This window comes from Phyllostomus hastatus, unplaced genomic scaffold, assembly GCF_019186645.2.
Source record: "Phyllostomus hastatus isolate PE091 unplaced genomic scaffold, TTU_PhHast_1.1 phas_scaffold_200, whole genome shotgun sequence".
Taxonomy (NCBI): domain Eukaryota; kingdom Metazoa; phylum Chordata; class Mammalia; order Chiroptera; family Phyllostomidae; genus Phyllostomus; species Phyllostomus hastatus.
The window spans coordinates 12,160,647-12,434,280 of record NW_025334016.1 but is presented as its reverse complement, the minus strand read 5'-3'; the positions used below and the strand labels follow the sequence as shown (position 1 = coordinate 12,434,280).

The following is a 273,634-nucleotide window of genomic DNA, read 5'->3' as shown; positions in this document are numbered from 1 at the left end:
CAAATGGCTCTTCAAGAGCTCTCAACACCACTCCAAACATTCTCAACTACCTTTGGTGTGGCCCCCTTGTACCCCAAATCATTTTCAATAGTTACTGGTTCCACCTCCAAAACATGTTCCATGAACCCCCTACCAAATCTTTCATTGACCAACCCTATACCCTGCAACCCTTATCACTATCTGATATAGTCCCAACTACTTAATGTGATCCTTTAACTGCATTTCAAACTACCCTCCAACACCTTCTCCACCTCCAAACCACATTCCACGGATCCAAACTCCACCTCCAAAGCACTTTCCAACAGTTCCCAACTATACCTCCAAGTAAACACCAACCTTCTCTCTGTAGTTACCCAATTGGGCCCCCGAATCATACTTCAGTGACCCAAATATGCAGGGGTCTGGCACAAATAACGCTCCTGTTTTATGACCTGGTAATCTATACCAAATCTTTTATTATAAAATCATAAGCATTTAATTCTCTAACATAACAATATCACACTCAAGCACGCCATATGATATATATTTAATTTTTTTTATTTATTTTTAGACAGAGGGGAAGGAAGGGAGAAAGAGATGGAGAAAAACATCAATATTTGGTTGCCTCTCACATGCCCCACACCCCACACCAGGGAACCCAGCCCGCAACTCAGGCCTGTGCTCCGACCAGGAATTGAAACAGTGACCCTTTGGTTTGCAAGCCACTGCTCAATCCACTGAGCCACACCAGCCGCGGCCCATATGACATTTTAGGTGAAATGTTCAAATTGCTGTCCATCTCGTGCAAGACATTCACGTACCCTACCAACCACACTCAATGGCATTACTTCTGCCGGATCGTGTATTAGAAACCATCCTCCAATGATTCTTCCTTAAAAGAACTTAATTGAGGTATAATTTACATACATAAAAGTCACCCATTTTTAAATTTTTTTATTGTTCAATTACAGTTGTCCCCATTTTTTCCCTATTACTCCCCCCTGCCCTACCCACTCCCACCTCCCACATTCAATCCTCTCCCCCTCGCCCCGTTGTCTTTGTCCGTGAGTCCTTTGTACATGTTCCTTGACTTGACCCTTCCCCCTTCTTTTCCCCATTATACCCCTACCCCTACCCCTTTGGCCACTGTCAGTTTGTTCTTTATTTTGATGTCTCTAATTCTATTTTGCTTACTTGTTTTGTTGAGTAGGTTCCACTTACAAGTGAGATCATATGGTATTTGTCTTTCACTGCCCAGCTTATTTCACTTAGCATAATGCTCTCCAGTTCTATGCTGTCATGAAGGGTAGGAGCTCCTTATTTCTTTGTGCTGCATAGTATTCCATTGTGTAAATGTACCACAGTTTTTTGATCCACTCATTTGCTGATGGGCACTTAGGCTGTCTCCAGCACTTGGCTATTGTAGATAATGCTGCAGTGAACATTGGGGTGCATAGGTTCTTTTGAATTGGTGTTTCAGGAAAAGTCACCCACTTTAAGTGTACAATTCAACCATCATAGTAAATTTACCAAAGTGTGCAATAATAATCACAATCTAGTTTTAGATCATTTTCATCATCCCAACAAGATCTCTCTTGTCTGAATACAGTTAATCCCCATTCCCAGTCCAGGTCCCAGGCAACCGCTAATCTACTTTCTTTCTCTGAAGATTTACTTTTTCTGGACATTTCATATAAATTCAATGTGTGGTTTTTGCTGTTTGACTTCTTTCACTTAGCATAATATTTTTGAGGTTCATGTTGTAGCATGTGTCAGCGGTTTCCTCCTTTTATTGCTGAATGATATTCCATACAATAATCTTTAACTGCTCCTCAAAGCAACCACTAATAGCTTCCCAACTACAACTTATGATAGCACTCTGACATCCAGACTTCAAAACAGGCTTTCAAACTGCATCTGAGATTGTACCCACCAACCCTCAACTATATCCCCTAACCACACTATTGATCCTCAAACTTCATCACTGAACTACCCTTCCAAAGTTTCATCTTTACCTCCAAATCTCCTTCCAACAGGCCCCACTCTACCCTCAAACTGTTCTCTAACTCCCACGCATATCCCCAAGGTTCCCTTGTTCCCTTTCAATGATTCCCAACCCTAACCCCAAACTACTCTCCAACAATTACAAACCTTGCCCCTAAAATGCCCCTTTCAAGAACCCCCAAATCTACCTCTAAATAACCCTTAACTAACTTCCTTTGGCCCCAAACTGTATCTCCAAACCACTGTTTAATGACCACTATACCCAACCTTATCTTAAATTACATGCTATTACACCACAAAACATCTTTGAATTTTTCCCAATCATACCACCCTAACCACCCTCCAAGAACTCCCAACTATACCCTAAACCAGCGATTTTCAACCTTTTTCATCTCACGGCACACATAAACTAATTAGTAAAATTTTTCCCTGGCTGGGGTGGCTCAGTGGATTGAGTGCCAGCCTGCAAACTGAGGGGATGCTGGTTCAATTTCCAGTGGGGGCACATGCCTGGGTTGTGGGCCAGACCCCCAGTGCGGGGCACATGAGAGGAAGCCACACATTGATGTTTCTATCCCTGTCTTTCTCCTTCCCTTCCCCTCTCTGTAAAAATAAATAAATACAATCTTAAAAAAATTCTGTGGCAAGGCCCTGGCCAGGTAGCTCAGTTGGTTAGAGCATCGTCCTGATATGCCAGGTTACGGGTTTGATCCCTGGTTAGGGCACATACAAGAAGCAACCAATGAATCAACCAATGAATGTATAAATGAGTAGAACTACAAACTGATGTCTCTCAAATCAATAAATTTTTAAAAATTAAATAAAAATAAAATAAAATTCTGTGGCACATCAAAATATATATTATATATATTTGCCAATCTGACAAAAAATAGGTATAACTTTTATTCATTCACACTGGACAGCTATTGTGTTTGCTGTTGTCATTTTTTAAAATTTGACAATCTGAGGGAAAAGATGTAAGTGTCCCGGACTAAATAGTCAGGTATTGCATGTTTTAAGGATTCTTGCAACACACCAGTGTGCCTCTTGTGGCATACTGGTTGAAAATCACTGCCCTAAGCTGCCCTATAATAGACCCCAATGCTCTCTGTAAGCATCTCCCATTTACCTTTCCAATCTCCCAAATATACCTCTAAACCACCTTCCAACAACTTCCCAAACCCACCTCAATCTTCCCTTTGATGGCTCCAACTGTACCCAAACACTTTCCAATGGCCCCTATTATACCCTTAAATTGCCCTCATAACCCCCAAGCATAACCCTTAAGTGCCTCCAACAACCCCCAAACCTACCTCAAAGCCACTTGTGGTTGCTGTAAAAAATTACCACAAACTTGATAGTGTAAGTCATATGAAATTTATCCTCTCACAGTTCTGGGAGCCAGAAGATCAAAATCAAGTTGCCAGCAGGGCCATGCTCCCTCCAGGGGCTCTAGGGTAGACTCTGTTGCCTCCTTCTCTTTTGGTGGCTGTCAGCATTCCTTGGCTTGTGTTTGCATCGCTACAGTCTCTGTTTCAATGGTCACATAGCCTTCTCCTTCTCTGTCTAATCTGTTTTTGCCTCCCTCTTTATAAAGAAATTTGTGATTACAATGAGGTTCCATTCAGATAATCCAGGATAGTCTCCCCATCTCAAAACCCTTTATTTAATTACATCTGTAATCCTTTTTTTTTTTGCATATAAGGTGATATTCATAGGTTCAAGGGATTTGGACATGGACATCTTTGGGGAAGCCATTAGTTAGCCTACCACACCATCCTGTGACAGTTAACAGCTCTACTCCATCAGAAGACCAAACTCTGTTTTTAAACATTCACTTTCTTCCCGAGGTTCTTCCAAATGCACCCCAAACCATCTTCCAACTCCCAACTTTATTCTCAATTTACCCTCCAATATCTACCATCTGCACATAAGAAAGAGAGGGAGAGAAACATCAATGTGTGGTTGCCTCTCGCATGCCCCCAACTGGGGATCTGGCCTGCAACCCAGGCATGTGCCCTGACTGGGAACTGAACCAACAACCTTTTAGTCTGCAGGCCAGTGCTCAATCTACTGAGTCATGCCAGCCAGGGCCCATCTGCATGCCTTAACAAAAAAAGATTTTTGAAATTTATTTTTAGAGAGAGTGGAAGGAAAGGAGAAAGAGGAGAGAAATGTTAATGTGTGGTTGCCTCTTGCACACCCCCTAGTGGAGACCTGGCCCACAACCCAGGCATGTGCCCTGACTGGGAATTGAACCAGTGACCCATTGGTTTGCAAGCCCGCACTCAATCCACTGAGCCACACCAGCTAGGGTGCCATCTGCACTCTTAAACTGTCCTCTAGCAGCCCTATTCCTCTTGAAGACCTTAATGTGATCATTTAGTTGCATGCAAACTGTCCTGTAGTAGACCCTAACCTCACCCCAAGCCACCCTCAATCTCCACTGTCATCTATCCCTAAACATCCCCAGCTTCACCATCCAACTGTCCTTTTTCTTCCCTGCATATCTCCCATTCACTCCACCCTGTAGTTGGCTCTCAGTGAAACCTCAGCTGCATGAGAGAGGGAGGAAGAGGGTAGGGGAGCGAACTTAAGGAAAGTTGTGAAGTTGTGAGCAAGACATTAAAAGAGAGAGGCTGAAAGAGGTGGAGAATGGGCTTATTGGGTAGGATATGTGATGGGAAGCACTTATGGAAATATTTGGCATGTGTGTGTGAAGCTGGTGTTTGTAGGATTGGGATGTGTTACAGGATAATTAACCTGGGGGTCTAGTGCTGTAAATTTTCTCTCTCACGCTGCTGCAAGTCTTTTAACTTTGTAGTATCTTTCATCAGATTATCACTTTTTATTTTGATGTGGTCAAACTGGAAAGATTGTAGAGCATGGTGGTATAGAGTGCCTGGGTTCCAATCCCAGGTTTTATAAACTGGGGTGACCTAAGGCAAGTGGAAAACTTGTTGTACCTTGGTTTCCTGATCTATAGATTAGGATAATAAACATAATCTTCCTCAGAGGTATGTTGTGGGGATCAAAACGAATCAAGGCAGACAAAGTACAAAAATAACAGACAAATTAATGGTGCTTATTTTTATTTTAAAAAATATTTTATTTTATTTTTAAAGAGAGGAAGGGAAGGAGAAAGAGTGGGAGAGAAACAACAATGTGGGTTGCCTCCTGTGCACCCCCTAGTGGGGGCCTGGCCCAAAACCCAGGCATGTGCCCCAAATGGGAATTGAACCAGCAACCCTTTGGTTTACAAGCCCAAACTCAATCCACTGACCCACACTAGCTGGAGCTATTTTTACTTTTCTTTATATGCTTTGCTTGTTTCTTGTTTAAGAAGGACTTCTTTTTGCCAAAGTCTTAAATGTGTTCTCCAAAAGCATTTTGTTCTGATTTAAAAAAAAATGTTCAGATCTTTAGCCATTTTGGAATTCATTTTTCTGAATTGTGTAAATTAGGAATCTAATCCTGCCCCCCAAGAGTATATTTCTCTCCAAACCATTTTAGTAAATAGTCCATCTCTCTCCCTGACTTGAAATATCATTTTTATCATTTACTGATTCACACAAATACCTAGGTCAATTTTTGGATTCTTATTTTTTCTGTGCCATTGATCTATTTTTCTAGTCCTACTCCCATGTCACAATGTTTTAATTACTAGAGCTTTGTAATGTATTTTGAATTTAGCAAGACCTTCCTCTTTCTTCTTTTATAAAGAAGACATACTGTATAAAGCTAGACATACTCACATATTTAAGGAGTTATAGGAGTTTTAACATCAGGTCTACAAGTTCCATTTTAGAATTTTTATTAGTAATGTATTGATTTTTCAAAGATTAATTTGTAGGAGAATTGTGCTTATCATGTGGATAATGGCTTTGTGTGAGTGTGTTAGGGATGCACATGTTTATCAAGCCAACTTGGGAAATAAGAGTGTCAGTACAAAAAGATGCAAGACAAATAGGAGCTCAGTGAGGTTCCTAGACGTCCAACTGATGTGCAGGGTGTTGGGATATTGGAAAGGAGGAAAGGAAGATTGTAGATCCAGGTGTTCTGTGAGCTGACCGGGCCCTTGAAAGTATGGGTGGAAACACACTGTGCAAGCTGGCTTGCATGTATCTAGCACACAGAGGAGCTCAACAAATGTTTGTTGAATCGTGCACTATTAAATTAATTTTGGAGGTCCTATTGTATGCCAAACAACCTTTTCATAAATTATCTCGAATCCTTATGACAATTCTGCCTGCCAGTTACTGTGACCCCCCATTTAACAGGTCAGGAAAGCTGAGGCTCAGAGTGGTGAAGTCCCTTACCCATATCCAAACCCTGGTCTTTATGATTCCAGAAGTTATTGACCTAAAGGATCAGATCTCATTTCCATCCTCCTACTCATTCATTCATCTGTCAAGGATTTATTAAGCACCTACTGTGTAGCACAATGACCTAGTAAAACAACCGCTCCAGATGACGTAGAGTAAGAGGAGCGCTCCCAGGAAGACGGGTTACGTGGCTGGACTGTGGGTACAGAAAGGGCAGGGTTTCTGGTGCACATCTCCAGGAAAATATACCTACTTAGATTGAGGGTGGAGCGCAGTCTAGGAATATTGGCCGAAAAGGGGCCCGGTTCCGTAGATAGAAACGTGGCCTGAAAACCCGAGCGCCGACTGGCTGTCGGCGCGCAGGCGCAGAGGACCCAAGGAGCGGTTTAAAGTCTCGCAGAGGGGTACTTTGTGACGAGGAGGCGTGGCTTCATTAAATTACCTCTCAATGATTCGCCTTCATCTCTGACCGTGGCCTAGGTACCCCCTTCCCTCAATGAGGGCTAGCTAATCTAGTTTTCCCTCCGCGTCGGTGGCGTGGTTTAGAGCCGAGTCTTGAATAAGCCCTTGACGATTGGCCGCCTCACTTAGAGGGCGGAGCCCGGCGAGCAGTCTATCCTACATGCGGTCACTTCCTGTGGAGTTTCCCCAGCTCTGGGAGGAGGAGGAAGGGGACGAGCGGGAGGAGGGCGGTCGTCCAGGGTTAGGTTCTGGGCGGAGGAGGGGGGTGTAGGTCCGTTCGGGGCGGAGGATGACTCACAGCCCATCCCATCTTCCCGACGCTGCCCGCCCGCGCAGAGCTCGCTCCTTGGCTTAGCGGAGGAGGCGGTGGCGAGCAGGGGGAGGGGTACTCTTATTTTGTTAGGGGGGGTCGGGCTGAAGCCCGACCGGCCAAGCAGGGCTCGCTCGGGGCCGGGCGTCATGTCTCATGCAGCCGAGCCAGCCCGGGACAGTGTAGAGGCTAGCACGGAGGGTCCTCGAGCGGTGTTCGTGTTGTTGGAGGAGCGCAGTCCGGCGGACTCAGCCCAGCTGCTCAGGTGCGGGGCCGCTTGGGGTCAGTAGTCTTGACTGGGGCGCGCAGGATCCTGATTTGGGTGCAGCGGGGGGCCCGGGCTGGGATTAGAGGGTTTCGGCCTGGGCTTGGAGGACGTCGGGGCACCCGTCTTGGGGGAGCACCTAAGGAATCCGGCGGTGGCCTACATGGACTGGGAGTTAAAGCTGTCGTGGAAGTGCATTAAGGGAGGCCTGGTTCAGTTTGGGTGTGGGGGTGTCTTCACTGGGTCTAAAGGGATGTATTCCGTTGTGTCCAGAAACTGGTCTAGGGTAGTTGAATTTAGGGCACTGAGACTCTAATTAGAAGCGTAATTTGGGGTCCTTGAGTCAGACATGAGGGGGATGAAGTTGAGGGGGCACTCTCTAAATGAGGCACTGATTGTAAGGGACTTTTTCTGTGTCAGAGAAGGGTTTTTGCAGGACAGAGGTGCTATATTGGGAGCTTGGTGATTTCCAGTAGCTGGTTGCTGGAGGCTGTTTTGGGGGATAATATGAATCTGGAGGGATTTGGGGGTATCTCAGATATGCTCCGTGGGACCAGCCTTGCAAGTGTGTGTAAGCAAGAGAAGCAATATTAATCAAGACTTGACAAGAATAATCTCTTCACCCATCCCTGTCCACCTAGCTCAATCTTATCAGGGATAGTGAAATAGTGAAAAGCACCCCCACACTCTCACCCCCACTTGACGATTGGGGTTTAAATGGGCGACTGCTAGGCAGAGGTGATGGAGTTGGTGCTTCATCTTAGCTCAGAGAAGGCCTCAGACTTTATTTGGGAACCCAGAGCACCGTCTTGTTACTGTTGCCACCTGCCCTAATCTCTCAGCAAGCCAAGCCCTTCTCACCCCCTACACACACACACACACACACACACACACACTGTTGTTTTTATCACATCCTCCTAGTTTGTTTCTCAGACGTTGGGGATAATCTTGAATCTGTCCCCAGAGCTGGAATGAACACCAATTGCCCCATCCCTATCTGGGTGGGTCCTATCTGATCTCAATCCTCACTGCCGTCTGTGGCCTTGGAAGCCCAGCCCCCTTTTCTCCTAAATTCTGTGCAATGGATGTGTAAGCATGGGAAGGGGCTTTGCCTACTTTCTGCTTGGAATTGTGCTGAGCTCAGGGGATCATTTGGCTTCCTCTTCCCAACTTCCTGGGTGGTTTTAGGGCCCTGTCTGAGGATGAGGAAAGGAGGGAAGACAGAGCCTTTGGGAGGGGAGAGAATCTTTGTCAAGTGTAATCACTCACAGTCTCAGGATTCTAAATATTTGACTAAATTCAAGGATGCATATCCATCTGTGTGCATGTCGATGTCCCCCGCACACTAGGGTCTTGCTCCCAGCATCGAGGGCTGAGCAGGAGCCTTTTTGTATATAGATTCACCATCTTCTAATGCCTTTATAACAACCTAGATCATTACAGTAGTGGGAATAGTTGAAAGCGAGGGGTGTACATGGCTGCTTTTTGTGTGTCAGTGGGTGTTGATATTGGAAGCATGTGCATTTTGATCTATCCAAAAAAACCAGGAGAGCTGTGGGCAGGCTCATCTGGCCAAGAAAAGAAAGCTTGCATAAAGTGAATCTTCCACCCGAATTCTTCCTCGTGTAAATCCAGATTGTTGAACTGAGGGTTGCCTTTGATATTCCCGTTTTGTATTTGTGTATGTGTTGGCATCCCATGAACTCTGACTGGGGTGGGGAAACTCATTTGCAAAGTGGTGGATCCTTCCATAAAGTGAATCTTTGACCCTAGTTCTCTTTGTGATGCTTCAGTTTGTGCTACAATGGACTGCTATACCGAGGGGATGCTGCCACCGTGCTGCATGTGTGTGGACAAACGTGGGCTCACATTCAGCTGCCAGGAAAACAGTAGGGGGTGTGGGGGTGGGAGAACTCTAAATGCAAAGTCAGGAAGCTTGCAAAATGAATCTGTCATTCCTAAATTCTTCATTTCCATTTTCCTCACACCCAGGTTGTGGTTACACGTGAGTGTTAGAGCAAGGTGTTGGGATCCAGGCACTCTTATTATTTTGAATCTTAAGGGACTATGGGTAACACAGCAAAAGAGAATAGAGAGAGGGTGGGGGAGGAGAGAAGACTTGGGAATTAATGGTGGTGGTAACCAGTGGAGTGGCTGAATATTAGAGATAATTGTTTCCCTCCTCTCTCTCTCTCTCTCTCTCTCTCTCTCTCTCTCTCTCTCTCTCTCTCTCTCTCTCTCTCTCTTTCTCGGAGGGGCAGAGGTCTTCCTACAATAACAGCCACCCCTACCTCACCCTCAGCCTGAACTCTTTGCTTCCGGAATCCGGGATTGTTGCTGACATTGAGTTAGAAAACGTCCTTGATCCTGACAGTTTTTACGAACTCAAAAGCCAGCCCTTACCAGTACGCTCAAGGTATGTCTCCTCTGATTCCCCTCCAACTCCCTTCCCTATTCCTCAGGCCCCTCCACTCCTTGGTGGGTAGAGGCCCTCAGTGCCAGCCCAATCCATTCTCTCCACAAGCTTTTATTTTTCAGATAGTAAAATAAGGGGCCAGAAAAAGCATGCACATGAAAGTGGGTAGCCAAACTAGGATTATAGTATCTCCATCTAGACCTCAGCTGCCTCCCCCAACCCCACCTGTACACTCATTCATTCACTAATACGGCCTGCAGCGTCCCTGGAGAGCCCAAAAGCAGGGCATGGCCTGCTGTAGCTCTTTGCCCAGGTAGGCGGAGCCATACCCACAACCCCTGCTCACCCCTCCCCCACTCAACAAACTCACCCACCCCAGGCCCTTGAGGAACCCCCTGCGAGTCCCTTCTTTCCCCAAGCTGGGGAAGTCTAAATGTGCTGAGTCATGGGCCTCGGCTCTAAGAGAGGGGAGGGGACCTGGAAGAGGGGCAGGAAGAGAGGATTGTGAAATTTCTGAGATTTTCAAGACTGACTAGTCCTGGGACTAGAGGCCCAGGCAGGGGAGGAAGAAGGGCCTGCTATTACGCTGTAGCCTGGTGCCAACCCTCCAGGAGCTGAGGGAGCATCTCCAGCCCCAAATTGAGCATAACAGCCCTCTGTATCCACGTCTACTGCCACAGCCTCAATTCTGCTTCCTTCCACTCTCCTTTAAATAGGATAAAGGCCCTCTGCTAGAGCCAAGCAGTGGCATCTCTGCTCAATGTATGAACAGACCCAAATCCAGGCTTCACCATAAGGACTGAGGGCTAAAATTCCCCCACCAGACTGACCTCTGAGGGTTGCTACCAGGCCTGGTTCCTGTGATTACTTCATCACCCTGTGACTCCTTAGGTTTGGGACTAGACTTTTAGTTTACCTGTGGCCCCATATTTCTCATTCCACAGCCTCCCAATATCACTGCAGGCCACCCCAGCCACCCCAGCTACACTGTCTACATCATCTTCTGCAGTGGGTTCCCGGACCCCTGCCATGTCATCTTCATCTTCATCGCGGGTCTTGCTGCGGCAGCAGCTAATGCGGGCCCAGGCCCAGGAGCAGGAGAGGCGTGAGCGTCGGGAACAGGCTGCAGCCTCTCCCTTCCCCAGCCCTGCACCTGCCTCTCCTGCCATCTCTGTGGTTGGTGTTTCTGCTGGGGGCCACACATTGGGCCGTCCTCCCCCTGCTCAGGTGCCCAGGGAGGTGCTCAAGGTAAGGTCCAGAGGCCCTGGGAGGGGCTCCTGATGACTGGGAAGTGGTCCTGGTGGCTTTTAAGTGACGTCCTGGGGCTCTAAGGAAAGTCTTTAGGTACTGTTGAAAGTAGGTTGTGCTAGTGTCCCATTTGGTTTAGGGTTTCTGAGATGTTCTTGTGGAATTGTGAGGGGCTCTTGGGGGCTGTAGGATGTCTCGGTGGACTATGAAGGGTTGTAAGTGCCCCACAAGGGCCCTAGGGTCTGTGCAGTGGCTTTGTAGGAAAAGCTTCATGTATGTGTGATGCCTTAGGAGTTCTTTGGCTAGTGGGATGTCTTGGAAAGCAATATGTAGTTCCTGGGTGTGTTAGGTGGTGACAGAGACAGGGGTGGAGTCTTGGGGACTATGACAGAGGGAGCTGCAGAAACTGAGGTATTCTACCCTCTGTGGGTGGATGCTAGGGGCTGTGAGAGATTTCCAAGAAAGAGAATTTGGGTCCAGGGAGAGACTTACCAGTATTTTGGGGTTCTCAGATTCTGGGCCTAGTATTCCCAGAGTCACCCTTCTGAGCCCTGTTCTACCTTGTCCCCTCCTGTCCCTCCTTCCCCTTATTCCACAGGTGCAGACTCATCTGGAGAACCCAACACGCTACCACCTGCAGCAGGCGCGCAGGCAGCAGGTGAAACAGTACCTGTCCACCACACTTGGGCCCAAGCTGGCTTCCCAGGCCCTCACCCCACCACCGGGGGCTGCTAGTGCCCAGCCGCTCCCTGCCCCTGAGGCCACCCATGCTACTGGCCCCACAGGCAGCGCCCCCAACAGTCCTATGGCACTGCTCACCATCGGGTCCAGCTCAGAGAAGGAGGTATGTGGCTGCAGGCAACCTTTCTATGCTCCACCCTCCAACTTTTTTTTTTAAGATTTTATTTATTTTTAGAGAGGAAGAGAAACATCAATGTGTGGTTGCTTCTCGTGCACCCCCCCCCCCCCCGCACTGGGGATGTGGCCCACAACCCAAGCATGTGCCCTGACTGGGAATCGAACCAGCCATCCTTCAGTTCGCAGGCCGGCACTCAATCCATGGAGCCACACCAGCCAGGGCCACCCTCCAACTTCTTTTAACCCTTTTTCATATTTACTTCTTTCCCCAGATTGATGATGTCATTGATGAGATCATCAGCCTGGAGTCCAGTTACAATGATGAGATGCTCAGCTATCTACCTGGAGGCACTGCAGGGCTACAGCTCCCCAGCACAGTAAGGTCCCAGGATGGCAAAGTTGTTCTCACAATTAGTACATCCCTGTGTTGCTGAGACTGCACCAGGACTGACTGTGTGTATAAGAGACTGTCACTTTGGTTGTATTAAAATAGAGAGGGAGACTGTGTGATGATAACAGGGAATAGAAGTGTCCTGGGGCCTTGTGTTGGATTGCATGGAAAGGTAGACCTTGTAGATTTTGGTACATACAGGATGGGGACTTCACAGAGATACTAAGGTATAGCAAGGTGCTCGAGCCTCACTGTGGAAGAGACCAGGAGATGGACTCTTAGCATTTTTAATGTACCAAGAGATTAGAACACACTAGAAGTCTCAAAACATGGTACGGTTGGACCTTGAAGTGATTCTATGTACCATGTCTCTTGCAGTGAACTGTGCCAAGGAGGCTGAGGCCCTGTAAAGAGTGGAAAAAACTTTCCAGAGTAAGGGATGTACCAATAAATTGTAACAATTGGGTAACTTCCCACGAGTCCCATAATTTGCTTTGGGGCATTCCAAATGGCTGTAAGTTTTGTTTCTTTCCAACTTATCAAGAGGATAGAAGCATATATAAAAATGACACTAGTTTATCAGAAGTTTTTATTGATTTGGACATGGCTAGACATTGGGGCCTCATATTAGATGGATCCAGCATATTGGTGGGGGGAGTTTTAAGAGATGAAATCTCATCAAGAGATGGAACTAATTATTTCCAGATTAGTATATTGTCCTAGAGTATCTTCAGGAAAATGAAAACAGGAGAAAGCAATCTAGACAAACATAAAAGCAGCGCTAGTTGTGTAGTTGAACAAGGAATCCTGGGAGACCAGAAAATGCAAGAACATACTAGAGTTAGGACCTTGGTGCATGGCAGCTGGAGACCATGTATGTAAGGTGGTGCAGCGCAGTTACAGCCAAAGACTTGAGATTGGGCTGGAACTCTCCATAAGGCCAGATTTCGGATAGAACATTGCCATGACCATTTCCCAAGGTCTGAAAAGATTGGGTTGGAGTGTTCCAGGAATGCCGAATTGGAATGTTGTGCTGGGATGGGGGACAGGGGTGTTGCTAATGGACTGAAATGTTGTAGCAGAGCCCACAAAGACCTTGACAGGGTGGTTTTGCAGCATTTCTTCTCCAAGTTAGCTCCAGAATTTGGGAGAGGGGCCTCAGAGCTCACGGAGGGATTTGAGGGGCTGCAGGGGAATGATGAACAGGCTGGGCGGACTCTGTCCCCAGCAAAGCAGGATAGATCCACTTTAGCCTGTCCTCCTTTATTCAGTTACTATGTGAATTTCCCTTAAAGGAGGAGGAAGGGTTCCTGCACGGGTCAGCCTCTCCTTGCACTAGAGGGCCTGTCTTTGGGGATGTGTGGAGGATAGGGAGCCTGGTTCTGAGATGAGGCCAAGCTTGTGGTCTGTTGCCAACCATCCTTTCTCTGCCGTGCCTGCCCCCAGCTGCCTGTGTCAGGGAATCTGCTTGATGTGTACAGTAGTCAGGGTGTGGCCACATCTACCATCACTGTCAGCAACTCCTGCCCAGCTGAGCTGCCCAACATCAAACGAGAGATCTCCGGTAAGGGCCAGGGTTAGCCCCATGTCCACCAGGTCTGGGGGTGGGCCTGGTTTTGGGAAAAGGGATTTAAGCAGACAGAAACAAGGACTCTTTGCCATCTTTGTCCACATGGCCCATGGTCCTGCTCTCACCCTACTGACTCTTGTCTTGGGTTTAACAAATGGTCTGTCACCGTGGCTTCTTGAAAAATAACAAAAAGCATTTAAAAAATTTATTTACTTTTATTATATTTTTTCCATTTCCATGTATCCCTCTTATGCCCTCTTCTACCTCTACCCCCCTCCCCCACAAGAGTGGCATTTTTTCAAAAGTCACTTCCTCTGCCTGTGCCCATCAGAGCCTACCTCAGCAGCACATGCTGCCCTCCATCTTGTCCAGAAGGACCTGACTATTTTCACTCTCTTCCAGAAACAGAGGCCAAGGCCCTTTTGAAGGAACGGCAGAAGAAGGACAATCACAACCTAAGTGAGTGAGAGCACGTGCCCTTGCCGGCATTCTCTGCAGCCCTTCCTCACTCTCTGCCCCCTCCTGCCTTGGGGGGCCGTTCCCTGCCACAGTTTCCCAATGTCCCAATTTCTCCTCTTCCCTCCTTGGCCTATTGACGATTCTTTTCCACTCTTTTATCTCCCCTTTCTCCAAAGTTGAACGTCGCAGGCGATTCAACATTAACGACAGGATCAAGGAGCTGGGCACCCTTATCCCCAAGTCCAGTGACCCGTGAGTCTTGGCTGGGAGCCCCAGGCTGGCAGAAGGTGGGGTGGAGGCCACAATCTCCTAGAATCATTTCCAGCGGGTGCCTATCCTGGGTGGGAAGCACCCAGTGGTTCTGCTCCTCTGGCCCTTTCCCACCCAGCTTTCCTCACCCTGAACCAGGGTTATTCCACCTCACCGTATCCCCACCTAAAATTTTAGGTTCATGACATTATGGTCCATGTGCCTCATCAAGTCACTGTACGACATAGGCACTTCATTTTCTGTTTATTTTGTGCTTCCTTTATTTGTTCAGGAAACAACGAGCTTCTGCTTTGTGCCAGGTACTGTGCTAGGCCCTGAGGCAACCAGAGGGAATGAAACAGACAAAAATCCCTGACCTTATGAAACTGATGTTTTAGTGGGGGCAGGCAGACCGAAAATAAGATACATAAGTAAAATCCCTGCAATTATAATGGGAGGAAGAGCCCTGGCCAGTGTGGCTCAGTTGGTTGGGCATTGTCCCACAAACTGAAAGGTCACTGGTTTGATTCACTGGTCAGGGCACATGCCTGGGTTGCGGGTTTGATCCCTGGTTAGAACATGTATGGAAGGCAGCCGCTCAATGTTTCTCTCTCACATCAATATTTCTCCCCCTCTCTTTCCTCCTCTGTTCTTCTTTCTCTAAAATAAGAAAAAAAAAAAAAAAGGAGCCCTGGCTGGTATGGCCCTGGGGATTGGGCACCAGCCTGCAAACCAATAGGTTGCTGGTTTGATTCCCAGTCAAGGCACATGCCTGGGTTGTGGGCCAGGTCCCCAGTTGGGGGCATGTGAGAGGCAACAGATCAGCGTTTCTCTCACACATTGATGTTTCTCTCCCTTTCTCCCTCTCTTTCTCTCTCTTTAAAAATGAGTCAAGTTTTTAAAAAAGGAATATGATGAGGGAACATTGGATTGGGGAGGGTTACAATTTGGGGTGAGGAGAGGGTGGGGAACAGAACAGGCCTCAGTGGATAAAGCAACATTGGAATAAACAGCCTAAGGAGAGGAGGCAGGAGCTATGTGTTCCAGGGGAAGAGTGTTCAAGGCGAGGGTATAGCTGGGCTGATAACCCCAAAGTGGAAATGGCTTTCCGTGTCTTGGGAGCATTGAGAAGCCAGTGTTGCCATAGTGAGATGAATCAGAGTTAGAGGTGAGAGGAGTAAGTAGTAAAGAGTCAGGTCAGAAAGGGCTTCCTGGTTTGGAAGGTTCCAGGCAGGTAAGCATTCCATACCCTTGATGTAGCCCTACCTCAGGATCTAGGCATGGGGTGGGGTACTCCATCTACCTGGCACAACACCCCCAGATCCTGAGAGACTCCATTTTTTCCTCCCCCTTGACCACATAGGGAGATGCGCTGGAACAAGGGCACCATCCTCAAAGCCTCTGTGGATTATATTCGCAAGTTGCAGAAGGAGCAGCAGCGCTCCAAAGACCTGGAGAGCCGGCAGCGATCTCTGGAGCAAGCCAACCGCAGCCTGCAGCTCCGAATTCAGGTCTGGAAGGAGGAGGTGGTGGCAGGGGTGAGGGGGGCTTTCTGAAGGCAGAGGCAGAGGAAGAACAGACCAGAATTTCCCCTTGTGGCATAAATGGGGGATCCCGGGGCTTCCCAACTCCCATCATCATAATGGTGATAAGTAGTAATCATAACATTATTAAAAAGAATAATAATGAATATTGGCTAGTGTGCATTGCGTTTATCTTGTGCCATGCACTGTGACAAGACCTTATCTCCACTTACTAAGTTAATCGTCACATTATCCCTATGAGACAGGGACCATTGTTATATCCATTTTACAGATTGGGCCTCTGGAACTCAAAAGCTTTAAGCATCTTGCCTAAAGTTATGCAACTAGTTAGTGGTAGAGGCTGAATGTGAACCCAGAAAACCTTTCGTCCTAACTGTTACATTCCTCTGCCTCTGAGGGGCTCTGAACTCCATCTTATCCCACACCTACCCCATACTTTTTGCAGGAGCTCGAACTGCAGGCCCAGATCCATGGTCTGCCGGTCCCTCCCACCCCAGGGCTGGTCCCCCTGGCCACAACTTCAGCCTCTGACAACCTCAAGCCAGAGCAGCTGGACGTTGAGGAGGAGGGCAGGCCAGGCGTAGCAACGTTTCATACAGGGGGGGGCCCTGACCAGGGTGCTCCCCATCAGCAGCCCCCAGTGCCACCTTCAGATGCCCTTCTGGACCTGCACTTTCCCAGCGACCATCTGGGGGATCTAGGGGACCCCTTCCATCTGGGACTGACGGACATTCTGATGGAGGAGGAGGAGGGGGTGTTGGGGGGACTGCCAGGGGACGCCCTGTCCCCACTGCGGGCTGCCTCTGACCCCCTGCTCTCTTCCGTGTCTCCCGCTGTCTCTAAGGCCAGCAGCCGCCGCAGCAGCTTCAGCATGGAGGACGAGTCCTGATCAGGCCTCACCCCTCCCCTGGGATTTCCCCACCCAGGAAAGGAGGATAAGTCAAGATGAGGTTCTACCTTTCCCTTGCCCTCCTATGAGACTGCCCTGCCCAGTGTTCTGGGGGAAGAGATGAGGCCCTACCCCTGTAACAGGCAAGGAGGAGGAGCCAGGTGATGCCCGTCCCTTCCCCTCAGGTCCAGCCAGCACCTTGTAAGCAGAGCCTGTTTGCTGGAGATCCCAGCCTCGCCCCAACCCCATGGGACCCACCCTTGCCCAGGCGAAGGAAGGAGACAGGATGAGGTCTGTCCCTATCCTCTGGGAACTACCCTAGCCAGGTCTGGGATCAGGATGTGTCAGAATGCTGTATCATCCACCCTCATAATGACCACTCTTGCTTGCAAGGAAGAAGAGTCAAAATGATGGAACTCCTACCCTGGGGTTTACCAACCTTGCCCCTTTACCATGATCCCTGCCTTGCCCAGGTCAGAAACAGAAGTGAGGACGAGAGCCAGACCCTTTATTTGGGAAATTGGGTCATGGCCTAGCAATGGAGGAGCCAGGCCATGCACCTTCCCTATAGGAAGAGTCCAGCCGCCAGTATTTCAGGTATGGAAGAGTGTATAAGATTAGGCCACCATGTGGAGATCACAATCCTTATTCTTCAGCAACATCCTATCCAAGCATTCCACTGCAGGGAGGAGTAGTACTTAGGATCCTTTCCTTAACCTGAGAGAGAACCTCGTTATTTAACCTAGGAACAAGGCTTTGAGCTGACCTTGCCTTTGGGGAAGGGGGGCAGATCCTGAAATCTTGTAGGTTGACATTCCAGACCTAGATCAGGAGTGAGTTAGGCCCCTACCCTTGGGCAGAGATGCCTCCTTCCTCCTTCCTTGAAGGATCATTTGAGGAGGTGATGGGTAGTAGGGGATATTGAGTCCAGGTTCCCAGAACCAGCACCTGTTACTTTGTTTCAACATGTAGAGGAACACAGTGAAGGAAGGGACACTTCTGGGGATTTTCCCAGCCTGGGAAAAAAGTAAAAGCCTGTCCCACCAAGGCAGAGGCTTAGAGGAAAGGTTGTAAAATCATGTATTCCTCTTTTGTTTATCTTGATTTTTTACTGACTCCCCTATTCAGAAGTTGGTAACCCCCAACCTCTGGCCTTCACCCAGCTCTCCATTTGAAGGAATCGTTCCCATTTCAGAGTTATCAACAGACAACTCCTTACCCCTCCTACCACGTATACACAAGGTTGTCACCTTTGGATTGTTAGGGCTAACGCCCCAAGAAGGGTGTACTGAGGGGTCTGTAGGTTTGTGATTAAATAAATGCTAGGCGTGTTTCATGCGCTTTTATCTTTGGCAAAGAGTCTCCTGTCCTTGCTTTGACTGTGCAGTGAGCAGGGCTCATGCAGGCCAGGAGGAAGGAAGATTCTCAGAAGAAATAGATTTAAGAGGGATGGATGAAAGAATTTAGGAATCAGGGCTGGAGGAAAACAACCCGCACACGAAAGCAGTCAATCCATAACAGCCTGTCAGGCACCTTCCTGTTAGGTGCTTCACCTGATTGATTCTAAGGAGTATTCTTAAAGTGCTGATAATTATTTCCATTCATGTTTAAAGAAACCAAGGAATAGAATTTAAGTATATAAAGATATACCGCTGGTAAATAGAAGAAGAGTTAAATGGTGAAGTTAGGTGAGTGAGGGCTCTGGTTTGAGTAATGTCACTGAGGGCAGAGGGGACAAAGATTTTTCTTGCAAGTTCACTTTTGAAACTGCTAAGGAAGTGTGAAGATATCTACTGGCTGGCAGTAGAGGCATTCCAGGTTAGATAAGAGGCAAAGACAAACTATAAAGGTCAGGAACAGGCAAGCAGTTCCATTCTGGAGCAGATGTTGACATTTGGGGGGAATTTTAGAGGTGAAGAGACAAAAGTATCTTAAGGCAGGGAATAAATATTCCTGGAATTTCTCAACCAGACTGACTTGACTCCCAAGACAGGCATCAGGCTTGGTCTGGTGTACCCTCCAGCACACCACCCCTGAGCACTGGGATCCGGTCTGGTTCTTTGTCTTCCCCAGAAGACTGAGCAGACTACTTTCTAGTTTATCATCACACTGTGACTCCTAAAGCCTGGTTAATCTACCACCAGACTGGTGATTCTGTAATACCTTCATTTTTTTCTCCTCAAACTTGCTATATTCTCTTTACTTTATAAAAACGTGAAATACCCAGAAGTATTATTGAAGTTTCTATTCTGAAATAATTTTAGGTTTACAGAAGAGTTGTAAGGACATTAGAGGAAGTTTCCATACCCCATCACCCAGCTACCCCTAATGTTAACATCTTACATAACCATACATTGCCATAGTACAGAAAGTCAATTTAAGACTTTGGATTTCACTGGTTTTTCCACGAATATTTTTTTTTCTGTTCTAGGATTTGAGTAAGGATACTCTGTTTGTCATCTATTTCTGTGTAATAAATTACCACAATCTTAGTGGCTAAAAAAATGTGTTCATTATCTCCCAGTTTTCATGGGTCAGGAATCAAGGCTGGCTTAGCTGGGTCCTTTACTCCAGAGGCTCTGACCAGGGTGCAATCAAGGAAGATGAGCAGGATTAAGGACTCATCTCAAAATGGAACTGGGGAAGGATCTGCTCTTAGCTCCCATGGTTTTGGGCAAGATTCAGTTAATCTGCAGCCTGTTGAATTGTAGGGCCTCAGTTCCTTCCTGGCTGTCAGTCTGAGGTTCTTCAGTCCTTGCCACTTGTACCTTTCCTTCCATGAGGCAGTTTACAGCGTGGTAACTTACTTCATCAAAGCCAGCAAGAAAGTTGGCAAAATAGAAGCTACAATCTCTTGTAATCCAATCATGGAAGTGCCTTACCCTGAATGTCCAAGCATTCTTTTGGTTAGAATCAAGTAACTGAAGGGAAGGGAAACTACAAAAGACTGTGCATATTAGGCAGGGCACATTGAGAGACTATCTTGGAAGTACCTTACCACAGATTCCACATTGCATTTAGCTGTTATATCTTCTTGGTCTCTGACAGTTTCTCAGGCTGTCCACTGAGGAGACCTAAACATTGTGATTCCAGAAACAATGAATACACCTAGTACCCATATCTTGGTTTCTAAATGCTATTCTCTAATAAAAGGAACCAAGGCTCCTTGGAGAAGTGGCTGATTTTAAGGCCAGGTTAAGGAAATTCAAGTTGAGCCTGGAGCATTGTTTAGTGCCAGAAAGTAAGTACCAAAAACAAAAGATGGAAGCATGTCATGAGGATACAGGAGCCAACCTGAAAGCTCCTGATGGCCAAAGCTGGGACAACTTGAGCAACCAAAAAAATGATAGTACTGCATTATAGTCCAAACAATAAATGTCCATGATTCCATGATGTATAAATAAGTGATATGATTGAATAAATAAATGCTAGAGTTGGGTTAACTCCCTTATGTAAGAATTTCAAGTAATAAATATAGGAGGAATGAGGGAAATAGAAAATTACCATTAGAATATGACAGTAATAACTTCCACAGATCTGATCCAATAAGTGCTAAAATTAGTGGGCAAAACTTTAAGGCGAACACACCCTTAAAGTAGTGCCTCCAAAATATTTATTAAATATAGGCATAACTTAGAGATATTACAGAGTTGGTTCCAGACCACTGCAATAAAGTGAATCTTAATCTTTGTTGGTGGAGGGTCTTGCCTTCAATTTGAAAAAAAAAAGAAAAGGACCAACAAAGTGCAAAAAAAACCCCAAAACTGTATTTGATTCTCTTCCCCCTAAGAGTTGGGTTTACCAGTAATTCCCCTTCTCTTGAATATAAGCTGGATTCAGTGACTTGCTTCTAATGACAAGAGTATGAAAAGTGCAATAGTAATTTTGCAGTGTAGAAATCTGGAAGACAACCTTAACCCAGAGATGAATGTTGACGTCACCAGTAATAAGGCATGGCTGTGGTGTCCCCTATGATGTGATGCAATGAGGACATTTCACTTTCATAGTATTCTTCCTCCAAACCCCATAATCTCAGTGAAATCATGACAAAGTATCAGAGAAACCCTAATTGCGGGACATCCTACAAAATACTCAACCAATATTCTTCAGAAGTGTTAAGCTCACAAAGGACAAGAACAAACAGGTTGGGTATTTAAGTAAACAAAGTTGTTTTTGTCTCCATCTGTCAAATCCAGCTTTTTTAGAGGGGGAGGCCATGAGACCAAAACTAGTATCATTCTGCAGATGTGTTTATCAAGGCTCCCAGACCTCTTATGCTCCCCTGGATGGTGTGTTGGGGAGAGAGAAGGGAAGCAGGCAGTAACCTTTTTTCTGCCTGTGTCACTTTCAGGACCCCCTAGTAGGAAAGTGGAGCCTAGGCAGAGATTAGGATATAGCTGAGCTGGGGAAAGGGGTAGGGTTGTTGATCAGATTTCAGGATTGAGTGCCTCAAAAAAAGAAACTGTAGAGATGGGGGTGTGTATCTAGAAATCACCACAGGTATTTTAGGTCTTTAGCTAAATACTAGTCTGTGCAGGCTTAGAGCAAGACACTGTGAGGCCAAGCAAAGACCAGCCCTGGGTTTCCATCAGCTGAATGGATTCTTGCACAGATCTGACATTGGTGTTTTGACCAGCTTGAGTGGAAGGCCCTCACCCAGTACTCCAATGAGAAATAGACACACCAGAAAGGCCCCACCTTAAGAGTACAGCCACCTCAGGCCTGGAGTGGCTAGAGATTCTCTCTAAAATATCCTAAAAACATGCCTCAAAAAGATTAAGGGGAATTATGGGATTTAGAATGTATGTAACAACACAAAGGACAGGATTTGGGAAATGAAACTACTGCTGCAAATGTTTTCCATCCCATATGAAATGGTACAATATTAAGTTTAATTTGTGAAATCAAGTATGAATTTTGTAACCGCCAGGGCAACCTGTAAAGAAAATAATGAAAATAGGTACAGCTGAAAAGCCAATAGAAGAATAACAATTGAATATTAAAATGTATTTGGTTAATTCAAAATAAGGTGAGAAAGGAAGAACAGAAGATTGAAAATCAGAAGAAACAAAGAAAACATAACAATGTGATAGAGCTTGATCTTCCATATCAATATTTCCATGAAATATAAAGGAGCTAAGAGCTCCCATTAAAGGCAAGGATTTTGAGACCAGAAAAAAAAGGACCTAACCAGAGCTGGAATTAGGATAAGGCAAGTGGGGTGCTTTCCTTGGGTGCAAAATTTAAAGGTATGCCAAAAAACTCTGTGATCGGGTTTAACAATATTTTAATCAATATTGCAAAATAATGCAAAGCAATCCATGATGCCCAAAATATCTAAATGTTACATCACAACAGCATTCTACCCTGCACTTTGACTATTCCTTCCAAGGATCATGTAAGTTGTGCGGGGTGGAGGGGAGCAGGCAGGCTCAATGACATAAAAAATCTCTCACTTGCAATTTCTTTTGAAGGTCATTGTTCCATCCTGAGGGAAGTCGACAGGTTTTTTCCATTGTTTATAGTTGCAATCTATGGTATTGCAAGGTAAAAGGGAAAGTTTTGTTTTTATTACAGTACATGTTTGTGTGAATTTTTAAATATTAAGAGCACTTAAGTAATACAAATTTCATTTATTAATATATTTGACTTTTAAAAAATGAAACCTCATCAAATATCAAACATATTCAGAACAATTTTTTACCAGGAAAAATTAACCAGGACACATTTATACTTTACTCAATTAAACCACTGATAAGTAGTTCATCATTATTAAATTCTTTTATTAAAAAAATTATTTGCACTACTTGTTTTTCACCAGGTTTGTCTGGGAATCTGGTGCACAATTTTCTGCTGTTTGTTATGATTGATTTTTGCATTTTTGATACATATTGTTATGCACACCTATTTTATTGTTAAATGTTATAATTTATATGAATAATTAATATAAATCAAGCACATAGTATGCATATTTACTCTAAATATTGAATTAATGAGAATAAATATATTTTAAATTTATACTAAAAATTTTCTGTACAACTATGGCATCTAAAAAGCCAAGTGGTGCAAAATTCAGGAAAAAAGAAAAATGCGCAGAAATGAATCATAATTATAGGGAAGACTACAGTTTTTGCCATAAACCTCAGTATTCTGACTACTGAAAATGATCCCTTCTTTTTTAATTTTAATTTTTTGAGCTTTATTGAGATATAATTGACATATAACCCTGTGTAAGTTTAAAGTGTACAACATAATTATTTTATATACATATATTGTGAAATTCTGGGATAGACTAGCAGATGGGATATTCTTTTATTTTTTTTTATTAAAATTTTTTTTCCTCACCTGAGGACATTTTTTTTCATTGCCTTTAGACAGAGAGGAAGGGAGAGAAAGGAAGGAAGGAAGGAAGGAAGGAAGGAAGGAAGGAAGGGAAAGAGGAAGAAAGAAAGGAAAGAGAAAGAAAGAAAGAAAGAAAGAAAGAAAGAAAGAAAGAGAAAAAAGAAAAGAAAAGAAAAGAAAGAAGGGAGAAACATCAATGTGAGAGAGAAACATCGATTGGTTGCCTTCTTGTATGCACCCTGGCTGGGGACTGAAACCACAACCTGGGTATGTGCCCTGATTGGGAATCAAACCTGCCAACATTTGGTTTACTGGATGATGCTCCAAACCAACTGAGCCACACAGACCAGAGCAAGATGGGATATTCTTACATCTACTCTAAAACTGCATTAAAGAGACTTCTGGTTAAGATGGCAATGTAGGTACTCATCTCCTCCCACAACTACATAAAAAAATTACAGCTAAACTACAGAAAAATCATTCAGAACTGCCTGAAACCTGGCTAAACGGAAGTCCTAAAACTAGGTAATAAAAAAGCAGCAACATCAAGACTGGTAGGAGGGACAGAGACATGAAACGCTGGTCCCACACTCACATGTGGCAGATGAAAATTGGGAGGGATATCTTGGCTGCCTCCCACCAGACTCCCCAGCCCAGGGTTCCAGTGCCAGGAAAAGAGTTCTCCATAACTTCTGGCTGTAAAAACCAGTGGGGATTGAGGCTAAGGAATACAGAGGGCTGCCTGAGTCCAAGACAGTTCTCTTAAAGGGCCCCCACATGGACTTACTCAGACTGATTGCCTCTGAGCTCCAGCACTAGGGCAAGCCACTTGAAAAGCACTAGAGACATAAAGAGAGAAAATGAGTTATCCAAAATCAAGACGAGAGCAGGGGGGCAGCTTTCTCCCAGGCAGAAGTACTAGCAGAGGCCATTGTTCTTTTGGTGAGCTCTACACCCACAGAGCTGGCAAGCAGGCAGGCACCGTATCTGAAACTCCATCAACTGTGTTAACACTGTTTGACCTGCCCTGGTCATTCCTTGAGGCCTACCCTAGCTGTTTCCAGTGGCTTTTGTATAATATAATGGCCTGTCTGGGTTTCATGCTTCAAATTTTCCTAAAATCTCTCAAGCAGCATCTGGCTTCAGTGTGCTCCATATCTCTCACTAAGTGGCCCTAGGCCCAACACTAGCAGCAGCTGGTTTTGGTTCACAGCTTGGCCTAATCTGGGCACCTCCAAGCCCAGCAAAAGTAGCAGCCATTTGCAGATCACTTTGTGGTTCATGCTGGTGGATCCAGGCAGAACACAGGTGGTGGCTGACCTTGGCCTCTGCCTCCTGAGAGGCCCCAGAACCAGCAGACCCAGTGGACAGCTTCAGACCACATTGATGTACCACCACCCAGCCACTTCCAGAAGCGACACTCAAGGGGTGGACTCAGAGGGTGCAAGAGCCCCACTGAAGTAAGCCCCTGCATAGCTGATTCTCCAGGGTGGTCAGAGTTCATTGGTCAGTGGTCACAGCCAATCCTTGCAGCTGATCAGCATGGGGGTAAATCCCTCCCATTAACATGCCAACAGCAAGCAAGGCTCAACTGCAAAAGGAAGCTATAGGCAGCTCATATGGGGGGTGCATTCTGAGAACCCAGCTTGGGTAATCAAGGACGCTGTCTCACTGGACCCCACAGAACACCTACTACATTAGGCCACTCTACCAAGCCCAGGACACATAGCAGCAGTACCTAATACATAGAAGCAAACACAGGAAGGCTGCCAAGATGGGAAGACAAAGAAACATGGCCCAACACAACAAAACTCCAGAAAAAGAACTAAACAAAATGAAGACAAGCAATCTACTAGATGCAGAGTTCAAAACACTGGTTATAAGGATGCTCAATGATCTCAGTGAGAACTTCAACAGCATGAAAAACGACCAGTCAGGAATGAAAGGTACACTAGCTAAAATGAAGAATACTTTTTAAAAAATTAATATTTGACTGATTATGTTATTAAGTTGTCCCAATTTTTCATGCTTTGCCCCCCCTCCACCCAGCCAACCCCAACTCCTTCAGGTAATCCCCACACCATCGTCCATGGGTCATGTGTACAAGTTCTTTGGCTACTCTATTTCCTATATTGTACTGTACATTGCCATGGCTGTTCTGTAACTACCAAGTTGTACTTAGTGCCTTCATCTTTTCACCCATCTGCCCAAACCCCTCCCATCTGGCAACCATCAAAACGTTCTCTGTGTCTATGATTCTGTTTTGGTTCTGCTTGTTTGTTTATTGTGGGTTTTTTATTCAATTATTGGTAGATATGTATTTATTGCTATTTTATTTTTCATATGTTTGATCTTCTTAAAGAGACCCTTTAACATTTTGTATAATACTGGTGTGTGGTGATGAACTCCTTTAGCTTTTTATTGTCTGGGAAGCTCTTTATCTGCCCTTTGATTCTAAATGATAGCTTGCTGGCTAGAGTAATCTTGGCTGTAGGTCCTTGCTTTTCATGACTTTGAATATGTCTTGCCAATCCCTTCTAGCCTGCAAAATTTCTTTTGAGAAATCAGCTGACAGTCTTATGGGGGCTCCCTTGTAGGTAACTAACTTCTTTTCTCTTGCAGCTCTTAAGATTCTCTCTTTGTTTTTAACCTTTGGTATTTTAAATATGGTGTGTCTTGGAGTGGGCCTCTTTGGATAGCTCTTGTTTGGGACTTTCTGGACCAAATCACTGCCAAATCTATATTATATGAAATAATACAGTAGATGGTCTTTTAAGAAGAAAAAAATATTTAAAAATATGAACAATAAAATGGCAGTAAATTCATATCTATCAACAATTAAATCTGAAAAAAACAAAATAAACAAACAGGCAGAACAAAAACAGATTCATAGATACAGAGAACACTTTGATGGTTGCCAGATGTGAGGGGGGTGGATGAAAATGGTGACGGGATTAAGAAGTACAAATTGCTTGTTACAGAATAGTAATGGGATTGTAAAGTACAGCATAAGGAATACAGTCAAAATATTCTAATAACTATTATGTCGGATGGGTGATCACTTAGTAAGTTACATAATGTCTAATCACTGGGTGTAACACCTAAAACTAATATAATAATGTATGGCAATTGTAATTGAAAAATTAAAAAATGGCCCTGGCTGGTGTGGCTCAGTGGATTGAGTGCCCACCTGAGAACCAAAGGGCTGCTGGTTTGATTCCCAATCAGGGCTCATCCTGGGTTGTGAGCCAGGTCCCCAGTAAGGGGTGCATGAGAGGCAACCACACATTGATGTTTCTCTCCCTCTCTTTCTCCCACCCTTCCCTTCTGTCTAAAAATAAATTTAAAGGTCTTAAAAATAACTAAAACAAAATTTAAATGATTTTAGCATATAATTCAGCTGATAAATAATTAAAATAAATCTATCTAAATATGGCAGAAACAAAAAGAAAAAGCTGAAGGAATTCATCACTAGCAGACATGTACAATAAGAAATATTAAAGTCAGTCCTTCAGGCAGAAGGCAAATGATAGCATGTGGAAACCTAGATTGACACAAAACAATGATGAGCACCAGAATTGATAACTATCGTGTTGGCCAAAAAGCTCATTTAGTTTTTTCTGTAAGATAGCTTAGTTTTATTAAATTTCATCCAAAACAATTTTGTTAGATTGTACTGTGACAGCTGTCATATCAGAGTACATTTTAAAAAACATCAAAATTGGTGAACTTTTGTGCAGCCATTTCAATATTGAAGATGGAAGAAAATATACATTTTTGGCATATTATGCTTTATTATTTCAAGAAAGGTAAAAGCACAGCTGAAATGCAAAATAAAATTAGTGCAGCCCTGGCTGGTGTGGCTCAGTAGATCGAGCACCAGCCTGCAAACCAAAGGGTCGCTGGTTCGATTCCCAATCAGGGCACATGCCTGGGTTGCGGGCCACATCCCTGGTTGGGGATGTGTCAGAGGCAACCACACATTGATGTTTCTCTTCTTCTCTTTCTCCCTCCCTTACCTTTTCTCTAAAAATAAATAAATAAAATATTTTTTAAAAGAAATGTTAAAAATAGTATTTGTGCAGTGTATGGAGAGGTGCTATGACTGATCAAATGTGTGATAAGTGATTTGTGAAGTTTCTTGGTACTGTTGACATTTTGGCCAAATAATCATTTGCCATGGGACTGTCTTATGCATTGGAAGATGTTTAGCAGCACCTCTGGCTTGTACCCACTAGAAGCCAATAGTGAGAGATAGCCGACGTACTCAAAACATACAAATCAATAAAGTTATTGGTGAAAATGAAAAATGTGCTCTTATTTTATGGAAAAAACTAAACAGACTTTGGGCCAACTCAATACATAGATAGACATAAAGATATTTTTTCTTATTACTTAAATATCTTCAAAGGGCAACATATTGTTAAGAGAGAGAGGAGAAAAAACACCATATGGTGAGGACTATGACACATGTAGAAATAAAATATATGAATAACAATAGCACAAATGGGAAGGGATAAAAGGAAATATACTATTATAAGTTTTTTAAATTTATTTATTTTAAAGGAAAGGAAGGGAGAAAGACAGGGAGAAACAGTTGCCTCTCAAATGTTCACATCTGGGGACCTGACCTGCAACCCAGGCACGTGGCCTGACTGGGAATTGAACCCATGACCTCTCGGTTCACAGGCCAGCACTCAATCCACTGAGCCACACCAGCCAGGGCTATTATAAGTTTTTTATACTATACATTAAATAGTACACTGTCATTGAATGGTAGACTATAATAAATTAAAGGTTAATAATAAGTTGAAAATAAGTTAAACCCTAAAGTAACTACTAAGTATTATATATTAAAGAAGAGAGGTCTAAAATTTATTACCCCAGCTTCCACCTTAAGAACTAGAAAAATAAGAGGAAAATCAGCAGAAGAAATAAAATGATAAAATCAGACTAAATAAGGCAGAAGACAGAAAAACAATAAGATAAATCAATGAGGGGGGAAGGAAGATGGCGGCTTTGCTCTAGGCAGCGTTTTTCTTGGTTTCTGTGAAGAGGAGGGAAACTTGCGGATTGGTGGAGAGGCAGAGCAAGTGGACTGCGTTACTGAATCACTTTTGAAAGCAGGACATCGGGGATTATTGCGATCACTGGAAAACCAGACAGTAGGGAGACTACTTTGGGACAAAAGGGACCCAGGGATCAGCGTGGGGTCTGGGGGTGTGCAGTCCCCAGGCCCGGTGATCCAGGGTCTGCCTCAGGGCTCCCGGGAGAGGGGAGTTGCTGCTCCCTCCACTGAATATGGGGGTTGAGTAGCTCCAGGGGAGAACGTGTTCCTTGATGGAACAGATTGGCCGGTTGGTCTGGGAAAAAATCACCCAGGGACTATGAACACCCACCCAGAGACCTGGGAGAAGTGAGGGCCCCCAGCCAACACGACCGCCCCTGGTCAGGAAAGGCGCCAACACCCCTGGCCCAGTTGGGGTGTGGATCAGTGGAAAACAAAGAGCTGGGAAGAGCTCTGCTCGTGCCCCATCAGGAGGCCAGACTCTCGCGCGGTGTGAACCCAGGGCGGTCGTGCACTCCATCCGGAAGCCTGACCCGCACTCGCTGTGAAGCGGGGAGGGGGGGGGCGGGGGGGGGTCCGCACACTCCATCGGGAGGCCTGACTTGCGCTTGCTGTGAACTCGGGAAAGTCTCAGCGTGGCGCTTAGGGCGATCCTAGAGCCCGAATCTCAAAAGTTTGGTGGAGGGGCACACACTTTTACGATTCCCAGGGAGGGCGCAGTGAATCCCAAAACGTCTTGGGTGCCTTCTGAGATCATAGAGCTGGAACCCTGCAGGACCCTGGAGTCCGGAAGAACTCGGCAGTGAGCTCTATAGAGCAAGTATGCTTGGGAGTGCCCAGGGTACCTGACAGTCTTGCTGAGATCTGACTGGGAAGAGAGAGAAGCATTTCAAAGGTCCCTCAGCCAGCTGAAGCCAGCAAGATCAGAAAAACTGGTCTGGCCAGTTAGAAACCAACAAGAGGTTTTTCTTATTTTGTTTTGTTTTGTTTGGTTTGGTTTGATTTTGTTTTTGTGGCTGTTGTTGGTTGATTGATTTTATCTTGTGTTTTATGGGACATTTTATTTTTCAATTCTTATTATTTTTATACCTCGCAATCCCTTATGTTTCTCTTCCATCCATCCTAATATTATTCTTTCCACTCCAAATTTATCTCTCCTGCACTTCATCTTCTGCTTTTCTTTCCCTTCTTTTTTTCAATCTTGCAAGTTACTGTAAATTTGTATTATCTTTTTCTCACTTTTCCGACATTTTTTATTTTAATAGTATTTTGGTATTCTTTTCCTTTCTGTAGAGTCTTCTTTGCTTGGCTGGTTATACTGTCATTTGATAGGTTCCCCCTGGTATCTCAGTCACAATGTGTTGATAATTTACTATTCTTCATCTGTGTTCCATTCATACACCTCTCAAGGTTCTATACTCTTTGTTTTTGTTATCTAGATCTCATCAATTCTGCCACGAGACTGTCACTTTACTATTACTTTACTCTTTACTCTTACGTTAATAAGACCTAGTTCATACAATTGTAAATACTAATCAACACCACTGCCTGATCTCAGCCCACCTTGCAATTTTCTGAACTATACTATTGTGGGGGTTGTCTATATTCTTTTACACACTACTACTATATACTAATCTTTAATCCAATCATACCTTAGAATCTGACCTCCTTCAGCCTCACACTTTCTAGATACAACTAACAATCCTCTCGTCCCCAATAAGAGTCTTATCCTCTTTCCATCCTTTCTAAAAGGGTGGATAGTGGGGTGGAGGATCACGGTTAACACTATAAGGAGCCAAAAGGATAACCCATCTCTTCTCTACTGGCTGCTAATGTAAATATCATAGTAGATTGTATTGCTGTCTTAAACCATTTCACTTTACTCCTCCAACTGATCACAAAAAAAGAGTAGGGGGAAGCTGTGAACACCAGGATACATGAAGAAGACTGCACCACTGAATCTCACAAATATTCTACCACAGAAGTTCACACCATAATTTCAGGGAATCAAAACAGATCAATTTAAGAAACAAGAGGAAAAAGAAGAAACCCATGAACAATGAGAAAACAAAGAAACAACCCCCAATTGAAGGGAAATGAGGAAGCCTCAGGAAAAATGCTAAATGAAATAGAGGCAACTCAACTATCTGATAGTAAGTTCAAAACAATGATTACCAGGAAGTTCAATGAAACTCACAATGAGCTATCAGAAATTAGACGGGAAACTACATCAACCTCACTGCAAACTATATAAACATGAAAAAGGAAATAGAAACTCTCAACAAAGGTCAAGAGGAAATGAAGAATACAATTTCTGAACTGAAGAACACAATAGAAGGAATGAAAAGCAGGATCGATGAAGCAGAAGATCGGATTAGCGAGCTGGAGGACAAAGTAGAAAACAACATCCAGAAAGAGCAAGAAAAGGAAAAGAGGCTCAGAAAGAATGAAGAGGGATTAAGAGAAATGCAAGACAATATGAAACGTAATAATATCCGTATAATAGGGATACCAGAAGGAGAAGAAGAACAGCAAGGGATAGAAAACCCAGTTGAAAAAGTAATGAAGGAGAACTTCCCTAATTTGACGAGAGAAAAAGTCACACAAATCCAGGAAACACAGAGAGTCCCAATCAAGAGGAACCCAAAGAGGCCCACCTCAAGACATATCATAATTAAAATGGCAAAATTTCAAGACAAAGAGAGAATCTAAAAGGCAGCAAGGGAGAAAAAGGAAGTAACATACGAGGGAGCCCCAATAAGGCTAACAGCTGACTTCTCAATGGAAACACTTCAAGCCAGAAGAGAATGGCAAGAAATACTCCAGGTAATGAGAACCAGAGGTCTGCAACCAAGGCTACTATATCCAGCAAGGCTCTCAATCAAGATAGAAGGCCAAATAAGAAGCTTCCCAGACAAAAGAAGTCTAAAAGAATACACCTCGACCAAACCAGCTCTGCAAGAGATCCTAAAGGGACTGCTTTAAGGAAGGGAAGGAAAAGAGAGAGAGAGAGAGAGAGAGAGAGAGAGAGAGAGAGAGAGAGAGAGAAGAACACATGTACATAAAAGAAAAAATGAATAAGTACCTATCAATAATAACCTTAAACGTAAATGGATTAAATGCTCCAATCAAAAGACATGGAATAGCTGAATGGATAAGAAAAAATGACCCACATATCTGCTGTCTACAAGAGACCCACCTCAGGATAAAAGACCTACACAGGCTGAAAGTGAAGGGCTGGAAACAAATCTTCCAAGCAAATGGACAGGAAAAAAAAAGCCAGGGGTAGCAATACTCATATCAGACAAAATAGACTTCCAAAAAAGGTCCATAAAGAGAGACCCAAGAAGGTCACTTCATAATACTCAAGGGAAGAATCCATCAAGAAGACATAAATATTGTAAATATATATGCACCCAACATAGGAGCACCCAAATATATAAAGAAAATCTTAGAGGACTTCAAGAAAGATATGGGACAGCAACACAATTATAGTGGGGAGATTTTAACACCCCACTATCAAAAATGGACAGATCTTCCAAACAAAATATCAACAAAGATATTGTGGCATTGACCAATACCCTTTGATGAAATGGGACTTTACTGATATATACAGAGCCCTCCATCCAAAAAGAAGCTAAATATACATTCTTTTCAAATGTACACAGAACATTCTCAAAGATAGACCACATGATAGGACACAAAACAAGCCTCAAGAATTTTCAAGAAAATTGAAATCATACCAAGCATCTTTCTCAGACCACAAGGGGACTGAAGCTAGAAACCAACCCCAGAGGAAAAAAAACACAAAAACACTCAAAATCATGGAGATTAAATAGCATGCTATTAAACAATGAATGGATCAAGAATGATATTAGGGAAGAAATCAAAAGGTTTCTGGAAACAAATGAAAAGGAACTCACAACAACCCAAAACTTATGGGACACAGCCAAGGCAGTCCTGAGAGGGAAGTTTGTAGCGATACAGGCCCACCTAAAAAGGTTAGAAACATTCCAAACAAAGAACCTAACCCTACGTCTACAAGAACTCGAAGAACAACAACAAAGGCAGCCCAGAGCAAGCAGAAGGAAGGAAATAACCAAGATCAGAGCAGAATTAAATGACATAGAGACTAAAAGCACAATTCTAAGGGTCAATGAATCCAAGAGATGGTTCTTTGAAAAGATAAACAAAATCGACAAGCCTTTAAGCAGACTCATCAAGAAAAAAAAGAGAGAGAAGACCCAAATAAACACAATCAGAAATGAAAGAGGAGAGATTACAACAGATACCACAGAAATACAAAGCATTGTAAGAAATTACTACAAAGAACTGTATGCCAAGAAATTTGAAAACCTAGGTGAAATGGACAAATTTCTAGAAAAATATAATCTTCCAGAACTCAATGAAAAAGAAGCAGAAAGCCTGAACAGACCATTAACACCAAAGGAAAATGAAGCAGTAATCAAAAAACTCCCAACACACAAAAGCCCTGGACCAGATGGTTTCACAGGAGAATTCTACAAAGCATTTAAGGAAGAGCTAACCCCTATCCTTCACAGACTATTCCAAAAAAATCCAAAAAGGTAGGGAGTCTCCCAAACTCTTTTTATGAGGCCAACATCATCCTAATTCCAAAACCAGATAAAGACACAACAAAGAAAGAAAACTTCAGGCCAATATCACTGATGAACATTGACGCTAAAATCATCAACAAAATACTGGCAAACCGCATCCAACAATACATTAAAAAGATCATACACCATGACTAAGTGGGATTCATTCCAGGGATGCAAGGATGGTTCAATATTCGCAAGTCAGTAAATGTAATACATCACATAAACAAAAGCAAAGACAAAAACCACATGATTATATCAATTGATGCAGAAAAAGCATTTGATAAGGTACAGCACCCATTCATGATAAAACACAGTTGGCAAAGTGGGAATAGAGGGAGCATTCCTCAACATAATAAAGGCCATTTATGAGAGACCTACAGCCAACATCATACTCAATGGGCAAAAAATTAAAATCTTTTCCACTAAGATCAGGAACAAGACAAGGCTGTCCACTTTCACCACTTCTATTCAATATAGTACTGGAAGTTTTAGCCACAGCAATCAGACAAGAAAAAAGAAATAAAAGGCATCCAAATCGGAAAGGAGGAAACAAAACTGTCACTGTTTGCAGATGACATGATAGTATACATAGAAAATCCTATAGACTCTACCAAAAAACTGCTTGACCTAATAAATGAATTTGGCAAAACAGCGGGATACAAAGTCAATATCCAGAAATCAAAGGCATTTCTGTACACCAACAATAAAACAGCAGAAGCAGAGATCAAGGAAAAAATCCCATTTGAAATGGCAAAAAGAAAAATAAAATATCTAGGAATAAACCTAACCAAAGTGGTAAAAGACCTGTATAGAGAAAAGAATATAACACTCAGGAAAGAAATCAAGGAAGACACAAACAAATGGAAACATATACCGTGTTCATGGATTGGAAGAATTAATATCATCAAAATGTCCATATTACCCAAAGCAATTTAGACATTCAATGCAATTCCCATTAAAGTACCAATGGCATATTTCACAGACATAGAACAAACACTTCAAAAGTATATATGGAATTATAAACGACCCCTGAATAGCTGCTGCAATTTTTGAGAAAGAAGAGTAAAGTAGGAGGGATCACAATACCCGACACTAAACTATACTACAAGGCCACTGTAATCAAAACAGCCTGGTACTGGCATAAAAACAGGCACATAGACCAATGGAACAGAACAGAGAGCCCAGAAATAAACCCAAGTCTCTATGGTCAATTAATATTTGACAAAGGAGGGCAGCAACATAAAATGGAGTAAAAATAGCCTCTTCAACAAATGGTGTTGGGAGAACTGGACAGCCACGTGCAAAAAAATGAAACTTGAGCACCAACTTACACCATATACAAAAATAAATTCAAGGTGGATAAAAGACTTAAATATAAAACGTGACACCATTAAAGTCCTAGAGGAGAACGTAGGTAGGAAAATCTCAGATATTTCACGCAGAAACTTTTTTACTGACTTGTCCCCTAGAGCAAGGGACATAAAGGAAAGAATAAACAAATGGGACCTCATCAAAATTAAAAGCTTCTGCACAGCTAAAGAAAACAGTATCAAAATTAAAAAGAGAACCAACTGTATGGGTAAACATATTTGCCTGTGACACCTCAGACAAGGGTTTAATCTCCAAAATATATAAAGAACTTACAAGACTGCACTCTAAGAAGACAAGGAATCCAATTAAAAAGTGGGCAAAGGACTTGAACAGACACTTCTCCAAGGAGGACATACAGAAAATCCAAAGACACATGAAACGATGTTCAATATCGCTAGCTATCAGAGAGATGCAAATTAAAACCACAATGAGATACCACTTCACACCAGACAGAATGGCCATCATAAACAAAAGCAACAAACAACAAGTGTTGCAGAGGTTGTGGAGAAAAAGGGATCCCTAGTGCACTGTTGGTGGGACTGCAGACTGGTACAACCACTATGGAAAGCAGTATGGAACTTCCTCAGAAAACTGAAAATGGATCTGCCTTTTGACCCTGCGATTCCACTGCTGGGACTCTATCCTAAGAATACTAAAACACCAATTCAAAAGAACCTATGCATCCCAATGTTCATAGCAGCACAATTTACAATAGCTAGATGCTGGAAGCAACCATGATGCCCATCAGTGAATGAATGGATCAAAAAACTATGGTACATTTACACAATGGAATTCTATGCAGCAGAAAGAAAGAAGGAGCTCCTACCCTTTGCAACAGCTTGGATGGAGCTGGAAAACATTATGCTAAGTGAAACAAGCCAGGCAGTGAAAGACAAATACCATATGATCTCACCTTTAACAGGATCCTAAACAACAACAAAAAAAGAAACAAGCAAAATATAACCAAAGACACTGAAATAGAGGACAGGCTGACAGTGCCCACAGAAGAGAGTAGAGGGAATTTCAGGGGACAGTGGGAAGGGTTCACGGGAACAAACTTAAAGGACACATGGTCATAAACTAAGGGGAGGGTGGTAATGGGAGGGAAGTGGGGAGGGTGGGGGGGGGGCTGGATTGGGAGTAAAAAGGAGAAAACTGTAATTGAACAATGATTAAAATAAAATTTAAAAAAATTTAAAAAATGAAAAAAGACAAAAGAAAGATAAATCAATGAAACAAATATTACTGAGAAGATCAATAAAATTGATAAACATCTAGCCAGGCTGAGCAGGATAAAAAGAGAGTAAGCAAAAATGACTGGTATCAAGAATGGGAGCAGTGACATTACCACAGGTTCTACAGATGTTAAAAGAATAATAAGGGATACATGCACACCAGTGTTCATAATAGCATTTTCCACAATAGCTAAAAGGTGGAAACAACTGAAGTGTCCATCAACAGATTAATGTACAAACAAAATGTGGTATACGAGAGGTAACTCCTAAAAAACCTGGAATTATCATCTGGAGGGAGGGCCCTTGTAGTACAGGCTTCCCTTGCTGAGTGCATGTTCTGGGAACCCATCTGTATCAGTGTACTGGCTGGCGTTGTTGTGAAAGGCTGCATTCAGCTTCAGTGAATTTTTTTTCAAGACTCTTTCAACATGTTTGCCCCTTTCATGATGGGTGATTAATGGGCACACCTGCCCACACCATACTGAGTGTTTTTGACCCAAAACATCATGATGCCAGTGCCCCACCCTTTATATTCACCCAATCTCGCCCCAAGCAACATTTTTTATTGTTTCCACAGATGAAAAAATTCTTCAAGGTGAAAAATTTTGCTGATGTGGAAGAAGTGAAATAAAAAAATGGCAGAAGCAGTAAAAGACATCAAAATTGATGAGTTCAAAACTCTTTTGAGCAGTGAAAAAAATCTCTCCATAGGTGTATTGCATCAAATGGAGAATACTTTGAAGGTGACTGGAAGTTTATACATGTAAGAATAAATGCACAATTCTTAATAAATAAACTCCAGTTTTGGGGGGCCTCCTCTTGTATCCATATAATGGAATACTATTCAGCCATAAAAAAGAATGAAATTGTGACACATGCTACAACATAAATAAAACTTGAGGACATTATACAAGGTAAAAATGCCAGACACAGAAGGACAAATATTGTATGATTCCACTTTTCCGAGGTATCTGTCTATAAAAGCAAATTCCCAGAGACAGAAAGCACAATAGAAGTTACCAGGGGTTGGGGGCTATAGAGAATGGGGAGGAACAGAGTTTCTGTTTGTGTTGATGAAAAAGTTCTGGAAATACACAGTACTTATGGTTACACAACATTGTGAATGTGTTTAGTGCTACTGAATTGTACACATAAAAATGGTTAGAGTTTATTTTGTGTATATTTTGCCACAGTTTAGAAAAAGAGTAATAGGGGAATATTATGAACATTTTTATGACAATAATTCTGGCAGCAATATCCTTGAAAGACAAAAAATATCAATTAACACCCACTTAGAAAGAAATAGATAATTTGAATAATCTTGTATGTATTAAAGAAATTGAATTTGTAATAAAACATCTTCCCACAAAGGAAATTCCAGACCCAGATGGCTTTTTTGGATAATTCAATTAAATATTTAAGGAAGAAATACTAACAGTTCTATACAAAACCTTTCAAAAGATTTAAAAGGAGTGATACTTCTCAACTCATTCTACAAGACCAACATTACTCTGATACTAAACCAGAGAATGTCATTATAAGAAAACGATACACAACTATCCTTCATGAACAAAGATGAAAAGATGAAAAGTTCTAAACAATATTTTATTAAATCAACTCCAATTATATATACAAAAGACAATACATTAAGATATAGTTGAATTTATTCCCAGAATGCAAGAAAAACCATATGATCATCTTAACAGATGCAGAAAAAACATTTGACAAAATTCACCATCTAATCCTGATGTTTTTTAAAAACCCAGAGAAAACTAGAAATAAAAGGTAGTATCTCTTCAACACAATAAAGAGCATTTACAAAAAAACCTATAGAAGCATCAAACTTAATGTTGAAGGACTTGAATGCCTTTCCCCCTAAGATCAGGAAAGCAAGGATGTCCACTCTTATCACTTCAGTTCGCTATTGTGCAGGAGGTTATAGCCAGTACAAAAAAGCAAGAAAGAAATAAAAGACCTACAGATTGGGAAGGAAGAAAAGGAATTGTCTTTTACAAAAATGTTTTTATTGATATTCAATTATACTTGTCCAAATTTCTCCCCATTACTCTCCTTTGCCCTACCCACCCCCCAAAGAATTTGTCTTTATTGGGAGATGACATGATCACCTATATATAAAACATATAGAATCTACCAAAAAGCTACTAGAATTAATGAGTGATGTTAGCAAGATCGCAGGATATAATATCAAAATACTACACTTAGTTGCATTTTTATATACTAGTAATAACCCATAGAAAATTGAAATATTAGTTTGCAAGCCAGGGCTCAATCCACTGAGCTACACCAGAAAGTTGAAATTTTAAAATACCATTCATAATTGCATAAAAAATGTGAAAGTACATGTCCAAAACCTGTATAGTGAATACAAAACTTTGCTGAGAAAAAATTAAAGATTTAAACAAATGGAGAAACCATGTTCATGCATCAGAAGACTCATTATTAAGATGTCATTTCTCCCAAGATTGATCTATAGATTCAACAATCCCAGCAGGTTTGTGTGTTTTGTTTGTTTGTTTGTTTGTTTGTTTGAAGATTTTATTTATTTTATTTATAGAGAGAGGGGAAGGGAGGTAGAGAGGGAGAGGAACTTCAGTGTATGGTTGCCCCCCCCAACCCCCTACTGGGGACCTGGCCTGCAACCCAGTCATGTGCCCCCACTGGGAAAGTTAGTTTTGTTTTTGTTTTTGTAGAATTCACAAGCAGATTCTAAAATTCATATTGAAATGCAAAGGATCAAAACAACTTTGAAAAGCAAGAAAAAATTTGGAGGATTTGCACTTTCTGACTTTAAGATTTACTGTAAAGCAAGCCCTGGCTGGCGTAGCTCAGTGGATTGAGCACCGGCTGCGAACCAAAGCATTGCAAGTTCTATTCCCAGCCAGGGCACATGCCTGGGTTGCAGGCCACGGCCCCCAGCAACTGCACATTAATGTTTCTCTCTCTCTCTCTCTCTCTCTCTCTCTCTCTCTCTCTCTCCCCCCCTTCCCTCTCTAAAAATAAATAAATAAATCTTAAAAAAAATTTACTGTAAAGCTGTAATAATAAGACATTGTGATAATGATGTCAAGACAGCCAAATAACAGGGTGGAAGAATTGGATGAAGGTGGCCAAAAGGCACAAACTCTTACTTTAAGTAAGTTTTAGTGATTTAATGTATGGCCTGATGACTTTAGTTAACACTGCTGTATGGTATATTTGAAAGTTGTTAAAGAGAGTAGATCATAAGTTCTCATCATAAGGAAAAAAAAACCTCTCTGTCTCTGTCTCTGTCTCTGTCTCTCTCTCTCTTTCTCTCTCTCTCTCTGGTATCTATATGAGACGATGGATCTTAACTAAACTTTGTGTGGTAATCATTTCACAATATATGTAAGTCAAGTCATTATACTGTACACCTTATACAGTGGTGTGTGTAAATCTTATATAAATAAACTGGAAAAAATAGGACAGACAAATACATGAATGAAAGAAAGCAGAATCTCCAGAGGTGGACCCACACATATATGGTCAACTGGTTTTTTTAAATATTTTATTTTTTTGTCCTGGTTGGTGTGTCTCAATGGATTGAGTGGCTGGCCTGCAAACCAAAGGGTCATGGATTAGATTCCCAGTCAAGACACATGCTTCGTTTGCCGGCCAGGTCAGGTGCCCAGTTGGGGGAGCACCAGAAGCAACCACACATTGATGTTTCTTTCCCTCTCTCCCTCCCTTCCCGTCTGTCTAAAACAAACAAACAAGGTTTTTTTATTTTTTATTTTTATTTTTAGAGGGGAAGGGAGGGAGCAAGAAAGGGAGAAGCAATGATGAGCTGTCTCTCAAATGCCCCTAACCAGGCACTTGACCCGCAACCCAGGCAGGTGCCCTGATTGCAAATCAACCAGGAACCTTTTGGTTTTCGGCAGCGGTCCCAACCTTTTTGGCACCACGGACGGTATTCGGTATTCGGGAAAGACACGGGGGAGGTGGGGATGGGAGGCAGAGGTCAGGTGAAGTTTGCTAGCTGTCCGGTTCGTAAAAGGCCGCAAACCTATACCAATTGGGGACCCCTGGTTTGCAGGACCACTCCCAACCCACTGAACGATGCCAGTCAGGGTGGTCAGTTGATATTTTGACAAAGGTGCAAATGCGGTGCAGAATGAATAATATTTTCATCAATCAATATTAAAACAGATATCTACATGCCTTAAAATATCAGAACAGTGATTGCCCCATAGTGGAGGGGATTGACTGGGAATGAGTAAGAGCGACCCTTCTTGGAATTGATATAAATTCCCCTTCTTGATGGGGGAATGGGCTGCTTGAGTATATTCATCATTTATCAGAATGCTATGAATTTTGTGAATTTTATTCGGTGTATATTTTGCCTTTAAAATGTCTGTAAACAAATATTGAACTCTAGTAAATAGATTTGATTTTGCAGAGGCATAGGTTAACAATTCTGAAATTCCCCTAACCTAGGCTTGAGGAAACAAGTAACTGTACTAGGAATTACTGAAGCCATTTACTTACTAAAGGGGTTATAAATACAAGAAGGAAGTTACAAATATGAGTAGAGGAACCCGAGAATATACCCTTGCAGTGTTGAATCAAAATTGGAGGTATCAAGATGATCTCATGATTTTAGACAAGACATAGAAAGAGAACAATGGTCCTGGCTGGTGTGACTCAGTGGACTGAGTACTGGCCTGTGAACTGAAAGGTCGCTGGTTTGATTCCTGGTCAGGGCACATACATGCCTGAGTTGTGCACTAGGTCCCCAGTTGGGGGTGTGTGAAAGACAACAGATCTGTATATTTCTTTTTTTAAGATTTTTATTTATTTATTTATTTTTAGAGAGGGAAGGGAGGGAGAAAGAGAGAGAGAGAGAAACATCAATGTGTGGTTGCTGGGGGCTGTGGCCTGCAACCCAGGCATGTGCCCTGACTGGGAATTGAACCTGTGATGCTTTGGTTTGCAGTCTGCGCTCAATCTACTGAGCTATGCCAGCCAGGGAGATCTGTATACTTCTTGCGCAAATGTTTCTCTCCTTCTCTTTCTCCCTTCCTTCCCTTCTCGCTAAAATAAATAAATAAATCAAATCTTGTGTTTTTTTTTTTTTTTAGATTTGATTTATTTATTTTTTTAGAGAGGGAAGGGGGAGAGAGAGAGAGAGAGAGAGAAACATCAATGTGTGGTTGCTGGAGGCCGTGGCCTACAACCCAGACATGTGCCCTGACTGGGAATCGAACCTGCGATGCCTGGTTCACAGCCCACACTCAATCCACTGAGCTATGCCAGCCAGGGCCAAATCTTGTTTTTTAAAAGAAGAGAGAGAACTCTGTGTGTGAATGTGCATGTATTCCCATGTATGTTCATTGACAAGGTCTAGAGGCAGATAGACCTCTAGTAATGATCAAGGAGCCCACACAGGGTACAAATTTGGTTTCATTTTCCATTTTTAAATTTTTATTTTTGAATAATTTCAGACACAGAAAAGTTGCACAATAACAATTCTTACATACCCTTCATTCAGATGCTCCTTATGTTAACATTTTGCCACATTTCCTTTACCATTCTGTCTCTGTTTCTTTCTCTGTCTCTCTGCATCTCTCTGGATCTTTCTGGTAGTCTCCCTCTCTCTCCGCCCCCCCCCACCCCAAGACAATGCCTGGGTTTGGTGATTCAGTAGTAGTGTTACAGAAAAGACAACTCAAACGGCTTCGGGGTTTGCGAAGGGGAGTTTTATTCACGCATGCGGACCCAGAGGAGAGATTCCAAATTCTGGGCACCGAGCCTAGGCTGGGGCTAGCTTATATTCTTGTTACAAAGGCGAAAGGAGGAAGAGGGGGAATGTAGCTGCTGAAAGCGGGCATACAGATGCAGAAAGCGAAGGTTAGCATACGACCTTGAGATAACTGCTTATCTGGGAAAGGCTGCTGTCTGAGAATGGCTGCTGGTCAGCTCCTACTTAAGAATGGCTACTGCTCAGCTATGTCCTGTCACAGTAGGACTTATAGGATTCAGCATATAGTTGTATTCAGCTAAAATTTCTCAGTGAAAGGATATACACATGATAGCATCAACAGGGAAAAAAAAGGACATAGGTGGAATCTGGAGAAATCTATGTACATATTCTTTATTCTGTCCATCTCCCTTGAGCAAAGGGAACAGGCACAAGGGACAAAATCTGGAGGAAAGCAGGCACAAGCTTCCAAGAGTCTTCTCCCAGTGGAGTTACACAAGATGCATTTAATTCCTCCAGCAAAGAGTTGTGACAACACATGTGATGTGCTGTCGATCAGGGAAGCTCATTAGAGACTCAGTACCCAATGTTTTCACTGGGACCTGGTCACGAGTAACTTTCCATGTGGCATGTACCAAAATTCCAGACTCTCTGAAGGAATGCAGGTGCTCAGCATAAATAACATTTTTTGTACAAACAGGTTAGGCCCAGTGAACCATTCTTATAATTTAGAAAAGATTTTATATCAATGTAGGGAATTGTTTACCAGCCAAGTTTCCAAATGCTAGTCAAGGGCTAACCTTGCAATCAAGCCTCTATAAGGCTAGGCAATCTCAGGCCTACTATGTTAACTCTTTCCTGTACAAAAACCTGCAAGAGAAAGGCATTATCTTATATAATGACAGTATCATTATCAAAATCAGGAAATTAATACTAATACAACACTATTATCTCTTTTACACACATTCAAAGTTTAATTGTCCCACTGACATCCTTTATAATAAATAAAAATCTTTGTCTCTGGTACAAGATTAAATCCAGGATCACATGTTGCATTTAGCTGTCATGTTCCTTCAATCTTTTTGAAACTGATCACTTCCACACTTTTTCTTTTGTTGTTGTTGTTGTTGTTGTTGTTGTTGTTGTTGACCTTGAAGTTTCTGAAGAGCACAAAACTTTTTATTTTGTAAATTCTCCCTCACCTTGGATTTGCCTGATATTTTCTGATAATTAGATTCAGGTTATGAATTTTTGGCAGAAACACCACAGAAGTGATGTGTCTTTGTCAGTACATCACATCAAGAAGCTGGAAGTACCGGTTTGTTCCCATATTGTTGATGTTAATGCTGTCCACTTGGTTAAGGTGGTGTCTACTGGGTTTTTGTTGGGGACCACTTTGTGTGGTATCGGAGACTGTAGCCCCACCCAAGCAAGGCCTTGAAAGAAGCCTGTAAGTCTCAAGTGAAATGCCGGGAATGTAGGAGGCAGGCATAACCCGATATTAGCACCAAGGGTTCCTGTGGGAAATCAGGCCTGAGGAATGCATTCCATTTGAAGCTTGCTTTGCTTTGTATAGCCCTGTTGATATAAACCAGATGTTTAAGTTCAATGCATAAGGAATGACTTCCTTATCTCATGAAACTTGGCCATCTGGTATCAGCATGTCTAACAGACCCTGACCTGAGGCAGATCTCTGTTTCTTCAATGGTTATCTATAGTTAATACCTGTTTTTGTATGACTATAGCCTTTTGACATAGATTGATAAGCTATGCATGCATGCTGTATACCCCTATATATACAGATCCCAATTAAAGCCATTTTGGAGAAGGGCTTGGGGCATTTTCCACTAGAGAGAATTGCCACCCCCTTCCCCCCAGATGTATTGTGTCCGGGCCAACTCATTTCATCTGTGACCTGGAGAACTCTGAGAGATGGGGTTCCCCTCAGATTTTTCCAGTGTAGTCACATTTGTCCCATTATAACTAAGAGGTGATTTGCAAGGAGACCCTTTGATACTATGTAAATATAGTGTTCTTCATAACATTTTTACCCACTAGTGTTAGCACCCATTGATGATTCTTCCTTGAAATAATTATTATAGAGGTGGTTGCTAAATAGTGGTTTTCTAATTCTATCATTCCTTCTATATTTATTAGTTGGTGTTCTTCTGTAAGGGTAGCTTCCTTTCATCCTCCATTTATTTACTTAGATCAGTTTGGACCTCTAGATTTTTTTAAAATTCAAATTCATTCAATGGATAGTAAAACAAGATGCCTCAAGATCATCTTGTACTTTCCCTACCCCAGCCCTGGAATCAGATTTCAACAAGAAGCCCTGGTTTCTGTTAGTGAAAAGTGATAATCAGACAGGAGAAATCAGTTAGAGGCACATGAATTAGAAAATAATAAAGATATTTATTTTCAGATGATATGATTTTATACCTGGCAAACCCTAGAGAATCAATGACAAAACCAACTCTAATAAGGAAAGTATTCAGAAAAGTGGAAAGATATAAAATTAACATAGAGAATCAACAGCCTTCATATATACAAGTAAAAACTAGTTAGAGGGTATAATAGAGAAACCCCTATTTACAATAGTAACAAAGAAGAGAGTATACCTTAAGAAGAAACCTAACAGAAAATGTGAAAAAAAAATCTATGTGAGGAAAAAAGTTTTAAAGATTTTACTTTTTTATTTTTAGAAAGAGGGAAAGAGAGGGAGAAAGAGAGGGAGAGAAACATCAATATGCAGTTGCCTCTCACACGGCCCCCAACTGGGCACCTGGCCCATAACCCAGGCATGTGCCCTGACTCAGAATTGAACTGGCGACCCTTTGGTTTGCAGGCCGGCACTCCATCCACTGAGCCATACCAGCCAGGGCTATGTGAGGAAAATGTTTAAAAAGATTTTATTTATCTATCCTTAGAGAGAAGGAAGGCAGAGAGAAATAAAGGGACAGAAAACCCATGTGCATAAGAAACATAGATATGCTGCCTCTCACACCCCCCTAACTGGGACTGGCCCTGCAACCCAGGCAACCACCCCTTGGTTTGTGGGACAATCCCAGCCCACTGAATCACACCAGCCAGGGCTGGAGCATTTTGTAGTGACAGAGAAAAAATTATAGGAACAAGTCAAAGGGACACAAAACTCAACTTGAAGGAGCTCCCACTGGCCAAATCTGGGACAATTTGAGCATCAAAGGAAATGACATTGATTGATTACAATTCATTGAATAAAATAAGAATATGAGTATACAGATATAAATACTTACATAAATGAGGGAGAAAAGAAAACTCTTCCTTACAAGTAGAATAGCAGGTAATAAATGCCAAAGGAATATTGGTGTTAGGAAATCATCAATGGATGCTGAAGTCAATGTTTCAAAAATTTTATATATATGGAGAGAATGGTACAGCAAAATTGTCAAAATGTAAACAATGGACGAACCTGGGTAAAGGGTACATAGAATTTCCTTGTATTGTTTTTGCTTTTCTGTACATTTAAAATTATATCAAAATTAAGTCTCCCCCACAAAAAATAAAATAGGAAATGTTCTAGTACTGATATGTTGTCACTAACCATGCTAATTTAAAAAATTTTTTATTTACTTTTTTTTTAGAGAGGGGAAAGGAGAAAGGGAGGGAGAGAAACACCAATGTATGGCTGCCTCTCAGCACCCCCCTACTGGGGACCTGGCTGCGAAACCTAGGCATGTGCCCTGACTAGAAATCAAACCCAGGACCCTTTGGTTCACAGGCTGGCGCTCAGTCCAATGAGCCACACCAGCCATGGCTAATTGTTTTATTTCCCAAATAAAAATGACTGTTTGGCTAGCAGGGGTTTGCAGAGAAAGGCCAGAAAGCACAAGAGGCTAATGATGCACTTTAATACTTAAATTGGAATGTTCCTGGTGTTTTGCCACCCTGTTTTTGTTTTGTTTTGTAAATCCATGAAATATCTACTTTATTATGGTTTTATATAACACTAGTTGAAATGTTTTTAAAATATTTTATTTATTTATTTTTATAGAGGGGAAGGGAGGGAGAAAGGGAGAAACATCAGTGTGTGGTTGCCTCTCGCACGCCCTCTACTGGGGACCTGGCCCGCAACTCAGGCACGTGCCCCGACTGAAAATCAAACAGGCGACCTTTTGGTTCGCAGGCGGGCGCTCAATCCACTGAGGCACACCAGCCAGGGCGAAATGTTTTGTTTTTGCTTTTTTTTTATTGAAGATTTTTCATTTGATTTACTGCCACTCTTTCTTCTAAGGTATTTTATTTTATTTTAAGTCCTCACCCAATATTTTTATTGATTTTTGAGAGAGAGGGAGGGAGGGAGAAACTTCAATCGGTTGCCTTCCGAATGTGCCCCAATCAGGGATGGACCCTGCAACCTGTTGATGTGTAGGATGGCATTCCAACCAAATGAGCCACCAGGCCAGGGCTCCTCCCAGGTATTTAAATTTATTGGTTAGGTCCTTTACCTAACATGATGTACGTCATCATATTAAGAAAATCAACATCAAATCTTAAAAAAGAAGAGGAAGAAGGACAAGGGGAAAGAAAAAAAGAGAAGAGAAGAGAAAGAGAAAAGAGGAGTGAAGAGAAGGCCAAAGGCTTCATAGGAGGCGGGATCCCCGTTTGGAGTTACACTGAGGGAGGCACAAGACCAACGCAGAGCTTCCGCTTTCATTTCTATGGTTATTAAGTCAACCATTCTCTTTAAAGGGGAACCATGGGAGGATGATTTTCTGTCGGCAAACACTTCCTCCCCGACGAGTCCACCTCTGACACAGGGATGCTATAGTGTCATATTACAATGGATATTCTATGAGAGCTCAAAGGTTAGACCAGATAACCTACATTCTGGTAAAATATTAAATTCAAATTCATATGGCCTGTCAGTTTCATTCTTTTCTCTCTGTCTCCGAAACGTTGAACTTCCGGAATAGATTCCTCCCCCTGTATTCCTGGCCAGTGGTTTGGTCCGACCCTCACAATGACAGAAGAACCCGCTGCGTCTGCGCAGAAAACTGTCGGGGGGTGGGGGGGAGGAACATGGCGCAAGCTCTGTCTCAGGAGGAGTTTCAGCGGATGCAGGTGCAGCTCATTGGGGAAAAGACCACCGGGATGGATTACTAGGGTCGGGATACAGAGAGATCGTGCCACCGGCAGAGACGGGGTTGGTTGGGATGGATCTTGAGTCTAGGGGGTTGATCCGGAGAAGGGAAACTGAGGTTCCTAGTGGTGAGACTATTGAATTTCGAGATACTATTGGGCTCTAACGGACTGAGTTTTGTGAGCCTTGTGGCCAGAGGACAGAGTCCTAGAGTGAGGGATAACTTATTCAGACCTGAAGGGGATGAGACTTGGGCTTGTGCCGGGGACACCATGGGTGGATGATGATAACGTTAGACTTTGAGGGAAGGAGATCCAGAGAGGGAGAAACCATTTTGTTTGCAGAGGAAGGAAGTGGGCGTTGGGTCATTTACGTCATGGGGGGGGAGCTTGAGAGGGCAATACCATAACCCGGTGGGAGGTGGAAATTTTTGTGGGAGATACCATTGTGCCAAGGAATGGGGAAAGTCCCCACATGTTGTCATTGTTCCTGGGAGAGAGGGAGATCCTGTGGGAGTGGTGGCAGTGTATCCCAAGAGGGGACAGTACCATTGGATGGTTAGGGGTGATTAGGCCTGGGGAAAGGAGTCCCTAAATAAGAGAGGATCAGAGGAGTGATACCTTGGACCTCATGGAGTGGAGACTACTGGGCTTTGGGGAAGTACCCTAACTGGGTACTCTGACCACTTGATTTTTTTTTTGAGTGGGGACTCTGAGATGGGATGAAAGGCCAGAATTGGGCCCTTGTTGAGAGAATTCCTTACTGGGAAAGACCATTGGATTTTGTGTATGGAGAGACTCTGAAAAGGGAAAACCCTGAGTAGGTCCTATGGGAAAAGAGGAGGAACTCTGAGTAAGGACAGGTAATCCATTGGTCTTTGAATAAGGGAAACCAGTTGTGTGTGTGTGAGGGACTCTGAGGGTGAAAGGTTGAGATCATGAAAGGGGAAGACTCCTATAATTTGTGCAGGGGGTTCTGAGTGAGTAAGAGTAATCCAACTGGCCCACCCAAAGCCTTGTGGAAGAAAGACTCTTCCACAAGGAAGACAAGGAAGAAGGATGTAGGGTCATCCCATTAGATCATGACTGGGGAGATCTTGAGAGGGGTGGGGACCTCTGAGTGAGAAAGATTGATTTCATTGGGCTATTAGTGGGGGAAAACATTAGACTTTGATGGATAGGAACTCTAGGTGGGTGCCAAGGGTGTACAATTGGATTAGCACTGTGGGAGACAGACCAATGGGTCCAGAAGAGGAAAGATTCTGTAGAGGCCAAGCCCTCTGACCTTTAGCACAGCACCAGTGGGATGGTGGCTGGTGCCATGCGAGGCAAAGGTCCTGGTGGTGTAAGAGACAGTGGTTCTGGGAAGAACAGGCATCAATGCTCTACCGGGCTGGTAGGTAGCTATATGCTGTTTGACAAGGTCCATACTTAACTTTTCCTCAATTATTAAAAGGGAACTGGACATATTTTGAAGCCTTGGGGGTGGGGACCCTAGGCAGCCCCCTTTTACTCTGTGAAATTGGTCAGGAGACTACCAGGCCCTCTTCCATTGTAAAAGAAGAAGGAAGGCAAGCCCCTACACCCTGCTCTGGCCAAGAGGATAGATAATACTCACCTCTGACAGAAAGATAGACAGAACAGTGTTTAGTGTGTGACAAGGTCAGCCAGGATGAGGGGGAGGGACTTTTTTTAGAGAGAGAAGGGAAGGGAGGAAGAAAGGGAGAGAAACATCATTGTGACGGAGAAACATTGATACATTACCTCTCATACGTGCCCTCACCGGGGAACAGACCCACAACCTAGGCATATGCCCTGACTGGGAATCGAACCAGTGACCTTTCACTTTGCTGGACGATGCCCAACCAACTGAGCCACACCAGTCAGGGAAGGAGGAGGAACTTTATCCTGTGGGCATGGAGAGCCATAGAACACACATAAGCAAGAGCCTGACTAGGTCAGTGCATTGTGGATTGGAAGAGGAGCAATGGGGGCAGCAGGGATATGGAGAGGTTTGGCTGGCTGTGATTATAAATAGCACTGCAGAAGGTGGGGTTGGGGCTGAGAGTCTGGAAGCCCATTCAGCATGCACTATGCACAGGTCTTAAGGAGTGACTAAAGAGGCGCATGGAGGGCAGCAGGGTCTGTGGGGCTCAGGGAACTGGTACCTTCATGGTAAGAATAAGGGCACCTTCCTGACCAGATTATTTCCTTTCCCTGTTTCCCCCAAAGGCTCAGCTCCTGGAACTGCGGACAAACAACTACCAGCTTTCAGATGAATTACGCAAGAATGGTGTTGGTGAGCCAAGGGGTCTCATTAGATGGGGGTGGCTTTGGGGGGCAAGGGCCTGGTGGGAAGACCATTTACCTCCTAGCCACCCACTGAGGCTAAGACTGTATGCTTTCCCCACACCAGAACTCACCAGTCTTCGACAGAAGGTCGCTTACCTGGATAAGGAGTTCAGCAAAGCTCAGAAGGTAGTTCCTTCCACCACTCACTTACCCATGCTTCCCTGTAGTCATTTGAGTCATTCATTGGTCCAATGAGTACCTACTGTGAACAAGACCTAATGTTACATTCTGTCATTCAAGAAATTCTCATGGAAGTCTCTTTAGTTTCCTAATTTTATGTAATTCTGCTTAATTTATCAATTAACTTTAATTTACTCAATTCATTTTTAATTTCAATAACTTATTATCACTCCTTACCATCTAACTAAAGAATCAGATCTAGTGGTAAATCTACCTTGAATCTGCCTCCTCTTCACTCACTGTCCTGCCTTGTGTTCCTGTTTCCCATCCCTGTCCTGGTCCTGTTGGTAAAGTGAGACTGAGCCTACCTTTCCAGTCCTCTAAAGATAAGATACAAGCTACTGTGGCCCCTCAAGACATTTAAGGCCTTCCTTTGTCTCTTTCTTTACTCCTCTGTCCCCACACATAGCACAATTTTATATATAATGTATGCTCCGTAAATATTTGTTAGATGAAGGAATACAGAATGCAGAAAGTCTGGCAGTCGGGAAACTGGACTTCTCTTTGGTAAGGTGCTGATTCCCACCTGACAATGCCCTCAACTGCTCAGTAGAGGAACAGCAGTTTCCCTGGTGTGTGGCAGAGATCCACATAGACGTGTTTGGACAGATGTAGCAATACAACCAAATGCCTGAGCCTAGGTTAAATACTAAGACCCATGAATAGCTTCAAGAGCTTAGAGGAAAGGATATAAGCCACTCACTCATTACATCATTCCTGTAGGCTACAAATTGTCATGCAAGTTCTGTGGTTAAAGATGCTCCCATCCCCCACCCCATTATCATTGCCCTCTCTTGACACTTGTTCCTTTCTGTTCACCTTCTCTCTCTCTCCCCCCTCACCTTTAGGCACTGAGCAAGAGCAAGAAAGCTCAGGTAAGGGGACCCGTGGTGGGTGAATGTGTCTGGGAGATTGTCTTAGTGGGGATATTTCTGTATGCTGGGATCTCCTAGTACTGGCCTTTCCCTGTGTGTGCACTTGCAACCATGACTGTCTACTCACTGCCATGTTTCTGTGTCTGTGTTTTCCTGTGTTCATTTATCTCTCACTCTGTGTCTCTGTTTGTGTCTTTCCTTCTCCCTTTCTCTTTATCCTTCTGACTCCCTGTCTCTGTCTTCCTGTTCTCTCTGACTCTTGTTTCTCTCCCCGACCTTCTCTTTGTCTCTCCCCAACCTGTATTTATCTCTGCCATAATTTCATTTTTTTATCTCTTTCTGACTCCTTGTTTCTCTCTCCCTTGTTCCTCTATCTCTTCCCCACTCATTTCTTTCCCTGATCCCCTCTCTCCTCTCTCTGTTCTTTCTCTATCTGTTGGTCTCTCTGATCCAATCTATCTGTCTTCCTACCTTTCCTTTTTTCCTCTCTTCCTCTTCATCCTTTTCTTCTTCCCTATCTAACCCTTTTCCCCATTTCTCTCTACCTCCCATCTTCTCTATTTCTATCTACCCCTCTCTTTCCCTCCATTCTTTCCCCCTCATGCCCCTCTCTCCCTCCCCATCTTATCTTCTCTGTACCTCCTCATGTCTGTCTCTCTCCCTCCCTGTCATCTCTTTTATCCCTCCTGGCATCTCTCTCTCCTTGTAACTCCTGATTTTACTTGTCTCATTCTCTCTACTCTATTTTCTCCCCACCCATGTTCTTTTCTCCCTCTCTGTGTTCCTTTGCCATATCTCACATCCTTTCTGCCCCTGTTGGAGACCTGGCCCATGTCTTCCACTGCAGGAAGTCGAGGGGCTGCTGAGTGAAAATGAGATGCTGCAGGCAAAGCTGCACAGCCAGGAGGAGGACTTCCGCTTGCAGAACAGCACTCTTATGGCTGAGTTCAGCAAGGTGCTGGTGCCTGGGATAGCCAAGGGGCATTTTAGGGGTAGAGGGTCACCAGGGCTGAAGCAGGAGGGTAGCTGAGGGTGGTTGAACAGAGGCTGGCCCTGGATCCCTGTCCATGGTGCTGAAAAGGGTCCTGGATGTCTGCTAGGGGGCAGTGGTTTGACAGATGGGGCTACCCTACTGTGCTGGGATTAGAAGGCTCCAAGCCCTGAGGTCCTCTGGTTCCTGACCAAGTCATTCTTTTTCTCTGAGCTTTAATCTCCTTGTGTATATTTTGGGGCTGATGTTATGGAGCCCCAGGATATTGATGGGTTTTAGGTAAAGTTCTTATGTTTAACATGGGATGGACGAATGTTCAAGCTACTTCCCTTTTCTCTTTCTTCCTGACATGAGCTTGGGGTTCTAGTTCTACATAATTTATCCTGGGTTGGATAATTCTATCTCCTCACTGCTTTTAGTGTCCTGGCTATATCTGAATCTACTGGGCAATTGGAGACATTGTCTTTTGTTTCCAGCCTCTATTCTGTATTCATGCTCAATGATTTTCTAAGTTTTTAGTATGTCTTAAGGAAGAAAGTCCCGTGATAATAAAATGGCGTTTCCAAGTCTCCACATGGAAATGTAGTGCTTAAGACCTTAAAAAACAAAACAACAACAACAACAACAACAACAACAAAAAACAACCTTTAAGCAGGTACAATACCAGGAGAGGTTATTTAGTAAGTAGTAGTTAAGAGCCAGGAGGACTAGATTAAACTCTTGGCTCTTTTACTAACTGCAACCTTGAGCGTGTCACTTGACCTGCCTATTTTTTGGTTCCCAAGATGTTTAAAATGGAAATGATGATAACGACAGTACGTACCTTGCAGGGCTTTTGTGAGGATTGAATGGGTAAATATCGGTAAACCACTAAGAACACAGACTTGCACATAGTATCAGCTATGTAGATGCTAGCTTCTACTAGTATCTTTTTATTATTTTCCCTCTAAAATATTTCTTGACTATTTAAAAGTTTTGTATCCATCCTGTGGCCCTGCCCTGCCTCTGCCCTTTCCATCTCTCACCAGCTCTATTCCTACAGCCTCCTCACTGGTCTCCTCACTTTTAGCTGCTTCTACTAGACGAAGCCCTAAAGGGTGTCCTGACCAGCAGCTCTTACCACATCACTCCTTTAAACAATATCTCCCAGTGGGTCCTTGCCCCCTGTAGTTCAGAGCCCCTGGTGCCCACATACAGCCAACATTATCACCTCACTTCTCACTGCTTCCTGCTTTTAGCCTCAGTGGTATCATGGTTCTTACAGGGTGAGGTAGGGACAGGTGTTCTCCCATAAATCTAGTTCATGTTCCCTAGCACCTGCCCTGGGCTAGGCCCTGGGCCAAGTATAGAACCTCCTTTACATTTACTTCCTCCTCCTTCTGGGAATTGGAAGTGCTCACAGAGAGACCTGAGTTCAAGGCTTGCCTCCTTTCACTGCTTATTTGCTAAGATATTTCAGCTCACTTTTTCCTTCAACAAATAGTTATTGAGCACCTGCTGTGTCCCCACTGTTGGAGAGCTTACATTCTGGGGGTAGGATGGCGAGAAAGATGATAACATAGTAAACAAATAATAGTAGTACTGATAGGTGACAGTTACACAGTGTTAGCTGTGTGCCAGGTCCTGTTTGATGTGCTTTACATTATACAATTATTTAATTCTTGTAGCAAGCTGATGAAATATTATTAGTATCCCTGTTTAACAGTTGAGGAAAACTGAACCCCCAAGAGATGAAGTAGTCTGTCCCAAGGTCACACAGCTAATAAATGGCAGAGTAGAAATTCACATTCAGGCAGTCTGATTTCAGATTCTGTGCTTAAGACCCCTATGTTACAAAATAAAATGTAATCATCCATCAGAACTTATGATCCAGAATTTTTTAGAGCTTTAAGAAGTCAAAATACATATTAGTTAAATTTAATTGCAATTAGTGCTAGGTAAAAAAGAAATGAACAGAATACTATGCTAGAGAGTAATGGAATTTCTGTGTTGGGGAATACTACGTGAAAGATGACATTTGAGCAGAGCGCTGAAGGATGCAGCCAGTCATGTTAAGAACTGGGTTGAAGCAATAATATTCTGGGTAGAAAATATCCCAAACAATAAAATAAAAATTCTCTGTGGGTCTTAGTAGTCTCATCTGAAAATGGAACACAGGATCTTGTAAGGTCTGCTGTGAGAACTGTATTTTAGTCAGGAGTTGATAACGGGGCGGGCTTAGTTTTACTTGCATTGTACACCTCTCCACAGCCAAGGGCTGACGATATGGGGCTGTGGGCAGTACTGGCCCTGGAAATGCCCTGAAAGCTGTCTGTGGTGCCTATGCTCCCAGACACAGACCCTTCCATAGAAGAGGGATGGAGGTGGGGCTCTCCGTGATGCTGACATCTTGGACCAGCAACTTCCAGTGGAGCCTGAGGTCTTGGATTGCAACTGTGAGGTTGGAGTGGGCAAGCAGAAAATTGTTCTCAGTGTGCTCAAACTTCTGTGATTGCCACTTAACAGATGTGTGAATTTGAAGTCATTTAACATCTGTGCCTCAGTGTTCGTATCTGTGAAGTGGGGATATAATGAGTATAAGGGCATCTACGTTACAGGAATGTTACGGGAATTAAATGAATTGTAAAGTGCATGGCCAAGTGCTTTATACATTTCAGCAAGTAGTGCTGTGATTCTCTGCCATTCTGCTACCTCTCTCTTCCCCTGCTCAGCTCTGCAGCCAGATGGAACAGCTGGAACTGGAGAACCAGCAGTTGAAGGATGGGGCTTCCAGGGCAGGGGCTGCCCAAGCCGGGAGCATTGTGGATGGAGAGCTGCTGAGACTGCAGGCAGAAAACACAGCTTTGCAGAAGAATGTGGCAGGTATGTAGAGGCCCTCCTGGGAAGGTATGGGCCCTTGGGGATTGGGTAGGGTGTTTTCCTTCTGGAGAAAGGTAGAAAGGCTTCAGAATCCACCTTGGTCTTGCCATGAACCCTAGTGCATGACTTTGGACAAGCCATTTCTCCTCTGTGGGCCTAAGCTTCCTCAATCACAAAGTACGTATAGTGATGCCCACCACCTGGAAGACTAGTAGAAGAAGAGGTGGTATCTGTGAGTTTAGTTCATTGCGTGGTACCTAGCATATTTTACAGATTAGCAGATTGAACATCAGAAAGATGTTCCTAAATGGAGAAGGGGAATGAAGCAGCGTTAGGAAGATTCTGAGCCTAGATTGTCAGTGGGGTCTGAAATGAAAGCTGAGAGGAAACTTGATAGAACATGGGAAGATCCTGATATGTGGACTTCGGAGAACAGCTGGGGCTTGTGAGGTAGTGGGTAGTAGTTTGGTGATAAGGAGGGAGACTACAAAATGTGGCTGGGGAACAGGTTATAGGAAGAATTCAGCTGTAAGTAGGCAGTGGAGAATAGTGGGCATGACCTTGGAGGGCTGGGCTGTTGGCAGAGCTTGGGAAGCCAGTTTGGTCTGATATATGGTAGATAGGATTTCAGTGGTTGCTGAAGCTCAAAAGATTTGTGATTTGTGTAGATGGGGCTGAACCTTTACTTTGTAGGCTTGTGGTCATTTGTGGCAGGGTCTCTGCTGAGGAATTGAAGATCAATTCTCTCTCTATTTTACACATAGCAAGGATCTTCAGAGATCACTTTATCCATCGCGTATCTCTGTTCTACCTGCTAGCCCTGCAGGAACGCTATGAAAAAGAAGCCAGGAAGTCTCCAACTGCCAGTGAAGGCCACGGGGACCACCTGGAGAGCCAAGCCCTCACTACCTTGTCCCCCATGCCATTGGCAGAGGTGGAGCTGAAGTGGGAAATGGAGAAGGAGGAAAAGAAATTGCTCTGGGAACAACTACAAGGCTTGGAGGTGAATCTGGGTTTCTTGGAGCTGGGGTACTAGGTAGCAGGCGGATGCCCTACCTCTGCCTTTGATCCCATGGAGATGTTTATGACATCACCATCTCATGGGCTGGTAGGTTAGGGAGGCAGGGGAGTAGGGGAAGGCACAGGCCTTACCTCTCTCCTTGCTCATAATAACCCCCTCTCTTTTCCTTCCCTGTAGAGCTTGAAGCAAGCTGAAACGTCCAGACTACAGGAAGAACTTGCTAAGGTGGGACTGCCAAGCTTTTTCTGGCCTTTGCCTTACCTACCTGCTATACTTCCCCTAGCAAGGCCAAAGCTGGCAGAGCACCCTGTCATAACCTCAGTTTTGTCATCTGTGAAATGGAGGTACTGACACTTGTGTGTCAGGGTTGCTTTCCTTTTTAAAAAAATTTTTTAAAGAATTTATTGATTGATTTTAGAGAACGAGGGAGAGGGAGGCATTGATTTGTTGTTCCACTTATTTATGCATTCATTGGTTGATTCTTGTGTGTGTCGTGATTGGAGATCAAATGTGCAACCTTGGTGTATGGGGACAATACTCTAACCAACTGAGCTATCCTGTCAGGGCTCAGAGTTGCTTTCATTATGGAATTGACGAATGTGGATTATGTCTTGCACCTGGTAGGCCCCATCCCTTTCTTTTTTGTCCGCCAAGCTCTCCTTGTTATCCATTCATCTATCCATCCATCCATCCATCCATCCATCCAAGAATTTATAGACTCATATCTTAGGAACTGGAGACCCAGTGTTGTGGATGGCAGTTGTGATCCTTCTTTCCAGGCCTCCCAGCCTCGCCACTCTATTATGCAGATATTGGTTGATATGTTGGGGAAATAAGTGCTGGACTTTGGAGCCTGAGGGAGCTGGATGGAGATCATATTGTTGCTGCTGGTCATCTGGACAGCCAAAGACCCTTTTGAGACTCAGTTTCCCCATTTGTAAGACTAGTAATACTCCTCAGGACTGTCTTGAGGATTCCGCAAGATCACATAAGTAAATTCAGTTTCCAAAAAAGACTTAGTAAGAGTGTCTATAAATATTAAGTTTATTTTTATCTTTACTAATATTATGATCATTATCATTTGTACCCTCCCCAGCTCTCTGAGAAACTGAAAAAGAAACAAGAAAGGTAAAAAAAATTATTTTTTCCTGAAGTGGGGGAAGGGATCTGGTGGAACTAGGGAGAGGATTGACTTATGGAATTGACTCATCTATGTCTGTCTTTCTATGGCCAGTTTTTGCCGTCTGCAGACAGAAAAGGAGACACTATTCAATGACAGCCGGTAACTACCAGGGTTGAGAGTATTGGTGGACTCCAGGGACAGTGCCCAACAGAATTAACTGAAGACCTCAGGGGCAGAGCTGGGAGATTGGGCCTTAGGCCATGATCAATGTACCCCTGCTGCCCCACATCACCCTTAGGAACAAGATTGAGGAGTTACAACAGCGGAAGGAAGCTGATCTCAAAGCCCAGTTGGCTAGAACTCAGAAGCTGCAGCAGGAACTCGAGGCTGCCAATCAGGTGAGAAGCTGAATTCTGAGATCATTGGGATAGGGACCAAGGCTGGGAGTCCAAATCACTCTGAAGACTATGGAGACCAGTCTTAGATTTCTCGTGTTGGAAATACAGTGACTGGATGGGTACTTTGGCTCCCAAGAGCTAGGAAAATGGGAACTGGGGAGCCCCAAGAGCCCTTGGAGTTAGGCTAGGAATCTACATGAATCAGAGATCCCAAGGGACTGAGGACTTGGGGGCTGTGTGCCACAAGTTTGGATGAATCTGCAATTCTGAGGGATTATAAGTAGGAGTCTGGAAAAATCTGTGGTCACTAGAGGCTGAGACCAAGAATGGGAGTGAGTCTGAAACTCCCTGGAGGTTTGGTGACTTTTGAAAATTTTTATTTATTTTTTAGAGAGGGGAAGGGAGGGAGAAAGGAAGGGAGAGAAACATCTGTGTGCAAGAGGAACATTGATTGGTTGCCTCTCAAATGCCTCCAACCAGAGTACTCAACCCACTGAGCCACACCAGCCAGGGCGGGTGGGTGACATTGAGACCTATAGGGGTTGGGTAGATGCAAGACTTCCATGAATGAGACAGTTGGGCCTGGGGGTTGAGTGCATTTGAGACCCTTAGGATATTGGTCTGAGACACCCAGGAAGCTGGATCACATGTGCTGGGTGGTCATGAGACCCTTGGGGCCTATGAATGCAAAACTGGTGAGTGTGAGATGTTCAGAGACTGAAGCAAAAGTCTAGTTGGGTCTGAGACTCCTGAGGGTTGGGGATTAGGTGACTTCAGAGCCTCCAGGCTTCCCCCTAAAGTAGGTGAGTCTGAAGTCCTATGGACTGGGGAATATGGTGGTTTGCAGGTCTAAGGATCCTGGGACCTATGGAAAGAAGTCTGAGTAAAGCTGGATCTTCATTTAGCTAGGTCTCAAGATCTCCAGAGACTGGGGACAAGAAGGGAAGATGGTGGGGGTGTTCTTAATCTTGAGACCTCACCTTAAGCTGGAAATTAGGAGATTGTATGAGTTAGAGACCTCTAGAGTCTGGGCTATGAGTTTGGATGGATCTGAGACTCTTGGCAGCTAGGGATATGGGGGTTGAGTTTGTCTGAAACCCCTTGAGGTTGGGATCTGGAGTCTGTATGAAGCTGGAGTCCCTGGGGACTAACTGTGCCTGAGAATCCTAGGGCTTCCACTTTAGAAACTGGAGTCTGGGTGAGCGTGAGGTCTACTATGGATGGGGGCTAAGTGAGTTTGAAATCACCAGGAACATGGGTGTTTTCTGAGATGCTTGGGACTGGGATATAGGGGTGCTTGAGGCCCCTGGGGGTAATGACTAGAGTCTGGGTGAACCTGAAATCTCTGCTGGCTGGGTATCTCACGACCCCCAAGTGCTAGGCGCATGCTGTCAGGTAGTGAAAGAGGGAGTCTGTATAGTTCTGTGTACCCTAGGGGAAGCTGAGATCTCAAATGGCTTCTCCTGACCTGGTCCCCATAGACCTTGGCAGAGCTGAGAGATCAGCGACAAGGGGAACGCCTGGAACATGCAGCAGCTCTGCGAGCCCTGCAAGATCAGGTACATCATACTGGTGGGCTCAGGAATATGGGGGTCAAGGGTGGGGGCAGTTCCAGTGGGTATTGTACAGGCAGGCCAGGTCCCAGGGGTCCTGCTTTCCTTTGTTGTGGTTTCCGTTTATGAGTGTGTGTCTCTTGGCTGTCCCCCTGTTCTGGACCCACTCTCACCTGTTGTGGGGGTGGGTCCAGGTGTCCATCCAGAGTGCAGATGCACAGGAACAAGTAGAAGGACTTTTGGCTGAGAACAATGCCTTGAGGACTAGCCTGGCTGCCCTGGAACAGGTATAAGGACACTTTGGGAGCCCTCGGTGATCCCTCCCCAGTTCCCCTTCTCCCTCTGCTTCTAATCCATGTTGAGGCAGTGTATTCCTGACGTCATGCTGTTCTCCCACCTCTGTTTTTGTTTTATTCTCAGCTGCTTTCTGTTGGCTTCCACCCTTCTTCTCTTTGGCCACCCATCCCTGCTTCTCTTGTGTCCCTACTTCTCTTGTATCGATCCCTGCTTCTCCTATAAAGTGCAAGAAGTAGACTAGTCTTAAGTGTACACTCAGTGAAGCATGTGTGTCTATCTTATCTGTTTGTCTGTCTGTCTGTCTGTCTCTCCATGTAGCTACCACCCAGGTCAAGACAGAGCATTTTCTGCACCCCAGAGGTCCCTTCTACCCCTTCCTAATTCATACTTCCCCCAAAATAACCACCCCTCTGACCTCTAGCAGCACAGATTAGTTTTATTTGTCCTTTACCTTCATGCAAATGGAATCTGGCTTCCTTTTTGTGTCTGGCTTCCTTCCTATAGCATATCTATGACATTTACTTATATGTAGCACTGGTTTGTTCTTTTATCTCTGTGTAGTATCCCCTTATGTGAATGTAACACGTTTATCCATTCCCCTGTTGATCTTTCTCCCACTGTTCTTTTTGAAATTCTTCCTCTGTCTTCCTGGCTCTCTTTCTACTTCTCTCCCTGTCTCTTTGGAACTGGGAGGCTCACACCTTGTGACTGGCCCCCAGGGGCCTCTTTCACTCCACTTCCCATCACCACTACTTTCTCTAGATCCAAACAGCCAAGACCCAAGAGCTGAATATGCTCCGGGAACAGACTGCTGAGCTTACAGCTGAGTTGCAGCAGCGGCAAACTGAGTATGAGGACCTCATGGGACAGAAAGATGACCTCAACTCCCAGCTTCAGGTAACACTTAATGGTTGTGACCTATCTTCTAGTTCCTAGTGCTGGTGCAGTGGAGTTTGCAATGAGGTGCAGTGGGAAGACTGTACAGTCAGGAAGACCTGGTGTCCAGTGTGGCTCCCTAATGTATTAGCACATGTGTGTCCTAGACCAAGTTATTTCATTTCTAAGACTAAGCATCTTAAGTTAGTTAGAAGAGCCATTCTGAGTCCATAATAGACAGTAGAATAATAGTGGTTTCTACTGAATAAAAGCTTAGTTCCCTCTCATGTAACAGTTGAGCTAGGTTGCCCAGGTATGGGATGCTGGCTTCTGATTCATCGACAGGGACCCAGGGACCCTTTCTACATTGCTGTTCAGTCACCTTTGATGCAAGACTATCTTGGCATCCAAGATGCTTGCTCAAGCTCCCCTACCATAATGTTTTTATTTCATCTGAAAGGAAGGAAGAAAGGCCTAGCATGCCCTTTTCCTTAACAGTGTACAGTATTCTCACCACTTTTAATTCCACGGCTACACCTAACTGTGAGGGAGGCAGGGAAACATCAGCGGGACTGCTATGTGCCCAACCACAAAGTCTATTGCTAGAGAATAAAGAGAATGAATACTGAAGAGCAGCTAGCAGTCTCTGCCATCGTTCTTATGTCAAAATGGAGAGCAATACCCACTTTACAGGGTTTAGGGAAATGGTCTACTAGAAGTGTCCTGTGTGACCAGCATCTCTCGGGGGCTCTTTATCAAACTCACCCCATTTGTCCCCGCATTAGGAGTCATTACGAGCCAATAGTCGGCTGCTGGAACAACTTCAAGAAATTGGTCAGGAGAAGGAACAATTGACCCAGGAACTACAAGAGGCTCGAAAGGTGGGCAGCTCTGGGAAGGTTGCAAGGGGAAGGATTGGCCTGGTTCACAGGGATGGAGCAGGTGATGTGGCCCAACCCACGGGAAAGGGAAGGGACACAAAGTGACCAGTTCCATGAGGATGGGTGACTAACAGCCAGTTCTGTGGGGATGGAGAGAAGGTGGAGTTTGGCTCATTCCTTGGACCCAGGGAAAGGGTTGTAGGCCTTCTTTGTTATTCAGGGAGGACATTGACTGACATCCTCCTGCTCCACCTTCCTGGCCCCCAGAGTGCTGAGAAGCGGAAGGCCATGCTGGATGAGCTAGCAATGGAGACGTTGCAGGAGAAGTCCCAGCACAAGGAGGAGCTAGGAGCTATCCGACTTCGGCATGAAAAGGAGGTGCTGGGAGTGCGTGCCCGCTATGAGCGGGAACTCCGTGAGCTGCATGAAGACAAGAAGCGACAGGAGGAGGAGCTCCGTGCCCAGATCCGTGAGGAGAAGGTGGGTGGGTAGATGATGATGCACTTCGGCCTCTAAAACAGGAGCACAGCACTGCTGATGGGCTAGGGCATGGCATAGGTGAGGTGCCTGCTCCTCTACCTGTCTGGCCCATGACAGTCTGTCCTCTCCCAGGCCCGAACACGGGAACTAGAGAATCTCCAGCACACAGTGGAAGAACTTCAAGCTCAGGTACACTCTATGGATGGAGCCAAGGGCTGGTTTGAACGGCGCTTGAAGGAGGCTGAGGTGAGTTGGTGCCTGGTGAGTCTCAGAGGCTGATCAGGGGGCATGCCAAACCAGGAAACAAGGAGTGGTTAGGCCCTGGAACTTTCTGAGATGCCCTGGATTTGGGTATCCCCACAGTCTCCCTGGCTCAATAGCAGCCCTGTGGAGGGGACTAGGGGATGGCCATCAATAGGGAAGAATGTCAGATCTGCAAATTTGAAAAGGCACTTCTTCTTTCTGAAATTATAGTTCTGTCAGGAAATTATTGTAATATCCTAATTTTGTTTGAACAAAAACTTTTATTGCCACTTTCTGGAAAACTCATGATAATCCAATATATGGGAGGTGGTGTCACAGAGCCATGAAGAACACAGATGCTGGATCCAGTCATATTCCTGGGTTTGAGTCCTGGCTGGGCCACTTCCTAGCTGTGTGACCTTAGCCAAGTTTCCTGACCTCTATGCTGCCTGTTTCATCATTGGTAAAAAAGGAATAACAATAATACTTATTGTCTAGGTATTGTGGAGGGGTATGTAAAATTGGTTAATATACGTAAAAGCCTTACAACATTCCTCACCTGCAGTAAATGCTGTATTATGTTTTATTAAATGAAATGTAAATGCAAATGTTGGTCTTGGATGTGACAACACAGCCCTAGATGTGACACTTGTGTGTACTGCCGAAAGACATGCATTGTTCCCTGCAGGAGTGTCTTTTCTGCACACCTGGGAACCCCATGCTGCAGTCCCTCACACGTCTCACTGGGTGTGATATCCTCTGGGGGGTTTTGGTGAGACCTGGGACTTGCCTTGTAGGAATCTTTGCAGCAACAGCAGCAGGAACAAGAGGAAGCCCTGAAGCAGTGTCGGGAGCAGCACACTAACGAGCTGAAGGTGCCTATTGCATGGTGTCATCCATCTCCGGGGAGGGAGAGGCTCTGGTAGAAGGACTGTCTCTGGAGTTGAGGCCTAAGCTGCCTTCTGCTTTTCAGAGCAAGGAGGAGGAGCTACAGTGTGTTTTGGATCAGCTCCAGCAGGCCCAGGAGGAGCGTGACTGCCACCTGAAGACCATCAGCAGCCTGAAGCAGGTTACTGCTTGTCCCATAGTCCTCAGACACACCCCAGGCCTCGGCTTGCAGTAATGGGGCAGGGAGGGAGCACAGTGCATGCAGCGATTCTAGCACCTACCAGCCATGCTTTCTCTATCACACAGGAAGTGAAGGATACAGTGGATGGGCAGCGCATCCTGGAGAAAAAAGGCAGTGCCGCGGTACGAGGGGGAAGTGGTGTCCCAGCACAGCCTTGTCCTGCCCTGCATTCCCCCACCTGTGGCTCCACTGGGCCTCAGCCCCTACCTTTCCCTCTGTGCCCCCAAAGCTCAAGGATCTCAAGCGGCAGCTGCACCTTGAGAGGAAACGGGCGGATAAGCTGCAGGAGCGGCTGCAGGACATCCTAACCAACAGCAAGAGCCGCTCTGGTGAGGGACCCAGACCTCAAGGGAGGCTGAGACCCAGAGAGGCAGGGCTTGGGCCTGAAGGCCAGAGCTGCTTCCTGTACCTCACTCCACCAGCTCTCCTGTGTCTTCTGTCCCTCTTGAACTTGATCTGTCTTTTCCCTTTTCTCTGCATCTGTCTCTTTCCTCTGTTTTTGTCTTTCTCTGCATTATCTCTTTCTGTGTCTCTCTCTCCTTTTTGCTGTGTCTCTTCTGTTTCTGTCTCTCTCTCTCTGCCTGCTCATGTCATCTCTCTGTATCTGCCTTTCTCTCCCTACTTTTTCCCTAGTTCTCTCTTTTTCTCCTCCTTCCTTTCTTTTTCTTTTCTTTCTCCCTTTATCTTTCTCTATATCTGTCTCTCTTCTGTCTTTTTCTGTGTCTGCCTCTGTCCATTACCCCACAACCACCATGTGCACACTCCTGCACCTCACCCAGTGTCTCTAAATGTCTTGTATCCATTCTCTCATCTATAAATATGGACTGAGCCCCCACACTCCAGGGTCCCTGAGGGGAAAGCCTCCATGTCTTGGTCCTCTAAGAAGTCCAAGATGAGCTAGGGAGACAGGCTTACAATCAGGCAGCAACACTGTGGTATGATCATTATGCAGCTAAAGTCCATGTTATTTCTGCCACTTATGCCAGGTGATGCAACAACAACGAAAGTTGAGGTGCTTCAGACTTTTTTTTTCCAAGAAAGAAATGGCCTATCATTATGTTTGAATAAATAAAGATGATGCAGTAATGAGTCTGGTGCATCTCCCATATCACAGGCTCAGAGAAAACTTGTTCCCTGTCTCTCCGCAGTTAATCTGCTCTTGCAGGAGATCCTGAGGAAATGGCATCAGCCCCCCAACCCTGATACCCCAAAGCAGCTTCAGGAGCAGAGTCCAAAGCGATATGGCAAAAATGAATATATCTCTCACTAAATCAATGTCTCTTCAAGGCACTCTGTCTCTGAAGTAACCCATTTTTATAAAAGGAGAGTTTGATTTCTGTTTTGTTACAGACTAATGTATGAATCAACAAACATTGAAATTGTTTGCTATACATTCTCTTTGTTAGATGAAATCAGATTTAGGTGACTGACTACGAGAGTTAGCGCCATCTTTTCCTCTGTCTCTGCTCTAACTCGTGTCCTTATCCAGGGTCTCTTCCTTTCCCATCTGTTCCAGCTTGCTGTCTTGTTGCTCTGCGATTTTATCTCTGCATGCGGGTGTTCCCCTGTGCCCTCTTCAGCTGTTTGTACCCTTATGAGTGTGTATGCCACTTTTATGTCCGTGTGTGTCCACTTCATGAAATTTCCTCCATTTCTTCACCCCTGTTTCTCTTCTGATGTGTGTGGGTTTGCCTAGAGAGGCAGCTCCCTTTTCTGATTCTGCCTCTCCCTATCCTCCTGTGTGCCCAAGTGTCTTTTTGCCTCTTTCCATCTCTGTCAAATCTATTTCTGCCTCTTCCTGCCAGTCACTCCCCTGGGACCCTGGGGAATTCGAGCTCAGGTTTCTCTTCCATCTCTGCCCAGGCCTTGAGGAGCTGGTTCTCTCAGAGATGAACTCACCAAGCCGGACCCAGACTGGGGACAGCAGTAGCGTCTCCTCCTTCAGCTATCGGGAAATCTTGCGGGAGAAGGAGAGCGCAAGCATTCCAGCCAGGGTAAGGGCCAACAGCCCCAGTCTCTCCTACCCAAATTCTGGGGCCCTCATTTTCCCTTCTGGACCCAGCACATGCATTTCCTTGTCAACATTTCCCCAAGCTCACCAGCTTTGTTTCAGATCACTAAATAGGGGATGGACAAGTTATTCCCTCTAACCCTCCTTTTCATCATCTGTGGGTTAACTCTGCCTTTCCTGGTGCCATAAAATAAGTGGTTTTAGTAGATGCATCATCCCTATAGGAAGTCCTTTTTTCCAACTCATGATTATCACTTGCTATTGTTGTCTATCATACCAGCTTCCTTGACAGCTACTTTTGTTTAGAATTTTTTTTATTATTCCATGTGTGTGCATCATAGAAAAATTTTAAAAACACACAATTGAAAAAAAAACCCAAAGCATTCACATTTTCACCTGGAGCTTACCACTATATATCCTTAGTTCATACCCTTCCAGGCCTGTTTTTGTTTTTGTAATCCTAAATGAGCTTATAAGTAACCTGTTTTTGTTCAGCTGATCACTACCCTCCCAATTTGTTAATTTTCATCTCATCTAATACTTTGATCTTAATGAGATTTCTCCAGTTGGCCCCAAAATGTCATTTGTTGCTGGTTTTCTATGAATCAACATTCAGTTTCAGAGCACATGTTGAATCTGGTTGCTTTAGGTCCCTTAAGTCTCTTGAATCTAGTGTTGTCCCTTTTTTTTTTTTTTTCACAACACCAACAACCTATAGAAGAGACCAGCCCAGTTGACCTGCAGAAAGTATTCCGCCTTTTGAATTTTCCTGCTGGCTTTCTAGTGGTATCATTTAGCTTGTTCCTCTCTCCCCTAATTTTCCTGTCAACTGGAATTTAGGTCACAGGTGCTATGGGTTCTCCATCCTCTCCATAAGGCTATGATGTGGTCGTTCCTATCTCCCCCTTTAGGCAAAGGGGGATCAAGCCTGAGGGTGCCAAGACTTGACTACAGCCCTAGGTGCAGAGCCTACCCTCCCCCCAACACCCCAAAAGAGAAATTCATTCTCTTTCTTAACCCTGACTGTGTCTGGGGCTGAGGCACTGAGTCGGGGGTGGCCTCTCCCCTCCTCTTCCCTGCAGTCCTTATCTAGCAGCCCTCAGGCACAGCCCCTGAGGCCAGCAGAGCTGTCAGATGAAGAAGTGGCTGAGCTCTTTCAGCGCCTGGCAGAGACGCAGCAGGAGAAATGGATGCTGGAGGAGAAGGTGCTGTCTGCCTGCTTGTCCCTACATGGCCAGGAGGCCAAGGAGGGGTGGTTGATGTTTGGCTGGCCTCTCCTCGTGTAAACATATGTAGTCAAGGGGTCTGAGGTGGGCTGGGCCACCCCACAGGTGAAGCACCTGGAAGTGAGCAGCGCCTCCATGGCAGAGGATCTCTGCCGTAAGAGCGCCATCATTGAGACCTACGTCATGGACAGCCGGATCGGTCAGTGCCCCGTCCCCAGCCCTCACCACTCATGCAACCTCTCCCCTGCTCCCTCCTTCCCCACTGTCCAGTGCCAAGGCTTTTCTCCTCTTTCTTGGAACTCAGCAAAGCTACTGACAAGACCACAGCTGATGGAAGGGATACCAGGGCAGGCCTGTACTTGTGTGTCTTTCTGTTCTGTCTCTTATCTTGGCTCCTCCCCTTCTCTGGGTCTCTTGTCATCTTTCCACTCTGCTTTCTCTAGTGTGTCTCTCTGCCTTCTTTCTCCTTTCTTCTCCCTTTGTCACTTCCTTGTCTTTCTCCCTCTTATCTCTTCTCCTTATCTCTTTTTGCCCCATTTTCCCTTCATATTGTCACAGTGTTCCTGTCTATATTGTTCCATCTCAAGAAATTTTCTTTTTTTAAAATTTTTTTCAGAAATTTTCTTTCTCTGTGTGTGTATACCTTTGGGGTCCTTATCTTTTCCTCACTTTTCTCCCTCCTCTCTCCTCTTCCTCTCTTCTCTTCCTTCCCCCCTCCCCATCTTTGTTTCTTTTGCTCCATTCTTTCAAACCTCCTTCTCTCCCTTTTTTCCCCTATGGATCAGAATAATACCAACTGACATGCGCTGAGACCTGACTGTGCGCTATTCTTCACATGCAGTCATATACATTTTTCCAGCTCCATGAGTTAGTTATCCCCATTTCTCAGGGCTCCACAGCTAACAAGTAACAACCAGGGTTCACATGGCTAAGTCTCTACCCCTTACATGAAATGGCCCGTCCCCCACTTTTCTCCTCCACTCTCTGTTTCCTTCTTTTCTGCTGTCTCTGGCTATTTCTCCTCTGATTCTGCTGAGGGGGTAGCTCTCAGCCTGGGCCCTTGCAGATGTGTCCGTGGCAGCAGGCCACACAGACCGCAGTGGGCTGGGCAGTGTCCTGAGAGACCTAGTGAAGCCAGGAGATGAGAACCTTCGGGAGATGAACAAGAAGCTGCAAAACATGCTGGAGGAGCAGCTCACCAAGAATATGCACCTGCATAAGGCAAGTAGCCTACCAGTATGCCCATCTGTCCATGCAGCCACCCAACTCCCCAGTCACCACACAGGCCCTAGGTCATCTGCCAGTCTCCCCCATCTACCCACCTCATTTGCCAATCATTCCTTCATTCTCATCTTCTCATCCTTCAGTTGAGTTACTGTTGTTAGTTTGGTTCACTTTTCCCTTTGTCCTTGCATCCATCCACTCATCCATTCATACATACAGTCACCCAACTCTTCTATTGACCCACTGTACTATTTGTCCATCTGCCCCATGTCTTTCCACCCATTTCCTGACCTACTGCTCTTTCTTAAAACCTACTCATCAGTCACACTCCTTGTCCTAGCTTTTACCCACCCACCTAGCAACCTGCCTACCTGTTGCCCTTCATCTGTCCTCTGAACAGTTCATTTGTCCACCTGTTTGCCTACCATGGATCCCCCATGTGTCTACCCACATGTCCACTTGTCCATCCTGGCACTCAAATATTTCCCCCGTTTCTGAAGGAGTTAGAAGGAATACAGACCTGGCTCCTGCTTCTGAGAAGCAAACTCACCATTTACTAAAAAGAAGGTGACCGGGGTGGTAGGGGGTCATATCCTCCAGTGTGCACCATGCATAGCAGGCAATCCACTCCCATATCCATATCCCTAGCTCCAGAGGCTCCCATACCCTCATACATACACCTTTCCTGAGCCCAGCTCACTGCTGGGGGCTTTGTGAACTTCTCTAAACATCTTCCTGTCCCAGGCTAGATTTAGTTGGGAATTGATTAATGAAGTAAGGACACCCCAGGCTTGGTCAGGGAGCTTCCCCTTCTACCTTCTCTGGCCTCTGATTTATTTGTTTCTTAGGACATGGAAGTTCTGTCCCAGGAAATTGTGCGGCTCAGCAAGGAGTGTGTGGGGTCCTCTGACCCAGACCCACAACCAGGAGAAGCCAGCTAAAGACCTGCAGGCTGCCCCAGTTCCTCCTCAACCCACCCCTACAACACCATTCCCTTGGGCTGAAGTGGGGAAATGGGGGCCAGCATCAAAATCAAATAAGTTGGGAGACTGGACATTAAAGGGGTTGGAAGCCTGATGGCTGGTTGTTAGTGACCCTATCTTAGGGCAGTGGTCCCTGGGGAGTGAAGACCCTGAGGGGAAGGGCAGGGATTTCTGGTCCTCCTTGGCCCTGATTCCCAGGGGCAGTTGCCTTCATCTCTGCATGAGCTCTCCTTCCCAGAGACCAACTCTTTTTAATTTTATTTTATTTTTAATTTATGTCTGGAAGCCTGGCTACTCTGCATTTGGGGTTGGGGATATTGGGTGGGGTGTGGTCTGTGTTCAGCATTCTAGCAATGTGTGTGTGTGTAAAGGCTGTGCAGCCAAAATATCATCTGGCCAGGTGGGCCCACCCACTGACTGTCTGCCCTCATTCTTTCCAGCTAGTAGGGATGTACTGGGGGTGGTGAGGTCATACCATTGGAATGGGAAGGGAGGCCTCTGGCCACAGCTTTACTCTCCTTCACCCAGCTTCACCCAGCCTGTCTTCAGTGGCTGTTGACTAGCCCCTCAAACTGAGTGGAGCAGAAATATCTGCAGATATATGTGTGGGTCGATGTGTATGCGGTGTGGGTATGGATGAGTGGACAGATGGAAGGGTGGGTAAGTGTTTGGATGGACTAATGGATAAATAAATAGAAGGTTGCATGGATCAATGATGGATAGATTAGGAAATAAATGGACGGATGGATAGGTGATGGGATGAATAAATGGATAGGCGGGTTGGTAGGTGGATAGGTAGGATTGACAGGTGCAAATGTAGGTGGACAGATGAATGACTAGGGGAATGTGGATGGATGAGTGGGCAGATGGATGAGCTAATGAAAGAAGAAAAAGGTGGATAAATGATGGGCAAGGGCTATGGATGGACAGACAGAGGGAGTTACATATGGATAGGCTGGTGAATAGTTTGGTAGATGGGGTAAATATACAAATGGATGAGTGAGTGGGTGGGTGAAAGGATGGAGAAATGGGCAAATCAGGAGTGTGATGAGTTTGCAAATGGAGGGTTACATGGAGATAAATTGATTGAAAGGCTATAATTGGCCCTGCAATACTGCTCTCCAGCACCACACAGCCTTAATTACTAAAAAGGAGTCCTCTGAGCCATGCCCTGTGCATCTCCTTTCACATCACTCCATGTAATGCTCCCAGTGACACCATCAAGTTGGGGTAACTCTCCATCTGACAAATGAGGAAACAATGCAAGTCACTTGCTCAAGGACACAGCAAGTCAGCAAAGCTGGGGTTTGAACCCATCCGCACCAGAGGCACTTGGTACCTAGTGCTCTTGCCACAGGAGCAGAGCTCTCTAGGGGAGAACATGATATGAGGCTCCAGAATGTGAACAGATGAAGGAGACTGCCCCTCAGAGCGGGGCCTGTCTGGGAAAGAACCTGGTATGGGGGTAGGATCTCGCTTGTCCCCAGCTGCACTCTCACCCCCCATTTCACATTTGAAAACAGGAAGATCGTACTTCAGTCCCAGCAGTCCTGGTTAGAGCTGGGCTTTAATCTGTGCCCCCCAGCAGCTTTGGGGGCCTGGCCATCTACCGAAATGTTCCTCACCAGTACCCCTTCATCCACCTCTTCTCCAGCCTTGCCGGGGGGCAGGGAGGGGACACAGCGCTGCATCATTCCCTGTGGCACTCCACTCTAGGGCCATTAAATAGACGCCTCTTCATCGATCGCATCTGCTAAGTGCTGCTGATTCAGACGGTGGGGGTGGGGGACCCAAGGGGCAGGGGGGTAGGAGCTGAACAGGAAGAGGGGTGAGTCCAGGAAGGAGGTGGGAAGAACTGGCACAGCTCCCCACCACCCCCATTTTCCAGATGACGCGACTGAGGCCCAACCAGCTTTGTAGGAGGCGGAGTCTCCCCAGGGTCCCTCTCAAGCAGTCCTAGGGGAAGGGGCCCTGGGAGCCAAGAGGCCCCTCCCTGCCTCTCCATCTTCCGGCTAGCTCAGAGGGGCGGGGAGAGAGCCAGAGGAGGAGGAGAGATTGGGCAGCTCTGCAGAGGGGGGCAGGAGCTCCGGTGTTTGGTACCCCCAGCCCCTACGCTGTTGCCGCTGCTGCAGTGGGGACACAGGTGAGGTTGGCCCTGTGGGGAGTGGGAGGGGGCCACCAACAGCGTCCTTGCCCTTCCCTGGTCCAGTCCGCACGCCCTTGCCCATCCTGGGACAGTCCCCGGGGGGTCCTGCTGGACCTCGTCCTTCCAGGGACCCAGCCCCCTCCCCTGTCTATGCTGCCTTCACTCCCTGGCCTGGCTGTGGCTGCTTCTCCTCTTCTTCCTCCAACTGCTGCTGCTGCTACTGCTGCTGCCCAGCGAACACCATCAGCCCCCTGGGGTGTGGTTTCCCAGACCAGCCCCCAAGAGTGGGATGCAGTCTTATCTTGGCCTCCCTCCTGAGCCTCCTGCAAGGCCCAGCAGCTCCGCTTCCTGGAGACACACCCAACTCCCTTACAACATCCCACTCCGACCTCTGAACCATTTTGGGGAACACCCCCTCTTCCTCTTAGTCTTTTTCGATCCTCTGGGTGCTCTGGGTCTGTGTGTAACTTCCTTCCAATTGAGCTCCAGTCCCACAGGATTCCCCAAGCCCCTTTTCTGTCCCTGGAACTCTTATGAGGATAGAGCACACTTTCTCAAACCCTTAGGTACCCCTCTCTCCCTGACACCTCTTAGCCTCTGAAAAAATAACCTAACCCCTTATGTACTATATCAGATACCCCACTCCTTTCTCTAGACGCACTAGGGACCCCACCTCTCCTTCATTCTCCAGAAGTACTTTAAAATGTAGACATCCCCCAGGCTATTCTTGGCAGCTCTAGGCACTCCCAAGACACCTCTTAGCCTCTTTACAACCTCTTGGCTCTGTAGACCATCATTAGATGTATTAACCCTTTTCCTAGGTTCAAGAAGGGTCTCCAACATCCTTATCTTTCCCCAGAGGTCTTCAGAGTGTGGACCACCTTCCTCACCTTTCTCATTCCCCCCGCTAAAACCCTTGTCCAGACACTTTCAGCCTCTTTCAAATACCTCTACCCTTCTGGTCCCATTTCTACCCTTCTGGATGCCCCAATCCTCTCTCCAACTCCGATAAGTAGTTCTAGTCCCTTCTTCCTTTCCTCAGAACTCCTGAGAATGTGGACAGCTCCCTAGTGTTTCTTGCTCCCACTAGATACTCCCAGACATCTCTCAGGCACATGTAGATCCATATCAGTCTCTCTAAATGCTCCCTCAGGTCCTTCTCTATCCCCTCTAGACACCCCTTCTCTGCTCCTTTCCATATCCCCTACCCCCTTTTCAGTCCCTCAAGATATCCCCCAGGTCCCTCCCAGACCCTGTAAATGGCCCCCAAGCTCCTGCCCCTGTCTCTAGTTCCTCCTCCAGGTTCCTCTTGGCATCTCTAGACATCCCCAGTTTCCTTGTGCGAGTGCCCCAGGTCCCCTCCAAGCCCCCATCATCCTGGAGACAGCCACATTCTCCTAAAGGCCACCGCCCCCAAGTCTCGGAGGGCCTGGGGTAAGCGGCAAGATGGCGGCAGGCGTGGCCACGTGGCTGCCTTTTGCACGGGCTGCTGCAGTGGGCTGGCTGCCCCTGGCCCAGCAGCCGCTGCCCCCAGCACCAGGGGTGAAGGCATGTCGAGGAGATGAGGTTCTGGTGGTGAACGTGAGCGGAAGGCGCTTTGAGACCTGGAAGAACACACTGGACCGCTACCCAGACACCCTACTGGGCAGTTCAGAGAAGGAATTCTTCTACAATGCTGATTCTGGCGAGTACTTCTTCGATCGCGACCCGGACATGTTCCGACATGTGCTGAACTTCTACCGCACTGGCCGTCTGCACTGCCCGCGGCAGGAGTGCATCCAGGCCTTCGATGAAGAACTGGCCTTTTATGGCCTGGTACCTGAGCTTGTTGGTGACTGCTGCCTGGAAGAGTACCGGGACCGCAAGAAGGAGAATGCAGAGCGCCTGGCGGAAGATGAGGAAGCTGAGCAGGCCGCGGACGGGCCAGCCTTGCGGGCTGGCAGCTCCCTTCGCCAGAGGCTTTGGCGGGCCTTCGAGAACCCACATACGAGCACTGCAGCCCTCGTCTTCTACTACGTGACCGGCTTTTTCATCGCCGTGTCAGTCATCGCCAACGTGGTCGAGACCATCCCGTGCCGCAGCCCCGCGCGACGGCCTTCGAGGGAGCAGCCCTGTGGCGAACGCTTCCCACTGGCCTTTTTCTGCATGGACACGGCCTGTGTGCTCATATTCACGGGTGAATATCTCCTGCGGCTGTTTGCTGCCCCCAGCCGCTGCCGCTTCCTGCGGAGTGTAATGAGCCTCATTGATGTGGTGGCCATCCTGCCATACTACATCGGGCTCTTTGTGCCCAAGAACGAGGATGTCTCTGGCGCCTTTGTCACCCTTCGTGTGTTCCGGGTGTTCCGCATCTTCAAGTTCTCCCGGCACTCACAGGGCTTGCGAATTCTGGGCTACACACTCAAGAGCTGCGCCTCTGAGCTGGGCTTTCTCCTCTTTTCCCTTACCATGGCCATCATCATCTTTGCCACTGTCATGTTTTATGCTGAGAAGGGCACAAACAAGACCAACTTTACTAGCATCCCCGCAGCCTTCTGGTATACCATTGTCACCATGACCACACTTGGGTGAGTGCAGACCCTATATTAGGAACTGCCCTATCAGGCAATTACATTCACCACTTTTGTAAAAGAAGGTTAGGTAAATAATCTCTCTCTATTTCAGCTTCAGTTTGCTCATCTGTAAAAACTGAAGAACTTGGACTAATCTTCAAATTCCATCCAGCTTTGACAATGCCTTGATTTTCCACATCAAGAGACTTGGGTTCAAGCATTGTCTTAGCTGTACTCTTCCTGTTGGCCTTGTGGTCTCTGGGCCTGTTTTCTCCTCTGTAAAATGACAAATGATGATCCCTTTATAGGAGCTTCAGTGACAGTTGGACAGTTCTGACAGTTGTGAAAGTTCTCTGGAAGTTTCTCATGCAAGATAAATAGGTATTGCTTTTCTACCACTCCTTTTTCCATCTTGAGCACCCACAGCTCTCAACCCTCCAGAATCATCTGCTCTGCGGGGCACTACCCCTGTGGCTCCCCAGACCAAGGTAGTTTTAGCATGATTTTTTTGACTGCCAGTCCTGGAGAGGAAATGGTTGGGATAAAAACATCAAATGGACCACCAAACTCATGTTGCTCTTAAAGACACTGTCTAGGGCAGAGACTGTGAGCCTTTTCTTATTTCCATCACCGGGATTAGGTATACAGTTGCTGCTCAGTATCTGTCGAGTGGATGAATTGGGCTCACTCAGTGCTTTAATAGAAGTACAGAAAAATTCATTTGAGGTTTCTAAGGAGTAGAAATTAATTCTGGTTGGAAGTTCAGGATTACATTGACAAATGAACACTGAGCCTTGAGAATGGATTGGAATAGGATAATTTGATGCCTTTTACCCTATTCAGTCTTCACAATAACCTTTGGAGGCTGGGCAGCTGCTCATGTCTTCTAGTTAAGAACACAGTCTGAGATGACACATTACAGAGCCAGAAATGGCCAAGTTGGAGAAACTTTTAAATAAGTCTAAAAAAATAAAGACATGAACAAAATAAAGAAATACAGAAGAGCCACGGGGCTGGGTGGGCATAGTTTGAACAAAGGCCTAGAGGCGTAAGGCTGCAGAGGCTGCACTTTTGTGGAGGGGATCTGATTGGTCCTGTGGTTAGGATAAAAGTATGCTATGTGATCTTGAGCAAGTCAGTTATGGCAACTCCCTGACTTTGGCTTTTACCCCCTCTGTGAAACAAGGTGGCAAGATTGGCTCTGCTCTATCTCCATGGGAGGAGGGGTGGCATGGAGAAAGGAAGGGGGCAATTTTAAGCCCCCCCCCCATTTTTTCATATGAGGACTGTTTCAAGGTTTCCTCTGGGGGAATAGGAAGGGGTCCTACATAGAGAAGGTAAAACAGATGCAAACAAAACCAACAGAGCACTGCTGCCAGGACTCAGAGCCCCTCAGCTGGTCTTTGGTGGTAGAACTCACTCCCCAGAAGACTATGTTCACTGTCTGTGATTTCTTCCTTCTCCCCTATGATAGGTATTGATAGATTTCCAGCTGGGTCAGAGGCCCAGTGCACAGCTCAGTTTAGATGGAGACAACAGATAGTAGGGGCTGAGAGCTCATTTCTCATTTGACCCCCACTAGTGGCCCAAAAGGTCATCCCTCACATTTTGTAGAGCAAGAAACTGAGGCTCAGAGAGTTCAAGTGCCTGGCCATGGTCTCAGAGTGAGTTGGGTTGGATGGGATGAAGCGGGGGACTGAGGAGTGGGTAGATACTTTTCTTGACCTTGGCTCACCTCCTCTGGCCCCAGATATGGAGACATGGTGCCCAGCACCATTGCTGGCAAGATTTTCGGATCCATCTGCTCACTCAGTGGTGTCTTGGTCATTGCCCTGCCTGTGCCAGTCATTGTTTCCAACTTCAGCCGCATCTACCACCAGAACCAGCGTGCTGACAAGCGCCGAGCACAGCAGGTAGCTGTGCCTTCCATCTGAGTATCTCCTATTCCCCCTGACCCCAAGCCAGTCAGTCACTTGTTGTGTTTACACACCTGACTCTTTCTCTCCTCTCTGTAGAAGGTGCGTTCAGCAAGGATCCGGTTGGCAAAGAGTGGTACCACCAACGCCTTCCTGCAGTACAAGCAGAACGGGGGCCTTGAGGTGGGTAGGTCTCAGACTGGGGTTGGGTGTGAGCAGTGATGGGAGGAGGAAGGTGCTGACCTCATTTCTCTGCTCCATCCCCTCCAGGACAATGGCAGTGGGGAGGAACAGGCAGTGTGTGTCAGGAACCGTTCTGCTTTTGAACAACAACATCACCACTTGCTGCATTGTCTAGAGAAGACAACGGTGAGGCCTAAAGAGAAGTGGCATAGCAGAATGAAGGGGATCTCTGCCACCAAGCCAGCTCTCCCCCTGGGATTGGAGGGTCACTACTAGTTGTGGAAATCATGCAGGGCTTCCTGGAAGAGGCCTGATAGAGCTGAGCCTTGAAGGATGGGCAAGGGAAGGGAAGAGAGAGTGATTTGCAGAAAGGAAGGCCTAAGCAAAGGCCTGGCAGTGGGGACAACCTGTGTGGTGCCTTGTGACCGTGCCTCCCTTTTTCCCACAGTGTCATGAGTTCACAGACGAGTTAACCTTCAATGAAGCCCTGGGTGCCGTCTCACTGGGTGGCTGTACCAGCCGCAGCACCTCTGTGTCCTCCCAGCCTGTAGGTCCTGGAAGCCTGCTATCCTCTTGCTGCCCCCGCAGGGCAAAGCGCCGTGCCATTCGCCTTGCCAACTCCACTGCCTCGGTAAGCCGTGGCAGCATGCAGGAGTTGGACACTCTGGCAGGGCTGCGGAGGAGTCCTGCCTCTCAGAGGTAAGTAACCCCCACCAGTTGGCTACACCTGAAGAAGCTCAGAGCTTGGACCAGAGGGTCTGAGATTTCACGACCCCAGGCCTAGCAGGTCAAGCTCAAACCTAAATTCCTCCATGCTGGAATCTTGAGCTTATCTTGTCTGGAGCTTCTTGTTCTTCATTTGTTCTTTCAACAACCATTTATTGAGCACCTACTATATGCTAGGCACAATTTTAGCCACTTTGGAGTTGACTTTAGGAGTTTAGGAATTTACTTTAGGCAGTGAATAGAACAAGCAGAAATCCCTAACCTTCTGGAACTTATATTCTAGTGGGATGCGACTGTTAATAAACAAACAATTATACAGATGATGTAGAGTGTTAAGTGCCAAAGAGAAAAATAAATCAGGGATGGGGATAGAGAGTGTAGAATAGGGTGTGATGTAATTTTAATTATTTGGTCAGGGAAGGCTTTGCTGAGGTGACATCTGAGCCAAGACCTGAAGGACGTGAGGGAGTGAGCCATGTAGATATCTAGAGGAAGAGATTTCCAGGCAGAGTAAACAACCTTTGCAAATATCCTGAGGCAGGAATGGGTCTGTGTGTCTCTAACAAGAGACACTGCCAGGAACTACGGTGAGTAAAGTGGTGTAAGTGAGGGGGAGAGTGGTAGGAGGTAAAATAAAAAAGGAACAAGGACCAGATTATGTAGCACTTACTGTAGACTATTATGAGGATTTAGACATTGTAAGGAGCAATCATAACAGGTAACATCTTGTGTGTGTGTGTGTGCATGCTCATTATGTTTCAGGTACTATTCTGAGCACTTTGCATCATTTATTATCTCATTTAATCTCCACATGAACACTGTGAGGTAGGAAATACAGCAGGTTCTTCGACAACATTATTTTGTTCAATGTTGTTTTGTGTTTTCCTTTTTGTTCTTTTAACCTAAAGTTTACATTCAATATTATTTTGTAGTAGTTTCAGGTGTACAGCATAGTGGTTAGACAATCATATACTTTACAAAGTGCTCCCCTGATATTTGCAGTACATGCCTGTCACCACACATAGTTATTACAAGATTATTGAGTATATTTCCTGTGCTGTACTTCACATCCCCATGACTATTGTGTAACTACCAATCTGTACTTCCCAATCCCTTTACCTTTTCATCCAGTCCTTCCCTTCTGGCAACCAACAGTCTGGTCTCTGTATCTATGAGTCTGTTTCTGTTTTGTTTGTTCATTTACATTATTCTTTAGATTCCACATATAAGTGAACATCATATGGTATTTGTCTTTCTCTGACTGATTTATTTCACTTAGCATAATACCCTCTAGGTCCATCTATGCTGTCTCAAATGGTAAGAATTCCTTTTTTTTTTTTTTACAGCCAAGTAATATTCCCAATGTCATTTTGTTAGAACATTGATGAGGTGCCTAGGAACTTAACTCTTGTTTTTATCAATTAGCCTGTGGTAAAATTTTTTTTGTTGCACATCATTTCACTTAAAGTCATAGAACCTATTGACGATGTTAAGTGAGGACTTAATTTGTTATTCCCATGCTTCTGATGAGAGAAAAGAGATGTTTTGAGTGGTAAAAGTGGGAGCAGGATTCAAACCCAGGATTGCCTGACTTCAGAGCCCTTGCTCTGCACTACCATAATTGGGGGTACAGGGGAACCATTTACCACAGTGCCAGGGATCTCGTAGATGCTCAATAAATGTCATGATTGCTGTGGCCAGTATTAACATGACTTTTTAAGAACCTTCCATCTTCCCACCCTTATTATCCACAGCCGCTCAAGCCTCAATGCCAAGCCCCATGACAGCATTGACTTGAACTGCGACAGTCGGGACTTCGTGGCTGCCATCATCAGTATCCCTACCCCTCCTGCCAACACTCCAGATGAGAGCCAACCTTCTTCTCCTGGTGGTGGTGGTGGTGGTGGGGCCAGCAGCAACCTTAGGAACTCCAGCCTGGGTACCCCTTGCCTCCTCCCTGAGACTGTCAAGATCTCTTCCTTGTGAGGGGTGGGCCTGCCCATCCAGAGGGCCCTCTTGATTCTTGGGGACTCCTTTCCAAAGCCATATTTTGGGGAGACAGACAGGGGCAGGCTTGGGGACCTCGTCTTCCCCCAACTGAGAACTATGCAATGGAGTTTCATGGAATAGCCTACTTTGTGGGGATATAGTCAGGGAATGGGACATTCCCCACACCCATTTTCCTGGTGGGAGCTGAATCATTGAGCTTCCTCAGGCCCTGGCCTCCTTGCCTCAGCATAGTGGGACCAGACCCTCTCCCTGAGTTGGCCTCCTGCATGCTCCTTCCCTTGGGCCCTCAGGCTCCCAGGCTCCCACCTGACATCTGAGCTCTGGCCTGAGAAGAAGAGGTGAGACTTCCTCTTCTCTTTATCAGGACTGTGGAGGTTTGGGGGTTCAAGGATTAGAACCATTACCTCTGATCTGGCCCCTCAGAGAGGTCCCCACCCTTCACCAGGCCAACAGCGCCCAAATTCCAAGCTTGGAATGCTGCCACAGGCTTCAAGGGCTGTGGCCTCAGCAGTGACCTTCCACCCCCAGGCTGTGGCTCAAGAGTGAGGCTGCCTCTCCCAACACACACAAATAGCACAAACATTACCCCTCTTCCCTAGCTGCTGGGAATGGGTCCTCGCAACCCCATCCTCTACTGGGCCCCCAGCAAACTCTAGCAATAGCATCTGCTGCCATGACATTATGCAAAGCCTCTGCCCAGTTTGCTGCAGCATTTACATCTGCCCTAATCACAGGGGCCACCTCTAATACTCCTCCTCTCTCCTCTGGTGTGCTTCCTTCCTGGGTTGGGCTGGAGTCTGGACTGACTGAGATAAGCACCTGGCAACCAGCAAGGGCTGGGCTGGGTTTGGAGATCACGAGCTGATTCCCTGTTCTTGGGCAGGAGTCCAGAAGCCTCAGGGGCTGAGGCCTGCGTTGTTATTGAACTCTGGGAGTTGTAGGAGGCAGGAAAAACTTCTTTATCTTCTCCTCCCCCACAACATCTGTTCCTGTATTCCTCTCTCTTCTCCTTCTTGGGTCACCTTCTGGAACTCTGTTTTTGCACTCAGGCTGATATCTGGCATCATCTCAGGTTCCCTGTCCCCAGCACTGTCCCTGTGGAACTGGTGGCTGACAAAGATGTAGTTTCCATCAGTCAATAAAACCTGAGAGGAGAGATGAGGATGAGCACCTCCTGGCTCTGTAGATTTGGGGGCTGGGTTGGGCTGGGGAGTTGAAAGTAGTACTCTGATATAAATTCCTTTCAACTAGTAGAAGAGCTGGTGTGGGTAAAGGTATGGAAGGTAGATGGTTGGTGAAATGTTCTGGAATGTGCAGATCTAGGAGAAATTTAAAAAGGGGGTGGTTGAAGAGTTGACTCTCCAACCAGTGTGAGGCAGGCTAGGAGGTCCTGAGACATGCCCGCCTTGGACATCACCTGCTCCAGCTCCCCAACTCACATATGGGAAAACTGAGGCCCAGACAGCACATGCTTGGTTAGGGGGAGACTTAAACACAGGTTTCCTGACAGCAAATGGCTCTGAATTGAACCCTGATGAAGAGCATCTTCCAGTGCGGCAAAACCCCCTTCCTTGTGGATGTTCCCTACATTTTCTCTTCTGGGCTCCTGGGCAGTGTGTGACTAAGCTCTGTGGGGTACTGAGATGACAGACCTTGGATTCTTGTCCACCTGGGTTCTAATGCCGGCGGAGAAAATTACTTACCTTCTCTTGTCCTAGGCTGCTAATCTGTGAAACAGAGACAATTGTTCTTTTATTCACCAAATATTTATTAACTGGATATCATGTGCTAGCCCTGTTTCCCCAAGCTTGGGGATACAGACATGAGCCAATTAGACATCATCTCTGTTCTACAGAGGTGAGCATGGAAGGCAACTAAGCAGTTACAATATAGTGCAGGAGAACTAAGATCAATAGATTACAGAAGAATGTAGATGGCAGGAGAAACTAACCTGGCTAATGCATGAAGAATGAAATGCAGTTAACCACGCAAAAGACAAAAGGGTAAGAATGTTTCAGGTAGAGGGAACAGCACGTGCAAAGTCCTGGAGGTTAGAGATGGACCCTGGGGTCTTTGGGGAACTGAAATTAATTGAGTAGAGCTGGGAAGGAGGATGTGAGGCTATGATGAGGGAAGAGGATGTAGTGATAAGCTAGATCACAAAAGGCCTTTGAAGCTAGGATACAGATTTTGGACTTTATCTTAAAGATAATGGGGGCCTCTAAAGGCTTATTAAACAGGAAAGTCATCATGAGGTTTGTGTTTCAGAATGATCATTCTGGTTGTGGATAGTGGATTCCAGAGAAAACAGTCCTGGAGGAAGAGCAGTGAGGAGGCTTTTGCAGTGGTCTAACTGTTGGGTGATGGTGGCTTGGACCAAGTACTGACAGTAAGAGTTTGGAGAGTCAAAAGACTTAAGAGGTAGAATTGGCAGGGCTTGGGATTGATGGGCATCTGGGAACTGAGGAAGAGGCAAGGCTGACTCCTAGGTTTCTGGTTTGGGCAAAGGTTGGGGGGGGGGTGCCATCTACTGTGAAAGAGAACATCAAAGCTGTTAGCACACAGTGGCAGGCACATAGTAAATACTTGGTGATGACTAGCTACAATTATTATCATAAGTTCCGTTTTAGATTTGTGGTACTGGACAAATATCCAGTAGACAGTAGGATACATGGGTCAAGTGAGATGGTCATGAGAAGATTCAGTGTGATAACATGCACAGGCATTGGGTACAGTGCCCTGAACACAATAGGCCCAGTAAACATGGGTCTTCTCATTAAGTCTCATTGACAAAAAGCACAATAGTGTATTTATTACTGATACCCTTCAGAGAAGACTTCAATTAGGGTTGCCATCTGATGGGAGAAGGTTAGGTGGCACTCAGAAGAGCTTTTTGATGGTCTTCCAGTCAACCTGTTGTATGGCTTGGCTCCTAACACATAGGGATCAAGCCCTTACCTCCTATAACAGGTTCTGGGCTCATGAACTCATAGGAACCTTCTAACTGCTCCTCGAGGTAGTCTGGGCAGGCATTACCATTCCCGTTTCACACATGAGTAGCCCCAAATTTGGGACACAATGATTTGCTCAAAGTCCTGCAATTGGTAACTGAGGTCTTCCTGACTCCAAAGCCTGGGATTCTCTCAGTCCACTGTCATGCCGACTAATTTATTGAGCACTTACTATGTGCCAGGAACATTACCAGGCCCTTTACAAGCACGGATCTCTGATCCTTAAATTGGAATTATCATTTCCATGTTACAGAGAAGTAGAAATTGAAGATGGGGTGGATGTTAAATGGCTTGCCAGAGATCATTCAGACAGGAGGAGAGAACTAGGATTAGCTTGTAACTATCCAGCCGCTCAGTAGCAGAGAGTTTTACCAACCCCATTGTGAGACGCTGGCTGGTGATAGAGATGAATACATAAAATTCTGTTCGATCCAGGTAAACTCAGTTTCACACACGAAAAAGACATCTGTGTTGCGCCTGCGCACCAGCCACAGGGGCGGGGAGGTCAACACGGGGGCGAAAGTGTGGTGGTGCCAAAGAGGGCGTGTCTGTTTCCCAAACACCTACTGTTCCCTCGGTGTATGCCTATCACAAGGTTGGCTTGTCTGACGCAAATGACTGCGTCTCTTAACCAATCACCGCAGCACTCAGCCTGTAGTCTGAGTGAAGCGGCACCCGCCTCTCGATTGGTGTGGATTTGCAGGTGGGTGGAACCGGAACTGACGCTTCAGGGGATTGCTCTGCTCTGGGAGTATTGATATTTTCCTGTCAGTCTGACGGAGAGCGGTCAAGTTGGAAGCCTGGAAGGGATGTGCTTTTAAACCTGTCGTATACGGGAAAGGCCGGGCTGTCCTGTCACAGTACCTCTGCCTGGGAGTCGAAGCCTCAGGGACAGAAGTAAGAGCAGGACGTCGCGGAAGAGAAAAAAGGCCAGGAACCAGGGTGCCAACTTTGACATCTGAGACGGAGATTCACAGGAGGGCGATCGCTCGTCTCCGATTGGCCCTTGGTCGTCAGCGAGGACCCACGCAGTCGCTTCAATTGGTTGGTGCCCGCAATTGTTGTGGCGGCAGTGGAGATTTTGCCCACGTACTTCCGAGCGAGAGACGGGGGCTGTGCTCCGGCGCGCGTGCGCCGCGACTGGGGGCCCCACCCGGTAGTTCAAGAACTTGCCAGGGGGCGGGGCGAAGAGGTGCTTGTTTTGGTTCTGTTTCCTTTGACTCGGAAGGCCGGAACGAGCGTGACAGTCAACTTGGCGAACTCGGAGAGTAGGCGACGACACTCGCCGCACTGCCTTCATCTTGGACTTCACATCCGGGTTCTTCTGTCGCGTGACCTGCGCGCCGCCTACGGTTCTCCAGCCGGTGCCTCAATCTCTTTATCCGGATCCATTCGATTCCCGTCGTGCTTCGCGCACCACATTATTCCCTCATCCGGGTTCTCTCCCAGCGTGCCGTGCGCCGGGTTTGCTGGGGGCTACCGTGGTGTCCCGCCATGACTATTCTCCCTAAAAAGAAGCCGCCGCCTCCCGACGCCGACCCCGCCAACGAGCCGCCGCCGCCCGGGCAACTGCCCCCGGCGCCGCGCCGCGGCGGGGGTGTGGGCGTGGGCGGCGGCGGCACGGGTGTAGGCAGCGGCGACCGTGAGTCGGGCGTTGTGGGGGCCCGTCAGCGGGCCTCACCGCCACCTCAGGGCCCGCTGCCAGGGCCACCGGGTGCACTTCACCGCTGGGCGCTGGCTGTGCAGCCTGGCGCAGTGCCGGGCCCCCGGCCTCAACAGGGCTCTCCACCTCCTTGTGGGGGCCCGGGCGGTCCTGGCAGCGGCCCGGGGGACGCGCTGGGCGCATCTGCAGCAGGTGTGGGCGCGGCGGGAGTCGTGGTGGGCGTGGGCGGCACGGTGGGCGTTGGCAGCTGCTGCTCCGGGCCTGGCCACAGCAAGCGGCGGCGTCAAGCCCCCGGGGTTGGTTCAGTTGGAGGGGGCAGTCCGGAACGTGAGGAGGTCGGCGCTGGTTACAACAGTGAGGATGAGTATGAAGCGGCAGCAGCACGCATTGAGGCCATGGACCCTGCCACTGTTGAGCAGGTATGGGCTGGGGATGACAGGTGAGTGGGGATAGTGGACGGGATCCCCAAATTGGGTAGGGACCCGAGGGACTTAAAACGTCTTCTCTTGGAGCCTAATACTTTTTCCTCTGGTGGTAGGGGAGTAAGACACCCTCTTTCCCTTCCCATATTCCCCAAAAGACTTGAGGTTAGAAGCCCCAGATAAGACGGAGGACTTTAAGATGGTGTCTGTGGCATCTTCTGTGCCCTGGGGCCAATAGGTAGGAATGCCCGCAGAGACACAGGCAGGATGGAATGTGTTCTGAGAGGGGAGTCTTATGACTCTCCAACAGACCTTGATCTGTGTTCAGTGGCTTGAGATTTTTTTCCCTCTGAGATAAGAGTCTTGAGAATTCCCCTTCAGGGGACACAGGTAAGGTGGAGACCTCAAAGATGTTTGAGTGTCCTCAAGATACTTAAACCCTTTCAGGGGTCTGAGACACTGTATAGGGCAACCCCCTCTCCTTCCTTCTCGGGGGGACACAGGACAGGACCCTCAGCAGTGGGGCCTGAGATTTCCTGAGGGATCCTAAGCCTGCCTTTAAGGGCCTAACACACATATACATCCCCTTTAGAGAGAGGGATCTTCTGAGCTTTCCTTCAGAGATATGGCTTCTCTTGGGGAAGTAAGATCCTTTCCCCTTGGGGACAAGAGCCAAAACCAATATCCAGAGACCAAAAACTATACTGGGGTACATGAGATTCATTCTTTAAGTAACAAGGGTCTATGCTTTCTCTCAGACTACCTTGGGGACAAGAGTCTGAATCTTTCTCCAAGAGCTTAAGCTTCTTTTAAGTGATAGACCTTTGGCTACTCGCCCCCAGCCTCATAGGGCCTGAGCTTTCTTCAAGAAAATGAGACTCACTGTTTTGGATTCTGGAGCCTAACCCCCTTGCTTAAGGACTCGGCCTCTTAGACAGTAGGCCTGAATCCTCTTTAGGAAACTGATATCCTCCCACAGAGGTCCTAGGCAAGGTAAAGTATTTAGGGGACCTTTCTCCTCAGGGCCTTTTGTCTAAGTGGTTCTCCTTAGGGGCCTAAGAGCCCGCCCCCCCCCCACACACATGCACACACGTGCACACACACAGATATGACCTCCTTCTACCCGATTATGAAGGACTGAAACACGTCTTAGGAACATAATAGCACTCTTTCCCTCTATAACAGGGATCTAAGCATCCCCCACACGTGCCTGAGCTTCTTATCAGGGATGTAAGATGTCTGTCTTGGGAACTATAGCCTGAGATCTAGGCAGCATGGAGTCCCAGAGATGGAGTCTGAGGCCTCCCCATGGATCTAAGTCTGCCTTCAATGGCTAGAGACCCACTGTACCAAGGACACTTGAGCTTTCCCTCAAGGACAAGAGGCCCTTAGGTACTCCAGTGACTGCTGTGTCTCTATAGATAAGCCTCCCCCTCAAGGAAACTAAGGTACCCCTCAGAAATAGGACTCCTCACCACCAGACTTGATTTCTGAGACCCTTCCCTTGGTAGTATGGATATAGAGTTCCCGGGGAATAGGGTCCTGAGTATTCCGCTCCCCACAAAGAGTTTGAACTTGCTCTCATGTGCACAAGACACTTAGGACCTGAGTATATACTTGGGTATATGTCCCAAGTCATAGGGACCTTTTAGGGACCTAAGGTTTCTTGCCTTGGGGACTTGAGCCTAAGACCACCCTCCATGTGTGAACTAAGTCCTCAGAGCTGCTCTTTCCCCTTAGGGACATAGGTAAGCTAGAATGCTGAGGAAAAGAGTCTGAGCCTCTTCCCAGGGGCCTAAGCTTTCCCCCAGGGACAAAAGATCCTTCACCTCCGGGAAGGGCCTAAGCCCCATGGATATGAAGCATCCCTCAACCAGGCAATCCTTTATCACCAGGGAGAAGGACATGAGGTACCCCCCACAGTGTGGCCTAAGGCTTCCCCTATTAGACAGAAGGACCCAGCTGCCCTGCATAGTCATGAAAAACCCTTACCCTCAGGCCAGAAAGGTTCTCTTACTTTCTGTGAGAAGTTTGTCAGTTCTGGACACATGGGGACGCAGGCTTCCTCTGAAGAACTAGGAGATAGCCTGAGACTCACCCTGACCCAGCTCTGCTTACTTCTCATTTCTAGGACCAGGGAAATATTCTGAGCTTCCTAAATTGCTTTTAACAAGCTTTTTTCTTCCCAGAGACAGGAAATGGGTTTGGGACATTCCCACTCCAGGGAAATTCTCCACCTATATCACTGTCCCCCTTGGCTCAAATAAGTTTTTCTGTACTTCACAGGGGCCTGGGCCTTGTCTTGAGCCTCCCTCCTTGTTGCCTTTCCACCCATTACTACTCCAGGCAGGATAAAACATCTGGACCCACAGAGTCAGGACCAGGAGTTGTTTCTTCTTTCCCTGGTTGGGGTAAAGTCTGTCTTTCCTCCTTCACAGAGCTACATCCCTGGTCCCAGGGACAGAGAGGAAGAAAGTCATGTGCTGCTATGGTGACTAGAATGATACCTTATACCCCCTTTCCATCTCCTAGGTTGGGAGTTCCTCCCTTATACTTGTCCCCATAAGAACATGGAAGTAAAGCTCTGTGGTTGCATGATATCTTCCCTTAACTACAGAGGAGAGGCTTCCTGTCCTCCCACTTCTTGGGACAAAAGGAGGAAGATGCTTCTTCCTATCTTACCTGGTCCAACTTGAGAACTTTTGGGGATGATAAGAGGAGATTCTTCCTGCTGCCCCAATCTTGGTCCTGAACTGTCACCAGGGCATTTGTAGCCTGGATGCCAATTAGATCACTTGGGAAAGAGGGGAGTTGTTGAGAGGCAGCCCACATGGTGAATCAAGTCCTCATTCTAATTGTTCAGATACCCTGTTTGTCCTGATACTATGATGGTACCTCAACTACCTTTAGGAACCCTTTTGGAAGCTTAAGAGTTGGAGGTTTCCTTTCCCAGGCATGGTTGCCTTACTGAGAGTCTGCTGTATGAAAAGAATAGCTTGCAAACACCCTCAGCTTGAGGACCCTGTAGAACATTCTGAGAGCAGGGCATGCTTGCTGAGGTGGTAGGAGAAGCTGGACCTGACATTATAGTCAGGGTGCCTGGGTTCCCACTTAGGCTTTGCTGGGGCTTTGCTGGGTGAACCAGCATAGTTCTGCCTCTGTTCTCTGGGCTTGTTTTCTCATTGGTCAGGTAAGGTGGGGTATCATTTAGCTTTGGGATTTTCAAGAGCCCAAAGCTAAAGCCCTCTGGACCTGGAGGTGACAGAGAATGGTGGGTGTCTTGAGAAAGAACTGGATTTCTCCCCGTTGCTCCCCTGCTCCTGTTTTCTCCCAGCCATCCATAGTTGGTGGGCAGAACAAGTAGCTTGTTTGGTCTGAGGTTCAGGGTTGGTGGACAGGGATTTTTTTTTTTTGGCTCCCTGTGCTGTGGTGAATAAGTTCAGGGGTTGCCGGTCAGGGAGCCTACTGAATGGTATGGAGGTAAGGTTGTGCATGGAAAGAGTTTGAGCTTTGGAACTGGGTGGGCCTTAGTTCAAACCCCAAGGTCTCCTGCTTAGCTTCTTCACAGCTTTGAGTAAACTCTCAGATGCCTTTTGTTTTTCTTCAAAACCACTCATGCCCAGGTGATTGAGTATGTGTGTACCTGACCTGACCCACATCAGACCTTGGCTGATTCCTCTCGCAATTTCCCCGGGATCGTCTGGGCTCTTCCTAGGAGGCTTTGTAACAACCCATCTTTGTTAGCAAAGACCTTTCATTTGTCTTCCAGGAACCTGCAAATTCCTCTAAAGGATAAGGCAGAGTGGTATGGCATGAAGTAGTCCCTGCCTGAGTGGTCTGGGTTTGAATCTTGTATCTTTGAGCAGTTCCCTTTTCTGGGTCTCAGTTTCTTCATCCATATGGGTACTGGTGAGAACAGAGATTGGACTCAATGTTCTGAAGCTAGTTATAACCTCTTCTTTATCCTTGTTCCCCACTCTCCCGACCCATTGCAAATATTTTGAGGGTATGCTATGAAGTTTCAAGCAGTGTTCCACTTCCTTCTCCCTGGCCAGTGCTTTAAGTTTTTTTGTGGTGGTAGTTTTTAAATTGGTATGGCTTTATTGAGACATAATTCATACACCATGCAGTTCACCAATTTAAAGTGTAAAATTTAGTGGCTTTTGGTGTACTCACAGAATTGTGTGCATCCATCACCACAATCAGTCAAGTTTCAGAACAGTATCATCATCCCTGAGTCCCTTCATCCACTCCCAGCCCCTGGCAACTGCTAATATGCTTTTTGTCTTGATTGATTTTTCTCTTCTGGATGGTTGATAGACATAAGAATCATACAATATGCAGTCCTTTGTGACTTCTTTCACTCAGCATGTTTTCAAGACTTATCCATGTTGTAGCATGGATCAGTACCTCATTTCTTTTTATTGCATAATAGTAGAATCTTTGTTTTTTAAAATCCTGCCCCCTAGTGGCCTGGCATTAGATTTTAGAACCTTGCTCTTTACTCATCCTTCTGCCCTTGAGAGCTTGTGTTAGTCCTTAGAGAGCAGTGCATCTGTCTGTGTTCTCATTGGATGTGTTGCCATATATACAATATATGGCAATATACAATTGCGCGTGGAGCTGAGCCATGCCCTGGTTCCTGGGTGTTTTCAGGGAGAGGGGTGATCTTGGCACCAGGCTTGCTGGGACAGAGCTGTGAAGCCAAGAATACTAAATACCTCTTTGCCATGGGCTCTGGGAAGACATTTGTCCATGAGTTGCCATTGCTGCTAACATCTTCTTTCCCCTTCAGTGGCAGCTCATTTATTGATGGGTAGGGTCAGTAGCTTCCCAGGCTGTGAGGGAGTGTAGACCTCTGTTGCCTTAATTCTAACCCTCTCCCTGGGCAGGGCGGGTAATGCTGGAGAGGTGAATCCTGTGGAGTGATAGCTATATGACATTGCCTCACAGCTCACACCAGGAATGCTACCAGTGGGTTGTATTATTTTTCAGTGGCTGCTGTGACAAATTATCACAAACTAGGTGGTTAAAAACAATAGGCATCTCTTCTCTCACAGTTCTGGGGGCCAGCAGTCCAAAATCCATTTCACTGGTCCAAAATCAAGGTGTTGGCAGGACTACATGCCTTCCAGAGGCTTGAGAGGAGAACCCAGTCCTCTTACAGCTTCTGGGGGCTGCCAACATTCCTTGGTTTGTGAGCTCATCACTCTAACCTCCATTTGTCTTCACATCTTCTCTGTATGTGTGGTTTTCTCTTCTGTGTGTATCTTCTCTTATGTGTGTATCTTCTGTTCTAAGGCCACTTGTGATTGCATTTAGGTCCCATCCAGATACTCTGAGATAATCTCTGCATCTCAATATCCTTAACTTAATCACACCTGCAAGGACCCCTTTTCCTTACAAAGTAACATTTACAGGTACCAGGGATAAGGGCCTGGTATGTTTGGGTGGTCATTATTCAGCCTACTCTACGGGGGTGTTCTTTTTTCCCTTCCAGGAAGGGGAAGGGGGAGCTCATTAAGTGCTTTCATACTGTGCAGAGCCCTGTAATATTTGAGTCTGCCCATTATCCCTATTACTGGGAGGCTTGTTACAACATTTCACAGATTGGAAAACTGTGGCTCACAGCAGGTCATCACATAGCTAATAATTGGAGCTGGGTTGGAATCTAAGTCAGTTGGGTCCCATATTGTGTTTCAACATTTCTTGGGCTTTTGGACCAGTAGGTTGCAGAGTCTTACACCTGGGATCCCTGGTGTCAGAGGGCTTTGTCCAGCCCCTTTGTGGAGGCTCAGAGATGTGGTTGGACATGCCCACAGGGTCAGTAGTGGGCTTGCAACATTGAGTGTCTGTACTTGACTTCCTCAGGCCAGAGCACTAATGTAGCTTAAACTTTGTATGGCTGGGCCACCCCCCACCCATCACTCCCACCAGCCTGTGCTTCCTGGACTGTTTCCCGGACTGCTTCCTGGACTTAGTTCTTTAGAACTAAGCTGTCACATTTCTTGGAGGCTCCTGTCCAGCTGGGGGAAGGAAGAGAGTGTGCTAGGAGATCCTGGGACTGTATAAACTTTCTTGAACCCAGGACCAGGATCTCCCTGTTTTCTCTCCCTACAGGGAGAGAGAAGGGGTTTCAGCCAGAGCCTGGGATCTTAAGCCTGCTGGTACCAAAGTCAGTGGGTGGTTAGTGGCCTGGCCTCCAGATCCAGGCCCACATGCCACTCTGGCTGCCCCAGGACCAAAGCCCTGCTCAGGCAGTCTTCATTTTTAGGGACAATCTAGGCTTTCCCCAGGATGGCCTACCAAGTATGTCTCCATGCTGTGGCTCATGAAGCCTCTCTTGTTGTATCTATACTACATCTTGCTGATGTCCACACTCCAGGTTTTTTGCCTTCATGAAATAAGGATAATGCTTCCTGCCATCTGAGCTGTGGTAAGGACAATTAAGAGGTCACCTTTTGCATCTGGCACCTGGCATGGGGCAGGCATTCGGCTAATATGATTTCATCTTTCTTCCTAGTCCTTTCTTCATAGTCCTACCCAGGACTTTAGCTCTGCTGAACTCATTTGCTGGCCTCTGGCATCCTTGATACTGCATGGCAGAAGTGATTTCTTACCTGATTTACAAGTTTTTCTGGAGGTGTTGGTGTTTTAATCCTTTGCTCAGGTAGTGCCTCCTCTCAGGTGCCAGCCTTAATGATTGGCTAGGTCCTTTCTGCATTTCCCAGCACCCCTGTGTTCATCTCTTTCACAGCCCTGTTCACTCTCGTTTGTAGTCATTGCCTCTTTCCCTGCCCCTCTAGCAGTTGGTGAGTTTATGGAGGGCCGAGCGCAAGTCTGATTCATTTTTCTGGCCTCATTGCCAGCCCAAGGTCTGGCTTAGTAGCTGCCTGCTAACCTTTTGTTGGATAAATAAGTAGGAGCCCCTCTCATCCCCTTTGATCTTCTTTCCCCCCAATACTTGAGGGCAGGAGGTTGTGTGCCCTTATTTTTTTTTTTAAAACTTCTCTTGTCTACTCTGAGGCTGTAGCCATAGTTGCAGCTTTTCTGCTAGAGACCTTTGGCTAGGGCAGGTGCTGCAGTGCTGGGAGACAGCTGATCCTGTGGGACAGGGATGGATTTGGGGGAACTGGCTGGAGTATACTAGTCCATAGCCTCTGAGGCAGGAGGGACATTTGGACTGCTGGAATGTTGTACACAAACAAGAGTCTTTTTGTTGTCCATGGAAGCCCATTAAGGGCTTCCCAGTGCCTTTGTCATCTTTATAATGCCAGCCAGCCATACCTTCCCAGGGATGGGCCCTGATGCCACTATCAGGGGCTGCTGGGTATTCCTTTTTCACTCCCTCTTCATCACCTCCTGTCCAGTCACTTACCTGGGACCTCTGAGGGCCTCTCAGTTGTACATTATCTCTGTCTGTGCTGGTCTCACCCCTTCCTCTCTGACTGGTGACCACCTAACCAGTGTACAGTACATTATTTACAAAGCTTTTTCTGGTCCTGAAGCTCCTCTGATACTCTTGGCAGCTCTTTCAGGTATATCACATGTCCCCCATTTGATAGGAAACTAAGGCTTGAAGAGCTCAGGATCTTAACCAAAATCATGCGGCGAGTGAGTGACAAGAGTTGGAGTTGGAACCCAGAGCTTTTGGTCTCCAAGCTTTGTGCTTCCTACTTTGCCAGTAATTTCTCTCACCTGAGCTGGGGGGAAATGGCCTACAGAGAGGTGATACCCTGTGGTTGGCAATTGCCTGGATCCTATAAATTCCCTAGGCAGTGTGGTGTTCCCCACGGAGCAGGCTTGGGATTTTTGATTCCTAGCCCTGATACTGGTTCAGGCTGGCTTCTTCTGATGACCAGCAGAGGGCGTAAGGGGCCTGGGAAAGATCTGCTTTTGGTTGGTTTTGAAATGGAAAATACGTTTTAAGTGACACGTAGACATTAAATTTTTTTAGTAGACTTTATATTTTAGAGCAGTTTTAGGTTCACAGCAAAATTGAGCAGAAGATACAGGGAATTCCCATATACTCCCTGTCCCCACACATGCATAGCCTCTCCCATTATCAACATCCCCTACCAAAGTGATACATTATTACAATTAGTGAACCTACATTGACACATCACAATCACCCAAGTCTGTAGTTTACAATGGGATTCACTCTTTTTCTTAATTTTATGTCATTTCTTTTTTAAGTATAAAATCTTTATTATGTTTTTCCATTACCATTTATTCCCCTTATACCTCCCACCCCCCAGAAATCACCACACTGTTGTCCATGAGTCCTTTTTCCCTTTTGCTCAATCCCTCCACCCCTAACCACCCCCAACTAGCTGTCATCTGTGCTCCATCTGAGTCTGTCTCTTGTTTTGCTTGTTCAGTTTTTTTATTAATATTCCACATATGAGTGAGATCATACGGTATTTGTCTTTCTCTGACTGGCTTATTTCACTTAGCATAATGTTCTCCAGGGCCATCCATACTGTTGCAAAGGGTAAAACTTTCCTCTTTTTTATGGCCAAGTAGAATTCCATTGTGTAAATGGCCCATAGTTGTTTTATTGGGATTCACTCTTGGTGTACGTTCTAGGGGTTTGGACAAATGTATGATGACATGTATCCACCATTATAGTATCATATACAGTAGTTTCACTGCCCTAAAAATCCTCTGTATTCTCTCTTGTCATCTCTGCATTATTCTTAAAAACACATTTGAAAATACACATTTGTACAGGTTCACTTAATTCAAACCTTTGAGGCCAGACGTGCTTTGGAACTTAGAAAATTTTCAGAAATTAGAAAAGTCATCTGGTATATATACTGTGTACCTGTAATACCTCCAGGGGTCACTGTGGCAGCACCTCATAATCAAATACCCAAATGTTTCTTCATGGAAATGTTTGAATATTCATCTCCAAGTGGGATAAATGGGTTTTCATCAGCCCAGGTCACACAGTGATGCCAAATGAGTTATATAAAGACTTTTGGTTTTCAAAGCTTTTTGAGTTTTGGAATTTTGGACAAGGGATTGTATACCTCTTATAAAAAAGAAGGTGAGATAATATCATCTGCAATCACCTGCATCCAACAGTCAGGGATAATATTTTGTTACATAGCCTTCCCAACTTTGTGTGCATATGTGTTTGTATGCATATGCACATATATATATATATATATATAAAATGTGTTGAGTCACAAGTAAATAATATTTTGCATACATTTTACCTTATACAAGATGTTGGAATTCCCTAGATATATGTGGGGCTCAAGATTTTACCAGTAGCCCTGGCTGAGTGGCTGAGTTGGCTAGAGTGGCATCTCATTACACCAAGATTGTGGGTTCTATCCTGGTTGGGGCACATACAAGAAGCAACCAATGAATGCATAAATAAGTGGAACAACAAATCTTTCTCTTTCCCTTCCTCTCTCTCAAATCAATCAATAAAAATTTTTTTTAAAGATTTTACCAATAGCTCCCTTCTCAACATCTCTCCTACCCTAAGTGACTAGAGGTTTCCCAGGTGAAACTCCTTGAGGTAGAGCCAGGTTATCCCCCTCCCCATACTTGCCAGCCCTGGGCCTCTGGCTGCCTAGGGGAAGGTCCAGCACTGGATTCCCCACATGGTCAGCAGGAGGCAGAATGCAGCTGGGGCCCCTCTGGGAGCAAATCTTCTCTCACAGTGACTGCTTCCTTAAAAGAAAGGGTCTCCTGCTCCACATGCATGGAATGGTCAAACAGGGCTGAGAACTTGACCTTGCCTAGTGTCCTCTCAGCCAATCAGCTGGGCCTCTCAGGAGCTCAAGGCAGAGCTCTGGGAAGGGGGTACAGGCCTTTCCTGTTGCTGACCCCCTACCTCTTCCCTGCAGCAGGAGCACTGGTTTGAAAAGGCCCTGCGAGACAAGAAGGGCTTCATCATCAAGCAAATGAAGGAGGACGGCGCCTGTCTCTTCCGGGCTGTAGGTGAGTCTCTGCCTCAGCCTTCAATTGCCTAGGGCTGCCCCTGAGTGTCCCAGTTGTCAGGAGTAACCCCAGAAACAGGTTTGAGGACAGTGTTAACTAGTCGTGTAGGGACTTCAGGCCCCAGCCTCAAGTTAGTATCTGGCCTCTAGCCCTTGGTCGTGAGGCAGTGTGGTGATGTGGGAGTAATAATAACAGCACAATAGTGATAAGGAAAATAACATTACTTAGGGACAAATTGCCCTGTCAGGCACTACAGGAAACGCTTTTAATTCTTTCCCAAGCTGGGTAAGTGTCAGGACTGTTGCTTCCATCTGTCATATGAGAAAAGCAGCTAAGAAATGGGGAATGATTGCCCAGGGTCAGATAATACATGGTAGAGCTAGGAGTTGGAGTCTGGGTTAGGTTAGTCTGAGGGATCTTAACCACAGCATACTACTTTCACCTTGGGATCATAGACCTTTTTTTTTTTTAAACACCTTAAAAGTAGAGACAATAGTGAACCCTCATGTACTCATCATTCATCTTCCAAATAGTCATCAACACATGGCCAGCTCTGTTTCATCGCTGCCCTGCCTGCTCTTTCTCACTATTCTGAAATGAGTATTTTTAAAGCAAAACCCAGCGTTGAGTCATTTCATTTGTAAATATTTCTGTTATCTTTCTCTGACAAGTAGGGTCCTAGGGTCAGTAAGTCTGTTTGTGTGTCTGTCTCTCTTTCAGTATGACCAAAATTCCGTTATTGTACCTGAGAAAATTAATAATTCCTCAATACCATTTACTTTCCAATCTAAACCCAACAAGCAATCATGAGGTCCTATGCTAGCATCCAGGGGAAGCTAGGAGTGTGATCTGATTCTTTTGGGGCAGTGATACCTTCCATAGAATATGTCCTCTGATAGTAGCTCTGAGCTGGGAGTCAGAAGCCCTGTCTCTTTTTGTTCTGGCCCTCACTCTTAACTTTTATTGTCCTATCTGTGAAGTGGTATTAATTCTGAAGGGCTTCTTAAATCCCTTCTGGGTCTGTTATTCTCAATCCGTGGGTATGCTTCTCTCCCCCTTGTGCCTGCTGATGGGCTGGACTGACCCAGGTTCCACTCCAGGCTGTGCTGCTGATTCTCCATGTGACCTTGGGCGAGCAGCTTTTTTTTTTTTATATCCTTAGGCTGTTTTTTGTCTATAACAGGAGGCTAAAACACCCAGTATAACAGTTAAATGTGACGATTTCAGTAAATCCCTTTAGTGCCTAGGGGCATAGTAGCCCCTCCTGTAACAGTAGCATTGGTAAAGCCTGAATGCTATTGTCAGTGGTGCCTCAGAGTCACAAATGTTTCTTGAACAGGTGAAAGAAAGGTGGGATGAGTGGTTGGCTTCTCCTTTTGTACTAAACAGAGGAGGTTTGTGCAATGGTCTCTGCTGGGCTAGGAAATTCCCAGTCCTCCGACTCCTGTGGTTCAAGTCTGTATTCTCCTTGAGATATTTCCTAGAGAACAAGGTTGGGAGGCATCTTGGACCAAAGGAAAATGAAGAAAGAATAGGTGCGAGCCTGTTCAGTGCTAGGTCCTGTTCTGAGATCTCAGGCTGGTTGTGGGGTAAGCAGGGCTGCTGGTGGAATGACGTTTGGAGAATGCAGCTGGGCATCTAGATCTTTTGAGCAGTCTTTGGGGCAGACCTTGGGACTAGTGAAGACCTGCCTTGTGAAGTAACCCACATGGAGAACAATATTTACCCATGTGTTCATTTAGCTATTTTCCCCAAACATCCTCACCCCCGCCCCCCGCCATTGGGGCCTTCCAGTAAGAGGACTGAGCTTACAGGAAGAACTGACCATGGCAGGTTGAAGGCCTTTCCTTATCAGCACTATGGCTATACATTTCCCTTGACTGAGCTGCCCTTGGTTTTTCTCCATAAAACCTCAGAAGCCCCATGGTCTCTCTCCAGAAGTACATGACCCCTGAGTCTGTAGGCCTCATCTGGAATTTTCCCTGGGGCAGACTGCATCCAACATGTGCTTGTGAAGGGGACTCTGTCCTCAGACTTTCTACTGCCTCTCTGCTTCCAGCCTAGCTTGGACAGGGACAGGTGGTACTTGCCCTAGGCTCTGGTGAGAAGGCTACATGTTCTAATTTCCTGCCACGCACTGAACGGTGAAAGGAGCACATAACTGGGGGTGAGAGTTGGAGGGGGGATTGCAGACATAGGGGTCACTCTGTTCCTTGATCTTGACTCTTTTCCTTCAGCATCGTGCATTCAGCTGGATACTTCAGGTTCACCTGCAAAATTGGGATCATTATCCCATGAGACAGGTGAGAATAATGATGCTCCAGAAAGGGAAATGACATGCTAAGGTCATTAGTGGCAGAGCTGGCATGGGAACCCAGAGGTGCTAAAGGACACGTTCTTTCCATTGCTCTAGGAAAGCCCTAGCTTCTTAATTTAGCTCTCAATGGGCTGGGTGACGTGAGCTGTATGTATTCCTTGACCTCTCTGGGCCTTACTTCATCCAACTAGGAGCCTATGGCCCTCTCCTGTTGTGAGTCCTGAGGCGGGCAGCTTTCTACCTTCTGTTTTGCTTCTGGGGTCTGGGTGTCCCTAGTGTGAACCACTATCCATTGCTTGTGCCCAGTTCTTTCCCACCACCCCATACTGGGGGACTCAGCATCAGCAAAGGCTTGGGTGGAATGGAAGTGGGAGCCTGAGTCCCAGAGGTATCCTGTGGTCTACTCTTTCTCTGCTGTGCTCAGATAACCTCCTGGAAACGTGAGTCTGTATCTCTCATCTTTCCTTCTCCCCATATGGTTTGACTCAGCAAAATATTCTGGCCTTGGCCTCTGTGGGTAAAGTGGAGGCCATATGTGCATGGAGAAGTAGCTGGGGATGTGCATGTTACAGTGATGAGGCCCAGAAACATTAGCTAGGCCCACTCCTCTGGGCCTTTTGGTCTTGGAACATGGACCATCAGCATTAAAGGGATGGATCTTAGACCAGTTTTGACTGTTTTATAAATGAGGAAACTGGGACCTCAAGAGAAAGCCAGGACCCTATTATCTAGGTCACACAGGCTGGTGTCAGAACATCAGTGTTCGAGGTTGAACCAGGCCAGGAGAAGATCCCCCTGGGCCATCGTGTATGTTAGCTTCCATTGGCTTTTGCCCTGCCTCCATCAGTCTTCCCATCTTTGTCATGGGAGTCTGAGTAGAGGAGCAGGCATTGCAGAGACCAGGCTATTGAGAGGACTGAGTTCCGCTGTCTCCCCACTGAGTCTGACACTTGGGGTAGTTGAGGCCACTGTCCCAAGTATGCACCACAGCTGCTTGACAGGCAGGTGAGGCTTTTTCCCTGGCTCATCTCTGTGGGGCCAGGAGGCAAATGAGAACAAACTAGGTCCCTGTCTCCCCCTGCTGCTGTGTATATACATTTATGTGGTTTGTTTTTAGATTTCCTGCAGACACCAAGCTTCCTTTTCTGTCCTCAGCGGAACTTGCTGTGGCTCTTTTAGCAGGCAGGCAGGCAGGCAGGCAGGAACCTTGGCAGGGAGGCAGTTCTCAGGTGCTTCTAAAACAAATGGTAGGGCCCTGTACTTAAACTCCTTTAGATAGTCCAGGCTTTCCTGTCTTGCTTTTCCACATAACTCCTTGGCAAATAGTGACATTTCAGGGAACCTAAGGAGGTTTAGAGGCCTTTCCCCAGGCAGCAGTGGAGGAAGGTTGATGCAAGTCTATTAGTGCTATTGGCTCTTCCCTCCTCCCACCAACCCCTGGCAAAGGCTAGGAAGGAAGGGACAGGGTCCTCAGTTTGCAGAGCTTCATATTTTGTGCAGCCTTTAGTCTTTCCTGGTTGGTGGCAAGGCACCTACTTGTTGAATGCAGTGGTTGTCTTTAGTTGTGGGGGTTGTCCTATGGGAATTTGGCCTCATGGAACATCTTTGGCAGGATCTGCTGGCTGTGTATACGTGTACATGTGCATTTCTATGCTAGTGTCTCTATGCTCAGAGAAAGAACAGAAGTGGGATATGGGGAGGTAAGATTCATGCTGACCTCTGTGGCCCTAGTAAGGGGGTATATCACCTGATGTTTATAATTTCTGCCTACTCCCAGGCCTTTCCAGCTGATTCTTGCTTGTGCTTGTGGGGAAACTGAGGTAGACAAGATCAGGCCTGGCCCCAGGGTGTCAAGTGGTTACTGTAATAGCTGAATTGGAGTGGTGGCAATGTCGTCTTGGGCCTCAGTGCTTAAAGTCAGTCCTTGAGAGCCTGGCTTCCCCTTCACCCTCCCAAGTGGGACACCCTCCCAAATATGGCACACCTTGGGCCAGCTGTGCCACATTTCTGTACCTCAATATCCCTCCTATGTAAAGTTGAGTTTTGGGATGGTAAGGATAGAATGAGTTGAAATGTAAAAAGGCCTTGGAAAAACCAGTTGTAGTACTGTACCAAGGATTTCTGAGCCCTTTCTGGTCTGGGACAGAGGTGAGGTAGTGGGGGACCCTCTTCCAGCTGGATGCGAGAAGGGGAAAGCAGGTGCAGATTGCCCACAAATGCAGCGTCAGCAAGAGGACGAGTTTCAGTTTCTATCAAAACAAGTTCTCTGAATTCCCCTACCTCTGCAAGTCCATTGGGCCCTTTCCCCTACCACAGCCCCCACAGGGAAATCCAGTCTGGCCCTTAGCCCCTGTGCCAACCTTCTAAGAGGAGGAACGCTTTCAAGAGGACAGAGGTGGGACTAGCAAAGTCAGGCAAGAGCTTCCTCAATGAGGACTTCCTGTGTTATTAGCCCATGCCGGATATTTATTTTTTTCCACCTTGTATCATTGAAAAGATCCTTCTGCTCTCCCTCTTTGGGGAGGAGCTATTGCTCTGTGTTCTTGGTTCTGAGGAACATGTTTTCTTCCACATTAATGATACCTAAACTAGGGTGTGTCTTATCAGTGAGGTTGGTCATCTCCCCACCAGTGTGATTAAATACATGTATTGTACCACCTGTCAGTGTATCTTCAAATTGAGGAGAGGCTATGTATTTCATTTTATTGATAAGTAGAGAAGGTCATATCTCTCCCACACTTAAGGACCCTCTTATGTGAAACCTGCATTAATTTGACATTAATTTGGTTGCTAAAGATTTGCAGTACAATTACAGAAGGTGGGTCTGTGGCCTTTTGGCGTCGGTAAAGGTGAAACAGGAAAGAAGACACTGGCGTTCGGGATGCGCTGCCTGTCACGAACCAAATCCCAATAGGGAGAGACCAGGATTTAATCTTTTGGGGCACTTTATTCAGATGGCCAGCAATCTGAGAAGACGGCAGGGTGGGTTTGCACCCTGACAAACCATTTTACATTTTCTTTCCAAGCCAGCGTTTTTTGTAACAGGGGATAACAAGGTGTGGTGAGGGCTTTTGAAATTCAGGGAAAATTAGGTAAAAGAAAACTGCAGCATTCTCGCCCTGGGCAGTTAGCTGTTCCCAGGGGTGGGTGGTCTGTCTCTTCCTGGAACACAATGGCCCGGATGCCTCTGCTTGTTCCCCAGGCAGTAATCTTTTGCAGTGCCCCAGGAGGTCGGCTGTCTCTCCCTGGAGCCAGGATGGGCCTTATCTGTAGTTCCTGAAACAGTACCTTTTAACATACGCATTACTTACTAGGCTTATAGCTATTCACCTTAAACTAAAATTTTCTAACTCTTGAGTCCCCTGTCAAAGGTAGAGAGGGCTGGTCCTGTGTATAGAAGGGACAGCCTAGACTCCACGTTTGGGGCTTGCTTCTGGCTGAGGAAGTACAACAGAAATGAGGAAGGGCTTAATAAGTAGTTCCGGTGACATTTTGGCTGAGTTGTAGGTGGCTAGCTACCTGAAGGAGTCATTGTCTTCTTCATGACAAATGCAACCCTGTTTCTTGAACATCTAGTATGCCTCAGATATTTGACAAACTGTCCCCTGTTGTCTTCACAGTGTCCTCCTGTGAGAGGAAGAGGACTTACTCTCTTTGCTTTATGGATGAGGACGTTGCTTATGGATAAAGACATTGAAGTCCAGAGAGTTTAAGGGCCTTGTCCAGTGCCCCACAGCTAGGAGGCAGCAGAGCCTTTCTGCCAGGCAAAGGGGTCAGTGACAGGGAAATGTGGGGACCCTCATGGGATTCTTCCCCAATTCCCTTCCCTGTCCCACAGTCTCCCTCTTTCTCTGTTTCATTGCATCTAGCATCTAGTTCAGGTGGATCTATCTACTAGCAACATCTAGCCACCTCTAGGAGCCTGGCAGGCCAGTTGCTATTTAACCCCTTTGCTCCCATTTCAGTTCCTGTTTACTGCAGCTGCCCACAGCACTGCCTCCTCAGCGCCCAAGCCCAAGCCCATTCTACAGAAATAGCTTGTCAAGCAGCTCTGGCAGGCAGGCAGCCGCAGTGAGCTCTGTGGTACTGGCTTCTAAGAAAGGCAACAGCAGGGGGCCCCCAGCCTATGCACAGGGCATGTGACTTTCTGGAAGTGCCGCTGGGGGGGCGGGGGAGAATGTAGCCACAGAACCCACATCCTTGTTTACATCAGTGATGGGGCTACCCCTTCCCGCCTTCACAACCCTCCCCCTCAGGTCCCTGCACACCTCCAAGAGGACTTGAGAGCAGGCAAAGCAGCCTTTTTCTCCTTATTTCACAGAACCCTTCAGGGAGGTAAGGGAATTGCATTTTCTGGCAATTCTTCACAGAGGTATACTGGCTGTCGTGGAAGAATTCTGCAGTGTTCCCTGCAGAACCTGCCCCTGCCCCAGTATGGGAGATCCCATCAGAGCAATGGTCTTCTAGAGAGACAAAGGGAAATTCCTTCTTCGTCTTAGCCAGTGGACTTCAGGCATGCCTCATCTTTATGTCCACCTTAAATTCCCAGGGAGAAGAGTTCCTGACTCCCCCAGCTTGTCCATCCACTCAGCAAACTCTTCCCAATTTCCTGCACTGTATTGGACCCTGAGCTGGGGGTAGACTTGGATGTGAACTGCCCTGTGCCCTCAGTGGGAGCCTGTTGTGATCAGGCAGATGGAAAGTCTGTACACACCTTTGATAAATCTGATGATAGAGGTGCCTGGGAGGGTGGGGGAACTATTAAAGAACACATTGGTGTTTGACAAGTAGGCAGTCAAGCAGGATGGAAGGAACATCCTGAAATGAGAGAAGGCATGTGTGAAGATCTTCAAGCAAGGCAGAGGGAACCTGGTTCTTAATTTGACCAAAACCCCATGATGCCTGAACCATTTGGTCCACAGGCTGCCCTTCCTGAATTAAATTTAGTTCAGTGCATGTGTATCTTATCTCTCTATGTGCTTCTTGCAGACAGGGGCAGGACTTTACTCAGCTCTGTCACCTTCACAGTACCCCATATTTAGGCCCCACACAGGGAAGGGGACTCCAATTTACTGAGTGACTGCTCTGTCTGAAGCCCTGTGCTGGTCACAGCACACTCATCATCTCATTAATCTCACAAGAAGGCCTGCCAGGGAGTCATCCATCTTGTTCCCATTTAGCTCACTAGTACCTGGCAGAATTGGGCTTAGAGTCCAGCTGTTTCCTTTTTCTTTTGCCAATATACAAAGGCCATGCCAACTCTGGGAAGTCAGGCAAACTGAATTCTAGAGTTGAATTTGTCACAGACTGACTTTCTGTGTGAACTTGATCAAGCCACAAACTCTGTGAGCCTCAGTTTCCTCATGTGAAGAATGAAGGTGGGGATATGGAATCAATAGTGCTTGAGGCCACTTATGAGACTTAAAATGTTTGTGGACTTGTCTAAGTGGCCAGGTAAGACCTAGACAAAGTCATCTGCACGAGAGGCCTGTGGTTGTATCTCTCTTACCTGTACTTTTGTTATTAAAGACTGTCCCTGGCTGCCTCTTTTTCCATGACTCCATTCCAGCCCACAAGGCCAAGAACTCTCCAAGCCTTGGGGTAGGAAAGGAAGTTTCCCTGGCACCTAGCCACTCACCCCAAGCATGTTCTGTGACTTGGAACTCTTCTCAGGTAGCATTTCTGATCCCAGCCTCTCCTTTCCTTCTGCCTCCACAGCTGACCAGGTGTATGGAGACCAGGACATGCATGAGGTTGTACGGAAGCACTGCATGGATTATCTGGTGAGACCTTGCAGAGACCTTGGGGCAGGGGCAGAGTGGGAGGATCTCCTACCCACACAGACTTTAACCTCCTCTAATCTCTTCTGTAGATGAAGAATGCTGACTACTTCTCCAACTATGTCACAGAGGACTTCACCACCTACATCAACCGGAAACGAAAAAACAACTGCCATGGTAACCATATTGAGATGCAGGCCATGGCAGAGATGTACAACCGGCCTGTGGAGGTGTACCAGTACAGTACAGGTACTTCTGTGGTGGGTAGGTGAGCTACTGATTGTACCTGGTCTGAGCCTACCCTACCTGACCCACTGTGGATGCTACTTTGTTCTCTTTTCTGCAGAACCCATCAACACATTCCATGGGATCCATCAAAATGAGGATGAACCCATCCGTGTCAGCTACCATAGGAATATCCACTACAATTCAGTGGTGAATCCTAACAAGGCCACCATTGGTGTGGGGCTCGGCCTGCCATCATTCAAACCAGGGGTAAGTGTGTTACCATTTACCATACCCAAGATGGCTATTGGATTTAGAGGCCAGAAACTTCTGTTTGGGTCTCAGTTCTACCCCTAGCCCACAAAAATGTCGTACACTCTCTCTGAGTTGCCCCTGAAGCCTCACCTCTATGAAATCAGGGAGTTACCCAAGGTGATCTCTCGGGGTTCATTCTGTGGTCTCAGTTTGTCTGCCTGAGCTGGCTCACCTATCTTTTGTGCCTATAGAAGGTTGGCATTTTGGGATCTGGAATCATATTTGGGAAACTAGATCCAGGGCTCAGTCTGGGTGTCTTGGCACCTATGTGGATCCTCTGAAACTCAGCAATTACAGACAGCTGTGGTCACAGAGACTTGGAGATCAGGCCTGGCCTCAACACTTAGTGGCTGTGGGACCAAGGCAGTATTCACAAGTCATCTGGGCTGGCAGCTCAGCTGATACAGATAGCGCCTGGCACTGGGCCTGGTGCCTAGTAGGTGCTCAGAAGGTGGCAGTACATTTTCCCAGCACACATTGGCAGATTCTCATTCTCTCTCATAATATTCATCTGCTGGGAGTTTTGATATCTTCTATTCAGGTTTCACTTCCTACAAACAGAAAGTGCTTTTGCCTCATTTTAGGAAACACACACCCTAACACCAACACACCCTCCAACATTAGGGAGTTTTTGTTTTTATTTTTTATTTTTTAAAAGATCTTATTTATGTATTTTAAGAGACAGAGGAAGGGAAGGAGAAAGAGAGGGAGAGAAACACTGGTTGCCTCTTATGCTCCCTCCAGCTGGGGACCTGACCCACAAACCAGGCATGTACTCTGACTGGGAATCAAACTAGTGACCCTTTGGTTTGCAGGCCAGTGCTCAGTCCACTGAGCCACACCAACCAGGACTGTGTTGTTTTCTTTTAAATAAACTTAATTTTAGAGCAGTTTTAGATTTTACAGTATTACTGTGCTTAGAGAATTCCCATATACCCCACTATGATTAACACCTTATTAGCATAGAACATGTGTCACAATGAATGAGCCAATATTGACATATTAATTAAAGACCATACTTTATTCATATTGTCTAAATTTTCTCCTAATGATCCTACCTACTCCAGGATCCCATTCAGAACCATATTACATTTTCAGCTGTTGTCATGTCTCCTTTGGCTCATCTTGGCTATGATAGTTTTCTTTGCATTGTTTTCATTTTTAATCTGTTTACAGATTCCCTATTTGCCTTTTCTGGAATGTCATATGATTGGAATCATATAGTATGTAGTTTTTCCAGAGTGTCTTCTCTCACCTAACACTGTACATTTAAGACTTTTTGTGGTTTGATCACTCATTTCTTTTTCTTTCTTAAAAAAATGTGAATGCCTTGAGTTTACAGAAAAACTAAGAAAATAGTACAGAGTTCCTATGTATTCTTCCTCCCTCCTGCACATAGTTTCATTATTAACATGTCAGATGACAGTTACTCATTTGTTACAGTATATGAACCAATATTGATACATTAAATGCATCATGTCTCTTCAGGCTCCTTTGTCTGTGATGGTGTCCCACACTTTGATGTTTTTGATGACCTTGACAGTTTTGAGGAGTACTGGTTAGGTATCCTTAAGGTTGTTTCTCTTTTGGAATTTGATGTTTTTCTCATGCTTACACTGGGACTATGGGCTGTAGGGAGGAAGAACACAATGGTAAGATGCCATTCTCATCCCATCATGTCAACAGTACCTCACTGTGAAAACGATTTATGACTGTTGTTGTTAACCTTGATCACCTGGCAGAAGCAGTGTTTGTTTTCTCCAATGTAAAACCATTGTTTTCCCCCCACCCTCTTTTCCACACTGTATTGTTTGGAAAGAGGTCATTGTATTCAGCTCACACTTAAGTAGTGGTGTTAAGCTCCATCTCCTTGAGGGCAGAATAGCTATATACATTTTTTGGAATTCTTCCTGCGAGGGAAATTGGTCTCTTGTCCCCCATTTATTCAATCATTTGTTTATTCAGTATGGACTCACAGATATTTATTTCATACTTTGGATTATAATCCAATGCTATTTTGATTTAGATGCTCAAATTGTTTCATTTTGGGTTATTGGAAGCTGTCTTAGTTGGTTCCTGCATCTCTTTGACATACCCCCATCATTGTGGTATAGTGTGTTTTTAAAGATTTTTGTCTTTGTTTTTTGATGATGTTCTTTTTATTTTTGAGCACTTCCTTACTTTCTAGCACTACAGGTTCTCCAGGCTCAGCTTGTATATTTCCTTCCTTGGTCTTAGAACCAGACATTTCTTCCAGGGATCCTGGTTCCATTTATTGGGATGCTATTAAAAATCACAATCTGGGTGCTGAGTGTACTCCCTTTTAAAAAATATTTTATTTATTTATTTTTAGAGAGAGGGGAAGGGAGGGAGAAAGAGAGGGAGAGAAACATTGATGCAAGAGACAAACATCGATTGGTTGCCTCTTGCATGCCCCCAACCTGGGACCTGGCCTGCAACCCAGGCATGTGCCCTGACCTGGAATCAAACCAGTGACCTTTCGGTTTGTGGGATGATGCCCAACCCATGGAGCCACACCACTCAGGGCTGATAGTGCTTCTTGATACTGGGGTATCCTTCTTTCTAGGCCCTTTCAGCTGATGGAGTAAGGAGATATATATTTGTATACTAACCTGTGTGTATACACATATCTAGAAATATTTCTGTATATAACTATCTATAACTATATGAATCTACCAGCTGATAGGTACTGCTTTGTTGTAATTTTTAGTTTTCTAATGACAAATGATGTTGAGCATCTTTGGATGTGCATATTTGCTATCTGTATAACTTCTTTGATGAAATTGTGTTTAGATTTTTTTTTGCCCATTTTTAAATTGTCGTCTTCTAACACAGAGTTTTACATACTTTTTGGACTGTTATCCATAGGTAAAATTTACATTTTATATCATTATTTCATGCACACACACTGGTGTGCAGTGTGTATATGTGCATTAAAATAATGTTAGAATTTTATTGAACAGTACTTACATTTACTCCCTGGGGTATGCTCTGATATTTGTTATTATTTTTTTAAATGAAATCATATCTCACAATCTAACAAAGAGCACACTCATACATGCTGATACTACTACTCCCTCATCTCCTTAAATACCTGACTGCTCCCTCCACCCCGTGCATAAACAGCTAACTTTTTAGGCAGTCTTTTCTCCTTGGCCCATCTGAGCATAGATGAGGAAGGCCTTAGCATTATGAAACTTAAGTCATCACTGGGTAAGGCTTCTTTAAATTCTGGCCTACTCTGGCTGGTGTAGCTCAGTGGATTGAGCGCGGACTGCAAACCAAAAGGGTCCCCAGTTCAATTGGCAGTCAGGGCACATGCCTGGGTTGCGGGCCAGGTCCCCAGTAGGGGCCATGTGAGAGGCAACCACACACTGATATTTCTCTCCCTCTCTTTCTCCCTCCCTTCCCCTCTCTCTATAAATAAACAAACAAACAAACAAACAAATTCCAGCCTAGGCTAGAGGGTACCTGGCTGCCCCAGACTTAGTACTTTAGTTGTCTTGGGGTTGGGAGCAGGGCATCTGGGTGTAGGAGTTTGGAACTACTACTTCTACCACCCACTCCTGCTTTCTCCCAGTCCTTGATGAATAGTCAGCCTGCCCAGGGGAGTGCTTAGTAAGAGGACCTGCCTTCCTATCTCCACTCTTCGGGCCTGTGGGCCCACCTCCCCGAGCCAGTTCTGGCTCTTGGCCAGAGTTCAGAGTGTTTCCCCATATCTCTGTTCCTCCCACTTTCGAAGTTTGCAGAGCAGTCCCTGATGAAGAGTGCCATAAAAACATCAGAGGAATCATGGATCGAACAGCAGATGCTGGAAGACAAAAAGCGGGCCACAGACTGGGAGGCCACCAATGAGGCTATTGAAGAGCAGGTGGCTCGAGAATCCTACCTGCAATGGCTGCGGGATCAGGAAAAACAGGCCCGCCAGGTTCGCGGCCCCAGCCAGGTGGGTCCTAGGCTCTGTCACTGGCCTGGCTAAGAACCCATTATTTCCCATACTCTGTCCCAAACAGGCAGAAAAAATTAAACAGTTTTGACATCTGGGAGACAAGGAAACTCCCAAATGTGTCTGTACCTTATCTTGGCCTCAGTCTTGGTGTTGTGCCTTAGAACTCTCAACACCTGTGCAGATCAAGCACTTAAAGAGTGAGGGAGGGAGAGAAATTACTGGTGATGACATGCAAGATTGATGGATAGTTTCAGAGGGACAAGCTTTTGTTGAATGTCCTTGTGTACCAGGCTCTGCTGAGAATGTAAAATCAAGTGTGGCCTGCTCCACCCTCAGTGGTCCCCTGTCTATTGAGGGAGACAGATGCCTCAGTGGGGCCCTTGACCCTGGCTGGGAGACAAGTGGAGATGGGAGCTCTAGTTATTCTTCACATAGGAAGGTTGAAATTTTTAGGTCAGAGAGGGGGCAAGACATACAGACATTTGAGAAATCACAATGAGTTAGAGTGATTGTAGATATTGGCAAAAGCTGAGTAAATCGTTCAACAAATATTTATTGTAGATCTGTGCCCCATGCTGTTCTAGGTGTATAGAGGTACATTGGTGAGCCAGGCAGGCCCAGGTCTGTGTCCTTGTGATGCTTACATTTTTTGCAGAATGGGACAATATAAACAATAAAAATAATGAATAAATTAGTTGAGTTGTGGTGGTATGGATGAAAAAAAATACAGAGCAGGGTAAAGGGAGTAAGTATGGCTAAGTGGGGCTGGGAGTTCATAGTATTAAATAGTGCACACCAGGTAGGCCTCAGAACAGGTAAATTTGAGCAAAAGCTTGCCTAAGGTAAGGGGGTTAGCTATATGCATGTGTGGGGGCAGGCAGAGGACCAGCTAGAGCAAAGACCCTAAGGTAGCACACACCTGGTGGGATTCAGGGGAAGCCAGAGGCCAATGTGGCTGGACAGAAGTCAGGCAGTGGGGCCAGATTGGGAAGGGACCTGTGGGCCATGGTGAGGATTTTGGCTTTTATTCTGAGTAAGACAGAAGCCATGGAGGGTTGTGGGCTGAGGAGGGATGGGGTCTGACTTAGGATTTAATAGGATCTCCCTGACTGCTGAGTACAGAACAGAGTCTGGATGGCAAGGGTAGAACAGGGACCTCGAGGAGGAGGCTGCTAGAGTAGTTCAGGTCACTGCTGATGGCACAGGCAAAGGAGGGGGGCAGCTCTGGATCTATTTTGAATGTGGGGGTAACAGGTTTCCTGTCAGACTGGCTGTGAGAGTGTGAAGAGGGTTAAGGAGCTTACCTTCGCTCTGTGGTCTGTTGTGAGACCGGGAGTGATGGTGGTCTGTGTATAAGTTGTGTCATAGCCAAGATTCTGGGAAGGAGTGAGCCCTCAGGAATGGGGCAGAGGAGGATAGAGAGTTTTGTAGGTTCTTACCTCCTTTTTTCCCACTGCAGCCCCGGAAAGCCAGCGCCACCTGCACGTCTGCCACAGCTGCCGCCTCCAGTGGCCTGGAGGAGTGGACTAGCCGGTCCCCACGGCAGCGGTCACCCGAGCACCCTGAGCTGCATGCCGAGCTGGGCATCAAGCCCCCTTCCCCAGGCACTGTCTTAGCTCTTGCCAAACCTCCTTCGCCCTGTGCACCAGGTCAGTGACTTGCTGACAGGGAGCATGCAGGGCTTAGAAGGTGCTGCCTACGTCTTGGGCCCTGCCTCTTACTGTCCATCTGCCCCAGGTACAAGCAGCCAGTTCTCAGCAGGGGCGGACCCAGCAACTTCCCCCCTCGTGTCCCTTTACCCTGCTCTGGAGTGCCGGGCCCTCATTCAGCAGATGTCCCCTTCCGCCTTTGGTAAGCTTCCTCTGTCTAGGGCCAGGGGCTAGCTAGGAGGTTGGGAGAGATGGAAGAAGCAGTAAGTCCTAAGAAGGGGTCTCTGGCGTCTCTGGCCATCTCCCTAAGAAAAGGGAATCTTTCAGGCCCAAGGGATCTGTCCCAGGGGGTTCTGAGTGGGGTTTCAGAGGCTCAGAGGAGCCTTCTTACAGGTAGGAGGGAGAGGGGCCTGGACGGGATCTTTCCAGAGACAGAAATCTGCAAAGGGCGAAGAAAAGGCGGGCTGAAGGTGCTCCATTCTTTTTCCCTTCTTGCCTAGCAGGTTTGAACGACTGGGATGATGATGAGATCCTAGCTTCGGTGCTGGCAGTGTCCCAACAAGAATACCTAGACAGTATGAAGAAAAACAAAGTGCACAGAGATCCACCCCCAGACAAGAGTTGATGGAGACCCAGAGACTGGAGACCATCTCCCAACTCCCACCACTCCTGCCCTCCGGTGCCACCCCATCTTTGGCTTTCTCCCTCTTGCCTTCTTCCTCCTTCCCTTTCTCCCCTCCTTTTCCTCCTCCCCACTTCCCTCTTGCTGACCCACTCCTGTGCCCCCTCTCATCGCTGCCACCACCATCATCACCTGTGTCTTCGCCAGCTGACGTGCCCTGTTGCCCCCTGCACAGCACCATCCCTGCATTCCACAGGGGACTCGGGCAAGGGTGCCGAAGGTAGGCAAGAGGCACACAGAGACAAACCAACTGGCAGCCAGACAGTCCCCGAGGAGAGACATTTAGGCAGAGGGAAGCCTTCCTGACCCCCATTCCTCCCAAGTTCTGAAGACCTTGTCAACCCACCTCCACAACTATGCCAGGGAAGTGGGAGGAAGAAGTGGGGAATTCCCCTTCCCAGTACCCTAAGAATGTCTGAGCCTTCAATGTTGAATTTTTTCTTTATTAAAATGTACTTTTATCTTATAAATTAACCAGTCAAAAACGACGTAGACAACAGCATCGACTCTATGAAGGTGGCATCTCTCTGGTTTGGGGGCAGACAGATTGTGGCACACAGATATTGTTGCTTTCTCTGACCTCCAGCTCTGGAGGTGGGCAGAGTCTAGAGTACGAGCCAGGGCAGAATAGAGGGGCATGGGTGGTTGGTGTCATGTGGGCTTTGGACAATGAGACTCTGACCTCACTGCATTCCTGTTGCTTCCACCATCACCACTACCAATCCTTTTGGAATCTTGGGGTGGGGGCACCTTTGAGGGTTATGACCGCCGCCCAGGATTTGAGTGTGGGGAGTGGGAGCAGCCTTGGCAAATGGGGCACCTGTGTCCTGCAGGTGTTGACAAGATCCACCATCTGTAACGTCCTTGAAACAATAAAACCAAATGTCAGTTTCCTTGAGCGCCTCTGTTCTGTGTGGGGCAGAATGTGGGGGGTGGGGGTGGTTCTGGGCAGAGGTAGAGAGGGTACAGACTTTTGCTTGACCTCTGAGGGCTGTGTGCCCTCCAGTAGGTTCTCTCTGGGGCCCAGAGTTTGTTCATATTTGATTCGCTGCTTTCTAACCACCTTCTGGACCTGGACCTGTTACCACCAAGAAAGCTCCATCTTTGCCTACTGCCCCTACCTCAGTACTGGCACAGGATGTAGCCTGCCCACCTTATTTCCCAGAGTGTGAGGGGAACAGAGGACTTATCCAACTTCTCTGCCTGCCTCTTTCGCCATAAATGTTTGTTCTTTCCTTGTGATCATTTGATGAAGAAATACTTTGGAAAGGCACAACGGATTCTTCATAACAATATGAGTTCAGAGGAAGTGACCAGATGGGCCTCCCTGACTGGATTTTAGAAGCCGAGGAATGGCTAAACTCTGTTTTGTTTTTCATGTCTCCCTGTTCTCTGACACTTATGTGCCCTGACTTAGGGGTAAAGCCAAAGCAGAGAATGGCTGGCCCCCAGGTTTTGTCGAGTGTCTTTTTTGCTGTGCTTCAATAATGGGGCCCCTGAGGAAGGATGTGTGTGTGTCCAGCTCTACAGGTGAAGACATGGCTGGCTGCTGAATGGCTGTCCGAGGGATGTTTAGAATCTACTGGTCAGGCATATGTATGTCAGAGAGTTGGTTTGAAACCTTCCTCGGCTTTTTCTTGCTGTGTAGCCTTGGTCAACTCATATGTTCTCTGAGCTTCATGTGGCTCGTGCATGCAATGGGGGTGATTAACACCTACTACTTCAAACTCCCATCTGGTTGTCAGCAATGAGAGAGAATGAATATGGTCAACATAATGAAAGACAGCACAGGGCCTGGCACATTCCAAGAGCTCAAATGTTAGTAGATATTTATTCTGTTGAAATTTATGCACCATTTGCCCCCGCTTACCTCTTCTTGCCTCCAATTACCTTGGCCTCTGCCTAGAATTTGCCCTTCCTCTGTCCCAAGCCCTTAACCATGTCTTTCAAGATGTGTAGAGGGTTGCCTTCTAAAAAGCCCCATTCACATTCTCCCATCTATCTACAAATGCCTTTACCCCTTCCCCAATAACTATTATATTCCTGGTCAAGAGCTATGATGTCTAACTTATCTGTGTATTTCTAATACCTGCAATCCCACCAGGACCTGGTAGGCTTACAGGAGACCCCTAATAAATGGATGAGTAAGGGAGAGTACACGTGTGTATTTGCTTTTTAGGTGTTTCCTATGTATATGTGACTGGTGAGTGCAAGTGTTTGTGCATCTCACACACTGTTTCTAGTTTGTGTGATGAGGGCTTGTTTCCAGGTGTGTCAGATGGTGAGACTCTTCTGACAGTTTGTGTCTTGTTTCTGGGACGAGTGCATGTTTGTGTAGGTCTGTCTGTGATAGTGCATCTGTGATTTCTTTCTGATGGGGTGAATGTCCATCTGTGTTCCTGTGATGGATTCTGAGTAGCTGTTTCTGAACAGTGTCAGTGACAGTGCTGCATGCCTGCTGGTGTGTGTGTGTCTGACTGGGTCTGTGCCTGGTTTTGTAATGCAGCCTATCTATATGGCTCTATCACATACATGTGTATGCCTTTGCAGCAGTGCATACGTTTCGAGCATCTATGTGGCTTCCTGTGACAGACTCTGGAACTCACATTTCTGGGACAGTACAAGTCTTTCTGTGATAGTGCACATCTGATAGTGCCAGTGTCTTTGTGAACAAGTTCTGGCAGTGTGTCTGACAGGGACATTTCTGTGTCTTTGTCACATGGTAATGTAGGTCTGTGTGAATCTCTCTGGAGTGCCTTTCTGTAACTGTGTGTCATTCTGGGACATGACTCACAGCATGCCTGCCTGACAGTGGATGTCACTTCATGACAGTGCATGACTGCATGTGTGTCTAGGACAACTTTACACAGTACGGTAGTATGTGTGTATATCTCACGTGGTACTTCTGTGTGTGTCTCTTCTGAGTGCATGTCTGTCTTTCTGTGGCATGAGGCCTATTTTTCCCAAATGTGTGACTAAGGGTATTTTACCATCTCTTCCAGCTCTCTGCCCCTGTCTCTCATCTGGAGCCACCACCACTCTGGCTTACTCCCACTCCTCAAGAACTCCCCCGCCCCTCTTCCAGATTCTAGACCTGCAGACTGACCTCACAGCCAGGCCTAGCTAGGTCTGTCTAGTTTAAGGGCTACAAAAGTACCCCACAGGCCTCCATCTCTGGGATGCTGCCTTTGACCAGCATGTACCCCCTGCCGTGGTGATCAGGGGATTACCATCCCTGGCAGCTGAACAGGATCTTCCAGAATCCCTGGCTTCAGATTAAGAGCGGAAGCCATCGGTCCCCTGTAGGGCCTTTGTCCTTGGTGAGGAGCACCCTATGGAGACGAGTCCTGCATAGCCACAGGCCCTGATTCTTAGAAGCCAGGCCTGGTGTTATCTCCGTGCTGATTTTGAAACAGCAGCAAACCAACTTGCTAGGAAAGGAGGGGGTGCAGTTATTTTTTATGAATTTATATCTATATATACACGTACACACACATATAAAAACAATCCCGCGCAACAACCAAAACAAATGCAGTTGCGCCAAAGGGATTCCCAGACCGGTTTCCTCTTCGCGCGCGCCCCCACATTTACATACAGGCCCCGCCCCCACGGAAGAGCCTGGCGCTTATTTGCATAAGGGGGTACTTGAGACGTTGAGGGTGGTATGCAAATAAGGACTGGTTCCGATTGGCTGGGGTACAGCAGGTGCCGCGTCCGGATTGATCAAAGCCAAGTGGGCGGGGCTGTCGCCCGGGGTGACTCTCTCGGGAGGCGCGTGCCCCGGCACTGTAGCGTTGGGGCTGGAGCGCGCGGAGAATCTTAGCATTGCGCCGTTTGTGGGCGCTTCTGGGCCACCAGTTTCCCTACCTTCCACCCTGGCGCCCCCAAGTCCTGGTTCACCAGCCCCACTGCCCCGGGCGTCTACACCTTGCGGGCTCAGTGGGCTTAATCTGCGCAGCTCCTCCTCCATGTTGAGCAAGCCTCTTCAGGGGCTCGCGGTGGCCCCCGTGACCCCCACGCAGCCGCCAGGTGAGGGAGGCTTCCCTACCGCTAATAGGCCGGGCGGGCTAGAACGGTGGAGGGCGGCGCGGGGGGAGGGGGAGGGGTCGCGGCGGGGCTCAGCACGCGGCTACCCTGACTTCGTCGCCTCCGCCTGCGTAGGAGGCAAGGATCGGGAAGCGTTCGAGGCCGAGTACCGACTTGGCCCCCTGCTGGGTAAGGGGGGCTTTGGCACTGTCTTCGCAGGACATCGCATCACAGACCGACTCCAGGTATCCGCCACGAGGGTCTGGGGAGGGTCAGGTGTGTGTGTGTGTGGCGGGGGCGGGAGGCCCGGGGCTGGGTTGCTGACTGGGAATGAACCCACAATGTGTATGTGGTAAGGTCCTAAGAACCGGGACCTAGCTAGCTGAGGGCATTCGACCCCGCGCGCCCCCCCCCGTGTGTGTGTGCGCGTGTGTGGCGGCTCAGGTGGGCGTGTGGGGGAGGGGCAGGGATTCGGAAAGGCCGGGGAGTGAGACGAGCGAGTGAGGGTAAGGGATCTTGATGACTCTAGACCCTGGGATTCAGAGGATGTGTAAGTGTGTGTGTGTGTGTGAAGGTGGGGACCCAGAGCTGAGATTTGGGATTTTGGAGACAAGGTGTCCAGTATGGAGTCTTGAGGAACAAGACCCTGGGACAGAGTCTGGGCGTCTTGAGGCTGGATGGGAAGGTGGAATGCTTGGGATGTGAAGAAATTTGGAACTCGGAACCAGGATTGCAGTCCTAAGCCTGAGAATGGAGAGCCCAGGGCTGAGGGCTATGGGAGAGGCGAAGTTGGTCCTGGGGACTTGCGGGCTGGGAGAAACCCCAGCTTGTTTGGGGGTCGTGGTGTGGTGTGGTTGGGGCCACAAAGAAAGACTAAGGTGTGAGGCTCAGGACTGGGAGGGCTCTGGGGGGGTCATCTGCTGGCCCCCTCACCCAGCCTGCTTCTCCAGGTGGCCATCAAAGTGATCCCACGGAATCGCGTGTTGGGCTGGTCCACACTGGTGAGTATCTTCGGCGCCCTTTCTGACCTGGTGGCGCCATGGCTGACGATGGGCCCACTCGCCCCCCGGCCTTTCTAAGGATCGTGTGCCTCCCCGGGCCCTGTAACTGGCGAGGAGATCACTCCTCCCAGCCCGTGTTTACTCCCCTGCAGTGACATCCACACCTCCACACAGTTCTGACTCACCCTAGTTTCCCTAGAGCCCTTAGAATCTCCCCTCCAACCCCTCTTTCTCGTCCTCCCTGCTTCAGGGGCTGCCCGCAGGGCATGCTGGTGGGGAAGGGGGGCAGAGGTCACTGGTTGCTATGGTGATGGTGGCTGCTTCTCTGCCGTTAGCGCGCTAACGGACGGCAGGGCGGGTCTGGGCCGGTTGTAAAGGCGGTAGCGCCCCCTGGTGGGATCCGGGAAGACTGCGCTTGCGCAGTAGCGGAATTTTCATCGCCGTGAGAAAACCTGTTTGCAGCTGTGCAAGTCAGTGAAGTGGCCAGGAGAGGGCCCCACCTCAGGCAGTAATGCTGCTTTTGCTAGTCCCTGTGCGCACGTGGGGCATCTAGAATGGAACAGCTTTTGTGGCCTGTAACATTTATCCTCTTTATTGAGTAGCAACAGGTATGCCTCTGGCTCTACTTCATAAAATGCTTATTTATTCCAAATTCCACTAATCATTTTTATTCAACATGGTTCTAGATGCTTGGTGAGAGTAACAAAATAACGTGAAAACACTGAGTTCTTTGTGCCTGTTCCTTTATAATTACTTACAGCTATTTAACACAACTATATTGAGCACTTACTATGTGCTAGGCACAGTTCTAGGCACTTGGGAAAATATATTTATTGAGAGTTTGGTTTGTAGTAGGGTCTTTTCTACTAATTGCTTTCACCTATTTAACATTTACTGAGCTTCAACTGTGTATAAGGTACTGTTCTAAACTCTTGGGAGATGTCAGTGAACAAAACAAAATATTCCATAATACCCTCATTAAGAACTGCTTCTATGACCTGGCTGGTGTGGCTCCGTGGGTTGAGCGGCGGCATGCAACCCAAAGGGATCCTGGTTTGAGTCCCAACCCAGGGCACATGCCTGGATTATGGGCCAGGTCCCCAGTAGGGGGTGCACAAGAGGCAACCACATACTGATGTTTCCCTCTCTTTCTCCCTCCCTTCCCCACTAAAAAGGGGGGGGGGCTTAAAAAAAGAAACTCTTGTTCAAATATTTACTGAGCTTCTGTTATGTGCCAGATATTCATGGGCTTTTGACTTGAATCGCCTTCACAATGGCTGTGAGTTTGAGGCCTTTATGATGAGGAAACAGGCCCAGGGAAGGAAGTGGTTTGCTCAAAGCCACCTAGGAGGCCAAGGGGCTATGATTTAAGTTAGGTGAGAAGTCAGCCTCAGAGCTACTGGCCTAATGTCTGTTCCCTTCCCTCTCCATTTCCCCCCACAGTCAGACTCCGTCACGTGCCCACTGGAAGTAGCACTGCTGTGGAAGGTGGGTGCAGGCGGTGGTCACCCTGGTGTGATCCGCCTGCTTGACTGGTTTGAGACACCTGAGGGCTTCATGCTGGTCCTTGAGCGGCCTTTGCCTGCCCAGGATCTCTTTGACTACATCACAGAACAGGGCGCACTGGGTGAAACCCGAAGCCGCTGCCTCTTTGCTCAGGTAGTGGCAGCTGTTAGGCACTGCCATGCCCGTGGAGTTGTCCACCGTGACATCAAAGATGAAAATATCCTGATAGACCTTCGCCGAGTCTGTGTCAAACTCATTGATTTTGGTTCCGGCGCCCTGCTTCATGATGAACCCTATACTGACTTTGATGGTAAGACTTCCTTCAATCTCAGTGGGGAGATTTTTTTTTTTTTTTTTTACCTTTTATCTTTATGGGCTCTTGACCTTTGTGGGGGAGGGGTATCCTGTAATCCTTGATCTACATTGCACCTTATAAGGTTCTTGATTTTGAATATTGATGGTTCTCATGCCTTGCCCTCTGTTAAGTCCATCTTCTCACAGTGCCCTGACCTTGTTCTGGGTTCTTACTCTGGTGAGGGGATCCTGTTTCCTGAAAGCTTTCTGGTGAGGGTAGCCTACTATTATTTTTAAGTACTTTTGTCCTGTGAGGGGACTCTGTCATCCTAACTACTCTTACTCGGGTGATGAGACCCTGCTGTTATACTTAAAAGAGTTCCGATTGTGGTGACAGGACCATATACTTTCTGAGGAGGGTGGGGTGGCAGAAGGGCATTATCAGAGAGTGGTCTAACCTCTGGCTTGTGTGCAGGAACAAGAGTATACAGCCCCCCGGAGTGGATCTCTCGTAACCAGTACCATGCACTCCCGGCCACTGTCTGGTCACTGGGTATCCTTCTCTATGACATGGTGTGCGGGGACATTCCCTTTGAGAGGGACCAGGAGATTTTGGAGGCTGAGCTCCACTTCCCTGCCCATGTATCCCCAGGTGAGGCTCTTACTGGCCCTAGCACAGTGGACTCCATACCTCCCTGGGCCTGGTGCTCCTAACTAACTGCCAATTTCCTGTGTGTTTCTGACCTGCAGACTGTTGTGCCCTAATCCGCCGGTGCCTGGCCCCCAAACCTTCTGCCCGACCTTCACTGGAGGAGATCCTGCTGGATCCCTGGATGCAGACACCAGCTGAGGATGCACCCCCTAATACTCCTAAAGGGGGTCCTACCCCTTTGGCCTGGTCCCTGCTGCCCTAGTTGGGATAGCCATCCCATGGCCATGCCTCAAGGATAGAAGGACATCTGTTGACCTGGTTTTACAGGTTATTAAAAATCCAGTGTTACTAGGGTCAGAGATTGGGGGTCTGGGATCAGAAAACATAAGCCAAGTTTGCCCAGTCCCCATCCCAATCCTGATGAGGAGCCTTCCTCCCAGAATTCACGGTTTTTATTCTGGAGGGAGGACTTCCTTGCTTTTTGTTTTGCTAAGGATGTTTATTTGGTTGAAGTTAATTCCATTCTGAGCCCCAGGACTCTTATTCTGATGTGTTAAAAACCCTTACACTGGCACCTCCTGCCTGCTACCACCACACAAACTTAGTTAAAATGCTCTAACTTGGGCAAGGGTGCTTTCCTTTTAAAAATCCCAGTAGTTGTTATTTTAGTAAAGGGACTCTTTAGTCTAGGGTTCCATGTTAAGTCACACTGCTTGCCTACCTCAGCCCAGGGTTGCTTATTCTGGGGGAGGTAATGCCCTATTGTTATCCCAGGGCTTTTTTTTTTTTAACTTTTTTTGTTTGTTTTTGGTGAAGGGACCCTACTCTGTTATTCCAAGTGCTCTTATTCTGGTGAGGAAAAACCCTACTTCCAAGATTTGGGAAGGCATGGGAGATGGACACCACCAGAGTCCACTAGGATGGGGTGGATGGGTTTTGGGGGGGTGGGGGAAATTAGTCTTGTTTGTTATCCTGGGGCCTCCCCCTCTACCTTTTTTGGATTCTTGCTGCCTCCTTGTGAGCCAGGATTGTCCAGTTGCTGAGATGTAAATACTTGTGTATTGGGAGGAAGGGAGCTCCAGCTGTGTCATCCTCTCCCTTTTCCACCTGCCTGGATTATTTAAAAAAGCCATGTGTGGGAACTCACTATTTAATAAACATAATAGAATCACAAATGAGTGACCAGTTGTCACAATGAAGCATCTGTGGAGCGTCTACTGCATGCTGAGCCAAGAGGGAGATGGGCTAGATTTCACCTCTAGAGGTCTCAGTCTTGCGGTGCCATCCTAAAGATCTTTTATGTATTCATTTAAACAGGACTACAAAGAAAAACTTGACAACATCCACTTCCTAGCTCATACACATAATGATCAGTATGTGCAGGTCTCCATAGGACATAGACTTTGAAGATGTTTGGGACACATCTGCAATTAAATATGGCTAGCTCGGGCAGAAAAAAATGCTTTTTCCCCAAACTCTAGGGAGGAAGTAAGTTTATTCACCACAGAAGAGCCCTTTCGGGCCACTGGTGAGGGTGGGGCTAGGTTTGAATGACACAGGAATCTTCCCAGCCTATGATGTCTAATAACTGGGATGTGAGTCACCTGTATTGCCTTTACCTTTTTGACTCTCCATCGTCTCCTTAACTGCTCATCCCTGTCATTTCTCCTTTTCTTAATTCTTGACTTAACTGCCCTATTCTATCTGGTTTTAACGGTACCCTCTATTCTGCTTTCAAAAGTTAATCTGTAAGCCTTTCACTTGCTGTTTTACCAGTTCACCTCTCAATTCTTTTCCATCTCGCTGTTGGCTTATTTGTCCTCCCTTCTGTCTCAAACGTTCCTGTGCCTTTGCACGTGTATATCCTAAACTGCCCTAATATCTGCTAGTTGACCTGCATGACCGTCACCTGTGCCTCCGCCGCCTCGGGCGTTTGCTCCCAAAAGCCCACAAGCTCTCCAGGGGGCGGGGCCTCGACCGGAGAGGGTAAAGGAACTTATGCCCAATCCGGAGACACCTACTTTTGGGGCGGCAGGGCGGGGGGGTGCTATCAGAAGACCGTCTCAATACGCAGTCGAGGTAGAAGCAGGGGAACTGAACCAATGAGACGAAGAGACAGGATGTGCGGGTGATAGGGAAAGCGAGATCAATAAAGGGGGTGGGTCTCTTAACGGGGGATGGGCTGAAGAGGCCATGCACTGGATGGCGAGAGGCTCAGCCGGTCTCCCTAACCCGATGGAATCTGGAAATCGCGAGGCCTCTCATAAATTAGCGTTCAGGAGTGGACAAGGAAAGCCTCTGATGGTCAGTCCGTCCCACCTCACCCAGGCGGCAGGGAAGCGGAAGTGACGGACACGGAAGTGGCCTGCTGTTGCAGGAGGGACGGGCCAGGCAGATGCCAACATGGCAGCGGTTGGATCTGGCGGTTCCACCGCGGCTGCCGGGCCAGGGGCGGTCTCCGCGGGGGCGTTGGAACCTGGGACCGTGAGTGCGGGTGAGACAGGCTATAAACAAGCTATCGGCGGCAGTGCAGGGGTCAGGATCGCCGGGGGCCGTTAGGAAGGTTACTCGTTGAAGCGAGAGCCTATATCCCATATGGACTGACCTATGTGTGTGGCAGGGGTGAGGGTGGGTAGGGGAAGAAAGAGACGGAACAGACTATTGTGAATGTGTGGGACGGGGTAGAAACCAATTTTGAGGATGATGGGGAATCCCTTCCGCACACGGAAAGTAGACACGATTTTGAATCTAGAGGGATGTTTCCTCCTGGGGAGGCTAAGACCACTAAGACCATTTTGAGGGTGTGTGGGGTCCGTCCTTATGGAAGTGAGAGACCATTCCGAGGGTGGGAGAGTTTCTCCTTATTGAAGGGAGAGGCTATTTCTGAGGGTGGTGGTAGTTTCTTCCTTATAAAGAGACAGGGACTATTGTGAGTAGGGTGGGGTGGGTCCTTCCTTATGTGACTTAGAGTCCATTTTGAGGATAGGGTTGTCCTTCATTATACATGGGGTAGACCATGCTGGGGGAGTCCCTTCCTAATGGAGATAAAGTTTATTATATGTTGGAGTCAGGGGGTCCTTCTTTATATGGCAGAGAAAGAATGTTCTGAGGGTGCTGGGTCCTTCCTTATAGTCGGGATTGTTCATTGTGTGAATAAAACAAGGAATAATTCTGGGGTTGGAGGTAGAGGGATGCAGCAGTTGGAGGACCAGACCATGTGGAGTATAGGGAAATATTTCCTTATATCATTGAAGGAACCAGGCCATTCTTGTGGTTCAATCCTTGGGACAGTGTGAGAATCATTTATTTGTTAGATCATTTTGGGTCAGAAGGAATCAGTCCTCATACGAGGGAGGGATTGGAGAGATCATTCTGAGTGTAAGGGAATGAAATTCTGAGATGGGAGAAAGCCTATTTCTTAGGGGGTGGGCCTGCTTTATACACTGGTCTCATTCTCTGAATTGGGGTATCATTCTTTACATGGAACAACCCCTCTTTAAATAGAAGCAACATTTCATATAAATCTTCAATTTGCTCATCCATAAAATGAGAATCTGTCTAGTTCCTTTGGAGATCAGAGTGATATAGAGGTCCAATGAGGTAATGCATATAAATCCCGTAGCCCAATGATAGGCACACAGTAAGCACTCAATAAATGTTCAGAATGTAGTTGGTATTTTCTGGGGGAGAGTGGCTTCTCAGAGAAGGTGGGTGTTTCAGGGCTGGCCGCAGCCATTTCCTGACACTTAAGGAAGGATTCCAGCTATGGGCCCTGCCCACTTGTACCTTTCTGGCTCTTCTTCCTGTTACTGAAGCAGTGGAAGCAGGAGGAGTCATATCTTTATTGGATCAAGATGGGCAGGCAGAGGGAGAAGAAACAAATGCTGGCTAAGAGGATCCTGGTTGAGAAAGGAGAAGGGAGGGTAGTGGTTTGGCTATGCCCCAAGCAACTTCTGATCCCTTCTTCCCCCTTGCTCCTTCCATTCCCCACAGCTCACCGGCGCCTCAAATATATATCCCTGGCCGTGCTGGTGGTCCAGAATGCCTCCCTCATCCTCAGCATCCGCTACACCCGCACGCTGCCTGGGGACCGTTTCTTTGCCACTACTGCTGTGGTCATGGCTGAGGTGCTCAAAGGTCTCACCTGTCTGCTGCTGCTCTTCGCACAGAAGAGGGGTATGAGCCAGGGAGGGGGGCTGGAGTTGGTGGGTAGGATTCTGCGCGTGTGTGTGTGGTACACCTGAACCCACATGGAGGGTTTGCAGGGAGAGTATTTCTGTGTCTGTGAAACTGCCTGGGAAGTGTTTAAGTGCAGGTAAGCTGCCTTATTCCTCCAGCTATGAGTAGCTGCATCCACACTTTTATACCCCAAAGCCCCAGGGAGCTGGCCTGAGGAGACTTTACGAGTGAGACAGTCTGTGCCCATAAGTGGCAGGTGCCCCTTACATGATAATTTATTTCTCTTTAACTTTTTATTGTGGAGAATTTCAAACTCTGAATCAGAGACAATGATAAAATAGTAAAATCTCCATGTACCCATCATCCAGATTCAACAGTTGTCAACTCTTGGCCACTCTGCCATTAAACAGCATCAGTGATTATCCACTCGCTGCCAATCTATATGTCTGCCTACTTACCTCCCCCTCACTTTATTATATTGAAGTATAGTAAGTCTTCACTTAATGTCATTGGTTCAAGAACTTGAAATGAAACAATGTATAACAAAACCAATTTTACTATAGGTGAGTTGATACACATGAGTTAAGTTCCTAGGCATCTCATCAACAGTTATTACATAGTGACAATAAACAAAACAATGTTATTTGTAGAACTGCCCTATGTTCCACATGAAGTATTATCTTGAAGTAAATCCTTATTATCTTGAATATATATTTTTAAAAGTTAATAAAATAATTGAGTATCTAGTCAATGTCCAAATATTCTAGTGACTTCTCAAGTGTCATAAACATTTTTAAAATTCTGTTTGAACCAGCCCTGGCTGGTGTAGCTCAGTGAATTGAGCACCGGCTTACAAACCAAAAGGTCACTGGTTCAATTCCCTGTCAGGGCATGTGCCTGGGTTGCAGGCCAGGTCCCCTGTTGGGGGCATGAGAGAGGAAACCAACTGATGTTCCTCTCACAGGTGTCCTTCTCTTCCTCTCTCTAAAATTAAATTAATAAAATATTTTGAAAAATTTTTTAAAAATAAAATTTTGTTTGAATCAAGTTTTTTATTGAATTTCTTGGGGTGACATTGGTTCATAAATTTATATAGGTTTCAGGGGTACAATTCTCTATTACATCATCTGTATATTATATTGTGTGTTCACCACCCCAAATCAAGTCTCTTACCATCACCATTTATCTCCCTCTTTCTCCTCTACTAACTCCTCCACCCCTTTTCCCACTGCTAATCACCACACGGTTGTCTCTCTAGGAGGGTTTGTTTGCTTGTTTATTTTTGCCTAATCATTTCACCTTTTTCACCCAGCCCCCATGCCCCTTCTGCTCTGACAGCTGTCAGTCTGTTCTTTGTATCTATGAGTGTTTGGATCAAATTTATATCAAGATTGGTGTTTCATAATTGGTTAATATCTTCTGGGTTTGTTAACCTCTGGGTTTGCCTCCAGTTTTTTTTCTTTCCCTGTAGTTAATTTGTTGAAGAAAATCAGGTCATTTGTCTTGTAGACTTTGGGTAACCTGGATTTTGCTGACTGCCTCCCTATGGTGTCATTTAACATGTTCTTCTGTCCTCTGTGTTTCTCATACTTGGGTTCATCTACTGACTTAAACACCTCCCTGAAGGCCTTCTTTAAAATGTTACACATTCTTTTCTCTGTAAAGGCCTTGCATGTGGCTCTGCCCTCAGCACTTACATTGAACAAGACATTCTTACCCAGTCATTAGCTCTAGGGCCCTGTGAGGCAGCAGTTTAGGGACCTACCTGCTCTGTGCTTGATTGATTCTGAGAGACTTCCTAGTGAACACTGCATGGCAGGCCCTGCTTTGGCTGTGGAGGTGGACGTGTTAGCAGTGCAGACATGCATCTTGCCTCATAGGGCTGATAAGTTTAGTTGAGGGGAAACACATAGCTGTAGACTTAATCACAGGCTTTCAATGTTTATCTGCAATGCCCCCCCCACACACACACACCATTTTTCTTTTTCCTGAATTTGTTTGATAGGAAAACTTGGCCTGACCCGATATGGGCCTATTTATATATGTGTTTTTTATTTTTCTCATTTTGTGGGAATATCAATGTACTTGATTATGGTGTGTAGCCCATATATGTGGGGTATGTTATGTGAAATATATATATTTCATACAACATAACATGGTGTATATATACCATGTTACCTTCCTAACACCTGGAAAATTTTGAACACCCAAACGCCTGGGCCTAAGAAATTTGGGTAAGGGGTTAGATATTGATAATTACTCCTGTGAGTAATGCCATGAAAGTCAAGGACAGGGTTTGTGACTGAGTATCAACAGTTCCTGCAATATTCTTGTGCAGTAATTGGGTTTTCCCTGAGGAGCGACACTGAATTGCAAAAAAAAAGAAGTAGGCTTTGCAAAGGCCTTATAGGAAAGTATTTTCATCTATTGATTGCAGCAAGTTCCAACCAGACTTCCTGCTTAACCCTGCAGAGGTCACAGTCAAAACAATTACAGTGTAGGTCACGTGTATCCAAGGGATACATTCATTACTAGTATGTGCTAAAATGTGGAAAAAAATTTTTAAACACCACAAGTTTGCATTTATTATATTTAGATAACAAAATGTATGATTTTTTGTTTTCAGTTACAATCTAGAAATTATTAAACAAAAACATAAAGAATAAAATTTTTTCTATTTAAGTAATTGAAACATGCATATTGCTATAAAATACAACCAAAAAATGTCTTTAACATTAATCAGAATATTCAATAGTTGGCTTTGCAAAATGTTTGTAACAGTCATCACAAACAATTTTGCTATACTCAAGGCATAAATGCTTTTTGCAACACATGCAACAATAGTTTAATAAGCAACTCATTTTGGATGCATAGAACCCAAAATGTGTAATAACCAAACTGATGACTTACACGTTATGGCTTATATGTTAGTCATGTACAAATGCGCAGCTAGTCATGAGCTTGAACCTATGCATCCAATGTATGTAACAACATTTAAGAGTTTGTGTATCTCATATCATCTGAGACCTCCACAGGGTTAATAGTCAAGCCTGTATATTTCCAAGTTGTAGGGGCAAGTGCTCGGTGCATGTAGGACTGACAGAAAGATTCAGCCAAGTGGGAGATGGCCCTTGGGGCCCTCAGGTCAGTAAGGAGCTAGGTTAAGTCTACAAGTGGAGTCTAAAACTTCCCCTGTTGGGTGTATAGCCTTCTACCTACACTCTTTGTACTTCTTCACAAGAGTCTGTCTAGTTAATACTGATTGTGCAAATGTATATTGAGTGCTTGCCCCAAATGGGGCTCCATGCCAGTAGGCTATAAGATGAGTGAGATGTGATCTGTGACCCTCAGACACAGTAAGTCCAGTGCTAATGGACTTCTGTGTTTATTAGGCTATCCCAAAAGCCTACTGCCTACTGGAGATGTGCTTATACTGTAGGGAGATGGAGAGTGCAGACTTCATCCTAACCCTCAGGAAGTCTGAGTGTCGTGGGGAGACACAGGTCCAGGCCCAGACCCAGCCCTCAGAGGATCCCTGTCTTTGGTAGTCAGTGCTAAAAAGGGCTCTCCTCCACCCACCAAAGGTAACGTGAAGCACCTGGTCCTTTTCCTCCACGAGGCTGTTCTGGTGCAATATGTGGACACATTCAAGCTTGCAGTGCCCTCTCTCATCTACACCTTGCAGAATAACCTCCAGTATGTTGCCATCTCCAACCTGCCAGCTGCCACTTTCCAGGTGAGCCCCAAGTCCAGCATGGCCCGGAGGAACTGGCTGGGGTGGAAGGTGGGGCTGCAGAGAGCAGGAGCTTTATCACCTTTGGAATATCCTTGCAACTTCCCTGACCTCTGTTTCCTCATCTGTGAGAAATGGGAATGGAAATGGTAATAGCTATTCACTGGGATGCTGAGATGATTACATGATATAACACCCAGGAAGAGCCCTTGGTTGGCAACAGATGAGCTTTAGGCTATTTGCAGGCAGCCTTATGAATTGGTTCAAGCCTGAATTCTGGGGCCAGGCTATCTGGGGTCAAATTCCAGCTCTGCTATTTTCCAGCTGTGTGATGTGTGATATTGGGCACTTAACCTTCTTGTTCTTTAGTTTTCTCATCTTTAAATTAGGCATTAAAATAGTGCACACTTCACCCATGAGGATTAAACGAAAGAACTCACATGATGTGCTTAGACCCACACCCAGCACATCATTTGCTGATATTGTATGGCTGACTCATTTGTGTCAACAGGTATTGACCAAGACCTCCCTCATCATGTTTACCATTCATTCATTACCTAGTGTGTGAGTTTTTTGCCATATACCAGCCGTATTTTACAGCAGACGATGTCGGCTCAGACATGGCAGGTGCCTTCCCCCTCATCACACAGCCAGGAAATGGGGTTGGGGTGTAGGCTTGAGTGTGGCCCAGGATTTCCTTGCACAGTCAGCCTCCTGTGTGCCATCTGGGACATACCTCAGAGCTGTTTAGCTACTTCTCAGTCAACGGTTAGTAGCTAGAGATTTTTGTTTTTTGTCATCTACCCTACCCTGTCCCCCCATTGTGCCTGGGTGCCCATAGTGGGTGTTGTGCCCTATGTGCACGCGTTGGGTGGCAGCCACAGCCTTCAGCACCTTCCATATCCACTTGCAGGTGACATACCAGCTGAAGATCCTGACCACGGCCCTGTTCTCCGTGCTCATGCTGAACCGCAGCCTTTCCCGGCTACAATGGGCCTCCCTGCTGCTCCTCTTCATGGGTGTCGCCCTTGTCCAGGCACAGCAAGCCGGTGGTGGGGACCCACGGCTGCTGGATCAGAACCCTGGGGTGGGCCTAGCAGCTGTCGTGGCCTCCTGTCTCTCCTCGGGCTTCGCAGGTGTCTACTTTGAGAAGATCCTCAAAGGCAGCTCAGGCTCCGTGTGGCTGCGCAACCTGCAACTGGGCCTCTTTGGCACAACACTGGGCCTGGTGGGGCTCTGGTGGGCTGAGGGCACCGCAGTGGCCCACCGTGGCTTCTTTTTTGGGTACACGCCTGCTGTCTGGGGCGTGGTGCTCAATCAGGCCTTTGGCGGGCTACTGGTGGCTGTTGTTGTCAAATATGCTGACAACATCCTTAAGGGCTTTGCCACCTCCCTGTCCATCGTGCTGTCCACCGTTGCCTCCATCCGCCTCTTTGGCTTCCACGTGGACCCACTGTTTGCCCTTGGCGCTGGGCTGGTCATTGGCGCCGTCTACCTCTACAGCCTTCCCCGAGGTGCAGCCAAAGCCATAGCTTCCACTTCCACTTCTGCCTCCGGACCCTGCACTCACCAGCAGCCTCCTGGGCAGCCACCGCCACCACAGCTACCTTCCCACCGTGGAGACCTCAGCACGGAGCCCTTTCTGCCAAAGTCAGTGCTGGTGAAGTGAGGGCTGGCAGCAGCTCGGGAAGATAGGGAGGGGGACTGGGTGGAGGGTGTTGGGCATCTGCAGGACCCAAGCTACCACTTGGGGCCTGGCTTCTCTGGGGTTGGAAGTCTTTTTCTCCCAGGTCATTGAGACAAACACAGGGGCATGGGGCTGGGAAGGCATTACATGAAACCTTCCTTGTCCACTGACCCCCACCTCCCCTGGAGGGCTTTTTAGAGCCACCTCCTCTGCCTCAGTCTAACCACCTTGAGGACCAGGTTAGGGTATTGTCATTTAAAGCCTTTTGTCTGTCCTTCCCCCTTCCTCCCACCTCAGCCAGAGGTGTCCTGTCTCATGCCTGGGAGAGTCCCTCCCAGCAATCCCTCCACCTTTATAGGGACAAATTGGACAAAAATCCTACAGCTCTTTCGTAATAACTGATGCCTAACCTGTGGGGTTCCATTTCCCACAGTTCTAGGCCTCTCCCTTGCCACCACACTGGATCATGTTAGCAGCTGTCTTTCTGTGGCCTTCAGGCAGCTTACCTGATACAGAGACCCCTGAAAATGGGCCTCTTGTGAGCACCCAGGGAAAGAGGCAAGAGCTAAGATTTTTGCTGGTTCAAAATCAAGGGACTATTTGGTTTTTAGTGGTTTTGGGAATTGTGTAATCAGGTAATTGATGATCCAGGGTGTGGGTGAAAAACAGGGAGGGGGGTCCTTCAAGTACCTGAATCTCACTGAATCTAAGACACTGTCAGTTGCCAGATGCAGGGTTATTTTCTGAGACATCCTGAGAGAAAAAATAAAGCTGCCAACTACTCTTGCTACCCCACTGGCTGAATGAGGCACCCTTACTTCCTTGTCATGGGGGGGTGCCTTAATGTTGCTGAAATAGGGAACCTGCCCCATGCACTCCTCAAAGCTTATTAACCCCTTAACTGTCTCCTGGGGAGGGGGGTGTGCGCGTGCATGGGAGATGCCTGGGCTGTCTTTGCTATGTGTAAATAGGGCCATTGGATCTTTATTTTTGATTAACTTGTTCCAATTTTTTTTGTTTTCTAAGGAACTGTAATGAACAAATGTCAGGATACCTAATGCCAAATAAAGATATTGTATTTATTTAGTCCATGTGTAGCTTTCTGACCCAGGGTACCTGTGCTCTCTACACATGGGCTCTTACTAACCCTAGGATTACCAGTCTCGCTACCGTTGCCCTCGCTTGCTCAGGATGCCTGCCTGCCTGCCAGCCCACCCCAGCTTTCTATGTTTTTCTTTCCCCCCCATGTCCACCACAGGTTGCTCACCAAGGTGAAGGGTTCGTAGCCGCTGGGATTGAAGACGCTGGCCTGGCCTCATTCTCCCTTCTTGCCCTGGCCCAGCCAGGACCAAACTCTGATCAGTATTAGGGGTGGGGGGAGGCAGACACTGATGCCCTGTACCTACCACCCCCACCCCCCACAGGGCTGACATGCATAAACTCGCTGGTAAGGAGGCCCAGACAGGACCCACCTCAGCCTCTGGCCTGCTGCTCTCATGTCCCTATATTTATTAGATGAGTTTTTGCAAATAAAACTGTTTTGCATCTTACCACCTTGGGTTGGAAAGCCTCGAAAATACAAAGGAAGAAAGCACTCCGGCCTGGTGGGCATGACCCACTGAAAAGATTTTATTAAAGACCCACTAGGGTTCAGTCCTGCTGCTTGGTTCGGGAGGCCTCGGCGTTGGCACGTAGCACAGCCCCTGGGGATGGATAGGGGCGCTGCTGGAAGAGGGGCCCAGCGGCTGTCGTGTCTGCACCCGTCTTAGCCTCATTCCGCTTGGGGAGTCCTGTTGACCAGGTGCCCCTGGGGATGACAGAGGGTCAGGGGGTGGGATGTGGTAGCCCCCCCATACACACACACAAATAACTGATGAGTCAGTGATTGAGACAGTGAAGCAGAAAGGAATGGTCAGTGCAGGGAGTCCAGGAAAGAGAAGGGTTCATGGGGGCGTGTCACTTACCGAGGTGCATCTGAGTATGAGCTGGGGTCCATAGGGTCTAATTCTTCGTCTTTCCGGCTTGCAACTGTAGAAGGAGGTGGCAGAGCAAGGTCTACAATGGAGGCACATGAGGCCCCTGATCATTGAGCTTCCCCCGTCGCAAGAAATGGAAACCACAGGTGCCATGGCTACAGCACCTTCTCCCAGGCCCCAGATTCAGACAATTGCATGACGGGAAGTGAGGGCTTCTATACACTGTCCCCCATCCCTGCTGTGCCTTGCTGCCTTTTCCCAGTCGTAGCCCTGCTCAGCTTACCTTTCTTGCTCTTGGGGTAGGGAGCTAGCTCCTCCCGGCGATGGTGGCGCCGTTCTTTGCCCTCTTCTCTCTCCACCTTGTCATACCCACGGTCCCGGTCCCGATCCCTGTCCCGCTCTCTCTCTCTGTCCACCTTGTCATAACCACGATCTCGGTCTCTGTCTGACTTCTCGTGGCTCCGGTCTGACTTCTCGTGGCTCCGGTCTGACTTCTCGTGGCTCCGGTCTGATTTCTCGTGGCTCCGGTCCGATTTCTCGTGGCTCCGGTCCAACTTCTCCTCAGCATCTGTGGGCATGAAAGCTCTGAAGTGACCTTCCTCCTCCTACCTCAGGACCCAATAGCCTTTGCCTCTGACAGCCTCTCTTGCCTGGGGATGGATCTGCCTGTCTCACCTGCCCCTCCTGGACCCACTACCATTTACAGAACGCTTTCTGAGAATTGCAAGAAGTACTTGTGGCACCCTTAGACCTGCCTTACTCACCTGCATTACTGCTCCTGGGCTTCTTGACAGATTTGGTAATGATGGAGTTGGAGTCATGTGGGGAGAGCCAGGACACGAGGTCTGTTTCCACATTCCAGTAGTAAGGGAGCCCGCTACAAAGCAAGGGGAGGGAGAGAAGCAGTATCAGCACAGATGTCCTCTCCTTGTAGCCTCAACTGCTCTCCAATCTCTGCCTATACCTACCCAAATCAGAAGTCAGCTTCCCCTGACCCAGAGCCCCATGGTCCCTAGGCTTACCAGGAAGGGTCAAACACCTTGTACCAGCTTGGTGGCAGGGCCTCCAACCGGGTGGCCTCATAGTCCACTGGATCATCATCGTAGTCCTCAGCAATGATCTCTTCCTCCGGTTCTGCCAGGACAGGCAGAGGAGAACAGTAAGGATAGGGGGTTCTCATCCTACACTTTGGGCCTGGAGAGATGCTTACATTCACATGGACACATGAGTGTGCCAGGTCTCACCAGCCATGGCACATAATGCTCACATTCCAAGTCCGAGCATCTAAGTAGTGAACTTACAAAAACATGTACCTAAATCCATCCTGTTCTGGGTTCAGTTAAGATATACTATTACCCAAGCCTATCTGGTTTCAGGTTTACATAGAGATTTATCCACATTCATGAAGTTCCTGAATTTAGGGAGTATGTAACAGCACACTATAAAAATCTATTTGGCTAAAATGAGTTTAAACAGAAAGAGGTCTGTCTGAAAATATACAAATCTATTCAGCTCCCAAGCTTGGCAAACAGGGAGTTTCTGACTCCTGTATTTTGTGTAGCAAGAATCTGCATAGCAAGGGATTTATCCAAACACTGCTCTGAATCCATTTAGTTCCTGAGGCCTGATGCTCCCCCAACTGACAGGTGTCAGTTGATATCAATATAATAAAAAGGTGTATATTATCAGCTCAGTACCAGGACCTCAGGCTGCCATGGATTTCAGCTGTGGATATAACTAACAATGAAATGTGTATGTCAACAACAGCATAATGCCTGTCACATCTGTAGGCCCAAAAGAGATGTCAGCTATAATCATCATTACTGTTATTAAGATATATACCACCAGAAAAAAAATATGTGCACAGGGCCTGGCACCTAAGAGGCTTAACATAAATATCAATAACCACTATCAGTATTAACCACATGATGAATGCCCGGCACACATTAGGCTTGTAATAAATGCGACTTATCAATAAGATGAAAATAAGATGCATTTTCTAGTACTTGGCACACTGTCGCCCAAAATAGATGCCTTTTGACAATAGGGTGTAAATATTAGTAGCAGCCAGCACAATGGGCCTAACTGATAGATCCTATCATTTTTTATATTATTAACCATAATGTATATCCAGGTACTTTGTACAGTGAAAATACATGTCAGCAATTGATATGGTGAACATCACATGCACGGTGCCTGGCACCACAATAGGTCTGAAAAATGTTATCTATCAGTATGATAAAGAACACAGTATCAGCTCTAGCCACTGTGGCTCAGTTGATTGGGCATCGTCCTTCAAACCAAAAGATTGCCTGTTGGATTCCCAGTCAGAGCACATGCCTAGGTTGCAGGCTCTGTGCTCTGCCCCTGTTGGGGCGCTTTCAGAAGGCAAAGGTAACCAATCGATGTTTCTCCCTCACATAGATGTTTTTCTCCTTCCCTTCCCCTTTCTCTAAAATAAAATACAAAATTAAAAAATATCAGTATGATCATCCTGCCACTGTTCTAGGCCCACAGGAGACTGCCACAGATGACAGCTATCCTTACTCTGTAATCACTTCTATGGATGGATGGACTGAATCCCGCATACAGTAGGCCCAAACAGGTATCAGCTGTCAACATTAAGAATGAGATGTCAATCTCCCCCAGGGCCCCTCCCCCAACCTATGCTTGGCATCCAGTAAGAATGGGTGTCAGAAATCCACATGGTTAACCATAAATGCCTGCCACTCCTCTGCTTGCTGCACAGTAGGCACATGCTCCCTATCAAGTGGTAATATCAACAAAGTTCCAATCAAGCCTGGCACGTGGCAGGCCCATCTGCTCTAGCTCTCACCAGGCTCCAGGTGTTTGAGGATGCCTCTCTTGGCCAAGCGAGTCTGCAGCGCAACTGGTAGCGGCATAGCGAGTAGCAGACAGACCTAGGGATGGATGGACAGACTGAAAACCAGCTCAGATGAAAACCTAACTCTGGATCCTGTAACCAAGTGCCCCCCCCAGCATGTGCTAGTATGGACCCCCACCTCCCACACTTGCACCAGTAGCTGGGATGACGAAAGCTGCCCTAAAAGGTGGGGAAAAAATAGGTGGTAACATCACCAAAACTCTCACCAACCCTCCTTTCCAGGACAGGAGCTCCAGAACCCAGTTCCTCTCCAAGGCCTAGGCTCCACCCACCGCTGAATGGATTCGAACGGGGCTCCCCCACGCCCTACAAATGGGCTCACCCTGCGTCCTCCAAAGACGGCCAGGTGGGAAGAACCAAAGGGCTACAATGGGGGTTCACAGTGTAGTTCCTCCTCCAGTTCCAATAAATGCAACCCCTCCTCGACGTTACCAATAGTCACGCGGATAGTAGAAATTGTCAGACTGGTCGCCTCACTGTCGTCACCGCTAAAATCACCAGGACCACTCGACAATCTCCCCCACAGCACAGAAAGAGCTCCCCTCGCCCCAAGACTTAAAATAACTGGGCGACGCTCAGGCGGCGAAAAAGATGACGTTCTAGGGTAGCCAATGAAAGTGCACTGTAAGCCTGACGTAGGACGCAGCAACCTAATCGTGACCGTGGGATAGGTGGGAGCCCCAGAGTCTCTGCGTTTACGGTGGGGGCGTGGCCCAGCCGGAGCTGAGGCAGACTCCAGGGCTTAGGCAGACGCTGGCGCCATGGAGGAGTACGCTCGGGAGCCCTGGTACGGCGATGGGCACAGGCCTCGGGACTGTTCCTGCGGCACCACGGCCGGCTGTGGGAGGCGGGCGGGAGAGGCAGTGGCTCCACAGCGTCATGGCCCCGACTCCGGAGACGTTTAGCTGTGTCTTTTCGCTCTCCTCCACTTGGTCCCTCCCACTTGGGCTCCGTTAAGAGGGGCCACAACCAAGTGCCTGGAGAAGGTGCGGTGTAGGACGAACCATTCCACGTTTCCCCTAACTCTGTCTCCCAGCCCGTCTTTGTTAAAGAAAAGAGACGCTGGTCGAATCCATTTTCGCCAAGGGGTGGCACGGTGTTAAACGGAAATCCCCAGGGTTACCACGCTTGGTTTTTCCCAGGTTGCTTTAGTGAATGGGGGCGGGGCCTGAATGAGCCTATTGTGAGCAAGGAGGTGGTGCTGGATCTTCCCCACCGTCCGCTCTCGGTTTTTCCTAGTTGTGCGAGGTTAAAAAAGAGGAAAGAGGGTGGGGCTTGGTTGAACGTGCTCTGGGTCGTTAAAGAGGTTGCGACTCTCCCTGCTTTAATAACAATACTAGCCAGTTAACACTGTGTAGTGATTATTTGGACGTGGCAACTCCTTATGCGTATCAGTTCATTTAACCTTTGATGGTAGTAAAGCAGTTGGCTGATTCCGTGTTTAGCTGCAAAGGGGAGGGGAAGAGAGGGCAAAGAAGAGTATTTTTTCCTCTGCACTCTTACTTGCTTAAATGAGGGGGAAAATAATCTGTATCTGAAAGACTACTTCCCATTCGGGTGACTTGGTTTCTCCCAAGTGGAAAGAGTCCTTGTGGCATGGCACAGAGGGAGGGTTCACATTAACTTCATCCTCCCCTTTACATTGCAGCCCATGGCGAATTGTGGATGATTGTGGTGGAGCCTTCACTATGGGTGTCATCGGTGGCGGAGTTTTCCAGGCCATCAAGGGCTTCCGAAATGCCCCTGTTGTGAGTCCTGGCCTTCCCTGGGTGTGGTGCTGGGGTCCTCTCCTGCCAACACGGGATACTGCTCTGAAAACTGCTTGGAGCTGCCAGTTACATGCACTTAATCATTTTGCTGCCAGCTTGCCTTCTATGTGTTAGGCCTGACACCAGGATATGGGGTTTTGGGGAACTGAAAACACAGCCTCTGTATCTCCCCCCAAACCCAACTGGAGCTCCTCTATGGAAATGCTGCTGTGGAAATGGTCATCTCTGTCCACGTAAAGACTTCCAAACTGGTAGAAAAAATTTTTTAAAGTTCGTTAGAGTTTATTTGAGCCAAATAGAGGACCTGCCTGGAAGCAATATCTCAACAAACTGAGAAAAATGCTTCCCAGAATGACAGTGTACAGTTTTATACTTTTGGAATTAAGGAGTGAATATAAGGAAGAGTATGCGAAGTGGGAGAAAGCAAAGCAAGGTTATCTCTCTGATTGGACTACAGGACAGTTAAGATTATGTGCTCTCTTGACAGTGATTACACTTCTGAAGGTTTCAAAGGTGTGTTGACCTAGATGCACAAAAGCAATGAACAGGGCTTGCTTAAGGCAAAGACAACCTTTTACTAGGGAAGTTATGGACCTGAATAGTTACTATTCACCATGACCTCCACTTAGGAATTTATGATCAGGTGTCACCCTATGTGGTTACTTTCAGTGAGGTTTCTTTTTTCTCAGGTAGAATTCTAAGAGCAGTTTTGTAATCTCTTCTTTGGGTTTAATGGAGATTTACTTTACTCTTCTGTACTATCCTCTTAGGGCATTGTGTCAATCTTGAAAAGGCACAGGAAAGGGTGTCAGTTAGATTTTATTACAGACCCCTTTTTCTGTCCATATCACCAAATTCTATATGTGTGTGCAGAGACAGACAAATTTTACCTACAGGCAGATTCAGGGTCAGAAACCTGGATAGAGGGGAAATGATAAGAGTTTAACTGGCAGAAGGAAGACAGCCTTACAGTTAAGAAAATGTTTTTAATTTAACATAATTCCATCTCTTTCTCTGACACCCCCTCCACTGGAGATCTCATCAAATGCCAAAATTTGAATACTATCCACTTGCCAAATGGTTTGCAATTTATGTATCTCTCCTTATCCCTTCCCTCAACTCCTATAGCACTCTTCTCTGGGTCTTTACCCAAGTTTCTCCCTTTCATCCTCAAGGTCTCAGCACATATGCCCCTTCCTTAAAGAGGTCTTATCTCTCCGCCACTATCATCTCTTTATTTTATTTCCTTTGGTGTGCATATTGCTGTCTGAAGCCGTCTCACTTATCTGTACCCTTCCTCAGTATCTCTCTGTCGCACTATAATGTGAACTATGAGAGCACAGGGGCCAGGTCTACCTCTCCCACTGCTCTGTGCCTGCATACTGCGTGGTGCCTGGCACATAGGTGCTCAGTAATCATTGAATGGATGGAAGGATGGATAAATGGATGAGAATGTCTCAACCCAACTTTGAGAATACTTGTGTTGGGGTGCTCCCCAGCCCCTTAATTCTTGGCTGCTTCTTCACATCTTTACCCCTGAATACCCCTAACAGGATTCCCACCCCCCACCCCTCTGAAGAGCTAAAAACCCTGTCTGACCTCAGCCCTCCTCTGACTCTCCTACTCCTGACTTTCCCCAGGGAATTCGGCACCGATTGAGAGGTAGTGTCAACGCAGTGAGGATCCGAGCCCCTCAGATTGGAGGTGAGAGGCTTGGGGAGACATAGGAGATGTGATGGCAAAGTTGGCAGTGGTTGTTGCTTTGGGTCTAGTCTGCAAGTTGGAGGTCCACATTTGAGCTCTGCATGGGACTTCCTGGGAGGGGTGATGTTTCCCAACAAGTTAATATGGATGAGTTCTGGATGGTTTAATCCAGACCCTGGCTCTTCCCTGATATGTCCTTGGGACAATGGCTTAATCTCTCTGAACCTCATCTGTAACATGGGGGTGGCAATAGCAGTAACCATCCCATTTTGTAATTTATGTAATTTACATAGTATTTACTAAGTGCCCATCGCTCTACTATGCACTTTAATGACATTAACTAATTTAAAATTTCAGAAGCCAAATAACCTGCAGTACCTAGATCACGTCCCAGGACCCAGTAAAGCCTCAGTAAACATTTTAACTATCATATTGTTAACTGGCTTTCCTAACTTTTTTCCTTCTCATTGAAACCAAGATCAGAATGCCAACTCTATGTGGTGGTTTTTGAAGGTAAAAGTTACTCAGTTAAAAGCCAATAGAGCCCCGGCCAATATGGTTCAGTTGGTCGGGGGTTGTCCCGCCAAAGTGAAGAGTCTCGGGTTTGATTCCTGGTCAGGGCACATGCCAGAGTTGTGGGTTTGGTCCTGGACAGGGAGTGTATGAGAGGTAACTGGTTGATGTTTCTCTCCCTCTCTCCTTCCCTTCCTCTCTTCCTAAAAATTAAAAAAATATATTAAAAAAGCCATAAAGAAGGTAAATGTGCTTGTAAACTATTCACCTCCCTATGAAGAAGGTAGTGTTGATTGCTATTAGAGACATCTTGAAGAAGTAGCTACAGCAGGGACAGATGGAAATATCCCCCAGAAGTATGCTGTCTGTCTTTGCATTTGAGTTTTTCTCCCCTTTCTTTGCCAGAGCATTCAGGCCTTGGAAGTCCACAGTCCCTGAGCTGTGGATTCTTGGGATTCCCCAGGAACACTAATTAGGCCTCTGTCCCCCTGCAGGTAGTTTTGCAGTATGGGGGGGCCTATTCTCCACCATTGACTGTGGTCTGGTGCGGCTGCGGGGCAAGGAGGATCCCTGGAACTCCATCACCAGCGGAGCATTGACCGGGGCTGTGCTGGCCGCTCGCAGTGAGTGCCCCCAGCCCTGGCCCCAACCCCTTCCACCCTGTTTTTCCAGCCCTCAGCTCTCTTCCTGCCTCCTTGCTCCTCCAGGTGGCCCACTAGCCATGATGGGCTCGGCAATGATGGGGGGCATCCTATTGGCCCTCATTGAGGGTGTTGGTATCCTCCTCACTCGCTACACCGCCCAGCAGTTCCGCAATGGTGAGTATCTGATAAAGTTGGTCAGGAAAAGGTGGAAAATGCCCTGCCTAGCCTCCTCTGCTCACCTTTATTTGATTCTCCCCTCTCCAGCACCCCCGTTCCTGGAGGACCCCAGCCAGCTGCCCCCTAAGGAGGCTACCCCAGCCTCAGGCTATCCCAGCTATCAGCAGTACCACTGAAGAAGTGACTGCCTGTCACCACCATCGTGGGAGCTCCTCCTCGGTTCCCTCCCCGATGATCTACCTCGAAGGGAGGGCTGGCTCCCACTTGGCCCTGGGACCCTCCAGAGAGGGCCTCTACTCTCTTTGTTCCCTGTCCCAGGGTGGGGGTGGGGCACCCCAGCTGCCCTGATGGATGGGTCCCCTTCCTTCAGGGCACCCCAGCCCCACACTCACATGTAACAAGCTCTCACCCAACCCCTTCCTGTGGCGCCCTGATGAGTATTTAAAGTCGGTTTTGAAATGCCTTTGTATGTACTCATTAAGCTACCTGTGGGATATCCTCCTTCAGACAGGAGGCAGGGACTCAGAAGCCCTAAGATTTGGAGTCACACAGAGTGGGCCTTAGTGAATGTAGGATGGATGACCAAGATAGGGAACGAATCAAGATGTTAATAGATATATGAATAAGCATACGTGGGGGCCAAGTGATGAATCATAAGTACATAGAATAGGCTAGGAAAGAAGTGAGGGAACACAAGGATTGCTGGGGTTGCTGGGGTGGTTTTGCACATGGTGCCCCTGACCCCCCCTTCCAGGCTCCCATTGCCAAGGCTGGGAAATCTGAACCCAAAACGAACTCTGTGGTTTTGGATACCATTGGTGTGAAGATAACCCCCTCTACATGGCCTCACCAAGGACCTGGGAAGAAGGAAAGGTCAGGGAGACCTGGCTTCCTCAAAGAAGGGCCCTGTGTCAGTCTCCTCTTCTGTACCACAGAAACACTTCTGCTTTGCCATACTCCATGTTGTTAGTGTTTTGTAGGGGGATCCCCAAAATAACCAGAAATGAGTTTTCATTTTGGGGCAGGGGGATTATGGGAAAATTTGTTCTGGTTGGACTTGCCTCCAGATGCTGTCTCCTATGTAGACCCCACCATGGGTGAGGCAAGCATTGTCTCCACTGAGGTGCTAGTGCTCCAGTGCAAATAGCCTCACAGGAGACATAAAAGCTGTCCCTTTTGTGCAAGCCATCACAAAGAGGTAGGAATGCCCTCATATGACATCACTCCCTGGAAGTACAACTACTAAGTCTCCGGGCCTCCTAAGGCTTCTGCAGGGACCTGATGGTTCTTGGCAGTAGCAGGACTGCAGCACTGTGTGCTTGATTGACTTGATGCCAGACAGAGCCCAGCCATCCCAGTGAAGACACTGGCTGGGGAGGGGAGGGTGTGAGTAGCAGGCACTGTGCACACAGCTCTCAGCCTCAGCAGGGCCCCAGCCTCAAACTCATGGCTGGCTCCACACGCAGGTCTGTGTAGGTCAGAGGTCCCAGTCAGACCCAGGGTATCTTAAGCTGTGGCCCTTGTATTTCTGGGCCACTTCTTTTGGTCTCTCTTCTGTATACCTAGACCCCACCCTTCCTCAGCTCCTGGCCACATTCTCCAGACCCCACCCTGGTCCTTTCAAACACTGTCCCATTAACTCTTCTCAGACTTTCCAGTTCCAGGAGTCCTCAAGTTTCTCCCTCCCAAGCTGCTGTCATTCCAACAAACCCTTGTATCTTCAGGCTCCACTCCCCGACTTTCAGGCTGGTCCTCTAAGGTTCCTGCAGACCCTACTCCTTCATAAACCAACCCAGGCTCCTCTGAAGCCCAGGCCCTACCATATCTCTGGTGTGCTCCACATGGACACCTCCCTGCACAGCCCCTGAGAGCTGCAGCTCCCCGGCTCTCAGCCTCTAGACCTCTGCAGCTTCAATTCCCGCCCTCTATCCTCTCCCAGCCCTCCAGGCAATCCCAAGCCCTAGGTGTTCGGGGTCACCGCCTCCTAGTCAGCAGCGCCCTCAGGCCCTGCCTCTCCACGACCACATTGTTGGCCCACTTCCCAAAACAAGGGATGTGGGCTCAGACCCCTGGTGGTTTTCATGGGCTGGGACTGCAGAGAATGGAAGAAGGTGGGAGTGAGGCAGAAACAAATGAAAGAGAAATAGGAACTGGAGAAACACATAGGGTGATAGAGACACTAATGGAGATGCACGGAGTGCAGGTATGGCCCTGGCTGGGTAGCTCATTTGGTTAAGAGTGTCGTCCCAATATGCCAAGGTTGCAGGTTCCATCCCTGGTCAGGGCACATACTAGAATCAACCAAAGAGTGCATCAATACGGGGAACAACAAATCAATGTGCCTCTCTCGCCACCCCCACCCCTCTTTCTAAAAATCAATCAATCAATAAAAAGAAACGCAGGTATGGCCAGGGGTGGGGGGGTACTTAGGAGTGAGGTGGAGGCAAACACAGGAGTGAAGAAGAGGTGGCATTATAGAGTTGTGAGCTGGGCTGGGGCTGGACTGCCAGAGGCTTCCAGGCCAGGCCTCAGACCATCTGCCCACGTCTAGCTAAGGGGCCTCAGAGAGGCAGAGAGATGCCAACCTGCACCCTCTCTCTCTCTCTCTCTCTTACTCTGGCATCTCTAATTTAATCCCATCTGCTTTTAATAAGGATTTCAGCTGCTCTCATCCAGGTTCATCCTTCCTGTCTTCCTCCCAGCCTTATCCCTTTTTGTCTTGATCTCAGTCTGTCTTCTCCATTTTTGTCCTTTGATCTCCCCGGCTGGTGGCTGTCTTTCCCTGTGGTCTATGGGTTTGCCATAAACCTGTCCACATGGTTTGCAGAGGTGGATAGAATCGGGAGAACAGGGAGTCCAACCCGAACAGTGAGGTGGGGGAATCACCCTATCCACTTCCTCAGGCAGATGCCCTGTGAGGATGGGAAGAGAGACTTGGGGAAATCAAAAACAGAGAGACAAAGATGCCAAGAGAAAGGGAAGTCAGAGTTTACAGAGACATCAAGGGAGAGATAGAGATGCAGAGAAAAAGAAATACCAAACAAAAAAGAGAAAAAGAACAAGTAAACAAGTGAAAAGAGAAAATGGAAATGAGGAGATAGAGATTGAAATTGGGAGACTCAGAGACAGAAAAATAGAGGGGCAGAGAGTGTCAGAACAAGAGAATGTCAGAGAAGTGAAAGTTGAACAGAGAGGAGAGATGAGAGTGGGTGCACACACCTTACCCTGAGCCTGGGAGTTGCTGGTCTGAGTGTTCTTATGTCTTCTTGTCTCAGTGATAGTTGGAGAACAGGGCCTGACTGAGCAGGACAGCTCTGATATCCTCACCTCAACCATCTAGGTCATGGAGTTGAACAGGAAGGCTGCCTCCCCTGGGGATATGCCTTTAGATATCTGTGCCCTGGTGTTGGGACTGGGAACCATCTCAAGAAACCTATTTAGGGCCAACCTCTGGAGCTGACCAATTGGGGCCGTCTCAGGAATCTACAGCATCATCAGACTGCTACAGCCATGTGGAAGAGGAAGGATGTGTGATGATCACTTCCTACTGAATTTATTGGGGTGACATTGGTTCATAAAATTATATAGGTTTCAGGAGTACAGTTCTATAATACATCATCTGTATATTGTACTGTGTGTTCACCACCCCAAGTACAATGATCCCTTCTGGAGTGACAAACAAACCTTGCCCACAGTTATGCTGCCTGAAAGTGACAAAGCTGGACTCTATATCCTTATTTATAGTGCTTAGAGTTTCAGAGATGTCATTTGCAACATAATTTCCAGGACAACACAGTACCAGTCATGATTACATGTGCCACTGGAAGGTTTTTGCAGGTGATAGCCACAATTTCTGAGCCCCCATTAAAATAACAATTTCAAGGACAGACACATTTTTTAATTACTTTATTGTTGTTTAATTACAGTTATCTGCATTTTCCCCCACCACTTCCCCCCACCCCAGCCAAACCCCAGACTTATCTTAATGGAGATGAAATCAGCAACAGGCCCGGCATTCACACAGGGCTCTGTGTTTTGTACAGGAACTCAAGACAAAGCTACTCACCTGAAGACCTCACCAAAAGAGATGGTGTGAACTACATAATACAGAATGTAGGCTCTTCCTCCACAGCACGCAGAGGAGGGCATTTCTTTTCCTCCTCATATTCCTCTAGTTACTTAAGAAGACAATTATAAGACTGGGCTCTGAAATTTTATTTAGTGAGCATTAGAAAGAGAAAACATTAGCCCTGGCTGGCATAGCTCAGTGGATTGAGCTCAGGCTGTGAACCAAAGTGTCGCAGGTTCGATTCCCAGTCAGGCCACATGCCTGGGTTGCAGGCCATGGCCCCCAGCAACTGCACATTGATGTTTCTCTCTCTCTCTCTTTCTCCCTCCCTTCCCTCTCTAAAAATAAATGGATAAGAAAAACATTAGGTCTAGGGATCTAAATTTTTATTGCAAAATATGAAGGATAGGGCCAAAGAGGATTTTTTAAAAATTCAGTGAAATAATGAATATGTAGTGTTTTTCTCCTACAAAAGAAAATCTCATTTCCTTTAGGATCTGCTCCACTGAATCCTATTTCCTTAATAACTTCAGTTAAGCCCTGGCTGGTGTGACTCAGTGGATTGAGTGCTGGCCTGTGAACGGAAAAGTCACATTCACTGTTTCTATTCCTGGTCAGGACACATGCCTGGGTTGCAGGCCAGGTCCCCAGCTGGGGGCATGTGAGGGGCAACCAAATGATGTATCTCTCACACACAGATGTTTCTCTGCCTCTCTCTCTAATAATAAATAAATTAAACCTTTAAAAAATAATTTCAGTTCAAGCAGGATTTCTGCATACCCCTCATATTCCCCAGGCTGGAGTCTAACTTCTGGGGACTTAGAGAGGATGGGGGAAAATGGGATGTGCTTGGAGGTCATTTCTTCACACAGGAATCTTCTGAGATGTGCCAGGTCCTGTGTGGTTCTCATGTGTTGATCCATGCCCTGTGTTCCTGTATTATCGCTCAAACTGGCTACAGGGCGCCTCCAGGTCTAATTCTCTCTCTTGGTTAATTCTGTGCCCCCTAGGGGCAGTATTGGGCAGTATTACTCACTCGCCCTAGCCATAATGTGAGCTTGATGGTTTTATGAGCCCTATATATCTAGATCATTATACAAACTTGTCTACCCCCAAAGACATAATCAGCTTCAAAACATAAAATTGATAAAGAATGAATAACCACAATATACAAAGAACTCCTACAAAACAATAAGAAAAAGACAAGCAAAAGAAAATCCAATAGAAAAGCAACCAAAGGATGAGGTAATTTTTTTTTTATAAAAGAGGAAACCCAAATGGCCAATAACATGAAAATATACTTATGTCAAGTCAGGGGGCTCTGTATTAAGACAACAGAATACTATTTCATATCAATCATATGGGCAAAAAAATTTAAATCTGGTAACACCAAGTGTTGCTAAGGAATTCTACAAACAAGGTGTCTCATTCACAGCTTATAGAAGTGTAATGGGGACAACAATCTTTAGAGTCACTAAAGAGTTAAATATGTACTAGAGCCAAGTGTATCAACATAGATAATTCTCAAACCTACAATGTTAAGACAGAAGAAAGAAAGTTGGAGACTGTTATAGATAGTATGATACTTGTTTTCAACAAGTATTTTAAAACATGCAAATATGCTGCTTATGGATCCCTAATTATATAATAAAATAATAAAACACATGCAAGGGAATGGTAGATAATAAATTGAAGTGCAGTTACCTCAGAGAAAGGAGGGAGAGGTATAGAATTGGGTAGGGGAACCCACTGGGTAAATTTCAGCTGGAGCTGCAATACTTTGTTTCTTAAAAAAAAAAGACTTGAGGCAAATTACAAAATGTTGAGATCTGTTGGGAGAAAAGTTCACAGGTGTTCATATACTCTTTCCTATGGATTATTGTGCATTTGAAATGTTTCATAATTTAGATGATTAAAAATAATTCTGCTGGTGTTAAATTGATTTCATAGGTTAATTTGGGGACACATTCATGACAAATCCAATGTTGATTCTTCATGTCTGGAACATTATATGTCCCCCCATTTATTCAGGTCACTTTTTCTTTTCTGTAATAATATATAGAGCTTGTATTTTTTTGCCCAATGTATTCATAGGAAGTTGATGGATTTTGTTACCATGATGAACAATATCTTTTTATTATGTTTTCTAATTTTGTGTCTAAAAGGAGAGCTATTCAATTTCTTTTTCAACCTTTTTCCTGGTCACCTTGCTCTCTTGCTTCTCTTATTACTAGGTATAATAGTTTTTCTTTTTAAAAGGATTTTATTAATAGTTTTTCAGATAATTTTCTAAGCAGATAATATCAATGGGCTTCAGCCAAAGGCCAACTGGTGAACAAGGTAGGGTTTATGAGCTCATGACAACAGGGAAGAAAGCACATCATGGAGAACTCTGGGGCATCTCAGTAAGAGGCAGTTCAGAAAAGACATGATAGGGTGTGGGTTTGTGTTAGATGATCTCAGAGAGGGTTAAGAAAGCAGAACTTTGCTCTGGGTTTGGCTGCTGTCACAAAATAGGAATAATTCTGCTCTGACTGATGTGGCTCAGTTGATTGAACATCATTTGACAAAGTGAAAGGTTGCCAGTTCGATTCCAGGTGAAGGCACATGCCTGGATTGTGGCCTGGTCCCTGCTTAGACTGCGTGTGGGAGGCAGCCCATTGATATTTCTTTCACACATGGATGTTTCTCTCCCTCTCTTTCTCTTTCTCTTCCCCTCTGTCTAAAATAAATGAATAAAACCTTTAAAAAAAGAAAGTAGGGGTAATTCTATGATGGAGTATCTCAGTAATCCATATCTAGAAGACAAAAGGAATGAAGCATAACTATTAAGGAAACAGCAGTCACTCACATTAGACAGAGGGATGTTCAGTCACTTTGTGTCTTGGACAATGTTCATGTTCTTGTCTGTGCCCAGGCTTGATTACAGAGTTGTCTGTCTTTTTGTCTTGATCCATCACGGTCACAGAGTGAGCCTGTCTGATTTTGATATTTTGTGGACTTGTTCATGTTCAACAGAAGAACACCAACACCTAGCTATGAGTGCCAAGCCAGCCCCTCCTAACCCTAAGACCTAGGTGATAGCATCAGGCCAGCACCTGTATGTCAGGGGCTGCATTTCTCTTTCTTAGTATGTCTTTTGTCTACTATTTTTAGAGAGGGGAAGGGAGGGAGAAAGAGAGGGAGAGAAACATCAATGTGTGGTTGCTTCTTATGTGCCCCACACCGGGGACCCGGCCTTCAACCCAAGCATGTGCCCTAGACTGGGAATTGAACCGGTGACCCCTTGATTCACAGGCAGGCACTCAACCACTGAGCCACACCAGCCAGGGCCCAAGTTAGTGTTGTGATCACCCTGCAGAGGCAGGATGGATGCCCCCACACACCCAAAATTTACTTTGGATGTTAGGCCTGATGATGTCACACAGGCACCACAAAGATATGAAAGGCTTATTACTCACATAATGAGACTCTCTGGAGACAGCAGAGAAAGGAGACTAGTTTGGGATTTTATTGTAGTTAGTGGATAGAGCCAGGGTGAGGGGTCCCACACACAGCAGGAGCTCTGGGTGGTTTGAACTTCCTGCCAGTGCCAAAGGAAGGAGAACGCCTCTCACATGTACCCTACCGGGGACCTGACATGAAACCCAGGAATGTGCCCTGACTGGGAATTGAATCAGTGACCTTTTGGTTTGTGGGATGATGCCCAACCCACTGAGCCACACCAGTCAGGGGAAAAGGGGCATATTTCTTGAGTGAAGTTAAATAGTAGCAGCAAAACAAGTTGGAGTGTCTCTGAACAGAACAAACTTCCTCAATGTTAGCTCCCATTTCTGAAAGGCTAGGTCATGCTGATTCTGATTCTGTGCTGATCTTAGCAGAAACAGTCTGTGAGGCCAATGGCCAATTTTTATAAGATCAAAGCTTGAGACTAATTTTTGAGGGAAATGTTAAGCACCAGAAAGGACCTATAGAAAGAAAGCTCTCAGCCCTGGCTGGCGTAGCTCAGAGGATTGAGCGCGGGCTGCGAACCAAAGTGTCGCAGGTTTGATTCCCAGTCAGGGTATATGCCTGGGTTGCAGGCCACGACCCCCAGCAACTGCACATTGATGTTTCTCTCTCTCTCTTTCTCCCTCCCTTCCCTCTCCAAAAATAAATAAATAAAATCTTTAAAAAAGAAAGAAAGAAAGAAAGCCCCCTTCTGAGGTATTTAAAAGAACAATTATAACCCTGGTTGGGTGGCTCACTTGATTGGAGCATTGTCCCCATACACCAAAAGGTTGCAGGCTCAATTCTCTGGTCAGGGCACATACCTAGGTTGCAGGTTCAATCCCCGGCTTGGAGTGCATAAAAGAGGCAACCTGATTGATGTATGTTTCTCTGTTTCTTTCTCCCTTCTTCTCTCTCTAAAATCAATGAACAAATCCTCAGGTAAGGATTTTAAAATAATAATAAATAAAAGAACAGCTACATTAATTTTTTGTCAGTTTCAGGTAGATGTATGTGTGTGTGTGACAGAGAAACAGAGAGAGAGAGAGAGAGAGACCGATTGATTTAGCAATCAAATTCAGTTGTAGCCAGTCTGAGAAAACACATAGGAGAGTTTGGTTTTTTTCTTAAATGACAGAGGAGACTATAAGAAATCAAAGGTAACAGGGTGAGAATAAGGGAGATCATAGTGAGAGATACTTTATTTGGTTACTAGAGAGTGTCAAGGTACAAAAATAGTCAAAGTTAATAGTGTAATTAACAAAGAAAAAAGTGCTCAAGAATCAGAAAATTAACTTTTTAAAATTTATTTTTCAAGCCCTGGCTGGTGTGGCTCAGTGGATTGAGTGACGGCCTGTGAACCAAAAGGTTGCCAGTTTGGTTCCCGGTCAGGGCACATACCTGGGTTGCAGGCCAGGTCCCTTGTAGGGGGCCACACAAGAGGCAACCACACATTGATGTTTCTCTCCCTCTCTTTCTCCCTCCCTTCCCCTCTCTCTAAAAATAAATAAATAAAATCTTTAAAAAAACAATATAAAAATTAAAAATATATTTTTCAGTTACAGTTAACATACATTATTATATAATTTCAAGTGTACAACACAGTGATTGGACATTTATGTACCTTATAAAGGCACCACCCAGATAACTCTAGTTACCTACCTAACAATATACACAGTTATTACAATACTACTGACTATATCAGAAAACTAATCCTGTTTGGTGGTCTTGGGCAAAAGCTGTCCACTTCTGGAGTCATCAGCTTTTGGAGAATTCCTAACAGTTCTCAGTTTGAAGCCTATTAGTAAGATGTTTTTCATTGCTGCTCCAGGGGGATTTTCCCTTTGATCACGCAGGCAGGCTTTGTTTAAATGGAAACATCAGAAATGCAGACAACTGGAGGCGTCATCTGAGTCTCAAGTAGAATTAAATCACATTGTCTTCTAACGAGGTAGACTCTATGGTTCCAAGTGAAATTACCACTGTGAGGAGTCTGTTATCAACTCAGAATTAACTAACTAGAGGCGGTCTGCAGAGGGATTAGGTCTGATTGTCATCAAAGCTAATGGCAACACTTTAGTCCCTGTAAATTTGAGAGATTATGGATGATAATGGCTATAGAATTTCTGATGTTTAAAATTATACCGAGTTTTTAGCTTTGACCAGGTGTCTCAGCTGGTTAGAGCATTGCCCCATCCACCAAAGTGTTGTGGGTTCGACCCCTGGTCTGGGCGCACATGGGAAGCAACCAATTGATGTTTTTCTCTCACATCAATGTTTCTCTCTGTCCCTCCCTCTCTATCTCTCTCCCTTCCTCTCAAAACATCAATAAACATATTCTAATGGAGGAAAGAAGTAGCCAAGTAATAAATACATAAATACAGGCTGCAGTAAATGCAATAAAGAGAATGAACAGGGTGTAATGTTAGAGAGTAATGTCTGCAGGCCTTGGCTACATTTACATGAAGTGCTCAAGGGAGAAGCTGATTCTGAATAAAGATAGCATTGCAAATGCACTAGGGAAGGAAGGATGCATGTTGAATTTTCAATATCAATCTTTCATGGCTATTAATTTTCCTTTTCTACTGTCTATCTCTTGGTCTTTTGGTATCCTCATATTTGAGATGCTTCTCCAAAATTATTTTCCAGGTTACTAATTCTGTCTTCCATTGTGTCCATTCTGTGTATTCAGCCCTGTGTCTATTGATTGCTCTTTTCATAACAGCCTCTTATTAGATGAGATCAGGTGCGTTCAGGGTGATATGGCCATAGAGAGTAACAGCCTCTTTTTTAAAAGACTTTACTTATTTAGAGCTGTTTTAGGTTCACAGAAAAGGTGAGAGAAATGAGAACATATAACTGCTGTGCTTCAAACTCACAGGCCCCACTTCACTTCCTTGAATGTGCCATGCTGCTTCACCTTAGATCCTGTTGTTGCACGTTTCCCTCTGTCTGAGATGCTGTCCCCTTACATCCATCTCCCCAGTAACTCCTTCCCAACCTTTAGTTCTCAGCACTGATACCCTTTCTCAGAGGAAATTTTCCCAGACCCCATTCACTATAGATAGTAGACCTTTCCTTCCCTTCCCTTTCTCTTTCTTTCTTTCTTTCTTTCTTTCTTTCTTTCTTTCTTTCTTTCTTTCTTTCTTTGAGAGAGAGAGAGAGAGAGAGAAAGAGAGAGAGAGGGAAAGGGAGGGAAAAAGAGAGGGAGACAAACATCAGTGTGTGAGAGAAATAAATGTCCATTGGCTGCCTCTTACACACCCCCAACTGGGGACTTGGCCCACAACCCAGGCATGTGCCCTGACTGGGAGTCAAACCTTTCAGTTCTGAAGCCAGTAAGAAACTCAATCCACACCAGCCAGGGCTGGACCTTCTCCTTCTTCTTTTTTAAAAAATATTTTATTTATTTATTTTAGAGAGAAGGGGAGAGTGGGCGAAAGAAAGGGAGAGAAACATCAATGTGTGACAGAAACATCAATCGTCTGCCTCTCATACTCACCCCAACCAGGGATTGGACCCACAACCTAGGCATGTGCCCTGACCCGGAATCAAACTGGTGACCCTTGGCTTCATCAGATGACACCCAACCAACTGAGCCACACCAGTCAGGGCTGGGTGGTAGATCTTCTTAACCACTGTGTATGTACTTGAGAACTCTAGCGTAAGGTTTACTGATTAAGGGCTGCTAGATAACGGTCCAGAATAGCTGTTCAAGCCCAGAACCTCACCCATAGTACTTGAGGGTTTCTATATCTCCACATGCCCACCAGTACTTGGAGTGATTCAGTTTTCTAATTATTGCCAGTATGATGGGTGTAAGGTACTATTTCACTGTTTTAAATTTGTTTTCACTTTTCTAATCATTAGTAAAATTGAGCATGTCTTCATATGTCTGATAACCTCATGGATTTCCTCTTGTGTGACCTGCCTGTCTTTTTCTTGCTGATTTCCCAAAGTCCCCTTTATATTCTGGATGTCCCACCTCTTGTCATTTCAGGCATGGCAAATATTTCCCAGCTGTCACCTCTGTTAACTTTGTGGATGTGGTCTTTTGTTAAATAGAAATTGTATGTTTTGATGTGTACATTGTCATCAACATTCTCCCCTGAGGTTTGTGCTTTTGAAGTTTTATCCAAGAAGTCTTTCTGCATTCTTAGGTCACATAGTATATTTTACAGTAAATTAACAGGTCACCAGTTAATTTACATGATTTCCTTTTATATTAAGGTCTTTAACCTGCTTGGAGTTATCATTTATATGTGGTGAAAGGTAGGGCTCCAGCTTATTTTGTCCCTGTTTTGCTAACTCCATTTACCTTTCGGGCCTCATAACACAACCCAATATCTGGCAGGTAAAGCCCATCTTCTCTACTCAACTTTTACAGAAATTTTTTAGCTATTTATATTCTTTTTAATTTTATTTTTTCAATTACTGTTGCCATTAGTGTTATATTTTATATATTTTCAAGTTTATAGCATACTGATTAGACATTTATATAACTTGCAAAGTGATCCCTTTAATAAATCTAGTATCCACCTGGCACTGTACATAGTTATTACATTATCATTGACTATATTCCCTATGCTGTACTTGACATCCTTGTGAATATTTTGTAGCTGCCTGTTTGTACTTCTTAATCCCTTCACCCCCTTCACCCAGCCTCCCAAATTCCCTCCCATCTGGCAACCATCATTTTTCTCTGTATCTGTGAGTCTATTTCTATTTTGTTTGTTCATTTATTTTGTTTTGTAGATTCAACAAATATATGGTATTTGTCTTTCTCTGTCTGACTTTTATCATTTGGCATAATACCCTCTAGGTCCATCCATGTTGTCTCAAATGGTAAGACTTCATTCTTTTTATGGCTGAGTAATAGTCCACTCTACTTATGTACCACATTTTCTTTATCCAGCCTATTGATAAACATTTGGGTTGCTTCCATATTTTGGTTACTGTAAATAATGCTGCAATAAACATAGGGATGCGTGTATCTTTTCAAAGTAGTGTTTTGGATGTCTTCAGATAAATACCCAGAAGAGGAATTACTATGTCTTAAGTAGCTCTACTTTTAATTTTTTTTCCATAATCTCCATACTGCTTTCCACAGTGGCTGCACCAATCTACATTCCCACCAACAGTGCACAGAGGGTTCCTTTTCTCCACATCCTCATCAACACTTGTTATTTGTTGGCTTATTGATGAGTTATTCTGACAGGTGTGACATGATATTTCCCCCTCTGCAGAACTGGTTTAGATACTCACAGAGCCTTAATCTTTGATATAGATATTTCTTTATAGAGATATAATTGACATGCTATAAAGCTTACCATTTTTAAAAAAAGATTTTATTTCTTTTAGAAAGAGTGGTAGGGAGGGAGAAAGAGAGGGTGAGAAACATCAACATGAGAGAGAAACATAGATTGGTTGCCTCTTACATGCTCCCAACCAGGTACCAGGCCCTCAACCCAGGCATGTGCCCTGACCAGGAATCAAAAGGACAGTCTGCCTGACCTTTTGCATTGCAGGAGGACACTCAACCAACTGAGCTACGCTGTTCAGAGCTAAAGCTCACCATTTTAAGGTGAACAACTCAATGGTTTTTAGTATGTTTGCTAAGTTGTGCAACCATCACCACTATCTGATACCAGAGCATTTTCACTACCTCAAAGAGAAACCCTGTACCCATTAGCAGTTTCTCCCCCATGTCTCTGGCAACCACTAATCAGCTTTCTATCACTATAGATTTGCTTATTCTGGACATTTCACATACAGTATGTGGCTTTTTGTGTCTGGCTTCTTGAAGTTAGCATATTTTCAAGTTTCATTCATATTGCAGCATGTATCAGTGCTACATTTCTTTTTATGGGTGAGTAACATTCCAATGAATGGATATACACCTCATTTTGTCTATCCATTCATCAGTTGATGGACATTTGGGTTGTTTCTACTTAATGGTTACTATGAAAAATGTTGCTTTTAACATTCATGTACAAGTTTTTGTGTAAACTCTTTATATATGTTTAAAAAATAAGTTTTATTGGTTTTCCTTAACATATTCATCTGAGATTTAAATTGAGGTTATACTAAAATTATATATTAATTTGGATGTCATTGAAATCTTTAGAATATGAAATTGTCTCATCCAAGAGTGTCAAATGTGTCTTGATTTATTCAGATAATCTTTTGTACCTTTTAATGAAGTCTTAACATTTTCTCTATAGAGGTCTAATATATCCCATTTATACTAGTTTTCTATTATAGTGTAACAATATTACCACAAACTTCTTGGCTTATAACAACATACAACAACATCATCTTATAGTTTTTGTGGGTCAGGAGTCAGGGTGTTGCTTAACTGGATTCTCTGGTCTCACAAAGCTGAAATGAAGGTGTTGTCTGGGGCTTCAGTTTCATCTGAGGTCTGAATGGGGAAGGATTTGCTTCCAAACTCAGGTTGTGGGAGGAATTTAGTTTTTGTGGTTGTTGGACTGAGGGCTTCAATTTCTTGCTGGCTGTCTCCTGGAGGCCACCCTTTGTTCCTTACTGCATGAGGTTCCACAAAGTGACCACTTGCTTCATCCAAACCAGCAAGGGCGTGAAAGTCTCTTCCTTTGAAATGACCAGGTGTCTGTCTCAAATTCATTTTTAACATAATTACATACATGCATTCATGTGTATCTGGTCCCCTTTAGTCATGCATGCACTCAAGGATGTGAATGCCAGAAGGCAAGGACCGTGGGAGCCACCTTACATGTGTGTCCATCACACTATCCTTGGTTATATAATCTTCAGGTTCATAAGTACATAAGGATTTTCATTGTAAAGTTGTTTGTAATACTGAGGAGATAGAGGCAGGTATTATCAGTGGATTAGATATACTCACAGCAAAATAAATGGGTCTTTCTTTTCTTTATTTTAATTTTTGGCATGTTACCATACTTCATTTTAACTCCAAAATAAAAATATCTTTATTTTTATCTGTTGCATACTCATTGAAACATTTTTTCAGACAACAAAGAGAGCATAAAGGAGAAAGTGACATATCATTAGTTATCTCCTTACCCATACATAACCACTAACATTTCCTTCCCAACGTTTTTTGCCCCAATGGATACACAAATTTTACCAAAGTTTTTTCCCCCCTTTGACATATCATTTTAAGTAGCTTGAAATCCTTTCTGGAACAATGTATGGGTAAAACTTACCTATGTATATACCTGTCTATGTAGCTATGGGAAAAGAAGTAGATACAGATTGTAAAATAAAGACAGGGATAGCAGGAGGGCTGTGGAGATAAAGGGAGAGAAAGAGTCAGAGGCAAGGAGAGAGGGATGGGAGAAGGAGACAGAGACTTATGGGCACAGGACAAAGAACCACGGAGAGCCATAGAGAGATGAAGATAATAGGAAAGAGACAAGGACAGCATGAAAAGGATCATTTATTGAGCTCCTACTAAATGCCATTTTTATTAAAATTCCAAAGTCACTATGTGAAGCAGTTACTAGTTACGCAGGTGAGGAGTTGAGCCTTAGAACGGTGAACTGACCTGTCCATGGTCACATAACTTGGACTGAATTTACGGACCTGTAAAGGGCCGCTTCCATAGAGGTGAGTGGTAAACTGTTTATCCAGTGAACAGTCATTTATCTCTTCTTCAAGGCAGAAGAGATGGGAACCAGATCCCCATTTCACTCAGCTGAGTCAATCTGTCCTGTCTGCGAAGGCGACAGCAAGGTCTGTTGCCCGGACAACTGTCCTCCAAGTGCCATGGTAACCGCCATCACAGTCCCCAGCTCTCCACCTTGCCCCTTGGGCATCTCCAGGGTGACCGGCAGAACAGAAAAGCAGCGCGAGCTCCAAGGATGCGCCTGCGTAAGGGGGTGGGCAAGGGATGGCAAGGGGCCCGGGAGTGCGCAGCCGCGCAGAGCACCGCAGCCTGGCCCTGTAGCTCAGGCTCTGCGCATTTGCCAGCCAGTCCGCCTGCCCGGAGCCCGGCTCGCGAGGGCAGCATGGCGGGATCGCCACTGCTCGGCGGGCCGAGGGCCGGGGGCGTCGGCCTTTTGATGCTGCTCCTGTTAGGATTACTTCGGCCTCCCGTGGCTGTCTGCGCACGGCCGGTAAAGGTGCGACCCGGTAGGGTAAGGGGTGGGGGGCGGGGAGGGGGAGAATGCTTCCTCAGCATCTCCTGTCCCAGCCCCGGGGAGGTGCGGAGACACTGGCCAGGATGGCCCGGGGTCCCGCAGCCAGTTCGCGCCCAGGCCATGCCAGCGCCCCCGGGGCCGGGCTTGGTCTCTGAGTGTGCGGGTAGAGGTATCCTGGGTTTGGCCAGCAACTGCGCCCTGCCCATTCCTCCCGCCTGGCGCCGGTGGCGCTGTCCATTGGCACTGGTGCGAATTAAGGAAGGGAATAAGCGCATCGATTTGTGTGCGGGCATGATGTGATGTGATGACGGGGTGGGGGTGGGGCAGTGAGGGTGGGCTGTCCTTGTAAGTGTGTGTCCTTTGATGTGAGCGCTTCCAAGCGTCCATACAAAAATGTCATTATAGTTCTAGGTGTGCAGTGTGTGTGATGCTAGGGCTGCTTCTGTGTGTAGTTTCGCAGTAACACCGTGTGCATGTTTGTGAATTCTGTAGCGATGACGTGACCTTTGGGTGTGTCTGTGTTTGTGTGTGTGTGTGTGTGTGTGTACGCGCGCGCGTGTGATTCCATTTTTGTTTGGGAGGGCGTGATCTTTGCTTCACCATCTGCACATCCCATTTTGGTTCTGTTGGACTGAGTGACTAGGATTTTGTGTGTGTTCATGAGGCTGTTTCTCCCTGTTTCTTTGTGGAGCTATGTCATTGTGGGAAGAGGAGCCATACTCTCTCTGTGCTGCATCGTGTCTTTAAGGGGGTGGTGTGTGGCCTTGCATGTGGATAGTTTGGCGATTGTAACTGCACGAGCAGCCGTGGGTGAACGTGTGCATTGTTCGATTGCCTATGTGACATCTTGAGGCCTGTCAGTCCATGTGTGTATGTGTGTGAGGCTGTGATTGCTGGTGAGCATGATTCCATAGGGGCTGAGGGGTGGTGGGTGCCAAGGGCACTTGGCGCACATCCTCCTCTAACTCTTCAGAACTGGAGTATTTAAAAACTATGAAATATTATATATGACACAATATAGTTAAGATATATGTGCAATATAAGGAATAATGATAAAATAACTCCCATGGGTATTTATTACTCCGTTTAAGAAATAGAGTGTGACCAATATTTAGAAGCCCATGGTACCCCTCCCCACGTAAGCCCCTTTCCTCCATAAACATTATCCTCTATTTTCTGTTCATTGATCCCTTACTTTTGTTTATACCTTATGACATACACAGTATCTTGCTCAGTTTTTTCTCATAGAAATGTAACCATATTGGTGTCTGGCCTCTGGTTGTCACTAGGGGTCACTAGGGAGTCATCAGGTGACTGTTAGTCGCAGGCAGTCTGCAGTGCAATTTTGCAACCTGCTTTTCTTGTTTTTCTCTCTACACTGGTTGTAAGATACCTCAACATTAAAGTGTGTGGCTATAATTCATTTTATAGTGCTGCAAAATATTTTATCCTATGAGTATATCATTAGTATATGAGTATATCATGCTTTATGGATGCACTCTCAATATGTCAGTAGACATTTGGGTTGTTTCTAGGCTTTTCTTCCCCCCCCCCTTCCTCTACTTTTTAAAAAAATATTTTATTTATTTCCAGAGGACAAGAGAAAGGGAAAGAGAGGGAGAGAAACATCAGTGTGTGGTTACCTCTTGCACACCCCCTTACTGGGGACCTGGTCCGAAACCCAGGCATGTGCCCCGATTGGGAACTGCACTGGTGACCATTTGGTTTGCAGGCCCGCGCTCAGTCCATTGAGCCACACCAGTCAGGGCCCTTCCTCCACTTTTATACTATTACAAACAGTGCTGCTGTAAATGCTAATGAACTTGTGTCCAGTAGCATATGCACAAATGCTACACTGGAGTATAACACCCCAGAAGTGGGTCATAGGAGATGCACATCTTTTTAGACATTGCCAAAATGTTCTTCAAATTTATTTTGGCAATTGATTGCCAATGGGCAATGTATAAGAGTTTCCATTTTTCCCATATCCATGTCAACATTGGGCATTTTTAGAGTTCTTAATTTGTTAGCAATCTTTTGGCTATATTATGCATAGCATCTCACTGACATTTTAATTTGCATTTCCCTGATTACTAATGAAGTTCACTATGTTTCATATATTTAGTAACTGCTTTTGTTTCCTTTTTGTGAAATACTTGATCATGAATTTTGCCTGTTTTATTGCTTTTTAGACATTCTTTGAATATTGGATACTAATCTTTTATTGATGGTTTGTATTGCAGGAATCTTCCCCTACTCTGATTTCCTCTTCATTCTTTTTATGGTGTCTTCAGACAAAAAGAAATTCTTAATTTTAATGTAGTCATTTAAAAAAAACAATCCGCCCTGGCTGGTGTAGCTCAGTGGATTGAGCTCGGGCTGCAAACCAAAGTGTCGCAGGTTCAATTCCCAGTCAGGGCACATGCCTGAGTTGCAGGCCACGGCCCCCAGCAACCGCACATTGAAGTTTCTGTCTCTTTCTCCCTCCCTTCCCTCTCTAAAAATAAATAAATAAAATCTTTTAAAAAGTAAAAAAAAACAATCCTCACCTAAGGATATATTTTTATTGATTTGATTTGAGAGAGAGAGAGAGAGAGAGACATCAGTGTGATAGAGAAACATTGATCAGTTGCCTCCCATATGTTCCCAGACTGGGGATTGAGCATGCAACCTAGGTATGTGCCCTGACCGGAATCAAACCCGCAACCTCTTGGTGTACGGGAGGATGCTCCAACCAACTGAGTCACCCAGGCAGGGATGATGTAGTCAATAATGTAGTCATTATTTGTCTTTCCTTTTTCATTTCCTCAAATTTGGATCAGTTGTTCCTGTATGATTTATTGGAGTTCGACCTGTCCCCATCGCTCTCCAGTGCCACCTCTGTCATGTAGCCAGTGTCAATATGTGTGGATCTGTTTCTAAGCTTTGTTCAATCCTGTTATTTCCTGTGCTGTGTCTAACCTTCTGTTTAACTTGCCCTTTTAATTTTTAATTTTATTTAAAATATATCTTTAGATGTTCTAGATGTTTCTTTTTCAAATCTTCGTTCATGGTCAGTTTTATGTCCTGGCTTGTACTTTTGATACCCTCTTTTACTTATTTAAACTTACTGAAATTGTTTCAAAACTCTCTGAACTGCTAATTAGTCAATTTATTCTAAAGACAGACTTGTATACATGCCAAATGATATATAACATCGTTATTCATTCTAGCATTGTTTATAGGATAGCAAAAGATTGGAAACACCCTAAATGTTCGTTAGTTGAAGACTGGTTAAGTAAAGAAGACTTGTACACACACACAAAGTGTATTCAATGCAGAAGACTAAAGGAAGAGAGAAAAAAGGAAAAAAGAAAGTTTGTTTTTAAGGAACTGGTGTAGATATAGATTTCAAAAAGCAAGGTGTGAACAGTCTGGTACCTCTTAGGTAAAACAAGTGGACAATAAGAACCTATAAAATGCAAACATATACATTCCTATTGTCCATAATATTGTCGTAGAAAAATTTATAGCTGACATATCTACCATTGCCCCTCCTATAAAGAAACCTTGTGTCCAGAAGTCCTGAGGCAAGTTCTCAGTCACTAGGAAATTGTGTGTGTGGTGGGACGGGGCGCGGGGAGGTACTTGGGGTCTTTTGTGGTCTTAAATGTATATGGAGATATTTGGGGGTCTCCAGTGGTCTTAGGGGTACCTGGGTATATATGAGGGGGCCACGGTGCCTTTGGAGACCCCCATGTTGGAGGTCCCTGGCCTGACGGGCGCCGTCTTTCCTCCTACATCGTTTTTCGGCAGGAGCCCCGACACCTGGGCGCAGCCTCGCCGCCCTTGGGGGAGGCTGGCGCTCCCCGCCGCTTTCGGCGGGCAGCGGCCCGGGGCGAGGCAGTGGAGGTCGTGCAGGAGCTGGCGCGGGCGCTGGCGCACCTGCTGGAGGCCGAACGGCAGGAGCGAGCGCGTGCCGAGGCGCAGGAGGCCGAGGATCAGCAGGCACGAGTACTGGCGCAGCTCTTGCGCGTCTGGGGCGCTTCTCGCACTACCGACCTGGCCCCGGCCCTGGAGGACGATCCTGACGCGCCCGCTGCGCAGTTGGCCCGCGCCCTGCTCCGCGCCCGCCTGGATCCTGCAGCCCTCGCAGCACAGCTGGTTCCCGCCCCTGTCCCCGCCACTGCACTCCGACCCAGGCCCCCAATCTATGACGATGGTCCAGTGGGCTCCGAGGCCGAGGATGCCGGTGACGACACACCAGATGTGGACCCCGAACTGCTAAGGTAGCTGACCCGGCATGGGTGGGAGCCTGCATCCTGGGGTGGAAGTGAGAACGCCTGTGTGTTCTGAGGGAGTGAGGCCCTGGACCTAGGGTGTGGGGATAGAGATTCCTGGCTGGTGGGTTATTGGGGGACGTGCACTCGGGCCCAGGGATGGGGACTCCCAAGCCGGGTTTCTGGGGGGCAGGATAGGGAGGCGGGGACATTTTCTCAAAGCAATGGACTGGGAAAGGCGGGTCCCCAGACACTATGGGGTTGAAGGGCCACCTGGGTCCTAGGGCCCGGGCGTTGACACGCCCACATAGCCTCACTGCATCGGTTCTGCTCCCCTGCAGGTACTTGTTGGGTCGGATCCTTACGGGAAGCGCGGATTCAGAGTCTGTGGTTGCCCAGCGCCGCCGCCTCCGCCGCGCCGCCGACCAGGATCTGGGTCCTGATGTACCCCCTGAGGGTGTGCTGGGGGCCCTGCTGCGCGTGAAACGCCTGGAGACCCCCGCACCCCCAGCACGCCGCCTCTTGCCTCCCTGAGCACCGGCGGGATCCTGCGCGCCCTTGGGTCCGGAGCCGCCCCTCCCCCACCACCCCGACTGCTCTTCGCCGGCAAGACTGTGCCCCCGCCGGCGAGGGCCCATTGTCGCCCCTCTCCTGACACCCCCGCTGCTCTTGGTCGGCACGTCCCCACCAGCCTCAGTTGCTGCCCTAGGAACTCCCCAAGATCCCAACCCCTGGCCCCACAATAAATGTTCTGAAGCAGCTATGCACAGGACTGTGAGTTGCAGTTTCTAGCGGCTGGGTGGTGATGGCAGTCCTTAGATCTGAAGAGTGGCCCCTGACCTTGGTCCGGCTCTTTAGAGACCCCCTCCCAGCATGTGCCTCAGTGGCAGCGCCCACCCAGATCCTGAACCCCATTTCTAGGCTTCACTCAGGTATGGGGAGCCCCTTTCAAGGGCCTGCAGCAGCACCTTCCAGGGTCCATCCTAACACCAAGTGGCTGTTAGTGAAGTGTGAGTAGAGCCTTGGCCATGCTGCCTGGCGCTTCCACCTGCACCAGAGTGCCTTATGTGGGGAGGGGCGACCGGGGTGAGAGAGTGGACTGCAAAGCCAAGTCTCAGCCTTCCCAACCCACTCATATCCTGGCATGAAATTCTGAATACCAGAAGTTAGAACCTGGACCTCCAGGTCATTAAGAAAGTTATTTGTCAAGGGAAGAGGATAGAACATATCTTTCTTTACATTTGTTAGCTTGATTTGCAACACTTAAATATTCATTTCTATTGTATAGAGGCCACTCTATCTGTACTCCTACATAGTCCTGAAGATATTGGGAGTTTAAGTGTTGGTAGCTGGTTCGTGATCATGGTCTTTGCACCTGCTATTTATTCCCTGTGCCTAGTTATCTGCGTTTTTTGCTCAAATGTCACCTACTCAATAAGGCTTCCCATCACCTGCCTTTAATATATAGCTTTATGTAGTATGTACAAGTGTAGGGATTTTCTTGTGTCTTGTGTGACTCTACCTCCTTTGCACCCAAAGCAGGACCTGGCACACTGTAGGCTCCCCCACATTTCTTGAATGAAAGAGTTCTCACAATTCAAGTAATATTCTCACCAGTTTCACACCCACCCACATAATGCTGGGCATGGAGGCAGCTTTGAAACCTGAGAACATTTATTTTGTTTTGCACAAAATCTCTCAACCTGACAGAACATAACCAACAGTATGTTCCACATTAACAAAAAGCCCATCACCAAATTGAAAACCTCCCCAGAAGAGGGGTCCATCGATCCCAAGTACACCCAGTGTCTCACAGCTACTTGCTTGGTGTTGTCATATCAAGGAAGCATCACCCTGGCCTGGGGGATGGTCCACTTTTCTTGACCAAGACCTTCAGGCCACAGAACAGCCACAGTGGCACATGGTCTTATGGTGCCGGGACTTAGCCCCACCTGATGCTGCCTCAGCCTCCCGGACCCTTTGGATCTCACGGATGAGCAGGGTAAAGGCCTCCTCCACACCTTGCCGTGTTTTAGCTGAGGTCTCCAGGAAAGGGGCCCCCCAGCTCTTTGCGAGGGCTATAGCAGCAGCATGAGTATCTCCTTTGGTGGTCACAAGGTCGCACTTGTTGCCCACAAGGACAAGGGGCCGGGAATAGTGAGGGCCCCAGGTGGCCCGCATCTGCTGCAGCTGGGTTAGAGATGAGGGGTCATCGAGGGCAAAGACACACAGCACACCATCCCCAGCAGCCAGGCATTGGTCACGTAGGGCCTTATGAATGGTCTGCCCAGCTGTATCCAACACATTCAGAATGCAGCCTCCTTGGTCCAGGGTCACCTCCTTCCAGTAGGAATCCTGGATTGTCGGGTCATAGTCTTCCACAAAGCACTCATGGTTCAGCTGGATGGTCAGTGCACTCTTGCCCACACCACTTGCACCCACAACCACTGCCTTATACTCTGGCAGCTTGCCAACAGCCCTGGAAGGTGCCTGAGCACTGTGGCTCTCCTGTTGGGCACTTGCATTCCATGTACCCAGGCCCAGATCAAACACATTAGACTTTTTTGGTGGCGCCATGCTCAGGGAAGAGATGTGGACAGCAGGCCCTGCAAGTAGGAAGAGAAGAAAGCAATGGCAGAAGGAAGGGAGGCATAGGTTCGGCTAGGCGAGGACACCATGTGGGCAAGGGGGCAGCTGGTGTAAATGAGTCAACATTTACTGAGTGCCAAGTGTGTGCTAATCACCTAATATGCTATATACAGTACTTATGCTGTTAGTTCTTTTTCTCTCATTCCCTTGTACAACATAAACTCTGTGAAGGCAGGAATTTTAAAAACAGCTTCATTGAGATATACTTTAAAAGTTAACCTAGTTAAACTGGACAATTCAATGTCTTAGTATACTAACAAAGTTGTGTAACCGTCACCATAATCTGAGAACTTTTTCTTAACCCCCAGAAGGAACCTCCTACCCATTAGCTGTCCTGCCCCATTCTGGAGGGATGGCACAGATTTCATCGATAACCCCGGCCCAGCACAGTGCCTGACATACAGTAAATGCTAAGCAAATTCCTGGGCCCAGGGAGTGTATGTTCTAAAAGGTGGAGACAATGAACCAAATAAATAAGTGAATTATGAGGTCTGTGAGCCATTATCTTAAACTCAGTCTTTATTACTTATTCAACATACTGCTGCAGGGAACCTACTGTGTGGCAAGGTGGGGGAAAATAGAAAACCCTGGCCCTCAAAGCATTTGCCGATCTAGTCAGGAAGACAGACAACAACAAAGATATTTCAGCAACAGGTGATAAGCATGCAGAAGGTGCTTGGTTGATGTTAGCATTTTACTTATGATTTAAGTTTCATTCAATACTTGAAGAAGATTCCGGTAAGCCAGGCATTGTGATGGGTGTGGGGATGGGAGGGGTTGGGAGGTGTGGGGTGGGGATGTGGCAGTAAACAAAATAAAGTCCCTGCCCTTAGGAGAATTAGATTCTACAAGTGAGAAAGAGACAATAAACAAGATAAGCAAGTAAATCACCAAGCAATTAGAAGAGGATGGGCACACAGCAGGCGCTCAATGAGTGTTAAGCTATTAATAGCAAGTCGCCATTAACTCATTCAATACACATCCTGATCTTAGTTCAATGTGTGGCCCTCAGGAAATGCATCTTAATAGCCGATACCAGTCTCCCCGGAAACCTGGGGGCAATGGCAGTTTGCGAGTAGATGGGGCGGGGATGGGTTCAAGTGTCTCTGGGGGTTTCTGTTGAGTTTGGGCCCTGGAGGTCACAAGGGGAGAGAAAGGTCTGGTTGTGAGGTACTCAGCCAGGAGAGATTCCTGAAAAGTTGTTGGATGTGCTCGTTCAGAAAGGGGGCCATGATGAGGAAAGAGGTAAACAGGACATAGTTCTGGGGGTCCCCAACATTGGGGAGACAGAGAGAGGGAGAAGATACAGCTATGGGGACAAACTGAGAGGAGGGGGTGAGAGGGTGGAAGCAGTGAGGCCACTGCAGTAGTTCAGGTGGGCCACGGTGGTAGATGTGGAAAGGGGAGGTCAGAATCCGGAATATTCTGAAGGTAGACTTAACTGGCAGGATTTATGGAGACTTTAAGAGACAGGGGAAGGGGTCAAGGATGACTCCTCAGTTTTGGGCCTGGGCAGACGGAAATCTGAGGGTGCCCTTATTTGAGGGTGAGGACATATGAGATGGGCTCTTCCCTCTTGGCAGATTGCCATAATCCTAAAAGCACTAGGTATTTACTGAGAACCTAGCTCGTGCCAGGTGACCCTCCTGCAATGCTCATACTCAGTCCCCCTAACACTCTGGTGAGGCATGGACTATCTATCACCACCATGGTCACTGTATCAATGAGAAGCACCTGGCGAGATTCGGAGAACTGAGGGGATGGTGACTGGCCTGAGGTCCCACAGTCCATCAGAGATCAACAGCAGAGCGGTCTCATGGTCCCAAGTAATATAGAACCATTTGCTGTGCCAAGTGCTACTAGAGTGTCCTTAAGAGGCCCTTAAGATCCTGAGATTCACCTCTTCACCCCAAGCCGCTGCACCCCACCCCCACCCCTGCTGCCTGGACCACATCACATCCATTGTGTGTCCTTTGTGTTAGTCTAACTACCTGAAGGGGGAAGGGGTTGGGGGTGGCACAGATTCGGGGAGCGTGGGGGTCCAGCCTAATGTGAGCCCTTACAACAATCCCCCTTTCAGGGCTAGCCCAGAACAACCTCAACTATGTTTCCCGTAACTAAGTCAGGTGCTATGGAAAGTTTGGGACAGAAAGTGACTCCCAAGTTTCACCCTAAAACCCTGACCCTACAGTCAGTCTGGGCCATCTCAGCCAGTTTTTCTTTAGCAGGGATGGTGTATGGCATGGGAAGGGACCCTCCACCCCAAGGCTGGGTCCGTGGGTCCGCAGTCCCGCTTCTGGCCCAGCACGGCCTGTGGCGCAGTTCCGGCTCCACAAAGCGGGCGGCTGAAGGGGCCGGGATGTGATGACCGGCCCTACAGAAAAGAGTGGTGGAAGGCGAAGGGTACCGCAAACCCCACCTTGGTCGCGCCCTCAACAGCCCTAGGTGGAGAACCCTCCCAGGCTGGGTCTGGTCTGAGGGCCCATCCGTCTGGCTCACCTTGGTCCTGAGAGAGGAGGTTGCGCTGAGACCCGAACTCACCGCAGCTCTGACAGGACCGATAGGGGGAGAAGTGCACCAGTCCCAGAGGAGGAGGAGGAGGAGGAGGGGGCGGGGGCACGCATGCGCTAGTGGCCGCCCTAAGGGTCCCTCTACTGGCACACCCCCTCTCCTCGACCGACCCCTTCCCGCCCCAGGGTGAGCGCGGGTCTTCTCCCAGCCTGTTGGTGGCGCCAAGGAAGTCTGATTGGGGCGCTGACTGGGGCCAGACCTCTCCACATGCCTTCTGTATCCTGCTGCACCTCACCCTTACCTTGCCCCTATCAGGGCTGCGGTTTCGGGTTTTTAGTGTGTGTGAGGTGTCGTACTTCTGACCTGAGTGGCCAGACTTTGGGAAATGTTTTGAAAGGGCCTCTTCGAAGCCATGAGGTCTATGCTGCCTCAAGCAGGCTTTTTGGTAGCTTGGGAGAGGGCTGTGTCTGTTCCTGCAGGGAAAGTGGTGCCAGAGAAGAGGGTTTTGTCTATACTGGAGGGAAAGAGGTGCCAAAGAGCGTTGTGTCGGTTCCTGGAGGGAAAGAGTAGCAGAGGAGTGGTTATTCTGTCAGGGCAAAAAACCTGGGATGAGGTGGACATGTGCCAAGCCTAAAACATTTCCCAGACTCCCTTGCAGCTATGACAATCATGTGAGAGTTCTGATCAATGATATGTAAGCAGGGGTGGGGCATCCAGAATGCTTCTGAAAAGGATGGACTGAGCTGGCCACAGCTCCCTTTCCTTTCTTCTTGACTAGGTGGAGCTCTAGTGGTCATCTTAGGATCATAATGTGGCCATGAAGTCCAGGAAACCTCAGCCCTTGACTCCTTTGAGTTGCCAAATTAATTCTCATGTGGGACAAATAAATCTCCAAAATCATCCTCTCCAATTCTCCACCCCTGGTTCATAGTAAGCACTTCTCCAAAGAAGCTACCTATGACTACCGAATTGAAATATGTTAAACGTGGACACCCACCTTCTCCAAATCAGGACAAAAAGATAGATGGGGAGACTGAGGACTGGTAAGGATACTTCCTGATAGTTTTCTTACCTTCTCAGCCCAGGGTACAGCTGGGACTGGCTGTGAGGTTCCTATTTCTAAGGCACTCATTTTCTTACAGATTCCACCATTGAATCTATATTGCAGCCTGTCAAGCTACTTGCTCTATTTCCAGTTGGATTTTTGGGTACTGGCTGGGCATGGGGTTGACCTGAAAAGACCCATTCCCTCATTTCTTCTATACTCATCAGCCCTGTCAACCAGAGTATGGGGTCCTCCACCCACTTAAGATTAAAAGGCTTTCTCCAGCTTTTGTAACAGTTTGTACTTTATTACATATGCAACCCCACCACACCTGGCAGTTGGTTCCTCCTCCCTCCAAAGTGTCATCTTGATATGAGTCTCCTCTTGGGGCCACTGAGCTATATCCCCTTTCTTTTTGGGGCAGAGGCGATAAATTCCCTGGAGTAAGCAGTGGGCAGGGGGAGAGCTATAATTCATCAACATTGTCCTCTGACAGGTATTTAAACTTAAATCAGCACCCTTGGGGAATTATAAAGAGTTTTCAGGAGGGATGGAGTGAAGCTGCCCCTCATCCAAGGAACAGATTGGAGTGAACTAAGGCTGGTCTATCTTGGGCCTTAGAAGGTGAAGAGGAGAATGTTCTAGGAGTTAATGTGAGTGGGGCATGTCTTCCCCAAACTTGTTCTGGTGGGCGATGTTCTTCACATCTAGGAGAGCCTGAGGAGGAGGAAAGACAGGGTAGGTAAGAGAGTGAGGACGCCCTTTACTTCAGCCAGGAGACTGCCCCCACTCCAGCCTTCTACCACCCTGTCTCTTGGACTATCCCTCATGCAGTAGGGCCTTCATTCTCCCCCTACCTATTTACAGAAGGTGTGTGTGGGGGGTCAGTGTGTACACATTAGAGGGTCTGCCCAGCACCCACCTGGTGGTGAACATAGGCCTGACATCCATAACACCAGGTAGACAGGTCAACGTAGCTGAGGACCAGTGGGTGTCCTGAGCTTTCGTGGTGCTGGAGCATATGGGCATTGATGTAACGGCTGCAGTAGACCTGAGATCAGGAAGAGAATGTTGGGCAGGGATCAGCACCCACCTGTGGTTTTTTCCTGGGCCAATCCCAGCCCCAACCCCTTCCTCTACTGCATACCTCATAGCAAGACAGACATGTCCAGTTCTCCTGGAGTGCTCCACACTCCTGACAAGGTTGGGTCACATCCAGGCCTCCTTCAGGAATGGGACATACTGCCACCAAATGGGGACACCAGAGCAGCGGTGTCACAGCATAAAACATAGCCTGCGTGGGTGAAACTGAGTAAGCTAGGGATTTATCTCTCCATTATATGTTCCTGAATCACATGCTCCTACCTGGAGGCACAAATGGGCAAAAGAAGGACACCAGAGTTCCATCCACTCCCTGAGCTCACCTGGTCAATGTCCCCAAAGGCCTGCATTGAATCATCTATGTTCTGATCTCCAGCTGTCTCTCCTAGTAGCCTCTCTTCTGCAATCTGAGACTCTGGGGCCTCCTAGACACACAGGGCAAGAGATGTATCTGAGAGTCCTGATTCTTGTCCCTTCTTCCCTCTACCTGGGTGTGGTGATGGGCCTTACCTGAGCCTTGTTGCCTAGTTCCAAGGTCCTAAGATTCCCAACCAGCGGACTGTGGGATATTTGGGGTGTGGCTCCTTGCACAGGTGAGGTTGGAGGAGTCTGGCTGTTAGCACATGAGGCTTGAGGGGTTTGAATTAGCACAGCTCCTCCCACAGGCTTCTCTGAGGTGGTCTGGTCCAGCGTGGCTCCCCCTGAGGCTGCCTCTGAGGTAGTCTGGTCCAGTGTAGCTGCCTCTGAGGTGGTCTGGTCCAGCATGGCTCCCCCTGTGGCTGCCTCTGGAGACTGGTCCTTAGTGAGCTGTACCACAGCTGTCTCTGAGTTAGTCTGGGCTGGAATGGACTCTTGCACAGAGGGTGCTGGGGTAGCCTTCCCCGTGCCTGCATCCAGATTGGACACTTCTAGCATGGTCAGCCTCTCCGTTGATCCAGGACTGGCTGGTTGGATTGCCTCCTTGGTGACTGACGTAGAACTGAAGGGTCCTTCCTTGTCTTCGACCTCTGAAACCATGGGAGGGAGATCCTTGAGTATAGGTGCTATGCCCACTCCTGCCTCTAATCCTTGCCTTTCCCTGAGGCTCCCATTGTCCCCAATTTCCCATAACTACTCACTTGTGGCCCGCAAGCTGCGCCAGTATCTGCGATGGACTTGGATGGTCTCAGTGATTGAGGCCAGGGCCCCTGATAGTGGGGGCCGTGACAGGGTCAGCAGGGGTGGCGGGTCCCCAAGGAGGGTGCGAGTACAGGCAGCCATGGACTCCGAGATGGATGTCAGGTTATAGCCACCCTTTTTAAGGAAAAAAGAGTGAAAAGTATGATGGAGTGTCCTCAGGGAATTTGGGAGGCAAGATGTCCTGCTTCCCGGTCCTGCCTCAGGGCCCTACAAGTCTGGAGGGTGGCAACTGGGGACAAGTGAATGGAATCCACATTGGTCAGTCCCACTGGTTATTGAGGGGGATAAACTGTGACATACAGTGGAAGATAATAATAACCACAATAATGATACTGATAGCAGCATTAGCAATAGCTGCTGCTCATTAAGTGCTTGTTGTACACCAGGCTGTATTCTAAGGACCTTATGCATATTAAATCCAGCCTCAAACCACACATGCTTAATCTGCACAGTAACCTGTATTCACAGTCCAGGAACCCCTGACTGCACTTGCAGAGAAGTCCTGGCCCTAACTAGTAGAGGAGCGAAGGTCGTTCTCTCCACATGAACCCCTGTCCTGACCTGGTATGGGAACACCTTTTTCTCACACTCTATAGGAAACCCAGTCTCTGCTCTCTTTACAGATAAATACACTGAGGCTCAGAGTGCTTAGATGATTTGTCTGAGGTCAGAATGGTTGGCAAAAGGCAGCGCTGGGCTTGGAACCTGGGCTATTTGATGAGAGTCCATGTTCTTAACCACCACCCCACCTTGCCACACACAGTCTGGGCACACTGTGAGACCTTCTACTAGCCTACTAGCCTCTCTGAGACTTATGGTCCTCATTTGTAAAGTAGTGAAAACAAGCACATGAGACTGCTGACAGGATTAAACTAGAGCACGAACAGTGCGTAATAATAAGAAGCTATAGCACTTCCACGGTGCCAGGCACTCTTCCATGATTGGCCAGCCCCATCTTTACACATGAGGAAACTGAGGCCCAGTGGGCAGGGACACTGAGTAATTTACAAAAGGTCACTTAATTTACAAATCTCAGGAACTTGACAGAGGCAGTTCAAGTAGTGGTAAAAAGCAAAGACTCTGGAGTCAGGTTGCTTGGATTCAAGCCCTGGCTCTTCCATTATTAAATGTGTGGCCTCTGGCTAGTCACTGATTTAGAGAGAGGAGAATGATGAGGTCAGCAGATTCCACCTCAGAAGGCTGCTTTGTCAATGAATTAATAATAAAGTGTCAGAAGAATGTCCTGCACATAGTGAGGACTCCATGAATGTTGTTGATGCTGGTGTTGTTATTAATGCCCAGTATGTGCCAATAATTCCATGTGGGGGCACTCAAAGGAGATTTTAGGAAATCACCCCCAGTGTTGTAGCCAGTCAGCAGAAACGGCAGGACTCCCAAGTCTTCCAATCCACCCCTCACAGTAGAAAGGGGGACTGAGAAAGTTACCTCTAGGATGAGGATAATGCGGCCACCAGCAAGGCCCATCAGCAGGTGGGTGAGGTGGGCGTAGCCCTCGGGTGACAGCTGGCAGCCCCCCAGCGGGTCTCTCCATGCGGCATCAAAGCCAGCTGAGACCAGCACCAGTTCTGGGTTAAACTGAGGCAGGGAGAGAAGAAAGGCATGGGCATGAGGCTGGGGGCTTGGGTAGATAGTAGGTGAGGTAGACCCACAGACATGAGATGCAAGTTGGACAGATGGAGACACGGGACTTGGAAGCTGGGAGACAAAGGACCAGAGCCCTGAAACCAGGAAGGGGAGGGTGTGGAGACACAAGACAGAGAGACATGGAGAAGGATAGGCAGTCATGGACACATCACACACAGATTTAGAGACATGAAACACTAGAAAAGGATAGATGGGGACATGAGGCAGAGTCCTGAGATGTGGAGACTCAGCCATCAAGAGATGGTGACATGGGACACAGAGAGACAGAGATATGTCCTCACACACATGCCCAAGGGTGAGATCAAGAGGTACATGCTCCCCTCCCTGGGTCCAACATGCGACATGTGCAAAAGACATGAAGTTTTATACACATGGTGCGAAAGAGAGGTGCAGGCATAGTTCCATTACAGAATATGACAATTCAAGTGCCACACACAGAAGGTGGTCACATACAGCCACATATACTCACATACAATCAGACAGCCCCATATAGACTGAACTACACCTCGTACTAGTCACGCACAGTTTCTCATGGAGGGGACAGTAATCCAGTCACCCCTGCAGACACAATCATACATGTGCCATCACTATCCAGTCACAACAGTCTACAACTGTTGCGTCCACAGGTAGCCACTTACACAGTTGCACACATGATTTCATAGTTACATGCACATAAGGTAGTCACAGCCACTGTGCATCATTAGACACACGTACCATCTTAACTTGCATGGCTGCACAGAGGTCCGAGATGGCACTTTGATCCGCCTTCTGACTTAGTCACACACACACACAATCTGCCATAGACATACAGTTTACACAGGGAGAAGGTGGTTACCTACACTCTTCATACAGAATCAGACAAATATATACAGGCCACCTCCAGTCAGAGAAACAGAGCAGACAGCCCCAGCAGAGAGACAAAAAGATAACTGTCACACACAGCCTCCCACACGTAGAAAGACACACTGGCTGTCATAGAAAGAGCACCCATCACAGAGAAGTAGTGGTAGAAAGAGCCACCCATGCAGAGTCTCACACACATACTCAAACCCCTCCCCACCTTGCACATAGTTCCATTGAAATGGCAGCCATACAGGACCACTATCACATACAGACACTGGTGACAGTGTACACCCAGAACACACACAGCCAGGAATACAAAGACTACCCTCGCACACCCAGAAGTCTCTCACAGTTGCATACAGAGACGGCAGTCACATATGCAAAGGCCATCACAGAGTCACCCATTGCCACTAGTCTCACAAGATCAGTCACCCAGAATTCAGACACATGTGCCCTCTCTGCTACCCACACAGCTGTGTTGCATACATCCTGAAGCGTACCTCATAGGCAATGGGGAGCACCAGACGATGCCAAGCAGCCAGGTACTCGGAGTCACCCATGCGAGGCCCATTCCATGCCACATTGACTGTAAAGCCCGTGCCTGCAGACCGGCCCACCTGGTTGCTGGCGCCCTCATCCCCCATGGGAAAGAAGGTGCCATGATCATAGCGGTGCAGGGAAATGTAGAGCACACTGCCAGAGACAGGGTGGGGAGGGGGACCATGCCTGGTTAGTAGCCTGGCACCCCTGAAGCATGGCCCACCCATCTCCCTGGCCGTATTCCACCCCTTCCCTAGCCCCTCACCTGGGGTCCTCCTCAAATATGTGCTGAGTTCCATTACCATGATGCACATCCCAGTCCACAATCAGGATCCTGGGGAAGGATAGCTTCTCAGTTACCCAGGACACTGGCCCCCCGGGGAGAAGGCGGGGGCCAGACCCCTTGGCCTGTCTGCAGGGGCATCTACATCTATTGTGGGTGGCCACATCCTGGGTCCCTAGGGATAGGGTTGGGTGGCAAACTTGTGGGTCCTATGAAAGTTAGGGTGACAGCTGACCCTGGGTCCTGAACAAGCACTCAGTCAGGGCTAGCCTGAGGCCCTGTGAGAGTAAGCACTGGGGGCTCGGACCCAGGGTTCTACTGGGATAGTCATCAGGGGCCAAAATGCTGGGGGAGGGAGGACCCTGGATCCTGTTTCATAAGCACCTGGGAACCACAGTCTTGGGGGTCCTCTGAGAGGCTAAGCACTGAGAGGCTAGACCCTCAGTCCTTTTTTGGAAAGTGCTGGGCATCTGGACACTTGGGTGTTTCTGGGTAAGTCCTGGGGGGCTGCACCATGAGGTCTGCTGAGTAAGCACTGAGCTGGGGGGCGCAGGGAGCCCTCACCGCAGTGCATGCCCACTGATGGCCTGGGCATGGCGAGCAGCCACAGCCACAGAATTGAAAAAGCAGAAACCACAAGCAGCATCCTGCTCTGCATGGTGGCCGGGAGGACGTACCACGGCAATGCCATTCAAAACCTGGGGGAGGAATGAGGGGCCAAGATCAAACCACTGTGCTCACTGCTTTCCTTCTCCTTATCCCCTTGCCTTTCCTGTTCTCTCTTTCCCGCCCTTCTACTACCAGCTGCTAGGGGAACCCAGCCCTGCAGCCCCAACCTCATGGCTGTACTTCCCAGTAAGCAAGGCCTGTGGTGAGCAGGGGTCTCCTCCCCATCCCTCTTTCCTCAGGCCCTGCCTAATTTTCTCAGAGTAGCCCCTCTGAATCCCCCAGGACTGCCTCTCTGAGCCAGAGCCCCACCCAAAACAGCCATACCTCTCCTGCCAGCACAGCCTCCACAAGACAGCATGAGGCACCAGTGGCCAGCTGTGCACAGGCGAAGGTGCTGGGACAGATGTAGATGGACTCAAAGTTGGCACTCTCGCGGTGCAGCTCCCGGGTTTTCATTTTCTCTGTGGCCCGTAGACGACCCACATATTCAGCACTGCAGGCACAGAGGGAGCACCAGGGAGAGTCAGGTGGTTCTATCCCATCCACGGTCCCTCCCATGACCCCCCCACAGCTTTGTGTACCCAGGCTCCAGCCTCCAGGTGGCATGTATACACTGAGGCCCCATGCCACCCCCAGGCACGAGGGTCTGACCTGTGGCAGGTGAGCAGCTCAGCATCTGTGGCAGGCCGTGCAGGCAGGGTGAGACAGCGCCCGGCAAGGCCCAGCTCCTCCAGACGGCACATGATCTGGGAGACACGCTGGGGTATCTCGGGGTGGTGGCTGGGAGGTGGGGGACAGAGGCAGGGCTTAGTGCTTGAGGACCAGGAAGAATCCCTGCCCACTTAGCCCAGCTCTCCAAACACATACTTGTCCCACAAGTTATAGTGATCCATCATCCGCTGGTCATAGACCAGCCCTGTGCGAGCCTGCAACACTGGCCACATCAGAATTGGGAGCGCTTGGGGTGGCCATGGTCCCTCCTCTTCCTCCTCCACGTTGTACCCCTCCACATGGTCTCCCTCCAGGGTGTCATCTGTAAGGGGAAACCACATTCACCCTACTCTCCCACCCTGGAGCACTGTAATACTCTAGAAACTTGGTTTACCCAAACAAAAAGAGGTAGGAGGCCTGAAACCAGGGCACAGTGAGAGAGGGTCTGACCATCCCTCAGAAAGGCAGCCCAGGAAAATCAGAGTGGGTTCTAGAAGAATCTCTCCACATGGTTCATGCCATGCCTGACCTCCCACTAAGCCTACTCCTTGCCGCCTACCTGATCTCATAAGCGTCTCCCAGAAGGGCTCCAGGGCTTCCAGAGTACAGGACAACGATGACAGGGCACTGGATGGCAGGGGAGGGGGAAGTGTGACCAAATGGCCCCCAGGTAGGCAGTGACGGTCCCTCTTTTCCCCTGCACCACTTGGGCTCACCTTGAGCAGGGGGCACCAGGGGACTCCAGCATGGGGCAAGGGTCACCCAGAAGGGTGTGGAGAGAGGCGCTGACACCCTCAGCCAGGGAGCGAAGGTTGTAGCCACCCTGGGAGAACAGAGTTAGGGGGGTTAGGAAAGAACCAGATGTTATCAAGGAAGAGTAGAGTAATATTAGCACTGGGGTTATGACTGCATGTCAAGCAACAATTTAGAGAGTGACTTCATTTCGTTCACTAAACGGTGCAGTGACATGATTAGTACTAGTATTATGACCCAATTTACATAAAAAAGCAGAGGTACAAGGAAGTTCAGTGACTTAGGTGAGACTGTCCAGTTAGGAAGTGGAAATGCTGGGACAGAAACTCCTGCTGGACTTGGAAACCTTGTTCTCATGCCCTCTAGGATTCATGGACTCAGAGATGAAGGGAGTTACTCACCTCCAGAGACAGGATCAGCCTGCCTCCTGCCAGACCCATGAGCAGGTGGGTTAGCTGGGCAAACCCTGCTGGAGTGGTAGCCATCTCACCCTGGGGGAACATGGAGGGTCAGCCTGGCTCCACTTACCCCCTTCTGCCTACTTGCCATCCCAGAGAACCCACCTTACCTTGGGGTCTCCTTGGAGGGCATCAAATCCAGCGGCCACCAGGACCAGCTGGGGCTGGAACTGAGGGAGGAAAGGACTACATGAGGCCACCTGTCCTCATGGCCCACTCCTCACTGTCACCCCTGCCCCAACATATCCCAGACCCCCAGGACCTCAAGGGCGACAGGCAGCAGGACTTGCAGGAAAGCAGCAATGTAGTCGGCGTCTCGCATCCCCACCTGCAGACAGATGCCCACAATGGTGAGATGGGGGCATTCTGCCCTCTGCCTCAAGCCACTGAAGGGCATGGGTGAGCTTCACTCTCGGGGCAAATGGTGGGCAGACACTGACCTGGTTCCAAGGCACATTGATGGTATATCCCTGGCCTTGGCCAAAACCTATGGTGGACCAGTTAGAGGCTTTCAGGTGGGGCCAGAACCGACCCTGCTCATAGCGATGGATGGAAAAATAGAGCACACTGGGGGCAGAGAAAACAAGAGATCGGGGCGCTGGGGGGCTGTTGAGGAGTCAATCCTGCAGAGACCCGCAACCCACAGTTACCAGTTTTCCTCAACCATTCATTCATTCTCATTATTTTCCCCATTAAATCTTGAATTCATGCATTCACTCATTCTTGCATTTTATGTACCCATTATTTCCCACTCATTTATTTCATCTTTTACTAGAACTCTTCTCTCAGCAAACATTGCTGTCCCCTCAATGCCCACCCAGTCTAGCTCTGAGACCCTGGGAGCTAGTGAGTGGGTGTCTCTCAGACCCCAAGAACCCCTGACTTCATGGGGACTCTAGATCATTCCCACCCACTCACCCTACCTGCCCCTGTGACCAAGGTGGTAACAGCAGGACAAACCCTGTGACTCTGGGAGGCCCATAGGGCACATGTGGCTTTAAGTTGGTGGGAGCCAGCTAAGGCTGCCGAGATCAGTGGGCCAGGCTAGGGAGATTAGTGTTTCTTCTGAAGGAAGTGGGAGACTCAGAAGTTAGGTTAGGAGTTGGTTCTGTGTGCAGAACTGGAGTGGGGGTGATAGCTGGAGCTCCATGAGGCCAATGAGGGGACAATTCCTTCTTTCCAATACCTCATAGACAATCTCTACTACTTCTTTTACTGTATAGGTTATGTGGTGAGAAACAGAGCACTCAGAGCAGTGAGGGAGACTGACAGACAGAACAGATGTTGAAAAGACACAGTGGTCCAGAAAGCCCAGCAGTCGGGTATGGGAGGGCTTAATGCTGATTGAGGCAATCCAAATGAATCGTCTCTCATTTTTCCATCCATCTGTTTATCACTCCCTGCCTTATTCCAGGAAGGATTTAAGGCAGATTTTTTCTTTTTCTTTTTTTTTAAGGGAAATGCATGAAATACTGGTAAGCAATGAATCTAAACAAACTTGACAATCCTGTTTTAATAAATGTTAATAATGTAGTTATGAAATTTAATAAAATTGGTATAAAAAGAGTCTTGAAATTGAAAAATATCTTGTAATTCAGGAATGAAACTCATGTGAAAGCTCTAGTATTGAGTAGGTGGGGGATGATTTTTTTAAACTCTGGTATATAAACACCAGTTCTAAGCTTAAGGAAGAGAACTATACCATAGAACATAAAGATTATTATCAGGAAGAAGAAAGAACTAAAGAAAAGATTTGAAGAAAGCCAACCCCACAACAGAACCACCAGAATCAACAGAACTAACACCCAGGAAACTAAACTTATAAAGCAAACAAAAGGAGATTTTAAAATTAAGGTCGACTGATTTCCAGTGAAGAAATGGTGGACGGATAGCATAGGTTTACCTCCTCCCTTTCCTATAATCCTAGTCAAAAGACATTAAAGCACAGGTGGCAAACACAAGGCCCACAGGCCGAACCCAGCCCTCCAGTTCGTTTTATCCAGCCCAGCACCTTGTTTCTACCTGGCAACAAGTGCTGAGCTCCTTGCCCCTAGTTAAGGAGTAGTTACATTTATACAGTCCTAAAATTACATTGGCCCTTTGAAGGCAACTGTGAGGCTGATATAGCCCCTGGTGAAAATGAGTTTGACATAGCTGCATTAAAGGAATGTTAAACAAGTATCCACCCAGAAAGACAGAACAGGGGTGGGGGAAGGATTCAGACAATAAGAAAGTTCAGCAAGTCCCTGAAAAGTACTTGGAGGCTCCAGGGGCCCAAGGGGATGACCTGGGGTTGCCCTTCTGGAGAAATCAAGCAGTTTCAGGTCACTGCATACAGAATCAGTCCTGAATAACCAACTCACCTAATGACCAATTCACTAAACTTGTTTCTTTTAACTATTTAGCTTTAATTGTCCTGTTTTCCTTGCCTTCACAATAGTCTTTTAAGGAGTGTTCAACTTGTCTCCATCCCAGAACTTTGCTGTTGGAGTTAAGACACTAAGATGCAGGGAAACTCAAGGGCATGGATAAACTCTTTATCATTTTATAAAAAATAGATTAAACAGAAGGGAATGAAAATCAGGCTGACACCAGACATATGCAAGCAACACTGAATGCTAGAAAATAATAAAGCAATGTCTAGAGAACAGCCAACCTAGATTAGATGGCGGGCCATGGGAGCTCAGGATTGACGCAAAGAAGTGGGTCCCCTGCAGTCTGTTTGACAGAAGGCTGGATCCACAACTACTGCTTAGCAGTGTCCCTTTCTCAGAAGGATTAGCTCAATCATTTTCTCCTAGAAGGGTAAGCTGGTGTCCTTTCTGGAGGAAAATTTGGCAGTAGGTCCCAGGCTTTGAAGCATGCCAACCCTCTGACCCAGTAACCCACGACTGGAAATTCATCCTATAGATACACTAGAAGTGTAAAATTATATATTTACCAGACTATTCAGTGTAGAATTGTCTGGTAAAAACTGGGAGGCACTGTAAATGTCCAAGGTACACCCATGCAATGGAACACTGTATAGCCATTACAAAGAAGGAGGTTTTTATTTAGTTATTTATTTTTATTATTTTTCCCCATTATCAGTATCCCCCCTATACCTTCTTCTACCTCCACTCACCTCCTGCCCTGACGGAGGCACATTTTAGAGGCACTAACATGAAGCAGTGCCCACCACATACTGTTAAATGCAAAAAAGCAAGTTGCCAAAGATTGTGTAGAGGATTATCCCCTTAGGCAGTGTGTTAATAATAATGAATATTCACGCATCTATAGGAAAAATTCTGTAAAGGTATAACCTAAACTATCAACAGTTATTTTATTTTTTAAATCCTCCCCCGATGATATATTCATTGATTTTAGAGAGGAAGGGGGCAGAGAAGGGGAAGGGAGATGGAGGGAGGGAGAAACAGAGGGAGAAAGCGGGGAGGGGGGTGGCGAGAAAAGAAACATCGACTGGTGGCCTCTTGTAGTTGCCCCAACCAGGGATCGAACCCATGACCTAGGCATTTGCCCTGACCAGGTAATAAACCCTCAACCTTTTGGTGTATAGGAACAATGCTCCAACCACTGAGCCACACCAGCCAGGGCTCAACAGGTATTTTTTTTTTAAACATTTTTATTTAATTTTTTTAAATGATTTTATTTATTCATTCATTCATTCATTCATCATTTATTTATACGCAGTGGGGAGGGGAGAAAAAGAGGGGGAGAAACATTGATGTGTGGCTGCCTCTCACACACCCCCCACTGGGGACCTGGCCAGCAACCCACGTATGTGCCCTTACTGGGAATCCAACCTGTGACCCTTTGGTTCACAGGCCAGCACTCAATCCACTGAGCCACCCAGCAGGGCCTATTTATTTATTTTTAGACAGAGGGGAAGGGAGGGACAGAGAGAGGAAGAAAAACACTGATTGGTTGCCTTTCAAATGCACCCCCCCAACCACTCCCAACCAGGGACCCAGCCCACAATCCAAGCATGTGCCTTGACCCAGAATCAAACCTGAGACCTTTAGGTTTGCATGATGATGTCCAACCCATGGAGCCACACCAGTCAGGGCTCAACAGTTATTATTGAGGTAATGGGAATTACAGGAGATTCACTGCTACTGATATTTCTGTATTATTTAATTTTTAAATAAATAATTTGTAGTAATCATAATTAGAAAAAATAAAGTAGTAATTTGAGGTTCATTCCAGCTCCAAGGTAAATTGGTGAACAAGATCTCCAAATATTTGTGGGCGCAAATCTCATCTCTTCCCATTCTTCTCTGTGTGACTTTGTAACCTGTAAGCATCAGTTCCTCCATCTGTAAAATGGGGAACTCAACAGTCCCTGCCTCAGAGTGAAATTAAGAAATCAGACTCAGAGAGAGCAGCACAGAACCCAGTCCCAGGGATGCCCAATGAAGGTGAATGCCTTCCCTTCCCTCCTGGGCCCCTTCTAACTGGGCCTCTAGCAACCGGAGTGATACTTGGGGCATACCTGGGGTCCTGGTCAAAAGTGAACTGTGTTCCTTGACCATGGTGCACATCCCAATCCACAATAAGGACCCTGTGAGGGGAAGAGAAGGGGGCACTGTACAAGAGGATCCAGGTGCATCTGGGGAAGTGCCCAGATCAGGCTGCACCAGCCTGTGCCACCCCCCATCGCATCTGCCCTGCTGCTTGCTGCTGACCTCTGAATGCGGTGTTTCACTTGAGCGTAGCGAGCGGCCACAGCCACATGGTTGAACATGCAATATCCATCCATAAGACTGTGCTGGGCGTGGTGTCCAGGAGGCCTGGGCAGGACAAGGAAAGCCACGGATTGAGGGTTCTTCCTCTGCAGAGACGGACTCCCTTGCTCTCTAATCCTGGACCACCAACTCTGCCAGTGCTGATGCCTGCCAATCTGTCAGGAGCTGAGTAACTGGGGCCCTCGGACTCTCATCCCCAGTCTACTGCTCTCTTTTTGAAGGAAACTTGATGATGCTCCTCAAAATTATCAATGTGTACACCCTCACACCCAGTCACTATGTACCTGGGGACTTAACCCACAGCCTATGTACCAAAAAGGATAAAATAACATGTTTATAAATGGGCAACAATATTTGCTGCGGCCTTTTTTGGAAACAGTAAGTGACTGGGGAGAGCCGAAATGCCCAACAGTAGGGAGTTGGTTAACTTACTGTACACGTGCACACTGGTGTTCTACATGGGTCTAAGCTCTACACTGTTAGAGAACAGCTTTCCAAGATGTTTAGGTGGAAAACGCGTGGTATGGAAGGGAGCTTCCTGAACACTGGAGTGCTCCCCTAAAATAGGGGAGGGAGGAGAAAGGCTGTATCTTCTGCACTTCATCAGTTCTGGGATGCCAACAATGATGAGATGTACTGTGATTTTACATGCCAACAACAAAGCAGAAAATGCTGCCAACTGAATTCTGAGATGTCACTGTTTATAAGATGTATCTGAATTTCAAGATGTTACCAATACGAAAAATATGCATTTTAGAATCAATGAAATATGGTTATGTACTCCATGCATAGGCGCAGGCTATTGCTGGAGGACATGTGAGTTACTGGTTACAGGGACTACCTCCAGGAGAGGAAGCAGGTGTCTGGGGGATGGGGGTGGCAGAGAGACTTTTTCTTGTACCCCCTTTTATACCTTAAGCATGTACATATACTACCCATTACCAATCCATTTTACATTTGAGGGAAGAAATTTTTTTAAATGTAGAAAGCCAAATGCTGGCAGGTCCTACCTGATGATGGCCATGCCATTCTGGATCTCGGCCCCGAGGACCGCATCCACCAGCCTGAGGACAGAGCCTGAAGCCAGGCAGGCACAGGTGTATGAGTTCTGGAGAGACAGTGGGGAGCCAGAGAGGGAATGAGGGAGAGAGCAGCCCTGTCCACTCCAGGTGGGGTAGCTGTGGGGTGGGCATTCCCAGGAACACTATCACCCTTTGCTCTCACAGTTCCCATCCATACCGGATGCAGATAAACTGAGTCATAGGTGTCTGCTAGGACACGGAGTTCTCCCTCATTCATGTATTGGGTCGTCTCCATCAGATCAATGTATTCTAGGCTGGGGACACAGACAGAGGATGAGATTCAGGGGACTGCCTCCCTCCTTGGCCCTGAGCCAGGGCCCTGGCTCCTCCCCAGCTAAGTCTTCCAAGTACCACACCCCTGGGCAAGTCAACCTCCTCAACTGTCATTCTGGGAAAACACTGAGATACAGGTCACATTCCCTGCTTCTTCCCTAGCCCACCTCATTTCCACTGATATTCCTTGCCTTCTCCTCTAACCACACCAAATCCTATTGCCTGGCCTTTGGCCAGAATGTTCCAGCTGTCTCTACTCCCATTCCCTGAACCCTCCTCTTCATCTGACTCACTTTTCTCTCTTAAAGTTCAGCTCAGATCCCCCCTCTGCCAAGCTACTTCACTTGGGCCACACCACACTAGGCCCCTGGTACTGGGTTCCTACAGCACCCTGGGGAACACCGTGATCACTCTGTCCACACATCCACCAGTTGCTAACATACCACAGTATAATAACAATAATAGCTCAGTGAGCTGATGATATGTCAGGCATCATTCTAAGTGCCCAACATATATCAAACCCTCCTGAGGAACATTTATTTACTAGTCCCCGTTACAGGCGATGACACTGAGAGTCAATGAGGCTTGGCAATTTGCCAACGGCCACAGATCCCATGACATTCTATCCCAAAGCATCCAGTCTGCCCTGGTGGGCCCAGGGTAGCCTCCTCCCCATCCCTATAAGGTTACCACGCCTTCACCTGTGAACCAACATCAGCTCCTCCTTTTCAGCAAACCGGGCCTGGGGAGACACAAGGAACAAAGGGCTAAGGTGCTGGCCACACCCGGGTTCTGTCAGCTTCGGCTCTCTACCCAAGGTGCCAGCTGGAGAACTCACCTGAAAGGACACACAGCGGTCCAGGAGGCCCTCTCGGATCAGTTGCTCCTTGATGGCATGGAGCCGTTCTGGGCCTTCAGGGAAGCTGGGTTGATAGAGAGATATAGTCACATGCACACATAGATACATACAGGGACACAGGTGAGAGGCACATCTGGTCTTGCACATCTCCAGTCACCCTTGCACAGAAGCTTCAAAGTCACCCCTGATGCCTACTGGTTCTGTTCTCACAATATATCCAAAGCCTGACCCTCTCCTCATTACCTCCACTGCTGCTACCATAAATCTACCACCCGGGATACTGCAGTCACCACCTCACTGGCCTTCCAACTTCTACTCTCATTCCTCCAACAGTCCTATAGTTGCACAGTAGCCAGACACTGGTTAAAATCCAAATCAGGCCCTAATTGGTATGGCTCAGTTGGTTGGGCGTCATCCTACAAAGCGAAAGATTTGCTGGTTCAATTCTCAGCCAAGCACATGCCCGGATTGAGGGTTTGGTCCCAGTTGGGGCATGTGTGAGAGGTAACCAACTGATGTTTTTCTCACTGTTTCTCCCTCGTCTCTAAAAATAAATAAATAAAATCTTTTTTAAAAATCCAAATCAGATCACATCCCACCTAAATTCAAAACCTTCCCATGGCTCTCATCTCATCAAACCAAGTACTTTTTAGCTAGCTCTCCTTCCTGCCTAGGACACTCTGCTCCCTGTATCTTCATGGCTCACTCCCTCACCTCCTTCAGATGCCTGCTCAAATATCAGCAAGGCCATCCCTGACCATCCTACTCAAAACTGAAGAGTCCCCTCCAGTGTTCTTTCTGCTATTCTCCATCCCTCCTCCACTTCAGCATTGCTCTGCAGCACTTGTTTGTAACATACTGTATCATTTACATTCTGTTTACTGTCTATTTTCCCCCTTGAAAATATAATCTCCAAGAAGATAACGGTTTGTTTGTTTTGTCTGCTGCTATGTCCCTAGCTCCTCAAGAGATGGTAGATCTGTATTCAGTAATGAAATATTTTGCCATTCTGAGTCTTCCATTGGGATAGAGAATATAGATTCTGAATTGGTAAAAATGTAAGTACAATAATGAGCAAACAATGACCGGGCTAGGAAGACCTCAAATATCAAGTGTGGGAGGGAGGGGAGTGGCCAGGAATAGCCCTCTCTGAAAAAGTCTCCTTGAGACGTGAATGTTAACTGAGAGAAGAGAAAATGGAAACAGATCTCTGGAAGAGGAATCAGCCAGGGCGGGACATAAGGGAGTATCAGGAATGTCAGAAGAACAGCAAAAGGACCAGTGTGGGTGAAGTGAAGTGAAGCGAATGAGGGGGAGGATTGGCTGATGAGGTCACCAAGGTGATATGGGGCCAAATCACATGGAACTAAGAGTCTAAGATGAAGAATTTGAACTTTACCTTGAGGGCAGTAGTCTGCCCTTGAAAGATTTTAAGAAAGAGAACACTATCTTGAACTTGGTTTTAGGCTGCTGTGTAGACAATAGATAGCAGGGTAAGAGTGAACACAGGGGACAAGGGAGGAGGCCTCTGCAAGTATAAGTGAGTAATGATAGTGGTGGCAGTGAGGGCCAGAAAAGGTCAGAGACTGAATACATTTAAAATAGAGCCAAAAGAATTTGATGATGGTTTACAACATGTATGAGCAAATGGGAGGTATAATTCTTCTGTTTCAGCACAAATGTCTCTTCTTCAAGGGCACCTTCTGGGAACACTGGATACTGGTCCACAGTTCTCTATTAAACACTCTTGAAGCCACTGTTCTTAAGTTCTCCTACATTAAACACTTCACACTGCTGTTATTGTTTAATCATCTGCTCTCCTACTCACCTATCAGCTCCTTGAGAAGGGACCCTGTCTTGTCCAACACATTTGTATCACCAACTCCCGTCACACAGTAGGCACTCAATAAACATTTTCTGGCTAAATGATAAGAACCCTTTCACGCCTGAGCCCCACCTTCCTAAGTTTTCTGCTTCCAGTGTCTAGGCTAGTCCAAGAAAGGATCTGTTCTTCCTAATGGCTCTAAGTGTGCATATTTGTGTGGTTCAGAGACAGCTTGGCAGAGTCAGCCTCACCTGTCATCCCAGAGGCAGTGGAATTCATTTAGCTGCTCATCAAACACCAAGCCAGTACCAGGCAGTGTCTTGGCCTCAAGGTTCAGATCCTACAGGGGAAAAAAATGGGAGACACTGATCCATTTAGGGCCTGAGTCAGAGGTAGCATCCCATGCTGTCCAGGATGGAGAACCTCAGGGTTTCCATTGTCACAGGAAGCTAAATTGCGGCCAGGCCTCTCTTACCAGCCCTTGAAGCCCCACAATTAGGTCTTGCTCTGCTGCTTGGCTGAGTTTCTTCATTCTTCCTTTCTTCTTTACCTCCGCTAGTTTGGGGCTGGAGCGGAGTCCAGCACCCTTCTTAACACCTGGCTTCTGCCAAATAGAGAGAAAGGTCAGAGTCCACTGCACAGCCCATTGCTCCCCCTCCCCCTCATCAGAACAGGTCTGGGGCCTCACCGATATGATGCTGGAGTCAAGGGGGGGCGAGTGTGGGTTGTGCCTACTTCTTCGCTGCCTGGTTGTGGTGGAGTCCTGGCCGGTGGAGGTCATGGTTGGGGAGACTTCACCCCTGATGCGGTTCTGGGGGGTGCGGTGGAGGTGACTGAAGGGGCTAGGGTGCCCTAAAGACCCCGCATCCCAGCCTCTTTCTAGGCCCCGCCCCTTATGCTGTCCTAGGATCCACCACCTTCTAAACCGTCTCTCTCAATCCCCTCTCCCTCCACTGGAATGTCCATTCCACCTGGCCCCTCCCATCCCACTAGACTCCTTTCAAAGAGCAATTAACCCCCAGACTTCAGTCCATTTTAAGGCCTGATCTTTCCAGCAAATCACCGCCCCTTCCGTTCTACCGAGACTCATTCTTAGATCCTTTCATTCCTCTCAGCCTGGCCCAGACCCCACCTCTTCACAGACTTGCCCTTTCCACCCAATCTCCCGGATATTTACCCACCCTTTCACTCAGCCAGCCCCAGCCCCTGGCCCAGGCCTGACTCCACCCTTAACGATCCACTTAACTCCACCCCTTATCCACCGGACCGGCACCTTCCACTAGGCCAGATTCCACCCCTAACGATTCAACAAGCACCGCTCCTCAGGGGACAGCCCCTTTCCTTCCACCAAACCCCACCCCCTGCCTAAACCCTACCCCTAACGCTTCCCCTAGCCCCCTCAGTTTCTAACCACCTCCCGTCAGCCCCCGCCCCCTCTGTCGACGCCAACCAATCCCTTCCTCATCATTCACTGGGCGCAGTGCAGACCTTTCCTCAAACTCCGCCCAGGGCTAGTACCGCTCAATTTCCAGCGACCTGTGGGGCTGCTCATGCCTAGGCCCGCTTTTTCATTGGGCCAGTTCTCTCTACTGACCGCCCAGATCCCGCCCACACCGGGAATCTGGCTGCACCGCCGCGCTCCACCTCAGAGCAAACGTTCGGTTTGTACGTCATTACGTGATGCGGACCATGATGCGAGCCGTGTTGCGCCTGCGCGAAGTCCGTACCCGCAGTTCGACGTTGAGCTTAGGCTCAAGCTTGCCCCTCCCCCCAACCGCCCACGCTTTCTTTCTGGTTGCCCTAGCTTCCGTCCCTCCGTCCTTGTCCAGTCACTTAGGAGCCCTCCAGATCCACGGCTACAGTGAGTCAACAGTGACTCAAGACAGCAAGCAAGCGAGCAAATGGTGTTAGGAAAGGGTATCTTCTCTCCTTCCCGTGGCTTCCCGCGCGGCGTGTAGTGATGACGTATGCGGGTGGGTTGGTGCTCGGTTAAACTGGAAAATGGCTGGTGGCGGCCAAATAGTAGTGCTAATGATGCTAAACGTGGTGATGATTTTTCTGCGTTAATGTTCACGAAGGTGTGTCATGAGAAAGGGAGTGTCCCTGAAAGTAATCACACAACATCAGCTCTCCAATAAATAAGCTAATAGGTTTACATGCAGTTTGCATGCAGAAAGGAAGCACTTAGGCAATAGAGCAATAGAACGAGCTGAGCGAGCATACGACAAGCCACATCACTTACGGCCTCCGCGGATGGAGAGGCACGCGTTGGTCTCAAGCCAGGCAGCTACAGTGGCGGCATGGGTCTGGGGGAATGGAAGTCCAATTGGGCTCAGAGGGTACAGCCAAGCTAGAGCATGGGATGGTGGAAGCTTTGAGTCCTTAGAGCCCGCAGTGGGCGGCGGTCCCACTGATGTCGGTGTCCAGATGGAGTTTTTATCAGGCTTGCAGTTTGTGGTCCCATCCCAAGGGCATTCCATTACACCTCATTACCTCGGTCTTAGGCATATTGCCACTTAACAGTAACTGTCATGGCTGAGTGACTCCATATTGGATTGTGAAAGGTTATTCAAAAAGTCCACTCTGCTCTTGCTGTATACAAGGTGATACACAGGGAGCACTCATCAAGTGTTATCTATTAATATTCTGTCGTGGAAATGGATGTTGGGGCCAAAGGAATCTTATTAGGGGCAAATGATTGTAATGATAGCAAGTATTATGATATGTCAGACATTGTTGTAAGCCACAATTCTGTGAGGTAGTTCCCTTTAGTAAGGCTACTTTGCAGATAAGGAACTGAGGATACATGACTTAGTCATGTGACCTTGGGCAAGTTACTGAACATCTATGTGCTTCAGTTTCCTCATCTGAAAAATTGTGATAAAATAGTGTCCAGGGCCAGAATGGACTTGGGGAGGGGAGAGTTTCTTGAGCAGCAGTTCTCCCTAACAGCCTCCACCGAGTAACCTCTGTTTCCAAGTGTGTGCATAGGGGGAAGGGGGAGTTTCCCCTGTAGGGGGGACTCCCTCCCACCCCACGTCTAAATAGCCCCACAGGAGGCGGGTTTGTCCTCCTATCTCCCTTTTTCATTCTTCACCATTTCCTACAGGGCTGTAGGCTGGGACCGGAAAGATAAGCGGTCTGGGGTTCAGCATCGCTGACTAACAAACAGATTGACAGCTCCACCACCCACTAGCTGGGCCCTCTGACCTTCTTGAAAACTCTAGTATCAGCTTTCTCTTGCCTTCCACTCTTTCCCTGCAACAAGTCGTTTGTCCCAGTGGAAGAGTGCGGCAGCCCTAACACCTTTAAACCTCCACATACACCAAAGAAAACATAATGATACACACTAAGGAACATTCTGGGGTTATGGTGCCTGCAAAGTAATAGAGTGGGGAGACTTATAAGAGTCAAGGCCCATGTTTTCTGTATAGTCAAAAGAAAGCAGAAGTCAAACTTTTTCTATGAAGGACCAGAGACTAAGTATTTTAGGTTTCATAGGCCACATACAGCTTCTGGTATGTTCTTCTTTCTTTCCCTTCAAACATGCAAAAACAGGATGTAGTCTGGCTTTGGCCTGAAAGCCAAAGTTTGCTGATCCCTTCAATAGAGTGTCAGCCTTTGGTTTCCATTATCTGGCTGGGATCCTTTTACAGGATAAATGCAGAAGTTCCATACTTCCCGAGGAGAGGTATTCCTTTTGTGTGAGGTAAGGGGACTGATTCATGGACAGGGTCTGGTCATTTCTGGTGTTTTTCTACTAGGTCAAGCAAATGTCCCTGTACAGAATGAGAATAGGGAATCCTACAGTTTCTATAGTGTTGTTCTTCCACTGAACCAAGCAGGGGTTTCTATGCAGGACAAGACAGTTGTTTTTAGAGAGTTCCAGGCTAGGGGTTCCCATACAAGTTTGGAATGGGGCTTCTTAGACTACATTATGACAGGTTCCTTCAAAGAGATCAAGTGGTCCAGGTCAGGGTCAGCACAAGTGTTTCTGTACAGGTTTAGATCTGTGTTCATATAGACAGTAGGATCAGGTATTCATATCCAGATTCAGTCAAAATATTATTATTAATTGGGCCAAATCAGTCTAGCTGTTTTAACAAACAAACCCAGAATCTTAGGGGTTTAATAAATAAATATTTATGTCTTGCTCATACAAAACCCAATGTGAGCCCTGGTTGGTGTGGTTCAGTGGATTGAGCACTAGTCTGGGAAACAAAGGGTTGCCGGTTCAATTCCTAGTCAGAACACATGCCTGGGTTGTGGGCCAGGTCCCCAGTTGGGGGTGCACAAGAGCCAACCACACATTAATGTTTCTCTCCCTCTCTTTCTCCTTCCCTTCCCCTCTGTCTAAAAATAAATAAATAAAATCTTTTAAAAACCCCCACAAAATCCAATGTGAATATTTACTACTGATTATTCATGGACCCAGGCAACCTCCATTTTGTGACTCTGCTCTCCTCTGAGTTCTTGGACTTCTCACTATTCAGCTAGTAGATGGGGAAAGAGAGAGAAGGAGGATTCCATGAGAGGCCTTTATGGGCCAGGCCTGGGAGTCATGTATGTCACTCTGCACACACTCCATTTATCAGAACTCTGTCACTTGTCCACATCCAATTGTAAGGGAGGCTGGAAAAGTGAGTGAGCTCAGGAAGAAAGGGAACAGGTTTGAAAAGCCTATGGCAATGCCTGCTACAGGATTCTGCACATGCCACAGAGCTATGCTGTTTAATGTGATAGTCACTAACCACAGTCAGGACAGTGATTCCTGTAAAGGTGAGGGTAGGGCTTCTGGAACAAGGCTTGGGCAAGGGCTATACAAGAGAGTCACGTCAGGGCTTCCTTGCAGCATCAGGAGAGGGTTTCCAAGAGGGCAAGCTTAGGAGTTTCTGTAAAGGATCAGGTCAGAGATTCCTGTAAACTAGTCAAATTAAGGATTTCTTTTTGAAGTCAGGGACAGTTTTTCTGCAGAGTCTGGTTATACATTCCAGTACCGTTATAGGCAAGGCTTCCTGTAGAGGGTCAAGGCCATGGAGCCAACACAGGGTGAGGACAGGAAACCCTGTATAGTGTCTGTGCAGGGGGTCCTGTGCCAGGTTAGGTTGTAGGTGCTTGTATACAATGAGGTCTGGGCTTAAAGTAGAGGGTCAGGACAGGCACTGTGCCACAGGTTCAAGAATGGATTTTTCCATGTAAGTTCAAGACCAAGGTTCATTTTGAGAGTTGGGTCACAGGTTCCTGTGGACTCTATGGCGTAGGGTGTGAGATAGGGATTGTTGTGCAGTCATGTCATGGCTCATTGTCAACAATGAAAGCAAGGCTCCTGAACTCAATCAAGATTCCTAAAGAGGTTGCAGATAGAATTTCTGCAGACAGAGGCAGGTCAGTGGTTCAGAACTAGCTTTTATTGTGAATGAAGTATTTCTAAAATGCTACTTGGAAGGCAGGGCTCCAGTACAGTGTGAGGACAGAGGTGTCCTGTCCAAGGTCAAGGTGGGATTCCTACAGAGAGATCGAAGCCCATGAAGAGGTTTAGGACAGGCGTTTTTGCAAGGGGTGGTAGAGGTGCTTCCTTACAGTGTGGATTCAGAGATTCCTAAGCAGGGTAAGGCAGAGGTTCCTGTGCCATGGCTGGACAGAGTGCCTCCTGTACAAGGTAAGCACTGGTGTTCCTGTCCAGGGTCAGGATAGGTTTTCCGTTCATAATTAGAGACAGGGTTCCCTTAGAGTTCCAGAGCTAGGTTCCTGTATTACTAAGCTTGGGCTGCCATTTTTATAGGGTTTGAGGACCAGGGTTCCTGAACAAGGTGGGTCCAAGCACATTTCCAGCAAAGGTTCTGAAAGGGGTTTCTGTTCAATACAAGGACAGGGGCTCCTACAGGGTGAGAGGGCTGGAATTCTGTGGAGCAGCCAGGGCAGTTCTGTACAATCCCTGTGATGAGCATGGACTACTGTGATTCTGCAGTGGGTTAGTGTGGTGACTAGCTGAAGGGATGCTGTTCTGTTGAGGACAGCTGCTTACCCATACTATGTTGAGGATACATGGTCCCACAGTCTCTATCTCTGGGGCTTGAGTGGAGAAGCCATAAAGAGCAGTAGCCCAAAAAAAAATCCAGATTTGAGAAAAGTGTAAATGATTTTAAAAAGAGAGAGAAAAGCAGCCCAAATAAATGTAAGCAAGAATCACTCTGTGGGGGGTGCCCCCCTCCTAAATCCACTCCTTAATCTCAATGTGGTCAGGGCAAGTTACTCACAGTTCTGAGCCTCACCTTTTCATTAATAAAATGAGTATGCATGTACTTTCTTTGGAGTATTTTTTCAGGTGTTCATGAACTAAAGCAACTGAGGCCTTCCAGCCATTGTTGTCCACAGTGAGCACTCAATAAATGGTACTGCTTGCTGTTAGGAGCCTCTGGGTAGTGTAGAGGCTAGGCCATGAAACCTGGCTCAGTCCTGTGCCACCAACTGTGTGGCCTTTGGAGAGTCATTTAACCTGTCTGGTTTAGGATATAACCTGACTCAGTGTAAGCACCTATGTAAGGGTTTGTTCAGTGGAAGAACAGATTCTACTTTACAGGGAGCAATTCATCCAGGTGAGCAGGTATATTGGGGAGGGAGTTGGCACAGTGGGGATCTCCCCAACCTATGGGGTCTAAAAATTTCCCCTCAGAAGCTATTTTGTCCTTCTAATCTCCATGTGTCCTTCTTTACTGTTTCCCACAGGGCTGTAGGCCAAGCAGGGCTCAGAGAGATAAGAGATGAGTGACAGGAAGACCCATGGACAACCCCAAGGTCCTGGACTAGCCTTCTGACCTTATTGCTGGCTACCATTCCAGCTTCACTCTTTTCTCCCATTCCTGCCTTAAATGTATCTTCTGTCCCTTGGAAGGGGATCCCTAACTTACGCCGACTAAAACTATATATATATTGATACCTGCACGAATAAGTGTACATAGAGCTGCTCACATTGTCAGCCACTCAGAGACACCGTGACATGGCACATGATATGTGATACACTCAAAGACACAGACTTGCATGGAAGTACTGCTGTTGCCAGACCCTCAAAGATGTCCTCACACATAGTACTTCATGGCCACACTGTTATGTCCCCACACACTGTCATACACAGTTCTTGCTTAACATTCCAAAAATGTTTATTGATCAAATTCTGTGCCCAGTACACATGCTATTACACCATCTCAAAACCACCCTGCATGGTGCACAATCACACAAGCACAGCCTCACACATTTTTTCAACATACCCTGTCACACACATACTTCCATATCCTCTGTGCCCTGTTTCTCGAAGTTACGAGGTGTCACGCATGCCACCTCTCACAACCTCACCCCATGATCACCACCTCACAGAGCAGCCAGCCAGCCACACATTGTTTCTCCCCCTCATGTGTGGATACACATGCCATACAACCTGGATGCTGTCACACACATTTTCACATACACTGTTATAGTTGCACATCATAACCCACTATCATGAAGGGTCACAAGTGCCAGGTCACACATGCTGTCTCACACAGCCTCACACCATCATCAAAGAATTGCATACACTGTTACACATCCCACCTACCACGGCTCTTTATTTGGTCCCACACAGACTCACATTTCCAATTTTAGGATATTAGTGGTTTTATTTTACAAAAGCTTTGAGGGTCCAGACTAAGGAGTGTCTGGGGCCCAGAGGGTTGGGTTGTATAGACTGCTGGCTACAAAAGGAGAAAGACCCTACCCTTGTTCTGAGGCCATGCTCTGTGTCCTCATGAGCTGAGTGGTGCCACTACGGTGGTGGCGGTGGTGGGAGGCATAGGGCCTGTGGAAAAGGAGCCTGTAGGTGAACCCAACAGGGGCCCCGGGAAAGGCATGAGGTGACTAACAGGCCCTGACAGCACCACAGGGCCCAGGCCTTGGTAGAGATGGGCAGTACCAGGTGGGGCCAATGTCAAGCCTGAGGCAACTTCCCCACAATTCCCACTACCACCACCCCCAGCCACCACCATGAAGCCACCACTTGGTCCTTCTGCTGCTCCTGTACCTCCCAGACTCGACCCCCGTTTCTTTTTCCCTTTTCCAGATGCCTTGCGGTTTCTAGTCTGAATACCATCCTTCCGCATGGTCAGTGGTCGGTTCACCTGACAAAAGGGAGGCCATGAATGTTTCCCAACTTCAGACTTTTCCCTCTGTGTCTCCACCAGGGATACTCTTTCCACCCCTCTCCTTAAGAATAACGAACTGGGTCAAGGACTAGGAGAGCAGACCCCTGCTGTGGCACAGATATTGTCCTAAGGAATTATGACCTTGTGAGTCCCTAAGCTGGGGGAAAGGCTGAGAGAAGCCTCTAGCCATAGGACTAGCTGATGGCTGGAGGGGAGGAGGAAGGAGCTGAGAAATGGAGAAGGGAGAAGGAAGGAGTGGAAAGGAGGAAGGGGATGAAGGTGAAGAGAGGGCTGAGGGGGGAAGGAAGAGGGAGGAGAATAACAGGGACAAGAGAGGAAGGGAGTGAAGAAGAGAGGGAAGGGGAGATAGGAAGAATACAGGAAGGGGAAAGAAGAAGGAAGAAGGAAGGGAAGGTTAGCAGGATGGGGAGGAGAGGGGGGAGGCTCCAAGAGGCAAGGCACACCTGGTGTAGCTTGTAGTAGAGGCCGCAGGCATTGCACACAGGGTCCCCACTGGCATTTCTCCTCCACAGCGTTGTGGTGGTTGTTTGGCAGTTGGTGCACTGGGTACCTGCCCGTTTACTGACAATCTGGGGGAAGCAAGAATATGAAGATCAGGGCACTGGCGGGTGGAGGACACAAGAGGTGAGGGTCAGGGTGAATGCAGGGCTTCCTGTACAGGGTGTAGACTGTGGGTTCTCTATGGGATGAGGATATGGACTCCTGTCCCAAGGCTTTCCATATTGTGTGAGGGACTACATCAGTAATTCTTAACTTTAGCGGACACTGGAATCACTTGGGGAGTTAGAAACAATCCTGACACCCAAGCAGCACCCCAGACCAATCAAACTAACACACCTAGGGGAGAGCCCCAAGGTGATCCCAGTGTGCAGCCAAGTGTGAAACCTGCTGTGGAGGAAAGGGACGGGATTCTTGCTTGCAGCCTGAGGGTCAGTTGAGGACATACAAAGCTGGGTCCCTATATGGATGGGGAAGGGATGGGGGATGTGGGTTCTTGTAGAATGTGAGGACAGGGATTTCCTGCACAGGATGAGAATAGCAGTGCCTAGATAAGGGGAGGCAGGCCTGGGGTCTTACCAGGCGCTTCTTGGGCCGAATGAGGGGCCTGTTTTGCCCATTCATCTTGTGATAGAGGCCACAGGCATTGCACAGGTAGTGGCCTGTCCTGTCCCGCCGCCACAGTGGAGTGGCTGTTGCTCCGCAGTTCACACATTCCCTGGCCTCTGGTGAGGTGAACAGAGGGGAAGAGGGAGCCAGGCTCAGCCCAACTTTGCCTTGGATGTGTCCTCCCACCTCAACCCCCCTATCCCTTTTTGGGAACCTCACCACAGGTGGCCAGGGGCAGGGTTCCACGAAGCTTGGGGGAGGAATAGGCCGCTGGATTGAGGGGGCTTCCGGTGGGAGAAAAAAAGTTACTGGGAAAGTCAGGGCCCCCATAGGCACTGCTGGGGACAGGGATTGATGAAGGCAGTGCAGGCCCCAGTGTCAAGAGATCTGGACTTAGTCGTTCTGTCTTTAAGGTCTCCAGGAAACTGCTGCTGCCTTTCCCATCAGGATCTTCTGGGGCCTGGGGAGGGGAGTCCTCACGGGTGGGGCACACAGTTGAGGGAGAGTAGAGGCCAGTCTTGCCATAGGCCCAGCTGGTGTATGGTGAGCTCCCTGGGATCCCCTCCATACAGTTGAGCAATGGGTACACCTGAAAGACTGTTGTGGAAGTGGGTATGGGAAGGAAGAAAGAAGAGGACAGAACAATTTAAAGCCATCCTGCTTTCAGGGTGCAGTGGTGTCCAACAGCCCCAACATGGTGGCCAATTTTCCAACATTTCCATAGGTTGCCAGAACAGCTGCTGGCCATTGAGTGACTCAGGGATCCTGAACCCCACTGGTCACTCTGGCAACCGCACTAACCTCTAGCCATTTCCAAATGGGTTTTGAGGACAACTGTTATGGTTTGAAGACCCATGGATCACCCGGCAACTAGGGCTACCACCGCCTACTTCCAACACTGCTTCCCAATGTGGCGTGTTCAGGAACATGGACATCCTCAGGTCTGGACTTAACTGGGAAAGTGGTCAGCCCAGCCATGTGAAGGCTTCTGGCCATTTTCAAGATTTCCTCCTTGTGGGATTCTCCCCTAGCTAAGGGTCTCCATGGCAACCCCAACAGCATGGAACCAGTCCCAGGAAAGCCACCCAAAGAAAGGAGTTACCTGGGGAGTGTCTGTAGGCTTCAGCATCCCTATAGTAAGCCAGTGCAGCAGCTGTAGCCGAGGCGGTGCTTGGAGAAGTAGAGGAGGCTGCTGCATCCAAGCCCTCAGGCCCAGAAGGGAAGAAGACCCCCGACTCTGGTAGTGAGGACACCAGGGTAGGGTCCACAAACTGGGGCAGGGGCTCAGAGGTCCCCAGGGCCCCCAGGCCAGGGAAGTCCATGGGGCCTCTGAGATTTGACCTGTGAGGACAGGAGGGGTTCTCAGACATAGAAATTCTCCTCCTCTCCTCTACAGCCCCTCTTCCCTCCCTTCTCTCTCTTCCCACTACAATCAATCCCTTCAATCTATATATCCCTCCTTTCCTTCTCCCTAGGTCCCTTCTCCCCTCTACCCTCCTCTTTTTCCTCCCTTCCCACTCCTCCCTCATCTTTCTGTAGTCTTCCACTCTATCCTCTCATTCCCCATCCTTTTCTCCTTCCACATCTTGCCCCATTTGTTTTTCATCTCCCTCTGTTTTCCTCTCCCTCCTCTCCCCCCTTCCCTTCCTTCTCCTCCTCTTCCTCCCTCCCTTTCCTTCTCTTCTTGCTCCTCCTCCTTTCCTTCTCTTTCCTCTCCCTCCTACCTCCCTCTCATCTCTTCTCTTCCCTTCTCTCACTCAACTTCCCTTCTTTCTCCTCTCCTCTTTCCCCTCTTCCTTCTCTTTCCACTCCCCCTTCTTCCTCATCTCCTGCCCCCTGTTATTCTATTCTTCTTCTCCCTTGCCCCCTCATCCTCTCTCTGTGTCCCCTTCTCTTCTCTTCTACTGTCTCTTCCTTCTTCTTTCCCCTCCCCACCCTCAGCCACCTTCTCTCCCTCTTTCCATTTCTACATCTCCATTCCTCTTTCCTCCCCTCTCCTTTTCTCTTCCCCTCCTGTCCCTTCCCCTATCCTCCTTTCTCCTCCCCTCCTTTTTCTTCATTCTTCTCCACTCCCTCTCTGCTCATCTCTTTCTCCCTCTCCTCATTTTCTCCTCCCCTCCTCCTCCACTTCCTCTTCTCCCCCTGCCCCCATTTTCCCTCGTCTCCCCATCTACAGGAGTCTGGGTGGGGTGGGGTGGGGTGGGGTAGGCTGGGGTGCAGAATCAGAGTTCCATGAACCCCTTGGTCACCCCCTGGGACCTGGGGGCTCACCCTCTTGTGATCCCCAATTTCATCCCTATCTACTGCATCTTGCCTTCTGACTTTCTCAGAAACCCCAAGGTTTCCGGCTTGACTCCTCCTCCCCCACCTCAGTTGGGTCTGCAGATAGAGTTCCTCCCTGTTCCATGGGGGGGTCAGTATCCCCCACTGCTTATCTCTGCCATCCCCGCCCAACTTTTGAAATCACCCAAAGGCCTCTGGCTTCCTCTGAGACGGGGGCAGGTGGGAGGTGTTCCCTTTACATTACCCACTCCCCTGGGGAGGCTAGCCATAGTTCTGCTTTCTGTCTCCTTCGGTCCCAATCATCCTTAGGCCTCAGTTTTCCCATTGGCCAGATAGGAGGTAGTGACAGGGCCAAGCTAAGACCTGTGAGATAGCGGCTTGGTCTATGCCCCTTTGCCACTATGCTTCCCTGTATGTATCTCTGTCTCCTTGGGTCTCTTTTTCTCTGACACTCTGTCTTCTCAAGTCTGGCTCTTTGCATTTCTTTCCATGTCTCTATGCTACCATAATATAGATTGCTCTCTATTTCTGTGCTTTTACAAATGTCCAATGTTTTTACTCTTCCTTTCTCTGTCTTTCCATGTCTCTATCTCTGTGATTGTTTCTCTCCATCTGTCTTTATCTCTTTTTGTTTCACTTAGCTCTCTTTATATCTTTTTTTTTTGTTTCTCCCTCTGCACTCATATCTATACCTCTCCCACTCTGTCTTTCTGCTTGTCTCTCCCTGCTTTCTCTCTGCAACCCCCCTGGGTCCTATGACCTTATTTTCATATTTGTTTTACCATCCCCATATCCCTGACCACACCCCACTGTACACAGTACAGTCCAAGATAAGAATCTAGGAAAACTACCCCTGACCCTGGCCTGCCCTGTGAGTCTGAAGGCCTCAGTTTCACTCTCTGTAGGATGGAGTGATGGACATAGAATTGAAGGGCATCTTCAAATCCCCTGCCTATGTAACCCATTGTGTAGACAGTCTAAGAGTTAGGTCCAAGGTTGGGGGTTATGCTGGGAAAGAGATGGCCTGTGGATGTGCCCTCAACCAACCTAGGCCTCAGGGTCCCTCCCCAGAGAGGGTGTCTTGCCTCCTCATCTCAGACTCCTTCCCATTCCTGTCTATCTCTTCACGATTCTATTTGAGTCTCTCTCCCACTCTCTCACTTTCTCTCTCTCTGTTCTTGTCTCATTCTTTGTTTCTGTTCCTGGGCCTGCTTTCCTGTGTGCGCTCTCGCTCTCTCTCTCTCTCTCTCTCTCTCTCTCTCTCTCTCTCTCTCTCTCTCTCTCTCTCTCTCATTATTTCCAAGTCTCTCTGTTTCTCCTTTCTCTTTCTGCATGTCTCTTGTTCTTTTTTTCTCGATTTCTTTTTCTCCCCATCTCTCTCTTTGTTTCTCCCTCCCTTCTCTCTGTCTCCCTATGTGTCTCCTGCATTTTGTCTCTGTTACCACTGTTCCTCATCCTCATCTCACTTCCCATAGTCTCCCTCCAGCAAACCCCTGCCCCCTGCACCTGACACCTTGGTGGGTCCAGGGCTGCCCACCCCTCTCATGGCAGGGGCCCAACCCCACCACCACCACCCAGTTATCACTCTCCAGACAGAGATAAAGTTTATCTCGAGGCTGGGGGATATGAAAGCTCCTTATCAGCTGCCCCACTAGAGTAAGTGCTGCCCCAACTGGCAGCAGACAGCAGGCCGGCACCCTCAACTCTCCCTCGGCCCAGCCCCTCGCCCAGCCCCTCACCCCAGGTAATGAATGTCCCTATTCCAGCCCTCAAGGGAGGGTCCCTCAGGACTAAAGGGAGCAGAGATGGGGTCTGAGGGCAGATGTGTCTTGGGAGGGTTTGAGGGTTAGATAGGGATTAAAGAGTCAGAGAGTTTTGGGGTATAACTACGAGGTTTTGGAAAGGAGATATGGGGATTGAGGAGTGAGACAACCTTGAAAGGTCACATTTTAGGATCAGAAATAGGCTGTGAAAGCAGAGACAAGGTTGAGGATCAGGGGTAAGTTTGAGAATAAGAGACATAGTTGAGAAGTTGGAGGTGTAGTTTGGGGGTCAGAGATGGATTCTGAGGGTTATGGAAAAGTGTGGGGGTCCAAGGGTTTTACTGGAGCAGAGATAAAGTTTAGGGGTCAAATATGGGTTTGGAGTGGCAGAAATGTGTCTGATGATTAGAGACGGGTTATAGGAGCACAAGAGGAGTTTTAGAACCGAGATAGAATTGGAGTAGAGAAAGATTTGGGGCCACAGAAGAGATCTGGTGGACAGAGGCATTTTGGAGCTAAGATGGAGTTTAGGGAAGACAGACAAAAGGATTCATGTGACAGAACAGATTTGGAGGAGTAGACTTGGTGTTTGGGGTGGCAAAGATATTTTGATGCATAGGCAAGGGGTTGGGGAAAAGAAATGGTTTTGGGGGGGTCAGAGAGAAGTCACAAGGAACAAATACAAGGTTTGAGGCAGAGGTGGGAGTACAAAGATGGAGCTAGGGTTTGGCAAGCCAGGGATAGATCAGTAGGTCAAAGGGAGAAATTAAGGCAGAGGCATGGATCTTGAGCAGACAGGGCTTGGGGAACAGAAATAGGGAGGGAGAATGAGTTTGGGGGGAGAATTTGGAGACAGAGACAAGTTCAGGTGAGTGAAAATCAGATTTGGGGCAGAAATAGGATTTGGAGGATAAAGGCATGTTTTAGGGGGCAGAGATGAGGTACAGGGACAGTTAAGGGATCAGGGGAACATAGATATTTTGGAAGGTATAGATGAGAGTCAGAGCAGAGAGAAGGGGTAGGGAGATAGGTTTGGGGTAGGAGTGGAGGTTGGAAAGACAAAGGTAGTCTGGAGAAGCTCCAGGGATTGGATTGTCAAGGGATTTAGGGGTGGTAGACACTTTGGGGGCCAATGGTAGGTTGGGGAAACTGAAGCAGGCTGAAGGAGTAGCCTTGAGGTAAGGGGCAGCAGGCCCAGAGTTTGCCTTGCTAGGGACTTTTGGGGAGCTGAGACTGACCTGGGCTGGTTGGTGCAGAGGTTTCAGCTGCTTTGGGGATGTGGCGAGCTCAGTGTGATCCTAGGGGATGTCCTGGCTGGCCTTGGTGTTTGAGGCTCCCTCCCTCCCTCCCTCCCTCCCTCCCTCCCTCCCTCCCTCCCTCCCTCTCCTTCTTCCCTCCTCCCCAGGGAGTGGCTGGTACACCAGTGGGTGGGGCAGACCAGGCAAGGGGGTGGGTCTCCTGCTGGTGGGGCACCTCCTGGGCAGTAGGGACCTTCCTCCACCCCACCTGCCCACCCCATGGATTCTCAGACCCTATTTGACTTGGGGTCCTATGGACTTCAGTGTCCAATCAAACAATATGGGCTGAGCGCAAGATAAAATAAAAATAGCAGATATGGGCTCATGAATCTGCTGGGCTTTTCAGTGAATGTTTGTAAAGGCCCTACTGTGTGTTGGGCCAAGTGAGGGCTGGGCACTTATGTATGTGAGGCTTCCTACCCATAGGGAAAGGAGGGATGTGACTGTACCCATTGTACAGACAAAAAGAATGAGGCTCAGAGAGGTTCAGTGGGATTTGAACCAGAACCCTTGGGACATCATGACGACCCAGGCCCAGCTGCCCAGGGGCCAGACCAGGGCTGGTGGGAGTCAGGGGCACACGCACTCAGCGCCCCACTGGGGCTTACGCCAGCTCTGGCCTGCCCTGGGGCAGCAGATAAGTCTTATCAGATGGAGGCCACAGTGGCTGTTGGCTCCGCGGTAACAGGCTGTCTTGGGATAGGGGGCGGGGCTGGGGGGCACCCAGAGACAGTGGCCTCAACTTCTTGCCCGCCATGCTGTTCTGGAGGCGGGAAATAGGTGGGACCAGGGGTTGGTTCCAATGCGGGTCTTTAAAGAGTGGGATAGGGTAGAGGAAGGGAAGGAAAATTGAAGGGATAGAGAAGAGTGAGACAGCAACAGAGAGAGATAGAAATCAGAGACACGGAGAGATAAACAGAGAAAAATACAGAGCTGGAAGGAGGAAGAGGGCACAGAAAGAAAGGAGAGACCTAGAGATGGGGATAGAGACACAGAGAGAGCCAGAGACAATTAAAGAGATAGATAGGCAAAGAGAAGGAGAGACAGAGACAGACAGAAGGGACAGATAAAACCTGAAAATGACAGAGGCCAATAACATGGGTGGAGACAAAGCTGATGCTGTAGAGAAGAGGACAGAGACAGATATTCAGAGACAGAGAGTTTGAGAGGAAGTCCATGAGATCCCACATGGCAGCTTGGGTACACCCTGGGCAGGTGGTACTGGGGTTGGTGGCACGAGGGAATGTAGATTGATGTGGACCCATGTGACCCATGGTTCTGCCCTCAACCTGCTGAGAGGGACCCTCATAGAGTCCCTGGGCCTCTGCACCTCAGTTCCCACCTTCCTGCCCTGTCCTACCTCCCCCTAGTAACAACAGTGACAACAACCAGTGTCTCATGCTATCAAAGACTCATGCCTGGCCTGTTTTGAGCACTTGAGCCACAAGAAATCATTGGACACATGCACACAGTGCATAAAGTAGGCATCCAACTTGGATCCCCATGGGGAAGGGGGTAAGACTACACTGTCATGGCCCCAGAACTCCATGGGACTGGGTATTCTCCAGACTATCCATTCTACAGATGGAGAGACTGAGACTTACTTTGGGGAAAGGGCAAGGAAGGAGCCCTAAGTCAGTGGGGTCTGCTTATCTATGGCCCACACCAGAGGGAGTTGCTCATCCTCATCTTTCTCTCTGGCCTCAGTATCATCACATGCAAAATGGGGGTTTTGAGGAGTAAAGAGAGCAAAGCCACAACTTGGAATTTATTGAGCTTTTGCTATGTGCCACGCCCATACCGAGCCCTTATTGGTAAGAATGAGGAAAAAAGACCCCAATGACTTAAGTGAAGATGATTTCAGGACATGCACTGTGGAGCCAGCCCACTCTCACTTGTAGACCACCCTACCACCAAGTCGCTGTGTGGCCTTGGGCGAGTTGCTCTCTGCTCTGGACCTCAGCTCCTCATCTGTAAAGATCAGGTAATACTAGTGGCTGCTCCACAGGGTAATGGGGCCACTAAACGAGATTTAATCCATTAAGTGATTTTAACTCAGTTGAATCTGGTATCTCAATAACTGTTAAGTATACTTATTTGTTAATTGAGTACCTACTGTACAGAAGGGATAGTACTTGGACCTTTTCCCCTAGAACTAGTACTAATTCTAATATTGATACTAATAATATGCTGACACCAATACCAATTCTAATTACTAATCCTAATATTAATTCTAATGTTCATATTAGCATGAATACTAATTTTAATAATGATAGCAATACTAATAATGCTCATTCCAATCTAACAGCAATGCTATCATTAGTACTAATACTATTTCTAAAACTAATAATTGTTCATCCTAATTCTATCAGCAATAATAATGATAATAATACTGATTCTAATACTGACACTTTTCTTAGTACTAATATAATAACAACAGCAACAGTGCTTGCCAAGCCACTCCAGGCATTGTGCTAACTGCTCTTCATGAATAATTTTATCCCATTCTCACCAGGTCCTCTCGGAGTAAGTGCATATAATTGCTCCCATTTTTCAGACTGGGAGTAGGCATAGAGAAAGGAAGATGTTCATCCAAGGCCCTGGGTTCTTGTCTCAGCTCTGATACTGATTTACTATACAATTCCTGGGAAAGCCATCCTCTGAGCCCAGTTCCTTCACCTGGAAAATGGGTACAATTGTAGAGCCCACATCAAGTGTTGTTGAGATGCCACTCAACACATGGACTGCCTGGCACACCATGAACAGTGAGCTCTGTTAAGGTAACTCTTCTCATTGTTATTATTACTAGAAACAGCAGTCGCAGTGTAGAGGGAGAGGCAGGGAAATCTGTCCTCCTGGGGAAGGGTAGGCTGGAGGAATGTCTCACACAAGGGTTTGGCCACCAGACTCATGGTCAGTTTCTTCATAACTGGAGAGAGAAAGGGCTCAGGAAGGGAAGTGAAGGGTGGGCACTAGGGGCCTCAGAGCCCTGCCTCCATCAAGAGCTAGAAACCCTAAGGCTCTGAGGCCAAGCCCTATTCCCTCCCCCATCCCGTGGAGGGGGCACAGACCCAGAAGTCTGCGGCTACAGTTCAGCCAGCAGGGAGGCAGCTGGGAGTGGGCAGATAAGGGAATCAGTGGGGCCAGGCTAGGCTTTGGGGGAGACCCACGAGGGCGGGAGGTGGGGGTGAGGGTGGGGGTGGAGTGTCCCAGCCAAGCATCCTCTCTATTATACCTCCATTTGAGACTCAGCCCTATCGTCCTCTGTTTCCTGAAGTCTTCCCTGACTGGCTGCCTCCCTCCTGGCATCTTCTAGGATTCTAGAGCTTGGTACCAGCCCATGGCATTTGGACTATTTATGTCTCTTCCAGACTGTGGAGTCTACCAGGATGGGGACAGAAACCTGTCTTATTTACTTCAGATCCTTTAAAAAAGGAATATTACACATACACTTAAAGTCCTTGCACCACTTTCGTCTCCCTTTTTCCTTTCAGTGCCTTGAGTTTGGTGTTTATCTTCCTCATGACTATTTTTTATAAACCCTTTTTTAGATTTTATTTTATTTTTTTTAGAGAGAGGGGAAGGAAAAGAGAAAGGGAGTGAGTGAAACATCAATGTCCAAGAGAAACATAGATTGGTTGCCTCTCACAGGACAACCCCCCCTCCCCCACCTCACCAGCCAACTGGGGACTGGGCCCACAACCCAGGCATGTGCCCTGACTGAAAATCGAACCTGATACCCTTTGATTCACAGGCCGGCACTCAATCCACTGAGCCATGCCAGCCAGGGCCCTCATGACTGTTTTTACTCTAATTAGTACATATGTATGTGCCCCTAAACAACATACGATACTGGGGATTTAGGGCTTGTTTTTGAACTTGATATAAATGGAATCAAAGCATATGTGCTTCTTTTGCTCAGCATGATGTCTGTACATCCATTCAGATTGTTGTGTGTGTCAATAGTTCACTGTGTTTTATTAAGATGTAATTCACATACCATAAAATTCACCCTTTTAAAGTATAGATTTCAATTATTAGGCTATTCACATGGTTGTGTAATTATCAACACTAATTCTAGAATGTTTTCATCACCCCCCAAAGAAGCCCTGTACCCATTATTCCCACTGTATTTCTACTTCCCCTAAGCCCCTGGCAACCACTAATCTAATTTCTGTCTCATGGATTTGCCTGTTTTAGACATTTCATACAAATGGAATCGTACAGTATGAGGACTGGGATTGCAGGGCCTTATGGTAATTCTGTTTAACATTTTGAGGAACTGCAAAACTATTCTCCACAGAAGTGGTATGAGGGTTGCAATTTATTCATATCCTTTCCAACACTTGATATTGTCCTGCTTTTTGATTCTAGCCATCTTAGTGGGTGTGATGTGGTTTTGATTCGCATTTTCCTAATGACTTATGATGCTGAGCATTTTTTCTTGTGTTATTGACCATTTGCACATTTCTTTAGAGAAATATCTATTCAAATTCCTTGCCCATTTTTCATTGGATTGTTTGTCTTTTTATTGTTGAGTTATAAGTGTTCTTCATATATTCTGGATGCTAGACTATTATAGATAGGTGATTTGTAAACACTTTTTCCTACTTGTGGATTGTCTTTTCATTTTCTTGAGAGTGTCTTTTGAAGCACAAAAGGTTTTAGTTTTGACAAAGTCCAATTTATCTATTCTTTCTTTGGTTGCTTATGTTTTAGGTGTCATATGTCATATCTAAGAAACCATTGCCTAATGGGAGGTCATGAAGATTCACTCCTATGTTTTCTTTTGATAGTTTTAGCTGTTATATTTGGTTCATTTTTGAGTTGATTTTTGTATCTACTCTGAGGTGGGTCCAACTTCATTTTTGCATGTGGATGTTCAGCTGCTCCAACAGCACCTGTTCAAGAGACTCTTTTTTATCCATTGACTTGTCTTGACACACTTATGAAAAATCAGTTGCCCATGTTGTATTATTTCTGGATTCTATTCAACTGATCTATATATCTATTTTTATGCTAGTACCACACACTGTTGATTACTGTAGCTATGTAGTAAGTTTTTAAATTGGGAAGTGCAAGTCCTCCAACTATGTTTTTCTTTTTCAAGACTGTTGTAACCATTCTGGGTCCCTAGTATTTCCACATGAATTTTAGGATCAGTTTGTCAATTTCTGCAAAGAAGCAAGATGGGATTCTGGTCAGGATTGCATAAAATCTGTAGATCAATTTAGGTAGTATTGCCATCTTAACACTATAAAGTCTTTTATCTGTAAACATGTGATGTCTTTCCATTTATTTAGTTCTCCTTTTATTTCTATCAACAATGTTTTACAGTTTTCAGTGTACAAGTCTTACCCACATTTTGTTAAATTTATTACTAAGTATTTTATTATTTTTGATGCTATTGTAACTAAAATTGTTTTCTTAATTTCATTTCTGGATTGTTCACTGTTAATATATAAAATATGATTAATTTTGTGTGATCTTATGTCCTGTAACCTTGCTGAGTGCATGTGTGTGTGTGTGTGTGTGTGTGTGTGTGTGTAATGGTTTTGTTGTAGGTTACTTAAGATTTTCTGAGTAAAAAATCTGCAAATACAGATAGTCTAACTTCTTTTTTCAATATGAATGGCTTTTATCTCTTTTCTTACCTAATTGTCTTGACTAGAACCTCCAGAAAATGTTGAATAGAAGTGGTGAGAGGAGACATCCTTGATTTGTTCCTGATCTTCAGGATAAAGTTTTATGTATTTCACCATTAAGTATGATGTTAGCTGTAGGTTTTTGCAAATGCCCTTTATCAGGTTGAGGAAGTTCTCTTCTATTCCTAGTTTGTTGAATGTTTTTATCATGAAAGGGAGTTGAATTTTGTCAAATGCTTTTTTCTTCACCTCTGAAATTATGTACTTTTTATACTTTATTCTATTAATCTGGTGTATTTGCATTGATTGATTTCATACATTGAATCAATCTTATATTGCTAAGGTAAATCCCACTTGGTTGTGTTATATTTTATACATATACATATACATATGTATATACATATACATATACATAACATTATATGTATAATGTTATATAACCCTTTTCTATATTGCTGAATTCTATTTGCTAGTATTTTATAGAAGATTTTTGCATTTATATTCATGAGATATTGGTCTGTAGTTTTCTTGTCTTGTTATATCTTTGTCTGGTTTTGATATAAGGTTAATGCTAAGCCCATAAACTTATTCCCTTTTATTATTGAGTTAGTATTCCATGGAATGGAGATACCATGGTTTATTTAACCATCCATCTGCTGGTGGACGTTTGCATTGTTTCTAGGGTTTTTTTCCCCTATTAGAGCAAATTTGTAATTTACAAACTCATATTCTTCTTTCTGAAAACAAATGTGTGAAAGAGTTTCTCCAGGAGCAAGGGATATTAGTCCATCTACCCACCCATCTATCCATCCACCCACGCACCCACCCATGTAACCATTCATTCATCCACCATTCTGCTGCCCTCCTTCCCTCTCTCCCCTCCCTCCCTCTCTCCCTCTGTCTCTCCTCTCTCCCTCCCTCCCTTCTTTCTTTTATGCAATAATTATCTATCTCCAGGCATATAATATCTGGATCCAAAGCAAGGTATCTTTAAAAAATAGGCAGGAAACCTGCTGCAGCTTTTGGCAAAGCCTTTCATGTACTAAAACACATCCATACATAGTCTCTCTTCCAGCATTTTTGGGGCTCCCTGGGGGTTCACTCATAGGACCTGGCTGAATTACCATCTGGGTAAGGACTGTTTAGAGACCAGAGTACACAAGACTAGGGACTCCCTTGCCTCAAGAGACTCTTATACATGCTCCTTTATCCATTATGCATTCATTCAGGAAGCTGTATTCTTCCCTTCCCTGTATACCTACCTAATTTGCTGGTTCCTCTCCTTTTTTCAGAACTGTAAATATGTTTGGGCCTCTTCTCTAGTTGATATTTTCTCTCTTGGTGAACTCATCCAGTCTGTCACTCACTGCTCCCTCTTTCTCCTCACTGGTCTCCTGCTGTTCCTCACACACATTAGGCGCACTCATGCTTTAGGGCCTTTCCACTGGCTTTTCTCTCTGTCTGGTATGCTCTTCTTTCAGTGATCCATGCAACTTCCCCCTTATCTCTGCAGGTCTGTGCTCCAATATCTCCTCAGTGAAGTTTCCCTGACCATCCTATTAAATACTGGAAACTGCCCTAGTGGTTTTTATGTGTTCCCTCTTTTCCATGTTTTCTTTTTCTCCAAAGCATTTATCATCCTCTAACATATTTAGTATTTTCCTTACTTAATTTTATTTATTTTGTATCTTTCCCAGTAGAATGGTAGCTCCACAAACATAGATATGCTTATCCCTTCTGTTCAATGCTATCTCTCCAAAGCCTGGAACAGGGTCAAGCACACAGTAGATGCTCAATATATGTTTATTAATTGAGTGAATGAATGGTGTGGTGGGGGGTTACAGAAACAGAGGAAATTTGTCCTTTACTATCTACTCTGTCAGGATCTGAGAGTCAATTGAGATGAGTCCGTACTTACCAAATCCAAAGGTAGAAAGTGCCACATCCCCTGGGGGTGAGACCAGATAAAGGCATACCAAGAGGAGGTAGTATCATCTGGGCTGGTCCTTGAAGATCTCATGGGAATTTTAGATATCTTGGGGTTCACTGAGGCCTCTGAGGTAGAAGAAACAGCAGGCAACACCTGGAAGGAGTGAGATGAGTCTAAACGGATAAAAAAGGATGGGTTCATGGACAAGGAGAAATCTGTTAGAGGCCTTGAATCTCAAGAGCCTGACCCTGGATTTGATCCTCAGAGATGTCATACCCTAGTTCCTGACCCCCAAAGGGTTCAGAGACCTCATGCACTAGACAAACACCCATATATAACACCAAGATGATAATAACGAGGAATACATATTACTTGAGAGTTTATTAATTTATTGGAGCAGCTTGGAATGAGAACATTTGGTCTTGTAGATTTGGCCCCAAACCCATCTGAGGTTCCCCTAGCAGGATGTGGGAAGTGCCTAAGTTGTCAGTCCTTGGAGGTCTCTGGGTCCAGGTGAGAGCCTGGAGGGAGAAAGGAAGATGGCAACATTGCAGGGAACAAAATGGAGGAGCTCCAGCTTCAATCACAGGAAATATAGTTGGACACCTCAATCAGGTTTCTGTCAGGGTATCGGAAGTAGATGGACATAATGGGCCCTTTTGCCCCAGTTCTGGGGACTGGACCCTCCTCAATGGGAACATCACAAGCCTGAATTGGAAGACAAAAGTCATTCATCACATTCCATGTGTCAGACCAAAATTTAATTCCTTATATAGTGGCCCAAAGACCTCTATATCTTTCTGACTTCATCTACCATTCTTCTCCCCTCCCTCTGCTCCAGCCACATACCAGGTGTATGGCCTTGGGTAGATAACTGCCCTGTACCTCAGTTTCCTCATCTGTAAAATGTGGATAATGATAATAGTGTCTAGTGCTATTTAGTAAGTGGCAAAGTCAGAATTCAAACCCAGGCAGTCTAGGCCAAAGTCTATATTCTTAATCCTTATCCTTTCCCCACTTTAATTCCAAACAAGACTTTTTCACTGATACTTTCAAAAAAAGGAATCTAGAGTATATTCAAGACCTTGATCTGTATTCCCCAACAGAAGAACAAATGCCTCCGTTACATGAAATTATTTTAAGTGTTACAGGGACACCAATATTAAATAATAGCAAATTAGATATTGTTCCCTCTTCTATCTTTCTTCAATCCTTCTGATTATACTAAGAAGAAAGTCTCTGGTGGATGCTAACAAGTCCTTAGCACCACCTTAACCACCTGCCAAATTCCCACTTGGAAGGTCAGGCTCACAGAGTTCACAGAATGGAAATAGCTAGAACCAAATGACATTGTGATGCTTTTGTAGCTGTTTGTTTTTATAGTTACCTTCCCTTTGTGCCAAGATAGAATGAGCTTTTCATTTACTTGGTTGAATATTTTCTTTTTACACAGATGTATTTATGTAAAGAGAATTTACTGGTAGGTGATTATTTTAGAAGTGTAATGTAAAGTTTCTTTTAACTTTTTTTAGAAGAGGGGAAGGGAGGGAGACAGAGAGGGAGAGAAATATCGATACAAGAGAGAAACATTGATTGGCTGCCTTCTACAAGCATCCAGGGATGGCGCACAGAGACAGCAGCCCAGGCATGTACCGACTGAGAACCAAATGGGCCACCCCTCTGTTTGTGGGATGAGGCCCAATCAATAGAGCCCACGCTGGCCAGGGCTAAAGTTTCCTTTTAAAATACATTTGTTTACATTAAAAAAAAGATGTCAATAAAGATAATGAATAAACAATTTAAGATGTGAGGAAACCTCTTATGCCTGAAGTTTGAGGAAGACCTCCCTGGGTCATGCTTCTGTTTTCACCGCATCTGCAGCAGCTTTCTCAAAAAGAATGGAAGTCTGACTCATCTTGAGGTGTTGGATCATTTTCTCCAAAGGTCCAGGGAGCCAGGAACTGGGTGAGCAGCTTTAGGTTCAAATTCCTTTCCCACTTCATGAAGGTTAAATTTCTGGTCTCCAAAACACAATGCCTTCCTATCTCCCTGTTTTGAGAGAGAAGACAACCTAGAGCTAAACTTTCAAGATGTGCGTGAGGCAAAGTTCTCCCTACCTACCCCAACAAGGTTTTTAGAAAAGTATTAACAGAGCTTTTAGTGAAAACAAAACAAAACAAAACAAAACCACAATCCTGTGCCCCACCCAAGTCTCATTCCTTAGGGGAAATTGCCTTTTTTTAATACTCACATATGGACATTTTTTCATTGTTTTTTTAGAGAGAGAGAAAGATAGATGTAAAGCATTGATTGGTTGCTGCCCACACACGCCCAGACTCGGGTAACTTTTAATGTGTGTGTTTATTGCTTCTGGAAATTATTTTCCTGTCACCAAATAATATGTTGATACTCTCCATGGCAGAAACAGCAATTTGCCTACTTAATATACATTTCTCTTTTTTTACTTTTTTAAGAATTTATTTATTTATTTTTAGATAGAGGGGAAGGGAGGGAGAAAGAGAGGGAGAGAAACATCACTGTGTAGTTGCCTCTCATGTGCCCCCTACTGGGGACTTGGCCCAAAACCCAGGCATGTGCCCTGACTGGGAATCGAACCTGCAATCCTTTGGTTCACAGGCCAGCACCCAATCCACTGAGCCACACCAGCCATGGCTCCCTTTTTACTTATAAACACAATGTAAATGATGTCAGCAGACATTGTGGGTGGGGATTCTGGGACTCTCCCTACCTCACTGAGCTAACACTTTTGTCCCATTCACTTCCTCCTTTTTCCCAGCCATAGACTGCATGCCTCTCCACTGGTTGTTGAATGAGAGAAAAAGAAAACTCTACCTTCTTTGCTGACTGTTATTTGGGTCTTCTCGTATGTGCCTCTAGACACAGTCCCTAAATGATTTGCCACTATTTCTTCATTTAACAACTTTAGCCATCTCTATCTTCTCCCTGCTATTATAAATGAGAATTTAGCTCACCCACATTACTACCCCTCCTAATAGAATTCTATTATCATTTGTAGTTCCTCTTTCAATTCATTTAAAATTAATTTAATTTCATTTATATTTTAAATTTATTTTTATTTTTAAGTATATTTTATTTATTATGCTATTACAGTTCTCCCAATTCCCCCCTTATCCCCGCTCTGCCCTGCACCCCCAACCCTCCAGCATCCCCCCCCTTAATTCATGTCCATGGGTTGTATGTATAAGTTCTTTGAGTTCTCTGTTTCCTATACCATTTTTGACCTCTCTCCATCTATTTAATACCTACTAATTATGCTTCTTCTTCCTTGTACCTCTTCTCCCCTATTCCTCCCTTCCCCCTCCCCACTGAAATCCCTCCATGTGATGTCCTTTTCTCTGATTCTGTTCCTGTTCTAGTTGTTTGCCTAGTTTTTGTTTTTGTTGTTTTTCTTTTCTTTTAGGTTCATTTCTTGATAGTTGTGAGTTTGTTGTCATTTTACCATTCATGTTTTTTATCTTATTTTTTTTCTTAGATAAGTCCCTTTAACATTTCATATAATAAGGGCTGGGTGATGATGAACTCCTTTAACTTGACCTTATCTGAGAAGCACTTTATCTACCCTTCCACTCTAAATGATAGCTCTGCTGGATAGAGGAATCTTGGATGTAGGTCCTCCCCTTTCATGACTTGGGATACTTCTTTCCAGCCCCTTCTTGACTGTAAGGTCTCTTTTGAGAAATCAGCTGATAGTCTTATGGGGACTCCTTTGTAGGTAACTGTCTTCTTTTCTCTTGCTACTTTTAAGATTCTTCTCCTTATCTTTCATCTTGGGTAATGTAATTATGATGTGCCTTGGTGTGTGCTTCCTTGGGTCCAACTTCTCTGGGACTCTCTGAGCTTTCCGGACTTCCTGGAAGTCTATTTCCTTTGCCAGATTAGGGAAGTTCTCCTTCATTACTTTTCCAAATAGGTTTTCAATTTCTTGCTCTTCCTCTCCTTCTGGCATGCCTATGATTCAGATGTTGGAACGTTTAAGGTTGTCCTGGAGGTTCCTAAGCCTCTCCTCATTTTTTTGAATTCTTGTTTCATCATTCTGTTCTGGTTGAATGTTTATTTCTTCTTTCTGCTCCAAATCGTTGGTTTGAGTTCCAGTTTCCTTTCCATCACTGTTAGTTCCCTGTGCATTTTCCTTTATTTCACTTTGCATAGCCTTCACTTTTTCCTCTATTTTGTGACCATATTCAACCAATTCTGTGAGCATCCTGATTACCAGTGTTTTAAACTGTGCATCTGATAGATTGGCTATCTCTTCCTCAGTTGTATTTTTTTCTGGAGCTTTGAGCTATTCTTTCATTTGGACCATTTTTTGTCTCAGCAGGCCTGTTATGTACTAAGGGGCCTTAGATGTTGCGTCTTAGATGTTCACCAGGGCGGGCAACACATCACTTCATTGTGATGCTCTACGTGGGGGAGGGGCCGAGGGGGAGCAATGGTGGTTGCTCAGCTCTCTGTAGCTTTCAGCCACTTCCTCCTTTACCCACAAGCAAATTAGACTCTTCTGGTGGTGATTCCCAGGTGGGTAGGTTTGTCTATATTTGAGGACCCTGTGGGTCTCTCCAATGAACTCTCCTATGAGGCTGGGAGTTTCTTCTGCTGCCACCTAAGCCCCCACAGGTTTTTTAGTCAGAGGTTTTGGGGCTTTATTTTCCCTCACTGGAACCCTGGTTTGCATGGCCTGTCTCACTTCCCAGTTGTTCCTCTCAGTTCATCTGCATGCGAATGTGGGACCGCCTGCTCTACCAGCCGCCACTGCCTCACCCAGTCTGCCAGCAGCTGCCTTGCCACAAGTCCTCTGCTCATCTCCAACCCCGCTACGGGTCTGGGTGAATGTTTCTTCTTTAACTCCTTGGTTGTCAGACTTCCATACAGTTTGATTTTCTGCCAGTTCTGGTGGTTTTTTGTTTTTAAATTTGTTGTCCTTCTTTTGGTTATGCAAGGAGGCAAAGTGTATCTACCTAGCCTCCATCTTGGCCAGAAATATCTCTAGTTTTCTTTATGCATTTATGCTTCTTATCTCCATTCTCTACTTCTATCCCCACCCTAGTCAACATTATAATGTGTTTGATATTTGTATACCATAAGTTATTGTAGAAAGTGTATTATTGTTTTTTTGTACATATATTCTAAATGGTATCATGTTGTTGACCTATTTCTGTTTCTTCACTTTTCACTCAGCATGGTCTTTTTAAGACCTGTCCATCTTGCTGTGTATACATCCAGTCTGATGTTGCATAAGTCTATTTTTTAAAAGATTTTATTTATTTATTTTTTAGAGAGAAGAGGGGACAGAGAGAGGAAGAGAAATATCAATCTGTGGTTGCCTCTCTCATGTCCTCTACTGGGGGCCCGGCCCACAATGCAGGCATGTGCCCTGACTGGGAACTGAACCAGCGACCCTTTGGTTCACAGGCTGGTGCTCAATCCACTGAGCCACACCAGCCAGGGCTGCATTTCCCACTTTTGAAGTTGCTTCAAATTCTCAAGAATAGTATTCAATCTCTGTAAACCTCCTTTCTTACTAAGATCTCTCCTTCTTCAGACCTTTCTTTCTCCTGTCCCAAATTGGACTGATTATCCTCTAGGTACTTTTTGGGATCTTCCCCTTGGGATCCACTGTGTCCTGACTTTGATGCCTTCCTTATTTCTGGCTTAATCAGTCATTTTGATTTTGTATAAATCTCAATTTTCAAAGCAAGTGGCCAAAGTTTATGAGCCTTTTTACATCTAAGAATGTTTTATTCTATCCTCACCTTGATTAATAATTTGGTTGAACATAGAATTCTAGGTTGAACTTTTTCCCCTGAGAATCTTGTAGGTGTTTTTCAATTCTCTAGTCTCTGTTGTGAATATTGGGAATTCTGACATCTGCATATTTCTTTTTCCCTTGCAGTTGAAGTATTTTCCTTTTCTTTTTAACCTCTCTACAAGCTCTTAGGATCTTTAATTTCACTTTGATGTTCTATAATTTCATAAGAACATATCTAATTGTCAATGTACTGGATAGTCAGTTAAACCTTTCCATTAAAAGACTGGAAAGTTCTCTTGAATTATTTCTGTGGTACTTTCCTCCCCTCTATTTCTCTATTCTCTCTGGAAGTTCCACTACTCAGAGTTTGGAATCTCCTTTACTGATCCTTTAAATTCTCACAGATTTATTGTGTGTTTTTTAACTTATCTCTTTAAGATGTTATTTATTTATTTTTAGACAGAAAGGAAGGGAGGGAGAAATAGAGGGAGAGAAACATCAACGTGTGGTTGCCTCTTGTGCACCCCCCACCAACGGGCCTGGCCTGAAAACCAGGCATGTGACCTGACTGGGAATGGAACTGGCAACCCTTTGATTCACAGGCCAGCACTCAATCCACTGAGCCACACCAGCCAGGGCTAAAGTTATTTTTTTAAGTATTATAATCAAATTTTATTCCACCTAAAGTTTGGCATTTGCATAAGTAATTACCTTGAATGTTATGATCTCCATGCCCAGAATCTTGGAATAAAACATGGTGATGTCTTTGATACTCTTTACTGTCATCACGATGTGGTCAAGTCTCTGAATAAGACATGGGGAAGGGGTCTGACTGTTGTGTGCCATAACTAAAAAAAAAAATCAGAAAAGATCAAATTCCTACTAGTCACATTCAAGTTTCTGTTTTGTTCTCCTTACCTCCCCTTTCCTCCCCAATGAGTATACTTCCTCCTCACTCCTATTCCAAGGAGAAAGTCTTGGGAAGAAACATTTTTAAGTGTTTTATTTATTAATTTTTTTAGAGAGAGGGGAAGGGAGAGATAAAGAGTGTAAGAGACCTAGCTGGCATAGCTCAGTGGATTGAGCGCGGGCTGGGAACCAAAGTGTCCCAGGTTCGATTCCCAGCTAGGGTACATTACTGGGTTGCAGGCCATAACCCCCAGCAACTGCACATTGATGTTTCTCTCCCTCTCTCTCTCTCTCTCTCTCTCTCTCTCTCTTCCCCCCTCCCTTCCCTCCCTAAAAATAAATAAATAAAATCTAAAAAAAAAAAAAAAGAGTGTAAGAGAAACATTAATGTGTGAGAGAAACATTGATTGATTGCCTCTTGAATGCACCCCTAACAGGGACCAAACCTGCAACCCAGACATGTGCCCTGACTGGCAATCAAACCAGTTACCTTTCACTTTGTAGGACAGTCCCCACCCAACTGGGCCAAACTAGTGAGGGCCTGGGAAGAAACTTTGGTAGAGTCTTATTGCGAATGTGTAGATTCATAAGAGCCAATGCATCTGCCATGACCGCTCTCTACTGCTCTCTTTTTCCTTCCAGAGGGAGAGAAGTAAAGACAAAGGGAGTGGAAACCAAGACCAAATCCTCTCTTGTTTCCCCAAGCTGGAACTCATCTCTTTTGCAAGAAATGACAAGACACAGAGGAGGCCCAGCACTATGAGTACAAGCCCTCCATTGTCCAGTTTAACCCAGTCCCCTCTTTTCCCACTCTGCAGCTATGATCACAGAGGACAAAATAAGAAGGGAGCATCTCAGGTGGAATAAATGTCTCTGGGCCTGTGTATTTAGAAATCTACCATGGCACCCAGTGGGAGGGCATAACTCCTTACCCCAACTTTCTTCCCTCTGCACATTTCCCACAGGTCTTTCTCTTGATTTGCATTCTTTAGTAATTTGTATATTTACATTACATGTCCTATAGGATTGTAAGGTGTCTGTGGTCTGGCACTATAGATAACTGAGTATAGTGGTTAAAAGAACAGGCTCTGGAGCCACACTGACATTTAATTAATCTCTCTGTGCCTTAGTTTCCCTTCCTTTAAAATGGGCATGGTTTTATATTTATCTTATAGAGCTGTTGTAAACATTTAGAAAAAGAGTTGTATATTTAAGGGTTTAGAACAGTGCTTGACAGGTAGCAAGTGCCATAAGAGCTAATGATGATGCTCATGATGTTGTCATGGTCATCTTGTTAAATTTCAGACTCCCTACCATGACCCCTAATTTCTACAGTCTCATCCATTGTTCTTGAATTCCAAGCCACATTGCCCTTTTGCCTTTTCCTCATAACGGCTATCCTTGTATCTTTTGTCTCAAGGCCTTTTGCATAGCTAATATCTGTCTCCTTTAGTAGACTATAAGCTTCATAAGGGTAGAGATTTCTGTTTTGTTCCCTATTTGTGTCTCAAACAAGTAGCAGATGTTGAACAAATATTCATTTAGTAGGTATCTACTATAATAAGACCCAGTGCCTGGCACAAAATCTGACTTCTATTTTCTTCCCTTCCTTTCCCTTCCTTTCCTTTCCATTTTATTCCATTCCCCCCTGTGCTATTTTATTCTGTTTCATTCTGCAATGTTCAATTCCATTCAAGTTATTGCATTTTAAACAATTGATTTCTCTGAGCCCCAGCTAAAAAAAAGTTGTGTGTTCCATTTTTATGAGTGGAGGAGGTATTAGCAAAGTTGCTGAGTTCTGCTGTCCTTATGGATACAAGGGATCCACAGGGACACAGAAGTAGTAGAATGAGAAAATGACTGACATTTGGGATCCATTGAAAATAAAGTCTTATTCCCTGGCTGGTGTGACTCAGTGGACTGAGAACTGGCCTGTAACTGAAAGGTTGCAGATTTGATTCCTGGGTTGTAGGCCAGGTCCCCAGTGAGGGGCATGCAAGATGCAAACCATAGATGTTTCTCTTACACATCAATGTTTCTCTTCCTCTCTTTCTCCTCCCCTTTCCCTCTCTCTAAAAAATAATTAAGTAATTTTTTAAAGTTAAAAAAAGAAAATAAAGTCATGTTTAAAAATCTTAACATTTTAACACCTGTAGGATCTGGAATAACACTCCCTTTTCATTCATATTGGTAATTAATACTTTTTCTCTTAATCATTTGAGAGAAAACAGAAATTACTAATATTGTATTAATCTGTTGGAAGAACCAAGTTTTCTGATAGCATTTAGAGCTGTAAGTTTTCCCTAAGCACTGCTTAGCCACATGCGCAATTTTGATAGTCTGGGAAATCAACTCAACCTACTCCCATTTTTCAATACCCTGCTAGCTCAGATTCACTCCCAAGATCCTGTTTTGTATATGGAGACCTCCATCCTTGCAAATTCAAAAATGAGCAGGACTGGCTCTCTGAAGGAACAGGAAGAAGGCCACTGTGGCTTAGAATCCAAGGGTGAATGAGGCATGAGCAGGAGGGAAAGGTAAGGGCCAGATTATTCAGGGTTGTCAAAGCAAGGTTTATAAAAAGAAAATCAAGACATAGTAATCACATAAGGCTTACAATATGCCTTGTTCTAAGAACTATACAAAATAGAGTCCATTTTATTCCTCACAATAACCCTATACAGGTAATACAGTGCCCAGACCATGACACCCTCCCTCCTGACTCTTTCACAGGGAAGGCTTCTATCTTTCTACAAAGTCCTCTTCAAGGTACCAGCGGCCCCAGAATTCTTATGGCAAACCTCAAGGTCAGTGCTGTTTCCTGGCCTTTCCCTACACTGCCCCATCCTAATGTCCTTGGTTGAACTAGCTCCCTGGAGCCACCCTGAGGGATTAGAGAAGCTGGCCCTCAGCCAGACCCACTCCTGCAGACATGTTGATGGCTGACCGTGTGTTAGAGCAGGGCCTTTCCATGTCCCTCTGCTGCCATCTGCTTGTCTTTGAAAGAGGAAGAAAGAGAGAGGAAGAGGGGAAAGTGGATGTCAGCACACAAGGATAGCCCACATAGATGGGAAGCAGGTTACCAGGCCTGAGCTGTAGGTCCCCAGTCTTGTTACTAACACCTGTGCCCCAGGCCCCCAGGGACTACCCCATTCACCTGCTTCTCCGAAATCCTGCCCCACATCCTAGCTGGCAGCCTGGAGAGCAGAAGGCACAGCATGGCAGGCTAAATGTCCTTGTCCTGGGACCTCCAGACAAGTCTCTGGCTCAGCGCTTGGAGATCAAGGGGCAGGAATGGGAGGGCCACAGGCTGAGGACTGCTAGTGGTGACAGAGGCAGGCAAGTAGGCGGTGCAAGTACGAGGACTCTGACATAAAACTCAAGACCTTGAAAGTAAAAGCTTAAGGTGTGTCTTAGACAGCTCAGGCCAACATAACAAAATATTATGGCCTGGGTAGCTTAAAAAAACAAAATTTATTTTCTCACAAGTTTGGAGGCCAGAAGACCAAGATCAGGGTGTCAGTACAGTCAGGTTCTGGAGACGACTCTCTACCTGGCTTGTAGATGGCCACCTTTCCTCTGTGTCCTCACATGGCAGAGAGAAAGAGCAAACTTTCTAGTCTTTTCCTATCAGGGCACTATTCCTATCATGAGGACCCACTATCATGACCTCATCTAACCCTTATCACCTCCCAAAGGCCCCACATTCTAAAACCATCTTATTGGGAATTAGGGCTTCAATGTGTGGATTTGGGGAGGTGCAAACATTCAGTTTGTGAATAACAGGTATATATGTGTAAGGGATTTCTTTGTGGTTGAAGAAAAACTACCCACCTCAAAGTATTGGGGGACTTTATGCTAGGGTATGAGGCCTATGATCTTTTTTAAGATTTTTAATTTATTTTATTTTTAGATGGTAGGGAAGGGAGGGAAAAAGGGAGAGAAACATCAATGTATGGTTGCCTCTTGCATGCCCCTCACTGGGGACCTGGTCCATAACCCAGGCATGGATTATGGACTGGGAATCAAACCAGCATCCCTTTGGTTTGCAGGCCGGTGCTCATTCTACTGAGCCACACCAGCCAGGACAAGGTTTACGATCTTTTTATGGGTGTTTCTCCAGAGTGTGAGCTCTCTGATCTATTTGAAAGTCTTTGTCCAGGCTGTGAAGTTAGGAGCTGAGTTAGAATATGACCATTATGACTTTTTATAGGCCTGTTTCCAGACCAAGATCTCTAAACTATTCAGTGTTCTGTGCCTCAGGGTGCAATATTCCTGAATTCTTTTGGGGTGTGAGCTCTGAGGTCTTCTTGTGCAATTGTTGTGTGGACACTCCTAGGGTCACATGGACTGGGGTGTGGACACCCTTGACATCACAGAGACAGACATGTGGATAATCCTGGAGTCACACTGACTGGATTGTGAGCACTCCTGGGGCCACATAGACAGGGTATGAATACCACACGAGGTAACACACACTGGGGCATAGACAGTCTTGGGTTACTCAGACAGGGTTCTGGGCATTCCGGAAGTCACACACTCTGGGGAATGGGCACTCTTGGAATCACACACACTGGAGATTTTACACTCTTGGGGTCACCAAGAGTAGAGTGTAGACACTTTTAGTGTCAGGTTGACTAGCATGCCAGCACTGCTGTAGTCAAAAAACCTGGGGTGTGGGCAGTCCTGGGGTCAAACCAATTTGCACGTGGACATATCTGGGCTTATACACACTAGGGAGTAGACACTCCTGAGTTACCCAGCTGGCTAGTGGACATTCATAGGGTCACACATATTTCTGGTTTCACGCATGGGGGTGTACGCACTCATGGTATCACACAGATTGGGGAGAGGATGCTTTTGGATCCACACAGATTGGGGAGAGAATGATGCTGGAGGCATGTATTTGGAGATCACCAATGAAGAAGGGAAAGTTCAAATACCACCTGTTAATGCAGTTAGACAAGGAGTCCGGTAGACTGAGGTGGCTCTGATGTCTTGCTAACCTGCCTAAGAAAACTGGAACCTAAGCCAGAGTCAATGAACTTGTGTTCACAAAAAAAGCTCTAGTCAATCAAATGATCACCTTGTTTTGCTTCTGCATCTGCCTTACCCTAGCTTCTGTCTTGGAGGGCTCCTACCAAATTCTGATGCTGACCAATTTGAACTGATGTTTGTTCAAATAAACTCTGGAAAATTTTAATGTGCATCATTCAGTTTTTCTTTTAACACACCTAAGTCATGCACATGGAAGGCTCTAGAATGTGGGCCACGCCATGTAAGGACCATAGATGGCCTCTTTTCATGGCTATTGGGGTTGCTGGAGGAAGTGAATCATCTCTAATCCATTGCTTGGCAAGTCTGCAGGACCTGTGACCTTGGGCTTCTCACATCTCTTCAGGGTTGATCTTAGTTTCATTTTTTGTGAAAGGAGGATCACTTGTTTCCCTCCCACTTTGCAAAATCATTTTCAATTTTATTTTATTTTTAAATTATATTTTATTGATTATGCTACTAGAGTTGTCCCAATTTTTTCCCCTTTACTCCACTCCACCCAGCACCTCCCCACCCCCTCAGGCAATCCTCCCACCATTGTTCATGTCCATGGGTCAGGTGTATAAGTTCTTCGGCTACTCCATTTCTACACTGTACTTTACATCCCCATGGCTGTTCTGTAATGACCAATTTGTACTTCTTAATCCCCTCACGTCTTCACCCATTTCCCCACAGCCCCCTCCCATCTGGCAACCATAAAAATGCTCTTTGTATCTACAACTCTGTCTCTGTTCTTCTTGTTTGCTTAGTTTCTTTTTTAGATTCAATTGTTGATAGATATGTATTTATTGCCATTTTATTGTTCATACTTTTGATCCTTTTTTTTCTTAAATAAGTCCCTTTAACATTTCATATAATAATGGCTTGGTGATGATGAACTCCTTTAGTTTTTTTCTTGTCTGGGAAGCTCTTTATCTGCCCTTCAATTCTAAATGATAGTTTTGCTGGGTAGAGCAGTCTTGACTGTAGGTCCCTGCTTTTCATGACTTTGAATATTTCTTGCCAAGCCTGTTACAATCCCTTGTCCTTCCTTTACAACAGGCAGAGCTCCAGCCAAGCTAGGATGGTGTTTGCACCTCCAAGCTGGACACTGCTTCCACCTCCAGGGGGCAGGACATGGGACTTTGTTCTTCAGAGACACAGAGGTGAAAGAGGCCTTGGTACTTGGCAGTTCAGCTAGACCTCAGTAACAGGTTTCAAGATATACCTAGAATTGGGAGAATTCAGCCACTCCTTTCCATAGACGGATTAAAGATAGCTTTGATTTCACTAAATGTCTACAACAATGGATTTCTTTTCCTCTTCAGAATGGAGGCCCTTTCTGTTGAGTAACCAAGACTCACCATGCTCTCTCACCGCTGGCCCCAGCACTTCTCCCAGGACAAAACCCCAGAAGAATCAGTGGGGCAGCAGTCAGGGTGTCCCGAACCATGGCCGCTTTCAGGGCCATCTGTTGTTCCTGCAAGTACAGGCCCACACCATGTGCTGGGGCACTGCATGTGTAGAGTGTATTTTTACTCCAAAGAAAATTCCTGCCTTTCCACCAGATCTGAAGTTTGAAAAGACTTGAGGAAGACATTTAAAACACACAGTCTCTGTAGCTCAATTTCCCTGTCCATGCTAGAATCTAGCCTGGTCATCTCAAAGGGCAGCTAAGATATTATGTGAAAATGTTCTTTCTCAGTTAGGCATTCTTCTCCCTCCAAGTAACAGGAAGCCCCATTTATGTGCTTTCAAGTGAGAGGGGTTTGTTTACTCCCATTAACAGAAAATTGTAGGTTAACAGTCTCAGGCTCACTGATATTGTAAGCAGGGTAGAAGTATTCTTTGGGGTTGCTTGAATATTTTTTAGTAATCCATTTCAATTTATCTATTGTATTTTTGGCTACATTTCTTTGCAATAACTTTTAGTGGTTGCTCTAAGGATTATAATACATGTACCTGACTTTTCATAGTCTTTTAGAGTTCATATTTTACCACTTCTAGTAAAATGTAGACGATAATATTTTTGCCTAGAACAGTCATTCATATTTTTAAAAACTTAGGAGAGATATAGTATTTTATATTTTCTCAGGTATTTACTATTTCTGCTGTTATATTTTTTATTCCTGAAGTTCCAAGTTTCCCTCTGTTATAATTTTTCTTTACCATTTCTTTTTTTAAATTCTTTTCTTTACTTTTTAAAAAGATTTTATTTAAGCCCTGGCTGGCGTAGCTCAGTGGATTGAGCGCGGGCTGGGAACCAAAGTGTCCCAGGTTCGATTCCCAGCCAGGGTACATTCCTGGGTTGCAGGCCATTACCCCCAGCAACCGCACATTGATGTTTCTCTCGCTATCTATCTCCCTCCCTTTCCCTCTCTTTAGAGAGGGAAAGGGAAAGAGAAAGAGAAGGAGAGAAACATCGATGTGAGAGAGACATACTGATCAGTTGCCTTTCTTACCTTATACATGCCCCAACTAGGGACCAAACCTGCAACCCAGGCATGTACCCTGACCAGGAATCTAACCTGGGACCTTTCACTGTGCGGGATGATGCCAAACCAACTGAGCCACCCGGTCAGGGCTCTTTATCATTTCTTTAACAGCAGGTCTGTTGTTGACAAATTCTCTCACTTTTCCTTTATCTGAGAATGCCTTTATTTTGCTTTCATTTCTGAAGGTCCTTTTCCCTGATTGGAATTCTGGATTGACAATTTATTACTTTCAATGCTCTAAGGATACTATTCCACTGTGTTCTGGCCACTATATTTCTGATGAGAAATTTGTGGAATTTGTACCACTGTTCCCCTATAGACCTTTTGTTGCTTTTCTCTAACTGCTTTCAAGGTATTTTTCTTCATTTTTTATTTTCAGCAATTTGATTATTATATTTCTTGGCATAGTTTTCTTTGAGATTATGCTGCCTGGGGATCACTGCACTTGTTTAGTCTGTTAATTTATCTTTCACTCAAGTTTGGGAAGGTTTTGGACATTATTTCTTTAACTTTTTTCCCCATACAAATATCATCCTCTCTTTCTGATACTCCAGTGACATGAATATTAGACCTTTTGATGTTGTCCCGTAGATCTCGGAAGTTCTTCTCATATTTTTCAGTATTTTTTCTTTGTTCTTAAAATTTGATCATTTCTATTAATTTGTCTTCAAATTCAGTGATTCTTTCCTCTGTCACGTCCATTCTGCTATTGAGTCCATCCAGATAAGTTTTAGATTTTAAATGTTATATTTTTTATTCTAAAATTTTCAGTTGGTTCTTTTTTATAGTTTATCTATAGTTTTTATATGTCCTATAGAGTATTGAAAACACTATATTTTTTTATATTCAACAGTGGGCAAAAGTAGGTTAATAATAATAATAAGTAATACAATACTTAATAATAAATAATAATACAAGAACAAATTCTGTGTTCCATGTACTCACAAGTAAACCAACATTTTTTAAGAGGGAGGGGAAAGGAGGGAGAAAGCAAGGGAGAGAAACATCAATGGGTTGCCTATCCTCCACACCTCAATCAGAGACAGAACGTGTAACCTAGGCATGTGCCCTGACCAGGAATCAAACAAGTGACCTTTTGCTTTGCAGGAAAATATCCAACAAACTGAGCCCCACTGGCCAGGGCTAAACCCACATTTTTTGTTGATGAGAGAGAGAGAGAGAGAGAGAGAGAGAGAGAGAGAGAGAGAGAGAGAGATTGATTTGTGGATCCACTTATTTATGCATTCATTGGTTGCTTCTGTATGTGCCCTGATCAGGAATCAAACTCACAACCTTGGTGTATTGAGATGATGCCCTAACCAACTGAGCTACCCAGCCAAGGCCAACTAAATCTATTTTGGCTACCTCTGTATTTCTCTGCTGAGAACTTCTATCTTACCATTAATTTTAAGTGTATTTATCTTTGCTTCATAGAAAATGATTGACATAGCTTTTTTTATAGTATTTTTAAGTCTTTGTCTGAGAATTCTAATATCTGAGTCCTTTTGTGTTGGTATCTCTTACCTTTTCTCTTGAGAATTGGTTGGGTGCATTTTCCTGATTCTTTGTATGTACATTAACTTTAGGTTCTATTTCAGACATTTTGAATATTGTATTGTTTAGATTCTAGGTCTTGTTAAGTTTCTAAAAATATTGATTTATTTGTTTTACCAGGCAATCAACTTGTTTAGGTTCAAATCACAAGTTTTGTTGCACCTTCTGTGGACATTGGTTCTTATGTCAGTTACATTTTCTTTTTTTAAAAGATTTTATTTATTTATTTTTAGAGGAGAGGAAGGAAGGGAGAAAGAAAGGGAGAGAAACATCAATGTGTGGTTGCCTCTCATTTGTCCTCCACTGGGGACCTGACCCACAACCCAGGCATGTGCCTTGACTGGGAATCAAACCGGCAACACTTTGATTCACAGGCCAGCACTCAATCCACTGAGCCACACCAGCCAGGGCTGTTTTCAAAGGCTTCGCTTCGCTATCATGTTTTGAGTCTGCTCATGCACATGCAGCTCAGGAATGAGCATGAGACTTGTATGAGTATATGCACAGAATTAGGGGATTCCTTTCTCCAGCTGTCTCTATGGAATTTCCCTCCAAATTCTCTAACCTTCAGAGGCCTATATTCCTAGTCCTTTGGCCAGAATGATGCCATTTTTCTTGGATATTTAGCTGCCTACACTGCTGTCATATAGTTTCCAACTACCATTACCACTGGGGTAAGACCAGGAGAGAAAAAGGAAAAAAAGTCCCCAGAAATTATCCCCAACATATATTCTTCAGACTATAGTTGGGTATTGTGGTTCTGGGTATGTGGTTCTGGGCAGGATACCTTAGACTATTTGAAGATCATTCCCCAGAATATATGGTCTTACCCTAGCCAGGTAGCCTAGTTGGTTAGAGCATCAACTGATATGCCAAGGTTACAGATTCAATCCCTGGTTAGGGCACATACAAGAAACACCAATAAATGCATACATAAGTGGAACAACAAATTGATGTTTCCCTCTCTGTCTCTGTCTCTCTCTCCCTCTCTCTAAAATCAATAAAAAATCAATAAAAAGAATATGTGGTCTCTCAGCTCTTTGAGGTATTTTTTTTAGAGAGGAGGGAAGGAAGGGAAACATTGACTGGTTACCTCTCATACTCCCCCAACCAGGAACCTGGCCCACAACCCAGGCATGCCCTGAACAAGAATTGAACCAGTGACCCCTCAGTTTGCAGGACAATGCCCAATAAACTGAGCCACACTGGTCAGAGCAAGTTCTGAATTGTTCTGTGGTCTGTGGCCAAGGTGTGAGGTGTCTGAACTCTGAGTTATTAGTGACTGTGTCCAAGCTGCAAGGAATCTTTTCGGGGTCTGTACTCCATAGTGTTATACCAGTGGAGTGTTTTGGGGGGTATCTGGGTCCCAATACATGAGGTCTGTGAACTCATGGGTATCTATGTTCATGACATGAGCTCTCTGAACTGTTTAATGGCCTGTGCCCAAGGATGTGAGTTCTCTGAGCTGTTTTGGGGTGTGGGTCCCAGGATGTGAGCTTTCTTAGATTTGAGGATCTCTGTCCAGGGTGTGACTTCTCTGTGCTGTTTTTGATTCTATGTCACATGATGGAAATTCTAAGCCACTTGGGATATGTTTCCAGGTGTGGTCTCTGCTCCTGTTGACAGTCACTGTCAAGGGTGTGATGTCTCTAACCTCTGTTCTATTTCCAAGTGGGCCTCTGAACTATTTAACCAGCTGTGTGAGATCACTGTCTGTTAACAGTTGGGTTTTGTGCCCATAGTGCCATGTCCCATGAGCTGTTTTGGTTGGCTGAATCTCCACAGATGAGATCATAGAGGTATTTGTTGTCTGTGCCCCAGGGTGAATTGTTTGAGCCACTTTGGGGTGTGGGTCCTGGGGTGAGAGTTGTTGGAGCTGTCTGGGGCACACATCCAGGTCTGAAGGTCGGTAAGATATTAAGAGTCTGTGTGACAGGATGCAGGATTTCTGTGCTTTTGAGTTGCTCTATCCTCACTAGGTCTGTGAGGCTGGGCGGGTGGAAGAGGTGGAAGCAGTAGTTCCTGTGCAAAGGTCTTAGAATTGCTTTGCTCTGTGCCTAGAGTGTGAGATCACTGAGATCTTTGGGATGATGTCTCAGGGTGTGAGATCTCTGCAGCGTTTCTGGGTCATTGTCTGCATCCAGCATGCCAAGCCTTGAAATTCTTTTATTGTTTGTGTCCAAGAGTGTTGAGGTCATCATGGTCTTGGAGTCTTGGTACAACACAGTGAGATTGCTGAGATGTTTGTACTTCTTTTGGTCTCAGGGTAAGTTTTCTGAGCTGCTGGGATGGCTTTCTCCTAGCATGTGTGTTTTGAGCTCTTTTGGGATGTGGGTACAAGATTTAAGGTTTATGAACTTTGTGAGAGTTTTTGTCAAGGGTGTGAGACCTCATTGCTGTTGTGTTTCTAAAGCCTGTCACATGAGAGCATTATGCCATGTGGCAGATGTTTTCAGGTGTGAGGTCTCTGATATTTGGGTGGGTCTCAGTTATAAGAATGGGTTTTTTTTATTTATTTCTGAGTGTATTTTCAGAATATGAGCTCTCTGAGGTGTTTTTATGAGTGTGTATGCCATGGAGTGAAATCTTTAAGGTGTTTTTGGGTTGTGTCTTCAACTAATGAGGTCTCTGATCTGTTTGGGGTCTGTGTCATGGTGTGAGTCCCCAGGGTGTGTGGTATCTTAGCTCTTGGAATTACAAGCTAAAAGAGGTGATATTTTTGAACCATTTGGATGTGAAATCTCTTTTCCTTTCAGAAATATCAGTCCCAAGTTGTGATATTTTTGTCCTATTAAGGATTACTTTCTTGATTGGGATGTCCCTGCCTTATTTGGGGTCAGTTTCCACAACTATTTATGGGGGTGTGTCATAAAATATGACATCTCTATTCTCATGGCGGGTCTGTATCCTGGAGTGTTTGAAATGTTTTAGAGGTCTGTGTGTAGTGTGTAAAGAAAGCCTATGAGGTGTTGGGTGTCTGTATTTGGAGATCTGTGAGTGGTTTGGGATTGTCAGTTTTGGTGTTCAAGTTGTCCAAGCACATGAATTCCACAGTGCAAGGTTTTTGAGTAATTTGAGGTTTGTTTCCAGGCATAAATTTTCTGATCTTTTTGGTGGTCTCAGGTCGAGAATAATGTGTCTGATGTATAAGGGTCATTTCCAGGCAGTGAGGTCACTGAGCTGTATCAGTGTCTCTTTTCCAAGGTGTGGGGTGTCTGTGTTTTTGAGTACAATGTCTCATAGGCTATTTGGGGTTTGTTTAAAGGGTCTGAAATCTTTGATCTATTTATTTAATCCATGTGCCAAGCTGTAAGATCTGTGAAATGTTTCCAGGTCTATGAACACTGTGTCCCAGGTTTTGGGGTGTCTGACTGAACTGTTTTCGAAGCTCTCTGAGGGTTTTCTGAGTGTTTCAATGTCTTTTCCTAAGTATAAGTCTCAAGCTATTTAGAACTGTTTCTAGAACCTGAGGTCATTGTATTAATTTTGTTTGTGTGTCTTGTAGGGTGTGAGGTTCTTGAGTTGTTTGGGTACTTATGTCCAGGGCATCACATTTCTGAGCTGTTTAGGGTCCCAAAGGAGTGGAGTCACCAAAGTTTGTGTCACAGCTCTCTGAGCTGTTTGAGTACAAAGTCGCAGGGCTGGTGCTCACCTTGTCTTTGAGCATTTCTCCCCACCCCTCCATTAAAAGCAAATCTTTTATTATTTTTAAATACTTTATTTATTTATTTATTTTTAGATAGAAGGGAAGGGGGAGAGAGTGTGAGAGAAACACCAATGTGCCTGTCGCATGCCCCAAACCAGGAATCGACTGGGAATCGAACCAAAGACTTTTCAGTTCACAGGCCAGTGCTCAATCCACTGAGCCACACCAGCCAGGGTAGCCAGGGGAGCAGCAAGTGTTTTAAACAGTCCCTCCAGTAGGTACATGTGTGTCATCTTCATTCTTTTTAAGTCTAGGCCTCTGAATTGTTTTGTGCTTTATGTCAAAAGTGTGAGGTCTTTGCCCAGAATTTTTTAAAGATCTTCTTTCTTTACTTTTAGAGAGAGGGGAAGGGTGGGAGAAAGAGAGGGAAGTGTGCAAGAGAAACATCAACTGGTTGCCCCTCACACGCCCCCAACTGGGGACCTGGCCTGCAACCCAGTTGTGTGCCCTAATCAGGAATCAAACCAGTAACCTCTCAGTTTTCAGGATGACGCAAACCAAGCCACGCCAGTCAGGGCTTTGCCCAGATTTTTAATGTATATCTCAGGTGGTGAGGTGTCTGGGCTGTTTTAGGGTCTGTGTCCATGGTATGACAGATGTGAGCTGTTTGAGGCTTGTGTCTTAGTGTGGAAGGTCCCTGAGGTGTTTTGGTATTCCAGGGTGTGAGGGCTCTGAGACATTTGTTGGAGGCCATGACCAGAGGATGAAATCTGTGAAATAACAGATTATCTATGTCTCACTATGTGAGTTCTCTGAGCTTCTTGCCAGCCTTTGGACAGAGTATGAGGTCTCTAAGCTGTTTTGTGGTTTGTGCCCACAGTGTGAGGTCTCCAAGCTCTTTGTGCTCTGTGTCCAATGATGTGACATCCCTGAGCCATCTGGGGGTATGTTTCTTGTGATGAGGTCTCATTCTGTCTTACTGTTGGCCAGTACTCCATGGTATAACATGAATCACCTTTTTTTCATTTACACTTTTCCTCCCAGGTGTTTGCTCCCCCCATGTTTGTGCACACAGACCTGTGCATGTGTATTTCCTTAGAACACACATTTAGAAGTGGAATTGCCAGGTCAAAGGAGTCATTTATTCAACAAACCCTCTTTGAGCACCTATTGTGTGAAGGGCAGCTTTAGGTGCTGTGGAAACACAGGGAAACTAGGAACCCACGTACACCCAGGTGGTGCTGACATTCTAGTGGGAAGGGATGTGAACTTTTTATTTTGATAGATGCTGCCACACCAATTCACATTTCCATCAGTGGCATCAGGAGAGTGAATGCCTGTTCATGGTCCAGGGCTCTGCAGCAAGAGGTTGGACACCTTTGCCGGGCCCTCAAGGATCATCAGGGTATGGGGCTGGGATGGTCCACTGGGGATATGTGGAGGGGAGATGGGGATGAAACGTGGGTGGGGAAGGAAGGCATGAAAGAGTCTATTCAGTTGTGTTGGGGTGAGCCAAAGACTGAATGACTCCTGGGACATCGACATGAAACACCCCTTCCTAGGTCGCACACACATGGAGAGTGTGAGGAATGGGAATGAAGAGTTAATGATGAGACAGTACAGCTTCAAGACATACCCCAGCGTGGCTCGGAGATGGAACAGTCTGTTTGGGAGGCACCACAGGGGTAGGGGGGTCCGTGTATTTTGGAAGAAACCATTTTAGGTGTGGGGACACATGCGTGGATCGGCCTCCACCCTAGACGAAGAAGAGAATAGCACTGCCCTCACACACTCCACCCTTGCTCAAAAGCCTTCACCTATCTGGAAACTGCCAACTCCATGCCTGGTCCCGCCCAGTAGGCTCCTTACGTTTGAACCAACAGCGGGGGGCGGGGGGGGGGGAGGTCGCGAATTGGTGATTGGCTCTGGGACTAGTGGAGCGGGATTAAATCCTTCTCTGATCTCTGGTTGGTCGCTGTAAGATTACCTTCAGAAGCTCTTCCAGAGAAGCAAACGTTTCCGCATCACTTACCAGGGGTGAGTCAGGTCCTTTGGCTATGTGTTGTCATTGGCTGCTGGCTCAGCGCAGGCGCAGGCGCTATGGCTCCTGGGCTGGTGTTCGGGGTTACAGAGGCTTGGCTTTGGCTACAGGAGGAATAGGTTCGAATCCTATATAGGAACTTCAGTTGGGGCACCTGTAAAAGAAGTTGGCATTATTGGCTGGCACAGAATATGGCTTTTCTATTCTCTTCTGTTCTTCTTCTTTTTAAAGCAATGCTGCCCTGGCTGGCATAGCTCAGTGGATTGAGCGTGGGCTGGGAACCAAAGTGTCCCAGGTTCGATTCCCAGCCAGGGTACATTCCTGGGTTGCAGGCCATAACCCCCAGCAACCGCACATTGATGTTTCTCTCTCTCTCTCTCTCTCTCTCTCTCTCTCTCTCTCTCTCTCTCTCCCTCCCTTCCCTCCCTAAAAATAAATAAATAAAATCTTTAAAAAAAATTAAAAAAAAATAAAGCAATGCTTATTGCATCCCATTATATTAATTTCTGGATCCTCCGACTGTTCATGAGGGCACTGCGAAAAATTCTTCTCCAGAGTTTGTGACAGCTATATTTCAGGCAGCCTGTAGGTCTGAGTGCTGCAGAGAAGGTTCAAGATGATCTCTTGATCCTCCTCCAAGACATACCCACCTTCCCCTAGAGAGGGTGACTTGGAGGCGTCCTGCCACCTGTGGACGAGGCCTGAATAAGGGTGTGTGGAGGTGTGTGTGTGGAGGAGTAGAGTGAGGGGGTGGGCCATAATGACTAAAGAAAGACACATGCTTTCAAGCTTTGGGATGGAAGGGTGGGTGCCAATGAAAAGGAGAATTCTGCAGGGGCATGGTGGGGGATAGACTACTCTCAAAGTAGTAAGGTTTTTAACGATGGGATTTTAAGCATCAGGCAGGGGAGGTGTTTGGTTAAGTGTAGGTTGGTGGGAGGAAAGTGGTTCTCAAGTCAGTCAACTCCCAACGTAATTATTACATGCTGGATGCAGTTTGGAGTAGTGTTCACGATGTGAAGTCTCAGGCTTGTTTAGGAATCTCAGTTCAGAGTATGACAGGCTGCGAAGTCTCTCAGCTGTTTTGGGGGTCTGTGTCACAGAGGTTTAGGTCTTCCAGATGTTTGTGGTTCTCTGTCCCAGGGATGAAGTCTCTAAGCTATTTAGTAGTCCTTGTCCCTGAATGTAAAGGGGCTTTTTTTTCTTCTTAAAGTTGAATTTCATTTTTTGTTTTGTTAGCATTTCTCTGACTACTAAAGGGGCTTTACATTGTTTTCTGAACTTATTAGCAAGATGTATAGGATGTATAAGTTTTGTAAATACCCATTTATGTCCTTCGATCTTTTTTCCTTTTTAAAAATATTTTCAAATCATTTTAGACTTAAAGAAAATTGGGAAAAAATTATACAAAGGGTTCTTGTATGCCCTTTGCCTCACTTCCCCTAAGGCAGAGTGTCAAACTCATTTTCATGGGAGGCCACATCAGCCTCGAGGTTGCCTTCAAAGGGCCGAATGTAATTTTAGGACTGTGTAAATATAACTACTCCTTAACTAGGGGCAAGGAGCTCGGTGCTGCTGCCAGGTAGAAACAAAGTGCCAGGCCGGATAAAACAAGGTGGAGGGCTGGATTCGATCCACGGGCCTTGTGTTTGCTACCTGTGCCCTAAGGTAAAGAACTTACAATTCCCATAGTATAATTTTAAAACCAGGAAATGAATAACACTAGTATCCTGAGCTGTTGTTCACCTGTTTGGTGTTTGTGTCCAAGGTGTGAACTGTCTGAGCTCTGTGGACCCAGAGCTCCTGTGAGTTCTTTGTCCCATGTCGTGATGTCTCTGAGCATTTGGTGAATGCTTCTGGATGCTCGGTCTTCCTTCCTGGTAGTCTCCATCCTGGAGAATGTCTTTGCCCTATTAGAGTGTCTCTTTAGGGAATGTCTTCTCTGAGCTGTTTAGACTTCCTTGTTCAGAATGTGAGGTCTGTGACCGGTTTGATGGGGGTGTCTAAGTCCACAGCTGTATGTACTCTTGGTTAGGTTTATTGGTCTCTGTCAAAGATACTCAGGTCAGTAAGTGGGTTCTGTGGCTAGGGCAGGGTTTCTCACCCTTAGCACTACTGACATTTTGGGTCACAAACTTCAAAGTTTTTTTGTTACGGAGAGTGCTCTTGCTTGTTGTATTCATTTGCTAGGGCTGTGTACCACAGGCTAGGTAGCTCAAACAATAGAAATTTATTTTCTCACCATTCTGGAGCTAGAAGTCCGAGATCAAGGTGCTGGCAGTGTTGATTCCTTCTGAGGGCTGAGAAGGAGAATCTGTTCCAGGCCTCTCTCCTAGTCCTGCTGGTTTGCTGGCAGTCAGTCTGATGTTTCTTGGCTTCTGCTGTATCACCCCAATCTCTGCCTTTATCTTCACTTGGCATTCTCCGTGTGTGTGTGTGTGTGTGTGTGTGTGTGTGTGTGTGTGTCCAAATCCCCCCCTTTTGAAAATAAAGACACCAGTCATATTGGATTAAGGAGCAACCCTACTCCAGTATGACTTCATCTTGTATCTGTAATGACCCTATTTCCAAATAAGGTGACATTCTGCGGGGTTATGACTTCAGCATATGCATGTTGGGGGACACAATCTAACCTATAACATACTTAGAATGAGAAAGAAAGAAAAGGAGGGAAAGATAAAAGGAGGGGGCATCCCTCAACATCCCGAAGCTGCCCTGGCACTCACAGCTAGGCCACGTTATTCTCCTGTTAGACATAAACTGTCTCACAGAATACTAAACCCCGGACGAGGTTACTTGGAAACCATGATAAAATGAGACAGAGCAAAGCTACTTCACAAAGTTGTCTAAGCACAGACAAAAACAAAGTCATGTGCCACCCACAGGATAGCAAACATTCCCTTTTCTTGGTTAAAATGAGTGACAGCTGCTTCTTTACCAATCACAGCTTTATCCTCACTCTAGTCTGCCCTCCCTATAGATATGATTGATTGAGAAACCCAATCATAAAATTGCTCACATTTTCTGACATCATCCAATCTAGAGTGAGCCTTTCCACTTCCTTAGGTCTTCATCCAAACCACTCAGCTGAATCCCAGATCCTATAATTTCTTCTCTCAAACACCCTCTTACTAGGACATCCTATGGTTCCCCATGGTGTGTACTCTCCCTCACTGCAATGAGTAATAAACCCAGCTTGTTCAACTATAGGTATGTTCTTGGGAAGTTTTTGGCTAAAGGGCATTGACATGCAGCACCCCTGATCTCTACCCATGAAATGCCAGTAGTCCCTCCCCCTCCCAGCTGTGGCAACCAAAACTGTCCCTAGATATTGCCAGATGTTCTTTGAGGGCTAGGGCATAAAGTGTTTGAGTAGTTTGGGAGTCTGTCTGTGGTTTGTGTTCTCTGAGAGTTGTTTGGGTCTGTGTCTCAGGATGTAAGTCTCCAGTCTGTGTCAGGGTCTCTACCCCAATGTTTGAAAGCTCAGCTCTTTGGGGTGCTATATCAGGAAAGAGTGACCTCATCATGTACCCAAATCCAGACCTGAGGTGTTTGAGGCACCCTGTCCCTGCTCTGGCCATATGCCAGTTTAGAAAGGTAATGAGAAGTGGGAGTCATGTGATTGGTTATGAACTCTTCCACAGGGGTCACAGCAACCCTGGGTCTGTTGTCTAGACCATGAATTATAGGTAGCAACTTCCTTCAGAATTTCTGTCATGCCCTTTTTTCTGGAAGTCACAGTCTTCCTTGACACACTGTTGAGGGAGATTGTGTTGTAGGGAGGCACTTGTGTCTTCTGATACCAGCCCTGGAATGGTTATTACCCTGTCTCTCAGGATCAACGGACATTGCTTAGATGAACATCGGGAGGCCATCTCTCCTCAGACCTCGTTCACACCCAGTACCACCAGTTCACACGTAGTGCACATGGATTTTGGAGCCAGGTAGACCCTATTTCAGAGCCTGGAACCCCCAGTAGGACAACGTACAACCCACACACCTCTAAGCCCCTAATTTCACCCTCTCCCCTAATCACACATTCCTTCTGAAAGCACAATTCAGGGCTAGGGGAGGGATATGATCCAGGTAAATACCATCTCTGGCCAGAGGCCAAATTTGGGTCTCACTTGGAGCGCAGGAGTAATGTGGACCTATCATTTAATATAAATGTGTGTTGGGTTCAAGAAAGAGTAAACACTCCAAAATTGTGTTTCCATCTCTAGTAAACCCACAATTTTACTTCAGCTGTTCTCTCAAGAACATATATAACAAGCTGCTCATCATAAGGCAAGGATGCACAGTGAGAAAAAAACATTGTTCCTCTTGTGAAAACTGTAAATCTGGTTATAAGAGAGTCAGATTTGTACATTTATGCAAGAGGCAGAGTCTGAGCTCCAGAGAAAGACTTTGGGGAAGGATTTAGGGCCTCAGTGATTCAAAGAAGGCTTAAGAGAAATTAAAAAATAATTTGAACTAAATGAAAATGCAAATAAGTCTCACCAAATTTGTGAGATGCAGCAAACTGGTGCTTACTTAGATGGAAATTTAAAAGGAATTTGGCTCCCACCTTGATGTTTCTTGGATCATTCACTCTATTGGAAGCCAGCCACCATGTCATGAACACATTCAAGCAGCCCCGTGAAGAGATCCACATACCACGGAATTGAGGCATCCCAGCCAAAAGCCAGCACTAACTTGCCAGCCATGTGAGTGATCCACCTTGAAAGCGGAGCATTGAGCCCCAGTCAAGTCTTCAGATGATTTCAACCTGAAAGACTCAAAGCTAGAACCATGCAGCTAAGCTGCTCCTGAATTCCTGATTCATCAAAACTGTGTAATAATGAATGTTTACTGTTATTTTAAGCTGCTACGTTTTAGGGTAATTTGTGGTGTTCCCAGGGTCCTTGAGAACGTCTATCCAGGGTTCGAGATTTCCGAGTTTTTTTTTTTTTTTTACTTGTTTCCACATTGGGTTATTTTGGATACTCTGTGTTTCACATTTTTAGATCTCCAGGTTTTTAGACATTTGAACTGTTTGGGAGTCTATGTCCCAAAGTGTGAGGATTCTGGGCTGTTTTCTGTTCGTGTACAGAATGTGATGATAGCCATTTGGGATTCTTAATTCCAGGCTTTTTTAATTCTAAGAGACTTTGTCCTTGGGGCCAGGTTTGGAAGTCTCAGAGCTCTCTGGCAATCCATGTTCTGGGAGTGAGGGCATTGAGGTGTTTGGGAGTCTATGTCTCAGGTTTCATAACCCTGAGCTCTTTGGAGGGCACTGTACAAGTTTCGTTTGTTCTTTGAGGTATATGGATGTTTAAGTCCCAGGAAGAGATATCACAGAGGTGACTACAATCTGCATCCAGGGTATCAGGTGTCAGCAGTTTGGGCCACTGAGTCCCTGGATGTGAAGTCTCTGCAGTGTTTGAGAGTCTATGTGAAGATATTGCTGTAATGATTTTGAGGATGGGAGAATCTGTGTCCTAGGGTATCAGCTCTCTAAATTGTTTATAGGTGTATTTTCCAGGATGTAAGTTTCCTGAGCTTTTTGTGGTTATATGTCCCAAATGTGTGTGAGGTCCCTGATATGCTTGTGACTGTGTGTTGCAGTATATGAGGTCTTTGTTCATGGGTGTATGTGCCAGTTGTGAGGAATCTAAGCTCTTTGTGTGTCAAAGACTATGAGGTCTCTGATCTCTTTGAGCGTTTGTTTCCCAGGATGAGACATTTCTGATTTGATTGTGAGAATGTATTAATAGGGTGCAAATTCTCTGATCTATTTGAGTATGTGTGTCCAGGGTGTGAGGTTTCTGCTCTGTTTGTGGGTATATGTCCCATGGTATGAGGGCTCTGAACTGTTTTTGGTTTTATGTCCCTGGATGTTCGATCTCTGATCTCTTTGTGTGTGTAAGTGCCAATGTGTGAGTTCTCTGACTTGCTTGTGGGTATATATCCAAGATATGAAGTCTCTGAGTTCTTTGTGGATATGTTTCCATGATTTTTATGCTGCTGAGGTTTTTTGGGTTGTGTTCCTGGGGGTGTGAGTACTCTGATCTGTTTCTTGGTTGTGTATTACAGGATATGAGGACTACTCTTGTCTGAGGGTATAGGTCCCAGAGTATGAGATCTCTGTTGTGTTTGTGAATGTGTGTCTCTGGGTATGAGGTCTTGAAAATGAAGTTCCTGGGATTTAAGTTCCCTGAACTCTTTGTAAGTTTATGTCCCAAGATGTGAGGTTTCTCTTCATGGGTATATATCAAGGGTATGCACTCCCTAACACTTTTGTGTTGGTATTAGCAGGCAGTGAGGTCTCTGAGCTGTTTTTTGGGCGGAAGAGGAGTTTGCATAACATGAGTTCTCAGGTTTGTTTGTGGCGATATGATCTCTAGTCTGTTGGGTGGTATATTTCCCAGGATGTGAGGTCTCTGATCCATTTGTTGCTGTATACTAGTATGTGAGTCTGTCGTCTTCATTGCTGTATTTCAAGGTCTGTTTGTGGGTATATCTCCCAGGGTATGAGGTCTCTGGTATGTTTCTAGGTGACCTTCCTAGAGTAAGAAGTCTCTATATGTAAAGTGTCTAATATTTTCATAGCTGTAGCAAGAGTTTGAGGTCTTTTCGTCTCTTCGTGGTTACAGTTCCCAGGTGTGATATCTGCATTGTATTTGTGGCTATATGTCCTAGAATTTTAGGGTTGTTTCTGCAAGTGTGTCCCAGGATGTGAGGTCCCTGATATCTTGTGTGTGTATGTCCCACTTGAAAGGCCTCTGATCTGTCTGTGAGTATATTCATCAGAATGGGAGTTCTGTGATAGGTTTATGGGTGTATGTCCCAGAGTGTGAGATCACTGATCTGTTTGTGCAAATAGGCCCAGGATTTGACATCTGTGATCTGGTTGTCACTATAATCATCAGTGTGTGAGGTGCCTTTCATGGGTGTATGCCAAGAAAGTAAGTTCTATAATATGTTTGTAGTTGTATGAACCTGGGTGTGAGGTCTCTTACTTGTTTGTGGGTGTATATCTCAGTCTGTGAGGTCTACCAGTCTTTTTGGGTTTGTGTCCCATGGTGTAAGGTCTCTGATCTGTTTGGGAGTTTATTTATCAGTATATGAGGTTTATGACCTTTTTGTCATTGTATGTCCCAAAATGTGAGGTCTCTGACATGGGTGTACTTAAAAAATCTGGGTGTGATCAGTTTATGATTTAATTCCTGGAGTTTGACATTACTGATCCATTACAAGTGCTTATGTCCTGATGTCCTGATGTCCTGTGGTGTTTCTGATATTTTCAAAGGCGTATGTTCCACAGCATGAGTTTCCAAACATGCAAGGTCTCTCACCTGTGGGAGGGAGTATGTATATCTTATGGTACAAGGCCTCTTGTTTATTTGTAGGTATATTGCTAGAATATGAGATCTCTTCTCTCATTTGAGCAGTATGTCCTAATTTGAGAGGACCCTGCTTCATTTGAGTGTGTTTCCTGGTAGGTGAGGTCTCTCAGTTGGTGGTGGTGTGTATTACAGGGTTTGAGTGCTCTGGTCTATTCTGTGTGTATATCTCAGGCTGTGAGGTTGTATATCACAGAATGAGAGTCTGATCTGTTTGTACGTACTTGTCAAGGGTGTGTGCTCTCATCTGGTTGTGCATATATGTCCTAGGGTATAAGGGACCCTATCTGTTTGCCAGTATTTGTCCCAGGTTGTGTGAGCTGTTTTGTGGGTATATGTCCCAGGACGTGAGGTCTCTGATCCTTTTGGGTGTTTGTCCAGAAGATGACATTTCTAATCTATTTTGGGTACATGTACCAGGATGTAAGGTCTCTGATCTCATTGTGTGTTTAATTCCCATGATTTAAGGTCTCTGATCATTTGTGTGTTTATGTCCCAGAATGTTGTTTCTCTACTTTTTATGGTTGTACATCCCAGGTTGTGAGTTCTGTCATCTGCCAGGAGGGTTACTTTCCAAGATTTGAGGTTTCTGATCTGTTTGTGGATACATGGTGCAGGTCTTTTGTGAGTTGTGTGGTATTTAATCTGTTTGTGGGTGCATACCACAGGATTTTAGCTCCCGGATCTGTTTGATGCTGTATGTCACATGGTGTGAAGGCTCTGAATGATCTGTAGTGTTTGAAGTCTCTGAACTGTTGGTGGCTACATGTCTAGGTCATGAAATCTGTAATCTCTTTGTTGGTATGTATCTCAGGATGTGACTCCCTGATCTGTTTGTAGGTAGTGTCTGGTAGTGGCTGTGAAATGTCTGCTGTGTTCACTGCTCAGTGAACCAGAGTGTGAAGTCTCCGATCTGTGTCAGGGTGTTCTCCCAGGATCTGACTTCTCTCATCTGTTTGCTTTCAGCATGCCCCAGGAAATGTTTGGCCTCTGACTCTTGGTGGATGTACATCCCAGAATGTGAGCTCTGTGACCTGTTGGGGTGTGCATGTTCCAGGTTGTCAGATCTCTCAGGTTTGGGGGTAATATTTCCAAGCATATGAGATTTTTTATTTGTTTGCTGATATATATGTGTCCATGCCTATATATCTATATCTGTATCTGTATCTAAATCTGTATCTACATCTATGTTTATATATACTTATCTGATCTGAAGATGTGTATGCCCAGGTTGTATAGTAATTGAGCTGTTAGTAGGTCATTTCCCTTGGTTTGAAACCTCTGACCTGCTTGGGAGTATATTCCAGAATACAAGCCCTCTGATCTTTTAATGAGTGTCTGTTGCAAGATCTCAGGCCTCTGATAACTTTCTGGCTCTTTTTCCTAGCATATGAGGTCTCTGACTTGATTGTGGATGCATAGTGCTGGATTTGAGGTCTCTGATTTGTTTGTAGGTATCTCTCTATCTCAGGTTGTGAGGTCTCTAATCTGTGGATGTGTTTTAAGATGTCAGGTCTCTGTACTTACCCTGGGTGTATTTCCTGCATGTAAAGTCTCTAACCTATTTGTTGTTTCATGTTGCAAGATTTGAGAGCTGTGATCTCTTTTGAGTTGTATTTCTCAGGTGAGGTCTCTGATCTGTATGTGAGTGTCTGATCTCTGTGTGGGTTTATCAAGAGTGTAAGGTCTATTCAGTTTGCTGTTACATGTCCAAGTTTGTGAGGTATGACATGTTTGTGGGTGTATGTCTAAGAATGTGTTTCACTCTGCAATTTGTGTGTGTATTTCGCAGATGGTATGTTCTCTTATGTGTTTGTGAGTTTAATTCCAAGTGATTAAGGACTCTGAGCATGTGTGTCTCTGTTCTTTTAGGATTTATGTTAGTGGGTGGAAAGTGTTCATCTTTTTGAAAGTATATGACTCAGAATGTGAAGTCTGGGAGCTATTTGTCCATGTATGTCTCTGGTGGCTGAATAATAGCACCCCAAAGATGTTTACTTCCTAATCCCTGGAACCTATGATTATATTAATTAACATGGAAAAAGAGATTTTGCATATGTGATTAAGTAAAGCAACCTGGGATGAGGAAATTGTCCTAGATTATCTAGGTAGGACCACTGTCATCACAAGTGTCCTTATATGAGGGAGGCATGAAGGTAACAGTCAGAGAATATGACATAGTGACAGAAGCAAAGTCAGAAAAGGTGATGTGATAACATAAGCAGATGTTGAAGAGACATATGGGTGGAGAGAGAAAGATTTGAAGGTGAAACACTGCTAACCTTGAAAATGGAGGAATGGGCCATGAGCTCAGGAGTGCAGGTGTCCTATAGGAACTGAATTCTCCCCTAGAAACTCCGGAAGGGAGAGAGAGGTGGGGAATGGGAGGGGAGGGGAGGGGGAGGGAGGGGAGGGGAGGGGAGGAGAGGGGAGGAGAGGGGAGGAGAGATGGCCCTGGCTGGTGTGGGTCAGTGGATTGAGTGCAGGCCTGTGAATCAAAGTGTTGGCGGTTCAATTCCCAGTCAGGGCACATGCCTGGGTTGCAGGCCAGGTCCTCAGTTGGGGGCATGTGAGAGGCAGCCACACATTGATGTTTCTCTCCCTCTCTTTCTCCCTTCATTCCCCTATGTCTAAAAATAAATAAATAAGGTCTTTTTTTTTTTTAAGAAAATACTATAATGTCTCAGGTTGCGATGTCTCTATATGGCTGTTGGTGCACATTCAAGGATGTGAATTCCACATTTGTTCTCGAGTGTGTGTCTGATGGTGGGGGCCTAGATCTGTGTGCAGGTGTATGAATCAGGGTGTGAGGTCTCTGATTTCTTTGATCATGTGCATCCCAGAACTTGTGGGCCCAGCTGTTTGAAAGTCTAAGTGCTAGGAGAGGAAGTCTCTGTATGATTTTTGTGTTCACATCCCAAGATGTGAGTTGTCTGAACTGCTGAAGTGTATATGTTTATGGTGTAAAGATTCAGAGCTCTTTGTGGGTATATTTCCCTTCTCTTGGAACCTCTGATCCATTTCTGGATTTATATCCCAGGATGTAAGATTTCCTGTCCTGTTTGTTCGTGTCTGTCTCGTGGTGTTCATGAGACATGTTTGCTGATATGTTTCCCTCTGCTGTGTTTGCTGGTGAAGGAAGCGGGATGTGAAGCAGGGTGTATGTCCCATGTAGGAATTTCCTCATCAGCTTGTGGGTACTTGTCTGATAGTGTGAAGAATCGGATTTTTTCACTGGTGAATGAACAGGGCATGAGGTCTCTGAGTTGTTGGAAGGTATTTTCCCAGGAGGTGAGTGTTCTGATCTGTTTCTCGGTGCATGTCCTAGGGTGTGAGGCCTCTGATATTTTGTGACTATATAGCTCTGAGTGTGAAGTCTGAGCTCTTTGTGGGAGTATGTTCCAGGTTGTCAGATGTCTGATATCTTAAGTGAATATTTGCAAGCATCTTTATTTGTTTGCTGGGATGTATGCCATGAAGTGAAATTCTTATCTGATGTGAGATTTCTGAGCTCATTCTGGGTGTATGTTTCAGTATATGAGGCCTCTGATCTGTTTGTGGGTGTGTGTCCCACACTGACAGCTCTCTGATATATTTCTGTGCATGTTGTTTCTAGGAGGATCTCTGTTCGTGGGTGTGTATCCCAGGATCTGAGCTGTCTGATCTCCTTGAATCTGTATACTCCAAGATTTCAGGTGTCTGTATTTATAAGCTGCATTTACAGCATGTGAAAGCTGTAACCCCTTTGTTGGTTCGTGCTGCAGGATTGGAGGTATCTGGTGTGGTTTGGGTTGTATTTCTCAGATCAGGTATTTGATCTGTGTGTATGTCACATATATGAGTGTGTCATCTCCTTGCGTACATTTGTAAAGGATATGAAGTCTGTTCTCTAGGTGGTTATATGTCCCCGTTTGTGAGAGCCCTGATCCGTTTGTGTATGTATGTCAGAGAATGAGGGCTTTTTCCTGTTCTTTGTATGAGTATGTCCCAAAGTCAGAAGTCTAGCCTGTTTGGAGGTCCTAGAATGTGGGTCCCTGGTCTCTTAGTGGGTGTATGTCCCAGAGAGTAAGTTCTCTTATGTCTTTGTGGGTTTAATTCCCAGAGTATGAAGACTCTTAAGCATTCTTTGGTGAATGTCCCAGAATGTGTGGCTCCCTCATCTTTTATAACATATGTCCCAGGGTGGAAGGTCTCTGATGTCTTTGGGAGTGTACGACTTCAGATGTGAAGTCTTTGAGCCCTTCACGGTTGTATATCCCAGGATGGGGATTTTTTTTTTCTTTTTTTAGTGCATGTACATTCTGTTTGCACATAATGGATCACCAAATGTGTCCTCACCCCATTCTTGGAACTTGTTAATATGTTGTCTTACCTGGAAAAGGGGACTTTGTAGATACATAGTAGGTCAGCATCCTGAGATTGGCAGTTATTCTGGATTATCTAGGAGGGTCCACTCTAATCACAAGGGTCATTATAGGAGAAAGGCAGAAACTTCAAGATCGGAAAAGACTAAGTGACTCTATATGTTGAGATGGGGAGGGACATGCAGCGATGGAAGTAGAGTCACAAAAAGTGATGTGATGGCAGAAGCAGAGATCAGAGAGAGAAAGAGAGAGAGATTTGAAGCTAAAATGCTGAAATCCTCTGATCTCTTTATGGGCTATGCCGTAAGATGTCATGCCTGCCATCTGGTGTGTTTTCTGGGTGTAATTTTCAGCACATAGAGTGTCTCACTTGATTGTGGATGTTTGGTGTGGGATTTGAAGTCTCTAATCTGTTTGTTTTGTATGATCCAGGATATGAGGTCTCTGACCTGTGTGTGGGCATATATCCAGGCTGCAAGGTCACTAATCTTTTTGTCAGTATACATCTCAGGACATGAGCCCTCTGATCTGTTTATGAGTGTATTCCTGTATGTGTGAGGGCCAATATGTTTCCATGTGTGATTTGTAGGTTTTTGAGGTGTCAGATCGCTTGGTGTATGTCCAAGGATGTGAAGTCTCTGAGGGGTTTGTGGGTGTATTTTCCAACATGTGTGATTTTTCTGAGCTGTTTGTGAATGTGTGTTCCAGAATGTGTCTCTCTCCACTCTGTGTGTATTTTGTCAGTGAGTGTCTGATCTGTTTATGGCCATCTTCCCAGGATTTTACCTGACATGTTTCTGGGTGTGTATCTCAGGATCTGTTATCTTTACTCTTTTTGTGGGTAAGCAGTCTCCAGATGAGAAGTCTCTGATTTGTTTGTCATTGTATATTCCAGGATGCAATGTTTATGGATGGTTTGTGGGTATGTTTTGCAGGATTTTATGTCTGTGATCTGTTTGAGGGTATGTGTCCAAGGATGTGAGTTTTCTGAACTGTTTCTGTGCATATTTCCCAGCATGTGAGGTCTGTAAACATTTTGTCACTATATGTCCCAGGATTGATATCTCTGATCTCTTCATGTGTATTGTCAAGCTTGTGAGGTCTCTGATTTGTTTCTTGCTGTTTGTTCCTGGATGGGAAATCTCCAACTGTTTGTGGGTATATATCTGTGGGTATGTGGTTTCTGATCTGCTTGTGGGTATATATCCCAGGGTTTGAGGTCTCTAATCTCTTTTTTTTAACTTTTACTTTATTTATTTTCAAAGATATGGGAAGAGAAGGAAAAAGAGAGGGAGAGAAACATAGATGTGTGAGAGAACATGGACTGGTTGCCTCTCACATGCCCCCAACTGGGGACCTGGGCCACAACCCAGGCATGTGCCCTGACTGGGAATCAAACAGGAGACCTTTTGGTTCACAGGCTGGTGCTCAATCCACTGAGCCACACTAGCCAGGATTCTAATCTCTTTGTGGATGTATTTCCCAGGATTTTGAAGTGTATTTCCTACAGTGTGCATCTCTCTGGTCTATTTTGGTGTATGCTGAAGGGTGGGCAGTATCTGATCCCTTTGCAGGTATGGGTCTCATGGTGTGTGCTGTGAGGTTTTGCAGGTGATCTCTGTTATGATCGTGGGTGTATGTACTAAGACCTGAGTTCTCTGACTTCTTTTTAGGTTAATGACCCAGGATGAGAGAGATCTTTCATCTAGTTCTATGTGTCTTTCCAACTTGCAAGCTCTACTGTCTGTGGCTGTACATCCAAGGGTGTGAAGTCTTTGGTCAATTTGAGCATCCATGTCCCAAGATATCAGATTTGTTTGTGGGTGTACATCAGGATGTGAGATGTCTGATTCCTTGTGTTTGTATGTCTCAGGTTGTGAAGGTCTGTTCTTGCATGTTTGTCAACAGTATGTGGTCTCTGATCTGTCTGTGGCTGTGTGTCCCAGGTTGCTAGGTTTTGACCTATCTTTCTTTGTCCCAGCATGTGAGATCTCTGATGTGTTTTGGGTTTATGTCTTATGATTTGAGTTTCTGGTCTCTTTGTAGATATAAGTCTCAATGTGTGAGGTCCCTAGTTTATTTCCCAGGGTATGAGTGCTCTGATGTGTTCGTGGGTGTATTTCCTGGCATGTGAGGGGTCTGATTTTTTTATGTGCATATGTCACAAGGATTGAGGTCTATGATCTGTTTGTGGATATGTTTCTGGATGCTATTTCTCTGAAATATTTGTGGGGTATATCTTAGTATGTGTGGCTGATATTTTTGTGCGTGTATCACAGGATGTGAGGTCTATTCTTTGGGGCATGTATTTCCTAGAATTTGAATTCTCTGAGCTGTTTGTGTGTGTGTGTGTGTGTGTGTGTGTGTGTGTGTCTCAGGGTGTGAGATCCCTGCTGTTTGTTGGTTTATGTCCAGGATGTGAGGTCCCTGATCCATTTGGGTGTGTATGTCCCACGATTTGAAGTCTCTGAATTATTTGATGTTCTGTATCCAGCAATTAATTCTCTGAATTATATTTTGGGATCTATACTCTAAGTCTCAGAAGAATTCTGAATCCTGGATTCAAGGGTTCTGAGCTTTTTCTGGTCTACATTTCAAGGGTGAGTTCACTAAGCTGTTTGGGTGATTGTCCTAGAATACGCGGTCCCTGAGCTCTTTTGGTTTAAGAGTTCCTTGACCTTTTGGGGGTATATTTTCAGGTATGGAAGTCTGTTCCTCTTGGGAGGTCTCAGTCCCAGGGTATGATATATCTGACTCCTTAGGCATTTGTTCCAGGCTTCCAAAAGGTGGGTGTGTATGTGCACATATGCCCCAGTTAGTTTTCTGAGCTGTTTGGGGGTCTTTGTTTGGTGTGTAAAATCTCTCAATGCTATGGTGGTCTCTATGCAGAAAATGATGTCTCTGTACTACTTAGAAGTCTCTCCTTTCAGGCATGAGTGTCCACAGCCCTCAGATGAGGACTCTGATGTGTTTGAGTGTGCTCAAGGTGTCACCCTGTGAATGGTTTTGAGCCCATGTCCTAGGGAATGAGTTTTCTATAATGTTCTGGCTTTTGTCCTTGGGTATGATTTTTCAGAGCAGTTTCAGAATCTGTTTCCCGAGTTTGATGTCATTCTATTGTTTCAGACCTCTGAGGTGTGTATCCCAGAACATGAGATCTCTAATCTACATATCCCTCGGTGGTGAGGTTCCTAACTGTTGGGGTGTGTTTCCAAGGGCATGGCAGTTCTATTGAGGGAGTCTGTGTTCCAGGATATGAGGTCCCTGATTTACTGAGGAGTCTGTTTTCAGCATTTGAGGTCTCTGAGTAGTTTGGAGTTGTTACCAGTTTATGATCTCTCTCAGGTGTTTGGGGGCGAGTAGGTCTCTGAGCCATGTCCTAGGGTGTAGGTTTTGTTAACTCAGATCTTTTTTAGCATTGTGTGTCTAATGTGTGGGATCTCTGGGAAACCTATGGGTCCGCTTTCCAGATTGTGAGGTTAATAAACTTTCTGAGGGTTTCTGTCCCATAATGTGAAGTGCTTGAGCCAAGTGCACATATGTAGCTAGATGTACTGTCTTTGAGCCGTTTATGTATCTGTCCCCCAGGTTAGAAGTTCTCTGAATTGTCTGAGAGCCTGCGTCCATGATAATGTGAGGTCCCTAAGCTGTCATGGTCTTTGTCCCAGTTGTGAGGTCTCTCTGCTGTTAGTGGCAGACTTTGCACAGAATGAGAAGTTTCTAGGCTGTTTGGTGATCTGTGTCCATGAGTGTCATGTGTCTTAAATCTTTATGGATATGAGCACAAAGGGTGAGTTCCATGAATGGTTCTGAGGTCTGAGTCCAGGGTGATATTTCTTAATCATTTGGAGGTCTATGCTTAGAGTGTGAAGATTCTGAGCTATTTGGGGACTTGAGCCCAGGATGTGAGGTTTATAAGCTGTTTGGGGTCTGTGTCCAGTTTGTGATCTCAGAAATATTTGGGATCTGTAGATTGGTTATAGCCTCTAAACTACATAGTCTGTGTTGAGGATTTGTGTCCAGATTTTCAGGTCTTTGAGCTCTTCCATGAACTAAGGCCTGAGCTGTTTGGGGATCTGTCTCAGTATATGGAGGCTCTGAGCTATTTTTAGGAAGCCTGTGTCCAGTACGTGACATCTCCAAACAGGAATCTGTGTCAAGAACATGAGGTCTCTGAGCTGGTTTAGGGCCCACGTTCCCAAGTGTAGGATTTGGGAGCTCTTGGGTATAGTATGAGCTCAGGGTGAAGGGGTCTGAACTGTCTGACCATTTTTCTCCCAGTTTTGTTAAGTTTTCTGAGGAATTGGTGTCTGTATCCTTGGTCCTCAAGTCTCTGAGCATTGTGTGGGTCTGTAGTCAGGTGTGAGGTCTCTGAGCTGTTGCACATAGATGTTCCCCAGGGTTGGAATGCTCTGAATGGGGTGTCTCTGGGCCATTAGATCTCTAAGCCCTTTGGGGTCTGTGTCTAAGACTTGAGGCTTTGAGTTGTTTGTGGCACCACATTCTAGGGGGTGAGGTCTCTGGGATGTTTAGTGTTCTATTTTTCAGGATGTCTCTGAGTGATCTGGGGGCCGAGGTGTGAAGTGTCCAAGGTGTAAGGTTTTCGAATCATTTAGGGATCTGTGTTCTGGGTGTAGGTCTCAGGTGTTTGGGCTGTACCTGGGGTGTGACATCTCAGCTGTTTGAGGATGTTTCAGGATACGAGGGCTCCAAGCAGTCTGGTAATTGATGATCAGGGTGTGAAGACTGAATAACTTAGGTAGCAGTATCCCAGGTTGTGAGGTCTGAGATGTTTATTTCTATCCCAGAAAGTTCCATGATGTGTTTGGAATCCAGATCCCAGTGTAGGAAACAGCAGTTAGGCTTCAGACCTCTTTGCATTTTGGTGCAGCCTGAGTTAGTCAGGGCCTGTGTCCAGGTACAAGATCTCAAAAGTTGTATAGAGATGTGTATTTCAATTGTGAGGTCCCTGAGGTCTGGGGTCAATACCCAGAATATATAGTCTATGAGCTGTTTGAAGGCCTGTGTCCTAGGTGCTGTGTGGGGAAGTCTCTGAACTGTTTAGGATTCTGTTAGCTGTGTGTCAAGTCTTTGAGCTCTTTGGGAATCTGTTACAGTATGAGGTCTCTGGGCAAAAACAAAAGGGACAGGCTCAGATTTAGGTTGAGGGATGATGAAAACTGGTATTTCAATTATCATCTCCTTGTTCTCCACTTCATAACCTGGTCCATATTAGGTGCTCAATAAATATTTACAGGAAATGTAAATACAATGAAAGCACACTTTTCTTTGAGTGGAGTAGGCAGGTTCTGGGTTGAAAGCATCTAAGAGCTGGGAGGGTCCAGCTAGAATTGTATCATATTTTTGTATTTCTACTATATTTATTTCTTGAGTCACTTTTGTTTGTGGCAAGTGATAATGGTTTGCACATTTAGACATCAATGGATTTAGTTTGCTTTTTCAGTGCATTTTAAAATTTAAGTATAAAGCAAGCTTATTTTTAGGTCAAGATGTTAGGTAGATGATGGTGCAAGTGGATGGTGCTGTGGGGGGGGTGCTAGTCAAATGGCTGAGGTTTAAGCAACATGTCCCTGGGCACCCCAGCTGCCAGCCTCTCATATCCCCAATCCCCACCTACATGAGGTCTTCAATCCCACACCTTGGTTTGTTCAGTCAACAACTCACTTTATTGATGCCCACCCCAGGCTGGGTGGGGCCAAGGAATATACAACAGAAAAAGTAGATTCAGTCCATGCCTGAAAGTCAGTCTAGGGTCAGGGAGCACGGACACACAGGCAGCCACACAGATCTGGTGGCAGGGCACAGTCTCACAGAGGGGCTCTCTGGGCACAGGTAGTCAGGGAAGGCTTCCTGGAGAAGACCTCACAGGGGAAGGAAGGGGTGAGGCAGCCATCAGAGCCTTCATCTTCTGTACATCTGTGGGCAGGTAACTTTTGAGACTGTACTTGGCCTGCCATATGGGCCCTTTCCTAGGACCCACCTCCACAGTTTTCAAAGCTTCCCTGAGACAATCTATGTGGGCCAGGTGCTTGGCTCAGTGGCTGGCACCTTGTCACCACCCCATCAATGCACATTTTTGTCCTAAGTGCTATCTACAGCCTACCTAGGTCTTGGTTCCAACTCTGAGTAGTCCCAGCAGTCATCATACGCCAACAGGGGTCCCAGGCGCCTTCTGTGCACCTCATGGGCAGAGCTCAATCTCAGCCCACCTTAAGGACTTGGAGAGTCAGGACTGCCTTGCTCTTATTGGCCAGTGGGCCATGGGCATCCACTCTCCTTCCAGGGGCATGTAGGCATCTACTTCTTGGATACACAGCCTACATGTGAGCATAAGCAGAATCTAGTCCCTATCCCTGCAAACCCCCTTTCTTTCACCAAGTGGGCTGGGAAGTCTGAGCTCTTATGTCAGCCTGCCCTGGGGCAGCTTCCACACTCTTGGAGCAGTAAAGAGAAGGTCTGCAACAGACCCCTCAAGCTCCAGGCAGAAACAGGTACATAAACTCCTTTTTATTCTGCAGCTGGGGCTTACCCCTTGGACCTCCTTGACAGGTCATGAATCCTAACTTCAGAAACTCCTGATTTTAACAAATTACTTCTCAAGATGGGCAAAGGGTTGTAAGTGCAACCCATGGATGGAATTGGGACTGGGAGAGGGGATTTCTGGAAGTCGGTCCTCACCACAACCCCACGCACAGGGCAGGTGGGGGCAGGTAGAGGCAGACAGGAGGCAGCCCTGGCAGTCATTCCTCAACTGGAGGGCAAGTGGGTAGCGGGTGGATGGGATGAGTGGCTTTAGGCCCCACAGTCAGTCTGGTCTCAGACTTTGAAGGGCTAGAAGAGGTATTTGCGGCAGGATTCAGTCCCACACTTGCATTCAATACGGACCCGCTTCTTGGGGGAGCCAGGGAGCACGGCCAGGCCAAAGTTGGAGTCCATGCGGGTGCTCTCCATGTCCACGGGGTCCACTGTGGAGTCACACAGCCAGGGAGGGTGGGAGGGGGGAGGGGACTTGTTAGAAGGCCTAGGTGAAGTGTCCCATTGCCCCTTTACCGTGAGACCCAGGAATCTTGGGGGATGGGAGCAGGTCTGGGATGTGGGTCAGGAGGGGATCATGGAATTGGTAGTTTGGGACTAGAGCCAGGGCTTAGCACCGGAGGGTGCTGAAGTGTTAGGAAGATGGCCAGGGACTGGGGGGTTGTGGGGAGCGGGGGGTTGTGGGGAGCAGGGGGTTGTCTTCAAGAACCAGGAGGGTTACGTTAGGCAGAGGTCTGGGAATGAAGGCTCACCTAGGCATCACAGGGGTATCTGAACTCTCCTGCCAAAGAAACCCTCTTGAGTGTCTCAGAGGTGGCCAGATTGTCAAGTAGGGGACTGGTTGGAGGCCATAGGGCAGGGGTGTCAAACTCATTTTCATCAGGGGCCACATCAACCTTGCGGTTGCCTTCAAAGGACCAAATGTAATTTCAGGTTGTATAAATGTAGCTACTCCTTAACTAGGGGCAAGGAGCTTGGCGCTGCCACTGGGTAGAAACAAGGTGCCAGGCTGGATAAAACAAGGTGGAGGGCTGGATTCAGCCCACGGGCCTTGTGTTTGCCACCTGTGCCATAGGGTATCCGGCAGCTTGGAAAGAGGAAAGCTAAAAAGGGTTAGGAGTGAGGAGGGCTGGGGGACTGCGGATATTTCAGACAGGATTGGAGTCAGAAAAAGTATAGTTATAACTCTTGAGCCAAATGTCCTCCTCCCCCAGGAGTACTGGGAGAAGTTGGTCCAAGGGTTGGGAATGAGGAGAATCCCAAAAGGTAGGCAGGGGTCCCTAAGTCCAGATGGGAGACTGGGAGTCAGAAAGAGCATCTTAAAGCTCCTTCGGGCCCTAGCTGGTGTGGCTCAGTGGATTGAGTGCTGGCCTGTGAATCAAAGGGTCGCTGATTCAATTCCCAGTCAGGGCGCATGACTGGGTTGCAGGCCAGGTCCCCGGTAGGGGATGCGTGAGATGCAACCACACACTGATGTTTCTCTCCCTCTCTTTCTCCCTCCCTTCCCCTCTCTAAAATATTTTTTTAAATCTTTAAAAAAATAAAAAATAAAATAAAATAAAAAAACCTCCTTGGGGAGAGGTCCTTGTGTCCCATGTCACTGTGTGCCCCTGCCCCCAGTCCCTTGACACCCCCACCTTGCATGTTGTAATCAAAAGTGAGCTCCTCGCCTGCCCAGATGGTTCTTGTGGCAAAGAAAGCAATGCGGGGTAGCCGCTCATCAAGGTTGTCTATGAAGACGTTGTACACCTGGAGGTTGGGATCGCACTGGGAGAAAAAGAATAGCAGGGGGGTAAGGAGGGGCCCAGCCTGCTCCTCCCGACCCCCACCCGCCTGCAGGATACCCACACTGTGGTTGACAAAGTGGGAGATGTTGCCGTAATAGGCGGCATCCACGGTGTACACATCCTCCACGTAGTCCAGGTCGAAGAGGTATGTGGCACCCTGGCGGTCGTAAATCTGGCCCCGCCGCTCCGCCTCCTCTGAGGTAATGATCTGGGGAGAGGGTCATGGGGGAGGGGGAATTGGCCAAGAAGGCTCAGAAAAGCAAGCACAGTGCCTGGCCCCCCAGGAGGAGAAGAACAAGTGAACAGGAAGGTACCCCCACCCATATGGCTGGCAGGCATGGACACACAGGAGGCAGTGAGGCACAGGGTCTGTCAGCCCTCCTCAGGGGGCTGGGTCTCAGCTGCCTACCACCCATCCCTCCTCAGGCCTCTGGATGGTCTAGAAAGTCTCTAATGGTAGACAGAGGCTGGCCACAAGGTCCAGTAATGAGACAGTAGTCAGACAGACAGACAGAAAGACACAGATATACCTCCTTCATGAGAGAGCATAGTGAGACATAGACCCAAATCAAGGGCAAGAAAGAAAAAGACCCAGGGCTCAATACAGAGGGGATAGTAGAGCAGGGGAGACGAGGAGAGGCTGACTGATCCAAGGCAAGAGGGCCTGAGGCATTGCAGGATCTAGCACAAGAGAACCAGTGCAGAACCATTTACACAGTAATGAAAAGGACACAGAGACTGAGAAGAGCTCTGGGCTGGTGGAGAAAGGGGGACTGAATAGGAGACTCAGGAGAGCTAGAGGCAGAGAGTAAGAAACACTGATAGAAGCTAAATATGAAAGAATCAGGTCCAGAAATAAGACCCAGATCCCTGAGATTCTCAGATGCAAACAAGAGGCTGATGCCAAAAACACAGAAGGAAGATGAAAAGAGACAAGAACTAGATAGAGAGGAACCCCTTCCTTAGCCCCCAGGCTTCTCTTCCTCCTTGGCTGGGTCCCCTGCTGGCCTAGTAAACATGAAGCTGCTCTACCTCTGGTAGCAGGGCTACCATCCTAGCCCTGACCTGTCCTTGCTTCCCAAATGCTGTAGATGGATTCTCCACTTCAACCCTGCCCAACACAATCTCTCCTCTCCATCTCTCAAGTTCCCTCTCCCCCTTGGGGCCAACCACAGCCTTCTGGTAATCCTGACCATGCCAGTCTCTTGGTGAGAGTCCCCCAGTACCCAAGACTGCCCACACTTCAGCCCAGGATTCCTCCAGACCAGGCTTATCTCATTCTCCACTTGCAGGTTTCTTCCCAGCTCTCAAAGACAAGTGTCAACATGGTGTACAACACACAGCAGACACTTAAGAAATGCCCTTTTATTCTTTCTAGCCCAGCAACCTATCCTTTGTCCAGCAGTGGTCCTGTAGAAAACTCAAACACTCTCCCCTCCTCCCCCACACCCCCACTGCCCATCACCAGCCCCCTCCTGACACTGGATCCACACCAGCCTTCTTCCTTGCTCACCCTCATGCCAACAAGAGACCATGTTGTTTCTACTTTCATATCTCTCATTCTAGCCTTCACCACCGTTTTCTTCAGTCAAGATGGCCACACTAGTGTCCTGTTGCCTCCTTATTTCTTACACCATCATCTAGCCTCTGCTCCCTGTCAAACGCTGAGCAACACCTTTAGAAGACCAAGATTTATCCCTCAGATCACACTGCTCACTGCCCCATACTTCAGCTTTTCCTTCAGGAACCTGGCTCCTCTATACCCCAAGTTTTTATTTATTTATTCACTCATTCATTCAGTGGATTTTTATAAGGCTTACCCTGTGCCTGGTCCTAGCACTCAGAAGTCAGTAGCTACTGGGGAAGACACAAGGACCAGGCTGGGTTCCTGTTCTCAGGGGTCACAACTGGCTGGGAAAGACAACACAGGAACCAAGCTTGGTCCTGGCTGTCAGGGATCAGTTTAGGGGGCAGTCACAGGGACCAGACCCAGTAGTACTACCCTTCATGGGTCAGTCTTGTGACAGAGATGGACTCAGACATCCACAGTGCTCAGAGTTTGCGGGGCAATGAGAAAGAGAGACACCATCTAAAGAAAGCTGCAGATCGTGAAGGGCTTTGACACCAGGTTGAAGAGTGGGGGCTCTCACCTGAAGGACACAACAGGAGGCACAGAAGCATTCTGAGGAGGACACTGAGGCCAGTTTCCCTCTGAAAAACGTGCACTCCTCTTGTGGCATCAGCTCCAGATGTCACTTCTCTGTGCAGCCTTCCTGAATCTCCCACCACAACCTCTCTGAAACCCTGGGATTAAAGGGCAGCCTCTGCTGGGCTCGGAGCACACTAGATGGTTATCTGAGCTGGCTTTTTCTTTTCAGCCCCTCCCCAACAAGAGGGAATGCCCCACAACCACCCCAGTCTCATCTTCCTGCCAATTCTGCCCCTACCTGCTCTCCAGTCTCACCAGGAATGAGTCACACTGCAAGCCCTCCAGGGCACAAACCGTTCCTGCTATCTTCTTTTCAGTGGCACTCTGTAAGGGTTGGGCCACCCTGAGAACTCAGGAACAAATCAGTCCACGTCCTCTGCTCCCTAGCAACTCTCTAGAATGACTGGGTAAGATGGATGGGCTATATAACCTGGCAGCTTGTTGATGTGAACAGGAACCAGAACACTCAAAGTATGGTTGTTGCTCTGACCCCTCCCTGATATAGAATCCAGAATATTCTCTCCCTGCGCCTGTTTGCTCAGCCAAAAAAACAAACAAACAAAAAAACCCAGAAAACAAAAAACTCCACTACGTTTTGGCAGGGCACCAATTTTAGACACTTGGGCCTTTCCTTTTACCCACTTGACTAGCTTGATGACTCTGAACACTTTACTATGCCACTCTAGGCCTCAGTTTTCTCATCTACAGAATGGGAATGACAATGACAATAATCCCAGCCAGACAGCTGTTGTAAAGATTCAACAAGATGAGGGATGTGAAAGGTGTTTGTTTGTTTTAGTTAGTAACCAAGCAGTGTTCAGAGGGGTTATGAGTCCTGGATCCTGTCAAAATTTAAGATGCTCCCTTTATTTTATGTGCCCTTCCCCAAGAAAGAAAAAATTGCTTATTAAATGATACGCCCTTTTAATTAAACTAATTGAGACTCACCATCACTTCAGAGCTGTTAATAAAACAGGCTATCATTCTCTGTTGGGTGAGGGTGGAGATGTTCTGACAGAAGGTGGAAAGGTGAAAAGGCAAGAGAAGGGCAGCTCCTGTTAAGGGACAGTCGGTGCAGAGGTAGAGGTAGGACAGTGAAGGTCTTTGTCCAGATTGTACGGGCTGTGTGCCCTCAATTATGTAACAGTAGGTAGTGTCTGGGACAGCACCACACAGTCAAGTAAATTAATATTTCTACAATGAAATTTATGAATATTCATACCAAGTAGGATAAAAAGACTAAATAGGCCCAAATCAAGCCCAATTAAGTTTTACAGCCAGATGGATTACAAAAACCTTCTGGTTTTTTGAATCTTGGAATGTAATGGCTTACAATGAGTGAAGACTTACTGTATACCGAACAGTGTTTGAGTGCTTCACACATGATGACTCATTTAGTTCTCATAACACGTGTATGAGGTGGGTGCACTTATAATCCCCATTCTACAGATTACGAAACTGAGACACAAGGAGGTGAAATGACTGCCACTGAGTGGTGGAGCTGGGATTCAACCCTGGGCAGCGAGGCTCCAGGGTCCACCCTCCTGCCCATTTTGCCATTCTGCCTACTCACAGAGAGACAGAAGATTAGTTTGGCCTCTGTTGCCATCAGGAAGTCCCACAGGTTTGAGGGTATTGGAGGGGGGCCTGCAAGTTGCTGAATGTAGCAAGAGGAAGGCTAAGAAATAGTTCAGAGAGAATGTGTGAAGAGTAGGACCAGAGTCGCCGAAAACCCCAATGTTTAACAGTGTAGATGAGTAAGGACACTAAGGAGGAGCAGCCAGAAAAGTACCCTGGCCCAGGGGACTTTCGGGTGCCTAAGGGCTGCAGTCTTCCTTCTCCTTGCCCCAGGATCTTCTTTGTTGTAGACGGCCTTTCCTCGAGATGGTCAGGACAGTAGAGTGAGGCCAGAGATACAACCTGTGTTGGACTTCCCCTAGTACTGCTGGGCTCCTGTGCAGTCAGGACACTGTAGACCATCAGGTGCTATGGAGTGTGCACACATCCTCCTCCAGAACAGTGACATCCTCTGAGGTGTTAACATCACCTCCCCCGTTAGCATCCATCTGAGGTCTAGACACTTCCTCCAGAGTGTCAGTATACTGAGGGTGTAGACGCATCCTCTAGGTTGTAAACCTGATCTCCTTTAGACGGTCACAATCCCTCTGGGGTGAGGACACTTCTTTTTCCTGTCAGGACAGTGTGGATGTGGACACTCTCTAAGGCCGACCACCAGGGTCCTCTGCAGTGTGGATAGCTCGCTCTCATCCTCTGGGTCACTCTGGGATATGGATACCTCTTCCTGTACATTGTCAGGATCTCTCTGGGTTATGGCCACCTCCTCCTCCTTCCAGACTGTCAGGTCCTTTTATATGTGGACATTTTCTCTAGCAGACCACCTGGATTATCTAGGGTGTGGACACCTCCTCATCCAGATTGTCAGGGTCCTCTGCAGTATGGACTGCTATGCCTCCAGATCATCTCAAACCCCCAGGGCTATGACCCTCTCTACTTTATAGTTAGTTAAAGTGGGAGCCTCTCCTACTAATCAGAGTCATTACTACAGTGTAGACATCCTCCAGAGTGTGTCCTTTACACCAATTTCTGTCATTTCCCAACCATAGCAACCCCTAAGAAACCTGTGGAAATATGGAGGAATTTGGGGTTGTTATCATGACAGGGTAGTCATGAATTTAAATGGTCCAGGGATGTAAAATGTGCCTCAATGCATCAGATGATCATACATAACAAAAAACTGCCCCTCCCCAAATGCCCACTGTCTCCCACCTTTGAACGTGACACTTGAAGTTGCAGGCACTTGACAGTTATTCACCCAAATCCCTTGTTTTCCACCTGTGCACATGGCTAATCCCACTTCTCAGCTTCCCCTGCATGGAGGTAAGGCCAGTGACTCGGTCCCAGCCAGTGCATATGGACAGAAATGATATACAGTGTGTACAGGCCTCGCCCATTAGGAATCTTCCCATCTCCCCCCATTCTTGGCCTGCTTATCAGGCATGGCTGAGGATCCAAATCAGCCCAAGGCTCTCAGGCATGGCAAAGGCATAAGAAGGAAAGAGCCTAAGTAGCCAGGCTGCTGTGTAGCAGGATACTACCCAAGCACCCATGCTAGACTGTTACAGAAGCAAACAGACTTCTAACATGCAAAGACACTAAGACTTGCAGATTGCTGGTCTTTCCAGTGTCCTGCAAGTCTAGAAGAGGAAGCAGCCAACCTCAAGGCAGGTCTATGTCCTGCTCCAGGCTGTGTTCCTTTTGTGCAGATTAGTAAAAGGTGCTCTTTCTGGGAAGATGCTGTTTAGCAATAAGCTGGACCCTTATAGAATGAGAAGAGAAGTGCCTTTTCAGGTGACACAACCCTGTGCAGACCACAAGACCCATTAAAAGGAAAACTGCCTGCCTATCTATGCTCACTTCGGTAGCACATATACTTAAAAAAAAAAAAAAAAAAGGAACACTGCCTGCCTATCTATGCTCGCTTCGGTAGCACATATACTTAAAAAGAAAAAAAAAAAAAGGAACACTGCCTGGATTTCAGTTCCCACTCTCCTCTTCACTAGGTGCCCTTATGAAATCAACCCAGTCAGGAAGTATTTCAATGTGCTTTTAACTCCCAGCTTGGAATACTCTCCCCTGCCAGGATATTCCTATAACTTGGGTTAAACACCCCCCACCACCTTTACCACAGGAAAAGCAGGGAAGTTGCAGGCACACCATGATGAGAACTGAGCGCACACAGTGGGAACACAAAGTGGGAAGAGCCGCACACACGCGTGGTCCTGTCTCCCTACCTCTCCCACGTATTCCATGACGAAGCTGTTCTTGCGGATCTTCTCCAGTGTGCGGACACCCCAGCCTCGTCCATCATCCGTGCGGAAGATACAGAGGTTATAGCGGATGCCCTTCTGTACCACACGGTTGGGGCAGTCATAGCCACAGCGGCAACGGGAGTTGCACTCATAGATGGGCTGCCCAGCTCGCAGCCGCACCTGGCCCTGGTCATTGTAGGCAAACTTGTGCAGTGATGCCCCAGGGCAGCAGCCTCCAGCGGGTGCCCATAGGCAGTCCTGGCACTCGCAGCCCACAGCCACTTGGTTAAGGGTGATGCCCTCACCAACACGGTACTCATTGATGTATACAAAGGCCCGAGGGGGACCATCCAGATCCACCTCATTCTCCACAGTGATGCGTCCCAGATGGTTGCGCTTGGCATTGAGCTCCTGCTCCCAGAGTTGGAGTGCCCGCCTCTGCTTGGCCTTCTGCACCAGGTAGCTGGCCAAGCTTGGGTCCAGATGACGGGGTGGCTTTGACCGGTGGTGCCGCCGGAGCAACTCTTGTTCTAAGTCCTTGTGGAACTGCTTGAGAATGCGTATACACTTGAGATTCTGCCGTGGCTCCCAGGTGCTCTCTGACTCTGGGTATCCACGCCATTTTACTAGGTAATACTCCTGTTCCTGTTGGAGGGACAAGAGGGACAGGGGCCACCATAAGTGGTGAGACCCTTGGGCCAGCCCTCGTGGGACTTCCATCCCAAAACCAATGGATAATACCCAAACCACTCCTCCCGCCTTTCTGGAATGACTCCATGCATTGGTTAAAAAGCATGGGCTCTAAAGCCGGGCTCACTAGGTTTAAATCCTGTTCTACTTATACTATCTGTCTAAATTACAACTATTAATTTAATCTCCTAAACCTACTCCCTTTTCTGTCCTCCCCATCATCAGCTCCCTCCTGCTAGGTATCCAGGCCCCGACTCTTGAACTCATCCTTGACTCCTTTCTCTAAAACTCCTCACATCTGCCCTCAGCAAATCCTGTCAGTCCCACCCTTCAGACAACATCCAGAATCCAACCACTTCTAACCGTCAGCACTGCCACCACGATCAATGCACTCCTGGAGTGCAGCGGTAGCCTCCTCACTGGTCCTCTTGCTTCCACCCTTGATCCTATAGCCTGTTCTCCACACTGCAGCTAGAGGGACCTTTTCTTGCTGAGAGGAGGCTACAGGACACAGTTTAACTACACAGATTCTAAGTTAGACACCCTGGGTACAAATTCTGATCCTGTCACTCCCTAGCTGTGTGGCCTTGGACAAGTTATTTAATTTTGCTGGGCCTCTATTTCCTCATCTGTAAATAAGGGGAAAAGCTAAAAAAAAATTAGCATTGATTATGTAGCATGTGCTGTTCTAAGCAGCTTATAAGTATTAACTAATTTAATTCTCACACCTCTACATGAAATAGATACTACTAAGCATCCCCATTTTATGGATGAAAAAAATAAAGTACAGAGAATTTGCATAAATATCTTGGGGGTTGCATGACCAGGATTTGAACCCAAGTATGCTACCTCCAGTCTGTTCTCTTAACTATGCTGCCATTATCTCCTCTGGCCCTGATAACAGTTCCCATTTCAGTGTTGTTGGGGTGATTAAATAAGTCTCTGAGGGGTAATGCCTTGCACATGGAAAGTGCTCAATAACCACTAGCTATCCTCACCCTACTCCTAGGGCTCAGCAGCTCCATCATTGCAGCTGGTTTATATTCTTGGGAAGGTGGAAGGAGAGAATTATTTGCGTATTCCTCCTAACTCCTGCCTCCCTCAGAAAACCAAACCATTTGGTTTCCCTACTAGTAAGACAGAGATGAGAAGAGGGTCTACTAACACTATTTTTTTAAGATCAGAGGAGAAAATTCCCTTTGGAATCAAATGCAGACAGTGGGGGGCAAAGGGAAGGAAGCCAGCTCCTTGAGACACCCCTGCCCTATCATGGTCACCCCAGACTCACGCGTATCTTCTTGTAATCACACAGGTACTCCACTTCAAAGTCATAGAGATTCCTCTTGGAGATACCGAGGGCAGGGCATGAGAGCTTGGCCAAGCGGCACAGGTCCTGTAGTTGATTCCAAGAAGATTTGCAACACACACTGCAGCCTAGAACAAGGGGTCCACAAAGAACATTACTGGGTATCTTAGCGAGGCCTAGGGTCAAAAGGCACCCCAAGTCTTTCCTGGGACTTCTGAAGGACTGCCTTAGTGAAATGTAATCCACAGGCCTTCCCAATGCTAAGACCTTTCTACCATAAAAATGTGCCAGTTCCTTCAACCCCAATGCTTACTATCCAAGGCTACCCCTCGGAGCAGCAGACCTCAAAGAAAGATCTACTTGTATGGATTGTCCTAAAGGAATATATTCCCAGAGCTCCCAACTCCCTCTGTACCATTCCTAAAACTGCCTGCAAAACCAGCCTGGTGTTCAGGACCTAATCCTCCTTGACTCTGCAAAAAGGAAGAGAATAACCTCCCACCTCAGTAGGGTGCTTTGCTGCAAGGGCATAGGTGGGGTGTTAAAACCTCCAGGGCACCAAACAAACTGGAAAGATTGGTCTGAATCTGAAATCCCCAGGGCAGGAAGTATTTTGGAATTATTATTATTTTTTGTATTTTCACAAGTGTAGTTCTGGGTGTATCCCATACATTATCTAACACCCCCAGTGTGGTCAGTGGCTTTCAATAGTTCTGCAGCAAAAGTCTGAATTTTCACATTAAATAGGAGAAATAAAGATGCGAGATAGCAGCACAGGATAGTCCCTCCTTATAGTCTAGTTTCACCACTGAATAATGCCAAACTTAAGTTTTCAGGTCTTTTTAGATTTCAGCATTATGAATAAAGAGATTGTGAAGTAGTATTAGATCACAGGAATCGTCCTTGAATGATTAGTCTGGGTGCCTTAACCCAGAAGGTATATTTTTTTCACATTGCATTTTGACTTTTTCTGCCTCATCCCCATTTCTGTGAAGGGTAAAGCTTGCCCAGAGGAATTCAGGAACAGGCAAAACAGTAATAGGTCAGTGACAATGATTCCTTAAATATACCTGGAACGTACGGATCTGGGGCTACCAACATTTTTCAAGACACAGATTTTTTAAAAAGCCTTCTAAATCAAAGATTAAAGACATTCTTAATGTGCTTTAGAAGCCGTTTTATCAGATCATTTCACAGAACATTTATTCCAAATGTGGTCAGTCAGTCCTCATCCTATTAACATTTTCCAACTCTCATTAAAAAAATCAAACCCTCATGATGAAATGCACTAGATGACAACCTAAAAATGTACAAGAGCTTTACAACATTATTTCATGTGCATTAACCCCCTTCCACCTAGCCAGGCCTAGTGGAGACTCGGCCTGTGCCCACGCCTTCCTCTCCCTATGACGTCTCTCCTTTCAAACCCCTGAACTTGCATTTGAAACCCCACTAAAGTGCTGCCAACTCACATCTCCAGCTGCTGGAGCCACACTGACCACAGGTGGAATCTCCTGTCCCTTCGAGGTCCCCCCACACTTGTGGAACCCATCCTTCCCTCAGTTTTCCTTACCCAGAGAAGCCCACCCCTCAACATACTGACAAAGTCACCTCCTTTTCCCTGCACACTTGGGGAAATCACCTCTCCCATTCGGGAAGCCCCTGCCCCCCTTCCTAAGGGAGTCCTCCCTACTGCAGACTCTCCCCTCATCACGTTGAGAGGAGATACCCTTCCCACAATATTCCTCTATAACCCTATTCTGAAAATGAGGTCCGTCCCCTTCCCTTCCCTCTCCTTCCGGCATCTCGCGTGGACACCAAGCGGGTAACGGTCACCGGCTACCGATTTTCCCGCGCGCGGGCGCGGCCTCGGGGACCAGCCACCCCCGCGTGCGCGCGCGCGCCCGCCTTCGGGTCGCTTGTAGAGGCGCGCGCCCCCCTCCTGAGTCCCCACTTCGCCCCGCGCCCGCCGCCTTCCGAAGCACGCGCCCCCTCCTCTCAGCCCCGCCCAGCCTCGCGCGCCAGGCCCGCGCTCCCGGAGCTCCAGCCTTTCGGTGCTGGGCTTCCGGCTTCCAGCTCCGTGGCTTCGGACGCCTGGGTCCTGAGCCCGCGACGTTACCCCTCTAGCCCACGCAGCCCGGCCAGCAAGCCGCCGCTGCTGCTACCACTACTTCACCTTTTAAATTTTCCGCCATCTTTCCCCACGGCTAACGACATTCGGGCCTAACTGGCCTCGCGAGAAGAGAGCTCGCGCGGGCGTGGCCGAGAACGCGTAGTCTATTGGCCGCGCCGCACCTTGAGCAACGCCCGCGCGGACCAACCGGCGAGCCGTGACCGAACCCCTCCCGCCACTCCGCTCGGTCCGAAGGCGGGTGCTCGCCAGCGCTACACCAACGTGCGTCTGGGCGGTAGCATCGGAAGCGGCTGCCGAGGTTGCTGGGTGCCTTGCCTGTCCGCGGTTCTGTCTGTCACGCCAATAGCCAATCCCGTTGTCAGCCAGCCAGCTAGACCCAGGCAGGGGGATTGGGGGGCGGAAATCCTTCGTTCTGTCAGACCCCCAATTACTACCGTCAGGCATCCCGTCACCACATTTTAACCCCAAGCAGGCCATGACACCCCTCCTATGGTGGACCAGGACCAGACTGCTGCTCAGTCTCAAAATCCGTCCAGACTCAAATAGCACAAAGGGTCAGTCATCACAACTGCAGAGTCAGACCCCACCCGCGATTCACACCATCAGTCACTAGCAGCAACCATTCATGGCCCTCCCCGCCAGAGGCAAGTCCCTAGAGACGGACATGCAGTGCTTACTAACAGCCACACTGCTAGTCAAGTCAGCCTGTCACTGCCTGAGATGATCCTTTCCTCATTAGCAGTCACACCAGCAGTGGTTTCTCCTGCTACCCTTGCCCTGGCACCTGCTCTGAATCCCCCCAGGGAAGTCATCTCATGCCTGCTCAGGAAGCCCCAGCCACCACCCATGCCCCCAGGCAGGCTGCAATTAGGTCAGGCCTGGCTGGAATTGTCCACGTCTCATGTAGCCCTGTCAGGCAATCACACGATCCACCATCACTGGTCAACGACTGTCATTCCCACCATGATCAGATAGTTTATTCCCTCAGAGCATAGTCACAGCAACTAAAAGTAGCATTAAGCCTCTGCACCACCTGTCAGTGGCCAGCAGTCTGTCCCTTCTCAGGGAGGCATACCACCCACCATTAGACAGTACCCTCTAAACCAGGGGTGTCAAACTCATTTTCACCGGGGACCACATCAGCCTCGAGGTTGCCTTCAAAGGACTGAATGTAATTTTAGAACTGTATAAATGTAACTACTCCTTAACAGTTAAGCGAGAGCTCGGCACTGCTGCCAGGTAGAGACAAGGTGCCGGGCTGGATAATACAAGGTGGAGGGCCAGATTTGACCTGCAGGCCTTGTGTTTGCCACCTATGCTCTAAACCATCAGGGCAGCTGTGATTCCAGCATAGTACAGCTATAGAGTCAGGCAGCTACAATACACTTCCAGTTGGTCAGCTGGCCTGTGACTCATTCTGTCTGCCCCTCATATTGTCAGTCATCCAGGTAGCCATCCTCAGCGTCCAACTGAGCACATGGTCTGTCAAGCATGCTGTGATTTGGTCAAGGCAGACAGCCATCTATCAGGGTGCCTGTCAGAGAGCCATAGATCTGTCCATCAGCTAGCTTGAAATCCCCTCAGGGTAACCCTCCTTTGTATATCATAAGGCAGCAGTAGCATCCAGACACTCCCTTGGGCCAGATGTGATTCCTAACAATAGTCATCCATCCACAGCATCCTGCCAACCATGGGTCAGGAGTTAGCCAGCATGTCAATCCCTCAGGAGGCTTCTGGTCTTCTACACTGTGAGACCACCAGCCCTACTTAGTCCCAGGCAGTCTGTAATTGTTAGGTATTCAGTACCACACAGCATCAGGAAAACTCACTGTCAGTTCTTGAAACTGCCCCTCTCCTTGTCAGTCCATGAGTTATGTAGTCAACCAAACAGTTATACAGTTAACCAAATGGTTAGTCTGTCTGCTTGTCTGTCAGTCCAGCTGTGAACTGTTTGGAGAACTGGCAGCCCCTCCTTGCCGTGAGTGGAACAGTCAGCAACATAACTCCCTCCATGGATTCCCCTTCTTTCCGTTATTCCTTCTAGAACAGAGTCTATTGCTAGTCCTCACATGTCCCCAGTGTCCTGGAGCAGGCAGGACCCTCCCACTCCCAGGTGTCCAAGAAATCTGTCCAACCCATGAGAGTGGTTTAAAGCATGACCTTTTTTAAAAAATTAATATTTTAATATATTGTTAAAGGAATTTTAAAAGGGAAAAAAACTCCCTAAACATGATGTTTCCTTGTTCCTTTCCAGTTTTTTCTATATATACATTTCCAAAGTAATTATTCTATTTATACACATATAAATATATAGGTTTTCATTACAGTTTACATTCAATGTTATTTTGTATTAGTTTCAGGTGTACAGCACAGTAGTCAGACAATCATACACCTCACAAAGTGCTCCCCTGATATTTCCTGTACACACTCGGCACCACACATAGTTGTTACAATATTATTGACCATATTCCCTATGCTGTACTTTACATCCCCATGACTATTTTGTAACTACCTATTTATACTTTTCAATTCCTTCACTTTTTCATCCTGTTCCTCAAGCCCCTTCCCCTCTGGCAATCATCAGTCTGGTCTCTGTATCTATGAGTCTGTTTCAATTTTGTTTGTTCACTTATTTTGTTCTTTAGATTACAAATATAACCGAAATCGTATAGTATTTGTCTTTCTCTGACTGACTTATTTCACTTAGCATAATACCCTCTAAGTCCATCCATACTGTCACAAATGGTAAGGTTTCATCTTTTTATGGCTGAGTAATATTTCATTGTATATATGTACCACCACTTCTTTATCCACTCATTTATTAATTGGCACGTGGGTTGCTTCCATAGCTTGGCTATTGTAAATAATGCTGCAAATGAATATCAGGGTGCATATATTCTTTCAAATTAGTATTTTGGGTTCCTTTGGATATATACCAGAAGTAGAATTGCTGAGTAATAGGCAGTTCCATTTTTAATTTTTTGAGGACCCTCCATACTGCTTTCCACAGTGGCTACACCAATCTGCATTCCCACTAAACAGTGCACCAGGGTTCCCTTTTCTCTACATCCTAGCTAACACCTGTTGTTTGTTGGTTTATGGATAATAGCCATTCTGACAGGTATGAGGTGATATTGTGGTTTTACTTTGCATTTCTCTCATGATTAGTGATGTTGAACATCTTTTCTTATGTCTATTGGCCATTCGTATGTACTCTTTGGAGACACGTCTATTCAGGTCCTCCACCTATTTTTAAATTGGATTGTTTGGGTTTATTGGTGCCAAGTTGTATGTGTTCTTTATAAATTTTAGATATTAATCCCTTTACTGGATGTATCAAAGCACGACCTCTTTCTGTTTGAACCTGGAGGGACGATGTGGGGGTTTTGGGGGGAGCATCCTTTGGCTTTCCTCAAACAATATAGGAGAGTTGGTAAAGGCCTAGATTCTGGTAGTCTGATGACATAAGTTCAAATCACAACTCCTCCATAAACTAAATTGTGTGGATTTAGGCAGATTCTTCATCTGCAAAACCTGAGACGAGTGACAGTACTTGGAGTCCCACTCACCTGGTAAATGAACCTTTCAAAAGCACTAGCACCTTTTCAGGAGACCTCCCTCTTATTGCTCTCTCCTACTCTGAGCCACTTGTCTGTTCATTCAGCATTAATTTAGTGCCGAGTGTGTACATTGCCTAGTCCAGTGCTAGAACCAAAACAGAGTTTTATCCACTCCAAGCTGCACAAGTTTCACCTGTTTTAATGTAAACCTCATATTGGAGTATAGCACACATACAGAGAGTACACAGACCATGGGTGATTGGTGGAGTGACTTTTCACCAGCAAATATACATATGGAACCAGAACACAGGTTAAAGAACAGCATAGCCAGGCAGGGCACCAGAAGCATTTAATTTTTTAACATCTCTGAAATCAGGCTGAATCTCTTAAGCACTGGTGGGTCATTATAATTCAATTGTCAGTACTTTTTTGTCTTTCTTAGTGATACATTAAATAATCATGTATTTTATAATTAATGGTGACTCAGGATTAGTGACAGCCAATAATAACAGCAGCAGAAGCTACTGTTTATAGATGCCTACAAGGAGCCAGTCACTTAGATCTGCATCTACTTTAATTCTGGCTATATCCTATGACATAAGCATTTTCATCCTCATTTTAAAGACTGAGAAAACTGTCCTGGCTGGTGTGGCTCAATGGATTGAGCGCCAGCCTACAAACCGAGGGGTCACTGATTTGATTCCCAGTCAGGGCACATGCCTGGGTTGCAGGCCAGATCAGGCCCCCATTGAGGGGCACGGGAGAGGCAACCACACATTGATGTTTCTCTTCCTTTCTTTCTCCTTCCCTTCCCCTCTTTCTAAAAATAAATTAATAAAATCTTTTTTAAAAAAGACTGAGAAAACTGAGGCTCAGAGAAGTTAAGCAACTTGCCCATAGTCAATTCTTTTACCCCAGGCCTGTACCTGCCCTAGCCAGGGCTACTGGGTATTCAGAGGTAGTGTGATGTAAGGTCTTTTCTAAAACAAAGCCTGTCCAAGGGGTCCTAGAACACTGGATTTCTAGGGCTTCATTGGGGTTGAGGGGGTGAGTTGGGAGGGGGTAAGTAGTATGACAAGTCCTTCCGAGAGTCAGTGCTTGTTCTGAGGACCTGGCCTGGGTGGGGTGGGAAGTGGAGTGGGAGATGAAGAATAGTAAAAGAATTAAACAGAACCTGAGACTCCCTCCTTTTCCAGCTTCTCCAGCTGTCAGGGAATTCTTAAGGGGCAAAGCCAACTCCCATTCCCCACACCTGCAACCTCACTACCCTAGCTGCCCCCAATGCCTTCTCCCACTAACCCCCCAACCTGCACCCCGGTAGTTCCAAATTTCTTCTACTGCTCTTGCAGATGAAAGAAGCCTACCCTCTCTGGAATCTCCCTCACCTTGGTCTTTCTCCCCTTCTCCTTCTCTAAAGGCAGGCTCTCTGAGACCTTTAATCCACCAGATTTCAGAAACGGAAAGGCGCAGACACCTTGATTCTAGGCTTTAATGTACAACAGTTTCTAATTACTTCATAGAAAATGCTTTAAATACCAGGGACAGTTTTGAGTTGCTCTTTTTTTCTGGAGAGCAAGTCTTGGAGGAGAAGGAGGGGTGACCCTGTGGTATCCCGGTTGGAAATCTGTTACATATTGTTACTCTCATTGTATAGATAAGGAAACTGAGACTCAGAGGTGTGGCATCTTGTACAGGTTCTAGAGCAGATCTATTTGATTAGTCTTTGCCTCTTCCATTGCCATTGGCCAAGACTTGGTTTACACTGGGAACTAGGCAGAACCCAATTTTAATACTGAGAGGGGGTTCTGTCCATTAGGATCCTATGTGAATTGTGTGCATGGAGAGTTGAGAAATCTGACCATCAAGAATTCTCTTGACTAGTATTGTATTGATTGAACAGTTTTTTAAAAAAATATGTGAATGAATAAATAACTCTCCCATTCATTCACCACACCCAGCCTCATGCCAACCTTTCCCCACTTCAGGGTGTTTGCACTAGCTGCTTCCTCTGCCTGGTATGCCCTTGCCCCACATATTAACCTGGCTGACTCCTCTCTCTTTGGGTTCAGCATAACTGTCACTTTCCCTCCAAGAGGCTTTCCCTGAACACCTTATCTGAAAGTCATTTCCCCTTGGCACATAGCACGTATCATGATCTGTAACTATCCTTTGTTTCTATTTGAATCTTTTTTGTCTGTCTCCTCCTTAGAATGTCAGCACCTGGAATGTCAGCCCCACTAAGGCAAGAATTTTTGTCGATTTTTTTCCACTGCTTTATCCCCAGACTCTAAAGTAGTGCCTGGCAATAAATGTTTGCTAAAACAAAAAATGACAGAAGGAAACAAAGAAATACAGGCTAAATGACTGAGCAAACAAGTGAATAAATGAATGTATATGTGTAAAGCTCAGTAAATGAAATGAGATAGATGAATAAAAGGGACTTTGGGAGAAAATGACCCCAAATACCCACATTTGAAATATAAATGAACTGAAATTTAGAGGAATAAAAGGACAGTTATTTTATTTTTGTTTTAAAATCCTTGACTGAGAACTGAGGAATTTTGTATAAAAAGCACCATTGCTAAGGCAACTGGGGGCCAGTCAGCGATAACAGCATTGGAGGGGTTGGTCGGGAAGACATGAGCCTTTGGGGCCTGGAAGCCGAGAGAGGAAAGCAGCAAGCAGCAGCTGCCTGTGGATCAGGTGCAAAACAGGTGGGGATGGTGGCGACTTAATCATCCCATTCATCATCCTCATCGTCATCTCCAGCCTGGTCCTCCCCTTCGTCTGGAAAGGGACAGAAAGAGTGGAACTCAGATTGGCAGGAGGGTTCACAAGGCCTGGAGAGGGGATTTCTCAGGGTCTGAGAAGCTGGGACTCAGGGTCCTGGGGGGCTGAGGTTTCCTGCTAGGAAATCAGATCTGGGACCTATGCATTGGATAAAGATGGGGCACCCTCAAAGAAGGGAGAAATATGGTTTCTGTTTGGGACAAGATAGAGATTATAGTTGGGGTCTGGGTTCTAGTTGTAGTTGTAGTTAATATTATTGTCAAGAATGTGTGCTTAGCTGGGATATTATTATTACACAAAAGATTAACATTGACAGGTTTGTTACTTAATGGGGTGAATTTATTTATTTGTTTGTTTGTTTAAATTTTTATTTATTTATTTTTTAGAGAGAGAGGGAGGGAGGGAGGAAGAGAGAGAAACAACAATGTGAGAGAGACATATCAATAGCCTGCCTCTCGCACACCTCCAACCAGGGAACCTGGCCTGCAACCCAGGCAGGTGCCATGGCTGGGAATTGAACTGGTGACCCTGTGGTTCACAAGCCACGGCTCAATCCACTGAGCCGCACCAGCCAGGGCTATTTTTTTTTAAATTTTTATATATTAATTTTTAGAGAGAGAGGAAGACAGAAAAAGAGAGAGAAAACCATCCATTTGTTGTTCTCCTTATTTATGCACTCATTGGTTGATTCTTGTATGTATGTGCCCTGACCAGGGATGGAACCCACAACCTTGGGCATATAGGGACAACACTCTAACCAACAGAGCTACCTGGCCGGGGCTGGGGTGAATTTAAATATTATTACTAATAGTGGAGTAAATTACAATATTATTGTTTTATAGTGTGTTAACATTAATATTGTTGACACATAATGGTGTTGATAATATCAGTGTCAAAAGATACGAGGCTCATTACAATGTTGTCATATAATGGATTCATGTTAATCATGTGAACGCACTCTGGGGTTCATGTTAATAGTATTATCAAAATTGGAGTTAATTATATTATTGTCACATAACAGGTTGAGTTTCATATTATTCTCACATAATTGACAATATTGTTGACACACTAGGGGATTCCTGTTAACATTATTGCAAAAAGATGGAATTAGTTCCAATGTTATCACGTAATGAGTTAGTGTTAATCTGTTGGCACATGGAGTTAAGGTTAATATTACTGTCAAAGATGGGATTCTTTTTAATATTATCATCACATAGTGAGCTAATGTTAACATTGCTGAACAAACAGGATTAATGTTAATAGTGTGGACATAGCTTGTCATTAATGTCAACATTATTGTCGAAGATAGAGTTAATTATACTATTGTTACATAATGACAAATGTGAACATTGTCAAAAAGGAGACTGATACAAGATTCATGATATCACTACCATCAACAGATGGGGCTAATGTTACTACTGATGGAGACTGTTGGGGTTGTTTTTGGGGCAATACTAGCTCTGGGAAACAGGGTCACTGTCCTGGCAGGATGGGCTTCAGAGAGGGCAGCTCTCAGGTGGCAAGGCAAGGACAGGTTCTCACCTGAGGAATGAATGGCTCTGCTTCTCTTCTGCATTACGTGCATCAGGGCACCCACCAGCCCCTCGGAGCTCTGAGGTGGAGGCTGCAGCACTGAACTCTCTGAGGCCCCAGGGGTCTGCAGCAAGCAGGGTGTGGCACAGAGGGCTCAGAGTCTATGAGAGCACTACTCCCCACCCTTTTCAGTCCCCTTCAAGGCTCAAAGCCCACCTCTCTGCATTAACCTCCCAACACTATCACTGAACCCCAAAAGCCTGGGACCCCCCATCAATCTCAGCCCCAGTACCATAACATCCTGACTTGCACAGTACACCCCAGAGTCCCAGACCCCCAGTCCTTCATCCTGCTGGTCCTCACCTTGTTCAGTTGAATTCCCTGTCGGATTTGATCCAAAAGGGCCCCCCGACCTCCACCAGGGGCCAGGCCCCCCACAGGCCCCAGAGAAGGAGGGCCTGGGGGAGGGACTGGTCCATCCCCAGAGCAGGGTGGTGGTGGTGGTGGCGGTGGTGGTGGCGGTGGTGGTGGTGGTGGCAGGGACGGACCCCCAACTCCAGGGGGCGGAGGGGGTGGTGGCCCAGAACGTCCTGTGGCTGGAGGGGGTGGTGGTAGAGGGCCCCCTCGTCCTGGAAGTGGGGGTCCCCGGGGAGTTGGCGGGGGTGGTGCACCTCCCAAAGGTACAGGGGGCAGTGGACCAGAACGACCCTTGTTACTCCCCACAGAAGGAGGCCGGGGAGGCTGGTTTCCTCCTCCTCGGGATGGTGGTGGGGGCGGTGGAAGTGGCTCTGAGGAGGGGAAATAACACAGCTATTATTATACTTCCCTTCCAAGCCTGTTTCACTCACTTGTAAAATAGGTACCCAACTGACCAACTCCCAGTTCAAGCAGTACAGAGGTTTCCATAAGGACTGACTGACTGGTGTATCTTTTGGAAGTCAGCTACCAGGGTTGGAAAAAAAGGGGGTGTCCAGATGGAGGGACTCACCCTGGCGCCTCATCTGCTTCCTCACAGCTTCCAGCCCACCCTGATCCTCAATGAAGTCATAGATAAGTTTGGAGGTTTCAGCATCGGTGAGCTGGGCCTCACTGATTCCCGCCCTAGAAAACAGGCTCCGCAGATCTGGGTCTAGGTTGTTCACCTGCCCAGGAGGAAAAAGTCAGGGGCGGGGTGGGTGAATAAGATGGGGAAGGAAGGGGTACGGGTTATCACTGGTTCCACCCCAGAGAGGGATCTGAGAGGGATGTGGGAAGGGTGGGGTCTGGGAGTAGGTCTGATTGCTGGACTATGGAAGGGTAGGTGAAGTTGAATGGGGTCCAAGGGACTTTGGAGTTACTCACATCAAATCCATTCTGGGGGTCCCACCCTACATGGCTGACATGTCTAGGGGAGATGAGGAGAGCCCAGTGAAGCCCCACTGCCGTTCCTTCCCTCCCTTCCTAGTAAGCCCTCCTGCGCTTTCTGGACACGTGGAACTCTGAAGGGCTAGAATTAAATAAATGAGCCATAAATGAATGAATGAGTGAATGAGTGAGAGCAGTAGTTATGGAATTAGAAGGGGTCCATAGTTTGTGGTTCCCATCTGTCCATTTCATCCCTATTTCCACCGTCTATCCATCCATTCCTTTGTCTACCTAGCCAATCACATTCACCTGAAGACCACTGATCTGTCATATATTTGTCTCTCTACTTATTTGCCCACACACATCTGTTTACCCATTTGTCCACCAATCTGTCCCCTCACACACTTATCCACCCACCTTTCCATCTACCCATGTGCCCATATTTCCATCCATTCACTCATTTGTCTCCATTCAACCACATACTTCTGTCCATTTACCCGTTGAACTGTTCATTCATCCACATGTCTGGCCACCTATCCATCCCGATCCACTTTGTGAACCAATCAGCTTATATATACATCTGTCCACACACTCATTCACTCACCCATCCTTCTATCCACTCACTTCCCATTTACTTAACCATCCATCCATCCAACTACCTATCCATTTATTCTCCAACCCACCCATTCATTTATTAATTTCATTCATCCATCTATCCATCTACCCACCCATCTATTCATCTACCAGCCCACCCAGGTTAGGACCAGAATGAGACAAGTAAGATGCCTAGAGTACAAAATTTAAGGAAGCACTCACTCTCAGAGTCATGAATTGCACTTGCATGACCCTGAAACTGACTGTCTCTGTAAATTTTTCAGCCTTCGTGCCTCACTTGCCTCTCCCTAGTCCTGGCTTTGCACCCACCCACCCATCTATCCACTCATGCCCACCCATCCATCTGCCCATCCTTCCATCCACTTAGCTCTCCCCCATCCACCTGTTCATCTGCCTCCCTCCCATGGGTCTGCGGGCCCACTGGAGAAAGGTTCTCACTTGAATCCACAGGGTGCACCAATATCAGCTTTTCTGATCTTTTTCTTCCCTGAGCGTTTCTTATCTGCTGGGCCAGGCCCAGGTGCTGGGAGCCCACGGTATCGTGAACTTGTGATGTCCGGGTTCTGGATGTCCACTGTTACCAGCCCCAGGGATGGTGGGCCAGCTGCTGGGCCTGTGGGGAAAATAGGGTGACTAAACCATTGACCCACTTACCTACTACCAGAGCATAGGGGCAAGAGACAGGAAGACTGCTGGGGAAATCTCTGGGTGTATCTGATGGTCACAGAGGTAGTAGGTAAGTGATCCAAGGAGGGGTTATGGAGAAGTAGATGGGTGGTTCCCACAAACCATTCATATATTGCATTCACTAATTGATTTGTTCATTCACTCATGCTTATCACTTAAGTAGTGACTCATTTATTCATTGGCTCATTAACTAATTAATTTGTTGAATTATTTGTTCACTGATTCATTCATTCAATCATTGCTTTGCTGATTGAAAAAATTTTAAAGATTTCATGTATTAATTTTTAGAGAGTGGGGGAAAGAAGGGAGAAAGAGAAGCAGAGAAACACCAATGTGTGAAAAATTGGTTGCCTCTTACACTCTGCCAACTAGAGACCTGGTCTGAAACCCAGGCATGTACCTTGACTGGGAATCAAACTGGCAACCTTTTAGTCTGTGACCGGCAGTCAATCTACTGAGCCACATCAGCCAGAGCTGATTGAAATTTTATGTCACTTTTTTCATTTGTTCACTTTTCAGTTCATTCAATCATTCACTCATTCTTTAATTTACTCAATCATCCCTCTATCCATTCATCCACTTATCCACATATCAATTTGCCTATGCATCTATATATCTATCTCTATTTTGATCCTCCCATCAATTCATCTCCTCACTCAACCATCTATCCACCACCATTGCATCCACCCACACATCCATTCACCCATCTATCCATTCATTCACCCACTTATCTCTGCACCCACCAAATTACTCATCTACCCACCCACTCCCCACCCTTCTGTCCAAGAAAGAATTAGCACTCACCCCCTTGGTCTCCACCTGGGTGCGGGGGCAGGGGTGGGAGCCCTCCTCTTCTCTCTGGGAAAATGGAATGGGTAGAGAGCTCTGACAATCCTGTCACAGGTTCCTGGGCTAGCCCCTTATTACTCCTACTTACACTAGAGGACTCACCTTCATTGGCTGGTGCTGGTGGTGGGGATAGATGGCGTCTGTCTGTGGAGAGACAGGTAGACTAGGAACCAGAACCATGAGAGGAGCTTTTACAACTCCTCACTCTTGCACTTACCTCCACTTTGCCTCTGATTCCTTTTTTGTATCTTCTCCTGCACCAGGGTCTGGAAGGCCTTGGCCTCGCCCTCGTCTGCAAAGTTCATCCCCACTTGGCAGTCCTGTGCACACCTTAAGGTCAGCAGCCTTCCACACCCCCATATGTTTTCCATCTCCCCCCACACCCCAACTGAGGTCCAGGGGTTGGGTGGTCACTTACGTCTCCAGCAAAGGTGTGAAAGAAGGGGGTGGGAGTGGAGTAAACCAGTTGTGAGTACAGCTCCTGTTCCCAGAGAAGCCGGCCTGCCTGGAGAAGTGGGGAACACAATGGCACTGAGGCATGCCCTGGGTGGCAAGTCTCTGTTATCTAGGTAGAGAGCATAGTGTCCACATTTGGGGCCCCAGGATCTGATTTGGATATTTCCAACTCAGCATCTAAGAGTTGGGTATCTAGGGTCAGATGTTACAGTATGGGAGTTGGACACCACAGTAAGAAATTTGGATTTGGGGTTTGTGGCCGTAGATGTGGGATTTGGGGGCTCGAATTTGAGGGTTTTGGACTTCAGTCCTGAGAAACTGAGCCCATTCTAAACTGCATCCCACATTCCCCCTTCATTTGGGCAGGCAGAACTCCAGTATTGAGAGTTGGGGTTGAGATTTGAGGTTCAGATATACAGACTTGGAAGTTTGGGGGGAAGAGGGATCAGCCAACATATGTGTAATTTGAGGTTTGTGGAACAGAGTTATGGCTTAGGAGTTCGGTTAGTATTTCATGGCTCTGGGATCCTGATGTGGTTATGCTGGTTCATCTTTATGAGTTTAGAAGGGTGAATTTGGGGTATGTGCCTGCAGAGTTCAGGTTGAAGGGTTGTAGAACAGGTTCAGGAATTCTGGGATCCATGCTGTGGGGGTAAAAGGGTAGATTTGGAGTTCAAGTCTCAATGGCATATTTAGGTTTGGGGTTTCGGGAATAGATTTATTATTTCAGAGCTAAGTAAACATTTGTAATTCAGGAGTTTTGATGGGAAATTTCTGGGGCCCAAAATGTTGGATTTAGAGTAGATTTGAGTTTCAGGTAAAAATACAGTTACTCGTTTTTTAGTTTGTGGGACACACTAGACTTAGGCAGTATTATAATATGTGGGGGGTGTAGACATTCACATGGAGACTCCAGGGTTAGCCATCACAGACTTAGAAGGGCAAACCAGAGTGTGATGTCTGGATGAAGTCTTTGGTTCTGGGGTCCAGGGGTTCATTGATCTGCCTGAGGGCTCAGGGCTATGGTGGACACAGATCTAGGTTTGCATGTTGAAAATGGGTTTGCATGTGCAGTGGGGAGGGGCAGGGATCACCTGAGGGCTGTAAAGGCGGATGAAGTAGGACTTCTGGGGGTTATCCTTCACAAAGCACACAGCCCCACAATGCTCCTTGGTCCAGCGCTCGGCTCCAGGGGGCACCGCCAGGTACAGCTGAACAACTGCGGTGGCCAGTGTCTGGGAGGGGAGAGCAGGGCTCAGTGGAGTCTGGTTGGGGCGACTAGAGGGTCTGGGAGCTAGACTTGGTCCTTCCTTACCCATGGCTGTCGTGACCCCAAAGGAAAAGCCACAACCAGGGAGACAGTGGATAGACATGAAGATCTTCCCAGGATTGGTGGATGGGGATAAGTGGATTCTAGGAGAGGAGATGATGGCGAGGGAAAAGAGGAGGGGAAGAGGGGAAGAAAAAGGAGGAGGCGAAGAATGGGGAAGATGAGGAGAGAGAAAGGGGAGGAAAGGAGGAGAGGGGAAGGATTCGAAAAAGGAGGAGGAGGTAGAGGAGGAGAGGAAAAGGAGGAAAGGGAGAAAGACAGGGAGGGGCAGGAGGTCCCCAGCTCACCCAGCATTTTCTTCCCAGCATGTCGAAGAGTCGCTGGTTCTCCTGGTCCTGGAGGAGGGTGGAGGGTATGTTCTGCTGAACTGCTAGTGCTCCTCGGCCCCCAGGCCTGCCTCCCGCAGGGCCCCCACTCATGGTGCCTCCTGTCCTTGTCCTCTCCAGCTAGTCTCTGGGTGCAGGGTAAGAAGAGGAACTTCCGCAGTGAGCAGGGGAACAGGAAGTACAAAAAACCACAAGAGAAACAAGTCCTCCAGAGGCCCCTCGGTGGGCCTGGGCTCCTCCTCCCTAGGACAGGATTGGACCCTCTGTCCTCAGACTGGGACCCTCCTCCATTTGACTGGTTAGACCCATCTTTTGGACCAGTTCATGTACTGTTCCTTCTTTCTTACTCTCTGGGGCCCATCTCCCTCTGACTGGCTGAGATCCTCCTCCCTCTGATTGTTTGGCAGCAAGAGCTAGGCCACTACAGCACTTCTGTAGGGCGTTCTGCCATGACTGTTCCCAGTCATGGGGCTGAGAGGCCTCCTTCCTCCTCAAAGTATCCTGTTAGCCAGTTCCTGAGGTCCAAAGCCCATAGTGCCGAAGGATTACTGTGCTAAAACGTTTCCTTTAAGTACACAGTGAGTGGTGAGTGCCTGGGATCCCACCCTTCTCCTGAGACCCCAACAACCTGGTTCACTTCCCCATCCTTTACCCTTGCCTCCCCACAGCTCCCAAATTACTTTCTGCTTATCATCACCTTTTTTTCAAGAAAGGAATGCCTAAACAATATCTTGTTTCATTTTCATTGCTTTCAAATTTTTAAAGTATGTTATCTTCAGAGACTTGCTTTTTCCCCACTCAACATTTTATTTTTATCTAACATACATGTAGCACTGAGTATGTGCGCCAGGCACTGTTCTGACTCCTTTGTAAATACTGACTCACTTAAATCCTCATAACAGCCTGTGGAGCGCACAAAATTGCCATGTCCATTTGACAGAGAGAAATGAAGAAACTGAGGCACGGAGTGGTTGAGTGATCTTCCCAGTAGCTCCCAGGTAGCAAGTGGAAGAGCCCAGATTGCATGCCAGACTGGCTAGGTGCAGAGAGCACACTTTTCATCATCATGCGCCACACCTTCTCTTTGCCTGTTGCTGAGACTTGTATTTGCCTGTAATGGTAGTTCATTTTTGCAGCTATATAGTGTGACTGTGCAACTTGTTTATTCATCTTCTCCTGCTAACAGCTGTTGCTGGCTGCTGCTGTTGGGAGCAATAGTGCTATGTTCACTCCTGTCCACATTAACTGGCCCACACAGGCATGCACACTCTCAGAAGGGGAGTCAGGAAGTTGTAAGGTTTGCATATTTCTAACTTCACCAGATAATGCCGGACTGTGTCCCCAAGTGAATGCTAGCTCAGTCCCCGTTCTTCACTGGGTCTCAGTCTCCCGTTTGGGGACACAAAGCTCTCAGGCACACATAGAGCAGTTTGGGGAAGCTGAGCATGTCTGAAAATGTGACAGATTCCTGGGTACCTGAAGGGAAATAACACATCTCAAGATGAGACCCACAGTGCTGCTTGAAAAGCTGGTTGGCTCCCCATGCCGGCAGGTTCAAAGATTCTGTCCTAAGCCTGGGTTCAAAGCCCCTTCTGGTGTGGCATTTCCAACTTCTCTCCCACTTCTCCTCCACCCTCACAACTCAGCTCATGGTGACCCCAACTCACCAGGCAATTTCCTACCTCCAGGCTTAGGCCACCTTCCAGCCTGTCCACTGGGGCAAACCACTGCTTTTCCTTTAAAAAGCCATTGCATTCATTCATTTTAACACTGCCCATTGAGCTCTCACTATCTGCAAAGCATATCTCCAGTATCTGTCACAAACCACACACTCAGTACATGAAGGAATGAATGAGGGGTTAATGTCTAATTGACTTAATGTTTTCTGAGTATTTTCTAAGCGCTTTATTTTATTAGTTCATTTCATATTCACAGATGAGGCCAGGAGATAAGCACAACTGTCACCTCCATTTTACTGACAGGGAAGCTGAGGCCCAGAGCTTAGCTAACTTGCCTGTGATCACAGAGCTTGTGGAGCTGAAGCTAATTATGTGAATTCCTAAACTGTTACGTGCCACATGGGGGCTGAGATAAAATTCTGCTCCTTCTCTGCCTCTTTTGTTCTCCACCTTCCCACTCCTTTCTCTGCCTCTACATCTGTTCCCTTTAAGTCTACATCAGGGGGCCTTAAATCTCTGCTACATCTACTGGTTCTTTTTTAAAATTAATATTTAAAAGTATATTTCCTATTCTTACTTCTAAGCAGCAGACAGGTTTAAAATGTATATTTTGTCTAAATAAAAAAAAAAACTAAAGTAGATTTTTGCTATTTGAGTCCCTAATAGAATAAGTTTCTCCATTTTGGAATATAGTGATTAATTAATCATCTTAATACCATCTTTCATATTATTCAGATTATTGAATTACTGTTGACCTACATGAATAATTTGGAGCTGGTTTATTTTATTTTTATGTGCCCCATCCACTCTTGCTTTTCTGCACTGAATGACAGTATTTAGGGAGGTGATGACCTCAAAGGTACTTTGCTCTCCCAGGCCTTCAAATAGATTTAAAAAGAACAAAACTTTAATCTGGCCTTTCCAGTTGTCCTCAGCAGGAGTGTGGGTAGAATACAAGCCAGTCCAACACAGCTGGGAGCAGTTCTAACTTAAGTCTTAGTAATCCAGTGAATGCCCAGGAACCCCAAGAATTAGGATATGCCCAGTAATTTACACCCACCTCCTCTCTCACCACCTCTTCCTGCCAAACTCCAAGGACTCATCAGATGGAGAATTTGTGTATATCTTGTGCTTATTTTGCTTTATTTTTTAAAAAAGATTTTAATTATTTATTTTTAGAGAGAGGGAAAAGGAAGGAGAAGGAGGAGAGGGAGAGAAACATCAATGTGCGGTTGTCTCTCTTGGGCCCCATACTAGGGACCTGGCCCACAGCCCAGGCATATGCCCTGACTGAGAATCGAACCAGCTACCCTTTGGTTCACAAGCCCATGCTCAGTCCACTGAGCTACCCCAGCCAGGGCTTATTTTGCTTTATTTTGAAAGGATATTGCCTACAAGATCGACTGCCACACCTGAAGCCATGAGTAGGTAAGAAGACACAAGACAGAAAATTGTACTTGAACAACAAATAAAATCAAAGTAAAATAAAATAAAATAAAATAATAAAATAAAGTCTCACTGGGGGCCTGAAAAAAAAAAGAAGACACAGTTCGTGAGAAAGACATGGCAGTGTCTTCCATATTGTGGTCATCACCACATGATTGAGTCCATGAAGGAGACATGGGCACAGGTAGGGTCCTACTGCTGTCTAAGACCAAACTGAGGCCAAGATGGCAGAATTTCCACTGCCAAGCCATCCTTCTCCTCCCCTTACCTTCCTGCCCCTCATGGTCTTCTGTACCCTGACTGAGGGGGTGCTTCCTGGGAACAGGCCCAACCTAAGGAAACAGCAGTTCTCAACCCTCCAAGGCAATGCTCCCTTTTAATAAGAAACATGTTGGGAGACCTCCTTTCATTGTACCATCCTAGAATGACATTCATGTACCTTACGAGTCTTGGTGGTATGCAGCTGTCCCCCAGCATCTCAGGCTTCTGCTCATTCAATGACAAGGCACCTCCATCACTCTGACAACAAAAGTCTGCTTACTAGGAATTCCCAAAATACGCCCCCAGGGTAGGACGGTACACCCCTTGTCTGTCTTGTTCATTGCTGTTCATGTACTAGCACAGGACCCTGCATGCAGAAGCCCAACCTGTATTTGTTAAATAATCATTGTACAGTCTAGATTTCTCTGTTGTGATTTACTGTCCTCTTCCCATGGGGCTTCCCCTGTCATCTCTTCAACCCCATGCCTGGGGAAGGAGAAAGAAAAAACTCAGAGTGTGCAGGGATCCACAGAGATGTTTACACTGCTCACTGATGCTAGAGTAAATGGGTGCTTCAGGGGCCCTCAGGGGAGGTGCTGATTTCTAGTCCTGGTGGGATGGAGTGAGGACAGGGTATGCACAGAAAGCAGAGACACCTATAGAAATAATAATGGCTTAAATGTTAGAATCATAGATTCTGGAGCCCTACAGCCTGGATCTGGCACTTACCTTAAAGTTTGGTGACCTCTCAATGCCTCAGTTCTCTCATCTCTAAAGTGAAGGTAGTAATATCCCTGGCTTGTATGGCTCAGTGGATTGAGAGCTGGCCTGCAAACCAAAGAATTGCTGGTTTGATTCCCACTCAGGGCACATGCCTGGGTTGCCTGCCAGGTTCCCAGTTGGGGGCAATTGATATATCTCTCACACATCAATGTTTCTCTCCCTTTCTCCTTCCCTTCCCCTCTCTCTAAAAAATAAATAAATAAATAAAATCTTAAAGTGAAGGTCATAATAGCAGTTAAGGTTGTTGAGAATAAATTAGATAGTTCATGTATAGTGATCAGTACATAGCTGAATATGTTATGTATTATCATTTTTTTTATGAAATAGCTGAGTTGGATAAATGAACTACCATCCCTTCAGCCTAGCATTTTCCGTGTCCCCCTATCCTTTCCTCATCCTTCTCCTTCAGACTTTCAGGTCCCACCACCATTGGCAGATGGTCAGTGATGAGAACACATGACCACCACTGCCCTTTCTCTACTTCCCCCTGATGCAAAGCCCATCTCAGAGACCTATTCTATAGGCTGGCCTGTCCAGACTCTTCCAGGGCTCTCACATTGTCCTGGAACCTTCCCTGCCAACCTCAGAAGTCTTACCGGTGATTCCTGCTCTTACTCCCTCAACCTGCACAGGAAATCACTGTGCCAGCCAGCCCTCTCCTTCCCTTCTAGGTTAGTGGCTGTTAGCCATGGAGCCAGAAGTCCCCTCCTTCTACCTACACTGTCCACATCCTCTAGGTCACAACCAACTCTCCCTACATGGGTGTTCTCTACATCCCTGCATCCCAATCTATGTGCTCCCAAGTGTCCACTCCCCAGCCTGTGACACCAGGTGTCCACACCCAAGCATGTGACCCCTAGGGATATCTACTCCCCAATGTGTACGACCCCTTGTGTGTCCAAGATCCCTGTGTATGAGAGTCAGAGGGTGTCCACTCCCCAGCCTTTTGGTCCCACCAGCGGCCCACACCCTCAACCAGGTGATCAAGAAGTGTGTTAACGCTGCAGCCTGGAATGGACCCAGCGGGTGTGGGGAGGGACGCAAAATGGAACAGTCTGCCTAGGGTCGCACCACTGGGGAGGGGGCGCCCATATTGCAAGACCATTTTGTTTTGGGGCAAGGAATACGATGGCTGCCTCATCCCGTAATGGAGAGGGGACTGTTGCAATCCCGATTGTCCTACGACCCCTATCCCAACCTCCCGACTCCCAGCCACCTCGGCGAGCCTCCATCTCCAGTCGCGCCCCCGGCCTCTCTCACATCCGCCACCTTAACCACTCACCACCACCACCACCACCCCCCCCCCGCCCCCGCAATTGCTCTCAAGCACCAAAGCTGTCAATTGGCTCAAGGGTGGGGAGAGCAGGAACCCGGCCATCGTGGGCTCTGATTGGTCCACGGCCACATTCTCCTCCTTGCTGCTCTTTGAAGCTACCTGGCCCCTAAGAACAACATATCCCCGCCCCTGCTTCCCTGCGCCCGGCTCCCATTGGTCACGGGTTCTAGACATGCGCAGTGAATGCCAGACCTGTGTGCTGGGCGATTGAAGCAGGGACTTTGGGGATATGGGGTGATGGGTTAAAATATCGCGTGTATCTCTGGCTGGTGTGGCTCAGTGGACTGAGCGCCCAACCAAAAGGTTGCCGATTTGATTCCCGGTCAGGCCAGGTACCTGGGTTGAGGGCCAGGTCCCCAGTTGTGGTAGTGGAAGAGGCAACCAGTGGCAACCGTTGTTTCACGTGGATGTTTCTCTCCCTTCTTTCCCATCTCTAGATAGATGATGATAGATAGATAGATAGATAGATAGATAGATAGATTAGATAGATAGCTACCACCTGTAGAAGGGTGCTTATTGCTACTAGGAGTTAGTGAGATCACACACAATGGTGTGCGGCATGATCCAATAAATTAATTCTGTTACAATCCCAGTAAGGTTTTCGTGCCTGCACCGGGTGGTTTCTGTGTTCGTTTACTCTCTAGTTTACTTTGCGTTTGGCTTTTAGGAAAACTCTCATAAACTGTAGTAATAACATTTAAGTCCTGCCTCGGGGTGTCTGGGTTTCCTAATACCATAAATCTCAAAGTAGGCATCTTGTGGCCTTTGGATTCAATGTACTAAAATTATTGACTTTACTCCTGATTACAAAGTTCACAGCAGTTAAAAGCCCTAATGGTGAGGCCTTTGACAAAGTGTGTTTAAGAGAGCAAACACTTTCCCCAGTTTTCAGTGCACACAGTGATGGTTAAGGAGCATTAGGCCTGGTCAGATGGGTTCAGGGTACCTGCGTGTGTTATTTACTATACATCATAGGTGATACGTCCAGTTACTTAAAGTTTGCCATTTTTACATTGTACATAAAATAGTTGTAAATATGTTATTTATCCTGGCTGGTGTGACTCAGTGGATTGAGTGCCAGCCTGCGAACCAAAGGGTCACTGGTTTGATTCCCGGTCAGGGCACATGCCTGGGTTGTGGGCAAGATACCCAGTGGGGGACATATGAGAGGCAACTGATTGATGTATCTCTCACACATCAATGTTTCTGTGCTTCTCTTTCTCCCTCCCCTCCCTGCTCTCTGAAAGTAAGTAAATAAAAATGTGTAAAAGATTTTTTATTTTTTAACTTTTTTATTAATGACTAAAAGATATTTTGTCAATATTTAAAAATATTCAGATGCCTAGGCATGGGGGCTGCACAATGGGGGGAAAGTGGGAGCAGGACTTGGCTGCACAGCCCTGGAGCATTCCTGAAGGCAGGGATTTTATTTTTATTTTTATTTTTATTTTTTAAAAGATTTATTTTATTTTTAGAGAGAGGAGAAGGGGAAGAGAGGGAGAGAAACATTAATGTGTGGCTGCCTATTGTGTGCCCCACACTGGGGACCTGGCCCCCAACCCAGGCATGTGCCCTGACTGGGAATTGAACTAGCAATGCTTTGGTTTGCAGGTCTGTGCTCAATACACTGAGCTACACCAGCCAGGGCAAAGGCAGGGATTTAAAAAAAAAAAGAAAATATTCACCCTTTCAGAGCTTTTTTTCTGACTAATTAGTAATAGTGTTAGAAAAGATAGATGAACTCTTCATGTAAAATTTGAATTAAAAAGAACTATAGCACTGCCAGGTATTTGGCAATGAACGAGGTCAAGTACCAAACAGGATCTTTGCTCCCACCACAAAACTCTGAATATCTGCTTGTGATATCCATGAACACCCTAGTGGTTTGGATTTTGCAACCAGAAAAAATAGATGCCAAGCTATCATGCAGTTAATGGCCCATTAGCTTCTGAACCTCATCCCAAAGATTTATTTTCCCAGAAGAAATAAACCATGTACCTGAAATCAAAACAAGTAAGTGGAGTAAAACATATTATAATTGGCTTATAACTAAATGCATTTGAGTAGGTTGTTTGCAAAGATGATGTTATGGACCAAATATGTCCCTCCAAAAGTCATGTGTTGGTTCCCTAACCCCTAATGTGACTGTATTTAAGGATGAGGCCTTTAAGAAGGTAGTTAAGGTTAAATGAGGTCATTAGGGTGGGGTCCTAACCAGATAGGACTAATGTCCTTATAAGAAGAGGAAGAAACACCAGAGATGCTGTACAGTTCCCCTATCCAGTGGGGGAGTCTATTTCCTCACCCCTTGAACCTGTACTGGCCTTGTGACTTGCTTTGACCAATAGAATGCAAAGGAAGTGATGTTATATGAGATTTAGATCCTTCTTCTGTGGCCCTAGTGGAGCACTGCCCTGAGCTCTCCACTTGAGAAGCTGGTCTGGCCTACTGCAAGATGACAGGGGATGTGCCAGAGGACCAGAACATCCCTGCCGACAAACGGCACCAATTGCCAGATGTGTGAGCAAGGCCACTGGACCTTCCAGCCCAGATCACCCTCCAGTTGACTGCAGCCACACCAGTGAGCAGAGGGAAATCTAAGAGAGGAACCACCAGCTGCTCCCAGCTCAAATTGCCTACTTACAGGATTGTAAGCAAATAGACTTCACTTAACATCCTCAATAGGTGCTTGGAAACGGTGATTTCAAGAAAAACAACCTATAGCACTGGCCAGATGGTTCAGTTGGTTGGACCGTGTCTCCTATACCAGTGGTCCCCAACCTTTTTGACATCAGAGACCGGTTTTGTGGAAGATGGGGGTGGGGAGGGGTAGCGGACCTCGGGTAAGCTTTGCTTCCTCGACTGCTCTGGAGGACTGGAGGAGGGGGAGAAGTCAGGAGGCGGAACTCAGGCGAGCTTCCCCTGCTCCCCTGCCCTACACCAAAAGGTTGTGGGTTCCATCCCCCGTCCTCATCCCTCTCCCCCCCCACACCCTGTCAGGGCACATACCTAGGCTGCAGATTCTATTCCTCCCCCCCCCCTCCGCGTGGAGGCGCAGAGGTGGCCAATTGATGTCTCTCACACATAGATGTTTCTCTTTTTTTCTGTCTCTCTGTTCCTCTCTCCTCCCGTAATGTTAAAAAAGAAAAGAAAAACAACCTACAAGAAAATCAATTTTACCCTAGGCTAATTGATACAAATAAGTGTAAAGTTCCTGCAGCACATTTCTGGTCACGCACACACACACACAACATCACCAAACTTTTAAATAAAGACCCCAAACACTTCTAATATTAGACATTGACATAAATGTGAGCTATATATACATTTAAGAAAAAATAATAAAAACAAGGCCCTGGCCTGGTGGCTCATTTGGTTGGAGTATTGTCCCATACACCAGAAGGTTGTGGGTTCCATCCTGGTAAGGGTACATATCTACGTTGTCGGTTCAATCCCTGGTTGGGGCACATACTGGAGGTGACCGGTCGATGTTTTTCTCTCACATCACTATTTCTGTCCCCTCCCCTCTCTATAAAATCTATAAACATATCCCCGGGTGAGGATTTAACAAAAAAGAGAATCATAGAAACAAGGAATATCATTCTTTTCCAACCTACTTATTTCAGTTCAGGGTCTTGGGTAGCAGGACTCTATTCTTACAACTCAGAATGCAAGGAGGGACCTAATCCTATACAGGTCATCTTCCCCTCACAGGACGAACTGACGCACACACCCGAACCCACACTCACTCAGACTGAGACAATGTAGACATGCCAGCTCACCTCACACATACACATCTTTAGGATGTGAGAGTACACCAAAGTCCCAGGAGGAAACCCACTCAGACCTGGGGAGAACACGTGAACTCCACACAGTGGCCCTGCAAGGAATCAATTTTTTTCTCATTGAGGATTATAAGGAAACAACACTGAACAAAACATTATTCAAGGGCCCACTGTATATCATCCCAGTCAAACGCCACTAAGTTTTGCAGTCGTTTGCTTTGCAACAGAAACCAAGCTGACACAGCATTCTCTCCCTGGGGCTGAGTGAACCTGACAATATTCCTATAGGGCAAA

General features: G+C 46.4%; 15 protein-coding genes and 1 non-coding gene across 32 annotated transcripts; 8 read left to right on the top strand and 8 right to left on the bottom strand.

The window, feature by feature from the left end:
* Nucleotides 1-6,963: 6,963 nt before the first annotated feature.
* TFE3 (transcription factor binding to IGHM enhancer 3) lies at nt 6,964-18,303 on the top strand. 2 transcript variants are annotated; one of them, XM_045860475.1, is made up of 10 exons: nt 6,964-7,345; nt 9,648-9,761; nt 10,706-11,009; nt 11,608-11,853; nt 12,140-12,244; nt 13,705-13,822; nt 14,231-14,287; nt 14,464-14,539; nt 15,900-16,047; nt 16,526-18,303. In XM_045860475.1, the coding sequence occupies exons 1-10, from the start codon at nt 7,230-7,232 to the stop codon at nt 16,967-16,969; spliced, it is 1,728 nt and encodes a 575-aa protein (XP_045716431.1). In that variant the 5' UTR covers nt 6,964-7,229; the 3' UTR covers nt 16,970-18,303. The 2 variants fall into 2 exon arrangements, with proteins under 2 accessions (XP_045716431.1, XP_045716432.1); XM_045860476.1 differs by having other exon boundaries at nt 9,607-9,761.
* A 28,088-nt stretch (nt 18,304-46,391) lies between these two features.
* GRIPAP1 (GRIP1 associated protein 1) lies at nt 46,392-67,584 on the top strand. Of its 2 annotated transcripts, XM_045860613.1 has the most exons (26): nt 46,392-46,450; nt 48,701-48,767; nt 48,885-48,946; nt 49,849-49,875; nt 50,723-50,830; nt 53,578-53,728; nt 54,544-54,728; nt 54,924-54,971; nt 55,843-55,874; nt 55,981-56,028; nt 56,168-56,267; nt 57,749-57,826; nt 58,015-58,107; nt 58,880-59,014; nt 59,779-59,874; nt 60,142-60,354; nt 60,487-60,600; nt 61,395-61,472; nt 61,571-61,666; nt 61,792-61,848; nt 61,956-62,055; nt 63,590-63,720; nt 64,820-64,942; nt 65,069-65,162; nt 66,030-66,184; nt 67,036-67,584. In XM_045860613.1, the coding sequence occupies exons 1-26, from the start codon at nt 46,409-46,411 to the stop codon at nt 67,126-67,128; spliced, it is 2,526 nt and encodes an 841-aa protein (XP_045716569.1). In that variant the 5' UTR covers nt 46,392-46,408; the 3' UTR covers nt 67,129-67,584. The 2 variants fall into 2 exon arrangements, with proteins under 2 accessions (XP_045716569.1, XP_045716570.1); XM_045860614.1 differs by lacking the exon at nt 50,723-50,830 and having other exon boundaries at nt 46,402-46,450.
* Nucleotides 67,585-70,555: 2,971 nt separating this feature from the next.
* Nucleotides 70,556-77,842, top strand: KCND1 (potassium voltage-gated channel subfamily D member 1). The gene is made up of 6 exons (XM_045860559.1): nt 70,556-71,883; nt 73,619-73,781; nt 73,884-73,967; nt 74,055-74,153; nt 74,416-74,666; nt 76,448-77,842. The coding sequence occupies exons 1-6, from the start codon at nt 70,763-70,765 to the stop codon at nt 76,677-76,679; spliced, it is 1,950 nt and encodes a 649-aa protein (XP_045716515.1). The 5' UTR covers nt 70,556-70,762; the 3' UTR covers nt 76,680-77,842.
* A 2,595-nt stretch (nt 77,843-80,437) lies between these two features.
* On the top strand, nt 80,438-107,590 carry OTUD5 (OTU deubiquitinase 5). The gene is made up of 9 exons (XM_045860547.1): nt 80,438-81,796; nt 91,666-91,759; nt 99,795-99,859; nt 99,949-100,105; nt 100,203-100,351; nt 104,160-104,363; nt 105,826-106,015; nt 106,104-106,217; nt 106,519-107,590. Exons 1-9 carry the CDS (start codon nt 81,209-81,211, stop codon nt 106,638-106,640), a joined length of 1,683 nt encoding a protein of 560 aa, XP_045716503.1. The 5' UTR covers nt 80,438-81,208; the 3' UTR covers nt 106,641-107,590.
* Nucleotides 107,591-110,466: 2,876 nt separating this feature from the next.
* On the top strand, nt 110,467-115,358 carry PIM2 (Pim-2 proto-oncogene, serine/threonine kinase). Its single transcript, XM_045860520.1, has 6 exons — nt 110,467-110,726; nt 110,859-110,968; nt 111,674-111,724; nt 113,168-113,540; nt 114,000-114,176; nt 114,275-115,358. Exons 1-6 carry the CDS (start codon nt 110,666-110,668, stop codon nt 114,436-114,438), a joined length of 936 nt encoding a protein of 311 aa, XP_045716476.1. The 5' UTR covers nt 110,467-110,665; the 3' UTR covers nt 114,439-115,358.
* A 1,135-nt stretch (nt 115,359-116,493) lies between these two features.
* Nucleotides 116,494-125,272, top strand: SLC35A2 (solute carrier family 35 member A2). 3 transcript variants are annotated; one of them, XM_045860467.1, is made up of 5 exons: nt 116,494-116,670; nt 118,170-118,352; nt 121,940-122,091; nt 123,592-123,738; nt 125,034-125,272. In XM_045860467.1, exons 1-5 carry the CDS (start codon nt 116,580-116,582, stop codon nt 125,142-125,144), a joined length of 684 nt encoding a protein of 227 aa, XP_045716423.1. In that variant the 5' UTR covers nt 116,494-116,579; the 3' UTR covers nt 125,145-125,272. The 3 variants fall into 3 exon arrangements, with proteins under 3 accessions (XP_045716423.1, XP_045716422.1, XP_045716421.1); XM_045860466.1 differs by having other exon boundaries at nt 116,534-116,670; nt 121,975-122,091; nt 123,002-123,738; nt 125,034-125,249; XM_045860465.1 differs by having other exon boundaries at nt 116,534-116,670; nt 123,002-123,738; nt 125,034-125,249.
* A 98-nt stretch (nt 125,273-125,370) lies between these two features.
* PQBP1 (polyglutamine binding protein 1) lies at nt 125,371-129,229 on the bottom strand. Of its 4 annotated transcripts, none has more exons than XM_045860468.1 (7): nt 128,979-129,229; nt 128,588-128,672; nt 126,774-126,885; nt 126,516-126,628; nt 126,035-126,319; nt 125,740-125,803; nt 125,371-125,582 (listed from the first exon to the last, which is right to left on the bottom strand). In XM_045860468.1, the coding sequence occupies exons 2-7, from the start codon at nt 128,652-128,654 to the stop codon at nt 125,426-125,428; spliced, it is 798 nt and encodes a 265-aa protein (XP_045716424.1). In that variant the 5' UTR covers nt 128,655-128,672; nt 128,979-129,229; the 3' UTR covers nt 125,371-125,425. The 4 variants fall into 4 exon arrangements, with proteins under 4 accessions (XP_045716424.1, XP_045716426.1, XP_045716425.1 ...); XM_045860470.1 differs by having other exon boundaries at nt 129,089-129,220; XM_045860469.1 differs by lacking the exon at nt 128,979-129,229 and adding an exon at nt 128,863-128,957.
* Nucleotides 129,230-129,306: 77 nt separating this feature from the next.
* Nucleotides 129,307-133,926, top strand: TIMM17B (translocase of inner mitochondrial membrane 17B). Its single transcript, XM_045860472.1, has 6 exons — nt 129,307-129,443; nt 130,305-130,404; nt 132,066-132,129; nt 133,137-133,265; nt 133,350-133,460; nt 133,551-133,926. The coding sequence occupies exons 1-6, from the start codon at nt 129,418-129,420 to the stop codon at nt 133,637-133,639; spliced, it is 519 nt and encodes a 172-aa protein (XP_045716428.1). The 5' UTR covers nt 129,307-129,417; the 3' UTR covers nt 133,640-133,926.
* LOC123832869 lies at nt 131,102-131,222 on the bottom strand. Its single transcript, XR_006788128.1, has one exon. It is a non-coding gene; the product is annotated as a small nucleolar RNA SNORA26 (small nucleolar RNA).
* A 14,993-nt stretch (nt 133,927-148,919) lies between the features above and the next one.
* Nucleotides 148,920-154,186, top strand: PCSK1N (proprotein convertase subtilisin/kexin type 1 inhibitor). 2 transcript variants are annotated; one of them, XM_045860562.1, is made up of 3 exons: nt 148,920-149,141; nt 152,961-153,433; nt 153,766-154,186. In XM_045860562.1, the coding sequence occupies exons 1-3, from the start codon at nt 149,034-149,036 to the stop codon at nt 153,956-153,958; spliced, it is 774 nt and encodes a 257-aa protein (XP_045716518.1). In that variant the 5' UTR covers nt 148,920-149,033; the 3' UTR covers nt 153,959-154,186. The 2 variants fall into 2 exon arrangements, with proteins under 2 accessions (XP_045716518.1, XP_045716517.1); XM_045860561.1 differs by having other exon boundaries at nt 148,921-149,147.
* A 1,131-nt stretch (nt 154,187-155,317) lies between these two features.
* On the bottom strand, nt 155,318-156,001 carry ERAS (ES cell expressed Ras). Its single transcript, XM_045860394.1, has one exon. The coding sequence runs from the start codon at nt 155,999-156,001 to the stop codon at nt 155,318-155,320; it is 684 nt and encodes a 227-aa protein (XP_045716350.1).
* Nucleotides 156,002-159,915: 3,914 nt separating this feature from the next.
* HDAC6 (histone deacetylase 6) lies at nt 159,916-178,241 on the bottom strand. Of its 7 annotated transcripts, none has more exons than XM_045860542.1 (29): nt 178,104-178,241; nt 177,304-177,426; nt 177,091-177,219; nt 176,867-176,955; nt 174,770-174,854; nt 174,633-174,673; nt 173,816-173,912; nt 173,587-173,684; nt 172,517-172,621; nt 172,324-172,392; nt 168,272-168,398; nt 168,094-168,159; nt 167,942-168,001; nt 167,775-167,864; nt 167,337-167,443; nt 167,180-167,247; nt 166,777-166,942; nt 166,561-166,689; nt 166,234-166,402; nt 165,805-165,938; nt 165,223-165,291; nt 164,918-165,110; nt 163,356-163,505; nt 161,849-162,023; nt 161,241-161,737; nt 161,054-161,155; nt 160,777-160,923; nt 160,552-160,680; nt 159,916-160,346 (listed from the first exon to the last, which is right to left on the bottom strand). In XM_045860542.1, exons 2-29 carry the CDS (start codon nt 177,394-177,396, stop codon nt 160,278-160,280), a joined length of 3,453 nt encoding a protein of 1,150 aa, XP_045716498.1. In that variant the 5' UTR covers nt 177,397-177,426; nt 178,104-178,241; the 3' UTR covers nt 159,916-160,277. The 7 variants fall into 7 exon arrangements, with proteins under 7 accessions (XP_045716498.1, XP_045716501.1, XP_045716496.1 ...); XM_045860545.1 differs by having other exon boundaries at nt 177,091-177,216; XM_045860540.1 differs by lacking the exon at nt 178,104-178,241 and adding an exon at nt 177,889-177,980.
* Nucleotides 178,242-184,244: 6,003 nt separating this feature from the next.
* On the bottom strand, nt 184,245-191,298 carry GATA1 (GATA binding protein 1). 2 transcript variants are annotated; one of them, XM_045860598.1, is made up of 6 exons: nt 191,199-191,298; nt 187,017-187,255; nt 186,134-186,511; nt 185,885-186,030; nt 185,251-185,376; nt 184,245-184,762 (listed from the first exon to the last, which is right to left on the bottom strand). In XM_045860598.1, exons 2-6 carry the CDS (start codon nt 187,234-187,236, stop codon nt 184,391-184,393), a joined length of 1,242 nt encoding a protein of 413 aa, XP_045716554.1. In that variant the 5' UTR covers nt 187,237-187,255; nt 191,199-191,298; the 3' UTR covers nt 184,245-184,390. The 2 variants fall into 2 exon arrangements, with proteins under 2 accessions (XP_045716554.1, XP_045716555.1); XM_045860599.1 differs by lacking the exon at nt 191,199-191,298 and having other exon boundaries at nt 186,134-186,503; nt 187,017-187,107.
* Nucleotides 191,299-199,412: 8,114 nt separating this feature from the next.
* GLOD5 (glyoxalase domain containing 5) lies at nt 199,413-208,750 on the bottom strand. The gene is given in 5 exon segments (XM_045860442.1): nt 199,413-199,543; nt 200,751-200,780; nt 200,783-200,882; nt 205,333-205,469; nt 208,651-208,750. Coding segments are annotated over 5 exon segments (498 nt in total).
* Nucleotides 208,751-237,722: 28,972 nt separating this feature from the next.
* SUV39H1 (SUV39H1 histone lysine methyltransferase) lies at nt 237,723-250,659 on the bottom strand. 2 transcript variants are annotated; one of them, XM_045860595.1, is made up of 7 exons: nt 250,603-250,659; nt 248,409-248,554; nt 246,413-247,075; nt 240,453-240,599; nt 240,242-240,371; nt 239,357-239,511; nt 238,916-239,035 (listed from the first exon to the last, which is right to left on the bottom strand). In XM_045860595.1, the coding sequence occupies exons 1-6, from the start codon at nt 250,619-250,621 to the stop codon at nt 239,357-239,359; spliced, it is 1,260 nt and encodes a 419-aa protein (XP_045716551.1). In that variant the 5' UTR covers nt 250,622-250,659; the 3' UTR covers nt 238,916-239,035. The 2 variants fall into 2 exon arrangements, with proteins under 2 accessions (XP_045716552.1, XP_045716551.1); XM_045860596.1 differs by lacking the exon at nt 239,357-239,511 and having other exon boundaries at nt 237,723-239,035.
* Nucleotides 250,660-256,614: 5,955 nt separating this feature from the next.
* WAS (WASP actin nucleation promoting factor) lies at nt 256,615-264,177 on the bottom strand. Its single transcript, XM_045860594.1, has 12 exons — nt 264,012-264,177; nt 263,489-263,629; nt 262,357-262,443; nt 262,156-262,258; nt 262,041-262,082; nt 261,894-261,947; nt 260,841-261,015; nt 259,785-259,827; nt 259,432-259,585; nt 258,807-259,231; nt 258,453-258,567; nt 256,615-256,907 (listed from the first exon to the last, which is right to left on the bottom strand). The coding sequence occupies exons 1-12, from the start codon at nt 264,141-264,143 to the stop codon at nt 256,852-256,854; spliced, it is 1,527 nt and encodes a 508-aa protein (XP_045716550.1). The 5' UTR covers nt 264,144-264,177; the 3' UTR covers nt 256,615-256,851.
* Nucleotides 264,178-273,634: the final 9,457 nt, after the last annotated feature.

What these genes read in the sequence shown, in the direction of transcription:
- TFE3 (XM_045860475.1), top strand. Translation starts at nt 7,230, where the DNA reads ATGTCTCATGCAGCCGAGCCAGCCCGGGACAGTGTAGAGGCTAGCACG. An exon ending in CCCTTACCAGTACGCTCAAG is followed by an intron (nt 9,762 to 10,705) that starts GTATGTCTCCTC and finishes CTCATTCCACAG; the next exon opens with CCTCCCAATATCACTGCAGG. An exon ending in GCCTGCAGCTCCGAATTCAG is followed by an intron (nt 16,048 to 16,525) that starts GTCTGGAAGGAG and finishes TACTTTTTGCAG; the next exon opens with GAGCTCGAACTGCAGGCCCA.
- GRIPAP1 (XM_045860613.1), top strand. Translation starts at nt 46,409, where the DNA reads ATGGCGCAAGCTCTGTCTCAGGAGGAGTTTCAGCGGATGCAG. An exon ending in GGCGCTTGAAGGAGGCTGAG is followed by an intron (nt 60,601 to 61,394) that starts GTGAGTTGGTGC and finishes CTTGCCTTGTAG; the next exon opens with GAATCTTTGCAGCAACAGCA. An exon ending in GCGCAAGCATTCCAGCCAGG is followed by an intron (nt 63,721 to 64,819) that starts GTAAGGGCCAAC and finishes TCTTCCCTGCAG; the next exon opens with TCCTTATCTAGCAGCCCTCA.
- KCND1 (XM_045860559.1), top strand. Translation starts at nt 70,763, where the DNA reads ATGGCGGCAGGCGTGGCCACGTGGCTGCCTTTTGCACGGGCTGCTGCA. An exon ending in GTCACCATGACCACACTTGG is followed by an intron (nt 71,884 to 73,618) that starts GTGAGTGCAGAC and finishes CTCTGGCCCCAG; the next exon opens with ATATGGAGACATGGTGCCCA. An exon ending in AGGAGTCCTGCCTCTCAGAG is followed by an intron (nt 74,667 to 76,447) that starts GTAAGTAACCCC and finishes TATTATCCACAG; the next exon opens with CCGCTCAAGCCTCAATGCCA.
- OTUD5 (XM_045860547.1), top strand. Translation starts at nt 81,209, where the DNA reads ATGACTATTCTCCCTAAAAAGAAGCCGCCGCCTCCCGACGCCGACCCC. An exon ending in CTGTCTCTTCCGGGCTGTAG is followed by an intron (nt 91,760 to 99,794) that starts GTGAGTCTCTGC and finishes CTGCCTCCACAG; the next exon opens with CTGACCAGGTGTATGGAGAC. An exon ending in TCCTTCGCCCTGTGCACCAG is followed by an intron (nt 106,016 to 106,103) that starts GTCAGTGACTTG and finishes CATCTGCCCCAG; the next exon opens with GTACAAGCAGCCAGTTCTCA.
- PIM2 (XM_045860520.1), top strand. Translation starts at nt 110,666, where the DNA reads ATGTTGAGCAAGCCTCTTCAGGGGCTCGCGGTGGCCCCCGTGACCCCC. An exon ending in GACCCCCACGCAGCCGCCAG is followed by an intron (nt 110,727 to 110,858) that starts GTGAGGGAGGCT and finishes CCGCCTGCGTAG; the next exon opens with GAGGCAAGGATCGGGAAGCG. An exon ending in GCATCACAGACCGACTCCAG is followed by an intron (nt 110,969 to 111,673) that starts GTATCCGCCACG and finishes CTGCTTCTCCAG; the next exon opens with GTGGCCATCAAAGTGATCCC.
- SLC35A2 (XM_045860465.1), top strand. Translation starts at nt 116,580, where the DNA reads ATGGCAGCGGTTGGATCTGGCGGTTCCACCGCGGCTGCCGGGCCAGGG. An exon ending in ACCTGGGACCGTGAGTGCGG is followed by an intron (nt 116,671 to 118,169) that starts GTGAGACAGGCT and finishes CATTCCCCACAG; the next exon opens with CTCACCGGCGCCTCAAATAT. An exon ending in ACGGAGCCCTTTCTGCCAAA is followed by an intron (nt 123,739 to 125,033) that starts GTCAGTGCTGGT and finishes TGTCCACCACAG; the next exon opens with GTTGCTCACCAAGGTGAAGG.
- PQBP1 (XM_045860468.1), bottom strand. Translation starts at nt 128,654, where the DNA reads ATGCCGCTACCAGTTGCGCTGCAGACTCGCTTGGCCAAGAGAGGCATC. An exon ending in CCTCAAACACCTGGAGCCTG is followed by an intron (nt 126,886 to 128,587) that starts GTGAGAGCTAGA and finishes CTGTCCTGGCAG; the next exon opens with AACCGGAGGAAGAGATCATT. An exon ending in CTACCCCAAGAGCAAGAAAG is followed by an intron (nt 125,804 to 126,034) that starts GTAAGCTGAGCA and finishes CTCCTTCTACAG; the next exon opens with TTGCAAGCCGGAAAGACGAA.
- TIMM17B (XM_045860472.1), top strand. Translation starts at nt 129,418, where the DNA reads ATGGAGGAGTACGCTCGGGAGCCCTG. An exon ending in GCTTCCGAAATGCCCCTGTT is followed by an intron (nt 130,405 to 132,065) that starts GTGAGTCCTGGC and finishes GACTTTCCCCAG; the next exon opens with GGAATTCGGCACCGATTGAG. An exon ending in CCGAGCCCCTCAGATTGGAG is followed by an intron (nt 132,130 to 133,136) that starts GTGAGAGGCTTG and finishes GTCCCCCTGCAG; the next exon opens with GTAGTTTTGCAGTATGGGGG.
- PCSK1N (XM_045860561.1), top strand. Translation starts at nt 149,034, where the DNA reads ATGGCGGGATCGCCACTGCTCGGCGGGCCGAGGGCCGGGGGCGTCGGC. An exon ending in TCTGCGCACGGCCGGTAAAG is followed by an intron (nt 149,148 to 152,960) that starts GTGCGACCCGGT and finishes GTTTTTCGGCAG; the next exon opens with GAGCCCCGACACCTGGGCGC. An exon ending in GTGGACCCCGAACTGCTAAG is followed by an intron (nt 153,434 to 153,765) that starts GTAGCTGACCCG and finishes GCTCCCCTGCAG; the next exon opens with GTACTTGTTGGGTCGGATCC.
- ERAS (XM_045860394.1), bottom strand. Translation starts at nt 156,001, where the DNA reads ATGGCGCCACCAAAAAAGTCTAATGTGTTTGATCTGGGCCTGGGTACA.
- HDAC6 (XM_045860542.1), bottom strand. Translation starts at nt 177,396, where the DNA reads ATGACCTCCACCGGCCAGGACTCCACCACAACCAGGCAGCGAAGAAGT. An exon ending in TCAATGTGCCTTGGAACCAG is followed by an intron (nt 168,160 to 168,271) that starts GTCAGTGTCTGC and finishes ATCTGTCTGCAG; the next exon opens with GTGGGGATGCGAGACGCCGA. An exon ending in GGAGACGCTTATGAGATCAG is followed by an intron (nt 166,943 to 167,179) that starts GTAGGCGGCAAG and finishes TTCCCCTTACAG; the next exon opens with ATGACACCCTGGAGGGAGAC.
- GATA1 (XM_045860598.1), bottom strand. Translation starts at nt 187,236, where the DNA reads ATGGACTTCCCTGGCCTGGGGGCCCTGGGGACCTCTGAGCCCCTGCCC. An exon ending in CCTGCCCCTGGCCACCTGTG is followed by an intron (nt 186,031 to 186,133) that starts GTGAGGTTCCCA and finishes TCACCTCACCAG; the next exon opens with AGGCCAGGGAATGTGTGAAC. An exon ending in TCTACTACAAGCTACACCAG is followed by an intron (nt 184,763 to 185,250) that starts GTGTGCCTTGCC and finishes CCCTTTTGTCAG; the next exon opens with GTGAACCGACCACTGACCAT.
- SUV39H1 (XM_045860595.1), bottom strand. An exon ending in TCATGGAATACGTGGGAGAG is followed by an intron (nt 240,600 to 246,412) that starts GTAGGGAGACAG and finishes CCCTCTCCCCAG; the next exon opens with ATCATTACCTCAGAGGAGGC. An exon ending in CCCACTTTGTCAACCACAGT is followed by an intron (nt 240,372 to 240,452) that starts GTGGGTATCCTG and finishes TTTTTCTCCCAG; the next exon opens with TGCGATCCCAACCTCCAGGT.
- WAS (XM_045860594.1), bottom strand. Translation starts at nt 264,143, where the DNA reads ATGAGTGGGGGCCCTGCGGGAGGCAGGCCTGGGGGCCGAGGAGCACTA. An exon ending in ACCAGCACCAGCCAATGAAG is followed by an intron (nt 261,948 to 262,040) that starts GTGAGTCCTCTA and finishes CCATTTTCCCAG; the next exon opens with AGAGAAGAGGAGGGCTCCCA. An exon ending in ACCCCCAGAATGGATTTGAT is followed by an intron (nt 259,586 to 259,784) that starts GTGAGTAACTCC and finishes CCTCCTGGGCAG; the next exon opens with GTGAACAACCTAGACCCAGA.